The 288,358-nt window shown below is 39.3% G+C and overlaps 2 protein-coding genes and 1 pseudogene across 13 annotated transcripts in view; 2 read left to right on the top strand and 1 right to left on the bottom strand.

The window, feature by feature from the left end:
- The window catches only part of PAN3 (poly(A) specific ribonuclease subunit PAN3), a 134,925-nt gene extending 31,554 nt beyond the window's left edge, over positions 1-103,371 (top strand). Inside the window, exons 5-20 of one of the 7 annotated variants that reach the window (XM_038573387.1) lie at positions 8,241-8,402; positions 29,548-29,695; positions 63,966-64,213; positions 65,349-65,405; positions 66,614-66,718; positions 67,548-67,605; positions 76,210-76,368; positions 76,630-76,746; positions 76,834-76,935; positions 80,839-81,004; positions 82,124-82,214; positions 86,714-86,853; positions 89,706-89,835; positions 90,281-90,345; positions 97,231-97,369; positions 100,423-103,371. In XM_038573387.1, coding sequence (XP_038429315.1) covers positions 8,241-8,402; positions 29,548-29,695; positions 63,966-64,213; positions 65,349-65,405; positions 66,614-66,718; positions 67,548-67,605; positions 76,210-76,368; positions 76,630-76,746; positions 76,834-76,935; positions 80,839-81,004; positions 82,124-82,214; positions 86,714-86,853; positions 89,706-89,835; positions 90,281-90,345; positions 97,231-97,369; positions 100,423-100,563 — 2,028 coding nt within the window. In that variant the 3' untranslated portion in view covers positions 100,564-103,371. Of the gene's footprint in view, positions 1-8,240; positions 8,403-29,547; positions 29,696-63,965; positions 64,214-65,348; positions 65,406-66,613; positions 66,719-67,547; positions 67,606-76,206; positions 76,369-76,629; positions 76,747-76,833; positions 76,936-80,838; positions 81,005-82,123; positions 82,215-86,713; positions 86,854-88,880; positions 88,952-89,705; positions 89,837-90,280; positions 90,346-97,230; positions 97,370-100,422 lie in introns of those variants that run through there. The other 6 variants (XM_038573386.1, XM_038573389.1, XM_038573388.1 and 3 more) reach the window with 6 other exon arrangements.
- Positions 103,372-109,310: 5,939 nt separating this feature from the next.
- FLT1 (fms related receptor tyrosine kinase 1) lies at positions 109,311-287,621 on the bottom strand. Of its 6 annotated transcripts, none has more exons than XM_038573381.1 (30): positions 287,218-287,621; positions 260,182-260,278; positions 259,370-259,596; positions 237,058-237,182; positions 233,491-233,653; positions 233,251-233,387; positions 230,090-230,264; positions 228,987-229,104; positions 226,458-226,627; positions 225,890-226,049; positions 205,173-205,287; positions 196,176-196,284; positions 189,550-189,858; positions 184,671-184,817; positions 162,776-162,907; positions 150,236-150,342; positions 145,685-145,817; positions 140,161-140,265; positions 136,697-136,810; positions 135,824-135,912; positions 131,918-132,074; positions 131,390-131,487; positions 130,606-130,728; positions 128,986-129,097; positions 127,335-127,434; positions 120,889-120,994; positions 120,505-120,647; positions 117,830-117,914; positions 115,820-115,914; positions 109,311-112,376 (listed from the first exon to the last, which is right to left on the bottom strand). In XM_038573381.1, exons 1-30 carry the CDS (start codon positions 287,279-287,281, stop codon positions 112,178-112,180), a joined length of 4,014 nt encoding a protein of 1,337 aa, XP_038429309.1. In that variant the 5' UTR covers positions 287,282-287,621; the 3' UTR covers positions 109,311-112,177. The 6 variants fall into 6 exon arrangements, with proteins under 6 accessions (XP_038429309.1, XP_038429308.1, XP_038429312.1 ...); XM_038573380.1 differs by having other exon boundaries at positions 109,311-112,307; positions 287,218-287,370; XM_038573384.1 differs by lacking the exons at positions 259,370-259,596; positions 260,182-260,278; positions 287,218-287,621 and adding exons at positions 237,567-237,649; positions 238,221-238,259; positions 241,044-241,194.
- LOC119877546 lies at positions 273,677-277,947 on the top strand (annotated as a pseudogene).
- Positions 287,622-288,358: the final 737 nt, after the last annotated feature.

Here is a 288,358-nt window from a genome sequence, read left to right as displayed (position 1 = left end):
CTTCTCTGCATTTTAATTGTCAGATTTAAATGTGACATTCTTTCTGTTGTTTTTACTTTCAGTCTTAACCTGTTCTTTAAAATGCTATGCAAGCAATGTTAGACTCAAACTTATTTAGACATATGATAGTTGTTATAGAAAAGGGCTTAACTTTGAAGGAGTTAATTTTGTTTTCCTGCTAAATAAAGAGTACTCCAGCTTGGACTTCCATGATTGTGTTGAGATCAAGATACACTTTGGAAAGAACAGATTAAATTTTGTTTTAACAAATTAAAAGTTCAACCATTGACTACATTCTGTATTTGAGTTTACTTGGTTTGCAGTGACCACTTAGCTTTTGTTGAGTCAAGAATCTTCCAAATTTATGATTGTAAGAGAATTTTGTTCTCCTGACTGATTATAAAAGATTTTTGTTTTAGAGGGTTTTTGTTGTTGTTTTTTGTTTTTTTAGAGGTGTGTGGTGGTTTGGTGTTTGATGGTTTACCATATTTAAATATGTGAACTGAAACAGCATGCATTTTATATACAATGTGTAAATACTGTTGGCTTTTCCTTATCTCGTTTTGAGTTAATTCTTACCTAATAATGACAATTTAGTAAACCTATGGTGCATTTACTGCTTGGATTTAGGAACTAGTAACTCGTTCATTTTACTCTTCTCTGGTCATTGTAGTTACAAAGTGGAGTAGCTGATCTTAATAGTTTGGCATCACTGGTGATTATTTTCCTATGAAGGTAGGAGTCAGTAATGAATTAGTAGAGGTGAGTTTAGAATTCTCATCCACAAACATGCTAGCCTAAGTTATAGTTAAATTTAACCTAAACTGTAATTTCCCCAGCTCTATTTAATTCCCAATATTTTTTTCCATTCATTTTGAAAATGGGAACAGGGAGCTGCTTGATTTAATTTCGTTGAGTGGAACCTCTGTAGCTCTTGTTTCTCATTGATCACATTTATGCTGGTTAGATTCGTAGAGAGATTCATTTAGAAATTGGTATTTGTCATTTTAGGATTAGCTAGAATAGTGTTAAGAGTGAACTGTGTTAAAGGAGTGTTACAGAATATGAAACCAATTCCTTCAAATTGGAGGCAGAATATCATAGTTAAGAGTATAGACTCCAGAGCCCGACATTATGTTAGTTGTGAGATTATAGGCAAGTTATTTTAACCTCTTTTAAGCCTCACTTTTCTCATCTGTAAAGGTGGCTCTATAATTATGCCAGTCTCATGGAATTATGATGATTAAATACCTCAATGGATAGAAAGTGCTTGGCATAGTGCCATTTACTTATCAAATGGTGGTGGTTCCAGTCTTCTACTGCCTATGATTCTGCAATTTTAAAATGTGTTTATCTGTTTCTGAATGTGTGTGAGGTTACTTTTGATTAACCACTACCTTAAGTTCAATTATAGTAGAGTAATATCAAGTATATTATTTAGCAGACCTGAAGAGCCTCTGCTATATTTCCAGATTCAATTTAAGGAAGGGTACACATATAAATAAAAAGGGAACCATTTGCTAATAAGTGAATAGGCATTTTAGCATGATCTTTGATGGTGGTTTTTTTTTTTTAAAGATTTTATTTATTTATTCATAAGAGACAGAGAGAGACACACACACAGAGAGGCAGAGACACAGGTAGAGGGAGAAGCAGGCTCCATGCAGGGAGCCTGATGTGGGAACCAATCCCGGATCTCCAGGATCAGGCCCTGGGCTGAAGGCGGTGCTAAACCGCTGAGCCACCCGGGCTGCCCTGATCTTTGGTTTTGGTAAGGTATGGAAACACATTTTATAAAAACTTTAAAAATTATTACAGCTGATTGTTGTGGAAATAACTTCCATGACTTAAAAAAAAAAAACACTTTTATTCACATTCACCTAAAATAACTTTGGCATGGTATTTTATTTCTCTGCATTTTATATTCTATTTCTGTTCTAAAGCAAAAGAATAAAAGAAGTTGCAGTTTGGTGTTCTAGTTCTTTTGAAATTGGATGTGACCTTGCTTAGCAAGAGTATTCCAACTGATCTTGGTTTTATTGGCATAGAACTCCACTGTAATATTGAGGTTTTATTTTTTTATTTTTACTTTTTTAAAAGATTTTATTTATTTATTCATGAGAGACACAGAGAGAGGCAGAGATACAGACAGAGGGAGGAGAAGCAGGTTCCATGCAGGAGCCAGATGCAGAACTCGATCCTGGATCTCCGGGATCATGTCCTGAGCTGAACGCAGATGCTCAACTGCTGAGCCACCCAGGTGTCCCATTATTGAAGTTTTAAAGACTAAAGTAATGACTACTTTGTAGGCTTTCTTAAATTTATGCAGATAACATTGGGGGACTGACTCATGATAGAGCTTAAAAATATGTTTGTGTGTGTATGTAAATCCTTTTTTGCTTTATTTGATATAATTTAGATGAGTTTTAGCACCATCCTGTTTTCATCCTGTCATCCTGTACATTGATTTCACAAATTAAAAGGTCTTTTTTGTTTACAGATGTTTGCCTACCCCTAATCCTTTAACAGTGAGTCTGTTTTTCCATAGACTGACTGACTTATTGCATTCTACTCTTATTTTTATTTGAACAGTGAAAACTTAAGGAACCTAATATGTTTTCACAAAAAGCCCACAGTTAATGATAATGAATGACAGGACAAAATACAACATAATCTTTGCAGCTGGTTTTTCCTGTTTTTCTCCATTACCTATGGAGAAAAAATGATTGGAGCCTACACTACAGTGATTTATAAGTCTGGATTTACTATTCTAAATTAGTTAGATGTAGGAGTAGGAGATGTAGGAGATTTTTTAAAGAAAATCCAAGTAATAAATTAGGTGGAAGAAGTTCCTTGTCTTGATGATAATATGAAAATTAGTTAATTTTTTTATTTTAAAAATTCAAATGTTTTTATTCAGTTTGTAGTCAATATTTCTTAGTGATTTTAGATCAACCACTGAATTAATGGAATTACAGTCTTATATTTAGTTCTTATAATTACAAATATACTAAAATACCAGGACGTTTAATTAATTGATGGAAGACCATTGTGAGCTAGAAGGGGTTATAAAAGAAATACTGGTTGATTTTCAAGTTAATATATAGTAAATTCTTGAGAAGAGATTTCCATTAGTGGACCTGAGATCCTCAGGAGTGGCAGGACGTAGGTTGCTGAGTTATTACAGCAAAAGGTAATGAATTAATGTAATTACTTAGCATTGTCTGAAAGGTGATAATCCATATATATGTTGTACTATTTTCTAAGTATATGAAGATGTTGTGACTAATAAAATGCAGATCATCCAGAAGTGTCATTCATAGCAACTTATTTTATTTTATTTTTTTAAAGATTTTATTTATGTATTAGACACACACACACACACACACAGGCAAAGGGAGAAGCAGGCTCTATGCGGGGAGCCTGACGTGGAACTTGATCCCAGGTCTCCAGGATCACGCCCTGGGCTGAAGGCAGCGCTAAACTGCTAAGCCATCATGGCAGCTTTAAATCATTCATTGTTTCAGAACATAAAAGGTGAAAGCACAATTTTTGATGTTCAGAAGGGATTTTTAAAATTCAGAGTATTGGAAACTTTTTGTACTAGGATAACAGTTTGATTTCTAATTTATTACTGATTAGATAATGACATAAAATGACATAAAACAACATATGGCTGGTATTAAGAAGCATTGGTGTTTTGCAGTTGTACCAAAAGAATTGTGCACTGAAAAATCGGTCTGTTGCTTGATAGCTTTAAGTACATTTACTATACAAGTGTGGCATTTATAGGTTTTTCTTTGGCTAAACTGTGAACTTTTAGGGGAAGAGAATAGATCTTAGCTTTTTTTGTATTTCTAGGAAGAAGGTCATAGAGTCGTATGCTGAAATGTTGACTGAATTAAAAAAAAAAAGTGTGTACTTTTAGGCTTTTGAACTCAAACAGTCCTAAAAATTAGCTTTTACCATTCTTTCTTCAGACATAGAGACTCCCCTCAATTGTAAGGAATGAAGGTGGATTTCCTTTAGATCTAAACCATTGGAAAGGGCTTTTATGAACCAGGGTAAGATATTTTGAGGAGCCAGGGTTCTGGGGGCTATATGAATAATGGTCTTAAAGGCTCTAAGTATCGAGGTCAAGCTTTACAAGAGTTTGGACGTTGAACTATTGAACTTCTGTCTCTATTTCAGGGGGTGGCTTCAGTTTCTGTCTGGACCAGTAGTTGTTTCTTACCTAGATCTTTTCTATGACATTTTCTAGAACTTGACTACTCAAAGTGTGGTCACCAGATCAGCAGTACTAGCAGTCTTGGGAGCCTTTTAGAAATGCAGAGTCTCAGGCTTCACTCTAGGCCTACTGAATCAGAATCTTTTTTTTTTTTTCTTTTTTAAGATTTTATTTATTTGTGAGAGACACACACACACAGAGAGAGAGAGAGAGAGAGAGAGAGGCAGACACACAAGCAGAGGGAGAAGCAGGCTCCATGCAGGGAGCTTGATGTGGGACTTGATCCCCGGACTTCAGGATCACACCCTGAGCCCAAGGCACATGCTCAACCACTGAGCCACCCAGGCGTCCCTAGAATCTTTATTTTAATAACATCTCCAGAAGATTCATAGGTTCATTACAGTTTGAATACAAAAGGATCCTTGAATACTTTAGGCTTGTACAAACCTGTTTTTTTTTTTTTTTAAATGCTCAATGTAAAGAGTAAAACTATTTTCAGCTACTGTCTTATTGTACTGTTTATTTAGATTTTGTGAAGAATGATATTCACTCTTGTAGTAAATCTTGAGACTTAAAGTAAAAGTTGTTTGACTAGAAGGGGATAAATAACTAGCTGATTATTTACCAGTAGGACAGAACATTTACAAATGCTTCCATTCCATAAGTAGAAATACATGGATGGGAAAGGCTATCAGGAATGGAGGATCAATAAAGGGACATATCTGTATTTTTGTTTTGTTTTGTTTTGTTTTAACTATCACATTCTCAAGATTGGTCTAGGAAAGGCTTACTGAAAGCTAAGGAAAAGGGAAGAGGGTTGTTGCTTTTGTTTGCTCTGGAGTAGTAGAGGGGTTTGGATCATAACATCTCAGCGTTTTAGGGTAGTAACTTTAGGGCTTAATAAACATTTTCCATAAAATTTTGTTTTTCTCTTTTATTTCCTTATTTTCTATTTGACTTCTCCAATTTCCTTAGCCCCCATTTTTCAGTCACTTCTAGTTTTTAATCTAGCAGGTCTCTCCCCAACACCTTATTAGTTCTATTCCCATTTCAGCCCCCTTTATTTTACATCTTTCACCTACACCAGTGATTCTTAAATGGGGGCAGTTGTGTCTCCCTGTGACATGGAAGACACATTTGGTTGTCACATCTGGAACTGTGGTGCTACTAGCATCTAGAGGTTAAAGGCCAGGGATGCTGCCAAAACATGCTACAGTGCACAGGACTGCCTCTACAACAAAGAATTATCCAAAGTCTCTAGTGCTGAGGTTGAGAAACACTAACCTGGGTTACTGTCAGAGTCCTGTGAATTTGTCTGCCTGTTTTCACTTTGATTTTCATTTTGAAACTTTCAGGAATTCCCTCATTGCCCATGGAATGAAGTCTAGATATAGAACTATTTTTTTCATTGATTTGAAGCCTCATCTTTTGCTCTTCAAGGTTAGCCCTCTACAAAAGGTAGACTGAATACTTGTGGTTTTCATATAACACCACAGTGCCTGTATTCCTCTACATACATGTTTTTCCTCTCCCTCCATCTCCCCTCTTTCTCTCTTCATCTAGGCACACTTACTCCTTTAGAATTGTAATCACCTTCTCTGCCCTATTGGTACTTTAATTATGTATGCATTTATTATATCATGAGTATGTTCTGTTTGCAGAACTTGGTTTCCTACTACATTATATCCTCTTTGAGGAAAAGATGTATATGTCATTCATCATTGTATTTCACATATTCAGAATAGTTCCTGATACAAAGTAGTCTCTTAGATGTTTAGTTGAACATACATTTTTTTCTTCAAGGGATAAATAATAGCTAAAGTAATTTGGAGATTAATTTACAGATGAGATTTTACTATAATTTATGTCCTGTGCAGTGAGACTTCTGTATGTAATCTTTTTGCCTTACCTTCGTGCTATTACCCCTTTTCAGATGTCATTTTGTTTTCTGTTGCTTATGATGGTAATTTCAATGGTATTGATACCTTAGGTCTTTTCGTTCAGTATTACATAGAAGGCTGTACTTTCAGATTAGATTTTAATCTCTGGCTATTTATTGAAGAAAGTTAAGTCTGTAATGGTACATGTTTGGGAATTTCTTCCACTTAAGAGGAAAGGCCTTAGGCTAATTTTAGGTATTTGAAGGTTGGGGTGGACAGAAGAGTGATGAATTCCTCTTTGGAAAAGATAAGAAACATGTAATGAGAGCTGTTGAGAGGGAGAATGCTACATTGGATTTATTTAAATGCCTTTTTCTACATTATTTAGTACACAGCTATAAGAAAATAAATTGTGCTAATCGTAATAATCAGCTCAAAAGCAAGTCTGCATTTGTGATGGATTCGAGTAAACAGAAGAACATTTTAATCAATTTTCTTGCTTTCAAATATATGACTAGAATTGAGGTGCCCTTGTAGTAATCCTATTTAACAGGTTGTTATTTTGTTATTGTTAAATAAATATTCTTCGATGTATTGAACTTTTCTGATAGTTAGGATAGTCTTTAGCCCAGACATTTTCTAAAATAGAAATTTAAATTAGTGAAAGTTTAATTAAGGTATAGTAGTTTTGCTGTATGTCAAAATCTTATAGTTGTTGTGAGCTATATTACCAGAAATAACTTATTTTAAAATTATTTTGTTTGTAATATTGTTCTGATAGGTGCATTTTTATTCTCATCCACAAAAGTTGCTTGTCACATAGAGAGTAATTGAATTGGTGCAAGATTGCATAGAGGTGGAAATATTTTAGTCTCTTGAAATTTATCCACTGCTATAATAATTGGGTTGGTAGGTAGTTTAGTTGCCTTTCTTAGGCAAGTTTAATTTTTTCCCCCTTAAATCAAAGACTATTAGTAGAGGCCCATTTCTGTAGTTACAATCTAATTTGTGTAGTATAATATCCATAGGCATTATTTGCAAGGTCATTTTGAAATTTAGAAATGAAGTGTTTTCTTCAAGTTGGTTGTCTCTATTGGCCAAAATTATATTTTATATATTTGTCTGGCTAATGACACTTTTTCTGAAGAAAGTTAATTTTAGCTATTTGCTTCAGCAGACATGAACAGAGCAGTGAGTAAACATAGATTTTCATATTTCAGGTCTTCAATTCGTTAACCTTCCCAAGAATGATCATTCCTTAAAGGGAAATATATATATAAGTTCCCATAAAAGATGTAATTTAGTGCAAATTTGCTATAAATAGGAAAGGTAAAATGGTGGAAACTACCATTAACTTTCACATATAAAAAAACCCTACCAATCGCTATTAAGATTGTTTACTAACTTTTTAAAAATGTTTGCCAGTGACTGTATGCTTTTATTGGAAAAGCTATTCAGTATCAATCTGTTTACATTACTGATATTCATAAGACCCCCATGACATTTGTGTAATTTTTTAAAAAATTTTGGGATTATATCATTGAGTACCTTAAGTTGAATGCCCACTTTAAGACACAATGACTTGTACTTTCACCTAATGTGCAGAGAATTAAAAAAAATTTTAAAAATTAATTCCTTAGGAATTAGCTGCTGCTTTTAAGTGGAGGTAGTTCGTCAGTAGGAAAAAAGATAGCAAAATGGGGAGCAGAAAAAGGTATAGTTTGGAGAATTTGTTTACCTGTATTTGGTGCCCTTGGAGCATTTCTTCATATTGCAGTGAGAATAGGTAAGTGCCAGTATAAAACATTTTGCAAAGCATTTAACTTTGCTGATAAATTTTCTATTCATTTAAGGTTTTATAAAATCGAATTATAATGTATACTTCTAAAACATCTGTTGCTTTATATCAATATGTTGTTCAGCCTGTTAGGACTGTGGGTTAATTTTGGAGGTGTGTATTGAGGGTGGGGGTGGGAAATGATGGGTGGTTATAAGGACATTAGAAGAAGTGTCTTAGAAATTTTACTTGTTTCCTATTCCACCATTCTTGATATCATCTATGTCAGTTATGTTAGTTTAGATTAGTGTGGGGGATGTTAGGAGTGGCTGGTTTCTTTCCTTCTTTTTCCTAGCCAAGGAAGTATCGCCTGGGGATGCTGGAGGAGAGGCTAGTTCCGATGGGATCAAAGGCACGAAAAGCAAAGAACCCTATTGGCTGCCTTGCTGACAGGTGTAAATCAGGAGTACCCATCAATATGGTTTGGTGGAACAGAGTCACAGAAAACAATTTACAGGTAAAAATAATTTTATTAGACATTTTTTGAAAGTGAATATCTTGGCTGCTTTCTGTGTCTGTGTGGGGTGGTGGGTGTGAGATTGGATGGCTTAGTTGACATTCTTAGGTATCCTTAGGTGATTCTTCTTTTTTCCCCCCCCCAAATCAAAGGAAGGTTAGTGGCCCACTAACCACTTAAATGATTTCGTTTGGTGATTTTTTTGAGCTTTATCTGCTTGTAGTATACTTTCCTATTCTTTTATTAAATTTAGCTTTCCCCTTTTGGATTTTGTTAACAGTTTTAAGTTCAGTTATTTTTAATACACACAGTTATTCGGGGTACTATATTAAAATTCGTTATAAAATTTATTGTAGAAAACCTCAGTTATTTGCCTTCTGATTAACAAGCTTCAAAAAAAAAACAAGCTTCATATGTTTACATTTTGTACATTTTTACTACTAAATAAAAATTGTATATAAACAAACTAGTTAAGTGTTGGCTTTAAAACCAACTTCAATAGATGCCGTCACAGAATTAAGGCAGGTACATTTCAGTCTTGACTCTTAGTACTGAATAATGAAAATGGATTTTATAACCCGAGAACTAGCTTTTGAATAAGATTCTGAAGTACTTGTGAAGTAATTTGAATTATATTTAATTTTAATTTAGATTATAATTATTCTAATTTTTAGAAAGTTGGTAATGGTATAATATAAATCTTTTTTTAAAATATAAATCTTTTAATCCAAATTTAAGTTTTGGTGGAAGTAGAATATCTTTCTTCCCAAACTTTCTGTATACATGGGTATTTTTAATATATTACTAGCCAAAAGTCTATAATCCCACACACAGAAAAGATATAACAAAGTTAACAACTTGGCTTTATTTCTGTCACTGACTGTGTTATGAAGGGGTTCCATAATATTTTGGTCTTTTCAGTATTAATACCATAGCAATATTTAAATTGCCTTGGGCACAGAAATAAGAGTTAACTCCAAAAATATTGCAAAACATAGTATCTGCCCCAAAGGAAATTTTTGTAGTATTTTCTAAAGGTAAGGAAAACGTTGGGGCGGGGGGAGAGTCCACATAATCATACACTGAAAATTTCATTGGAAAGTTTTGAAAAAAGCAATATAGTTCACTGGATTTTTGTCTTTTTAGATTGGTAGGAGAGAGATTTGATGTGGATTGTTAGAATTACTTCTCAGTTTTAAAAAGAAAGTCTGAGAATAAATTGGACCCTAACTATAAGAACAGATACAAATGGAACTTGGACATCTTGGAGGCTGTGGAGTAAAACACTGATAAATGCACGGGTATAGCCTCTTGACCTTTCCACAACTGCCTGTCTTATCCTAGTGACAATTTTTGAGGCACCTCTTTTTAGCATACCTTGAAAAATCGTTAGGTTACTGTAAGAATATATGCTAGAATTATGTTTTATTTTTAATTAAAACAGTTATAACAGATAAACTTGTCAATGTGCGAAAGATTGAATTTATGTTATCAGTATCTCATATTTCAACTACTATTATTATTTTATGCTTCAAATAGTTTTTTTCCTTTAAGGACATGAGGTGTGCCTTAGTATCTTGGTTGGAAATTGGAAGGACAATACACCTCATAGTATCAGTCATGTTGAAGTTTTGAAAAATGCTTTTTACTATATTTGTGGATTCCTAAACTGGGTACCTGATACTGTTTATGCAGAGCAAGAAGGATGTCAGTACCTTTTGTTTTGTTTTGTTTTGTTTTGTTTTGTTTTTACTGGGGCTTTTATCTTTTTGTTCTGTAAGAAAACTTATTTATGTGAATCAGTTCTTTACCTTTTTTTTTTTTTTTTTTAGTTTTGTATGATACTTTTTAACAAATTTGTTCACATAAAAAACTTACACAATAAAAGTTGAGTAGCCAGATACATTATCTTTCCTGTTTCATTTGTTTCCTTTCCTTTAAATCTTAGGTCTTTTCAATCCTAAGGTCAGAGAAATGTTTTTATTTTATTTTTAGTAATTATTGCTCTGTTTCTTAAATGCTTACTTTGTGTCAGGCACTGTGCTAAGCTCTTTACATATATTGTTTCTTTTGGTCTTCCTGATAGCTGATGAGAGAAATGTTATTGTTAAATAAAGAAACATCTTCAGAGAAGTTAGGGAAGGTTAAGGTTAAATAGTGGTCAGTAGAGGAGCAGGCTTCTTAATTAACCCTTGTTTGTCAGACTTTAAATTCTCTTTACCTCTGTGTGATATACCCTCTATGAAACTAGAGTTGTGGTTGGCTTAATTACCTAACTGGTTAACTGAACTTCTGTAGGGCAGCTTGCTTTTAGAGGAGAATGCATACATAGTTTTCTATTCGTGGATTGTAACTCATGCATAACTACAGGACTCATAAGGTTGGTCCTTTTTCCTCTTGATTCCATCCAGTTCTCAGTCATCTTTAATTACCTTTCTTTCTGGAACTGGAAACATTTCTTCACAGTGATTTCTTAGTCTCAACCTAACACAGAAAAACAAGTTTTTCTACTTCTGAAGACAAAAGATAACCAACCAACAAAACTCTTAAACCAGAAATAACAACAGAAACTTTCTCTTAAGGTTTCCACCTGAATCATTCATAATTGCATTTATTCTCTTCAGTGCTGGATTTCTTACAAGAGCTCCATGATCCCCCCATCTTTTAGTACTTAATAATCTTTTTATTTATTTTCCATCAAGAATCTCCTGATATGAGAGAACCTGTTTACCACGACACTTGTAAAACAGTGATTCATGCTTTCATTCAATACATACATACAAGTATACATATGTGTGTCTATATATATATGTATATATATATAATATGCTAACTAGAGAATTAAAGATACTTATTATTTTCCTTAGTTTTTCGTAGTGTGGTAAAAGCTAAATTTATTTTTCAGATGTCTCTTTGAAATATTGATAATGTCCATCAAGTCTCCATTACTATGTGGAGTTCCCATTTGAAGACCCTTGGAATAGATTCTGTTCTTTTCTCTGATTTCTTTACCACCCATTTATTCCTTCAGTGTCTGCAGTTTGACGCCATCAAAATTTTGCTGAAATTGCTCTCAGTTTGTCAGAGATCTCCTTAATTACCAAAATGAAGCAGTTTCATCCAGTACTTAAAACTTATGGCTACCTCACTATTTTTGAAACTCATTCCTTTTTGTAATCTTGACTCTTTGTTTTACCCCCTGGCTCCTTGTGAGCTCCTGGTCTTGGCTCACTCATTCTTTGCTTTTCCTTGCATGCCTAAGACCTAAAATGTTACTTGTTAGAACGGTCTTCTGAGTTCAAGACTCAAGAGTTTTTATACTTTCTGATATCTTTGCATGTAGATATGTATCCCATTAACACTGCAGATTTGGCATGTCTAAACTCATGCATTTTTCTGTCCTCCAAATCTGTTTCTTTTGTAGTTCATTTTTAGTTAATGACTTTACCATCTTCCCAGTCCCATCACTAAGGCTACATATCTTAACTTCTCTCCTATCCTCTCTCACATTCTACCATTTATCATAAGAAAGAAACTATTAAAGTCTGACTATCTGTTAATTGAAAGACAGTACATTGGACAATTTATTTGTCATCATATTAAGGCTTTGCCACAATAATACATGTTATACCCATTTGACAAAAATTGTAAGTTGCAATTTAGAAAAACCTTATTTTTTTAAGATTTTATTTTTTAAGATTTTATTTATTTATTCAAGAGAGAGAAAGAGAGAGAGAGGCAGAGACACAGGCAGAGGGAGAAGCAGGCTCCATGTAGGGAGCCCAATATAGGACTCGATCCTGGAACTCTGGGATCACGCCCTGAGCCAAAGGCAGACCTCAACCACTGAGCCACCCATACGTCCCTAAGATTTTATTTTTTAAGTAATCTCTACCCATTGTGGAGCTCAAACTCATAACCCTAAGATTAAGAGTCACATGCTCTACTGACTGAGCCAGCCAGGTGCCCCAGATCTTACTGTTAATAAGTGATAGAGCTAGGATTCTAGCCCAAGTCTATTTAATTCTTAATCTGAGATTTTCTTATTATGTTGTCTATCTCTAATCTTTGTAAAATTCTGCAATATCATCTTCTTTCCCTTTTTAACACTGACATAGTTTATACCCTAAAGGTATCTTCTGAATAATTTTTCTTAAATCTCCTTGTTTTACTTAATGTAGGGCTATCTTTCTTTAATGATCCATACATACTAAATTCTAATCAGATGGAATTTTTCATACTTCATATAATATGAAATACATTGTCCATTCTCTGTATATTAGTACATCTGTACTATTGTTAACTAAGCCTGAAAAAAATATCTTCTTTTTCCTTCAAGAGTTAACTCATATACTGCCTTCTCTGAATACTTGCTTAAACACCTGAATTTCTTTTTACTGTTTCTATAATACTTGGTGTTGTTTAAAGAGTTATTTCTCATTGTTTTATATTAAGTTTCTTTACCTGTTTGCCTTTTCTCATTGGATTGTAAATATTTGAGACTGAGCATGTATTTATTCTCTTTTTGTACCCTTAATGTATCTTGTCTCCAAATGTTACTGTTTAATTTCCTTTTATTAGGCAATATATGTAATTTGTGGTAATTTATTCTAATACTTTTATATATTTAAAAATTTTTATCGTAGGTTCTGGGATTATAGCTACCATATTACTATTGCTTAGTTTTATTATCACAACTGATTTAGAATAGAGGGTAGTGATTTCTTTTGAAATGTTAGAGAATCTTACATTTTTTTAAAACTCAGAGTTTAACATTGCCCAAGTATTCTTGATATTTTCCAATCTTCTGAGCCTGGTAAGAGTGTTAATTACTTCTTGACACTGTTGTTAAGTTATAGGGCTGCTCCATTTTGTAATTTTCTCATGATCTTAGCCCAGACACCAAACAGATGGTAGCTGGAAGGTCACCTGAGCAATACTTTATTTTACCTAAGTGTAAATTCTCTTTTATCTTCCTCAGTCTTTACCTAGGATGTTTACCCATTTCTCTGCCTGACCAATTTCTATGTCAATATCCAATTTTTTAATTTGTTTTTATTATATAGTTCAAATACCATTGTTTAGGATTGAAATATTTTATCACTTACAGAATTGTGAGGATTCAGATTTACAAGCACATAGTAGATATTAAATTTCCGTTCCTTCAGTTTCACTTTATCACTCCAAAATTGGTCTTTGTTTATATTTATTTAGGGTACTATCAGTTATATTCAGATATACATGACAACATGGTGTATAGATAGTGTGTGTATAGAATGAGGCAGTGACATTAATTGTCTTTTAGGGGCTCACATTTTAATGCTAACTCTCATGAATATATTTTTTTTAATTTTTATTTATTTATGTAGTCACACAGAGAGAGAGAGAGAGAGGGAGAAGCAGAGACATAGGCAGAGGGAGAAGCAGGCTCCATGTACCGGGAGCCCGACGTGGGACTTGATCCTGGGTCTCTAGGATCGCGCCCTGGGCCAAAGGCAGGCGCTAAACCGCTGCGCCACCCAGGGATCCCCTCTCATGAATATTTTAAAAGATTAGTTTAAAAATGCTTTATTTATTTTATTTTTTTAAAGAGATAACTGTGTTCCCATCTTTCCCCTAAGAATTATGTGTTAAGGGGCTCCTCGGTGGCTCAGTCAGTTAAGGGTCCAGTTCTTGATTTTGCCTGGAGTTGTGATTTCAGGATTGTGGCAATGAACCTTGGGTTGGACTATGCACTCAGCAAAGTCTGCTTGAGGTTTCTCTCTCTCCCTCTGTTCCTTCCCCTGCATGTGCATGCTCTTTCTCTCTCTCAAATAAGTAAGTCTTAAAAAAAAAAAAAAGAATTGGGTGTCAACTGGAATAAAAGGATGGGAAGTGCATGGCTTTGTTAACTTCTCAGGATATTGCAAGTTAAGATTTACCTAAAAGTAATGACGTGTTTAAATAAAACCATATTCATTTGGTCTCAGACTTTTGGGAAATAATGGGTTATAGATCATAAATTATTAGTGTTAGTGTTGTTTTAACTTACCCCCAGAGTGATGTAAATAAATGAGAACGGTTTAAACTATTGACTGTATTAGGAGATTCATACTTGTCAACATCTCTTTTGATGGCATTAGCCCTCTTTAGTCTGATTAAATGGCATTTCTTTTAAGAAGTATTTAATTAGAAGAATGCTCACATTAAGATCTTTTGGCCTACAAATTCTCCTGTGAATTCTAGTTGGTTGTTAATATCCCGGGAGGTTTTGGAAACTCTCTGGATATACCCCAATCTTTAGTTACTTGCTGAGCTTAGTGTTATTTCAGGTGATTTCTAGACTTTAGGCCCTAGGAGATGGGATTGTTTGGGCTTTAGATGGAATGCATTGGAATTTCATAAGGTTGAAGCTTAAACCTTAAACTCAGTGTTCCTCAGGACTTTGAAGAGTCCTAGAACTCTTGGTGCAGCTATAATGGCATTAGTATGTATGTACTACTTTTTGACCCCAAATCACTTCTTTTCTTTTTTATAGCTGCTATTCTAAGCCTTTAGCACTCTGTTCAAACCTACTCATCCCTTCTCTGTGACTTTTGAATAAATGACTTATGTACTTCACAGGAGGGAAAAAGTTCATGAGAATGTGGTAGCTTTCGACACATGGACAGCATTTTTGTTCATACTGTTTCTTCCTGTGTTTCCTCCTGTCTCAGACAAAGAGGTGTTCCTTTACTGTATGTTTCAGAGCCTGACTTTATTCCCTCTAACAATTCTATTATTTATCCCTTTACAGTTTTAGGCAATATCTCTCTCAATAATGATTTCTTCCTCCTAGCTTGTGAACATGCCATGTTTAAGTTTCTTTTGCTCTGGGACTCCAGGAGTAAGGAATGCTGCCTGAGGAAATGTTTTAGAGTCAATATGTTTGGGAAATGGTGATAAAATTTGAGAAACACTTCCTACTTATGGTTGCTACTTTTTTACCTTTAATTCACCCTCAATTCCCAGTGTTTTGCCATTCACTTTCACCAATCTGTTGAAACTTTTTCTGATAAGGTTACCTGACTACCAAAAGTATCTGTTCTTGCACGGTCTCTGCTGCTTTTGACATTTTTGACCATTCCTTTCTTTGAACTTAGCTCTTAGACTTTTCTTCATTAGTCTCTTTTTGAGGACTTCTTGTCTATTGCCTTGTCCTCAGGAACCTCTCCCAAGCTCTTTCCTTCACCCTATTAGTTACTCCACACTGTGCCCCTCAGGGGTCTCAGCAGATCTTTATTACTTCAGCTACTCCCTATTCATAGTTGACTTTCATGTATATTTTTTTATCCTCTCAGTCCTTTGCTCTCACTCTAAGTACTAGCTTCTTCAGAACATCTTCATTTATATGGCGTAAGACTTTGAAAATTCATTATGTCTAAAACGAACATCACATCTTTTCCTTTAAATGTGTTTTATTCACACACATTGCCTACAACTTTATGCCTGCTGTGTTGGTTATTGATATCACCCAGTTGTCTGACTTGTGAGTTTTTCTTCCCGCTTCCATCTTCCTTATCTGTCACATCATTCAGCCATTAGGGTCTGTTAATTGGGCTACTTTGAAATTGTCTTCACTTTTAATATTACTGAGTTATAGTTTAGGTCCACCTTCATTTCTTATCTGGATTGTTATTACTGTAAGACTTATTATCTGGTTTCCTGCTTCTAGTCTTAACTTTTATTTTTTTTTTATTTAACTGTTAAATCACTACCTCATGATTATCTGATCTTGTTTCTTATCTTTGTCATTAGGATAAAATTCAGATCCTTCAGGAAATTATCCAGGGTGTACCTATTGATCTCTCTACTGATTATTGCTGTAGACCTGCTGGACTATTTGTAGTACCGTGAAGAGTACCAAGCTCTTTCTGCCTCTTCCTTTGAACATTGTCTTTGAATATTGCTTTGCTTGCTGTGCCCTTTTCTGTTTTGACTCTGCAAACTTGTCCTTTAGGATTCATTTTGAGCATATTGTCTTATTACCTAATGAGTCAACATTAAGCATTTGTTCACCTTGAGCACTTTTATCACTCTAACGTATTAATGTATAGATAACTTGTCTTAAAGGCTAACAATATGTGGCACATTGTATATACTTAATATTTCATTCACATGTGTGAATGTTCTGAGCTCTTGGGATTGCGGAATTAGGTTCAGGGTACATTATACCTGTGAAATGCCAGTCTTTGAGCTTCTAGAACACAGTGCCTATGTTATATAGATTTTTCTTCTCTACAGTGCCTAGTACAGGGCATTGTACTTCTATGTATTAGCTATTCAAATAATTGAATGAATTAACCTTCATTAGTGATTATCTGGCAATAAGAATATTTGACCTGATGGTAGCCCTGAAATTTAATGCTTTGTGCATTCTCTTGAAACTTTTTTGGGTACAGTTTCATGACAAAAAATATCATTATGGAAATATGTTTGAAAAAGCTTAGTTTATATTGAGTCTTGTGACTGAATATGGCAGAGTTCTTGGTTAGAGAGAATGCCTCTAAATAAATCTTTCTTGGGGCAGCCTGGGTGGCTCAGCGGTTTAGCACCGCCTTCAGCCCAGGGCCTGATCCTGGAGACCTGGGATCGAGTCCCACATCAGGCTCCCTGCATGGAGCCTGCTTCTCTCTCTGCCTGTGTCTCTGCCTCTCTCTCTCTCTCTCTCTGTCTCATGAATAAATAAATAAAATCTTTTAAAAAATGTCAGTAGAATATTTAAAAAAAAATAAAAATAAATCTCTCTTACTATACAATGGGTCAAATAGGTTTTACTATTATATAGCTATGGGTAGAAACTGTGCATAGATATAGAGAATAGCTATATAATAATTCTTGTCTCTCTGGAATGCTGTGATGGTCTCATTCTGTCCTACTCATTAACTCAACTAAATGGATATTTTTACTCTTTTTAGGGAGAGTAATTTTTTCTTAAGCTTTCTCTGGATACTTGACATAAATAGGTAGAGCAATATTGAGAATGAGCTAGGAGATAATGCCTCCGTGACCATTAATGATTACTGTTTTGGGGGGACTTGTGACCTATAAATAACTTTCAAGTGGAAGAGGAGTAGTTCACCTATTTTTGTTTGAAAATGTCTTCTGTCTTCCATAACAGATTTTTGCTTCTTTATATACATTGATTCTATTAGTCTCAATTTAAATATTGCATATTTTACATGAATTCTTGTGTACACCTGCTGTTCAGTGATGGTGATATGCAAAGAAAAGGAAACTGTGTAAGTGGCTTTATGATTGGCAAATCTTAAACTTTCTTACAACTTTTTTGTAAAAATTATATATACTTATGGAAAAAAATCCAGATACAATAGAGAAGTACAAAGAAGGAAGCAAAAATGTCACCAGTTTCCTCACCACTCGAAGATAACATCTCTTATAGCATTTTAGTGAGCATCTTTAGTTAACATCCTTTTATATACATGGGCACGTATGCAACACACATTTTCCCTCTTTCCCGTCCTTCCTTTTCTCTTAGGCATAAGAATAAATCATTTTATAGAAATAGGTATTTGATATAATTGCTTTATTGTAGCCCAAATTTTATTTTATTTTTACTCCCATGGTAAATAAAAATATATCAATTCACATGATTTTTAATGGCTACTTGCTATTATGGGTACCAAAATCCACATGACTTAAATCCCTACTGAGAGGTATTTTAGTTACTTCCATTTTAAAAAAAAATCATAAATTGAAAAGCTATGTGCAAAATTTAATTTTTTTCTACATATATGATTTTCTCCTTAGCTCTAATTCCTAGGTGTGGAAGTACTAGGCTATGCTTATTTTTCATTTTGATACATATTATCAAGCCGTTCTCAGGAATAGTGTTTATTTCTGACACACTTTGTAAAGGATGGACTGATGAGTATTTTTTTTTTATTTTTGTTTTGTTTTGTTTTAAGCTGTTACATATAATTTTACTGAGCTTACGAAGATTTTTCTGTTTAACTATCATAATATGAAGCTTATTACTAATTGATTTTCACTTGTAGGTTCTGATGTACTGATACTACTTTAAAGATATTCAAATTATAAACAGGAGAACTTCAGTTTAAAACAATACTGAAGTGCATCTCTTGGAAGCATTAGTAATCAACTTTCTTCAACGATCTTCACCAATTTCACTCTGTTTTATTTAGAAATCATATTTCCTCTTGGGATATTTATCAGAGGGCCCAAATTGCTTTAGAAAAATTTTAAATTAAGATACTAGACTAATTTCACAGTAGTAGTAGTAGTAGTAGTAGTAGTAGTAGTGGTAGTAGTAGTAGTAGTTGTAGTATTTTAGATGTTAACTTTTAACTTAAAAGGTGAAATTTTAACTTAAAAGGTTTAAACAGGTCAGTTTCTGAATAACCCAGAAGTGGAGTATATTTTGATAATAAATTTTAAATTGACCATATTTGGATATGTTTGAAATAAGGGGAAATAACAACCCATTAAATTAAAAAAAAATCTTGTAGAAATGTGAACTTGGAGGGTCTGTTAGCCCTTTGACTTCTCCTTTCCATCTCACCCTGTTCCTCTTTATTCTATATTACTTATGAACACTGAAGACTGATAAAAATAGCTCTGAGTAGGGCTGTTCTTTATGTCCTTGGGTCTCATCTTTTTATGCCTTTGTAGATCATTTTATCAAGGCAAAATACTTGCCAATTCCTGCCTTTCTTTCTCATTATCAGTATCCCCTCTTTTACCTACCTAAATAATTCACTGGTCTTTGCCCTTGCCAGAAGGCAGGCAGGCAAGGAGACAGACTGACAGACACACACCCCTTGGACATAAATCTTTTAAATTAGTCCTAACTGGGCTTTTCTGTTAACTCTAAAGAAGAAAGAATAGTAGTGATGATGGTAGATTGGAGTAGGTTTTAGAAAAAAGTAGATAAGGCTAAGATTAATAACATTTCATATCCTGTTTTTTAAAATTAATTCAGTCAGGTGGAGACTTGATCTGTTCAATCTAATTGGATTTCATCAGTAAAGTTATTAAACAAAACTTCCCCTTCTCTTCCTTTCTTCCCACTTTCTGTTCCTTTTTTTCCTTCTCTTCCTTTTTTTTCCTGCTTTTCTCTCTTACTCTCTTTAATCCTGGTTGAAAAGTAGAAGGTAGATTGGTGTTGAGCAAAATTGGAGTCTAGTAGGTCCATTGGGATGATGTTACAGTAACACTGAGTAGAGATGATGGTGGTGAAGACTAGGGCACTGACGGTGACATAGGTAGAAATAGTTGAATTTGGGAAATATTTAGGATGTAGAATAGATGTCCTGATTTGATGCTTCAAAGATTTCTATGTTATCAAAAGGATAGTTAGTTGTAACATAATTTATCTGTTTAGAAAAGAGATGATATAGAAAGCACAATGAAACTTGAAGAAAAGCAACTTAATAGGGAGGTGATAGATTTGCTCACAAATTGTTTGAAATGATAGTTGCAAAGCACCTCTTTATTAGTGTCTGGCCTAACCAAAATGAGGAATTGGCTAAATTTTATTAACTGATCAAATTAGGAATACCTTATGTTTTGAAAATATCACTACTAGATTTGTTTTATGGCCAAAGTGGAAAAATGAATGTTGGACTTCTCTCCAGAAATAGTTACAAAACTTTTAAGACGTTAGATATCAGACAGTGAAGGACAACCATCCCTGATAGACAGGAAACAAAGGTGAGCCTAGTTTACTGTTTGGAGGGAGTTTCCAGGCCTGGCACATGGAGTCAGAACTCAGGTGGAGCCTAGTGATCTCTAATTGGGGAGACCAAACTGGAAGTTCACAGAAGGTTTTGGTCTCAAGGAAAAGTACTGATGAGAAGAGAGTTCATAAACAGAAGGAACTGCAGACACTTGCAAAGTTCCCTTTGAATCTTCAGCTGAGTACTGATCAGAAGGTATGAGTGAGGAGGCTACATGAGCTGGAAGAAAAAATTCTTGAAGGGATAACAGGGAATAACTCTCAGAGTTCATACAAGACCAAGTATAGTTCCTTCTCACCAGACAACATGGAAAAAAAAATCATGATTTATGAAGCACTAGTAAGGTAATGGAAAGTCTTGTAGTGGGACCAAATTATTGTCTATAATAAATGATGCCTTGACCCTTTCTAATGAAGTTTAAAAGCAAGACCTGAAGGATCAGAGACCACTTTTTAAGCAGTTCGTGATGGAAAACAAAGGTCAGGAATTTTTATAGGAATGCTGAAAAATGCCCAGACCCAACAAGATAAAAGTAGCAACACTTGGCATCTAATCAAAAATTAGTAGACATGCAAAGACTACTTGTGAGTCCTAAATTATTTTGAAGTAGTTTTTTTAAAAAAGAAAAATAAACACTTTTTTCAGACATACAAGAGTTGAAGGATTCACCACCAGCAGATGTGTACTTCAATAAATACTAAAAGAAGTATTTCAAGTAGAAGGAAAACAAAAAGCATATGGAAATCAGGATCTATCAAAGAGATGAAGAACACTGACAACAGTTACTACATGAGTAAATATAAGAAACTTTCCCCTTATTTAAGTCTCTTTGAAAAATACTTGTTTATAGCAAAAATAGTAACTTCTTATAAGGTTCATAGTGTAATAGATTTAAAGTATGTGATGAGTAGAGCACAGAGTCTAGGAGAGGAGAAGTGGGAGTATAATATTGTAAACTTGCTATAGTATATATGAAATAGTTTAAGACTAGATGATAGTTGATGTTAGGGACTAAGTTGTGTTTCCCCCTAAATTCATTGCTTATGCCCTAATCCTTAATGTGACTATATTATTAAAGAAAAATTAAGGTTGAATGTGATCATAAGGATGGGGCTCTAATCCAATATGATTACTGTCCTTAGAAGACAAAGAAATACCAGCAGTGCACAGGCACAGAGAAAAGGCCTGTTGCCTTGAGGGCATAGCAAGATGATTGGTCTGCAAGCCAGGGAGAGAGGCCCCAGGCAAAACCACTTCTGCTGGCACCTTGATCTTAGGCTCTCATCTTCTAGAACTGTGAGAAAATAAATTTCTGTTGTTTAAGCTGCTCAGTATATGGTATTTTGTTAAGACCCTAGCAGACTAAGATAGTTGGTGATAATTTAAATATATGTATTATAAAACCTAAGGCAGCCACTATAATAACACAACAGAGAGTTATAGCTAAGTAAGCTGAGAGAAGAAATAAAGAGAAAATTTAAAAATCAGTTAATCCCAGAAGGCGGCAGAAAAAGGAAAAAGGGAACAAAGAACAAAGAGAACAAATAGAAAAGTAGCAAGATGATAGATTTGCATCTAACCATATTAATAATGACTTTAAATGTAAATAGCTTAAATGTCCCAATAAGAAGGCAGAGATTTTCAAGTTGGATTTGAAAAAAAAACAAGATCCAACCAAATGAAACTGACAAAAAACCCACTTTGAACATGAAAACTAAAATAGGTTTAAAGTTTTAACATGCACTAGTCAGAAAAGACGTGTGTGTATATTACTAATATCATATACCACACACAATAATGTGAATACTATAATATGTAGTTAGTATAATTATAGTAGTTGTAGTAATAGTAATATACTACTGCATATTATCAGTCTATATGTAATGTATGTGTATGTGTATATAAAGGGATAAAGGGATAGCTCATTAAGAGCATGGATGTACCATTCTTAATTATGTACCTAATAACAGGGTTAAAATATATGAGACAAAGACCAATATAATTGCAAGAAGTAGACAAACAGTATACACACACACACACACACACACACGTATTATAATGTATATATATAGTATAATAATATAGTTGGCCATTGAACAATGTAGAGGTTGGGGTGATGACCCCCCCCACGCATTTGAAAATCTTTGTATAACTTGTGACTACCCCAAAACATAATGACTAGTAGTCTGTTGTTGACTGAAAACTATACTGATAACATAAACATTTGATTAACACACATTTTGCATGTTATATGTGTTATATACTATATTCATACAATAAAGTAAGCTAGAAAAAAATAATATAAGAGAAAATACATTTACAGGTACTGTACCGTATCAGAAAATCTGTGTGTAAGTGGACCTGCACAATTCAAACCCATGTTATTCAGGGGTCAGCTGTATAGATAGTACACTGATATACACTGTATATACAATATACCCATGATAGCTATATTCATGTCAAACAAAGTAGGTTTCAGAGCAGAGAATATTATCAGGAACAAAGAGAGTTATATTTGATAAAGATAAAGGGATAGCTCATTACAAGCATGAACGTACCATTCTTAAATATTTATGTACCTAATAACAGGGTTAAAATATATGAGACAAAGAATAATATAATTGCAAGGAGAAGTAGACAGTGATAGGATTTTAATACCCCTGTCCATATTTAGAAGAAAGAGACAAAATCAGTGAGAATAAGGGAGATTTGAACAACTCTTATCAATTTGACATTTATGGAACACTGTGCTCCCAAACAACTAAATATATATTCTTTTTAAGTCACATAAAACATTGACTAAGACCAATTCTGGGTGATGGAACAAGTTTCAGTACATTTAAAAAAGGATTCAGATCAGATATATATGTTCTCAGACTATGATGAAATTAAATTAGAAATCAATAGCAAAGATTTTTGGAGAATCTTCAAGTATTTGGAAACCAAATAACACACTTCTAAATTACACGTGGGTCAAAGAAGAAATAGGGAAAGTAGAAAGTGTACTGGACTGAATGAAAATGAAGGTATGTCAAAAGTTGTGTGATGCTGCTAAAACAATAATGAGGGAGATTTATAGCTCTAAAAGTCTATAGTAGAAAAGAAGAAGCATTCTTTGGGTCAGTGACTTCAGCTTCTACCTTAAGAAACTAGAGAAAGAAAAACGAATGCAGCCCAAATTTGGCCCCCCAAAAGATGAGTTCATGTCCTAATTCCTGGAAGTTGTAAATTCTACCTTACTTAGAAAAAGAGTCTAAAGGATTTGGAGATAAATTTAAGTGGGCCCTGAACAATGGCAAGTGTCCTGATGAGGCAAAGGGAGATTACACACAGGAGAAGGTGATGTGAGGACAGAGACAGAAACAAGTGATGTGATCCAAGCCAAGGAATGTCAAAAAAGAATGCTGGCAGTTATCAAAAGCTAGGAGAGAAGTGTAGAATGGATTCTGCTCCAGTGCATCTAGAGGGAAGCACCGACAACTTGATTTTTGGACTTCTGGCATCCAAAAAGTGGAACAGCATACATTTCCGTTGTACTAAGCCATCAAATTTGTGGTAGTTTGTTACCAGGAAACTGGTACATGTGTACTAGCAACAAACAATAATACATTGAAGTTTTTTAAATTATGTAATTTATGATAATATCAAATATAAAATAGGGATCAGTCTGACAAAGGTCTGAGGACCTGTACATTAAAAACTTTGAAACCTTCCTGAGAGGAATTAAAGAGGACCTACATAAATGGAGACATACATCATGTTCATGGATCTGAAGACTCATTATTAAGATGTTGATTCTTACGAAATTGATCTACAGATTAGTGTAATCTCAAATAAGTAGTTGATTTTCAACAAAGTAGCAAAGGCCATTAAGTTCAGGAAGAATGATCTGTTTAGCAAACAGTGCTGGAATAATCAAATATATGCCAAAAAATTAGACCCATACCTCACACTTTAAAAATAAATTAACTCAAGGTGGATCTTAGACCTGCATGTAAAACATGAAACCACAAAACTTAACAGAAGAAAACAAACTATCTGTGACCTTTGGTTAGGCAAGTATTTTTTAGATGCAACACCAAATACATGACCCTTAAACATTTTATAAACTTCACTTCATCAATTTAAAAACTTAGTTCTTTGAAAGATACTGTTAAGACAGTGAGAAGAAATCCTAGACGCAGAAAAAATATATGTATATCACATATCTGACAACGGACTTCTTTGCGAAACTGTCAAAATTCTGCAATAAAAAACAAATCCAATCAAAATGGTTAAAAAAAAATACGAACATTTCATGATAGAAGACACAGAATGGCAAATAAATCATTTGGGAGATGCAAAATAAAACCACATTGAGATACTACAGACCTATTACAATCTCTAAAATATAAAAGTCCGACCAAAAACTACATGTCCCTGAGTACATAGAACAACTTGATCTCTCCACAGAGTGCTGGTGCACATATTCAATATGTACCATTTCAAATAGTACAGGCACTTTGTAAAACAGCTTACCAATTTTTTTAAAAGGTTATATAATCATATGCCATGTATTCAAGCCATTCACTATTTTTCCAAGAGTAATGAAACATATCCACACAAAGACTTGTACATGAATGTTCTTTGCAGCTTTGTTTTTAATAGCCAAAAACTGGAAACAACATTTGTCCATCAGATGAAAAAGTAAGTTGTGGTATATTGATATTATTGAAAATTAATCAGTAAAAAAGGAATGAAATACTGATGAGAGGCAATGACATGGATGAATCTTAATGTTGTCAAGTGAAAAAAGCTAGGCAAAAAACCAGCACATACATATGTATGTTAGATTCATTCATATTAAATTCTAGAAAATGCAGATTAATCTATAATGACAGAAAGCTTATCTGTGGTCGCCTTAAGACCAAAGTAGGGGAGTAGAGAGGAATAGGAGGGAGGGATTTAAAAGAAGCTTGTGGCAACTTTTTGGCATAATGGATATATTCATTATCTTGATTTGGGTAATGGTTTCCTTGTCTACCTATGACCAGAGTTATCAAAGTTTACATTTTAAGTAAGTGTGGTTTATTTATATGTCAATTGTACCTAAATAAAACTGTTAAGAAAAAGCAGGTCATGTTTCATACAGAGAGTAGAGGGATTACCAATAGCAACTTAAGATATTAGGACAAGTAAAGCAAGTTGAGCTCATTATAAGGATCTGTACCACAAGGTATTCAATGGATTTTATTGATTTATTATGTGATTTTTAAAAAACCTGAACAATTCTCAGGAACATTAGTGGTTTCTCAATCATATGTTACCTTAAAACAACGTTGTTTTTCTTACAAACCTTTTTGACATATTTGTAGTGAACTATTATATAAGATTTGGTGTTCTTTTATAATTTAATATAAATTTCCCATTTTCCTCTTTTAAAGATTTTATTTATTTATTCATGAGAGACACAGAGAGAGAGGCAGAGACACAGGCAGAGCTTCCACGCAGGGAGCCCAGTGCGGGACTTGATCCCGGGTCTCCAGGATCAGTCCCTAGGCCGAAGGCGGCACTAAACCGCTGAGCCACGGGGGCTAATTTAAAAAACATAATTTAATGGTTGTACTTTTTATTTGGTTACACTATTAATTAGTCCCTTAATTTATGAGATTCATTTATTGTGGTCTAATATAAGTGTCTCTTTGTAGTGGAGTCCAGCCAAGTATTAAATACTGAATTTTATTTTAAAAAATAACAGTTTCCATGGAATCATGTAATAGTAGAAAAGCATAAAATTGTGTTAAATCTGAGTTACCAACCTCATCAGAAAATTACTTCATTTGTAAAAAACAAAAACAAAAAACCCTACCAGATGGGAAATACTCTATCATTTTGATTGGGTGGGATATCTACATTGATATATTATTATTTTAAGTATAGTAATAATTACAACAGGGCTTTTAAAGCTAAATGTTAGGACTCTTGATTTAGTCTATTTCTGTTTAGAGAGTACAGGTAGGGATCATAGCTAACTTTTGGGGGATGGTGTCAATTTATAAAAAACACTTGATTGTTTTTGGCATGCAAGTTGCAGTGTAAATTTAAGTGTATGAGAACCCGAAATTCTAGATTCTCTCAAAGTGAATGTCTATTACGTGAATAAACATTGATTTATTTTCAAATGTACATTAGAGCGGTTAAAGGAATGCTGAAAATTAGGATTTAAAATATAAACTAGAAAAAAAAACTAGAATAGAAATAGAAATGATGAATATAAATATAATTACCTGTAGATGAAATAACAAATGTAATACTATAGGAACATTATTAGGTAGTTAGATAAGGTTTATGTAAATCATAGGGCAGGGTTTTTTTTTTTTTTTTTTTTTTTTTTTTTTAGGGCAGGGTTAATAAAACTTTTATTCCATTTTCTTTAGGGGTGTTAAAGTTAGAAAATTTATACATTCCAAATCCTTGAGTCTTCTTTCTAGATGTAATCTTCACCTCCTAAAGCTAAAAGAAATTGTATACTTTCTGATGAACATATATTTCATTTTAATGTGATACTCGTTTTAGTTAACCAGTTTTGCCTTATTCAAAAAATTGTTCTTGTTAACATGTTACAGGTGTTTGCCTATACTGTTTTGTTACTATATAAAGCCCATATTTATATTTTAAATTAAAAAGTCATTTTAAGAATATCTTTTAATTGTAGTTATTAGCTAATTTCATCATAAAAGTATTCTCATTATTATAATTTGTATTATTATTTTAAATATTTCTGATAGTTCTCTAATCTGCGTAGATAATGCAAGAATTTTTATTACCTGTTAATAACTCTACTCTTATTCCTAAATTTTGGTTTTTTTGCATTGCACCTAATCCTGTGTAATTTTTTTTCCCTGCCATTTAAACCCATCTATTTTTCTTTAATCTCAAATACTCAGAATTGAATAAAACAAACTCCCAAACTATCCACTTAGAGAAATGCTTTGCCATCTTAAACCAGGAAAGAGAAAGGAGGGAGGATTTTAAGCTTTTTTTTTTTTTTCACTTTTTAAAAAATTAATTTATTTATTCATGAGAGATACAGAGAAAGAGAGGAGCAGAGACGCAGGCAGGGGGAGAAGCAGGCTCCATGCAGAGAGCCTGATGTGGGACTTGATTCCGGGACTCCAGGATCACACCCTGGGCCAAAGGCAGGTACTAAACCGCTGAGCCATCCAGGGATCCCCTTTTTTTAACTTTTTGATTAAAATTCACTATTGGCTAAGTTTCTTTGCATCTGTGGTTGTTGAATCTGTAAAGGTTGCAGTTTAGAGTGTAAGTTTTCAGTTACATTAATTTCAATTTCTAGTAAATTTGGAGGCTCTTTATAATTTATTATGACATTTTATATATGGTTAGTTTGGGAATGGTGGAATAGACTTTCCCCTCCTTTTTCTCCTTTATAGGATCCTTTATTTTATTTTATTTTATTTTATTTTATTTTATTTTTATTTTATTTTTATTTTTATTTATTTATTTTTTTATAGGATCCTTTAAAAGGCTTTCAAATGAATTTAAAATAGATTTAATTTAGAGAAGCTCAGCTTTGACATCAGTTTATTATTCACAGTAAATATAACTGACAAGGAAAATGAGTAATACCTATTTCTCAGGAATATGCTACTGAAATTTTTGTATACACATATAATTTTCTTTGTTGTCTCTTAGTAATCTTGTAATCCTGAAGTCCCCATATCTCCTAGGTTTCTTGGCTCTTACAGTATACTGATTGCTTTTATCTTGACTCTTACCTTCTAAAATAGATTTATGATTAACTGAAACACATTGTTTTAGCTCTGAAGTGATCCTGTTAGTAGCCATTTGTTCCCTTAGAACTAGGAATTACTGTATTAGTAAAATGCATGGATTTATTTTTCTACCCCAGAAATTAAGGAATGTCTGACCATACTTTTATAGAGCACTCCACTGTTTTTGAAAACTTCAGAATTTGGAAGGGTTTTGGAACATACACACACACACACACAGAAAAGTGATGGAAGAGGATCTTTCTTTCTCTTTGGAAAATATATTTTGGATCAGGCCTGAATCCCCGCCCCAAATATCATTTCTTAGATGAGGCAGTTAAAGAGGTTTATTCTTTAGTATTTTTCCAATTAAACCCAGATTAACATTTCTTCTACATTTTATTACTTTGTATTTAATGTTAGCTGGCATGTAACCAGTAAGCTATCATTTGTTGTAAAGTTTAAATTTAGGTCAGTCTATTGATTTGTAATCTTACAAATCTAATAATTTGAACTCTAATTTGGCAGTATGCAGTATCATATTGAATTAGGGAAGTTATTCTCGAGTTGTACAGGAATTCCATCTTCTTATTTTCTCTATGGTGGAAATGGATTTTTACATTCAAATGATCAAGTGATTAAATGCTCTGCATCATGATTCAGTGTGTTTTAAACTTAGTTTATTATATGTATGCATAAAATGTGGCCTGAAGTGTGAGCCATACTGAATTATCTCATTGGCTGACCATTTGAAAATTAAATTCAGATGTTACCATTACTGGGAAGAGTGACTGAATCTTTATTATGCTTAGTCATTTAGAATTTAAAATGGTCACCATTTCAGAAAAATTTAGGGTATTTATTTATTCCAGGTGGACAAAATACAGGCCATTTTGAATTTGTTATCCAGTATTATAATGTTCCAGTAGTTCTTACAGCCTAAAGTACTATGGCACTTGAATATATAAAATGTTGTCATAATTCAACCGTGAAGAAAATTTTTTCCATATAATCTCATAGTAAAAGACTTTAAATATAACAGAAGTTAAGTGTGATACTTGTGGGCATTGAAAGCATTGGAGCCTCTGTTAGTTTTTTTTTTTTTTTTTTAATAACTTGATTCCTCCCACCTTTTCCTGGTTTTTAAATGTTTTTCTTGTCTTTACTCTGTTACTTAAATACATGGCACAATATTATTGGGGAAACGTCTTAAGTATTTTAAAAAAGGAAGTGATTAATTTTGGAATGAAGGCTTTTTTGACCTTTATTCTGATAGAAGTGGTTTAAAGATATTAAACTTGAAACTTGTTGCTCAGTTTTGAGGTAGTCTCAACCTCCCAGTTCTCAAAGTATTAGGAGAGTTTGATAATGATGCATATAGGACCGTCAAAGGCAAATTTTACATGTTTCTGGGGTTATATGCTGCAAATGAAATGATTAAAATCCTCACAATTTGATTAAAAAATTTCCCTCAAGAGATCTCATTATACCACTCCAAAATATGCAAACTAAAAAATGCTGTACATCCTTTCAATAAAATATTTTACTCAAATCACTGTGCAATAGTGCCTAATAGATTCAGTGTCTTTTTTAGACTTACAGTGTGTTAACTTACTATATTTGATTTTTAAATAGACACCAAATCCTACTGCAAGCGAGTTTATTCCTAAAGGAGGATCAACCTCCAGGCTGAGTAACGTGTCCCAGTCAAATATGTCTGCCTTCTCTCAAGTTTTCTCTCACCCATCCATGGGAAGTCCTGCTGCTGCTGGGTTAGCACCAGGTAAGTTGAGTAACTATTTCCAGTGAGTTCCAGATATCAAATCTGTAAGGACTATTTGCTATTAGTTTATTAGAACTGAAATTGTATATTTGAATGATACACATTTGGACACATTATGAGTCTTATGTTCTTGGTTTTGGTACCATAGATTGAATGTGTAGTTGAAAATTTTAAAACAAAATTTAAATATGAACAAAAATTATACATAAGCATGTTTAAAAGCACAAAAATAAATTTAAATTAGAAAATGGTTTATTAGAAAAAATATCTACTTGGACTTTACTATTTCTCTACTTTTTAAAGTCAATAATAATGCTGTTTCCTTCAAAAGCTTCTGTAAAAAAATCAGAAATAGACTATTGAGATAAACATGTATGTGTGTATATATATATTTCAGAGTCTTCTTTTTATAGTAAATTTCTAAAAAAATAATTGTGTCGTTCTAAATACAAGTTGTTGAGATATATTGCCTTCCAGGTGTTTGATTATAAATCTATAGAAGTAATTTTAAGTTGACTAAATTATTATAAACAATAGTAGGAAAGAAATGTATTTAGAGATCATCAAGGTGGAGAAAATAGTACTTTTCGATCATTTTTTTTTCCAAGTTCACCCATAATGGCAGAAGAATTTGGACAAATGCACTTATACCCCGGGTGACCCTTCCAGAATCCTATTTTCTTTGAAGTCTTCTCTTTTATCTTAAAAATTCATACAAATTTTGTATTCTACTCCATATATAAACATTTATTTTAATATGAAAATATGAACAATTTCTAAAATAGCATCACTCATCCCTATTGTGTACCTTAATTAGAAAATTAAGATGTAGAGAATTGTGTTGAATTTATAATAAGTTCAGAGTAGGTTTTCTTGTCTATATAAATTGTTCGAACTACTCACACAGATTATATTTCAGAACCTGTATTGGATAATCATCCCTTAATCTTGGATGTTTCAAAAAAACAAATAAGATGAATTATGTATATACTAATTGAAGCCAAAATTGGTCTGCCAAGATCAGTCTGGAACTAGTAGTGCCTCCAGGGCTTAATCCAGTTAGTAGGAGTCATCAGTTTTGATGCTAATATCGAAATCAAGGATCTTTTTGAGATAAAGAATAAGAGTAGTACTGATAACTGTATGGAACAGAGCATCTGGTTTAACATATAAAGTATCAAGTGTACTTAGAGGCGGAATAACCTTGTGTTGCCAAGGATTTTATCAATGCCTTCTTCTGCCATCTTTTTCTTTCTTGCTCTTTTCCTTACACTCAGCTCCCCTTCCCTTTGAATCCCTACCCCCCTCTTCTGTCTACTTACCTTTTCTTCTACTCTGGCTCTTTTCAGATTCAGTTAAATTTTTAAATATTTTCCCTTCTTCCCTAGAGAGCAGTGTCAGAATTGAATATCCCTGGTAGCCTAAAAGTTTTACTTGTAAGTAATTTGCTACTATGATTTTTGTCCCATTGAGGTGTGTTCACATTGTTTACATGAGCATAATCTACATGTCAGCAATACATCTAAAATTTCTTAGAGATTGTCCAAACTTCTGAGCAGTGTTTATAAAGCATCCACAAGCATGATATCCATATACCAATTAAAAACTTTGGCTCTCTTAATTAAGTACCAGTTTATTTTGGCCTAACAACACATCTTCCCTTGTTTCAAAATTAAATTTTTGCTTACATCTTTGATCAAATTAGTTCAAGCTTGCCATTAAAAAAAATAAACTTCTAAAATATTGAGTTAAAAATGCAAAGGAAATTTTAGATCTTGAATACATTTAGTTAAAAATTGTTACTTTTTGTTACTTTGTTACTTTAAGCTCTTAAGTAGGTGGGTAGGTAGATGTTTCGTTGGTCTCGGTTATCAACTACATGAATTTAGGATGAAATCAGTTAATATAAAACATTAAGTTAGCTGAGAAACCACTCTCCTATATAGTTCTAATGATAAAATGGTCATTTTATTTCCTATTAATGGAAGTAATTACTGTCTGGAACCATTGGAAATAGATCAGTATATCACATTAAATGTATTTCTGAATATCTATTTTTAAAAATTGTTCTTCATTCAAATGGAAATCAACTAATAAGCTAAAGTATTTTCCACAAATACTGGAATGATGAATGGTTTTGCATTTATTATTCATATTTCCTTCTTTTAGTTAATGGCTTAACACTTTCTGGAGATGAACAAAGAGAAAAAAATTGTCTTCCTTCAGTGTCTTTTATCACTTCTTACCCACAAATGCTATTTTTTTTTTTCAAGGCCTGGGAAAGGTTTTTGGTATTTTCACTTTAAAGTTGTAGAGTCAAAAAGGTGGTAGAGTTTGTTTACCTATCTTAGTGGTGATTTAATTTATCTTTAATGTTTCTTGTCTACTGTAGATACAACCTATTGATTAGTTTATGAAGTTTTATTTTTCTCTTTTATTTCTATTTTGGAAATTATTGCCCTTGAAAATATGTCAAATACCGTTTTTTTAAGAAAACATGAAACCTTAAATATTTTGGCACTCAGATGCAAACTAGAGTAATGCCATTTTCGTTATATATGAAAAAAACACATATTTAAATACATCTTTTGACCAAAAATGTGAAAATACTTGAGCAAAATTAAGTAATTAGATTTTGAATTTCCTCAAATTACAAAGAATTAAAAGCATGCCTGAAACAACAGTAGATCCTGAGTGAGTTTCTTCTTTAAATTGTTTTTATCACTTTTAAAACCTGATTTGCATTTTTAAAAAGCCTTAATATAAGATGTAAAACTTTATACAAAAGTTATTTGAATTTATTCCTAGGTAATTAGGTTTAAAAGGTATTTAAGTTATTAAAAACATGCAGCACATGTTAAGTTTCCATTGAATTGTACACATCGCCATTTTCTTCTACCTGAGGACATCAAGGATTTATAGGCTTAGTTGTTTTATGGACATTTAACCTAAGAACAGTAGCTAACTACACTCTAAGTAATCTGCTATGAATAGTTACAGGAATGTTTAGGGTATGGTACTCAACTTAGACTTTACTGTCTTTGAGAACCCCTATAGTTACATGCATATCTTTACTTGTAAACATGCAGTTTTCTCTTGTCACAAAACGTATTGCCCTCTTGGAAATTCACAGACTTTGAAAGTTAGGAACCACTGGCTTAACACACACTTAGCAAAATTTATTTCCAGAATGTGTTTTAGTAAGAATGTTTTCAAAGTAACAGATAAAGGTTTCTCTTTCTAGTAGCTCTTGCTTTAGGTGAAGGTTTTGAATAGAACTTTAGAAATGAAAATATGACTACAATAAGTGTGAAATGATAGGTTATACCGTAATTTTTTTGTGCCATGAGAACTAATTTTGTCATGAGAACTAATTGTTGAGTGGCTTTTAAATCAATTTTTCCTAAGAGTATTTTGAGTTGATCGTAGGCTTAGTAAACTAAGTCCTGTTCTGCTTTAAGTTTAATTTCCTCAGTATTAACCATAGTCTGTTTGAAAGTGATTTTCAGAGAGTTAGCCATAGGAACATACATTTTGAGGGCATTTACAGGTATATCTGGTAGTTTAATGCACAGTTTTGTTCTGCTTGCTTGTGTTTGGACACTTGGGAGAGGCAGAGAGTTCTTGAATTTGAAAATGCCATCATCAATTTATAAAGAAAAAAGGGAGCCATAAATGACTCAGTATTTTCACCTATTCATTTCTTTAAGATGAGGATGGTACAGATTTTTGGACCATTAGCTGTATTTTAATATAAATTATTATGGCGAGTCTCAGCTAATTGATTTGGGGGGAAGCCTTTAATTATACTATGCTTAACCATTATTAAGTAATTCCATTTGTTATAAATTTTATTGTAGTAGTCTAGAAAAATTTAAAGAAAACAAAGCTTTAGATCCAGTTTTTTAAAATAATCATTTTTTATATATTCTTGACAGTGCCAAATTGATGGGTAAAATTAGCTAATATTATTTATTTTTTAGCTTAGGCACAGTGTGGGGGGAAAAAGGAGGACAGGAAAGAAAAAGGGGAAATATTTTTTTCATCATTCTTATTCTAAAATATTAAAATATTTAAATTCATATATATAATTTTATGTATATATATATCAAATGGTCGTACTTAAAAATAGTTATTTACTTTTGTAATGTTGAGAAGTTTGAGTAAGGAGTTTTTTTTTTTTTTAGTTTTAAATTTCTCTGCTAAAAAATAATGAAGTTCTGTGATTGATTCGTTCTGTGCCATTTCATATCATAGACGAAGAAATAGAGGTTTAATTCATTTCATTTACCTAGTAGTTAGTTTATGGAATAATCTGATACTGGTTATTGATCTGGGCAGAACTTTTTGAGGTTGACCTAATTGAGTCTTGTGCCATTTTAGAGGTGACATTCCTAACAGATTATCATCTAGCTGCTTCTTAGTAATAAGGAATTCATTAGCTAAGCAAGGGTAACTCAGCGTACATTTTAAGTTTGAATAAAAAAGAAAATTATATCTTCTGCTGAACTAAACTCTGTCTTGTCAGTGTTTTATCCACTGTTCCTAATTCTTTCTCTGCATTGAATGGAGTAAATCAAAATCTTTTCCATATGATAGCCTTTTCGGGTATTTTTTTTCTTTTTTGGACAAGTTGTATGTATGTGTGTGTCCATATAACTGATTTAGTTGTATGACTGAAAAACAAGAGACAGGGCAAACTGGAATATGTTGTTAAAATTAACAAATTGTGTATGTCAGAAATCATGAACTCCTCTAAATCATTATGGCTGGAACATTCCTGTGGATAAAATCAAATGCACAGATATGTCTAAACCACTAGCTGTATAACCAGCTAAGGAATGTATGTACCTGTAAAACAGGAAGCTGATAATAAGTTAAAGCTGTGGTCTTGCCAATGCTGAATATCTAAGTTCATATTTAAAATTTTATGTGTATCTTAGGTTCTACATTAGTCACTAAAGGCAGAAATAAAAACTTTCTATTCTATCATTTTAGACAATTTTGTGTTTTGCTTAGTGGTATAATTACTGAAAAAATTATAAAAAATATTTATGTAATTCTTAAACATCACCATGTTTTATAGGATATTACTCTACATAGATTTTCCTAAATCATTTAACATGAATTGGAAATAAGGAAAATAAATTCTGTGGGTTCATCAAATTCTACCATGAATTTATTTTGATATTTCAGTCTGAACTAATTTCTCTGAATTATTTTTACTCTTACTAGCAGTAGAGGTAGCATTAAAATAGTCTTCTTTGTCTAAAAATATCAATCTAGATTTCCTAAGTGAATTATCAATCCCCTAGGAAGAACCATGTCAATTTCTTATCTAGCACAAACTTAGGCATATAGGTGGTGCCTAATGAGTGTTTACTCATTTAACTAAGCTTCATTTTTGTCTGGGGAAAAAATGTTTTAATTGGTCAATATCTCTTAAATACAGTGAATTTTAATGATTTCATGAACATCTTTTAAACTTCTAAAAACTGCAAATGTTCAAGAGAATATAGATGTAAATAGTCATATAAGAACAGAAATGTGCCTTTTAAAGATTTTGCTGTATCAGAACTAGAATCACTTTGTGTCTTGAGGTGCTAAAACATTCTTAAAACCAGTGAAAATATTTGTAAGTATTATTTTTAAATTGCATGTTTCCATTTTTTGTAACTACTTTGTTTTTCAGGTATATTCTGCAGAATCACTCAAACCTTTCCAGATTTTCTAATTGGGGATTATTTTCTACATTAAAAAAATGAAATAAAAATTTGTAGTTAAGATCAGGGGGTCTCTGAGGTTTTTGTGAAGAGGACCTTTTCATTGCCCTGTAATGTTAAGCTCGTCCTAGATGGAGACTGCTCTTTGTATGCATGTATGTTGATACTGATGGTGCTATCCCAGGGAAGATTACTAACATTAGAACTGTAGAGTCATAACTGGGTTGGTAGTGCCTGTGAGCCTGTATTCCCTTCCCAGTTGGGAATTTCAGGAAACTGAGGCGAGACGTTAATGGCGCAGAGGGGGATGTGGCTGCTGCAGCTGGCTTGGAGACCTGTCAGGTAAGGCTTAATAGCTACCAGTAGATACTATTCTACTGGTTGGGGAATCCCTGGTTAATACATCCTGTTAGGTTTTAGAGTTCCTATTATGGACTTCCTTTTTAAATCTCATGTGTTGGCTAACTTGTCCCTTACCTGGGGGTAGGGGCTGGATGGGAGTGGGTAGGGGTTCCCTTCCATTGTAAGTTCAGTGATCTACAACTACAGCAACATCTGCTGCTCTTTGACTGTTTTCATTGGATCATGCTTGATTACCTTTAGACATGGTGCTAGTTATAATAAGATAGCTCTGTGGCTTTTGGCAAACCCTTTGATCCCTGCATTTTAGCCCTTCATTTCCAGAAGAAGATAATATTTGATGATTTTAAAAGTCTTTCTAATGTAAAATTCTATTCTCTGACATGTGGATCTGTAAGAGATAGATGCACTAAAAAGAGGCAGAAATGAACTCAGTGATGAGAGAGAGAGGGAATAGGAACACAAGGACTAGACTTAAAAGAGACTTTAAAAGAGGCTTTAAAAGGCATTGGATTTCCTTGACATTGTGTAAATGGAAAATCCTACCAAGTCTATCATAGGTGGAGATGGAAGGGAGTTTTGTTTCAGCAGCATAAGATTAGCATCTGGAGTAAATCAGTGTGTTGTAGTGGTTCTGGATGAACTGAGGCGGAGAGAGCATGTATTAAATGACCAAGAATATTCCTGATTCCTAGCTGGATATAGAAAGTTGGGAGTCAGCCCCCCTCTCCCCAGCCTTAAGTCAAATAGGTTGGGAGGTCAGAATCATTTCTTCTTTAATTTTTTGGCTCAGTGGTGCCTATTGTATGTACTCAGTGAAGGAGAGAGTGATTGTGTGAATAAAATTACTATGCCATGTGGTACATGTTTAGTTAGGAGTGGTCCTCTAATTCTGTAGGAATGATGTGAATGGTGGCAGCCTCTTTTGTGTTTTGAATTTTCCCTGATTCTTCTCAGCTTGATTAGTTAAATTCATATATGAAAGCCACCTATTTTTCTTATTCTTTTTTGCCTTTCAGAGGTGCAGTCTGAGTAGAGCACATGGGAAAGGCCTTAGAAAAGGAGAGGAATTGGAGATGTATCTGTTTTTTTTTTTTTTTTTTTTTTTTTTTTTGAGATGTATCTGTTTTAAAACCCCCAGTATACATAGACTTGTAGAGCCTAAAGCAAACAGTCAGATGTGGACTGCATGTTTATGGTGATAATGTTTAGTTCTGATTCCTTAGTCATGAATCTCTTATACATTAATATTATTGGAAATGAGATATTTTTCTTATGATTTCATAAATATCTTCCGGAATTTTAGTTGGGATTTCCAGACTTTAGATGGATTTTTGTGTAAGTAGTAACAAATAATTAATAGTCCCTTTCGGGGGTTTTGTACCTTAAAGAAAACAGATCAGTAGGATGTTAGTATAATTACTGTCCCCAAACAGCCCTCTAGGCTGTAGTTACTATGGATTGCAAGGTTATTGACCACTGTTTATGATGTGGTGGTAGGCTAACCTGTTGAAACAAATAGATCCAAACTGTAAGAGCTTCTTCACGTGACAAGTATTTATTTCTTGCTTTTGTAATAGTCCAGGGCAGATATTCAGATTGCCTGAGATGCTCTTTTCCATGTAATCGGTTAGGGACCTAGATCAGGTGATTTCTGGGCATCACTTCAGGGAACTGGAAGAGGAGGAACATTAGTGGGATGTTGGTATGGAAATTGTCTGGTGGCTAGTGATGACTGTCCACCAAAATATGAACTTTGATTTTTTTTTTTTTTAAGCATTTAGGTTACATTTGCTAGTCTTTGGATCCAAAATTTTAAAGTTGATCCTAGTTATATCATGTATATATATGTTTTGGGGCACTATCTTATTTGCATCTTTGGTATCTAAAGAAATTGACAAAGAAGCTACAATAATTGATTTATTTAGGATCACAGGAAATGAAGGTTTCCAGGGTACTTGATTTTTTTTTTTTTTTTTTTTTGTGAGAGCATTGAGTGCATGCAGGTTGGGGGGAGGGACAGAGGGAGATAGAGAAAGACAGAAAGAATCTTAAGCAAGCTTCCACACTCAGCTTGGAGCCTGATGCGGGCCTGATCTCACAACCCTGAGATCACGACCTGAACTGAAATTAAGAATTGGATGCCTAACCAACTGATCCACTTAGGTGCCCCGTTGGATTTTAGGTATCAGAGTCTGTAGAGCAGTTTGTTTCAAGTTATGTAATTACTTAGATTTTTCATCCTTTCCATTGTCTCTCACCCCAGTGTGTTAGGTTAGAACTCCTTGAAGGTAAGGCCTTTTTCTCTTGTTCTCTGAATTTGTTAAAGTGCCTCTGAATGGAAATACTCAGACAAGTTTATTTGAACCATTTTACTGAGTTCTTAACTGCTTTTTATTGATGATTGTGTTGTTCTGTTAGTATTCCTACCTTTAGGACAGTGGTTCTTAAATTTGAAAGTCCATCACAATCACCTGGAGTGCTTGTTAGAACCCAGTCTTGCTGGGTCCCATCCTCAGAGTTTCTGATTTTGTAGGTTTGGATGAGCTGGAGAATTTACTTTTCTAATTTGTTTCCAGGTGTTGTTGATGCAGTTGCTTTTCCTAGGAAGCTGTTTTGAGACCCCACTGCTCTTAGTGCTCTATGCTGTGTTCTTTTTTCTTACAATCTCTTTCTTTTCCTTCTTCTAATCTGCTAAGGGCTGAGAACACAAACATATTTTTAACACTTTTTTTTTTTTTCAAATAAGAAAAAGACTTTGATTAAGGACTTGAATTTTGCTTGTGAATAAGGCACATGGTCTTTTAATTACTCTTTGAGACTAGTTTTGCTTTTTCTAGTTTCTGAGTATGTTCTGGATAACTGAAATGATCAGATATATATCCACTGAATTGTTACAGGAGTTACTGAAGCGTATTCAAGATCATAAACACAATTCAAAAAACCCCTGGGCAATGGGGATTTCTTCCATCGTAGTAATGGTAATGGGACAAAAGTAGTGTAAGTTAATTATTGTAATACATTTAAAAAAGTAATGCCTGTTCTAGAACTTGAAAAATGAGCAGCCTAAGAATCATGGCTTTTTAAAATTTTAAACTCCATGGGTCTTGAACCATAATCAAATACCTTTGTTTACTTTCGTTTACATGTTACATTTTAATATGTATGCTTTAAAGTTTTTATGTAGAGGTCAACTAAATTGTAATGTTAGAGAAATAAGAGGTATTTATTGATTCTGTCACAGAACTTTCTTGAAGTCAAACTTCAATTTTTGTTTTAAAATTGGTATTAGCTTTTATTCATTAGAAAGAAACTCCAAAGAGGCAGCCTGCGTGGCCCAGTGGTTTAGCGCTGCCTTCAGTCCAGGGTGTGATCCTGGAGACCTGGGATCGGTCCCGCGTCGGGCTCCCTGCATGGAGCCTGCTTCTCCCTCTGCCTGTGTCTCTGCCTCTCACTCTCTCTGTGTCTCTCATGAATAAATAAATAAAATCTTAAAAAAAAAAAAAAAGAAACCCAAAGTAACATTAACTAATATTAATCTTTATTTTTGTGAATATCTATAATTTTTTATAATCAGACACTCTTGTCTTGGAATAAGTTTCTTGTCTATAAATAGTGCAAACATAATTTGTCACTATGATGAAGAACACCACTTACTCATCAATATTCACTATCACTTGAGAAGCAAAAAAGATGGTTCTTTTGATCTAGAGGAGTTGGTTTTGTTACAAAATACTTGTCCTCCTCCCATTTTGTTTTAACCATTCATTTAAGTAATATAAATGTTATGATTTAAAAGATTGCCATCATAGTAGAGGCTAGGGAAGAGCTTACCATTTTTCAGATCATTAGTCCAAATTTGGGGACAGGCAGGTCACTGTTACGTTTATTCAAATATTATGGTGATCAAATGAAGCTGCTGTACAGGCCAGAGAATATAGTTCTTGAAATCATAATTCAGGGCAGCCCTGGTGGCTCAGCGGTTTAGTGCCGCCTTCAGCCCAGGGTGGGATCCTGGAGACCTAGGATTGAGTCCCATGTCAGGCTCCCTGCATGGAGCGGAGCCTGCTTCTCCCTCTGCCTGTGTCTCTGCCTCTCTCTCTCTGTCTCTCAAGCATAAATAAATAAAATCTTTAAAAAAAAAAAGAAACCATAATTCAAACCCATACAGTGTTTTTTAAAAATGTTATTAACATTTTTAGGGGTTTAGGCTGTGCAGTTTACATGTAGTTAATATTCTGCTACTATTTGTCAAATTAATTAAGGAAAACTCATGTAAATAAGGCTGTTGATAGAGATAAGGCTGAAGTTAGGCCAAAAGGAAGACCACTATTTGTAGACATAGGAAGCAAAACAGATGTGCAGGCTATGGTCTTCATCAAATATTATATCAGAGTATGTGGTTGTTAAAACTCAGGTTAAATTCATAATACAAACTCACAGCGTTTGCTTGACTTTGGTAAATGAGATTAATTAAACTTTTTGAAGAAGCTGTAGGGTACTTAATAAATCTTTCAAATGCCATGAGTATTTCTAATATCCAAGTAAATCCAGATACTTTTTTTTATCACGGTAGATAACCAGCCAAAATGAAATAATGATTATATAAATAGTGACTAAAACTTTCTAGAAATTGAGAAGAAAATCAGAGATGGAAACTGAGTTATATTTATTTTGGCCAAATCCACATGGCTTCTATTAAATATTATTTACATTTAAAGAAAGAAAGAAGACAACTTTTGGAAGGTGTTAAAACTTTTTTTATTGTGTAATATAATGAAGAGAAAAATATTTGTACTTGTAATCAAATATAATTTTTATTTTATTTTAAAGATTTTATTTATTCATGAGAGACAGAGACAGAGGCAAAGACACAGGCAGAGGGAGAAGCAGGCTCCTCGAGGGGAGCCTGATGTGAGACTTGATTCTGGGACTCCAGGACCACGCCCTTAGCCAGAGGCAGACACTCAACCACTGAGCCACCCGGGCTCAAAAAATATAATTTTTAAATATTTATTTATTTATCTATTTTCCAAATATAATTTTTATAACTGAAATACTAACCATGATTCCGTAAACATTTTGTACTTTTTCTTTATATTTTCCTAAAAGTAAAACTATTGTTGGTTCTTTATATACTTCTTGAAAGAATGAAAAAGAATACTTGTGAAATCTTCATGGTCCTATTCAAATAATTTTTAGTTCAAAAGTAGAATAGAAAATTGTTATATCACATCTTTAAAAAAGCATTTCAATGGTAGCTGATGATTTGATTCTGTTTCCATCTATATGGAATGTAGTGCGGGTAGGATGTGAAGCTCTGCTACCTTCAGTTAAAAAAATCTATGACATACATACTTCATTGAGAATTTAATTTCCGTAGGCATAAAAATATATCCACAAATTTAGATCCTTTGAGAGAGAAAGCAGAGCAAGGGCAGATGGAGAGGAAGCAGACTCCCTGCTGAGCAGGGAGCCTGATATGAGACTTGATCCCACGACCTTGGGATCATGGCCTGAACCCAAGGCAGATGCTTAACCAACTGAGCCACTCAAGCACCCCAACAAATTTAGATCTTTGATGTATTAAGAATGAGTAAGTTTTTAGGTAAGGTATTTATTTTTTATTAATTCGGGTTCTGGCATGAATAAAAACTGTTCAAAATACTCCCTTTTATCATGTAGAGTGAAAGCTGTAATCTTTTAGGAAAATGATTTATAATGTAAGATCTAAGGTGAAATCATGCCTCTATTAAATATGCTCCCTATCATTTTTGCAGAATGACTGCTTAGGTTAGACTCCATCCAAAACTTTTAACTGAATTTACAATAGAATACTGTTTTCTTACATACGTTTTTTCCTATATGAGTAGGTTAACAGATACCCAGAATGCAGATTGTTAAACTACAATATGAAAATTTAAAAACAGCAATTTCAAATAAAGGCAGATTTATTGGTGTAATTTGAAGAATTGTAGACTGTAACTTTGGTGGGTGGTTACTTTTAGTAATTCTGACATAAAAACAATGGGAGAAATTCTCTTAATCTTATATACCTAAATTATTAATGGTGAAATCTTAAAACAATTTGAATAAGACACTGTGAACAGGATAGTTTTCTTTGCTTGTCTGATTTACAGTTCTGTAGTGGGTTTTTTTGTGTGTTAAATGCTTATATTCCATTTTCATTTATTATTTCACACGGTATTATTTAAAAATTGGTTATACATTTTAGTCTCTTCTGTAGAGAAGCAGGGATTTTTGTGATTTGCCCAATTGCATGGTTTCCTACTATTTTGGAAATTCTGACTGTCTTATTCTTGGAGTTGTGACTTCTTTCTTTTGTTGGAATAATACATTGTGTGAACTTATGTGCATTTTTTATGTTGCAAATTTGTGTATTGGACATTTTATCTATTCCTTGCAGAAGGTTGAGAGCAATTTAGGGTGTTGTAAAATCAGGGTAGAAGTAAAGTAGGTTCTCGTCATTTCACTGGCAAAAATCAGATTTATAGCTTTTATTTACCTAAATCTCTGATGAGAGAGCTCTTAAGCTCTCCATCTGTATTTGTATAAAAAAATATTTGTAATTTAAAAGTTTTATCTAATAAAGAGTAACTTATTTACATTTTTTTGCAATAAAACTTGGTAAAATAAATAATTCATTTCCAATTTTTTAAATTTTGAGAAATTGACATTTAGGAGTTTTGGTTCTTATACTTAACTTTTGGAGATATTTTTGTATGTACCTGTATTTACAGGACATAACTAGTACCCCGTGGGGGAATTGCTTGGAAAAACTTAAGCATAGATGTTGAGGCTTGGTTTTATTATAAAGTTTTTACTATATTCTAACTTCAGTCAGTAGAAAACATGATACCTCCTCCCTCTCCCTGCCCCTCAAAAGGGGGAAGGTTTATTTTAAACATAATTGTGTAAAGTAATCCTTTTGTTTTGCTATTTTAATATTTTGACTTTTATGACTAATATACTTACATGCTTTGTAAGACAAAGTACTATTGCTTATGTTCATGAAATATTTATGATTGTAATGGATTTACCTCATGGTTTGAGCAATTAATACTAGAGAAAGCTACTAATTAAAATTGTGTGAAAATTAGCTTGGATCAGTGTTAATCTTTTAAAGATTAACTGAGGATGTGTATCATTATTTCCCAGGGTATTTGTAAAAAGTAAGAGACCAAGACCATCTTAAATCTGCCATTCCAGGTGCTCACCCATGTACCCATGTCTGTTTTTAAACAATTTTTTTTTTAATTTTTATTTATTTATGATAGTCATACAGAGAGAGAGAGAGAGAGAGAGGCAGAGACACAGGCAGAGGGAGAAGCAGGCTCCATGCACCGGGAGCCCGATGTGGGATTCGATCCCGGGTCTCCAGGATCGCGCCCTGGGCCAAAGGCAGGCGCTAAACCGCTGCGCCACCCAGGGATCCCCCCATGTCTGTTTTTATACAGCTTCTCTGGTAATATTTATGTCCATTCCTGGTTAAGAACCAGTGCTTTAAGAGGTTAAGGACAGTGGAGAAGAACTAGTCCTTTTTTTAAATTATTTTTTTATTTAAGATTTCTCTGTCATTCTTGAGAGACAGAGAGAGGCAGAGACACAGGCAAAGGAAGAAGCAGGTTCCCTGATGTGGGATTCAGTCCCAGGACTCTGGGATCATGACCTGAGCCAAATGCAGATGCTCAACCACAGAGACACCCAGGCATCCCTAATCTTTTTACAGTGGGGTAGAGTAGGACTTTTTCCTTTCTCTGATACTTGCAGTTACATATGTTTATAATTAAAAGAAAATATTAATATATTGTCCTAAAATTTTTCATTTTTTGGAATTTTGATATTATTATGGAACTGTTGTTAATGTGCATCTGAATGTATGCTTTTTATAATATTACAAAAAAAAGTTATAGGTAGCAAGGATCTTAAACTGTTTAATTCATTTCCCTAGCTTCATTTCCCTCTTTAGCTAAACCGTTTGAAAACCTCTTAATTATTTTAGAAGGATAGTCCTTACTTCCCTTGGTATTTCAGTTCATTTCAGAATTTAGTAATTCTTACTCTGCATTCCATTTGCAGAGTTAAAGCTTTTTCTTATCAGGGCTTTTATGAAGTTGGGTAAACCTGTCATTATCCTCTGAAGGATGCTTCATTAAGAAACTTAAGATTCCTCTTTGCTCTCTTCCCTTCACTCCATGCAAATTGATGAATAATCCAGTCGAATTTTAATTTGCATATGATATCTCTGATATACACTGCCCAGGTCCTAGACCAGGCCATGATCACCTCTTAAATAGCCTAATTGGTCTATCCCTGCAGTTCATTTCCCACTTAAAAGTAATCTTAAATATAAATGAGGTCATGACTTTCTAATTGTTAGTAGAATAAAATCTAAGCTCCTAACTAGGGCTTAGATGATTTGTGTGCTATATACTTCCCTAATCTAACCCTTCCCCTCTCTTCTCTCCATTGTATATTCAGTTTCAGCTATGCTGACCTTCCTCAGATATGTTAAGCTTCTTTTTAACTCATGCTCTTTGCATATGTTGCTTCACCTGTTCTTCCTGTGACTTATTCTTTCCTTCTCTTAGGTGTCAGCTAAAATGTCACAAAGAAAGGTCTTTGACTAATATAAAGGACATTTCCCACCATTATTTTCCATCCTCTCCTGTTTATTTCCATGTCAGAACTTATTATAATTTGAAGTTTTGTTATTGTTTAAATTAGGATAAGTAGTTCTCTTTATGCTCATTGGAATATAAACTCCCTTGTGGCAGGAACCATGTTTAGATGCTAAATGACTAATTTTAGAATTAAAACAATTGAAGATTACTATTTAAAGACTACTTTCTTTTCTGATTAAATAAGCCTCATCCCTTTAACTCTACCGCATGGAGGACTTATTCTCAAATACACATCCTACTTGAGAACATGTTTTTGAACATGGTCAGCTTCCCCTCCCCCCCCCCCCCCCCCCCCTTTGCCTTTGCTTTGGCCTTACTCTGCCTGGAAGTGTCTTCAGTTTCTTGAGATCTTGCCTATTTTTCATTGATTAGGTCAAATGCCTCGTTTTCATTCCCCAAAGCCATTTCTATCTGTCTGGTCATTCTTCTCTGTGCTTCTATAGTGCTTGAGTCTCTCATACTGTATTTTTACAATTTTGTCTATGTTTGGGGGTGCCTGGGTAGCTCAGTTGGTGAAGTGTTCAGCTCAGGTCAGGATCCCAGGGTCATGAGATGGAGCTTTGTGTCTTGGGCCTGAGGCTCCATGCTCAGCTGGGAGTCTGCTTGAGATTCTCCCTCTCCCTCCTCATTCATGCATGCAGTCTAACATTTAAAAAAAAAAAAAAAAAGATTTTCTCTATATTTTATGTCTGTTTTCTCCACTAAAGTTAAATGCTTCTTCTGGAGTCATTTTTAACATTTTATCTATTATTATTATCTCACATGGACACCTATAGTAAAATTTTAAATTGGAAAATTTTGAGCACTTTAGTGGGCTTTATTTATGATGGAGTGTAAGCTTCATGAGATTGGGAGTGGGTCTTATTTCTTAAATTCCTGGAACCTTGCTCAGTGCCTGGTCTCATACAGTGGTTCCAGGAAGCTTTCATATGTAGTTACATATTAATCTGTAGTGCTTTCAAAATATAGCTCTTTCCCTATCCACGTCTAAGATTTACTGAAATCAGAAACTACACATTTGGAGCAGTGGCCTTTGTATTAAAAATTTCACAAGAGATTCTGATATCTGACCTTCTAAAAAAGTTCAAAATGCCAGAAAATTTGAAGAAAGGTGAAATTTTATCTGATTTGAATCATGACGTCCAGGCAAGGAAAAGTTCATGGAAAAGGAAATACTTGAGATAGGTTTTAAAGGATTGGTAGGGTTTCTTTAACATTTAAAAATAGTTGAGAATCTGTGAAGGTTTTTTTTTTTTTTCTGTTTCAACTAGTTGAATGGTATAAATTAGAAATGCTCTCACTCAGTGAAAAAATTTTTTTAAGACTTATTTATTTAAGAGAGAGAGCATGCACACAAGCAGAGGAAGGGGCAGATGGAGAGAGGGAAGCAGACTCCCTGCCAGTCGGTGAGCATGATGTGGGGGCTCAAGACTAGGACCTTGGGATCAGGACCTGAGCTGAAGGCAGATACTTAACCAACTAAGTCACCTAGGCACCCCACAGTTAGTGAATTTTCAAAATCAAATCATCCCGATAGGTAAAGACTGAACAGATGTGAAGAAATCTCAAGTGTGGTACTGAAGCATTCTAGTTTCTCTTGGAACAGGGGTTACCCTTAAATGCTGATTGTGAGGAAGTCCATGGGGTTTCCTTAGAGAGGCTAGGTTAGGGCAGGGTGTTTTTTGTTTTTGTTTTTAAGCAGCTGGCACTTTGCTGTTTTGTTTTTTTAAAAAACAAGCTGTATTTATGGTACCAGTGTGCAGTGATTCCACATGACAATTTTATTTATTTATTTATTTTTAATTTTATTTATTTATGATAGTCATCACAGAGAGAGAGAGAGAGGCAGAGACACAGGCAGAGGGAGAAGCAGGCTCCATGCGGGGAGCCCGATGTGGGATTCGATCCTGGGTCTCCAGGATTGCACCCTGGGCCAAAGGTAGGCGCCAAACCGCTGCGCCACCCAGGGATCCCCCACATGACAATTTTAAACACGACTATCATGAGCTCGTATGGATAATTCTCTTTTTCCACCTTAGGCTTTTAGTTAGTGTTTTTGTTATGTAGAGTTTTTCACGTATCTTTCCAAAGAAATATCTTTAAAGTCTGTCATTTGTGTAATGTGTGTGATGTGATATTTCATCTCTGAAATATCAGAAGAATGAGATTTCATTTTAAGATTAAAATTGCTAGGCAAGGGGTGCCTGGCTGGCCCAGTCAGTAGAGCATGTGGCTCTTGATCTTAGAGCCTGAGTTAGAGCCCCTTGTTGGTTGTAGAGATTACTTAAAATCTTTTAGAAAAATAAAATTGCTAGGCAAGTGGAAAAGTTTCAATTGGGCAGGAACTTGGAAAAAATAATGAAAAATGGCACTGAGATAGAGAGATTTTCCATGTATTTAAAGTACCTGGTACCTCTCTCTTAAAATCCTTACCAGTTTTGTTTGCCATTAGTTCTCCAGAGTTTGGCACATTGTTTTTTTGACAGTTATGAGAATGTGGAGAGAGGAGACTAGTAGCGGATAAGACTGGAAAGGTAAGGTTTGGAGTACTGATAGCGAGAACTTCCAGCTCAGCGGGCATCAGAAACTGAAGACTTAATTACCATTTCTGTCCCTAGGGGACCTATGAACCAGGAATACCAACCAAGCCTTAATTAGAGCTTAACAGTGGTTTTCAAATGTTGTTTTAAAGCAGCAGAACACTTGTGAAGTCAATATACAATCTCTGAATCTAAAGTTATATAAAGTCAATAAAACTGGTATCAGAGGGTCACATTTTAAAAATTTATTCATGTAGTTATTCAGTGGAATAACAAGTCTATGTGGTACTTTGTTGAGCACAATATCTTGAAATTGGTGGGTTAAGGATAATAATTACTCTTTTGTTCCTCAGTCTTCTGTATTTTCTGTCATATAGTAACATGAGAATCATAATTCACACAAGTAAGTTGTGCACTTGTTTTTCAATTTTGTATCAGTACTTGTGCAATTAAAGAAAGATTATTGCAGAGTCCCTACCTTCCTAATAGAAAAAACATATATATAGATTGGGGTTGGGGATGACAGGAGAGAGAGGCTTTGTTCTGGGATCTCAATGAAAATACTGTAACCCAATACAAACTAAGTATGTTGATGATAATCACTAGTATGCTAAAAATGAGTGCATACTATTTGGACCTGCATTTGTGATTTTTTTATTGATTTAATAAATATTGAAAGAACAGATAAAATAATTTCAAATCAAGAATTTGCACAACCCTGAAACTTTTCTGGAATCCTAGGGTTTTACTTGATACAGTTCAAAAACCACTGGCCCAGAAGGCCTATTTTTCCATAGGAGGGAACTTACTGGTGCATAATTAAGGAAGCTGGGAGGTTGGAGCTTTTCTCAACTGAGCTGCTTCATATGAACCACAGAATACAGACAAATGATTTGAATGACTATTTTGTGAATTCTCCCAAGGAGAGAGTATGCCACATATATCGTTCATGATGTGCAGTAAGTGTCTTAGGGCTCAACTCTTTCTCTGAGAATGGCTGGGAAAGTGAGGAATCAGTAAGACTTTAAATTTAAAGCCAAAATAATGAAGCAGAAAACCCCACAACTTACCAAAGTGTCAGATGCTTATATGCAAATGAGCGCAATTTTCAAGGCAGTATATCAGTATTACCAGTTTTATCTCCATAAATCTGATCTCTCAGGCACTGAGATTCTTGGTCAAGAATTTTCACATTATAACTTGGAAATGACAGGGAAAGATTTTCATTCTAATTTTTCTTCCACACTTGAATGAATAAATAATAGAATTTATAAATTTAAAAAATGAAAAGTTTTATTGGTCGCCTTCATGATTCTTTCTGAAGACAGTCTTGAGTAACGTATTTGTTTTATGAAAATCTTTTAATTTAATTCACGTGAAAGGACAAAAATGACATTTCTGTGTTCTGAAATTAGCTTGAGCTCTCTGGTTGCCTTTCTTACTGAGTTTTTTGCCTCCCTTTTTCATAAATAGCATGATACTGTAGACAAAACCCCTAACTCCTGAAGTGGAACGCCTCCCTAATTTTGTTGTGGTATTTCTCAAAGCTCAGAGGCTGTGCATGTTGATTTTTTTTGGTTTTAGAAATAATAGGGAAGGCAACTCACAATTGCAAGTCTTAAAACAGAACATGTTAGTCTTTTTATCTTTTGATTCAGAATATTTTCCTCAACTAGTGAGTGAGGACCTTGTATTTAAGGAATTATGTAATACTTTGCTAGTTTTTTATGTATGGCATTAAGCAAAGCTACCTTCTTTGAGACATGTATAGACTACTTCTGGGTGGAGACATTTAATTTCCCCCTACTTCACTCTTTCTTTCTCGCTCACACACACATGCACATGAAAAGTAGTTCTTCAGAGATTAAAACAAAACAAAAAAAAAAACAACAGCTTTGGCCTTTGGAATACTTTTCATTTATATACCCTGTAAATTTCTTCTTGAGTGAGAATCCATATGGTTTGTGTGATAGCTTTTCATATAAGCTTTTTTTTTTTTAATCTATTTAACATTTCTTTGCTGTAACTGAGTGAAAGCTTTAACCAAGACCTGCCTATGGCACATAGCTGCCTTCAGTTTATTGGCTACTTCTGTAGTTGAAAGGAAGTTGAACTATTTTTTGGATCCAATAAGTTGTCCTTTCCACTTGGGTGTTGAAAGAGCTTATGAGCAGTAGCTGTTCTGATTTTTGTTGGTTGTTTTCTCTAGGGAACAAGCTACCCTCTGAGTCAGCACTGGACTTGAAGATAAATCCTACAATTCATGAAACTGACTGATTCGACTAAAGGATGGATAGTTTGGGCAGCGTTGGACAGCTCTATGAGGGGTCTGTTGGTTTAACTGAAGGGATTGTTGAGTTCAGCAACTTTTAATTCCCCTAATCATAAGGGGTTGCTGTTGTGAAAACAGGGTTTGTGAAGGAATCAGTTCTGGCAATTAACATCAATATCCCTATTGACTCCGTTTTCATTTTATCACCACACTTCATGGAACAATTCTTTATAGAAATTTTACTGCTATTTGTTGCCAGCAAGAATTAGTATGCCCTCAAGAGGTCAGCATAGGATTTTGCTGAATCCAAGTACCCTTTTTTCACATGGGGTTATAAACATTTCTTTCAAGTAAACCTTTTGGCATTTGGGTTGTTTCATCTTTGCAAAGGTAGTTGCATTTGTGGCGTGAAACTTTTAGGACTAAATTGAACTTAATTTGATTAGTGTATATTTTACTGGATCTGAATAATTTATATTTTGGTTTATGGTCAATATTGTGATATGCTTTTTATAATTACCAATTTTTACGTTAAAAAGTACAGTATGTTTTGGTATCAATCTTCGAGGAAATGAGAATAATTATAACATTTAAATAAATGGATTTTAAAATCTGAAACAGTGAGTGATATAAGCTACAGAAAGGAAGTTTTTCTTATCTTAATATTCTAGGCCATAATAAAATATGCAGGAATAGTGTGGGTTGTCTTTTTGGAGGCTTTTAAAAAATAGGGTCTGGCATGTCATAAGGAATATTTTGACCAAAGGTACATCTGTGCGGTAACACATATAATCTTGTGGTTTAGGATTGCAAATATATTTATTTTAGTCAATTGTAAGTTAGCATGATTTAAAATATATAAAATAATGGGAATTTTGACTAGTCAGTATTTCAGTTGACTACTAAATATCCTTTATTGTTTAGGCTAGAAGTGCAAATCTATCATGTCAGAGTTTGGAAAATAGGGCTGTAGACAGTGAGCTTTAATACAGCTCAACTTTAGGTTCATTATTATTTTGACCTTAAGCATGATACTTTTTTTTTTTTTAATTTTTATTTATTTATTTATGATAGTCACACAGTGAGTGAGAGAGAGGCAGAGACATAGGCAGAGGGAGAAGCAGGCTCCATGCACTGGGAGCCCGACGTGGGATTCGATCCTGGGTCTCCAGGATCGCGCCCTGGGCCAAAGGCAGGCGCTAAACCGCTGCGCCACCCAGGGATCCCAAGCATGATACTTTTAATTAAGAACATTTTTAGCCAATTTTGATAACTATTTGCAGAGCTTAATTTGATAGGATGATGAAATTATTACGGGGAAAGAAGTATAAAGCATGTTATCTTAGTTATTACTTCCTAATTCTGTTGCTTTTTTGGGTGCTGGTTTGTTTTATTTTGTACAGTGTATTTAAGGATTAGATCCTCATTTAAAATATATACATGCCTGTATGATGGTTGTCTCAGTTATATCTTTATTTGAAAGTTTTCTTACCTCAGTTTGTGGCTTAACAGTGATGGTAAAATGTTTCCGAGTTAAAATTTAGTAAAATGTTGACTTTTTTTACTTAATGGCAAAATCTTGAAGGATTATTGCCGTCAGTCCCCTTGTTTGGCAGAAAAGTAATCAACCATAATCTAGATTTACCATATTTTCCTGGATTCTTAGATGCCATCTATTATAAAATGTACCCTATCAATTTAATAATAACCTTTTAGGAGGGAGAAAAATTAATGTCATTGGATACATAAATTTTTAAAAATTTTTAATAAAGAAAATAACTCAAACATCCATATTGCTAGGATTCTTCAGAAACTCTGAATTCTACTTTAGTCTTTAAATTCAAGGATCTTCTGAATTACTCTTGTCTGTAGCAGTCATACGTGACTTCATAGTTACTTGTTTCTTTTCATAGTACCTAAACCGTTAGGACTGATGGTATAATTTTGAGACTTACTGTAGGATTCCAAAAACTTTAATGGATAAATGTTTTTAATTAGTTGGTACTGTCCTCCCTTCCTTTAATATTTTATATTTGATAGGCAGAAACTTGGCAGTTTTGCCTTTAATCATGTTTTCTCTTTATACTATAACTTTTCCTTTTAGGTACATTACTTTTATATAGCCATTAGGGATTTAAATTTAGGTAAAAATCCAACAGCATGAATACTACACTGAGCTGTATTCGCCCTCAAGGGGCCTAGATTCTAGTTTGAATACTATGATCACTGAATTTATATGACTGAACAAATCACTGAGCTACTCTGGGCCCAGTTGTCTGATTTGTAAAAGGAAAAAAAAAAACTTAGTCTACTTCTGGCTTAAAAATTGGAAATTATAAAATATTCTGTTCAGACTATTGAGTTGATGAAGTAGATTCTTATTTATCTTTAGTAGATAATTAAATGGATTCTAATTATCTTTAAAAAGATAATTAAGAGTTTAAGGGTCCCTCAGTGAGGTGATTATCATGTAAAAATATTGAAAAGAATTTTTCTAAATTTAAGATTTTTAAGTTTCTTTTATTATAAGGCAATATAGATGATGACCACTTTAGTATTTGTGCAAACAAGCTTATGCTCAAGTTTATTCAGAGTTTTAACTTACAAGAAATTAATTTTATTTCAGGTTAAGTTTTTAATTATTCAAACTGAATATTTTCTAACTGGATCAAATAATTATATCCTGAGAAAAATTTTAGTTCACATTATAATGCATCACCTATAATGATCTAATTTCCCCTAAATTCTTAGCACCTTAATAGGCTTTAGTTGATTGACAGTATTTTCTCTAAACTTCACATTGCCTTTTGGTTTTTAAAAAGTTATTTTATCTATTAAAAAGTTGAATCATAGTGTTATCTTTTAAAAAGTGGCATATGTGTATGTGCTCTGTTACAGATACACATTTTTCTTAACTATAAGTATTTTTCAGGATTTAGGATGATTTCTTAGGTTACTTCCCAGAACTAGAATTTCTGGGATAAAGGCTGTGAATAGTTTTTAAGCTACTAAAATTGAAAGCAGCTGCTTTTATGATGCATATGCCAAATCATAACCTCAGAGTCCAACAGTTATTTATGAAGAATAAAGCTTTGTTTCATATCCTTCTAATGTTTAAATAAGTAAACTTTTTGAATGGCTTCTATAACTTTTGTATGCCAGAGCTAAAATATGATTTAATTATTGATATTATGAAGTCTTTTCTATTTAATGTTACTAGCTGAAATCTTATTTTAAGCCATAACATTTAGTGTGTATATGATAGTTCAAATACTTACAGATAGGAACTGATGAAGCACATAGGTTCAAATCCTTTTTCTATGAACTACATTCAATTTTTCTTTGCTGTATTTCCTAGCCATGGAGTGTATGTCGCTAATATATGTAATCTTTTCTAAAGGGATATGGATAAAAAGTAGTGAAATTCTTTTTTTCTCCCGTTCGTTCCCCAAAGCATGTTTAGATAGGAAAAACAAAACATTTGTTCTTGTATTTTTCTCTAACAGTATTCATTTTACTATTAGAACAGAGTTATGAAACAGTGGTGACTATACCAGACACAATTCAAGGTGTCTGTGCAGAAGTCAGTTAACCTAGCAGGCTAAAGACTCCTGTCGTAAGAAAAGCCTGCTTGTAAGGGTTGCCCTTGGCTGATGTCTGGGAACTTGCATTTGAGGAATGTTCACATTGTTCCCAACTGATTAGGGTAGTTTATTGTGCCTAGATTTTTTTATGTAAACAATTTGGTTTATGCTACACACTTGTTTCCTTCTGGAAGTTTGGAATTCTGGTATGTATTAGGCAGAAGGTGCCTATACTCAGTTCCTTATAAAAACCAAGGGCATGGAGTCTCTATTTGGCTTCTTTGGGCACATATATTGTACACATGTTATTGGAGGAATAGGAAGCTGTGTGAACTCTCATGAGAGGAAGAGAACCTAAGGAAACCTGCACATGAGTTCTCTGGGCTCCACCTATGTGCTTTTCCCTTGAGATCTGGATGTGTATGCTTACTACATTGCTGTGATAAATCTTTACCATGAATGCAACTGTATGCTGAATGAATCCTTTGCGTTCTAGTGAATTTCTGAACATGGGGGTGGTCCTGAGGACTCCCTAGTCAAGGATCTTTGTTACTAAATTTATGGAGAAACTCTAAGGATTATATTTTAAAGCAGCTCTATTTATACAGTTATTATCATGTGAAGAGTTGAGTGCATTTCTGATGTTCTGTAACTGTTAACATTTTATTTGAAAAAATTCTATTCAGTAGAAATCTGTCCTGCATGGAGTATAGTTAGAGTATCTTGGGGTTTTGTTTGACAGATTGCAAATTGCGGATAAAAAATTGCAAATAACTCCATGATATCCAAACTTTTAATTGTTAAAATGATTATAATTACTTGAATTTCTTTCTCTTTTTGCTAAGAACAGCTAGTGAAAGAAAGGAACAAGAAATAGAGTTTGTGTCTGAAGCACTGAAAGAGCTAAATGGGGGAAAGTCTTCTGAACCTAACTTCAGAGTTGACCTTTTATACCCATCTTTTAAATCATCAGCAAAGTCAGAGAAAAGATTGTATTATTAGTATGTTTAAGACCTTGTAGAATTTAGGAGTAAAAGCTTAGTGTCTGTGGTTTGGGCTGTAACTGTGCATCATTTTATTTTAGGGAGGTGGTGTTATTGGAGAATTTGGTTTAAAAAATGAATAAATTAGGAAATGTATTTTTAGAAGTAACTTTGTTTTTTGTACTACTGGATATTATCACATGAATTCCTTAGTATGATTTTCTCTTGAATGAGGCCCCAAATACTGACTCTGTTGCTAAGAAGGTAATGCTGCTTCTGTTTGTCTTCAGTTTAATCCATTTGTTCAATATCAGATATATTTTAATAATTTAAACATTCTTCTTAATATGGTCATACATGACCATTTGTTATTGGGGATTTAGTTTGGTTATTGGAACTTTGTTAAAATTGTTATTGTAAGCTAGGTTTACCCAAGCTACGTTGACCTGGAAGGAGTAATGTTAGAATAATCAGACTGTTCTATAAGAAGAATGCCCTTCACCCCAAATTCTTTCAAATTCCTCTCTTTTTCTTTTTTCTTTTCTTTTCTTTTCTTTTCTTTTCTTTTCTTTTCTTTTCTTTTCTTTCTCTTTTCTTTCTTTCTTTCTCCCTTTCTTTCTTTCTTTCTTTCTTTCTTTCTTTCTTTCTTTCTTTCTTTCTTTCTTTCTTTCTTCTTTCTCTTTCACAACAGTTTATGGCTTGTTTCACTAGCGATGGTCGACATCTATGTCACTTGATAGCATACACCTTGATTTTTCCCCTCTCAACTTCTTGTTAAACTTGGGTAATTCTGGTGATGGCATTCCCCTGATCATGGTTATTGCTCTATTTAACATCTTGGTTGTTGGTGTCACAAAGATGAAACTTGCACCTCTGTATATTTTCAGCAGATTTCTTGTGTGCTGACAACTGTACTGTGACAAAGTATAGTTAGGAATACAGAGAGGATTAAGGTATAGTTCTTTCCTACAAAGAGACAAGTCAAATTGTGTGGTACTTGCTGCAAAAGATAAAATCCAAAATGCATTAGTATGAGGGTGGGGTTTAGAGTTTGGTGTTGGCAAGGAGGGTTGTTGATAAATGTCCCAGAGGAGGAAGGAGTTTGGGAGACTTGAGGATTCGTGAGGCAGGACAGTGCCTTCAACAGAAGTTGCATTGAATCTTTGAATGAATCGAAGAGAATCATTACATCTTTCTATCTATGACCATGGACTCTCTCTCCTTTTCTGTCTTCTTTCCAGGTCTTCCTTAATGTCATTCTACAAAGTTTTATAATTTTCTGTGTTCAGGTCTTACATATATTTTGTTAGATCTTCTGAGACACTTTGTAGGATTTGTTGGTATTATAATTGGTGTCTTTAAAAAATAAAATTTTTGTAATTATTTCTAGAGTATAGGTAATGTGATTGACCTTTGTATGTTGGTTACTTTGATATTTCTGGTATTTTATAGATTCTTTTTTTTTTTTTTTAAGATTTTATTTATCTATTCATGAGAGACACAGAGAGAGGCAGAGAAGTAGGCAGAGGGAAAAGCAGGCTTCCTGCAGGGAGCCTAAAACAGGCTCCAGGATCACAAGCTGAGCCAAAGGCAGATGCTCAACCACTGAGCCACCCAGGCGCCCTTATTTTATAGATTCTTATATGTATGCAAATAATGATGTTTTTTTCTTTTCTTTTGTAACCTTTCCTCTGTTGTTTTATTGCAATTGGCTAAGCCTTTAACATGATATTATTTAAAAGCAGTCATAAGTGACATTTTTGTCATATTCTTGATTTTTAAGAGGAATGTTTCTAATGCTTTCATATTTAGGGAGACCTTTACTCTTGGTATCTCAGATGCATTTGTATCTGAGTAGACACTTTTATTTTAATTTCTCTGAAAGAAAAAAATAATTTTTGTTTTTTCCTGGAATGGATTTAAAAGAAACCTTACCATTTATTCATGAAGCTTTTATTCTGGACTTATGTGGGTCTAAAAGATGGACAAGACAAAAATATCCACTTTTATGGAGTTCACAGCTTTTATTTTTCATTTTATGACTTTGTATTATGTACCATTATGTCAATTAAAAAGTCTTAGTTGATAGGTATTGCCAAATTGTTTTCCAAAAGATTGTTATAACTGATACTAAATGTGTGTGACTGATTTTATGCACTCACTTTTTAAATAATTGCCTAAATGAATTTTTTAATCTATGCCAGTCTGACAGGAGGCCAGTGATAATACTGGTTTTAATTTGCATCTCTAATTGTCAGGGAATAACAGCATCGTTTTTACATATTAGATGCATTTAATTTTCTTGTCTACAAACTGGCTAGTATGTAATTTTTCCTTTTTCTTTTTTCTTTTTTTTTAATTTTTTTTTTTTATTTATTTATGATAGTCACATCAGAGAGAGAGAGAGAGAGAGGCAGAGACACAGGCAGAGGGAGAAGCAGGCAGGCTCCATGCACCGGGAGCCCGACGTGGGATTCGATCCCGGGTCTCCAGGATCGCACCCTGGGCCAAAGGCAGGCGCTAAACCGCTGCGCCACCCAGGGATCCCTAATTTTTCCTTTTTCTATTAAGAACTGTATTAAGCTGGGGAACCATTTTTTAAGTGTTGGAAATATCTTTGCTATGTAGGAAATTTATTTTTGAAGAAGTTAAATTGGCATTTTCTTTTGACTTTTGCATTTTGTGTCTTCATAACGTATTTTTAAAAATACTCTTTTCAGTACTTTTCTTCTTGAGCTCTTAAATATTTAGTCTGAATATTTACCTGAAATTCATGTGGGTAAAATGAATGAAAGGGCCAGTTGCTTTTATCTGTTTTATCTAAATCTCTTTGCTTATATCTATTTGTTCCATCATTTAGTGACAGCAGTCAGTTGTCCTATCTGACTGTGGTCCTCTCCTTCCCTGAAGTTTGAAATGCCACCTTTATCTTTTTTTTTTTAATTTTTTATTTATTTATGATAGTCACAGAGAGAGAGAGAGAGAGAGGGGGGGGCAGAGACATAGGCAGAGGGGAGAAGCAGGCTCCATGCACCGAGAGCCTGACGTGGGACTCGATCCCAGGTCTCCAGGATCGCGCCCTGGGCCAAAGGCAGGCGCTAAACCGCTGCGCTACCCAGGGATCCCTATCTTATTTTTTCATATGTATTTGAGGTCAAGTTTTGTGCCTATTCTGTTGTATTGACCCACTATTTATGTGAATCTTTATCAAACATTTTTATTACTGTAGTTTTCATCACTTCTGATCTTATTTCATACTTTATTCTTCCTTTCCCTTTTCTTTATTCTTCCTCTGTACTTAACTTTCTTTAATAATTTTCCTGGCTATTCTTAATGTTTAGCTTTCCACATAGTTATAATCGGTTTGGCTAATTACAAAAAATTGTGTTGGCATTTTATTGAACTAGCATTAGTTAAGGGTAGAATTGAAGTCTTTATAGCAAGTAAGTATGAGTATTTATTTCCTTTTGTTCAAGTTACCTTTTGTTTCTGTTAGTAGAGTTTTAACCTCTTAATATAAGCCTGTATTTCTAGGTAAGTGTATATCTAGATTTTTATTTTTGTTCGTTGGTTGAAGTAAAACCCACAAATCATTAAATTCACCCTTTCAGAGTATACAATTCAGTGGTGAATGTGCTAACATATTCACAGTTGTGTAGCCATCATCACTATCTAATTCTACAACATTTCTTCACCCTAAAAGGAAACTTCATACCAGTTAGTAGTTATTCCCGATTTTCTCCATCCCTAGTCCTTGGAAAGCACTAATCAACTTTATGTCTTTATAAAGGATTCGCCTGTTCTGGACATTTCCTATAAGTAGAATCATACAGTAAATGGCTTTTTGTGTCTGGCTTCTTTCATTTAGCAATGTTTTCAGAGTTCATCCATGTTATAGCATTTATCAGATTCCCCCATTTTATGGGTGAATGATATTCCATTGTGTGGATGGATCAGATTTTATTTACACATTTATCAGTTGATAGACATTTGAGTTGTTTCCATTTTTTGACTATTATGCATAATACTGCTATGAACATCCAAGTACAAGTATTTGCATGAACATATATTTTCAATTCTCTTGGGTAACGTACTTAGGAGTGGAGTTGCTGGTCATACCATAACTATACTTAACAATTTGAAAAACTGCCAAACTGTTTTCCAAAGTGACTATATCATTTTACATTCCCACCAGCAATGTATGAGGATTTCAATTTTTCCATTTGCTCTTATATTTGTTATTGACCTTTTTTTAAAATTGTAACCATCCTAGTGTTATGAAGTGGATTTGTAGTTGTGATTTGTATGTTTCTAATGACTAATGTTGAGCTTTTTATATGCTTATTTGCCATTTGTATATCTTCTTTGGAAAATGTTCAAATCCTTTGCCTGTTTTTTAAATTTGTTTTTATTGTTGAGTCATAAGAGTTCTTTGTATATTCTGCCTGCTAGCCCATTATTGAATAGGATTTGTAAATATTTTCTCCCATTCTGTGGATGGCCTTTTCACTTTCTTGATAGTTTCCTGTGGAGTATACAAAGCTTTCAATTTTGATGAAATCTAATTTACTTTTTATTGTTTTGGTTATGTGTGCTTAGGTGTCTTATCCTAAGAAACCATTCCTTAGCTGAAGTTCCTGAAGGATTATGCTTGTTTTCTTCTTAGAGTTTCATAGGTTAGCTTTGTTTAGGTTTTTGATCCATTTTGAGAGTGTTTTTGTTTTTTTACACAGATTTATTTTAGACAAAAAGGGAGTGAGAGCAGGGGGAGAGGCAAAGGGTGAGGGAGAGAAGCAGATTCCCCATTGAGTGGGGAGCCTGACACAGGGCTCCATCCCAGAACTCTGAGATTATGACCTGAGCCAAAATCAAAAGTCGGACGCTTAACCAACTGAGCCACCCAGGCGTCCCTGAGGTAGTTTTATATATGGTGTGAGGTATTGGTTAGATGTTATATATATTATGTTTCTGTTTTGCATAGTGGTCACCCCTAGAATTTTACCATGCATGCTTTGCTAAGTACGAAATTATTAAAGAAGAAGGAGGTAAAGATACTTCATAAGGATATTTAATGATTTTGTTCCTTTCACCCCCTTTCAGTGTAATAGTTCCTAGAATTTCTTTCTTTCTCTGTCTCTCTCTTATTTAAATTCTTAAGAATTTTGTTTTATTTATTTTTTGTTAAAAATTTTATTTATTTATTCATGAGAGACACACAGAGAGAGGCAGAGACATAGAGGGAAAAGCAGGCTCCCTGTGGGGACCCAGTGTGGGACTCAATCCCAGAACCCCAGGATCACGCTCTGAGGTGAAGGGATATGCTCAACCACTGAGCCTCCCAAGCGTCCCTTTTTAAAAGAATTTTAATTGCACTTTGACTTGAACCTATTTCAGACTTCTTGTTTTTTCACTATCAGTGGTTTTCCAAATTTATCCATACATTATTATAGTCTATGATTTTGGGGAGAAGGGGTTTTCTCTATACCGAAGTTGATCATTTCACCAAGGAGATGTGAGTGACAGATTCTAAAAAATGTCTTCGTATTTTTCCTCATTTGCAAATAAATTGTGTATAAACTTTAAGTGACAATTCTTTTTCCCGTCTTACTTTGATTATTTCATTGTATAATGTTGCTGATGCAGTCTCCAGTTAATGTCATTGTTTGTCCTAACCACTTTTCCTTATTTCCCAAGTTTTATTTTTAGGTAATTTCATAAGTTACTTCTCTGGTTTACTTTTTCTCTCTTGGTTGTGTCTACTTTGCTATTTAATTCATCTGTTGAGTTTTTTTTCCCTTTAATTTCAAGGATTATATTTTTTACTCTTAAAGAGTTTAGTTTTATTTAAGAAGAACAAATCTTCTGTTTTTTTCTTTTTATGATGTCATTTCTCTCATGTCTTCAATCATTTTAGTTTCAGTTTTATATCATTTATAGCATTCTGTTTTCTGAGATCCCTTTTTCTCATGGTATTAATTCACAAGTTTATTGTCCACGCTGACCCTTACTTTGGGAGTTCTTTTAAGTGGAATTGTTTTTCTAGGGAGAGATCTTGTGTGTTCTGGGTTGTAGAAGCATTCATCAAAAACAGTTGGTGTTTGCTTCACACAAATGTCCAGGACAGTTCAAACTTTGTTAATTTTTCACTGAGATTCCTATAACATGAATGAAGTCTCCTGGGAATTTTCTTTGCTATACCTGTGTATAGTACTGGCATGGGATTCTTTTCTCTCAGCACAGCTCCAGCCTTCTCCTTTCCTCCATCTCTCTTCCACAAGTAAACTTACTTTTTGCCTCTATGGGCTAGTAGGTAGAAAGAAGTTTTCTCATCCTACATTCACTGATGTTGCACCTTTTCCAGACTCCTTGGCTTCACACTGAAATTAGAGTCCTAATCCCCAGGTTTTATGGGCTGAAGGCCATGTTTCATATTCTCATGTGGGCATTAAAGCCTCAATTAGCCTAGATTTTTCCTCAAACTTTCCACAGTATTACCTCTTAATTCCAGTTTTTTCTTTAATTTCTTACTCTTGGAGTTTTTGTTGTTCTTTTTTTATCTCAGCTATATTTTAAATTTGGGTTGTATCATATCTCTTAGTTCCAAGTGTCTTTTTTGTTGGTTTTCGTAGGTTTTTCAGGTATAAAATCATGTCATTCAAAAACACTGATACTTTGTAGCCTTAAAGGTTTTTTTATATCATTTCTTATATTTTGTTAATTGCTCTGGTTAACTCCTCCAGTGAGCATCTCTTTACTGTTTCCTCCCTTCTATTTGAATTGGGATACATTTAAGAAGAGATTTTTTTAGATGTTCTGAAACAATTAATTTAACATATACGATTTAAGTATCACAGTTTGAATATTTGCCTAACAAATTATAGTGCCATTATGGCATAAGATGTCAACAAAATGTCATTCTAAGAATAAATTACAAAAAGCAATGCCAAAAAATACAAAATGTAATATTTCTAAATCATCTTTTTTTAAATACAATTTTTCATTCTTCCAGATTGTCTCTTATAGTATCCTCAGTGGTTATTATATTTGCTTAAGTGTTCTGGTGGTTGAGTACCAGTTAAGAGTAGGGTGTTGGTGTTGTAATTACCACAAGTAGCCCTTATCCCCAGTATAAGGAAAAATAGAACTTCTAAAGCAGTATTTACATGTGAGAGAAGTGAAATCAAATCTCATTTTAATTCATCTTTATTTTTAACTACTCATTTCTGTAGTATGGTTCTACTCCTTTGGGCTGTTTATAATTTAGTGTTAGATATAGGCAGTTGACATTAAGTATGTGGTGGCTGTTGTCTTCACAGTAGTTAGGTACAGAATACCTCTCTTCGAACAGATATGTGCATACTTTACTCCGTTCTTTAACATGTTTGAGATATTCTGGTGGCACAAAGCTGTGCCTTATGTGACTAGGTGTGAAGTTTCAGTAATTTAGGGGTTAATTTCATTTCTAGCTTCCTATACATTTAAATATCCTGTTTCCCCTATAGCTGGTGCTTAATAGTGTACATATTTTATTTTGAATGTATTAAGTATCAGCTCAGATATATGAACTCAGATTTCAGTGCTGCAACAAAATTAGAAATCCTTAAGAGAGAAAGCTAGTTACATTACAACTTACAAATTCTATTATACATGAATTTCCTTCTTAACTGACCACAGTTTGGTTTTGGTAATCTTTTACCATGCATTCAGGCTTAAAGAGACTCTACCTTTTGTCTTACTTGCACACCTACTTTGGTGTCAGAATCTTTCCCTGCACTCCATGCTGCACTTATATCCCACATGGCTTAATGTGGTCACTAATGCTACTACTATGGGTAATGGATCCCCTTTCTACTTTCTAGTATAAGACATAGGAACTAGGCAACTAGATAGCTTATGGGCTAAGAGCACAGGCTTTGGAATCCACTGAGACCTGAGTTGAGTCTGGATTCTTTTGTTTAATAACCTATATTTGTCCTTATAATTTAAAAACTTTTTCAACATTTTCTTAGCAGTGAGGTGAATGTGGTATACCTACCTCACAGGGTTGTTGTGAGGATTACATAGACTGATGTATATGAAGTACTTTTATTAGTGCCACATTGGAAAGTATTCAAGAATTGGTAGCTATATTTGTTGTTGTTATTTAATTTAAAGGTAGTAAACAAATTTGCTCATCTTTGGTGATTTGGCTTGGAAAGACTTAAACACTAGCTTTAGGGAAACTGTCTTAAATACATTTCATATTAGGTAAGTGGGGAGTATTTGTCTTTTGAAAATAGTTAATAATTCAATTCTTGCTTTATGGATTAACCTGTAATTAAATGTGTAATATAGAGTTAGAAAAACAGAACTCTGAAACAGTTTTTTGTTGTGCTTTTTTTTTTTTTTTAATAAGCTTATATCTTAATATAGTAGTTTGGCCTCCTTATAAATAATCATTTTTTGAAAAGAGGTTTAGATTTTTAATGTTTTTCTGAGATACCTTTAAGACAAATTTGAGAATGCCTGACTTGCTTTAATGTCAATGCAGTAGACATTGTTATAGCAGTAGGAGTGTTACATTTAGAGTTTGGAGACTTGAGTCCTGGCTTTGCTGTTGGATTTGCACAAATGTCACTGGTCAAATCAAAATCTCTTCATGTCTGAATTCTAATCTCTGCTATGGTGCTTGTAACTTGACCTGCCTCACTTGCCTAACTCAATCAGTTGCTCAGAAAATGAGATGAAATAATTATGTTAAGGCTCTTTAGAAACTGCAAAGGGCTATCCTGAGTAAAGATAAGGATTATCTCAGTTCTCACCTTAGTTTTGTCTACCTACATCTTTCCAAAAAACACTATTGGTGTTTTATGAATGCCTCAGAATTGAAATTCATGTCCCTGTTAATCATAGTCTCTGACCAGAGGCATTTTGGTAAACTTTTTCCTTGCATTGTGAGATGGCAATTACTTTAAAGTGTGGGTTTTTAGTCATTCCCCAAATGGCCAGACAACAGTTTGTGGATAAGCCAAGTTTTTCAGGAAGTCTAACTGTAGCTCTAGAAACTCTTTTAATCTCTGCTCAGAACTGATCACCTCCATTAAGCCTTTGATTAATTCTACGGTTTTAATTAATTTGCATCCATCTGCATTTATTATGCATGTAGTTTGCAGTATATTAATTTATATTTGAGTGTTTTTGTAAGTCATTTTATATTTTATGTCTTTTACATGTGACCTGGTTTTGTTTTCTCAGCTAGCTTGGAATCTCCTGAAGGGTTAAGACAATTGTCCTTTCCCTTTCTTCACGTTAGGATCATAATAGAGGATGCCCTCCGTATAATGGTTTCTTATTAGTTGTGTTTGGATAAAACTTCTGTTAGAACCTAGTGGTATCAGTTGGCCTAATTTTACAAAGTATGCATTTGCAGAAGTTTTCATTTGTTCTAGTATATGCCTATTTAGAGTTAAAGACAAAAGGCATCAAAACAGTCTACTGCTTGATTAAAAAATATAATGTGTAAGCTGTTGTGTATTTCAGCTAAGACTAGACTTAATTGTTTTGCTTTTTCAACCATTCTGTTAATTGTATTTGGCCAAAAGAAATCTAGTAAATCTCATTAAATAGTTTTATTTTTAATACTATACTACTTTAGGTTAATGTGGTATTTGTGTTGTTAATAGCCATAGTTTTAAATGATTCTTCACAAAAAGGGAATTGGGCCCTTTATGAAAGAAAGGCTTTTATAAAGGCTTATAAAAAGGCTTTTTAAAGAGTCTCAGTTTGTTATTTCTCATTTTTCCATTAAATTAATTTGTTAAATTTCTGATGATTCTTACTATTGAAGTTTCTTGTGTAAACCTTGATATGGAGGAGACTATTCTTGCAATAAATTTCCTAGTTTATTTAGAAATGTCTATCTTTGAAAAAAGAAACATCTTTACATTTGCTTTCATCAGAGCTTTCTCTAAAACATAACCAAGATAAAATCATGGCTTTTATTTTTGCACTTGATTTTGCTAAAGATGATGTTTCTTCCAAATGAATGTTTGCATTTTATTTCCATCTGTGTTTCTTTAAAACCAATTTCTCCTCCCTAAGAAACATTTGTACATCTTCTTCAGGAATGTCCTTGTCTGCTGGATCTTCCCCTCTTCATTCTCCCAAGATCACTCCGCATACTTCTCCTGCTCCTAGAAGAAGAAGTCACACTCCAAATCCAGCAAATTACATGGTGCCTTCTAGTGCCTCTACACCTGTTAATAATCCTGTTTCTCAGACTCCATCTTCTGGTCAGGTGATCCAAAAGGAAACTGTCGGTGGGACGACTTACTTCTATACAGACACAACCCCAGCACCTTTGACTGGAATGGTATGTCTGCATTAAAGGAGAAGTTATAGTACTCTTACAACAGTTCCTTCATATTAATGAGATTAATGAGGAGGCTTACCCCCTCTTGCATCTTTTTATTGTGATGTGAAAAAGTATTTGATTTTCTAACTTAGATGATAACTCTAATCTCTTCTTATTGCTTCAAAGTAAACTGTTTCTGTAGTAATAACTCCAGATTTAGACAAATCTGGTTTTATTCACAGATTGTATTCAAGCTCTAGTTAGTACTTCATGGCATGTTTTGCTTATGGGATTACCTATACTTGTGCTAGTTAGAGTTGACATTCGCTACATTTGTTTAAGGTATAATAGGTAGTTTTGCCTCTAGTCTACCTCTAGTAAGAATTCTGAGAAAGTAGATGGCTTCCTATATTTACTGAAAGTAAACTGATGATAAACCTTTCCTTCAGATGAGGCAGTGATTTAATCTCTAGATTTCTGGATAGTGGAGATCACATAGTGAAATGAGGTCTCCAATATGGATTATTGGTAAGGAGGGAGGGAGCCCAGGGGAAGCCCTGATCACAAATGAGGAAAGGGCTAACAAAGGAGGGAGGAGGGGAAGGGCAGAGAGAGAAATATCTTCATGTTCCACAAATTGTATCTTTTAGCTTCAACTGTTGTGGCCATGTTCAAAAATTGTTTTTTAGCTAGTATAGTAAAATAAGTAGTATTGAAGAGAGCATGTGAGTTAGAAAGCCAAATTCCATTAAAACACAAGAGCTGATCTAAATTGTAGACATTTGACATAATTATAGATGATAGTTTTAGATGAAAATTATCCTTCGGTTTTAGTAAGCAAATTTTGATCTCACAAGTTAAATAAATGGTTTATTTTGATTAATATTTTACTAAAAGACAATTTGAATGCAAAGATGACAGAGTGCTTTTATGTTTTTTAAGAGTCCTAGTCCTGCCATTGTTTTGTGACTTTTGAATCTTAGTACCTCTGAGACCATTTCCCCAGTTATAAATGGGGATAATAATATCTAACCTCCTTGTGAGAAATAAATGTGAAAACATTTATAGACATACTTATGAATTCTGTAAAATGCTTTTTAAAAACTAATAAATAGCTAATAGTTTTGTTCTGTTTTGTTTTGTTTTTGGTCAGAGATCTTTCAAAAATTATCACAGAACAGCTTGCCGAACAGAAGGTCAAATAATTGAGGTAGAGTAGAGACTTTCCTTGGTTCTTTCAAGTAAGAATTCCATCAATGTTTTACCTTTTTTGGGGGTTTATTATATTTTATAATTATTTATATTTTTATTATATTTTATCATATTTGTAGAAGGAGCAAATTTAATCTATAAAGAGGTTCTTTTGTCACAAAACTGTCTCAGTTGTTTTTGTAGTGATTATATATGGCACATTTTTACAATGTTTTTACCCTTCACACCACTCTTAAAAATATGCTCATGGTAAACCTGCGGTGGTTAAGCCAAACTGCTATCTGGTGTAAGAAAACCAAGGCAAGAAAAAGGAGGTATTATTCCCCTACAGATTTAGGTTAAAGGAAACCTTACAGGTATTGCAAAACCACTTCCTGATTGAGATCCAGAGCAAGAGTGATCATCTGAGGGCAGCAGAAATTAGCTGAATTCGTTTTTCAGAGAGGGGAAAAAAAGTGTTTCTTTCAGCTTTTAAAATGAAAAAAGAAAACATAGTTTAGAATATACATTGATTTTTGTATCAGGGACCAGTGAAGAGGAAGGAGAGGCATAGGAAAACAGAAGAAGCAAGGGGTGAAGAAGAGTCCATTTCTAAGAAGCTGGAAGATTTAGTAACTTTACTGTAGTTTGCCCAGAAAGTATTTAAATAGATTGTTGCACCCTATTGTTCACCTAAGCTTCAGTCCCAGACCAAGAGTTAAGTCAGTTGGTCCTCTTTACTGTTGCAATTTGAAACCAGTATGTACATAACAAGTTTGTTTAGATTGGCCAAAAAAGCCCTTCAGGGGAGTGGTTCTTTGGGTAGACAAGGCAGTGTTAAACCTCATTATCTGACTAAATCCAAACACTTTAAATATCTGCTTTCTTCCTCTCTCTCAACTGCTTTAAAAAATATTTACAAACTATGTAACACTTCTTCCAAAGAGCAGCTTTGTTCTCTCATTGGAAGTTAAATTTTACTGTATTTCAAGAAATGTTTCCTTGTTAGATTTTTAAATTCATTATTGCAGTATAATATTTTTAAAGTGAGTTCATTCAAAAAGTATACTAATAACAGCTATTCTGAGGTGTTTAATTCACTATCATTAAAATGTATCCATTTATTTACCGCTGTCATTTAAAGATTAAAACTTTATTAAAACATTGATAAAGCTCATCAGTTGAGAATAATTGGTTATTACATTTTCCTCCTCCCTGCCTTTTTAGGTATTTCCAAACTATCATATTTACCCTCCAACTGCACCTCATGTTGCTTATATGCAACCAAAAGCAAATGCACCTTCGTTCTTCATGGCTGATGAACTCCGACAGGTATGCTTTCAGAATCCCTGGTGGAAATACTTAATATCTCTTGTGCTTTAGCAAACAACTGGAGAAAAAAACAAAACTCTTTTCAAATCATATAATTCAATCAAGTATGCTACTAAAGCAGATAGAATTTAGAATTTATTTAAGGAAACCTAATGTTCAAGACAATTGCAAGTGTGTGTTAGGACATATAACAGAATAGCTATCTAAATGGGCTACCTTTTTGCACTTCATAACCTGTGCATTGTAAGGTCTCTTTGAAATATATTAAATAAATTATTTAAATGGTTTCTAACCGTCAGACACTTTTTGCTAATATTATAGGATAAGAATAAGTAGTTTGGCTTAGATGTAAACTCATTTTAAAAGAGCTTAGTATTTTCTATAAAGTAGGTTTTATTAAAAGAATTTCATTTCCTTTTTTTAGGTATACAGCTAAGTATTATTTGATATGTAGAATTTCATTTTATATTTATATTTTCAGAAAAATTTTTATTTCACAGAAGTTGTACCAGTACAGTGTTGATGAGTGAATTGTTCGTCAAACTTAGGATAGGCCTTGAGTTTTCAGCCACAGAGTTAGTTGTGTGCTTTGGATTATAGCACAGTCACTTAACCCTTAATTATGGGTAGGTCTATCTAGGACTGGAATTTAGACATTGTATCATTATTAGAAATGTTATTTCATGTTATCAACATTAAAAAGTGCACATACCAAAAATATTTTTTTCATACCAAAAAATATTAATACTACATTATTTAGTTATAATAGAAAATCAGATTTCAGAAGCTATAATGTTTATATGTAAATAGACTTGTTTTCTTTTCTTAGGAGCTGATTAACAGGCATTTAATAACAATGGCTCAAATTGATCAAGCAGATATGCCAGGTAAAATGTGAATTGATTCATCTTTACAGGATATTATTACCTTTATATAAATATTTTTATGCCTTGAACAGCTAATCACTATTTTATGAATATATTTATTTGAAATCTATTTTTGAAGCGTTCCAAGATGCCACTGATCATCCAGTTCATTTCACTTTCTACATGTGACAGTATCTAGTTTGTCAAAAAAATTAGGTGATTTTAGAAATCATAGTACTTTACCTCACTGTGCACTGGAGTATTATTGTCTTCTGAAACTTGATGAAATATGGATACTTAAACAGAGGGGGAAGGTAATTATTATTTTTGGAAGTGTGGTATACCAGACAATGTGCTAATTGAATTTTTAATATGTCATACTTTCTTTCTCACAAGCATTCTATGACAGAGACATGAATACCTCGTATGTGTGAGGAAAACTGAGGTTGACAGGAAGGCTAAATAACTTGCCTTTAAGACCAGTGGTCTGGTTGGGTCAGAATTTAAACCTAGGTTTTTCTGTCTGTGCTACAGTGTTTCTTAGAATGCAATTAAAATCTCTTTCCCCAGGGTAGCCCAGGTGGCTTAGCGGTTTAGTGCCACCTTCGGCCCTGGAGCCTGATCCTGGAGACCTGGGATCGAGTCCCACATCGGGCTTCCTGCATGGAGCCTGCTTCTCCCTCTCCCTCTACCTGTGTCTCTGCCTCTCTCTCTCTGTGTCTCTCATGAATAAATAAATAAATAAAATCTTAAAAAAAAATCTCTTTCCCCAGCTTATTTGCTATATAGCAAGATTAAATATGGTATAATTTAACAAAATTATACAATATAATGCAGCAAAATTAGCTGCATTATAAATAATGCAGCAAAATTAGCTGCATTATAAATAATGCAGCAAAATTAGCTGCATTATAAATAATGCAGCAGGGGAGCACCTGGGTGCCTCAGCGGTTGGGCCTCTGCCTTCAGTGCAGGTCGTGATCCTGGAATACTAGGATCAAGTCCCACATCGAGCTCCCTACATGGGTTTGCTTCTCTCTTGTCTCTGCTCTGCCTATGTCTCTGCCTCTCTGTCTCTCTGTCTCTCTCATGAATAAATAAAATCTTAAAAAAAAAATCAGTAGGAATACATTTGCCCTAGAGATAATCTCAAGACACATGGTTATAATCAAGGATTGAGCATAGTTCACTGTGCATCCTCTTGATTGCTGAAGAATTAAAAGGAGTATGTCAAGCTATCATGCCTTAAGACCAATCTTTTCAGTTTAGATGGACAGAGAACTTATCTGTCACAGCCTTTGAGGTATTCAGGTTGGAATTGTCCTTAATTATTTAATATTGTCTGTGAGGCCCTACCCAGGGTAAAAGAAGAAAAGAAAACTAGGTTGGTTTATTTTTGCCTTTCCATTCTTTATGACTATAATCATGAATAAATCATATGATTGTAGATTAGACATAACTTGAAATTATGATAGAATTTAAGAAATAGCTGGATATTAATTTATTATTATTAATTATTAACTGACATTAATACATGTCAGTTAAATTTCTATAGATCAATAGCCAATAACTTAAATATAATGAAAAGAAAAGATGCTATTTATAGTCATTTAAGGTTATCAGTAGCTAGGAATAAAGCAGCAAAAGATGTGTGAGATCACAATGGGGGAGACTTATTAAGAGATATCAGCTAAGATGAATAAATAGAGTAAAATACTATGTTCTATATAGGAAGACATAGTGATTAAGATGTTAGGTTTTCTAAACTGTTGCATAGGTCCAATAAAATTGTAATCAAAGCTGTAATGAGCTGTTTTTACTCTTAATTCTTCTGACATGTACTTTATGTCCTAACTTTAAGGGCCCTAACTATAAGGGCTCAGTCCCACAAGATTATGCCTACTTCAGATGCCAGCTGAAATGGGTTATCCAGGCTACCCATATTCTATGTGGCCAAGTGCAAATTTGGGGGTTTCCACAATCACTACCACCACTTCCCCATCCCCCCACCCCACTGGTTCAGTAATTTGCTAGAATGACTCACTTTAGGTTGTTGGTTTAGTATGGAGGGTGCGACTCAGGAACAGCAACTCAGGAACAGCCAAATGGAAAAGGTGTCTAGGGCAAACAAAGTAAGGTGGTGGGTTGGGTGGCGGCAGCGGGGACTTCCATACCCTTTCAAGGTGTGCCACTCTCCTAGTACCTCAGTGTGTTCACCAGCTTGTAAGCTCTCTGAATTCCACTGTTTAGGGTGGGTTTTTGTTTGTTTATTTGTTTTGTTTTTTAATGGGAGTTTCATTGTGAGAACAATTGATGAATTCTTTAGCTTTTAGTGATGAACTGAATCTTCAGCTTTTTTGTCCTCCCTGAGAGTTGGGAAACAGAGCTGAAAGTTTCAAGCTTCGTTTGGTCTTTATTTTTTTTAATTATATTACAGCATAACAGAACTTTTCATACTAGATGATAAAATTAAAGGGCCAGGGCGGGGCTCCTGAGTGGCTTGGTCAGTTAAGCATCTGCCTTTGCCTCACATTATGATCCTGAGATCCTGGGATAGAGCCCTGCATCAGGCTCTCTACTCAGTGGGAAGTCTGCTTCTGCCTAACCCTCCACTCCCCCACCCTCCACCCCCCACTCCCCACCCCCCCCCACCCCCTTCACCCTCCACCCCCCTCCCCCGGCCCCTCCTGGCTCGTGCTTTCTCCCTTTCTCAAATGAATGACTAAAATCTTAAATTAAAAAAAAAAAAAAAGTAAGGGGCCAAGACTATCCAAGGTACTTTGAAGATGATGGTGGAGAATCTGGGTGTATTGAGGGAGGGGAGGCATAGTTTGAGTCTATAATAACTAAAATAATGGAGTGATGGCACTGGGTTAGATCAGTTAATGAAACAGGCTAAGGAGAGCCCAGACACATTCTGTGGTAGACGTGGCAGCTCAATGGGGAAAGAAGGCATTGGAAAAAATGGTTTTTCTTTATGGTAAAGGATAAAATTGGATCATTATCTTTAACCACATCTGAAAATCAATTCCAAATAGATTAGGAACTTAAAAGTATAAAACAAAACTTTAAAAACTTTTACTATAAAATCTTGGTGAATTGATTTAATATTTCAATGGGGAAAGATTTCTTATACAGAAGACAAAGGTCATTGACTCTTAAAGAAAATACTGATGAATTTTGCTAAATTAGAATTAAAAACAATCCAAAGATACTCAGAGTAAAGAAAAAACCTGGAAGAAGATATTTACACAGCTGATAAAGAATATAAAAAACACAATCCAGTAAGAGCATAAATGACTCAATAGAAAAAGGGCCAAAAGATAGGAATAGACATATGAGGAAAGAGAAAATTCAAATGACCAGTAAATGTATGACAGAATGTGAAACATCATGGATCATTAGGGAAAAATACAAATAAGATGTCATTTTAAAGTCTGATTGTATAAAGTGTTAGGATATGGATCCATAAGTTCTCCAGCACACTGCTGTTGGTACCATAAATTGGTGAACCTGTTACCACTTTGGAAAACTTCTAAAGCTGAATGTGTATGCTGTGATCCAGTAGTTCTCCTCCTGGAAATAAAAAAACATACACGTTTTCAAGTGCAAAATGTGCAAAGTATCTGTAACATTATTGCTTAAAATAGCAGAAACTTTGATCCAAATGAATTGTGATATTGTCAGATGATGGAATATTGTACAGCAGCTTAAATGAAGAAAGTTCACTGCACTGACATGCAGTAATACAGAAGACTCTTAGTAATGTCATAGTGAGTAAAGTTAGTTGCAAGAGACTACATATAGCATGATAGCTTTTTGTAAAGTTAACTAAAATTATATATTAACTACTAATTATATATGTTAACTACAATTATGTAAATGGTAAATGTATGTGTGTATGCATATGTAAATATCTTATGGTATGTAATAAAACTATATGAAAAGAGAAGAGAAGGAAGGCAGAAGTTGGTAGAAAGAACCATATATTTAGATGTAAGTTGAAGAAAAGGTCTGAGCTTTTTGTTTTGAGTGCTGACTTTGCTGATGCTTATTATGTTATTAAAAATAATTGAATAAGGGCAGCCCCAGTGGCTCAGCAGTTTAGTGCCGCCTACAGCTCAGGGCGTGATCCTGGAGACCCGGGATTGAGTCCTACATCCAGCTCCCTGCATGGAGCCTGCTTCTCCCTCTGCCTGTGTCTCTGTCTCTCTCTCTCTCTCTCTCTCTCTGTGTGTGTATTCTCATGAATAAATAAATAAAATCTTTTAAAAAAATTGAATAAAAGCAGGCCCTGCATAGACATGAGCCAGTGATTCGAGTGTCACAAACTAAAGGTTATTGTTAATCTAATTCTGTGCCCCATGTTCAACAAATTTTAATAAATGCTTTTTTTTTTCCTATCACGGCTCTAGTTGCTCTTTTTCATGTCTTATGTTTACTGTTAATCTTCATCTCATGTTGACTCATTTATTAATGTTTGGTCTTGCTATTCTTTTCTCTCTCCCTTTCCATTCCATATTTCATACTCCCACCATACTTCTCAACTTGGAAATCATAATTTATTTCCTGTAGATCAGGGGTTTTCCACCAGGAATGATTTTCCTCCTTATGGGTCATTTGGCAATATCTGGAACAATTTTGGTTATCACACCTGGCAGTGGCATGCTACTGGCTATTAGTGGGTTGCTTAACACCCCACAATGCATAGAACAGTCTTCGATGATGGAGAATGATCCAATCTGGTATGTTCATAGTGCTGAGGTTGAGAAACCACAGTGAATCTCAGATATTCAATGTCTTATTAGATCCAGCCTATCATTCTGTATGTTCTTTGAGGGGAAGAAGCAGGGTTAAATAGAGCAAAGACAGTAACATTTTATTTTTTTATGATTATTTTTAATATTATTTGGTGGAATTGGACCTCAGACTAAAACTTGGGGCTGAACTAAATAAATAGTGCAGCTCTGCCCATCGTCTTCCAAGTTGATTTTCTTTACTTTGATTTTTGATATCTAACAATGATTTAGGCATTTCCTTTTATTGATAAAAGCATTTCCCTTTATTCATACTTAATTTTGTGCATTTGTTAAATTGAACTAGAAGCAAAGAGCAGAACAGCAATGAATAGTCCAGTCAGTGGAAACATTTGGTTTTTAAGGTTAATATTAGACCACATATGATTATTTCATGGTAGAGTGGGAAATATAGTGTTAAAAGGTGACTTTCTGAAACAAGATAAAATTTTAATGCATAGACAAAAACAAGCATTTCAAAGATCTTATTTAAGTCTTGAGGAGCCGGTTATAAGACTTACTGTAGAGAAGGAAAATTGAAATGAATCTGCAAACTGGCATTTTCATAGAGAACAGGAGTTATTTTGCAGGGTGAGCAGTTATCTACATATAGTTTACTCGAGTGTAAAATATCTCCCATAGCATAAGAATCAGACACTAGAAGGGTATCCTTTGGATAATGCCTAGTTTTCCACTGATGTACCATATTGTTTTTTCGGTTTTGGTTTTTTCCTGTAATGTAGAAAATTCAGCATGCCTTGCTTGAAAATACAAATAGGGTCAAAGCACTTAAGAGTGTAAGATTTTTAGTTGATTGTGTCCCTCATTCAATTTCTTTTTCACACTGATGCTATGAGTAACACTGCTTGGCATAGTGAATTTCAAGTCCTTATTATAGTATTTTAAATTTCCCTCTGATCAATCCCCACGTAATTCTCAGCATTTTCTCCTCTTTGCACCTCCTCTGTGGTATACCCTATTCTCCTACAACATGAGATTTCACAGTCCTGAACACTGTGTACACATTCAAGACTTGGTGGTGGTGGGTCTCCTTCGCCATAAAGCAAAGCACTCTTTTCATCCCATTTTAGCTCACTGAAAGCAGTCTCATCCTTCAGTTTGTAGTATGCATACCAAATCTTCTGTTACATCTTTCCTAGCATTCTTGGGAATGGCTCCCTTCTCCCTTCTGTTTTCCATGTGTAATGGTTCTCAAAATGTGATCCTTGACCCAGGAGCATCTTTTTTTTTTTTTTTTAAGATTTTATTTATTTATTCATGAGAGAGAGAAAGGCAGAGACACAGACAGAGGGAGAAGCAGGCTCCATGAGGGAGCCCGATGCAGAACTCGATCCCAGGACCCTGGAATCACACCCTGAGCCAAATGCAGATGCTCAACCACTGAGCTACCCAGGTGCCCCAGCATCTTTTCATTATCACCTGGAAACTTGTAGAATTGAAAACTCTTGGGCCCTACTCTAGACCTATAAGTAAGCACTAGGCATGGGGCCCAGCAAACTATGTATTAACAAACTTCTTGGTGATTCTGAAGGGTGCTGAAGTTTAAGGACCAGTGCCATGGTGAGTTGTACTTGTTTCATAGCTATTTTCCTTGTACTGTATTATGGTTTATATAGATCTTTGGCATTAATTTTTTCTAAGTGTCTTGATAAAAACCCATATTTCATTAATATGGGTTCACTAATACATAGTAGTCACTCATTACATTTTTATTATTTTGAAAGTAATAACTTCCTCTTATTAAGTGCTCCTCATGAAGTAACCAGGAAACAATATTTATTCTTCATTTATATGTGGAAATTACACTGATCATTAAAATAAGAAATAAATGGGCAAAAGTTACAGCTATATTCCCTTGTGGGTATAACTCCCTTGTACTGCCTTTATTTCAAAAGACCTTGTTTTGAAAGTTAGATTGAATCAGTTGGGTTTTTTGTGTCCTATGGCCAAAATGCTTTCTAGGGGTTAAGAGCACAGGACTATAGAATCAGAGTCCTTAGTTTGCATATCCCAACTCTCTCTCTAGATGTCTGATACTTGTTTTCCTTACATATGAAATAGTTCTGTCTCAAATGGTTTCAAAAACTAAGAGATGGTGAATGTAAGAATTTAGCAGAGGTAAGAAGGGTCATTTTGAACCTGTCTTCTGGAATGACAGTTTTTCTTAATAGGATATTTCACATGTATTTAACAGTCATAAGTCAAAAATTATGGGTTGTGAGTTTTTTTTTAAAGATTTATTGCTGTTTTTAAAAAATTTTTATTTTTTAAGATTTCATTCATTTATTCATGAGAGACACATAGAAAGAGGCAGAGACATAGGTAGAGGGAGAAGCAGGCTCGCCATGGGGAGCCTGGTGCAGGACTCGGTCCCAGGACTCCGGTATCACAACCTGAGCTGAAGGCAAATGCTCAATTACTGTGCCACACAGGTGCGCCCCATATTGCTGTGTTTAAAAAATAGCATTAAACAGAAGTGTCTGGGAGGCTCAGTTGGCTAAGTGTCTGATTCTTTGATTTCACCTCAGGTCATGATTTCAGGGTCGTGAGATTGAGCCCTAGGTAGGTCTCTATGCTCTGTGTGGAGTCTGCTTAAGATTCTCTCTCTCTCTTCCGCTTCTCCCTCCCTCCCTCTCCACTTGCACATGTGTGTGCACTTGCTCTCTCTCTGATAAGAAATAGAAATTAAAAAAAAATAAAAAGCAAAAATAGTGTTAAACATATTTATTGTAACACCTTTGGCAAGTAAGGAATAGTGTAAAGAAGATAATAAAAATCCTCCCTCTCAGAGGTTACTGTTTTTGCTGTATTGCTTTCTAGATGATATTCTGTGCATATTCTGCATGTTCATTTAGCTTGCTTCTCATTTGAAATATCGTGAGTGCTCCTAAAGTCATTCAAGGCATTTAACAAAATGGAAGCTGTCCAACTGGAAAATATAATTTGATTGTGAAGCATTAAAAAACTGTTGTCATTTTGGATTGTAAAACTGATACATGTTCTAGAAAATAGCAATAAAGAAAAAAATTGCCTATACTCTATAGAGAAACCAGCCACTAAATACAGTTAGTCTTTATAAGAAATAAGTTGGGATTCAAGATAAACAGTTTTTTTAATGCCTAACCAGAGTATCCTGATCAAATTCCAATGCATTATCTCAGTTACTCTTAAATATAATTTTTCTTGCTTTGAGGAACATGAAAAGCATGATTGTAGAGTGGTTTTCATTTTCTTTTATATTTTGCTAGGAATTAAAGTTGTGCTATCATACGCCATGGTTGAAGGTTTTTATGGATTGCCATATTTATACATACACATACACACAGACATAGTATACATACCTACTTTCCAACTTAAAGTCATTTTGAATTTCTATACACTTTAAAAAACAAGAATTCATATGCTTAACACTGCTGTCTAAATATATTTTGTGCAAACTAAGTGTTTAAAGAAGCAAAATCTGACTTGATTTTTGTTCAGCATCAGAATTAGAAATGTTTAATATCTCTAAGTGATAACACAAATTGTTTCTAATAGCTGAGAAACAAAGAATTGTATTGTGGTATAAGAGATAAATGTTTTCGAGTATATGGAATCTGGTGGTTCTTTGGTTGTTTTATAATGACTATTTTTATTGATAGTGAAACCAGTTTGTTTTATAGAATTTTTATGAATGTTGACACTGTTCCAGAATTCAAAAATATGTTTTGATATCAGTGGTTTATGGTAGATTTGATTTCTTTATCACTCTGAGAGATTTATGAATATCAGCAAGTTAAAATTGTCGTCCTATGAATTACTCTAGCAGTCCCTACAGAAGTTGACAGCTACCATAGCCTGTTTCCTCTAGAACCACTGCCACCACCCAATCGGATACAGAAATCAAGTAATTTTGGATATATTACATCTTGCTACAAAGCTGTAAATAGCAAAGATGATCTGCCGTATTGCCTTCGGAGGATACATGGTAAGGAATATAAATTGCCCTCTTTTCAAAGGTATTATTGAGGCTAAGATTACTGAAACAGTCCTGCATATATTTATTTGCTTAATAACAAATTTAAAGGATAATAAATTTATTATTTCATTTGGAAATTAGTAGCTCATAAATGATACATAATATGGCTTTTCCTTCACATTTCTGATGGAATAAAGGGGAGATGTCATTTGTTTAGTAGAAAATTTTTTTTTCTTTTTTCTTTTTTTTTTTAATTTTTTCTTTTTAAAGGTTTTCGTCTCGTTAACACAAAATGCATGGTATTGGTCGACATGTGGAAAAAAATTCAGCACTCCAATATTGTAACCCTGCGTGAAGTATTTACCACTAAAGCATTTGCGGAGCCTTGTGAGTAATTTGTACTTGTCTTTCTGCTTGTGGGCTTCATTATTTGAAGCTACATTGCAGTAATGAGTGTTTGTGTTTTATTTTAAGCTCTTGTGTTTGCATATGATTTCCATGCTGGAGGAGAGACCATGATGAGCAGACACTTTAATGACCCTAATGCCGATGCCTATTTTACAAAGAGAAAATGGGGTAAGAAAAAGATGCAAGCGTGCCATATTTGAAGTGATTTTGCTCTGTGGAAGAGTAGTTTGTATTTTAAAATGCATGTAAGGGATGCACCCAGGCGGGTGGCTTAGTTGTGTCTGCCTTCAGCTCAGGTCATGATCCTGGGATCCACCTGCATCTGCATGGGGCTCCCTGCTCAGTGGGGAGTCTTCTTCTCCCTTTCTCTCTGCCGCTCCCCCTGCTTGTGCGTGTGCTCTCTTCTCTCTCTCCATTAAATAAATAAATAGAATATTTAAAAATAAATAAATAAAAATACATGTAAACTTGTCTCCATAATCATTAGTGCATTTTAAAGAGAAATGTCTTAAAGAATTGAAGTCAGTCCATAGCAAGCTGAGAAATAGTGTATTGTTTGTATAGACTGAGATGAAGACAGAGTAGGAAAGACTTATGGAGGTGTCTGATTAAGATGAGAATATGATTTAAGTTTTTTCCTGTTAAGCATTTTTTTTCTTTTAAAAATACATTGTTTTCTTTAGAAAGATGGTTTGGAAAATGATGCCTATAGCTTCACTGCCCAAAGGACAACCATTACCAATTTCTTTCCAGTCTTGTTTTGTTTTGTTTTGTTTTTTGGTCTCCTGCCACACCGTTTCCTTTTCTTTTTTAAATTTTGTATCATTGCATCTTCCATTTATTTTAAATATTTTCCCCCTAAGTTTTATATTTTCTGAATATAATTTAATGACTCATAGTCCAGTGTAACTATATATCATTTATGAAATGATTTCCCTAAACAAATGCTTTTTTTTTAAAAGGTAGAACTCCATGTTATTTAAGGAATTAGTCTTTAAAATAAATTCTCTGCCAACTTTTCTTTTTTCTTTTCTTTTTGCCCCTTTCCAATATTTATAGTTTATAATACTGCAAAGGACCAAAATATTGTAATTATGTTCTAATAAATGTTTATTAAAGGGTAAAATAGCTTCAGAGTCAAAGGTCCATTTTGAGGTGTCTGTTAATTTATGTATTTAGGGAAGGAAAATGTATGTGTCTTTTTTTTTTGTTTGGGGACAGGAAAGAAGCATTGAATTTTTTAAAATGTTTTTTATTGAAGTAGTTGACAAACCGTTGCATTTTTTACTATGCCTTTTAATCTTGAATACATAGAGAAACTAAGGAGGAAGAATGATGTGAGTCCACATTATAGTATCTTTTGGGTTGTGACTCCTTTAAGGACTCTTAATAGTGGATAAAAATATATTACTTCTGTTTACTTGTAACTTTGCTTTCTGACAGTTGGAAGAAGAAAGCTGTGGTTACATGGCTGTTTCACGTTAAAAATCTGGTCATATGGTGTGGTCATTTTTTTTCCTTTTGCCATGTCATCTGTAGACACATACATTATTTTGTTGAAGGGGATGTGGTATAACTTTTCCAATGATGAATATAGCTGTAGTTGTTCAAGTGTATTTTAGTAGTAACACCTGTGAGATGACTGTTGGCTTTAATTTATAGCTGGGTTTCTCAACCTCAGCACTGTTGACATTTAGGGCTAGATAATTATTTTGTGGGAGCAAAATGATGTATTTTGTGATGTATTTTGTGCATTCCAGGATATTTAGCAGCCTCTACCCATTAGATGCCAGGAACAGGCCCCTTCTCCAGTAGTGACACCAAAAATATCTCCACACTTTGGCCAAATGTTACCTAGGGAGCAAAATCGACCCCTGTTGAGAACCACTGATTATAGCACGCCTTTCTAGTTTGGTTTTTTAATCTTTACTTTTGATGTTGACTGATTATTTGATATATTATGTTTACATTTTCATAGGAATCATTCCTTTTTTCTGATATTTGAAAGTATCATTTGAATGGTAGTACTTTCCCTGGACATACTTTAATAGAGGGCAAGCCTCTGTTTTCCTATTGTGAATATTAAAAGAAGAGAAAAAGAAGTGTGTATATAAACTTGGAGAGACACAGATGGAAGTCTAATGTTTTCTAATACTATTTAACTTAGTACAAAGTAAAAGATTACATGTAAGAAATATGCTAATTTAGAAAATGAGAATAATAACCATACCATACTGTTAGGGGTTGTGATAAGAGGCTTAAAATGCAATTAGATGGGTCAAGTAACCTCTGCTGCTGTTAACAATATAAAAGTTAAGACAGAATCTGGCACAGAATAAGCAGGCACTGTGTTTGCTATAAATACTCTTTTTCCGGGATCCCTGGGTGGCGCAGCGGTTTGGCCCCTGCCTTTGGCCCAGGGCGCGATCCTGGAGACCCGGGATCGAATCCCATGTCGGGCTCCCGGTGCATGGAGCCTGCTTCTCCCTCTGCCTGTGTCTCTGCCTCTCTCTCTCTCTGTGACTATCATAAATAAATAAAAATTAAAAAAAAAAAATACTCTTTTTCCTTATTACCACATTTATTAAATAGTTTTATTTAAACTCTTCAGGGCAGCCTGGGTGGCTCAGCGGTTTAGCACTGCCTTCAGCCCAGGGCCTGATCCTGGAGACGGGATCGAATGCCACGTTGGGCTCCCTGCATGGAGCCTGCTTCTCCCTCTGCCTGTGTCTCTGCCTCTCTCTCTCTCTCTCTCTCTCTCTCTCTGTGTCTCTCATGAATAAATAAATAAAATCTTAAAAAAAAATAAAAAATAAACTCTTCATAGTCATCTTTGATGATATCTTGGCATTTATCACTGGAGCCACTTTTTGAGTTATTTAATACTGTTTTCCAGGTCATATTATCTTCAGTCTTTCTAAGTTGAGGGAAAGCAGTTTTTGAATTTTCTTTTTGCTTTTCCTTGGAAATTTTATCCTAAGCCACAAATTTGCTATTTATTATTGTCACAATTAACCATTTACTGTGTTGCTTTTATGCCTAATTCACAAAAAAATTTGTTTACAGCCATAAGAACACTTGAATTTACAAGGTCATCTTCCTTGAAATAATGTAAAAATCTCTATTAAATTTATGTGGCTCCTTTTCCACTGATTTAAAATTAACAGTGACCCAGGAGATAGTGTCAAGAAGCACTTAAACAGGAGTTTGAGGGGAGCTTGGGTGGCTCGGTTAGTTTTAAGCACCCAACTCTTGATTCTGGCTCAAGTCATGATCTCAGAGTCATGAGATCGGGCTCTGCACTGGGCATGGAGCCCGCTTAAGCTTCTCTCTCTCCTTGTCTGTCTCCCTCTGCCCCTCCTTGCCCCTAATTCCCTCCCACCCCTTTCAAGCACATGTTCTCCCCCCCCACACACACACAAAGAACTAATATAATACAATCAAGATGATTACTGTCATAGTAGATCAAATTATTTTTATGTTTCATTATTAGACATGAATGATATTCATTGTTTTACATTTATATTTTTATGAGTTGGATACCATCCTGTCTAACTGATATGGCTGTAAGAGAGGAGGCTGGGAATTTGATGGAGAATAAGAAAACATTCAGCGTAATGATGGTAGAGACTTTTTATTTTTCTTCAAGCCACAAAATGAACAGTTCTCACCTGCTTGAACAATAATACAAGCTAGGATTATTTTAAGTAAAATAATCATCTTCACCATTCTTGTTTTTATTCAGAATTTACATTTATTTGATTCACAATTAAATATAAATTCTTTAAATAATTTTTTTTATTGTTCATTAATTACAATGGTCACAGAAAAGAGCACTTCAGTGAGAGCTCTGCTGCTAACAGTATAAAAGTATAATCTCAAATAGGAATTTGGGGTTTATCTCTTAATTTCTTACTAATAGACTAAACTTTTTTGTATAAATATGTAAATTGACAAGTTGTGCCATGATACATGAATTTATTTTTATTACTAATAATTTTGGTTTGGATGTTTAAGTCTTACAGTTGGTTGTTTAAAAGGTGTCATTTTTAAAATTTATTTGTTTTATAGGTCAACACGATGGACCATTGCCCAGACAACATGCAGGATTATTGCCAGAATCTCTCATTTGGGCATATATTGTCCAACTGAGTTCTGCATTGCGTACCATTCACACAGCAGGTTTGGCATGTCGAGTTATGGACCCAACAAAGATTCTGATAACCGGCAAAACAAGGTATTAGGATTTTGAGTTTTGTCTTCATTATTTGGCTATGACAGTTTAGTAAACAAAGCATAATGATTTGTTTTAATTCTACCTTTTCATATATTCCATCCAGAACAACTGCTGTGACTTTGAGTTCATTTGTAAGTTTTTAAAAAAAAGTTGAATTCTTAATAAAATGCCTGTTTATTAACCAAGAATCCTGTAAGGATTTGGGAGGTACATGTAGTTAGGTTTGGGAGAATATAGATGTAATATCAGTATACCTTTTCTATGTATAACCATGGTTCTCAGATTGTAGCATGAAACAGAATCACTGGAGGGCTCATTAATAACCACACATTATTGGGCTCTACCCTCAGAGTTCTCATCCAGTAAATCTAGAGTGGGGCCTGAGAATTTACTTTTACAAGTTCTTGGGTGATGCTGTTGTTGCTCACTGGTCCCCTGCTTTGAGAAATGCTGATACAAAGTGAAGTAATAAATAGCCCTTGACTTCACTAGAATTTTACTTGAATTACTGTAATTTTGAGAGTTATCTTGGACAGCATAATATAAAGAGCTCAAGATCTGGTACCTGGTTAGGTTACCTGGGTTCATCATATCTTAAGTCTATTTGTTGTCCTGAGCAAGTTCTGTAATTTCTATGTATGCAACAACCTTTTAAGACAGGTAGTATTATTATCTGTTCCACATTTATAAGGTACCTGTCTCATAAGGTTATAGACAGAATTGAATGATTAATACGTGTAAAATTGAATGATTAATACTTGTGAATGGTGCCTAATACATCTTCAGCAAATGTTAGAAAGCTAATTAGTTCTTTTTCATGAATAACTAATAAACAAACAGCTTGCTGTGGTGAAAAGGCCACTGGCCTGGTAGTCAGAGATGTGAGTTATAGGCCTGGGTTTATCAGTTTCCAGCTTCTATGGCCATAGGCTTATCATTTGGTATTTATGAGTCTTAATTTCCAAATCATCTCTAAAATGGTGTTTGATAGAGGTTACATGGGGTAGGATAGAAGGTTAGACTAGATAATATTCTGAGATCCTTCCTAATATGATAGGCAATGTTATTTTTTTTTAATCTCATTTTAATAGTTTTCTTTAAATTCTCTGGTCTTTGAAGGTTGCGAGTAAATTGTGTTGGAGTTTTTGATGTTTTAACATTTGATAACAGTCAGAATAATAATCCATTGGCATTAATGGCTCAATACCAGGTGAGTAAGAATGAACATGGATACTTATTTAATAACTTAAGGCTTGATTTTTTTTAAGACAAATTTTGTTTATTTTAAAGTATTTTGGGGTTTTAAGTCTAGATTCAATTTATTCTGGTGACGAAACGTGCCAGTTTTGAACATGTATTTCTTAATCACTGTGATGTGTGTATTGTAGAGCCCTTACAAGTTGAAATAGAGAGTTAGTGAGTATCAAAGACTAACTGTTCAAATGAAAATGTATTTCTGTGATGAGGAAGTTTGTCCTCAGCATAAATTAAAACAGATTAATCAGTTGAATAAATTATATTAAATGACATTTTCCCATTTTCACTCCTTTAATGTGTTAAAATCGTAACTGTTATTTTTACTTTTAGATATTGTCCAATTACCAATCCAAAAATTTTAGAAGTATTTTAAAAGGAATATTGTTGTGTTGCCTTTTTCAAAATAATTTTTTCTTTTGCATACTCACTTCTTGTATATAATCAGAATTTGGTTCTAATCTCATCATAATAATAGTGTAGATTTAGGCCCTGTTATGTTCTTAGCTGTTTATTTCATACTTCTTGATTAATATAAGGTATAGGAGAATAAGACCCTATCTCTGCAAGGAATGTTAAGCGTAGTTGCTTCTGCCTTGATTACTCTATGCAAGTAATGTGGCTGTGTAAAGTAAATCTTTCACGTCATTGAGTTCGTATTGCAGCACTTCACATTTTTTGGAGGATATGCAGGAGCCATTTTAAGACCATGTTAATTCTTTTTGTGTAAGAAATTTTTGGTGTTTCTGAACGTTTATTAACTTACAAAGGTTTGAAGTAAGGCCGAGTCTCTTAATTACATGAAGGAACAAGGAAAAAACACTGTACATTTTCATTGCCCTTCTCGTTTCAACTTCTTTTGTTTAAATCTTTGAAAGAAGATTTTAGTTTGCTTTACATTATAAGCCAAACATTCTGAACAAAAAGGAAAAGACAGAATGAGAAGTAGCATCTAAGTAGTGCCTGGTAATCCAATTCATATGTAAACCTCTTCTTTTGCTGCAGAACCAGAGACAGTACAGTTCCCAAGACTTAGAGCCACTCATCACATTGTGTGCAGACTTTTCACATCTTCCCCTCTGCTCCTGCCCAGCCAAACTTAGCAGCAGCCGAGCTGCCCTGGTTGGTAGCACCACCTAGTGGGCACCACACAGCAAGAAGAATTTGACTACTTTTTTTTTCCCTAGCAGCTGCTTTCCTTCTGCCTCAGAGGATTTGCTCCCTCTTTCTTATCTAGGGTGGTTGTTCTTAGCTACTTTCCTTCTTATCTTTCTAGACCTAGTGCCTAACTAATTGACTGAAAATTTTTCTTCTTAATCTCTGTGCTTCTAAAAGTCACTGATTATTGACTGAAGTACTAGTGATCTTCATATATCCAGGAAAATAACACCACATTTTTGAGGAGAAAGTAGACATTATTTAGAACAAGTGCTATCTAACTCTATTGCAAGTATCCGGAAACCCCATGCCCACATTAAAAAATGAAACACCTTACAGTTTTGTTTTTTTACAAGTACGGTTTTAAGCTATTTCATTCTTCTCTATTATGAATAGAGTAATTTTTTTAAATTACTAGCATAAGACTAGTTTGATTTTAGTTTCCTGTATCATAGCAGTATTATTTTCCCTTTTTTCTTTGCAAATGTACATTATTTCAGTTATGTTAGAGGTTGTGTAGTAACCTTGAAAAAGAACTCTTTTTAAGAAAAAGTAATCCCAGAGTTCCTAATAGACAACTCTTAAGTAAGGTTTTGGGGCAACTGATTGATAAGTTAGGAATTGCCTTTGTTCATAAACTCAGGCTGCTTTCAACCAATTGTCACCTTCCCTTTATTTTCTAGCAGTAAAGGATATCTCAGGTTTTCTTTTTTTTTTTTTTTTTCCTTAATTTTTTGGGGGGTGGGTGATGTATGTATGGAAGATTTTTCATATAGTTTATAGTAAGGTAAAGGAGAGAATTAAAGATAGTCCCAGTGGGGGATTGTGATTTTACAGAGAAGAGGGTACATGAGAAAGGAGTGCATTGTTTCTTGTAGTCTATTTTTCATAGTCTGTTTCAGACACGTGAATAGAGACTGACTTTCAGTAAAGTGGACATAAGTAGAGCCATAGATAGAATCAGAGAAAAATCAAGAAATCAAGAATCAGGAAGAAACTGAAAATGAGTGGGGGGAAAACCTCCAGAATGCAACAAATGGGGGGAAAAACCAGATGGAGGTAAGAAGCAAAATAACAAATGGAAAATTATTTAGCTGGCAAATAAGGAAAGGAGAGTTACTGAGCTTTTATGATGTTAAACTCTCTTAATTAAGCAGGACTTCATTAACCTCTTAGTTAAAAAAAAATCAGTTCTGATTTGATCTGGATTATGTGACATGTATACTTTATTTCTAAAAGTGGGCATTCCCACCTTGAGTCAGCTTTAGAAAGATGGTGGGGTGTACTCAAAATCAGATATTCTTATTTTAAAAACCATCCAGTCCTTCAGTTATTTTGGACTTTTGTTTTCCTGTCTCATAATAGGGAATACTGATATGTTCTAGGTGGGGTTTTAGTTATAGCATCAATTCAGGGTGGAGCTAAACTGAAAATCCTGTTGTTTTAAGGGTTGGGAGGAGGCTATGTTGGTATATGCTGCTCAAATACTTGGTAACTAGTAGCAATCTTCAGTTCACTTTGCTGAGGATATGAAATTGAACCACTTACAGAAATTTATATTTAGCATTTACATGTACTGATTTCTCTTGACCCACATTTTTATGGTTTCATTACTATAACTTGGAATGTTTTACATGACCTTAAGAATGATTTGAGGGGAATTCTTCTTGAATTTGTTCATGGCAGTGCCCTCTGGAGAACAGAAATGATGGCAGCAGTACTAGTGCTCTCTCCCATGCCACCTCCCCTCCTGCCTTTCTGGGCTCCTAACTCTGTACCATAAATGAAGTTGCAAAAAGTTTCTTTACATGAATCCTTGGCATCTCTTATCCTGATAGATTCAAAGTAGTTTTTCAAATTTGTTTTTCCACTGGTTGTAGGATCTCATGTTCAAGATGTCAGATTTACAAATGCTAGTTTTGGGTGAACTTTTGAATTTGGATTTTTTGATGTTATTTTAGTAATGGCGTTTGACTTCTTTATGCTTTATTATTTGGGTAAAATGTCATTAAGGTTAGCTGTGTATACTGCTAAAAAGTCTCATTAGTGACTGCCTTGAAATATTCTCCCTATTTTGTAACTATAGCATTTATAAGCATTCCCCAAAATCAGTGGTTCTCAACCCTGGCTTCATACCAGAACTCCTGTGGGAACTTTCAAAAATACTGATAATACCCAGATCTTACCCCAGGCTGGTAACACCAGAATTGGGATAAAGGGATTGTCACAGGATGATTTGTTTGTTTAAGCTCCACAGGTAATTTTAATGTATAGCTAGATTTGAAAACTCTTTATACTAAACCATTATTCAGTAAATATATTCAGTAATTCAGATCAGGTCTCAGATATTGGAGATTTATAGAAGTTTTCTGTTGAAATTACTTTAGATTGATTATATTTAACTCTGAGCTATTCCATTCTCCTAGGCATATAATTATTAATAGTTACCTGCCAGAAAAGGGCCACTTGGAATAACCATTCTGTTTTCTGTAGTTAAAATAGGATTACATAGAGAGCTTATCCCAACTCAGCTAGCTGTCTTTTGAAAATCCTTTTAGAAGGAAAGCTTCAGAATGGTAAATTTTAAAAAATAGATAGATAGATAGATACATACATACATACATACATACATACATACGTACCAGGTGGTTACAGAGCTCTCAAAGATCTGTTATAATATGAGGAAAAATTGTCTATTTGGAAACCAGGGCAGGCAGGATATCATTAGGTTTTGCAGCATTTTTGATGTTCTAAAAACCATACTCTGCAATCAGGTAATGGTTATGGTGTGTTTGGAATAATGGAACAACTTTTCTTCAAATAATTCTTCAGACTCCCACTGTATTTTGGGTATAAAGGAAAGTGAAAAGGGGGCATATTATAAATTGTAATGATCATTGTAAAGTGAGTATTTAGTAACCAGCCTTAAATTTCTTATAATAATGTCAGGTCTGTCTAAATAAAAAAAAAGTTTTTTAAATTAAATTTTAAAGTAGCAATCCTATAATTGGCATATGAATTGTTTAGAGTAATATTTCTTGGAAGTACATTCATCAGAATTATTTGGGTGCTTTAAAAATGTTGGGCCTGCTCACCCAGACCTACTGAATGAGAATCTGTGGTGGAGAGGCTCAGAAATCATCTTAAAGTTCCCAGGTGACTCTGAGCACCAGTATTTGAGAACTCTGTGCTGGGAGTTCTGCAGCTTTTTTGTAAAGGTGCTGGCAGTAGTGGCAGTGTATTACATTTGTACCTATAAAATAAAAATTAAAAGTTATATTTATTTTTTCATGTCAGCAAGCAGATCTGATATCATTAGGAAAAGTTGTGTTGGCTTTGGCTTGCAACTCTTTGGCAGGAATTCAGCGAGAGAATTTACAGAAAGCCATGGAACTGGTGACAATCAACTACTCTTCTGACCTGAAGAATCTGATTTTGTAAGTTTTATTATGCAATTAAGTGTATATAATGATCGTATAAGAAGATAGCTTTTTCTTAAAGGCCTTTTAATAGTGTTTCTATTTTAGTTCTTACTATTCAAAATCAGGCAGAACAGTTAAACCACTTTTAATTTCTTTATTGTTAGGTATATATTTCTTTGAATAAATTCATATAAATGAGCTTAGTTACCAGTGTTTTAAACATTTGGCCAAAGGGTACTTCAAAAGCTGCATTGGTATTCACTAGTTACATACGAGCTTTTAAGTTTAAATTAATTAAAATAAAATAAAACAAATCAATTCTTCACCTGCACTAGCTGCATTTCAAGAGCTCAAAAGCTACATGTGGTTTCTGGCTAATATATCCTGCATCATCTCAGAAAGTTCTGTTAGACAGTGCTGCCTTAGAGAGTAATCAGTATATCTGTGAAAGCTGTCATAAATAAACAGATGCAATCTAGTTGTAGATTCTATGGCCAAAACATCCAGTCCAGAAAGCATGTTTGTACAGGTCCCTTTGCTTCTACTCCCAGTATCTTCAGACTCCCAAGAAGTCCTCAAGTATAGGCTTGAAATTAATTTGACTTAGGAGAACCCCACTCTGGAGTACTGTCAGCAGTACTCTAGATAGGACCTTTCCTGACTAAGATACATCTAACATTGGAGAATTCCAGACAGTGGACAACCATAATTCTTATTCTAAGTTATTCTAGAGAACAGATGCTAGGATATCTCTTGCCATTTTTCCTATTCTGTTCTAGAAGCAGTTGGAGCATATTGATCCTTATCAGTGTCTTAGTTTTCAGTTATTCCTGTGTAGTCTTGGATGATTCATTTTCTTTTTGGGCTAGCCCTGGATATGGAATTGAGAGATAGAGGATGGAGCTGCCCCACCTGTGCTTTGTTAACACTGGCATAAATTTTCCACTCGTGACAGAGGACTGGAAGCCAGTGGTTGCCCAGTTCCTATTAATAATCAAATGGTTTCTCTTTTTAATATCTGTTTCATATATTTTCACAGCAGTGATTCCTAGCCTTAATTTGCAACATCTAAGATATTTCAAATCTCAAGTAGTAATCTCCAAATTTTCTTTTTACTTTATTATTTATTTACTCATGAGAGACACAAAGAGAGGCAGAGACATAGGCAGAGGGAGAAGCAGACTCCTCACAGGAAGCCCGATGTGGGACTTGATCCCTAGACCGTGACATCACGCCCTGAGCCGAAGACAGACGTTCAACTGCTGAGCCAGGCATCCCTCCAAATTTTCTTTTTAAAAAACTGAGGAAAAAAAAAAAGAAAAAAGAAAAATAAAAAAATAAAAAACTGAGAGTAGGGGCAGCCTGGGTGGCTCAGTGGCTTAGCGCCACCTTCAGTCCCGGGTGTGGTCCTGGAGACCCGGGATAGAGTCCCATGTCAGGCTCCCTGCATGGAATGGAGCCTGCTTCTCCCTCTGCCTGTGTCTGTGCCTCTCTCTCTCTCTGTGTGTGTCTCTCATGAATAAATAAAATAAATAAAATAAATAAAATAAATAAAATAAAATAAATAAAATAAATAAAATAAAATAAAATAAAATATAAAATAAATAAACTGAGAGTAAAGGATATAAATATAATGAACTAGACTATGTTAATAATTGTCAAAACTGGGTGATGAGTACATGGACATTCATTATACTATTCTCTCTACTTTTATAAATATTTGAAGCTTTTCTTAATAAAGAGTAAATAAAAAAGCCATGCTTTCATATTAACTAATAACTTTGTAGAGCAGTAAATCATGTATCAGGCACTTCCGAATTGATGCGAATGAATGAATTTTCCCAATAACCCTATAAATTTGCTCCATTTTAGAGATGCCAAAGCTGAGGCATGGAGAAGTACAGTAACTTACCAAAGTTACAAAACTTATAATAACTTTAAGTAGTAGATATAAATATGTCAGTAATTATAGGTAAATAGCTAAGACATAGATTATCTACAGGAGTATTTTATTAAACAAAAGAATGCTTATTCTGTGCCAGATGCTGAAGATACTTTGAACAAGATGAACAAAATTCCTATCTTCTGGAGCTTCCACCCTAATGGGGAGGAGGTAACAAACATATAAACAGATAAGATGTTTGCAGGTAGTGCTAAGTCCTATAAAGAAAATAAGATAGAATTCTAAGCAGAGAGTGTAAGAACAGGAGCTATTTTAATGAGAATGGTTAGAAAATGGCTCACCTTTGGTCATCTTTGTATTCTAGCAGGCAGCTTTTTGAAATTTAGTATTTTTCTGCCTCGGATACAATGGTAGAAGAAACTGAATTGGCCTCTTGTGAAATATGTTAATTTCTGAAGATTTCTCAGAAATAAATATACCATGACAACTTGTAAATGAAGTTGCAGAGCAGAGGGCAGCTTCCCAAAGAGTTGAGCCTTGTTTGATTCATCAAAATTGAAGACCCAGTTTTGGTTTCAAAAATTATTTTGAAGAGCAATGGAAAAATCTCTTCACCTACAACCACCCTCTATTTCACCCCTCCAAAATTTTGTAAGTCTTTTTATGCCCCACTATTGTAAGGAAGGGTTTGAGAATGGAAATGATTAAGTGTAACCCTGTTCCACTTTCCTTTCTCATTTTCATAATAGCAAAAATGTGGAGAAAGAGACAAGTTTCTTCTATTGGCTCTTAAAATTTTCCAGAGAAATCATTAAGCCTTAAAAGTGAACTTGACTTACATGAAAAAATGCTTTCAAATGTATGTACACTAATACGATAGCAGCAGTGATAGCTATGTGCTTGTGGGTTATGTTGTTTTTTAAAATTTTATGTTTGGTGTTCAAGTGATTCTTTATTTCACTAGGTATTTGTTGACTGACCAAAACAGAATGAGAAGTGTAAATGACATCATGCCCATGATTGGTGCTCGATTTTATACTCAATTGGATGCTGCTCAAATGAGAAATGATGTCATAGAGGAAGACCTTGCAAAGGTAGAGTCTAGTTAAAAAGAGATATACACATTTGGCATCTGTATGTGTAGAGCGATATAAAAAAAATAATAATTTTTGTGCTAAATATAGTACGTAATTGGCTAAGGCTGTTTGCAGATATATTGTCCAAATTTAATGTTCAGTATTTTAATTTCTTATTTCTTCTTTTTGTTCATGATTTTGCTATAGTCAATTAAAGCAATCTTGATTTTTTTTTTCATGTAAGTTATTTTAACCATTCTTAAAAATGGCCAGCTGCATGATCTTCTTAAGTATTACTAGTGAATGAAATGAACATGTTACATTCAAAACTATAACCAAAAGGTGGGGATATTAGGATTGTTTAAAGATAATATTGGTGTAGGATACCAGTTTTGTAAAATTTTGCTTTTATATTCAGTTAGCTGGATATTAATATTCTCTCTCTTTTTAAAATGTTTTATAGGAGGTTCAAAATGGAAGACTGTTTAGGCTTCTAGCAAAATTGGGAACAATCAATGAGAGGCCGGAGTAAGGATTTACAGTATTTTACAATATGTTTTCAATCAAGGGCATTAACAAGAATGAGTATTCCTTATTCTTACTGGCTTTACCTGGAAAAAGAAAAATTCTCATGTCAAGTGACCTTAATGCCTGTTGTTAGCTATTAGGATGCTTTTTTTTACTTATAGCCTAGGTATAGGTAAAGGCTAGATGTAGGCTATAGGTATATAATGAATGTTCTTAGGGATTCCACAGATCCACATACATGTACAGAAAGATACTGTTAGAAGTGGTTTGTATATGAGGGAACACTTTATGACTGTCAGTACTACCCTGTCTCCTTTTTGAAACTTGGTCAGTTCAGTTTACCATAGTCAGAGACTTCAGACAGGTCTTACTGTTGTATACTCCTTATCTTCTATTAAAGGACATTATTTAGTAGTCATATCAGTAACATCACCACCTTACATTATTTGTCATTTAGTTCTGCCTCATTTGCAAGTTAAAAGTTATGACCATATGTTCCAGAGAGAAGTAGAATTGATGTCTGTACTAAGTAATAACTGCCAAAGACAGGTGGAATAGTATGATAGCTATTATCATTGTAGTTAGGTTTCAGGAATGTTACCTCTGTTAATAGAGATTGATGATACATAAATATTACTTGAGGGAGTTTTTTTTTTGACCACATAATTTATGTTTACTTACCTTTCTTCAAAGTTAAAAAAAAAACCTCAATATTTTCTCTGATAATTTTTCTAAATGAAGAGAAGATGACATTAAAACAAAAACTTTCAGCTGTTTCTTCTGGCATTTATCTCTTTATTTAAAAATAATATAGTACTATTCCTTGATTTTTTTTTTTCCACAGTATTTAACTCAGCTAATGACTTTGTCCTGTGGAAGATGAGACTTTGTCTTTCACATTCCCTTCCCTTAACCAACCACAAACATAAACACACATGTATCCACATTCTACCACTTAGTCCATAATTTTGAGTTAAATCTTTACTTAATGTTGACATTAGTATATAACCAGGTAAATATTGTTCATAGCTGCACCATACTAAACCATGATTATATTTTCTTTCTTCTGTATTTTGTTTTTTGATTTTTGTTTTCCTGGGGTTAATAATTGTCTTAAATAGAGAACTAAGTGAATGAAAAAATATTGACCACCAGTTTATTCCATACTTGCTGCCAGAGTTATGAAACACCTTTCTATATGGTCAAAAATAGGTAACCTATCAGTTCCTTTTTTTTTTCTCCCCCTTAGAGAAATTGCCCCTGGAGCCTCTGTCCTTCTCTTCCTATCTGGGCTGGTTGCGCTTTAAGCCTGCTCACACTCACACTTTAGAACTGGAGCTTCCCTTCACTATTACCCTGGGAATTCTCATTGTCTCTCCCTTTGTGTTGGATACCCTGTTTCTTGCTTTTTCCTTGGTTTATTCTTTTGATTTGTTGGAGCACATCCTCCTATAGGTTCCTGAGAAAGGTGAGTTTTTTGAGTCTTTGTAAGTCTGAAAATATCTTTATTTTTACACCTTATTGATAGTATGATTGGGTATAAAATTCTAGATAGTCCTCAGGAAATTCTCTTTATTGATTGAATCTTTTGAATAGATTAATGTGAACCAGTTTTTTTAAAAAGTAGAAAAGGGTGTGCAGTGAAAAAAAATTCTCATACTTGTAGCATCCCCAGTCTCTCCACTTTCTCCCACTAATCTTTATTTCATATTCTTTCCCAGTTAAAATGATATATATATTATTATCTCCTTCCTTCCCCTTTTTAATATATATAAATTGTAAACCACGCAGTGTTTTGTATGTTGGCTTTTTCTCATAACTATATTTTAGAAATCTTTTTGTTTAGGTATGTTGGCATATACTAAACACCATTCTCAATAGTTTATAAATATGACCTAGCCTTAATCTTCATAACAACACTGTGTTGCAGCTACCATCAGTATTTCCACTTTACAGAGATATTTGAGCATAAAGACGTGAAAAACCATATCTGGGTCACATCGTTAGTGAGTATATGAGCCAGAATTTGAATCCAGACAGTATGGTTCCAGAGTCCATGATCTTAACCTTAATGCTCTACTTCTGTAATTTATAGCTATATAATAGTCTATTCTGTGGATACACTATAATTTATTTTTCCAATTCCTTATCAATAGGCATTTGAGTTGTTTTCAGTGTTTTGCTAGTATAAGCAGTGCTGAAGGGACGGATTTAAGCATACTGAACTTTATGTGTGCATTAATATAGGCCCAGTCATGATTGTTGGATCTGTGGATGTGTGACTATAAACCCTTACTGAAGGGTATTCCAATATATGATGCATAAGAGCTTTTCACCAACAGTACTGTTTCACACTTGTGGATTTTTGTCAACCCAATAGATGAGAAATTGAGTCACAGTGCAGTTTTATTTTGTGTTAACTCTTAATGAGCATGTTGCCTATCATTTTTATGTTTTTGGTTTGTTTCTGTTGCCTTATCTACCCATATCCTTCGATCATTTTTATTTTCAGTCGATTTGTCTTGTCTTTTTGGTGTATAGGAGCTGGAGAGATTTATCCTTTGTGGTCTTTTTTTTTTTTTTTTTTTAAGATTTTATTTATTTATTCATGAGAAACACAGAGGCAGAGACACAGGCAGAGGGAGAAGCAGGCTCCCTGCAAGGAGCCAATGTGGGGCTCCATCCTGGATCCCAGGATCATGTCCCAAGGTGAAGGCAGAGGCCCAACTGCTAAGCCACCCAGGTGTCCCCTTTATGATCATAATCTTTTAGTTTGTCATTTTTCTTTTAACTCTGCTTAAATTTTTTCCATGCAGACATTTATATATGTAGTCTAATTGGTCAAACTTCTTTTATGCTTTTGGATTTTGAATCATAGTTAGAAAGTTAGAAAGGCCTTTTCTGTTCCCACGATTTTAAAGGAATTATCTCATGGTTTCTTCTAGAGTACTTATTTATGGTTTTATTTTTTTCCCATATTAAATTTTTATACATATGGAATTTATATAGGATGTAAGGTATGTATTCAACTCCTCCACCCTTCCCCTCAGAAGGCTACCATGGCTCAAAAGCTATTTATTGAATAGTCTAGCTTTTCTGCACTGGTTTAAGGCAGCACTTCTTTCACATTAGTATTTTAATGACTAACATTTTAAACTCTGGTAGGTGCTCGTTCTTTCTCATCTTCATTTCGTTGTCTGTTTTTTGTTGTTTCCCTAAAACTGCTTAATTTTCTGTAGAAATTCTAGAACCAGGTTTTTTAATTTTAAAAAAATCAGTAAATCTGATAGTATTTTTATTGAGAAGGCAAACATGTTTATTAATAAACTTAAGGAGTATTTGTATTTATAGATGTTGAGATTCTTAAGATAATGCCCTGTCGTCATACTTGTAGATAACCGACTTTACTTTAAAAGTCATTCTTAGGTTGTTGTAATTCACTGAGTTTACTAGGTATTTTGTCTTGTTGCTATTATAAATGTGAATCCTATCCCCTATACTTTCTTCATAGATTGCTTCTTATCAGTGCACATGAAAATTACTGGTTTCTGTAAATTTTGTACTCTGATATCTTAGTGTTTGGTTTGTTTTTCCCTAGATTTTCTTGAGTTTGCCAGATACATAGTCTTATCTCCAAACAACTGTAATTATAATTTCTTCCTTCCTAATTTCTATACTTTTAATTTCTCTGGAATGATTGTGTTAGCAGGTATCTCTAATACATAGTAAAGTAATAGTAGTGATAATTTCTGTCAAAATTTGAAGCATTGCTCCATTTTGACTTCTAGATTCAAAGCAATTTTCTTTTCAAACCCTTTCCCCTTTGCTTTCAGGATCTTTATCAGTGATCAGAAATTCACAGTGTATGCCTTGGTGTGGGGTTTTTTTATTCATTCTGATGAATCAGTAGGTGGGCAAACCCTTTTAATCTTGGAAATTGATGTCCTTCAGTTTTGAGAAGTTATCTTCATTGTTTCTTTGATAACTTCTCCCTTTGGAGTTCTATTGCTCAGCTGTTAGAGCATTGCAGTAGATTTTCTAATATTCTGTTCTGCTTTCTGTCTTGTTATCTTTTGGTTTTACTTTCTAGGTAATCATTTCAACTTATTTTGTCTAAAAATAAAGGTTTTTTTCTAATCCATTTTTGAATTTTTAGTTTTTGCCATCATATTGTTAATTTTCAAGAACATTCTGTTCTCTAAATGTTTGTTTTACAGCATCTAATTCTTATTTCTCTTAGACTCTCAATTATAGGTTTTTGGTTAGGTTTTGTTTTGTTCTCTTCCCTGCATAGGAATATCTCATAGGAAACAAGAGTTTGTTGTGTTTAGTGTTGTTTCATTCTCCAAAGGATTTCTGATCCTTGGCTGTGTGTTCATAATAAAAATGACCTTTTTCAGGGTACCTGGATGGCTCAATTGGAAGAGCATGTGACTACTGATCTTGGGGTTGTAAGTTTGAACCCTGCGTTGGGTATGGAGATCACTAAAACAATAAATGAATAAACTTTTTAAAAATGACCTTTTTCACCTAAAAAGCTAATTGGAAGGTCCTTGCTGGGTCAAGGATTATAGTATGTGTGGTAAACTAGTGTGACATTGTTAATTATAATTTTTGTTTGTTTTTAGTAGACTCTTCAATGTCAGAATTTCTCTTGGGCAAGTCTATATCCAGAAAAATTTCAACCTTTTGTCTGTAGTTTAAACCCACAGCCTAGCCTTGAGTAGCCAAAGTAGCAGGAAAGTGTCAGTTAACTAGTCTTCTCTACCATCCCTTGCTCTTCCTGGCACCCTGGAGGTTGCAGCTTCTTTGTTCACCCCGTCTAGAAAGATTGCTGGGACCTTTTTTGGCAAATTTCTGCAAAGCAGAAATGGAGGCAGGGATGAAAGAGAGGTTATCTGTTTGTTATTTATAGAACTTTTTCATCCATTCTGCTCCTCCAGCTTTAGTGCATACCTGTACTTTCAGTAGTACCAGCAATCTCCTTTCCTGGGCCTCGACTGGTAGGGCTTGCTTTTATGGCATCCATGTTTTTCTGTACCTTCTGTAGCATTAAAGTTCAGTTTTTTCAAGTCAGTTAATCATATCACTGACCTGTTTTTCACCTTCCAAGTTTTTCTTCTGTTGTTGCTTCTGATTACTTTGTCCTTGAGTGTTTATTATTATACCCCTTCTTAGACATTCATTGTCAGTTTGGTGGGGTTTTGAAATGAAACAGATAAACGGATGTGTTTAATTGGCATTTTATTTTTTTTTTTTTTTTTTTTTTTTTTTTTTTTTTTTTTTTTTTTTTAAAGATTTTATTTATTTATTCACGATAGTCACAGAGAGAGAGAGAGAGGCAGAGACACAGGCAGAGGGAGAAGCAGGCTCCATGCAGGGAGCCCGACGTGGGATTCGATCCCGGGTCTCCAGGATCGCGCCCTGGGCCAAAGGCAGGCGCCAAACCACTGCGCCACCCAGGGATCCCCTAATTGGCATTTTAATTGAAAGTCCCTGGGGTGATCTTTGCAAAACTCATATATGATTGTGTTTAAACCATGTGATAGGCTTTCTATCGTGTTTTAGAAGACACACCTGTTGGGATGTCTGGGTGGCTCAGTGGTAGAGCCTCTGCCTTCCGCTCAGGTCATGATCCCAGGGTCCTGGGATGGAGTCACACATTGGGCTCCCTGCGAGGAGCCTGCTTCTCCTTCTGCCTATGTCTCTGCGTGTGTGTGTGTGTGTGTGTGTGTGTGTGTGTGTGTGTGTGTGTGTGTCCCTCATTAATAAATAAAATCCCTTAAAAAAAAAAAGACCTGAAAAGACCTGTTTTTTCACCCAGAAATAGTTTTTAACCAAGACTGCATAATCTGATCTCTCCCTTATCTTTGCGTCAGATCTACCTTGTTTGTTTGTTTGTTTTTCTTTTAATTTTCTCCTCCCTCTTTTGCCTTCTCTCCCTCTTTGTCCTTGTCTTTTACTCTCGGTCCCTCTCTTGGTCTCTTTTTTTTTCAACCCCTAACCCCATCCAGCCACTGACTTTTGCTAGATTTCTGGAGTGCTATATGCTCTGTTTCTTGCAAATACTGGATGCGTCTGACTAGGGTATATTTCTCTGGGAAGAGCATCCACTACTTCTTCTAGAAAGCTTTCCTTGCCTTCCCAGATGAATTCATGTTTCTGTTGTGTACCATTTCCCTTTTTCTTAATCACATTATCTGAATGTGCAACTTTCTTTGAACATCTGTTTTCCTCACTAGACCACTGACTTCCAGAAGTCACTAGAAAGCAACAGTGGTCATCTGGTCAGTTCTCTAGTTCTTCATAGCACACTCTCACATTAGTTCATGATGGTCAGAAATCAAAATATGCCTGTTTGTTTCCATAAATGTTGTTTTATTTTATGCTTACCAGTAAAAAGCTGAACACATATCTAATCATATCTCCCTACTCTATCCTAAAGGTGAGAAGAGGAAAAGAACCTCTTTCAACCTATGTCTAAGGATTTTTAAAGACCTTTTCTTTTTCCTTCATTTTATCTAATGGTAGGAGCTTAAATATGAAAGTGATTATAAAATAGGAGTGCATAAGGGATGATTGCCTTTGAGGATTAGAAACTGGTATTCATATACTTTCATGTGTGAAATTATTTCTTAAAAATTTAGCAATCTGCACATGAAATTTGAAAGCATTTTTTTAGCCTCTATAACTTTAGGATTAAAAAAAAACATCTCTCACTCTTGCGCTCTCTCTCTCTCTCTCTCTCTCTCTCACACACACACACACACACACCCTACTTACCAGAGAAAACAATAAAATTAAGCTGGTGTTGAGTCTGAAGAATCAGGATGGCCATGTGACATACAGCATGAGTTATTGAGGTAAAATATTACCTTTCCCCAGGTTTCAGAAGGATCCTACCTGGTCGGAGACTGGAGACCGTTATCTTTTGAAACTCTTTAGGGATCATCTTTTCCATCAGGTGACAGAAGCGGGTGCTCCTTGGATTGATCTCAGTCATATCATTTCTTGTCTTAACAAGGTAATTTGTATCTGGATTTTTAAGATCACAATGCCATCTACAGTTTGCAGAGTTACATCTTCTACAAATACTAAGAGACTTCAGTGTGAATGTATTATGCTACAGCCTAGAAGATATTTTATTAATAATTATTGGGTATATTTACTTAGTAACAATTTCTAGACCAGGCAGGTTTTTCAACATCTGTATGAATAAATACAGAATTTTTCATTGTAGATTTTTTTATTATAATAAAATGCTAATAAAGCAGTGGGTGGGAAAAATAAAAATAATTTTATATTTAAACGTTTTTTAGAAGTTGAATTCCTTTCTTCTAAGTCATTGTGAGACTTGTTGAATGCCCTTCATGTTAACTATTCATTTACTGTTAACTGTGGGCATAATAATCCAGTGTTATAATAGTAAAAGGGCAGTAGGCCTAGCGTTCTACATGGAGAATTAGATGATTAGATGAAGTTATTAGGGAGATGTAGATATATCATCAATTCATTTGAGAGGTGAGCTTAGTGTTTTTGAAAGAGCTAGGAGAGAGACAGTTTACCAAGGAGGGAAGGAATGCATTTTCCTTAAGAATTACTTGGAATTAGTGTAGAATGGGTTTCCAGAAGTAAATCTTAGTCTTTGTATAGGTTTATCTAAATCTCAGGGGTCGACAAATGTGGCCTGACAGTCTACTTCTGTAGAGCCCACAACCTGAGTATTTACATTTTTAAAAGCAAAAGCAAAATGAAGAAGAATATGTGACAGAGGCTGTGTGGCTCTGAAATTTAAGGCATTTGGTATCTAGCAATCTTTATGGAAACCATTTGCTGACCCCTGGTCCAAACTGTCCCTAAATTACAGGTGCTAGAAGAAATACCTACCATGGCACAGGATGTAGAACTGGGAACATACAGTATGCTAACTCTTCAGGGAAAATGTGGTTTTTCTTTTTAGGCACTACTTTGCCTTGCTTGAACTTCCTTTTAAAAAGAGTATTGTCAATGATCTACATTAAGACAGAACAAACTGTATGTACCATTGAGCTAATCCAGTATGACTTATATATTTCTTTGTCCTTCTCCTTAAGGGGAAGTATTTTTCTTGAAAGAAATGAGTGGAGAACAAGTTTTCTGGATTTTAGAAAATAGTATCTATGGTATCAAAGCACCAGTAATTAAAAATATGTAGCACTAGTGTAACACTGGCAAGTATTTACACTGTCAACTTAAGCCATGAGCAGATATCTTAAGTGAAGATTTTTAAATGAATGTTAGGATGTAATTGAAAACTTGAAGAAAATTCTATTTCATTTCATAAAATAACTAGTAATAAATAAAATGTATCCCAAATCTGAAAGTATGATAATTTTCTAAGTTTGGAAAGAGTATAATTGAAAAAGGATGGATTGACCATATTTATGATATAAAACTTAAAGTTGGGCAGCCCCGGTGGCGCAGCGGTTTAGCGCCACCTGCAGCCTGGGGTGTGATCCTGGAGACCCAGGATCGAGTCCTGCATCGGGCTTCCTGCATGGAGCCTGCTTCTCCCTCTGCCTGTGTCTCTGCCTCTCTCTTCACTCTCTCTGAATGAATAAATAAATAAATCTTTAAAAAAATAAATAAATAAAATAAAACTTAAGGTTTTACATAGCACATTTTGGTGAAAATTATGACAAAATACCTGGTAAAATGATTTGAAAGTTTGAGCCTTCAGAATTAGTAAATTTTAGACGTTTTTATGAATGAATTAAAAAGGAAGGAAAAATATACATTGAAAAATAACCAAAAAAGTGAAAACCATAGCAAGATAAATTATTTGATGGACTAAGGATTAATATATGTTTCATAAGGACCTGATTAAGTTATTACTACCAAATCTTGACTGATAAATAGGTAGAGATCATAAACTGGCACTCATACAGTGGAAATAACACAAGTAAACACAAGTAAATAACACAAGTAAATGTAGGAAAATATTTGGTAACATTCATCAAAAAATGTAAAAAATAGCAAGGTCTGCACTTGATACGGAGTTGCTTGTAAATTGGTATAACTGGGCAGCCTGGGGATCCTTGGGTGGCGCAGTGTTTACCACCTGCCTTTGGCCCGGGGCGCAATCCTGGAGACCCGGGATCGAATCCCACGTCGGGCTCCCGGTGCATGGAGCCTGCTTCTCCCTCTGCCTATGTCTCTGCCTCTCTCTCTCTCTCTGTTTGACTATCATAAATAAATAAAAATTTATAAAAAAATAAAAAATAAAAAGCATATGCTTTAAAAAAAAAAATAACTGGGCAGCCTGGGTGGCTAGGAGTTTAAGCTTCTGCCTTCAGCCCAGGGCATGATCCTGGAGTCCCGAGATCGAGTCCCACGTCAGGCTCCCTGCATGGAGCCTGCTTCTCCCTCTGCCTGTGTCTCTGCCTCTCTCTCTCTCTCTCTGTGTCTCTCATGAATAAATAAATAAAATCTAAAAAATAAATTGGTATAACTCATAAATAGTGGTTTCTGATACCCTTTGGAAAACAATTTAGCTCTATGTATTAAGCTATAAAAACTATTTGTGCTTCTTGCTTCCTTATTTATATTTTTAGGTATTTCTCCTAAGGAAGTAATTCTACAGAAGAAAAAAAATTAAGTAGACGAATATGTTCATTGCTCTATAATTTGTGACAAAAATGCTGGAAGATATTGGGGTGCCACGCTGGCTTAGTTGGTAGAGTATGGGACTCTTGATCTTAGGGTCATTAGTTCAAGCCCCACATCGAGTGAAGAGCTTACCTTAAAAACAGAAATGGAAGCTATTGGAATAAGTAAATGATGGAATATAATGCAAACAAGTATTATGCATGAAAGATAGGTGGAAACATTGAATAGTGTTTAAAAAATATCCAAGTCAAAAAAAAATATCCAAGTCAAAAAGTGTGCAAACTATTAGTGATGTAAAATGCTTATGTATATCTAGAAGGGAATATGACAGAAAATTTTAAAACATTCACCATTGTTGCAGAAGTTGTGCTAAAATAAAGTGGATTATCCTCTGCCAGGTATGAACTTCCTATTTTGTATCTGTTTCAGTTAGATGCTGGTGTGCCAGAAAAAATAAGCCTCATTTCCAGAGATGAGAAGAGTGTACTTGTGGTTACTTACAGTGACTTAAAGCGCTGCTTCGAAAACACTTTTCAAGAACTGATTGCAGCTGCAAATGGTCAGTTGTAGTATTTGCTGAAAAAGCACGCAGGACATGGCTGAGGACCTTACCCAATAACAAATTGCACTACAGCTGAACTGTTCTCATCCTCTCATTTCACATTTGGGAAACAAACAGGAGATGAGCAAAGCTGCTTGCACTTCAGTCAGGTACACTGTTACTTGAAAGGAAGAATGTTTCACTTATCCTAGAGCTGTGGCTGCCATCGGGGCCATATCTGTGAAGAATTTATTTTAGATTAAGGTGCACCATTAGGTAAATGGTGTTCCCACTTTTGTTTTTTTTCCAATTGTATATGCACTAATTTTAATTTTTTAAAGACTTTTTTCTGATCTTTGAACTTTTGCCACATTGTATACTTACTTATTAAGGGAAACTATTCGCAAGGACATTTTTGGGAAACAATGCTGGGCAGCATTTTTGTCTCTGAGGGTAGCAGAATTTGCTCTTTTGGGGATGGGTTGCCCTGAATAGCATAATGGACCAGGTAAATAATTTCACAGAAGTACAGTATAGTGTATAATTCTTGTAAGAGTATTGTATGCAAGCTCTGTATGCCACCCACTGTTAGTTCAAATGGAGATTTTTGGGGTTTTTTTGTTTTGTTTTTAAGAACACACAGAGATCAGTGAATTATTGGATACAAATTCCCCCACCAGTAGATTTAAATCCTTTCTGAATGAGGATTGAATAAACAGGAACTTAAGGAGCAGCACATAGAGCTCTTTGCTCCAAATTACTCCAGTCTTTTTTTTAAAAAGGTGTTTCCCTGCTTTTCAGATATATTTACATTTATGCAGTTTTTTAAAGAAAAAGAAAATTAAATTCTTACAAAGGCCTGAAGTTCGGGAGTATATTGCTTTAGATGATTTCCAGTTCGCTTTTTTGTATAAAGTTCTGTTCTTTGAACCACAGCTTTATTATGGTACTTTACACTGGATACAGACACAGAGACACTGTTCAGAGGATGAACTAAACACAGCAGTGGTCTGGCATCAAGAGCTTTCTGAAGTTTTACAGTCTGAATCTGGAGGGATAACAATCTGCTGTGCCTTTGCAGTCACTGCTTAGCCCAAAGTAATAGTACTTTTGATAATAACTTCATTATGTGGGATATTCCTGAATAAGTCAATCTCAAAAGTTTGGAATTTTCCTCTCTTACCTTTCTTAATATTTGGACGTGCAGTTGTCGCCAAACTTGGGTATTCATGGAATTTCTAGTTAATGAAATACCTATACTTTGATACTGAAGACTGCCAAATACATAGGAATTTTCTTTCACAAAAGAACAGTAATGAAGACTCTATCTCCTTTCCCAGCACTGAATGTTTTACTAGCACTGGGTGCTCACCATGCAACTATGAAGAAAATGTGGAAACTCAAAAGGTCAGGAAAGACTTCCAAGCACTTGCAACTGATGTTACAGTCTTCAATTTTAATAATTATACATATTTGTAGTTTTCAGAGAAGTTTTTAATATTTCTCTGTCCACTTTTTATAAGCTTTAAAATGATTTTCTCTGCCTTGAGATTTGCATCAAGAAAAAAAAAAAAACACCTCTCTTCACCTGAAAGCTTTGAAGACAAAAGACACGCTTTACACATTTTAACAGGTGTGTTTGAGTCCACGTTTGGTAGCATCAGTTGTTGAGTTATAAAGAAAATCAATTATTGCATTTGATCTGGATGGATTTTAAAAAGAACATAATGTTCAATATTCAAAGGATAATTAATATTTGCCACCATAATGTTCTTTTTTATGTAAAAGGAACAAGAACTTGGACACATTAACATGCAAAAGTCTTTTATCATTAGCTCATGTATTTGAGGAAGAGCAGCTGTCTTTTTATATGTTTTTTGACAAATCATATTGTAATTCTTTTGTACAAAAAAGAACTACTTGTATTCTCGAAGAAATATGAAATGCTTAATTTATAAGCGGGCTGGAGATTTTTTCCAATATTGTTTTCTTTGAAAATGAAAGGGGATCATCTATTTTAGTTTTGGGGTCTGGGAACTTTTTGAAAATTTAATTTGTGGACCAATGTTTTGTGAAAGCTAAGGAAGGGCAGGGGTAAAATAGGGCTTGAATTTCTCATCCTGTATAGACCAGCAAACTTCCCTCTGCAAGGCAGGTTCAAATCACAAACTCAAGAATGTTTGCATCCTAAGTGCTAGTTTGCTTCAGCCCCTAGTAACCTCAGGACTTGGTTTAAATATAAAGGTAGACAGCTGATATGTTTTCATGAGTAAATATTGTTGGCCAGAAAACAGTTGGTGTCAGGTAATACATATTTTTTTTAAGCTTTGTTTTATATTTATTTTTCATTTAGTTTTTATTGGGAATGGTTTTCAGTAGAACTCTTAGTTCTGCTTAGGTGTTTTTGGGGGAGCCCTCTTTTCCATAGTGTAATTCCATTTAAGAGGTTGTCTAAAAGTTAGTCTTTTTAATTCATAGGAAGATTTTAATATCTGAGAATAGTCAAATTAAGTTTATAAACTTCCCATACCTTCCTGTTAGGTGAGATCAAAGCACAGAAAGGACAACCCTGGAAATCATGTAACGTTGGTCATTTCAATTTTTTGTACCTATTTTAAATTCTGTTAGTGTATTTACTTCATTGTAAATATTTTTGAGGGTACCTTTGTATTTTGCTTTTGACCTTGGTTCTGTGGTTTGAATGTCAACAACTTCCCTAAAAGCACCATTATGTTAAGTTCTGATGTCATGATCCCAATATGGGTTATTCATCTTTAATCCTGTTTTCAGACTCTATGTGTACAGCCGTATTTTTAATAAAGAATTACAGAGAAGTTTGTCGTTTTTTTGGTACCAGTTTATTTATCAAAATGATTTTGGGGCAACCCGGTGGCTTAGCGGTTTAGCGCCTTTAGTCCAGGGCGTGATCCTGGAGACCCGGGATCTAGTCCCACGTCAGGCTTCCTGCATGGAGCCTGCTTCCTCCCTCTGCCTGCCCACCCCCCTTCATTTATTTATGAATAAATAAATAAAATCCTGAAAAAAAAAGAAATTGAATCTTTAAAAAAAATGATTTTGCCTTATCAGGATTTAAAAGGCTGAATATTTCCTATGTGTTTGAAGGAATTGTCAGTGGCATATTCATTAATTTGCACATATCTGTTAAATGCCTACTTGGATTTATTCTAAGGTACTAAAAATGCATCTATGAGTACTTGTTATGTATAAAGCGCATAGTTAAACATTTCTATATAATACATGTCTTACCGTGAAGTTTAGGAAAGAAGACTTACATGAAAGGTTAAGGAATGGTATAAGGCTAGCCTTTGATTCAGTACTTAGGTAGTTTACTAGCTGGGTGAATAGTGCCCCCTCCTCCCAGGTCCTCCAGAAATGTTATTCAGAATATAAGGGCAGACTTTAAAAAATGGCCAAAATGTAAACATTTGTTGAATCTGAGTACCTAGTGTTATTGTGGTTATTTCCTGTACATTTGAAAAGTTGAAAAAAAAGGTACAGAATAGAAAGTGAGAAGGGACTTGAAGCTTATGAGGAGGGTAAATAGAGTAAAGGAAGGATGGATTATTTTCAGCTGAAGGAACTGGTGAGTTGCTCTTAGAAATTCCCAGGAGGGGTGCATGGGTGGTTTAGTTGGTTAAACGTCTGCCTGTCTGCCTTTGGCTGAGGTCATGATCCCAAGGCCCTGGGATTGAGCCCCTTGTGGGCTCCTAGCACACCAGAGAGTCCACTTCTCTTTCCCACCACCCCCCACTAACCCTCTCTCTCTCACCTCTCTCACGTGCTCTTGCACACGTGTTCTCTCTCTCAAATCTTAAAAAAATTTCAGAGGAACGAGAAAACGTATAGGAGGATCTTGGGGAAAAATAATCCATGGATTTAGTGGCAAATCAAAATGACTTGTAGGTTCATAGGGGAAGAAAGACTAGTCTGCCTAGAATAGATATTTTAGGGGATCTTTTAGATTTAAATTTCTTAAAACATTAAAAATATTAAAGCTAAGCCAGGGTTACATTTCATACACTGGTAAATGGAGATATACAGTGGCTTTATTATTTTCATCTCCTGTGCTCTGAATGGTCAAAGACAGGTGTTTTCCCTCTACCTTTAGCAATTGCATAATTAGGGGTGCATCTGTAAAATATCCTTCTGTATAAATGTGGGGAAAGGGGTGGGGTAAAGAAAAACTTATTTATTGAAAAATTTATTTACTTACTTTTAGAGAAGAAAAGAGCATGAGTGAGAAGGACAGAGGCAGAGAGAATCCCAAGCAGACTCCACAGTGAGCATAAAGCCCCACTCCGCACTCAATCTCATGAGCATAAGAACCTGAGCTGAAACCAGGAGTTGGGTGCTTAACTGACTGTGCCACCCAGGTGCCCCAGTGAAGCAAGATAGTTAAAACACATATCCTTAGAATTTATTAAAAATAGTGTGCATGGTGTTTAAGAAACCAGCTTGCCAGAACAAGACTACCTGAATTCAAATACTGGCTCTACCACTGGCTCTGTGATCTTGGGAAACCACTTACTGACTCATTGCCACAGTTGAATGAATTGGGATTCACTCATTAAATATTTGTTAAATGCCTATTATATGTCAGGCATTGCTCTAGAGGAATCAAAAGAACAACTCTGACCACAACAGACTAATATTTCTGCTCTTAGAGAATTTCCATTCTAGCGGGAAGAAGACAAAGTCATAATACATTAAGAGGTAATAATGGCAATAATTACCAATAATGGTAATGGCAGTAATCATTGGTAATAAGGAAAGGGGGCACCTGGGTGGCTCAGTGCTTGAGCATCTGCCTTTGGCTCAGGTTGTGATCCCAGGTCCTGGGATCAAGTCCCACATCGGGCTTCTCACAGGGAGCCTGCCTCTCCCCTCTGTCCACGTCTCTGCCCCCCCCCCCCCTCAAGGATAAATAAAATCATTAAAAAAAAAAAAAAAAGCTAGGGTGGGGTTATCAGATTTAACAAAAAATAGAGAACACAAAGTTTGAATTTCAGATAAACAATGGATAATTTCTCTTTTTAGAATGAATATATTTCAAGTATTGCATGGGACATATTTGTCTTAAAAATAATTTGTTTATGCAAAATTCACATTTGATTGTTATCCTGTGTTTCATCTCGCAACTTGAGATGTGGGGAATATGGTGGTGGTGCTAGAATTTCAAATGGGATGATGTGGGTGGTAGTAGTTCCCTCTGAGAAGGTGATATTCTAAGGACTTCAGGTAATGGAACTAGCCATGCAGATATGTGGGGAGAATTCCGGGTAGGAATGTGCCCGGAGTATTTGAGGAATGGCAAAGGGGCCAGTATGACTAGAGAAAATTAAGGAAGTGAAGTCAGGGAAGGAGGGTGGTGGTGTTTTGTAGACCTTTTAGGACCCTTTTGGCTTTTACTCCCATTGAAAGAAGAAGCTACAGGAGGATTTTGAGCAGAAGAAAAACCTGATAAAAAGGATCCCTTTGCTTAGGAAGCTCTTGCAGTATTTCAAGCAAAAAAATGTTAGGGATTTGAACTGGAGTGATAGCACTAGAGGTGGCGTGAAGTGATTTGATTCAATATATTTTAAATGTAGAACCAAAGGGATGTCCTGATTATTGGATATGGGCGAGAAAAGCAGAAAGAAGTCAAAATCACTATTAAGATTTTGACCTGATGCTGACAAGATGGAGGATTCTACTGAATTGAAAGAGCTTGTACTAGAAACAAAGGGTTTTTTGGAGGGTGGGCAAGAAGGATGGAGAAATGAGGTAAGACAATAGGGAGTTTGGTCTGGGACCTGTTAAGTTTAAGATGTTTAGTACACATTTGTTCTGGTTACTTATTTTGTAAGGAATGACTCCAACCTTAATGGCATAAAACAACCATTTTATTGTTCTCAGGAATTCTGTGGGTTAGGAATTTGGACAGGGCACAGCTGGGATGGCTTATCTCTTCCATTATGTTTGGGGCATCTGCTGGAACAATTCCAATGGCTGGGGGCTGAAAGCATCTGATCTGGCACCGGGCCTGAAGGACTTAAAAGGCTGGGTTCAGCTGGGGACTGTCGCTGTAGATACATGTGGCCCTGCCCTGTGGCTCAGGCTTCTCTAAACATGGCGACTAGGTCTCTGGTGGGAGCTTCTGGAGAATGAGTGTACAGGAGACTTGGGTGGAAAGGGCATGATCTTTTCTGACCAAGCCTCAGAGTCATGCAGTGTCACTTCTGCCACGTTGTGTTGATTACAAGTGAGTCACAAAGGCATCTTTGATTCTAGGGGAGAGGAATTTAATGGGGAAGTGGCAAGGGCACATTGCCACAGGTCATGTGGGATGGGAGATGTTATTGCCACTATTTTTGGAAAACAGAGTTGGCCACAGCATCAAGAGATGTCAGTTTAACACTTGCATGGGTGTGGGTTTGGAGTCTGGGGGAGAGATCTGGTCTGTACATGTAATGAATCATTATATAGATGTCATTTAAAGCCCTGTGATTGGTGGACATCATGGGAGTTAGTATAGACGGGAGATGAGAAAAGGCCCAAGGACAGAGCCCTCGGGTAACTGCAACAATGTTCAAATGTCGGAGAAAAGAGAAAACTAGCAAGAGGGACAGAAATGACCAGGGAAGTAGGAAGAAAAATGTGTGACATCCTGTCATCAAAGTTAAAGTAGGTATTTTCTGGAGTAAGGGTCTAGTTGTTGATGAGGCAAGAAAGACTAAGACTGAAAATTGGCTGTTGGATTTAGCAATTTGCAGGTAACTGATAACCTCATCAAGAGCAGCATCAGCATGCCAGAGAAAGCTGTTTGAGTAAGTTTAAGAGTACTTGGTGGGAAGGAATTGGAAACAGAGACTAACCACCTCAAGGAATCTTTTTGTAAAGAGGAATAACAAAAATAGGGTGGTAGCTGGAGGATAAAGGAGGGATAGAAGGTTTTTTGCTTAGTAACATGGGAGAGACAACTGCGTATTTGTATGATCTAGTGAGAAAGGGACACATTGAGGGTGACGAGGAAATGCTGAATTTCTGGAGCTGTGTCCCTGCATATAGGAAGGAGTCCAGCTGCATCAGAGCATGTTTTGAATTGGCCATGCAGAAGAGAAAGCAGAGTATGTGAGTATAGATGCCAGCAGGTGAGTAGATGTGATGGTGAGATTTTGAAGTTCTCTTGATTACTTCAATCTTCCCATTGATGTGGGTATAACTTATGATACAAGTTATAAAACACTTAGCTGTTGATGCATGAGATTAACCTATTTTTGTCTGAGATTAAGTCCTTACTCTTTTTAAAATGGGTCTTCTGTGAAAAGTGATATTAAATGGGTTTTTTCGGGATCCCTGGTGGCGCAGCGGTTTGGCGCCTGCCTTTGGCCCAGGGCGCGATCCTGGAGACCCGGGATCGAATCCCACGTCAGGCTCCCGGTGCATGGAGCCTGCTTCTCCCTCTGCCTGTGTCTCTGCCTCATTCTCTCTCTCTCTCTGTGACTATCACAAATAAATAAAAAATTTTAAAAAAATTAAAAAAAAATAAATGGATTTTTTCTTTTAATCTTTTATTGAAGAATAGCACACACACGTTTGCAAATAAGTATATAGCTCCATAAATTATCACAAACACACCTATGTACCACACCCAGATCAAGAAGGAGAACATTTGTGGCCTCTAGTTGTTTTTGTTTTGTTTTGTTTCTCCCCTAAAATATCCTTAGTTCAGAAAATAGAAAGCTAGTCATCCATGTGTTTAGATCAAGGATATTTTTGTAAAACTTACTGGCCTGTGAAACCCAAAAGTCTGGTAATATGTTTAACATTGAGGAGTCTAATAAGCCTTACTGGGCCATCCTGCTAGAAGAAAGAAAGAAAGAAACAATTCCCAAATGTCCTATAAGTTTCCAGAGTCATGAGAAAATTTCTAAACCATGACGGGACACCAATTCCTCGAGCATTCTTCGAGCATTCTTCAAATCATGTGCTTCATGAGTGACTTTACTCTTATGCTATGAACACCAACAATTTTTTAAAAGGATTTCAGATTCATGAAGATAAAATGCCTCGTGCCCTCTTCAGTTAACCACAAATTTACCGAGAGGAGTCATTTTTCCTTTTTCTTGCCGCTGTCCCAAAGAAAGGAGGCCTGATTTCCCTTACAACATGTCTCCAATCTAGTTTCCTCATGATGTTTTTAGGAAGGTGACTTTCCAAGACAATGTGCTGGTCACCTATTCTATTAGTGATGATCTGAATTATTTCTCTTTTTAAGATGTCATCCACCAAAACAAAAATGAAGAGTATGTGGCTGGTGTACTTTTCTTAGGGAAGCCCTTGTGTCTTATAGGCTTTTGTCTAATTATTTTGTATGGTTTCCTGTATACCACCTCTAATACACACATATCCTGTAATTAAGGTAATAGTTTCTTAGCTGAATATTAGTGTTTGGGAAAACTTGCCTCTTTTTTTAATCACTTGCACTTGCACTCGGTCTGTACATTTTGCCTGTGATTGTGTTCATTTTAGTGTTTCATTTTCTGGGTGATGTGCCTTGTGTGATTTTGGTTTTCATTTACCGATGGTTGAGAGCAACCATCTTGTGGCCCTAAAAGACAGCTCTTTGCCCCTCTTTTCAGAGTCCTTGCTTGATTCTTCTTGTGCTGTGTTTCATAATTGGTATTTAATGAGATCCCCCAGAATACCAGTCCTCCACCCTCAAGGAAACCTGTGACCCCCTTTATTCCTGTATAAGCAAATTGGAGAAAATATGTAGATGTTTTTAGAAGTTAATTTTATTATATGAAGATAGCATACAAAATACATTCATAGTGACTAGAGATGTAGGACAAAATTAAGTCTTACTTAATATCTGCAGCATATATTCTTGGTATGTATAAAAGTAATTTTTTAAATTTCCAGTTTCCTTAAATAGTTACGCACAAAACACACACACGTATATACACATACACTGTCAGTCAAAGATGCGCTCTTCCTTTCACCCACTAAAAGGGGCTGGCAAGTATCTGTTTCATGTTTGACATTCTTACAGGCTGGGAAACAAGGCACGGTTAGGAGATCTACATACCATTTTTCAGGATTTAGACACATTTCTTCCATGGGCTAAAACTAAGGTCTACGCATCGTTTCTTAGACTAACTGGATACAGACTTGCATGAGGTTTCAGTCCCATTCCACCCACACTGTTACACATACAGGTTCTCCCAAATCCTGAAAGGAAATGCTGCCTTGCTTGTTAGTGCCAACTATTTGTATCACAAGTGACAAATGGTTCTAATAATATCAGTTAATTAGTGTTTTAATTTTCAGTGCTTTTTAATGTCCAGTGCTGGTTAATGAACCATTCTGGCAAGCATGTCACAAAGATTCATTATTGCAAGCTTCCATTCTTTTTTCTGTGCTAAGACTCTAGATGGGACCGTTTTTGACTGATGGGCTCAACCTGAGTCTTTGAAGCAGCCAAATTAACATAGTTCTAATACATTTTGGGGGGGGGGGGGAGACAGTATTACTGAGGTCCCTGAATAATTAAGAATTAGATTATTGAAATTGAGATACTGTATGTAGAGTTAAGGTGTTCATTTTCACTAATTGCTGGATCTTTTTCTGATTTGGAAAAAACAAAATAACTAATTAAAGTCTTTTTAAATTGTCCCTGTTGAACCTCCTCTGGTTACCTGACTGATACTGTTGCCAGCTATCACAGGTGCTTTTGTGCATGCAAGGAAGAAGAACAAAGCTCATCCCCTCTTCTAGCCCCTGGCCTGATTTTGTTTGCGCTGGGCTCTTGGTGGGGAGGCCTGCCTCACTTCTCTGCTGGCCAGAGGCTTCTCCAGCAGAGCCACCACTGGAGCATCCGGTACCTCACTTGGGGTGTTGCTTACTGTCCCATCTTTTTATACTAAGAATCTTGAACCAAGAATGTGATACACAGAGTAGGAAGCAAAGATTCTTCTATTATATTTCAGGTTCTAGAGATAAGTTACTTGCATAAAGGGAAGTGTACTCTTCTCTATAACCAGAAGCAGCAATTCACTGTTGCCTGTCCAGCCTTGACTGGCTTTAGAAGGTGCATACATCCTAAACACATAGCATCAAACAGAGCCAATTGAGAGATCCAGGGTCTTTAAACCCTGAAGAGTAGGCACCCTTTTGTACCCTGTCTCCCTATTTCCATCATTCTCAGACCCAAGACAAGGTCCAAAGTAGATGAAAAGAGGCTTTTCTCCTATTGATGGCTCATTAACTAATATCCTGAGTCCCAATTCTGAAAGTATCTTGCATAAATTACATATCACCTTTTTTTCTCAAGGAGCATAAAGTGCTTAATAAACATTGGTTAATGCTCTTCCCCATCTTTCCAGTGGACTAGGGTGAGATAGTAGAATCCCCATTAAAAAGGAAACATGATTGACTTCCTGTCCTTTGGGTCCCAACTGTTTCAGTGAGTTGGTTTGGTTGGTATCGAGATGGGGTTTTCACTCTGTTCATCCTATTTTTGCTCCATCTATTCTGGTTTTGGTATAGAGGAAACCCTCCACAAGACTCATTTTCATCCTCCTCAGCTTCCTTTTATAACTAACTATATAAAACAGGTTAATGTAAAAAAATTGAAGTGTCTTGGTTATACATTTTAAGACTCAAAATAGAATCTGACAATATTTTTGGAAATGTGGCTTAAAGCCCGACAAGTAACCCTAACAAACCAAACTCATTCCAATTAGGTTGCTCTGAGCAGTCAGCTAAGTGTGAGGCCATCATGCCATGGAGCCAACTTAGCTCAGGGTGAGTTTGCAGTGTGTCTTGCTAGAGGGGCCTGCAGTCTCAGCTCAGATTTGAGCACGAAGCTCCATGCTAGAAATTTCAAAATGTGCCATAAATGGGAATGGGCATAGGTCCAATCCCATAGCTAACATTTTACAATTTGTTTCATAGTTCCAAAAAAAATGTGTTTGTCCTTTTATTGCCTGCTGGAGTCCGGAAATGTCCCCTCATCCTTCTGTCCTGTCTGCTCCCTGGCTGGGTTCTCCATGTGGACCAGGTTTGGTCAGGGTTTGGAAGCCACAGCAGTGTCATGGCTGACAGCCCTCTCCTACTCCCTTCCCATATGGGACAGCACAAAAATTCTTTGTCCTGTTTGATCTCTTCTTTCTTTCTCCCTTCTTTCCTTCTCCTCTTTGCCATCACATCTGCTAGAGGACCCCAGAGACATCATGTAGGTCAGCTTAGGACTCGTCTCCTGGTTCCAGGGTGCCGGTGGCTGACCCTGTGGAATCCATACTGCATTGCATGATCAATGCACCTCCTGAATCGTCAAATGCCCTGTGGTCTCGGGGTAGGAGCAGGTAAGTCATTGGGCTTAGAAAGGGTTTCTCTAACACACTGAATAATGTGAAGATTTACTAGTGGTGTTTTTCACTTGTCACTATTACTCTATCTGGGGTTACATTCTTGTTAGTCAAAAAGAAAAAAAAAAAAGCACTATTAAAAATCATAAAAGTCAGCTTGCTCCTGTGGAAAGGTAAAGGTGTAAATTTATATGTGTCATACTGGCAAAAGCTAGTTTTCAGGGAGCATAAATACTTGTGTGGTTCTAGAAATAAGGCGACGTGTCAAACTTTAGACAGGCGGGGTGGAGTATAAGACCACCGAGTTGTAGTCTGGGGGAGGCGAGCAGCACGAAATCTTCTTTTCCAGCTCTGAGTTGTCATATGTAAATCTGCGCCTGCCTCTGTTGATGTGCCCACACCTGGAATGGCAGAAAGGCCGTGTGAGGTCAGAAAGCCCCGACTCCTTACTTTTACTGGTTACTCGCAAGCTAAAGAAAGAAAAGAAAAAAAAAATATACAAAATTGATGAAAACAATTGAAAACAAACACTAACCTCCACTCTTTTCCGTCAGGTCATTTGCTCATAACTGTTCTAGAGTTAACGGCTATTGAATCCCATCTCAACCTCCGATCAGAGTCTCTTTGTTCTAGAGCTGCACACTGCTTCTCTACTACCAGCTTGGTGGCACCAGGCAGACAGATGCCTTCCTCTGGCTGGGGGGTGGATTGTGTGAAGAGAGAACTGCAGATCCATAATCCCAGGTCGAGAATAGCTCCCAGGCCGGTATGGCCCTCCCCTGCACTTGGGCCAGCCAGCTACTGTGGTAGGCTGAACAATGCTCCTGCCTCCAAAATAAATTGATCTCAAATCCCTGGAACCTGTGAAGAGCACTTTGTGTTCTAGAGACTGAATATTACCTCATGTGGCAAGACAGGTGATTAAGCTAAGGATCTTCAGAGGAGGAACTGAGTTTGAGTTACCCAGGTAGGCCTTAAATACAAACACATGCATCCTTATAAGAGATGCAGAGAGAGCATCACAGCCACACGCAGAAGGTAGTGGTTGGAGGTAGAGTAGGGAGACATGGCCACAAGCCAAGGGATGCTGAGAGACGTCAGGGGCCAGAGGAGGGGAGGAATGGATTCTCCTCAGAGCCTCCAGAGGAATCTTGGCCCTGCCAACACCTTGATTTCAGACTTCTGGCCTCTAGAACTGCAAGAGAATACACTTCTCTTGGTTTAAGCCACCAACTTTGTGGTAATGTGTTACAACAGCCTCAAGAAATGAATAGAGCTTCAGGCAAACAGGTTAGTACCATTGTCTCCCTGTCATGTTTGTGTCCTAGAAAATTTAGGTTATGGGATGGTCACTACTAAGCAAGGCTCACAGGAGAAGAAGCTTGCTTCTGGTTCTGTGTGTCTCATACAGCCTGAAACAGATACACAAGAAAGAAAAGCTTCTCTTGTCCGTTTGTATTTGTTTATTAATAGCTGGGATGAGCTGAGTGAAGTAAGTCAGTCGGAGAAGGACAAACATTATATGTTCTCATTCATTTGGGGAATATAAATAATAGTGAAAGGGAATATAAGGGAAGGGAGAAGAAATGTGTGGGAAATATCAGAAAGGGAGACAGAACGTAAAGACTGCTAACTCTGGGAAACGAACTAGGGGTGGTAGAAGGGGAGGAGGGCGGGGGGTGGGAGTGAATGGGTGACGGGCACTGGGGGTTATTCTGTATGTTGGTAAATTGAACACCAATAAAAAATAAATTTAAAAAAATAGCTGGGATGAGAACAAGAAAACCCACACATTAATGTTGTTGTTGAGAACAAGAAAACCCACACATTAATGTGGCCACAATAATGTGCCACCACATTATTTCATTGGGTTCTGGATTAACAACATCAAGCACTTGCTGTATTTTTAATCTCAGAGTAGAGGGTGCAATTATGGTTTTCTTTCACAGAGATCTAGATAAGTATTCCAAAATAGGAAACAAAAGGTTGTCGGTAGCCTTTCTTTCCTAGCTTAGACACTTGTTCTTTGTGAGGGTCCCCTAATCTGCTACCCTACGAGGGGACTCTGCTCTGGTGCCATCACGGTGCTCATGTTAAAAGCAATCAAGTATGAAGATGTTTGCCTGGTAATGTTCTCACCTTTGGATTTACTTGTGGTTGTTAAACTATGCTGTGTCACTTAGAGGTGTTTGGGGCCATCTTTTGACTTGAATCAAGGTCAGCAAACTATAGCCTGTGGGCTGACCACCTGCTTGGTTGTTTTTTGTTGTTGTTGTTTGTTTGGTTTGAAACAGGTTTATTGAAATACAGTTCACCTGTTGAAAGTGTCCAGTTGAATGGAATGGACACATCTGTGCCATTCACAGATGGCACAAGCATCAACATAATTGATTTTAGAACATTTTCATCACCCCCCAGAACCAATACCCGTTAGCATAGCTAGCCAGTCACTCTTCCCCACACTTCCCACCACCAGCCCTAGACAACCACTGATCTACTTTGTTTCTATAGATTGGCCTATTCCTGGCATTTAATATAAAGGGAATCATTTATGCTATGTAGTCTGTTGTGACTGGCTTTGTTCACTTAAAAATGTTTTCAATGTTTATCCATATTGTAATGTGTCAGAACTTTGTAGTTTTTTATTAGCAAACATTTGTATGGGTAATACTGCATTCTATCTGCTCATCAATCGAAGGACATTTGGCTTGGTTTTACTTTGGGTTATTAATGATGCTGCTATGAACATTTGGGAATAAACTTTGGTGTGAACATAAGTTTTTGTTCTGTTGGGTATGTACTGAGGGAGTAGAATTGCTGGGTCATGGAGTAATGCTATTTAACCTTCTGAAGACCTGCTATTCTGTTTCCCAAAGTGGCTGCACCATCTTACATTGCCACAGCAACACCAAGAGCTTATGATTTCTCCACATCCTCATCAGTATTTTTGGTTCTAGCCATCCTCGTGGGTGTGAAGTGGTGTCTCGTCCTGGTTTTGATATGCATTTCCCTGACGACTAACGACCTTAAATATCATTTCATGTGCTCATTGACCATGGCCAGCTGTTTCTGTAAATAAAGTTTATTGGAACACAGCCACACCTTCTTGTTTATATATTGGTGATGGCTGCTTTTATCCTACAATGGCAAAGTTGGTTCGTTGTTTTCTGTGTGACTCATAAAAAGTCTGCTGACCTCTGATTTAGATGAAAGAGGATCACATTCTGCCTTTGGGTGAGACAGGGGCAGCATTTGAATCAGGAAAGGTAGGAATGCCCGATAGACAGGCCCAGGCTTCGCCTGGCCAGCATGATTCCTAGGTAGAGACTAGCTCAGAGGAGCTAAGGTGATAGCAGGGCCAGTGGAGCAAAAAGCTGGAGCCTAATTCCAACAGCACTTGCTGCTGGCTACCGTAGGGAGGGAGGAGTGCTTCCAACAGGAAACAGGCCTTCATTTGGAAGGGTTGGCTTCTCAGGATGGCAGATCTTAGGACTAGAAAACAGGACTGTGACAACTGCTTCCTGTACAAACACTGCCAGCCCAGGGTATAATCATGGGCCAGCTTCCCTCCCTGCCCCCATAAGCATGTCTCCATCTGTTCACAGTTGGGCACGTCAGCCTCCTTCCAGCTGAGGCACTGTACTTCATGTGTTTGGACTGCCTGTCCCTGCTGCAGTTTTCTGCCTGTTTTTACTTCTCAAATCCCAAGCTTCCTGCTCAGCACTTGGTGCTCATATCTTTGATTTTATACCCTCCTAAGGAAAAAAAAAAAAAAAGTGCTCTTCTGCAATGCCTGAGCATAGTAGTTCAGGAGGGCAAGTAGCTCTCAGATCTCCCCCATTGAGTTTAGCCTAGTATCCTTCATCACACACCCCCATCAACCGATCATAGAAAAGACCCCCAGATTCCTTACTCAATCTTCAGGGAGGCCTTGGGTTTGCTCTCAGCCCAGGTGAAGCGCTTCAGCAAGGGGGAAGCCAGCAGAGTGCTACTGTCCACTTGGTAGTCCTGATGGGGAGGAAGGAAAAAGGTTACACTTCTTGCCTGACCGACAGGGGTCCATGAATCTGGGGGATAATGCTGGGATGGTCCATGAATCTGGGGGATAATGCTGGGATGGAATAAGCTATTCACCCCAAACTCTGTCCTCACCTGCCTATTGAGACAAAGCATGTTCTCTGTATTGGCAAATCTAAATTTTATAAGTTGCAAGAAATGCCTATTATTCCCTGTGACTTTGAGGTTCTTCTTCCTGAATATACACTTACACAAAAGGGGAGGGATGCCTGGGGGGACTCAGGTCATGATTCCAGGGTCCTGGGATTGAGTTCCGCATTGGGCTCCTTGCGGCAAGCCTGGTTTTCCCTCTGCCTATGTCTCTGTCTCTGTCTCTGTCTCTCTCATGAATAAAAAAAAGAAAAAGGAGGGGGGAAACTATAGATAATGGGTGAGCATTTTTTATAGTATACTTTTGTGTCCATTATTGCATACATATACTAAAACTAATGTTGGCAGACGACTGTTGTCTGTAAGTATGCTGTTATTTGGTGACCATACAAAAGATGCAAGAATTCTGATAAATTCTAAAGACTTGGTTTAATTTTTGTTGTTGTGAATCCTTTAGAATTTTCAGGCCTATATTACTGTTTTGCAGCAATTTCATTTTCTCGTTGCTTCAGCTTTAGCATGGAATTTTATGCAGGCTCCTCCTTCCTCTGTTGATAGAACATTCCCAGTATGTGTGGACTCCACACTTTGTTCCTCCACCCTTTGCATCTCTGGGCTGTTTTCATGTCCTTACTCATCAGTAAACAAGCCTAAGCAAGCAAAGAAGCTTACCACTGTATCAGCCTGGGGAGGGTTGGTGGATAGCAATCTTCCATGTTTTGCCCAGTATCATTTCCTAGGACTTAAAACCAACTTCCTGAGCAGAAAAAAATTCAGCTACTTTACTTTTGTGTTCTGTGGGTTATTTGTAATGTTTTTAACGTTTCAATCATCTTTTCCTCTTTAGAGGTTTTGAAACGCTTTGGGGCTCTTTTAAAGATGACTGTGCTGGGTCTCAAGGTGTTTGTGATCATCAGCTTCACATTGTGTTTGGTTTTACAGCCCTTTTATGGGACATGGGCATTACCAGTGTCCTCAAACTTGACCATGCACATCAATCCCCTGGGGACCTTGTGACAGGGCAAAATGTGACTCACTGATAATGAATGGGTCTTGAGATTTGGCATTTCTAGCCTGCTTAGTGACAACGGTGTTACCTGGAGATCAGTTTGAGTGTAAGGGTCTTGATGCTGGAAGGGCACTCTTGCCCAGCCCTCCCTCTCCTCCCATTACTTCTCCTCCCATTACTTTCTCAACCTCCTGTCCTAGAGCTTCAAAGAGACAAATTGGGTAAGGCCTTGTGTTTGCCAGGCTGTACTGGATTGCTTCTAGTGTGGCTGTAGGACCATGGCCATTCAGCCTATAGAACCTTAGTGGGAAGGAGCATAAGGCCTGGGTAGACTTCTCTCGGGACTTCAAGACTACTCTTAAGGGAGAGCTTTCTGTTGCATCATGAAGACCCAGCCACCCACAGTTTTGAATTCCTCCATTAATCTGAAAGCAGGATTCCATCATTGATAGACAAGAAGCCAAGAAACCCAATGAAGTTTCCTAAGGGACTAAACTATGAACAGGTGAAGACTTGGACCCTGGAGAGCATTCCTAGGTCATTCTCAAACTACAGAACTACCTGCTTTCAAATTAGCTCTGTATAGCTAAGCCTTGTTGTCAGGTCTCCTGGAATTGTCATTTCAGTCACTAATCATTACTGATCCCCATTGACTGAGAGCCACCAGAATACGGGAGTTTGTATAGGGATAGAGCCTGGCAAAGGGTCCTGCCAGGGTGCATTGAGTAGGTTAATTCCATTACTTACATCAAAAATAGAGGTGGTGTTTGGTGAAAGTTCTTCAAAGGTTTTGATTCTCTCCAGGCTCATGAAATTGAAAGCATTTACATATCTGATGAAGAAAGAATAACCAAGACAGGTAAGTGCAGCCAGCTTTTATTAGTCAGGAAACTATATGGGTACTGTATCTGATCCAAGGTGAACCAAAGTACCAGAAAGAATCCTTGACTCCTGAGGCTGAAAGAATCCTGACAGCAGTGGCCACTTCTCCCATGGTTGTGAATCCACACTGCATAGTTTCAAGCAAAAATCCAGAAAGGACCCTTGAGAAACTACTTAGTGGTTGGGCTTCTAGTCCTTTGTGGAATTGGAGAAATGTCAGGCCTAGAAGAAACCTGAATTATCACGTGGCCTAAACACCCTACATTACAAAATAGAGAAATGATGCCCAGAGAAGGGATATGACTTGATAATAGCTGCCTACCTCAAAGGAGACCAAGGTCTCAGAGCTGATTTAATAGCTAGTCCTATATATTCTGTTCTGGGATTCCAGATTGGGAGAAATGGGTGGTATTTTTATGTTTTCTGTAGAATTAACTACCTACTGACCTTTTGTTGATGATCTATTAGGAAGGTTAACAGAGATTTCTACTATAACTATATGATTTTCCTCCTAAGGCAAGTTCACCTACTGACTGAGTTTCTTAGTCTGAAACCCTATCACCATCTGCAAGGCCCAGTTTCTTAGATAAGCTCCTTATTGGCCTAAGGCTAAGCAGCATTCTAGAAAGGCCCAAATAACTGACAACTTCCCTCCCCCTTCTCTGATACAGTCAGATATTGCTAATGTGTTCAATCCCAATCAGTTTTCTTATCTTGGGGAAAAAAAAAAAAGGTGATTTGATGAGTGATTTCTTATCTTTAAAAAGAAATCTTTTTTTTCTTTCTTTAAGGGTAATTCATGGGACTCCTGGGTGGCTCAGCGGTTGAGGGGGTGTCTTTGGCTTAGTGTCTGGAATTGAGTATTGCATCGGGCTCCCTGAGAGGAGACTGCTTCTCCTTTCCGCCTGTCTCTGCCTCTCTCTGCATCTCTCTCATGAATAAATACATATCTTTTAAAAAATAAAAAATAAAAAGGTTCATCCAAGTGGGTGAATCCCAACTAGAGTTCTTGGGAGCCCTGGGTGGCGCAGTGGTTTAGCCTGCCTTTGGCCCAGGGCGCGATCCTGGAGACCCGGAATCGAATCCCACATCGGGCTCCCGGTGCAGGGAGCCTTCTCCCTCTGCCTGTGTCTCTGCCTCTCTCTCTCTCTCTGTGACTATCATAAATAAATAAAAATTAAAAAAAAAAAAAAAGAAACCAACTAGAGTTCTTATCTTAAAAAAAAAAAAAAAAAGGTTGACTCATGACATGTTGATACATGTACAACTGTTAGTGATGATATCTTTGATATAATCAGATATGGCTAATGTGTTCAATCCCAGCTAGTTTTCTTACCTTAAAAAAAGGATGATTCATCAGTTGGGCTGGTTGTGAAGTGTGAGCAGTGCCACTGACCTATAACCCATTACCACAAATGTGGGCTGGCCACTGGACTCCTGGGCCTCTCATAGATGCTTGTCAGTCTTTTCAGACTGGTCCAATCATTAGCCATGCCTCCCCTGGTCACCTGCCAAGTTTGGCTGAACTGAGGCCAAAGCTCTACAGTTCTGCCTACTGCAGATAAAGATGCTAGAGGGCCCACAGGACAGTCTAAATTTCCTAAAAATAGTTCTAACAGCATGGGAACAGGGAAGGAGTATCAAACTGCAATCTGCTATTTTCTAAACACACAATTTTGGCAGGCTATCTTCTATGGAGACTCACTGTCCCCATTTGTGTAACAGGAATAATATCTACTGTATAGTATTGTTTTGAGCATTAAAGGAATTGATGTATACAAAGAGCCTAGCACAGTGCCAGAACAGCACATATCTTTGTGACCTTTAATGTGTATGACACACTTGCAACCATTAGCAGTGATGAACACTATATGCAACTGTTAGTACCGATGTGGGATGCATGTATAACCGCTAGTAACGACATGTTGGACATGTTGATACATGTATAACTGTTAGTGCTGAATATGTGTGATACATGTGTAACTATGAGTACTGAAGAGCTGATTCCCACCCAGCTATCAATATTTCTTCCCTTATCCCGTCTCCAACTTCTGCAGCAAGGAGAGATATGTTAGTGTGCCAAGTAAGAAAAAAAAAAGTTTGTTCTATATAAAGTCTTATGAAAGAAAGTTATTGGGGAAAAAAGATGTAGGATTATCCTAGAATAAAATTAAAATGCAATGCATTATGCTTGATTAGATCCTGTTTTTGCCTTTTGTTTTTTAAGGCATAAATGATGTTTGGGAAACTTACGGAAATGTGAATATTTAATAATATTAAGGAACTATCAATTTCTTTGGTGTGATAATTTTGATGTGGTAACACAAACAGCCTTACAAGATTTAGGGGGAGAATATTATAATGCCTTATGCTCTGTTCCAATTGGTTCAGCAAACGGGGAAAAAAAAAACCCACATGCACACAGAATGTATGCATAGAGACAAAATAGGGCAAAATGTTAGCTTTGGTTGAATTTAGGAGGTGGACTTTTTAATGTTTGAAAATTTTATAGTACAGGCTAGGGAAGAAAGGACTCTTACCTGACATTATCAGAACTTCCTGAATTAAACTTTGGAGCTGAGATATCTTCCTTGAAGAAGTCATCAGAGAAGGCAGGAGATGAGTATGTAAATCCACTATTTCCTGTCAGTATGGCATTTAGTGGGATATAGTCTTTTCCATCCTAAAATACCAAAGATAGAGCTCTAATTGTACAAATTTCTATATCCATCTACATCTGTGAAACATGTCAGCTTCAACTGTGTCATTTCCACAACTTTTGTTGTGTTTTGGGAAGATAATTTTGCATACACACACATTTAACTGCTAATTTCTGCTATTAATAGCTCTTAAAAATAACACCCCCTTGACTTACATTCAAAGGCATTTGGGTCTTCGGATATTTTAAATAAATTTAGCTTTACCTGTTGTACATTTGCTTGAAGCAAATCACCTAGTTTTTCCACAAGTTCTGCAAATCTTGGCCTTTCTTTAGGGTCTTTGTGCCAGCAGTCCAACATGATCTGATAGCTGTTGGGTGAAAGCACAACAGAAATAGCTGAAGAACAGTAGTAATTATGTAAATTGCCCTACATTCATCAGCAAAGTGATGGGTGTTGTCCTATAGATAAAGGTTATGCTTCTTGTAGTATATGATATTTGCCTTCGTTTTTGGATTTGGGCATGCAGCACCCACACACACAAGGCTATCTGGGCCAGGTCCTGCTGGTAGTGGAAAACATTTCTACAAAGGCAGACTAATAAACCAACCCTCTGAAGCCCATCACCTCCCAAATTCTTTGGGGTGCTTGTGGTTTCTGCAGAGAGGAAGTCATGAGCCCTTCTTGAATAAAGCAGAGCTACTGGAAAAAGAAGCACCCCTGTTGACTTGCAGTATAAAGCTCCTCCTCTCACTGTAAAAAGCAGGGCAATGTCCTTAAAGGTGCAAGTTATCATAGACACAAATATCCATGGGTGAATCGTTTATAGTACTTATTATATTCTCAGGCTATCAAAAAAAGATGGACTCAGGCTTTTCAATAAGTATATGGTATGTCCAGGGCTGCCTCACAGTTACATTATTGAGCTCAGCAGTGGAAACCAGAGAAGGCCCTGTGTACAGGACTCAAGTCACTTCCAAAATGTGAAAGTTTGTGTAGAGTATGGGTAGTTCTGTGGGTTGTGTGCAGGTTTCTTGCATGTGGCTGATCCCCTCTCTTCCTGTTAACCCCAGCATTTCTTTTTTTTTTTAACTTTAATATTAATTTTTAAAAGACTTTATTTATCCATTCATGAGAGACACACAGAGAGAGGCAGAGACAGAGGCAAAGGGAGAAGCAGGCTCCCTGCAGGAAGCCCAACGTGGAAATCCATCCCAGGACCTCAGGATCATGCACTGAGCCAAAGGCAGACACTCAACCACTGAGCCACCCAGGCATCCCAACCCCAGCATTTCAAAGCAGCCATTACAAACTGACCTCCCACACCTCTCAAGTCACTAGGTACAGGCTGAGTTTCTGGATATGAAAACATTTAATATTACAGAAGCCAGATTGTGCCCTGGAATTGATTGATCAATTTTAAAGGACTTTATTTATTTATTCATGAGAGACACAGAAAGACAGAGACGTAGGCAGAGGGAGAAGCAGGCTCCATGCCGGAAGCCCAATTGGGACTCGATCCCGGGATTCTGCGATCATGCCCTGAGCCAAAGGCAGACACTCATCCGCTGAGCCACCCAGGCATCCTGGGTCCTGGGATTTAAATGTCAACAGGGTTCCTTGTCAATTCTTCTCCTCTGACCTTTGAGATGGAAAGATATTGGGCTCTTTTCTTGGTCATGCCTGGGGGAATACAGGTCCCTGCCTGCACATCCTCCTTGTAGAACACATGCCAGAGGTCTTTACACGCACTGGCTTATAATTTACTCTCTTTTGGTTCTTTCCTCTCCTCAAGAGATGTTTACTGTAAATATCTCTTATCTCAGAAAACCATCTGGACTAGAGAAGACTGACCAAGTTGGATCAAAATCTGAGTGGCCTCAGAATTTGGATCTGGATCAGAACCTGGCTGAGAGCACTATGTTGGTGGGGACCACATCTCCACACCCCTCACCTAGCTGAGGGCCTGCCATGTAAGTATTTGATAAGGAAGTCAGACTGGTCTCTGGGAAGAGCTAGCAAGGCTCCTTGCATGAATTCTTAAGCCATATTGCAGACATTACTTGTAGTGCTGGACCTGGGTGTTCCGAGGAAAAGCCTGAGAACCGCACCCCCACACACACACCGCCACTTCTTAGACATGTGCTTTCAATCTGCACCAGCTGCTCCAGTGTCTCTTAAGGCTATCCCTATTTTGTCTCAAAGTACAGGGGAGATGACTAACAAAGGAATATAGGAAGGTTAAGAAAAGAGAAAAGAATATCACAAGAAAGGAAAAATAAGAAAGGCAAAAGCCCAGGCAAAGCTAATCTGCAAAATGTATATCTTGACTATGAGTAGTTGGATAGAGGCAATGCTCCAAGCTTCCAGGCAGCTGGTGAAAAGAAGGAATAATCAATTATGTGGTGCACATAAGCCAAAAGTTAAAAACAGACCAGTTACTTGGAAGAAGCATGACTATTCCTAGAACCTGAAATCTGAAAGGAAGCTGTCCTAGACGCCTCTCAACAGTGTAATTTCCATCTAGGAAATAATGACTTCATGGGACTGTCTTGTACCTTGTCTTTCAATGTTGGCCAATGCCTTAAGAGCAAAAGCACCACTCAGGAAAAACAATTTTGAGAGGCAAGACACTGGCCTGCTGTGTGTTTCTCCTCAGGTCCCCAGGAGAGTGGTGGCACCATGTGGTCTTCAGATACCCTCCATGGGTACTGGTGTTCGAAAGCAAGCTCCTCATATAGTCAGATGGTTGAGTTGAGGATTCTGCTTTCTGAATACCCAGTGAGCACATAACCTAAGTCTTTGATTAAGGGATCATAAAGATCACTTGTCTGAATCGCAGATTCTCCCAACTTTGACCAAACTGATGGGTCAAGCTCTTCTCAGAAGATGATTCTGGTTCCCTGCCACCCATATCTTTCATCTGTGGTACCTATTTTGCCTAACTCCCAGGGGGTGCGGTGGGGCTCAATAGGTCCCAAGAGCTCTGAAGGCCATGTCAAGGACTACTCTACTGAGGCTCAATTTGCAGACACACAGGAGACTGGGAGTGAGGAGAGGAACACATGTTTTCCAACTCTGGGCCATTGTCCCCACTGTCTAGGAGACCTAGGAGAGGAGCTGCAGTGCCCATGGTCCTCTACTGTCCCAGACAACCAGCCTCAGAGTGAGGCCTCAAGGCACTTGCTCCATTCAGGCAACCTGTTAGTGGCCAGAGGTCTGAAGTAGCATAAGACAGTCTGCACAGGGGTACCTGGGTGGCTCAGTCAGTTAAGCGTCTGCCTTCAGCTTAGGTCATGATCTCAGGGCCCTGGGACTGGGCTCCCTGCTCAGTGAGGAGTCCTGCTTCTCCTCCCTCTGCCTGCAGCTCCCCCTGCTGGTGCTTCCACTCTCTATCAAATCAATAAAATCTCTCTCTTCTTTTTTAAAAAACAGTCTGCACAATCCTGTGTGGATCTCACTTTGTTTACATGTTTTACTAATTTTTTGAGATAGGTGCAAAAACATTTACCAAGGAGTTAGGAGATCACCAGACAAAGCCCAAGATCCCACACCCCAGATGCACTGGCTGTGATGTGATGAAGGCTGGCCTGTTTCCACCTTATCACACTGAAGCCGAACCATCCAAGGCAGTTCTAGCAATGAACAGTCTTGGAGGCTGTTGGAAGGACATTGAATGTATACACAGATAATATATAAAAGGTAGCCAAAGCAAGAAAGGCTTGAACCAAACAAAAAAGGGGGATGATCCTGCAAGTAGGGAGGACACAGTCCTGCAGCCAGCACCCTTTCACTGCTGAGCTAAAAGCTGCTGCAAGCAGGACTTGCCCTGTCTTCTCCCTGTCCAAACTAGCAAAAGGGACCACCTACAACTCCTTGCTGTTTTTATTTTGATTCTTGGTTTCTGATTTCTAGTTTCCATTCCTCTTGCCTAAAATCCAATGCAAAACATCTCAGCAAACACCAAAGGAAAAGAAAAAAAAATCAAAACACTCATTGCTTATTTCCTTATTGGAAGACATCTGATTAAACAGGCTCTGGGCGAGGAACCAGCCACTCAGGGTTGAACAGTTTATATCACTAAGTAAACAGGTTTAATACAGTAAAGAGACACCAGCTGCACCCACCCCAACAGCCCTTCTTGAAACCAGCTGTGGGAAGGGTTTCCTTTTCAAGCTATCACTCAAGCCCCCAAGTGCACGCCACGTTAGGCCAAGTTCAGGTCACAGAGGCCAGTTTTGAGAGCTGCACTTTGTCCTCCACCCAGGCCTTCCCGCTGTTGGAGCCAACAAGAAGGAGATTACTCTATCAGCCCTCAAACGCCTGAGAATGGCTGAAGGTTTGAATTCTAGCCTTCTGAACAAACACTTCACAAAGCTACTACTTTTCATAGCTTCTAGAACTCCCCAGCATTGAGGAACCATCCTTCTGTCTACAGCTTCTCCCTCTGTGGGATACAAGTGTTTCCTGGGAGTGGTTAATGGGAAAACTTGAAGCTTTGATAAAGTCCAAGGGAGTTTTCAGTCCAAAGCTGATAGGACTTTGCAACTTTTAGAGTCATTTGGGACCAGAGCCTGGGTAGGTATTAGAACAGACCCTGTAGGCATGTAGCCTGGTGCTGTGGACTCTGGGCTCAGACCAACTTATTTGCAATGTAGCAGATCACTTAGAGGTTCTGTGCCTTGATTTTCTCACCTATAAAATGGAATTAATAACTCTATAAAGTAAGTACAATTATGAGCATTAGGTAAGTTAATATATGTTAAAAGACATCTATTAATATTATATTATTATATAAATTATATTATTTAGTGCTTCATATATTAATATGTATATTATATTATTATATAAATTATATTTAGTGCTTCAGTGCACTGAAGCACTAAATAACTGTTTCATTAATAAATATTAAATGTCACTTAATAATGATTGCAATTATTATGGCTAGTATTTGAGAACTAGTTTTGTGATTGTCAGATTATGTGAAGAAGTGGAAGAAATATTCAAAGCACAAGCGGACATATTAGAGAAACTTTTTCTAAGGAATGTGGGATGTATTTCTAATTTAATAGTCCTATGATCTAGGGAAATCAATCCAAAAGGCTTCTAAATGTCCCCTATGCTACTATTTAGTTGACAGTGGACAAATCACTTCACTTGTGAGAGGATTAGTTTCATTACTCATTAAATTCAAATGATAGCGTCTGCTTGTCTGCCCCTCAAGGTTTCTGGGAGCTTTAGATGAAACTGTACTTAGAAAATGGTGAAGTGCAAAGTGATCTCATTTTACACCAGATCTCCTGGAGGCTGCCCCGTTCCACCAAGCAAAAAGAGACAAGCAATAAAAAAATTTCAATACTTTCCACACTCCACAGCCCAACTGTCACATCCTGAGGACTAATCTAGCTCCGTTCCCAGCTCTCAGAAAAGAGCCCTGCCTCAAGGTCTCTGGACTTTCCTGGTAAGACCATGCAAGCCTGACAATAACAGGTCCCCCTAGCTCCTTTCTATACTCACACTAGTCCCCAGTGCTGCCTTAATGGGCCGAAGTCTCTCTCCCATCCTCATTCTGGTCTTGTCCTCAGATAATGAAGGAAAGAGACAGCAACCTTGCACTTTGGCCAAGCCCACACTTCCTTCATTCCCTCTGACTCCTGCCCAGAGGCAAGCCTAGGGCTTCTGACAAGACCCCATTGTGTGGGTAGGACAGGGAGGGCCGCCCGCCAGTTCAGGAAAGGTGGTGCCGCCTTGAGGAGGCCTAGTCCTTGTCAGCAGCTCAACAAAACTGCAAGTGTCATCACATTCCTGCTTAGGCCTCAAAGTGCAAAACATCCACAAAGCTTCAGGAACAAAGAGTATCCGAGGGAGGCCAGCAAGCATTTGCACAATGGAGAGAGCCTTCACGTGGAGCCTAGAGTCCTAGGATCGTAAGCAGGAAGCCCTCTTGAGAAGAAGCTCCACGCAGCTACCAATTCCTAAAATGAGCCTAGAGAAGTCTTCATGCCCATGAAGGCTTTTATGGAGTATGATTACTTTTTTTTTTTTTAAGATTTTATTTATTCATAGAGACACAGAGAATGAGAGGCAGAGACAGGCAGAGGGAGAAGTAGACTCCATGCAGGGAGCCCGACGTGGGACTCGATCCCAGGTCTCCAGGATCGCGCCCTGGGCTGCAGGCGGCGCTAAACCGCTGCACCACCGGGGCTGCCCTGGAGTATGATTACTACTTCATTCAGGGATTCTCCCTTTATCTCTCCTCCACCTCTTCCCCTGAATTCCACAGGAAAGCCCCTCAGCAGTCTCAAGGGTGCCTGGAGGACTGACTGGTCCATGGCAGCTTTTAGCCCTCCATCCCTGGGGCTGCTTAGCTCATTCGGCTCCCTCTTCAGCTTTGAACCGAAAACTCCCTTGGACTTTATCAAAGCTTCAAGTCTTCTCATTAACCACTCCCACGTGGTCTGTTCAGTGCCTGAATTCATACCTAGAAGCTCCATTTCTAACTCCAGTTCCAGCCAAAGGCCTTGAAAAGTCTTGTCAGCGCTCAAGAGGGGAAATAGGGAGGATGGATGGGTCAGGGATAATGCGTCCTGCTTCCAGAAAAGAGAGGCCAAGCGGGCCTCGGATCCTAAGCATCAGCAGGATGTCTCCTTTCTGAGGTGTGCTGCTGGGGAGAGCACGGTGGGTGGGAAGGGAGGAAGCCGGGGGCTCACATTTCAGGAGTGGCGTATTCCGGGGCCCTCATCCTCATGCCTTCCTTCAGGCGGCTGCAGAAGTCCTCGTCCATTTGCACGCCTGGGTATGGAGACCCACCTGCCAGAGACAGCAAGGGGAACACAGGGCTCGTCATGGCTTCTGGGAGCAGAAGGCCGCGGGGGAGCGAGTCAGTGTTTGTTCCCTCCCTTAAACTGATGGTTTAGTACTAAGTCCCCAGTGACTGGATGGAATTTCATACACAGCAGCGCCCACAGGGAAGCTCAGCAGATACTCATCAGAGCCACGGGCTTGCTTGGTCAGGCCTGTGGTGCCGGGTGTCCGACGCCCAAGAGGCCGTTCCTATGGCTACTGCGGTCTGTTTGGTCAGGAGAAGGGGTGTCTGCTGCAGGGAGTTCCCCTCTCCCCAAAGGAACTCGGAAGAAAGCCTGTCAGAGGTTCCTACCTTGGGTGAATGAGATTCTTTTTAAAACGCCGGTGGACCTGGAATAGGATCCTCGTGGATCATTCACACCTCAGGGAGAATGATTTACTTCACTACTTTCTTATAAATTCCTCACAGAACCAGACTAGCTGCTGGGAGGGACCTGAGAGCAAAGGGGTCCTGAGCTCTGGGGTGCGGCGGGTGGGCTGGGGCGTGCCTGAGGGGCCCAGACTTGGTCCTTGGCCAGTTCTACCACCCAGGATACCCACGTGACCTTTCCTTTTAGGGAGATGCTTGGCTGGAGTTAGGGATGAATAAAGGCTCCCAACCTGCTCTGTTCCAGACGTTGAACCTAGTCTCTCCCCACATTTGTTTGTCTGTACTTTCTAGTGTGTACTGCTGGTAGGAAGCAGCTGGGAGGCGTGCAGCTCTGGCACCGTGTCACTGTGGGGCCACTGTGGCCGCCAAGCTGCTTTCAAGGACTGGAAGCAACAGGTGCCTGTCATCGAAAGCAGGGGAATGATTTTCACACATTTCAGGAAACCAGGGATGTTACTGGGTGACTTATTTGCTCTGAAAGGCAAATTTTTGGCAAAGTCCAAAAGACTGTTGGCTGGCCCCCATGCTTGGGAGGCCTCGGAGCATCAGAGTGTGGCTGCAGGCAGATGTGGGCTCTGTGCACATCTGTGTGCCTGGGGCCTTGAACAGGCTTTCTAGCCACCCATAGTGGATGTTATTGGGAGCAGAATAAATATAACCAGGGTTCCCATTGTTCTTCCCACGTGAACCAGCATCTGGGGCTAGCTGAGCTAATATTGGAGCCACGAGAGGCCTCCTGTTTCTAAGGTCGCCAGCTAAGCTGTGCTTGTTGGGGCCTTTCTGGAAGAAATTCTGAGGGGAGGGGGATGCAGGAAGGGACGAGGTAGGGCGGTGGCAACTGGGGAGTTTGAGGAATTAGGAGAAGGAGCAAAGCATAGAGAAAGTAGACTGGCTGAAGGTAAACCTGACCTCAGATGTGATGCTGATCCACCTCCCCTCCCCGTGTGCGCTCCTAGAGGGCATCTTCACAGGGTGCACATGCGTGCACCATTGCTCATGTGAGCCTTGTGAGCTGCTACAAGGACCTGTGTGTCTTTTAGAGGCTGATCTCAAGGGTGGATCTATCTGGAGGACACTCGGCAGAAGATGCAGCCATTTATGTGATCCCTTCCTTCCCCCAGGTTTACCTAGGGAGAAGATTTCCCACAGCAGTACTCCGTAAGACCACACGTCACTCTTGGTGCTGTAGATTTTGTCGAAGATAGATTCAGGAGCCATCCACTTCAGAGGAAGGCGTGTCTAGAAAAGGACAGGAGGGCCTTGAGCAGATGGACACGAAAACAAAGCATGTTCAACCCAAGTGCCCGTGGGGTCACCTCCCAGATAACACTTGGCCCACAAATCATTTCCTAGAGCAGCTAAGGTTTCCTAAGATGGAGGAAACTGTCAGAACATGCAGTGTCACACTAAAAGACCATGGTAAGTGTTGGGTGAACTCCTCCCTCGTATCCAGCATGTCCTCACTCCATGACTCTGTAAGAAACCCTTCTTCCCCCCAAAAGGCAGGCATGCACCCTCCAGGGTCCTGGAAAGGAATGATCTGAATTAGGACACGTCCTGAACAGTCGATGATTTTCAGGGCTTGGGGTTTTGTTTTTAAGGAGGAAGGTTTTGAAAGGCATTCCTGCGTAAAAAGGCAGGATTTTTAAAGTCACTGAATCAGGGAAGTGGGCAAAGACACTGGAAGGAAGGGAGGTGGTAGTATTTAGGCGACAATTTGGCAGGTTTTCAAGGGTGCAGACCGATCTTCCTTCTCCTCAGACAGCAGGAGTCTCGGTGGGCTCAGTCTTGCACTTTAGTTGGATGGGATTTGACAGGAAGTATGGGATCACGGAGAGACAGAAACAGAAGTGGGGGAGGCTGGAAGAGACCCAGGGGACAGAAAATAGGGACAGATTTTGCCTATCAGGGCTCACGGGGAAGGTTCGTTGTTCTCCTTTTCTAAGAAGAGGCTACAGAGCAGTGGTTCTCAGAGTGACCCGGGACCAACTGTATCTGTAGCACCTAGAAAACTTGGTAGAAAGGCAAATTCTCAGACCCCACCCAAGACTCCCTGAACCCGAATCAGAACCTCTGGGTGTGGAGCTCAGTAAATCATGGTTTTAATAAGCCCTCCAGGTGATGTGTGTGCTTGCTCAAGTTTGAGAATCCCTCCTAGAGCGAGCGTCAGAGCCCAGACGCAGGCTTAAGAAGAGAGGACACAGGAGGTCACCTACAGACGTGAAAGCTAACACTGTGTTCAAAAACAAGCGGGGAAGAGAAGCCAGAGCGGGCCAGCAGGGAGGCGCTAGGCGGGAGGCAGGCCTGGGAGGTGAACCATTTCCTCCTCAGATAAGACTGACACCCTCCCCCACCCTTTCCTGAGCTATCCACACCTGCCGAATCAATCACCCGGGGTTTACTTGAGGGAAAGAGTCCAGGCTGTTCCTCCCAGCGGTACAGGGCACTCCCACAGGAGCCCAAGGGAGGGCAGGATGAGGTCTTACCAGGCCCCACTGCACAGTTCCCGGGCTCGCAGGCTGTGGCAGTGCTGCCCAAAAGGCCAGGTCCCACGCCAGCAACGGGGAGAGCACAGAACCAGGAGACAGGGGGCCCTTCTGAGCCCCGCGCAAGGGCCCATTCAGGCTGCTCATCTTCACAGAAAGCCACAGGATGGTTTTCAGGGAGTGTGTAAAGATTTACCCAGGGCTTTGGTGTGTGCTTCCAAGATGACATAAGTGAGTCAAAGCAACAGCACATTGACTTACATCTCCTTTTCTCACGTAATCGGGGTTTTTATAAATGTCCCGGGCAAGGCCAAAATCGCAGATCTTCACCACATTGTTCTCAGATAAAAGAATATTTCTCGCTGCCAGGTCCCGATGGATGCACTAGAACAAAACAGTTGCCTCATCATTGCATTCCCTTGATCTAACCCACTGTTTTCCCGCGCCTTTTCAGCGTCCTTATTCCTCTTACTCTGAGGATCCATTTCACCTGCTTCCTTTACCTTAAGGGAGCAACTTCCAATGCATACGAGGTGACCATAAACAGAAGCCATTTCTCTGCAAATAGGCCCCCTGAGGCCCGTAAGCCAAGAAGTGGCCTGAATCTGCTTTGCCACTGGCAGGACAGCGTCCTGGTAAACCGAGTTGGCCGTCAGTGTCTCCCAGTCAGCAAAACTCCCCCTGGCCTCTCACCCAGCCTTTCACCCTGAGCTGCCGTTTTGTGGAGCTCTCTGGTGAAGTCATGTATTCCGAGATTCTGGCCAGTTTGGAAAATAGGCCAGAGGGCAGGGTGCAGAATGGCTGGTGGGCTTGTCCAGCCTGAAACCTGGTGAGGTTTTCCCCTAGAATCAAGTTCTACTCATTGGTATCCGAGGCTCCTGAGTCCCATCCGGACACATGAAGGCATTCGTTGTGATGTTTACTCTACATAAGTATAAACAAATACGAGGAAGAGTGGATGTAGAGCAAAGGTGAGTGTGTGTCCATAAAACGTCCACATGTCTAGGCCTGGCACAGAAGGGAAGCAGTAAAAAGCAAGGCTGACCTTTCTGGAAGACAAAAACTCCATGCCTCTGGCCACTTGAAAACTGTAAGAAATCAGATCTTCCATAGTGATGGGCTGCTTGTAGAAATCATCGGAATCTGGAAAGCATTAAAACCATAACTGTTTGTCATGGCTCTTGTTATTTCACCAAATCCCAGTTTATTGGAACAATGTTAGCAAAACATAAAACCAACAAGTAGATCAGAGTTCATTTTCAAGAGCATTTGAGTTTCAACATGAATCTCAGAGATTTTTTTTTCCAGGCCTCCAGCCCATTTTACCCCAGCATGGGGGTGGGGGATGATCTGTTCAAGACAAAAAGCCCTGTGGGGAGACAATCGCCCAGTTCCCTGTCAAAATTAGCAACTCTGTAAATAATCTTAATTCAAATCTTATCTCCTCAGGACATTATCCTTCAAGTCTCCCACGGATGTTTATTAGGGTGATAAATAAGAAAAAAATTTCAGAGATGCACAGTATGTTGTAAAAATATCTCAGACTGTAGGACAGGAAGGAATTAATACCTACCCTCCTCTTCCTCAACATCACTCAGACTTTTATCTTCCTGAAACCCGGAGCTTGCGAAGCTCTCACTGCTGGTGACACTATCTAGTCTTTGTTTCTTGTCTTGCTCCGGATCTGGCTCCATTTTTTCTTTCTTAGGCTCCATGTGTAATGCTGCATCCTTTGAACAGACCAAGAAGGACACAGAGGAAAGAGACTTTCAGAATAGCAATGAGGAAACTAATCCCTCGAGCTGGCAGTCGCCTGAGTTGGGAGAGTTCGTGGCACAAACCGGAGAGTAAGCGCGAGGGCCCTATGGCGCTCAGGTGCCTGGCTCTTCCCTGGGGTTCTGGAGTCTGTTCTGCTTTTGAGGGGGTTTCCAGATAGCATCTTAGGCAGAATAAAGAAATATTAATAGTCGCTGGTATTCACTGAGCGCTTACTCTGTGCCAGCCACTGTATGAAGAATCTTAAGTACATTTTCACATTTAATCTCTGTAACAACTTTATGAAGTACTTCTTGCTTCTCCATGAAGAAATAGGTTCAGAGGAGGCAAGCAGTAAAAAGCCCCATGCAAGTAGTAAATGGCAAAGCTTGAACTCAGGCTTGGCCAACTCCAGTCCATGCCCTTAACCACTTTTTCCATACCACACACCATCTTGTGAAAGATAATCCGAATAGTAGAAACAAATCCCTAGTGGACTTGGGGCTTCACATGGCATAATCCCTCTGAGTAATGAGAGAAGGTTATACTTATCAATTTCTCTGGTTTCTCTGGGGAAGAAGGGAACACGGACATTTCTTTGTCTCCCCTCCATTCAAAACAAAGACACTGTTTGATCCTAAAAAGGGTAGAAAAGACCTTTTATCCTGGACTGGGCATCCAAGCCTTGGTGTGTAATCTGGCTCTTCCATTAACTATGTAAGATCGGGCAAATGACCTTTTTTGGGTCTCACTTTCCTCACTGGAAAAGCTCCATCTTATTATGTTTGGACTCCTAGGAAAGGAGGTGTTGGTTCTGGGTGTTCATGTGGAACCGGAAAGATTTTTATCATCTTTGGCAATTTACCTAATAACTGTTGACACTACAAACTTGGCACTCCCGGTGGCTTCGTGACTATGTACTGGTGGAGCATACACCTCGCTCAGTAATGCTAGCTGGCACTACTGAGGAAGGGGCTCAGAGGGACTAGGGCTCAGTGGTGTCCCTTTCTGCACCTGCACAGAGCAGAGGTGCTAGGATTCATTCTTGCTTGGCTTTTTCTAGAAATGTCACGAAGTAGGAGAGATCCCTCCACTAGAGGGCGCGTTGGGAGTAAGCAGAAGACAGAGGAGGGACAGCCAGCAAACTCAGCGTGGGGGGCGGGGGGAGGGGGTTCCAGGCTCCTGCCTCCTGACAAGAAACCTGCAGAAGCCCTGCTGAGGGAGGATGGGGGAGGGGGGGGCAGGCCTCAGTATAGATCCCTGCTGCCACCGCAGGTGACTTACCCGAAAATAAATAAACTATAATTCTTTGTTGCTGTGTCTCCCAGAGGCAGTTAAGGTTGGTTCTGCTGGGGCGGGGGGTGGGGGTTACTGGAATTGGATTTTTCACTAGGCCCCTTCTCAGGACACAACGAAGCAGGGAAATGGCACTGGCAGGGGTGTAGGGAGAAGAGTGCTCAATAGGTCCGCTCATGGGTCAGCCCATGACAATGCTCTCCACTCTCTGGGCAGCCTTTCTTTTTATTTATTTATTTATTTTTGTAAATTTTTAAATACTTTATTTAAATTCAATTTGCTAATATATAGTATAACACCTAGTGCTCATCTCGTCATGTGATGAGCAGCCTTCGTATTCATCTTCCCAGTGGTCACAGCCCGGATACGGCTGTCTGCAGGGACCAGAACTCAGGCTCCCTCACCCACTCCTTGACTCCCAATCTATTCTATATTCAGCTTTGCTTATTGGTAAGCACCACTGTTTATATTAAAGGTTGGATGTACGGAACTTTCGGGACTCTAGCAGTACGCGGTGAATTTATTACAAATAGTATTTAAAGAGCCTGGTGCATTTATTTGGAAAATGAAATATCCCATTTCTATTTAGACTCTTGGTTTTTCCTTCACTTTCTCTTTATATTCCTTTAGGTTCCAAATATGAAATACAGCCATGTGTTTTCCATGAAAACACGGAGCTCCACCAACAGGGAGGCGAATCATTAAATATAGCCAGGGGAGGAAGCAGAGCCTTCTAAACAAAGGACGCACGAACCCAAACGTTCCATCCTGCCCAGGTCCCTGGGGTAGGCTGCTGCCTTAGTTCTTCTTGAAGCAGTCCAGGATTTCAGGACTGAAGGGACTTTGCACCGCTCTCCACCCAAGCCACCACTTTCCCCCTTTTCTTGTGGTGTCTCCCTCTCTGCCGTCCCCACCCCACCTTCCTTATCCAGTCTCGTGTACAGGAAGGCTTTGCAAGGGTTGTCAAGAGACCTGGGCTCTTTTCCCCCAGACTTCACCTCTAAAAGTGTAAGTGTAAGTCAATCACTTGACTTTGCTGGGCACATCTATAATGTAAGAGAGTGAACTAGCTGATCACAAAGGTCCTTTCCAGATCAATTTTAAAAAATCTCTATCTCCCAACATGGGGCTTGAACTCAGGACCCCAAGATTGAGTCATATGCTCTACCAACTGAGCCAAGTGAGGTGCCCCTTCAGCTTCAAGATTTTAACTACTGGAGGGCATGGTTTATAATTGGAGACAATATGTTCTTGCCTATATGTTTCTAAGTCTGATAGACCACCTGTGTCTTTGGTTGGGTCAAAGTTGGAGGGATGAGAGAATTGGCCAGCTGTCCAGTGGTTCTTATTTGTTTGTCCCGTGAATACTGCTGTCCATGTGACAGTTGGGCAGAATTCTTGGATGTGCAGCACTTTGTCCATCATATAGGTCGTATAGATTGGTGGCATTAAGTTGGACTCTCCCAATCTTTCTATCTCAGTAACAATAACGACAGTTAACATTTATAGAGTACTTAATTCAATGAAGAACGTGATTCTCTCAACAATGCCATGAGTTCGGTTCTGTTATTCCCTCCATTTAATAAAAGAGGGGCCTGAGACTGAGAGGTAGAGTAGCTTGCCCAAGGTCCCAGATTTTGAGTGAGAGAAACAGGATTTAAACCCAGGATGCCTGGTTCTGGAGTCTGTGTGTTTCATCACCACACTGTAGACTCATCACCAGCACTGCTGACTAGCAGTTAATAATGTCAAGTCATTCCTCCCTAAGCTGCTCCAGCCCAGGAAAGGATACAATACTGGTGGGATGAGTCACACTGGCAAAGTTTTATCAAACCTTCTCCTCCATTCAATAATCTCTTTTAGATTTTGTTTGCCTTCAGGACTTAAACCTACATGTTCCTTTTGTTATGTAGCTTTATTTTAGTGGGTAAGGCTGGTTCCATGTTTGTGTGCAGGGCTGACTGTGGGGGCAAGGGTCTGGGGAAAGCAGAATAAAGGGCATAGCAAGAGGAGAAAATAATTTCTCTGGCCCAACACTGCCTTTGTGTTCACTGCTAAGTCACTCAGTTGATTGAGGCATTAATTTCTCTAATAAATGGGGACAATTATATTTGCTATCATCTTTAAAGAAACAAGTAACCCCATGATTTGTGTCGGTGTCTGCGTATGTATGGAGAGAAAGAAAGAAAGAAAATGATCAAGATGCTTGAACAGGTAGTTAGGTAGATGGCTCCTAAATTTTAACCTCTAAGTTTTGCTGCATATGCTGGGATTACATATTCTCTGTGCTGCCCACAAAATGTGTGCTGTATTGGCATGGAAGGAAAAAGCAGAGATTGGGTTTTAGGCTTGGTCATTAATGAAAAAATACAGGTTTCTCTTACTTTATGCTGATGTAGCCTAAACCTCCAACCCTTAAGTTCCTTACCTTGTTGAGAAAGAATAAGTCTCGTTTGCTCTTGAGGTAGTTGGACAGATTTCCGTATTTGCAATATTCAACGATCACCATCAGAGGCCCTGCACCCCAAACAGATGACTTGTCATTTGTCAATTTTCAAGGGTAATGGGAAAGCAGGCAGCCTATGGTTGGGTCTCCAGGATGCTAGTTGGGGCCTCCCAGCTCTTACCCGCTTTCTGTATCCCCTGCTACTCTGAACAGGTAGTCTTTCCGATTACCCTCTACTACTTTTGTTGACTGTGGAAAACATTGGTGCACATAGGTCTTTTGCACCTTCCTTTCTGGCTTAGGCAGGGATCGCACATCTATACGCAAGTGCTAACCTCCCCACGAGGGAAGATAGAAAAGTATTCAGGAACATGCTGGAGCCCTCAGTCATGACCATAGCCATGTCCTGGCTGCTTGACCCAGCGGGGAAAAGCTGTGTGAAGGGAAGGGCCCTTCTGGTTGTCCTTCACATCACCTCTTCCTGGGGTTCTACCAGTAGTAACTTCTTCTTTTATGTGAAGCTTCAAGGAATGCTCAACCTTCTAACCATTACCTTAGCTCTGGCCACCCTCCTTCAAAGCCATCCGGAGAGAAAAAATGCTCTCCACATGACCCGGAGCCCATGGAAGGAGGTCTCAAAGGGATTCCTTCTATTTAGAGCCTTTCAATTAACTGTACAGGGAAGGCATTTCTAGGATGGGAGCACCTTTCCATAAATGGACAAACTGTTTCCTCTGGAACTACCGAGAGGCTGTTTTTCAGGAGGTGAGGAGGAATGGGGAGAAGGAGCTGTATGTCAGACTCTGCTCTTAGCATGTGAATGGGGAGAGGGAGCAGGCCCTCCTTCTCATTTACCTCCTTGCTTGGTACAGGCTCCTAGCAGGTTGACTACATTCAGATGGTGGCCAATGTGGGTCAAGATCTTGAGCTCAGTCATCAGAGCTTTGTATTCGCTGGCTGTGGCCCCCTCTGTGTGAGAAACAAGGAAGAGTCAGGGCGACAGGACAATGGGGCTCTTTCCGCTGGAGGAGGCATTCCTGCCCTCCATGTTTGCCAACGCTGAGCCGGTTGCTTCACCAACTTCCCCACAGTCTTCAGAAAGGCCAGGTCTCCAGACTGTTTTCATTACTCCCTCCCTCCTGAGCCAACATCCTTTTGATTACAGTAAGGCCCAGAAGCAGTGGTGGGGTTAGTCACTGGGCATTTCCTCTTGGTGGACCTGGTCTGCTCAGCAATGCGCTGACTCAGAGCTGGGCACCTCATGGAGGCGCCTTCCAAAGCTTCCGTTCTACAGAACCAGGCTCAGCAAGAACCTTCCAGACAGGGGATGTGCCCACACCTCCCCTCTTTTTCTCACTTTCCCCTCTTTGAAGACTTACAAAGAAGGAGCACCAGGGGTCTGCAAGAGTGGAATGGCCACTTCTGTAAACATCTTTGCAATGTGTTATTTTCTCCCTATAACCTTTTCCTCCCTGGAGTCTGCAGGGTTATCTCGAGTTGTAAGGATCCATAAGCATCTGACTTCAACTTCATTCACAGAGATAAACAACATCAGTGTAAGATTTAGCAGAGGCTAAAGCCTAAATTAAGTTTGTTCTGTTTGTTTTCTTTCTTTGGTGGTGGTAGTGGTGGGGTGTCCTTCTTATTGGTTAATTTATAAGGCATTTACAAAATTAATAAAGTCATATAATCTTATTGTAAAATATTCCAACAACATGATGTATACAGAGTAAAAACTGAAGGCCGCTCCAATCACTTGCCTCCTTTTCTGTGTATTTATAAACAAATATACCCACTTAAAGGTCTTTTTGTTTTGTTTACATAAATGGGATCATATATATATTATATATATCTAATAAATATATATATTTAATTTGGTTTTTTAATATGTCAGAAACTTTCTCCATTCCTGTTAGTTAATAGCATTCTTGACATTTGAACTGTCACCAGTTTGTGTGTGTATGTGTGTTTTGCCATTACAAGTAATGCTGTAGTAGATAGCCAATGTGTAATCTTCATACTCATATGCAAGTATGACTGTAGAAGAGTCTGGGAAATGGCCAGAGCATGTGCATGGTATTTCATAAGGACAAATCAGTTTTGAATTATTTTTTAAGTAATACCCAGATAAGCTCTAGAAGCTTTCCAACGGGGTTGGGATTGGCTCACAGTAGATGCTCAACAAATATTTGTTAGTAAAATAAACACCCTGAATACTCTTCTCATTTCAGACATGGGCATGAGGCCCAAAAAGGTTAAAGGTTCTGCTCAAGGGCACTTTGAAAGAGCTTCTGACTCATGGCCTATGTCTGACATTCTATCTTTTCAATTTCTCCTAGAAACAGATGGCCAACCAATTCAAGCAAGAAAGCTGAATGAAAATTGTTTTTAGGAATTTTATATAGTGGGTTATTTGGCAATCTCTTAAAAAATTAAGACTTAAAAGATGACCACACATGTTTATTTCAGTATTGCATAGAATACATTCTTTGGGCCTTTAAAAATTTTCAAGTCAGAATCTTCCCCCTCAAACTCATCAATCCCTGCATGCTTTTATGCCCCTTTGGCACAGAGGCAAAAATCAGGCTCTCTTGCTCAGATTGTTCCATTTACAGGCAGGTGTTATCTTGGATCCACAATAGATAAGCATAGGCAGGAGAGCCACCTCTCTGGGAGAAGGTGTGTGGTAGTAAGCAGGATAATGGGACCAGCTAAGGAAGCAGATGCTTCCAGGTGGAGTTTTGACTTAGCTCAAGGTTGGATATTCGATTGCCTCCATAACCTGGGCCAGGATCATGTTAGTATTTGAGGGCAATGGGCCATTTCCTAGAGGCCAGGTTTCGGCAGCCCCTCTTGTATAGCACCATGGTGGTAGGGGTGGGGAGAACAGTGCTACATTCAAACCCTTGCTGTTGCACTGGTGAGCTATGGGATGTTGCAGAAGTGATTTAACCTCTCTGAGTCATGTTTCCTCAGCCAGAAACTGGGAAAATAATGTCTACCTCACAAGGCTGAAGAGAGAAAAATAAGAAAAATGGCAACTTCATGTGATTCAACTGAACACAGTAAAGCACTTAGTCTGGTGCTTTCTCATACAGAGGACATGTGGATGCCTCTTCTCTTCAGAATCTGGGGCACAGGGTGTGGGGGGCAGGGTGCTGGAATGCAGGGATTCTCACAGAAAGGCCTGCCATCATCTGAGCAGTCCATTTCGTACAGAAGTCCTGATTCGTGGGTGTAAGACTCCTTGCCTGGCTATTTTTAAGTAGAACTGTCAGGTTCCCTGGAGAGTTTTATCAGAGATTTTGCCTGACAAGGGCAGCCGCTTGGGATAGAAAATACCATTTCATGGGGCTCTTGCAATGCTGCATCCATGCTGGAAGAAATAAAGAGCTTTGAAGTCTCCCTATGTGTATGGTACTTCCTCCTGGAGCTTTTCCTAGGGATCTGCTTGGCTGGGTACATAGCTTCCTGTGCCTCAAAATCCCCTGCAAATGTCCTGGAGATTTTGGAAAGCTAAAAAACTGCCCTTTGGGTGTCCAATCCTTTTTGGTTTTGGAATCTTAAAAATGAATTGAAATGACATGAATATTCCATCATGAATGAAGAAACAAAGTATTTTCCATACTTTAAAAGATATATGCATCTTTGAGATGTCTGATTTATGCAGTTTTCCCCTATTTTCATTTTCATCTCTCTTGGGATGGTCATAAATCACTGTGCCATGTGGTTTCACCTCCCAAGTGCTTCAGAGAGCAGTAGTGTCTTTCAATGCTAAGAGAGATATAGATATAGATATAAATATAGATATAGATATAATTTCTCAAGAGGAAATGTTCTACGGGTGGGACTTGACAGTATAAAATATTTTAGAGTTCTGCTGATCTCAAGTATTCCAGCTTCATAGTTTTACTTTGTAGTTAGTCATGTCCCAGCTAAGCCTTTGGGTTTACAATGCATAGCTAATTTTCCCATTATAATATCACAGTGGATCATTCCGAAACTTTGAACCTGTGGTTATAGTGAGCTTAATTCCCTGGTAGATAGAGCTCAAGATGTGAGAGGAGAAAGATCTTTGAGGTAACAGAGATTGCTTTCCCATGGACAGTGTTGGATTGTTTCATTTCCGAGGTTATTCTGAGCTCTTGCTGGCCCAATCTACAACTCCTGAAGCAAACTAGGAGGGCTTCTAGGAGTAGAAGACAATTATGTGGCCAGAGCAGAAATAACTTGCATCTGTTCCTAGGCCATATCTAACTTATAACCAGTGTTTCAAGAATGCCACAGGTCCACTGAAAGCCAAACTATGGCATCCATACCTTTCAGCATTTTTACAGCCACAGTCCGGCATGTAGGTGATTTCTTAATGCCAAATGCAGAAGCTTGAACCACTTTTCCAAAAGCCCCTCTTCCAAGTGACTTGCCTGTAACGAAAAGAAGACATTGGTTTGCCAAGCCAGCAGGGTGAAGTTAAGTCTTTTTCAGGAAGAAAGTGCCTTGTATCCTACGTGCATATGTGACCCATGTAGACTTTGAAGGGAATCCCAAAAAAACTGAGCCCCAAAGAGTCAAAGTAAGGGACAACACATTTCTGGGGTATCTTCCCTCCACCTCTCCTTTGTCCTTTGCAGCTAGGCTAGGTCCCTGGAAGGCATCTGGTGGGGGTGGGTGACCAGTTTCCTCTTCACCAAATCCTCCTGGGGAGTCTCTTCCATTGTTAAACGTTAAACATTACATTACTACGAAGACTTCCCTTTGTTTAACCTAAGCCACTTTGTTTACCTCTTAAGGTCATTTCTTCTGATCTGTTTTCAGCAGAAAGGAAGAAACAGAGAATGACAGTCACTGCTATCAGTTCTAATAATGCCCCATAGCTACACAATAATCACTATATAATTTCTTAGCCTTTCTTGCCAGGTGAAATATTCCCAGCTATTCTAACATGCCCCTACATCATGTCTATATCTTCAAGCCTCAGCACGTGAGCCTAGCAACTTTTGGTAGCAATTGGTTTAAGCCACAGAGAAATGAGGGGCAGCTCCGGTGGCGCAGTGGTTTGGTGCCGCCTGCAGCCTGGGGTGTGATCCTGGAGACCCAGGATCAAGTCCCACATTGGGGTCCCTGCATGGAGCCTGCTTCTCCCTCTCCCTCTGCCTGTGTCTCTGCCTCTCTCTCTGTGTCTATGAATAAATAAATAAAATCTTAAAAAAAAAAAAAGCCACAGAGAAATGATTGCCAAATGCAATAACAGAGTCAGGTTTCTTTCATGGCACCTGTCATGACCACTGTTAACATGTTTATCATCCTCAGCCTTGCATGAGACCACTTGACTCAGAAGGGCAACGACAATGTCTGAATCTTCCCAGGGTCCCCCTTCTCAGGGCCTGGTGCATAGAAGGCCCCCCTGTGCATCAGTGCAGAAGGAGGAGTAGCCATTAGGGAACTTGTGACATGTTCACAGCAAGTCTCATACAGTTATGGGTACTTGTAGGAGCCCATGGGTTGGAGACTGTGAAGGTGATGCTCTGTGAAGAAGGTAACCCCTGCCCAGAATATCTCAGCTACTTTTTTTTTTTTTTTTTTTAATCAGGGCACTTTCTTTTGCACCATCAGGACACAGGTAGCCAAATAGAACTGAAAGCAACAGTACACCTCGAGCATGATGTGGCAAAAGGAAGAGTGAGCCAAAGAAGTCACTCTTGCTTGGTTCTTCTGGGGGAAAAGGTAGTCAACACAATGCCTCTGGCCAAAGTAAACCCTGGTAGTTAGAGTGTTAATTTGACATGACTCCTTCTCCCTCAGCCTAGTCCTCTTTCTCAGACTGTTCTGATAAGGGGCCTTTAATGAGTTAGCCAACCGACCTTCCTTCCTTCCTTATACTCCAATCCCTTCCCCCCAAAGACATAGGTTTTGAGTTTTTGTTTTAAGATTCTCGTGAAGCTTGTAATGAAGCTTTCCTGATTTTCTTTTCTTTTTTTTACAAATTTATTTTTTATTGGTGTTCAATTTGTCAACATATAGAATAACACCCAGTGCTCATCCCGTCAAGTGCCCACCTCAGTGCCTGTCACCCAGTGGCCCCCACCCCCCGCCCACCTCCCCTTCCCCCACCCCTTGTTCGTTTCCTAGAGTTAGGAGTCTCTCATGTTCTGTCTCCCTTTCTGATATTTCCCACTCATTTTTTCTCCTTTCCCCTTTATTCCCTTTCACTATTTTTTATGTTTCCCCAAATGAATGAGACCATATGTTTGTCCTTCTCCGATTGACTTATTTCACTCAGCATAATACCCTCCAGTTACATCCACGTTGAAGCAAATGGTGGGTATCTGTCGTTTCTAATGGCTGAGGAATATTCCATTGTATACATAAACCACATCTTCTTTATCCATTCATCTTTCGATGGACACCGAGGCTCCTTCCACAGTTTGGCTATTGTGGACATTGCTGCTAGAAACATCAGGGGTGCAGGTGTCCCGGCATTTCATTGCTTTCCTGCTTTTCTTACAACTTTATACTTTTACGTGCAATGACTCAGTAACAAACATTACATCACCCTGCCTCTGCTCTGTACCGTCCCCTCACTACCGAACACCCCAGGCATCCAGTCAGGACACGAGAAAAATTCAATTACCGATGTGATGATAAGAGCCTCTTTGTAACTATCTCTTTGCATCCATCTCCTGGGGACTCCCTCTTCATTAGGAGGGAACATTGGTGAGATTACATGCTTTTGTCTGGTCATAAATGCACTGGTAGTGACCAATAAAGGTCATTCCTCCCAGAGTGCGCACCATGGACAGGGATATAGGCTTTGCTTCCCTCTGCAGATAAAATTATCCATGAAACAGACCAGAATGGGGACTCAAGGTTTAAAGAAAAGTGCCTCGGGGGGACCCTGCAGGTACTGGATGTGGAAAGCACCTATGCAAAGAGCACTGGCAGCTACCTCCCCCAGACTTGTAAAGACAGGTGCATTTTGGTTGGATATTCATTTCTTGCTTTTTGAGGGCAAAAGAATGTTTTTCTTCGTGGTGCCTGATAGGAAAAGCATCCTGAGCCAGACCAATATCAAGATAATCTCTCCCTTAGGACACCTCCCTGCATCCCTTAAAGGCTCTTGCTTGTTTGGGGCAGACAGATCCATTTCCTTTCCTCTGGCCTCAGCCCCCAGGCGTTCCCTTCTAGGCCGGCCCAACACACTTGGTTTTAACTAGTGTTTGGGGATTTTGCTTCTGTCAATGAGAATAAGCTCGTTCTCACTTGGCTTCCCTCAGCCTTTTCATCCATTCTCTTGGAAGCTGATGGCTGCCTCATAAAACAGCATGAAGCTATTACGGGCCCTTTAATCATCTGATGCATCAGAATCATTTGGCAGACCCACTGTTCCAATTTCAGGGGAGCCTGGTGACACTGGGCTTGACCTTGCCTGATCCTTCTTTTCCCTTAAAATCCTCCTTGGTGCTACCTACATGCCGCTAACTGGCTCGTAAAAGTGCTAGGTCATTGCCATATAATGGAAGGATATTGGAATCTCCTTGAAGACTGTCCTTGACTGGCCAGAGTCCCTGGGACACTCGGGAGAGTACCCAGCAACACTGACATGCGGAGCTGTCTTCCAAGAGGCCACACCAGCCCACGCGCTGTCCACTTGCAAATTCCACATTCCCTGTGTGGTTTCCTATATTAAGTAATTCTGACTTTATTTTGCAATAGAAAGATGCCTTGTCCGGCATTATCCCAGCTTCCGTGATAAACTTATAAGCTGAATTCTCCCTTAGGTTTAGTGAGGAATCCCTAACAAAACAGATTCCTTTTCTTCCTGGATTTCAGAATTTTCAGTGGGAACAATGTCTTTGACCCAAACTCCTACTGTATCTATCTATCAGGTACTATAAATTCTAACTTCTCTCAACAGGGCTGCTGGGCTGCTAATAGGGACCAACAGAGTATAAAAAGCTGAAATCAGATGCAACTTGTCTGTGTGTTTCCCTACACAGTGTGTTTTTCTGCATATTTACAGTCTCATTGTAACTCTGCCCATCAAACCAGCTTTTCCTCTCCATCCATCCAGACATAATCTTGGTTACTTTCACTTGCCAGACATTACTTCAGATTACTTTCTGTCATTTATTTGGCTTAAAAGCCAAAAAATCTTGGGCCTCTCTGCTCCCATGCTAGTAGGAATAGCATTCCTCTGGCCCTTGCAGCCATGCTCTGCACTGAAAGAGTGAGCCGACTTAACACCCATCAAAGACACTCACACGCACATGAGCCAAATCATAACATCTGGCAATTCTAGGAAGGAAAAGAATCCTAAGAGAGATCTTCAACAAGGAGAATCTCCTGAAATGGGATTATCTAAACCCACAGAGCCCCAGGGGAAATCTGGCAGAAGGATTAGCAATGTCCCTCAATGAGATACTAGAGCCCAGGGATACTAGGTGAAGGAGTAAAGAGATAGGACAAAAAGCTCATATGTCCTATACGGGAAGAGGCATATTTGATTGTGACTAATAACTCTGGAAAGCACTGTGGCCTGAGAATGGCTTATGGTTGTGGGAAAATTATCCCAGTTCCCTGCCAAGGTCACTGAGGGGCTGGGCTAGCTGCCATATAATTTAGATTTGCAGAAGGAACTCATCTAGTATACCACCTGCCCTTAACTACTCTAAATTTAGTTGATTTTTCCCCCGTCAGCAGTCATTGCTGGCTTTTGCCTGTCTCTCCAGCTTTTTACTGATTTCCAATTTTCTTCCCCAAGCCAAATAGAACATACTCTTGGGGCCAAGTATTCTTTCTCATGTGAGAAGAAATGTAAGCAGCATCATTTCAAGGCTCACGTGAACAACAAGAAGAGCCATTTCTCCCTCTCTGTCCCCCCAGATCCCCACCCCAATATAGTCTGCCTGTTGGGGGAGGGGAGGCGATGGAACAAGAGGCTCTTTTGCTGAGAGTGACAAGATCCAGGAACACTGGACCATGATCTCTGTTGCCAGTTCCAACTATTAATGATTCTGGCATACGTAGGAGTGAGGAGAAATTTTTCAGAAGCCACAGCCCAAATATTTTGGGCAAGAGTAATTGAGGCTCTTTTTGTGTAATACTACCACAGGCTGGAGATGAATTTGCATTTGTGATGTCTGAGCCAGAGGAACTGAGGGGTAAGCTGAAGGAAAGCACATTTGCCTGATGTTTACAGCATCTATATTACCCGGGAACAACAGTCTTTGCTCTTCCAAAATGAAACTTAAATGACCCGTAGGACTTTCTTTACTATCTGGACATTCCGAACATCCACAGAAATTCAGCGTCTATAGTCTATGGACTCCTGCAGAGGCTTTTTTTGATCCACACCCTTGAAGGGGCACTAACACTCTTACCGAATGTTTGGCTGTACTGCTCCTTGCCATCTTGAATTGTGTGCTAGGTCACAAATTTCTAGGTCCTCAAAAATGTCATGGTTTAGGAGTGCCTGTACTTGTAAGCCTGCTGGGGGAACTGATCTTTGCCCTTCACTTGTCTCCTTTTGTGGTGATCTCCTTCATCTCTTGAGAGAACACACTCAGACATCTTTGTATCGCCACAGCTTAGGTGGATGTCTGCTGCTCAGAGAAGGTGCTTGAAAGCTATTGAGAGAATGAGCAGGTGCCCTGTCCCCTTGTACTGCTGTCCCAGCGTCCTGTTAGAATCATTTCCCTCTGTGCCCATCTCCCCTGCTGGTTTGTGAGCAGCTGGAGGGCAGAATACTGAGTCCAGGTGACGTTTGCAGCCCTCAGAGCACAGTGTTTTGTATGTAGTAGTTGCTCAGTGCAGGTTTAGGAATCCGTTGAACAAATACATTACCCAGTTTAAGTCTCTCCCGGGCAAACTCCCACTTGCTGGCATCATAAGGGAGCCGCTCACATTGCTCGTCCAGGGGAACTTCGTCTGGATCCATTATAATTGATAAGTAGTCAGTCTTTATTTCAGAAGAAGACTGAGAAAGAGATCTCAAAGTTACCAACAAGGAAACAACTTAAAAAAAAAAAATCCTGTCTATCCAATATAAAACAATACCTGGCCGCCTCTGCTGCTATTTTGATTCATTTGGCTGAAACCTTGTAGCTGGGTGCACAAAGTACCCCTCTGCATATACATATGTGCATCACACTTGATCTTGCAACTCCCATTAAACAGCCCCTTACTCTTCTCACACTGCATTTCTGTAGGCTGGCTCTGCTCTGCCAGTACTGTCTCAGGTTATATGCACCCAGATTGTCCAGTGACCTTTTTGCTTGTTCTTAGACAATTATCAGATGATAGTCCTTCTCCAAAACATGCAAAGCATATTTATAAAATAATTCCAAATGACTGAAAATAACTTCTCATGACCATTCTGTACAAGTAGGGATATACATTACAGGATAGGCCAACAGTGGGAAGTGTGACTGTGGCTTTTCTGTATTTGCAAGAAAAGCTAGAGGTGGTGAAGTGAACCCAGAAGCCCTGGGTCATTTGAGAGGCATATTTCATGTGAAGTGTTTAAATATATTCAGAAGGCCCCTTGGTAGCTGCAGCTACCTGGAAACACTATAGGGTTCGTTAGTGAGAGAACACAGTAAGATTTACCTTCAATAAGAAATAGAAGTTGATTATTTCAAAGGCTGAGGAGTAAATCGGGTATGGGACTTAAACACAGCTGTGTTCTGAGCTCATTTGCCCATTACTAGGATGTCAAATAAGCAAGGCGGGCATCTGCCTTCAGGTGCTTATTTTGTCTTGGTCATGGAGATCAAGCCCAGAAAATATCCTTTATTTCAAATCCTAGGTAAATGGATTTGCATTTGGCATCTTAGATTCCTATCAATGGACGTATTGCCTGTTAACTCAATGCAGAGTTGGTGATGGCACTTCTATGGGCAGCTCAGATAAGGTGAGTTTTGGTAAATCTTGCCTAGAAGTTACGTAAACTTCATTTCGATGAGTTTGGGGCCCACCTTGCATTGCCCTTGCCTAGGCCAGACCAGAGTTCAGGAAAGAAGTCACCCTTCATACACACTATTTCAGGCTCGCCCACATTCTTCGGCTCTTACTCACCATTCTGGGCCGTCACAGCTCACCTCATCCATCACTTGCAATCGGTCTCCTTCTCACAGAAATTATCACTAAAATGTGTGACTAATAGCCCAAAGCAGAAAGATTTGCCTGGCCTCCATGGTGGGTGGAAAACAGAGAAAGATATGGAGCGCATCTGTCACAAGCTGCATTTGCCACTGGTGTTCATCTGTAAAGGCCAGCTTGGCAGATACTTGTGTGAGTCTAGAAGACGGGGAAGGAATACAAATTCCTATCCCAGGGCGCTGGGTGTGCACTAGAGAAGCACCTGGAGTAGGTTTTATGACCACACTTTTCCATGTCTAATACAGCCAAGGCCATGAAAAACAAATCTCCAATCTTCAAAGAGCACAGGATGGTTGAAGCCTACCAAGGGACATGTCCATTTCTGGAGCATATGCGGAGAGGCTAGTGGAGGTGTTGAGAGAGACAGGGGATCAGGCAATGAAAGACAACCTTCCCATGGAATTTTATGGTTTATCTCAATAAGGCAGATGTGAGGAAACACCAAACAAGCCTCAAGGAAGGGCTTGAGGAGAGTTGGAGAGTAGAATCTTAGTTGGCAAATATTTATTCTTTCCATTGACATTAACACTGAACAGCTACTAGGTGTTTGGCATGGAAGTTGCACAGCTAAGTGCTTCAGAGCCCAGGCGTGGAGGTTCACTGCCCGGCTCTGAGTCACAAATCTACTCTGGACCAGCACCTAACCTTGGCAAGCTGCTTAACCTTTCTAAACCGGGTATCCTTATCTGCGAAATAATGATAATGACAGCGGTGCTTATCTCCTAGGGTTGTTGTGAATATTACATGAAATGATCCGTGTCAAGCTGTTAGAAGGGGGCCTGGGATACAGTAAGCATCGATCAACATTCACTCTAATTCTAACACTGGCCTGTGCAGTGTGGGGGTAAAGGGATAACATCCAGCCCGTATCAATGAGGAATTCACTTGTGGTTACAGAAACCACATGGAAATCGTTTTTGAGGACTTATATCTCCTTGCCTGTATCTCCCAGAATTAATCACCTCTGAGATTCTCTAAGCATTCTCTTCTGGAGAGAATCATCTCTTGCTCTCATCCTTTCTTATTGACATCAAGATTGCAGATTTTTAGAAATATGAAGGCCATCTTCAATTTTGTTCCAATTTACCTTTCCAGTTTTATTTCCACTCTGCTCCTGTGCGCTTTTCACCCAGATGGTATCTCTCATGAAAACCATCAAGATGATCCCCAGGAGGTACTATCAAACTTAGGGTCCTTGTGATTCAAGAAAATGGGTCTAGTGCCCCTAAATGATTCATCATGGCAAATGCAATTAAAAGGCCTGGGAAGGGGGGTGGGCTGCGTTTTTCTGCTTCTTTTCTTCCTGCCACAACCTTCAAACTCGTTCTCAAAACTTTATTTTCTCTGAAGTTTTTTCTACCCCCCACCCTCCGTTGCAGCCTTTGGAACCCCTCCCAGATTTGGCACACTTTACTTTTGTTAGACCTACTTGCCTCCAAGCTATATCTCCCCTTTCAAAATGCCAGTTGTGTGGCCTTTGTATCCTTATAAAGCAGTGGCCTTCCCTGTCACATCTCAAAACCAATCATCACATATCGTGATGATGGGACATATTACCACAGAGGGTGCCTGCTAGCCTTGCCTCTCATATCAATGCTATTAAGGATGCCTTGTTGGTTTGGGTTACTAAGCCTAAGGTAGCACAGCCTGTGTTCAAAACTCAGCTCCAACTCTAGTTTTGTGACTTTGGACAAGTTAGTTTACCTCTCTGAGCCTCACTTTCTCTCTCTATAAAATGAGAATAGTAATATACCCGCCTCTTTGCATTTTTGGAAGGATTAATTGAGCTACTACATAAAGAGCTCATCGTATGACATGGCACAGTAACCAGGGCTAATCAATCTCAAGAAATGGAGGAAGCCTCCTTGACACTTTTCAGGTCCTGTTGATTTTACCTGCTAAGTATATCATGAATTCTAATCACGTAGACTAAGCTACCATCATTTCTTCCTTGGACAACTACAAAGTCTTCTGCTAGGCTCCTCTCTACTCATCCTTGCCTCCTCTGGTCCCTTCTCACAGCAGCCAAAATTTTCTTTCCAGACACAGATCTCTTAACAGCACACTTTCTTGTCCCCATGGCCCCAGGCTTCCTTTTACTTCCAGAATACAGACTATATTTCTTACCTCAGCCTGCAAGGCTACCGTCTGGCCAGCTTTTGCAGCCTCTCCTCTCCTGTCTCATGTTCTCCTTTGTTCCCTCTACTGCAGTCACACTGGTCTCTACCGGGTTCCCTTCCCAGGGTGTCACTGTCCTGCGCCAACCTCACACTGTGCCTGCAGCACTTTTCCCTCCCTCTCTGCCTCACTGCCATCTTACATCCTTCAGTAGCTGCCTCTACTGGCAAGTTCACATTTGTCTATGCAACTGATGAAAGCCAGGCTCCTCTCCACTGTCACCCAGGGCCTGACACTGGGCCTGGCACTCTGCATGGAGCAAGTGCGCAGTAAATGGTGGAGGCATGAATAAATGGATGAATGAATGTAGGCTCTTCCTCATAAACCCCCACCCCAACAAGTAGTGCTGCAGGCCTAATGATAGAAATCTGGACCTGAATCTCACACCAAAGAAGTAAGTTGTATGGTGGGGCTCAGGGACCATGGAATTGAGGTGACCTTGTGTGCATTCCTATAATGTTATGAGAGGTAAGTCAGAAGTGGGTCTTTATTTTGCTTTTCCCTTTTTGTTTCTTGGCAGAGAATAAGGAAGACTTTGCTGGTCTCATGATGAATTTAAAGATTTTATTACATATTTTTATATCAAAAATATCCCTCCTGTTTCTGGGAAATAATCATCTATTCATTGCTCTAGGTTTTTTTTTTTTTTTTTTTTTTTTTTGCTCTAGCTTTTTATTTGAATACTCCACTCTATGGTTGAGAGATATTTTAATGATTCATTTTTGGTGTTCCCCAGGCCAGAGACAGAGGCCAGGAGGAAGAGGACTAGAGTCTAGCATTTGTTTAGTGTCTGCTCTAGACATGAGGCAAACATTTTAGAACATTATGTAAAAAGGAGCATAGAGCTTCATATGAAGGGGTACCTGGGTGGCTCAGTGGATGAATGTCTGCATCCAGCTCAGGTCATGATTCCAGGGTTCTGGGATGGAGTCCCACATTGGGCTCCCTATGAGAGCCTGCTTTTCCCTCTACCTATGTCTCTGCTTCTCTCTGTGTGTCTCTCATGAATAAATAAATAAAATCTTTAAAAAAAAAAGTCATCTGAAATGTTCTTACCCTTTTCAGTTTTCGGATAAAGAGCGTTAATAGGAGCCAGAAGAGGGTTGCAGCCACACAGGTACACGTCAGAGTAATTAGCTCCAGATTAGACTTGTCCGAGGTTCCTGGAGAGAGAAAACCATCAAGATGATCCCCAGGAGGCACTATCAAACTTAGGGTCTTTGTGATTCAAGAAAATGGGTCTAGTGCCCCTAAATGATTCATCATGGCAAATGCAATCTACTGGCACAAGAGTTAGTCTCTGGGATAGGCCTTACCTCCTGAGTAAGGTAGGGTGCATAATATTATTATGAACTCACGCAGAAATTAAAAGACTTTCCAGAAATTCTATGGTTGAGTTTGCAAACTTTGTAATCCCACAAATAGCTAATTGAACATCAGAGGAGAAATTTTTAAAAAGGAAAAAATTAAGGCAGGAACAAAAGCCCATTAAAGTGCTAAATCTGGAATACGTGAAGTCTCCCTGATGTGTTTTAGAGGAAATTCTAAAGAAAAAGAAAAAAAAATAATAAAAATGACATAAAAGCCATCCTTTGGGACTCACAAAATTCTTCTACTTTGATTTTAAAAATAAAACTCAAGGACTGTCACAATTGCTTGCTCGCTTCTTTTGGAACAGTCGGGCCAAAGTGCCCACCTCTTGCTCCCCACTCCTGGCTTCATTTCTGACCTTCGCGGCAGCAGCTGGCATGACAAGGGGGTCCTTCCCCATCACCTCCTTTCCCGGAATCACCCAGAGATCAAAAGGTGAGCAGTTCCTCCACCAGCGGAAAGAAACGACCCAAAATGTTCAGGAGAAGCCTCCAGAGAGGAAGATCTTTGGGACTTTGAAAGGAATGCCCCAGGGGTTCCGGGACAGTGTGATTCCCTACTTACTGACTCCAGGGAACAATTTCTCGAGAATTCTAATGTAGTGTCTTATGCTTTAACCTCATTACAAGGAGACAGAGGCTTCATATTAAGCTAGGGAAGAAGAGCTGGATCCTATTTTCCTTGGACATAATGATGCGAATGATATCACCAATTGAGCACTTAACTATGTGCCAAGCCCTCCCCACCACTCTGTGAAGCAGGTATACGCTCCTCCTTTTCTGGACAAACTGCTACATCTTGTGGGCTCTGTTTGCAACAAGAAGGTACCGACCGAATCCTACTGCAGGTGACGTTCAGTCCAGAGGAGAGGGGAGGATGAGCAAGAGAAAGTTGACACACTCAGGGGGCTCACTCCCAACCTAACTGAGACTTTAAGGCAAATTCAAAGAAATGAGATAAAAAGAGTTTTCAAGGGTTGAGGAAATCCAAAGCTCTTTGGAAGAGGCGACATTGGAAATGAATGGTGGCCTCCAGAGACGAGAAGGGGGAGGGCACACAAGCAAAGGGGACAGCAGGAGGACCCAGAGCTGGGAAGAGAGGGGGCACGCGTGGCAGTATAAGGCAAGGACAGGACCAGGCCACAGAGAGTTTGAGCATCTGCATAAAGGGTTTATTTATTTATTTAAAAGATTTTATTTATTTATTCATGAGACACACACACACACACACACACACACACACACACAGAGAGGCAGAGACACAGGCAGAGGGAGAAGCGGGCTCCATGCAGGGAGCCAGATGCGGGACTCGATCCCGGGTCTCCAGGATCACGCCCTGAACCAAAGGCGGTGCTAAACCACTGAGCCACCCGGACTGCCCTGCATAAAGGGTTTAAACTGTATGCTACATGCAGGCAATTGGAGCCAGTGAAGTTTCTCTGAAGAACAGCAAATACACAAGCTAGGAACCTAAGCCACTTCCTTCTTCCCTCGTATCCATCCGGCCACCCAGTGCCTGTGCTTCCTGCAAGCCACGGTCCCTGCTGCAGCATGGCTTTGCATCTCAGGGGGAAATCCACAGTTTCTCCCCATCCAGTCCAACAAAAGTCCCGTCTATCCTCCTCCCATGGCTCAGGAAATTGTCACCTCCTGCCCTGCCCCGCTCTCACGGCCTCCACCGAACCCCTACCAGCTGTCACCTGGCCTACTGTGCTACCTTCCTGACCAGCCTTGACCATCCCCCTAACCCCACACACACCCTGGGGCTCTTCTCCACCCTGAGCCAGCATGATCTTGCCTCGGTCTAAATGCCATCACTGCCCCTTCTGCCCCTTGTGGCTGTCAGGATAAAAATCCAAACCTTGGATCCTTTATGACCAATCTTGCCTGTCTCTTGAGCTTCCTCTCCTGCCATGCTCCTACTTGCTCCAATCACATCAAAATCCCTGTAGTGTCTTAAATGACCAGCTCTTCTGCCCCTCACTGTTTCTCTACTAGAAGGTCAGCTTCAGGGGGCTGTGGGCCACATTGTCTTCATCTTTATGTCCCCACTCCTCAGACTGGGTGAATGAGTAGACAAGTTATGATTTGCTTTGTTGCCAAGGAGTTTCATGAAGCTTTCAAAGGGTTCAGGGTCAAATTCCTGTTCGTGTGTATTAATCCAGTAAACACATGGAATACCACCCACGTCGCAGGCTCTGTTCTAGATGCTGGTATGTGGTGGTAGATGAAAGGTATGGTCTGGAGTTCACAGTCTGGCACTCAAATCTGAGCAGGTGAACGTGTTCAGAGTTGTGAGTGGAGCAGCAGAATGCAGGATTGTGGTTCTCTTGTCCACTGTTCCATCTCTGGTGTTTAGAAGAGTGCCTGGCACATAGTAGGCATCCTGAATATACTGGATGAGTGAATAAATGGATTTGGCTTCATTTGTTACTTTGTGGCTATTTCCCTAAACCTCATGAGAATGAGGACAGCTTTCTTGAAGAAGTTTCGAAGTATGGTAAGTTGTTCTCTCAGTATACAACCCCTTGATGGGAATATCGTAAGCTCAAGTTAGTATGAGTTTGGCTTTCCTCCCCCATGTGAAAGGTCTCATGCTGCCCTGCTATATTCACACACACATACTCTCTCTCTGTCTTCTCTGCTTATGCTGCAAATAAGTTTTGTGGAATCTTACTGGGACCGGCTCAGACCATGGTGGCCTTTGGCTGTTGGAGATGCTGATAGCATCTTGAGACATGGTACTGTCTGTATTAAACCTCTGCAGATGCCTCCTGCCTGGAATGCCCTGGGAGAGGCCCCCTCCCATTGTGGGAACTTTCCCACTGCATTCCACGGGGCAGGAAGTTGACCCCCAAAGTAATTCCACAGCCCTTACTCAGGCAAAATTCCTTTCAGTGGGACCAAATGTGTTTATATGCACTTCCACATTTAAAGAATCAACTCATTAAAAAACATCTTCGAGATGAACATTTATGACAGGCGAAAGATCTCTTTAGCATTGTCACTGCTCACTGCAAACTAAAAAGGGAAATTAACAAGAAATCATGTAGTCTCTGCACTCTATCTCTGTCCCATTTGCTTTATTTAAGGAAAGTAACCCGTAGGCTAGTCTTCCATTGAGTAGGCTGACTTCAGTCAGCAGCATCTCTTCCTATGCAGCTCTTGGATGTTTTCTCAGAGGTCAAACATCCCCACACTGGTCTGACTAGACCCGGCTTCAACTAGCTGGTGACAGCTGATGAGCTCAGTCCATGAAATGGCCCAGCTGCACATGCCAGCGGGGAAAGGAGGCCATAGGAAACGTGGGTGGGGCTTGACAATAGTGAGGAGCGAGCAGTGGGGCCCAGGGACATTGCTCTCAGATGCCGTGTGTGCAAGCCTGCATCGGGGCACAGTGCAAGGTTATTTCTATATGGGAGAGGGACAAGAATGTGGCCAATCTGAAGAGTTAGGGTGACGTACTTTCTGTTACAGATTGCTAACCCTGTTCCACAGAGGCTTCTGTCTCAGTTACCCTCCCAGGCTTCAGACTGTCCCTCTTGGGACAGGAAGGGCGGGTGACACCCAGGGAGGCACCGGTTCCTGAGGGGTGACATGCCTGGTCTACAGTCTGTGCAACCGCAGCGGCCTGCTACCCTGCCCTGAGCCTTTCTGATGGCGAAGGCCCCTCACTCTGCAGGGGTGGACTCTGTGTTGTGGCAACATCCCGCCAACCCTGGCACCCAGTGCTGTGTGGCACCCGACTGCCTGAATCAAGGGGCGGCGGAGCCAGGGAACTCCGCTCTCACAATATAACCAGTGGTGCTTCCCAGGAGGTTAGGAGACTCCCCAAGCAAAAGACCAGGGCCTCTGGCCTGGGACCTGCCTTGACTTGAGATGTGCATGAGTTTCACCAGGAAAGGGCAGGAAGCAAGTAGCTATGTCTTAGACCAAGGACCCCATCCGTGCTCCAGCTTCCTCATCCTTCAAATGTGGAGGTAACAGCAGCACCTTAGCTCACAGGTGAAATGTGGAAATCTAGTGAAAGCTATTCTTTTGAAAGTTTCCACCAACTCCCCCCGAGGCTCCCTTTCCTTTTTTTTTACCCCCAAATCCTTATTATTTTGGGGGGTTTCATATACAAGATAATTTGTTTTTTTTTTTTTAATTTATTTATGATAGTCACACACACACACACACACACACACACACACACACACACACACAGAGAGGCAGAGACACAGGCAGAGGGAGAAGCAGGCTCCATGCACCGGGAGCCTGACATGGGATTCGATCCCAGGTCTCCAGGATCGCGCCCTGGGCCAAAGGCAGGCGCTAAACCGCTGCGCCACCCAGGGATCCCGATAATTTGGTTTTCATTCAAAGCTATTGCATATGTCACAATTTGTCTTTTCTTTTTTTTTTTTTTTTTTGTCTTTTCTTTCTAAAACTATTTAAATGCTGATCATTTTCTACAGACAGCCGAGTCACTGCTCTCCCTGAGAAATTTGCCTCATACCTGCCAGGGTGGCTTAGGTGTTCTTCTCTGCTTCTATCATTATTTTAATTTGAGATAACTGTTTATGTGGGTTTATTGCCCATTAAAGTCTTAAGACATCAAAAGGAGGGTGTGTGTTGTGTTCATTTTACATCTCTAGCACTGGCCCGGTAGAAGTGTCAATAGATATTTATTTATAGAGAGATGAAAAAAATTAATCGGATATACTAGGGACACCTAGGTGGCTCAGTGGTCGAGTGTCTGCCTTTGGCTCAGGTCGTGATCCCGGGGTCCTGGGATCCAGTCCCACATCGGGTTCCGTACAGGGAGGCTGCTTTTCCCTCTGTCTATGTCTCTGTCTTTCTGTCTCTCTCTTTTATCTAAAATCCAATAACCAATAAACCAGTTAACCTTATTATGTAATTTCTCTAAGACTTCTTAGGATATTAAAATTGTCTCTCATTTATAAAGCTTTTTGAGAATCTGTGTACACTGGTCTGGAGCCCCTCTTTAGGACAGAGATATATGGAAAAACTGTATTCATATTAAACTGGGAGGAAATTTTCAAGAATAATTTGAGTTAAAGATATTTAAAGTTGTCTTTATGTGCCATACATCTTTATTAAAGCTAGTAAAGCTAAACTTCTTAGGTCAAATAGAGCTTTTGTGGTTTGAACCCCATTTGGGTCACTCACTGGTTAAGTGTAGGAAAACTATAATACAGAAAGTTTTGTTGAAGTTAATATGGCTTATCATGTTAACAAGTGATCACTAGCTACTATTTTAAAAGCTTCCATTATATTCCAGATACAGTTTTAAATGTGTTAATCCTTACAACCCCAGAAGGTATACCATTATCCGTGTCTATTTTGCAGATGAGCAAAATGAGGCACCAGGAAGATAAGTAGTTGGCCCAAGGGCACACAGCTCAGGAACAGTGATGCACCTGGCTGCACTGGGGTCCTCGGCTGTCTTAGAGCTGAGAGGCAGTAGAGCAGAATGGTTCAACATGGGTCCAATTCTCAGCTCCACCACTACTAGCTTCGTAACCCTAAACAAAATCCTAAATCTTTCTGTGCTTCAGATTCTCACTTGCAGATAGAAAAAAATTCCCATTGGGTTGTCACAAAAGTTGAGCAGATGAATGCACATTCAGCGAGCATAAGATATTACAAGTGAATTCCATCTCCATTTTTAAATTTTTAAATTTTTTTGTTTTTTCTTTTTTTTAATATTTTTATTTATTCATGAGAGACACAGAGAGAGAGGCAGAGGGAGAAGCAGGCTCCCTGAGGGGAACCGGATGTGGGACTCGATCTCAGGACTCTGGGATCATGCCCTGAACCAAATGCAGATGCTCAACCACTGAGCCACCCAGACGGCCCCCATTTTTTGAATTCTTGATCAAAGCCAGCTTTGTGTCATCATTTCGACTTCAAGGACGAAGGCATGTGTATCCCGTCCCCTAGTCCTTCTGTGTGAAATTAACGAGGAGCAGAGTTCATCTCTCCATTGCCAAGCCCTTGTCTCTCCTTGGGAACCCTTCTGAATTGCCAACACCCAGGAGAAGGGAGTAGCATTAGTCGCCAACATGTTCCTGTGAATTAGTTTATCACACCTTTCCTAGTGCCAGGATAGCCAGGGGAGTGAATTTGGGGCAGGATTCAGGAAGAGAGGAGCATCAAAAGGAAATGAAACATGAAAGCTGGCCTGGCCAAGGGGGATAAAAGAGAGTGGCTGCAATACCCAACACAATTTTGAGCTTTTCCTATATTTTACTCTCAGAATTTATTAAGGGACACAGTGTACATCTCCTGCTGTATGGGTCCTTTCCTGAAATGTGTTAATGTGCAAATATTATGGCATAATTTTACAAATCTCACCTCTAATCCCACTCTAAGCATTTAGACTGCAGGGCAGCCCTAAGGCAAAGTCCTTCTGTGCTTTCCATGATTTTCAGATCCATCAGTCATCCCCCAAAGAATGTGTAATATGGTATTTTCTCCTGTGTAATTTATAAATGCTATTGAAATAGCATTTCAATAGCAAGGCCTAAATCTGTTATAAGAACATATCTACATATTTATTGTGGTTATTCCTTGCAATAATAAAGCATAGTTTATCTTAAGTCCTCGGATGAAAATATGCCATGCTTTCATTGAACCAGTGCCATTGAGTTCCATGGGCGATTGAGTGCTGTGTCAATTTCAGAAATTATTTTGGTTATGAACCCATTTTGTGTTGTTGTTTTTAATGTTCGAGCTTCCCCTTGGAGAGTTCCACGTGTACTCATGTGCAGTCCAAACCAAACAAGACCTGTGATTATTTAAAGAAGCCACTTTGACCCCACAGTCCACTCATCCTTTTCAGATACAAAAATAACACATTGTTTTATCTATGAGTATAAGAATCCTTTTTCAAGGGAAATAAAAAGAGCAGACAGTTTCCTTCCTGGCTAATTCATAAACCTCTTTAAACCCGTTAAACATAGTCGCAGACACAACTCGTTTGCTTGCTTTCATTTCCTAAACTCAACCTGACAAGATAGGTCAGCATGAAGAGTCTCTATACATCTATTGGGAAATCAAGTGTAAAGCCAGGGAATGTTTCATGGCCCCCAGAGTGACAGCCAAGAGAGAGGGAGCAAAGATCTAATTTCAGTGATAAAATAACTAACCAGGTACCACACTGAAAGTTTCAGAAGAGCATCTAAGGATTAAATTTTTACTTGGTGGGCAGCCCGGGTGGCTCAGTGGTTTAGTGCCACCTTCAGCCCAGGACCTGATCCTGGGGACCCAGGATCAAGTCCCATGTCAGGCTCCCTGCATGGAGCCTGCTTCTCCCTCTGCCTGTGTCTCTGCCTCTCTCTCTCTCTCTGTCTCTCATGAATAAATAAATAAAATCTTTAAAAATTTTTTTTTACTTGGTAAGCCTCAACTACTTGCATTCAAGATAGTGCATCTAACTAATGAGATGCATATACTATCCACTTTTTAAAAATCTTTTTTTAAGATTATTTATTTATTCATGAGAGACACACAGAGAGAGGCAGAGACATAGACAGAGGGAGAAGCAGGCTCCCTGCAGGAGCCTGATGCAGAACTCAATCCCAGAACCCCAAGATCATTATGAAGCTAAAATTTGGCTCTGTGAAACTTCACTGCCACTCCCCTCCTTGGTTCCGGTTTTTTTTTTTTTTTTTTTTTTTTTTTTTTTGATGTGTCAAAGACAGAGTGAAATGTCTCCTCGGTCTGAAGCTTCTTAAATATTTGAGGAAAACAATAATATCACCCCCTAGTTTTTAGACTAAACATCCGCATTTCCTCGCACTATTTTATCATTATCCTATTCGGCCCCATTTATTTATAAATGGGTACAGTATTTCAGATACTTTGATGATTGCAGGTCAGGGACACTATTTTTTCAGCTAACCACAATTTTTAAGTAGAAAGGTTGGATACAGCTGTTGCTGCAAGAGCAGGGGGAAAAAATTACAAAAGGGAGCCAGGAGGAAGGCAGAAAAGCAGACATAAGAACTCAAAAAGCATGGCAGCTGGGAACAATAATGAGCAAAAAGAAAGAGCCATATCCATAAAGCGTCCACGGCCACCTTGCCAGCTATATCATTTCCCCAAGTGCTAGTGGAGAGTAATGCCACACGAGAGAAAAGAGGTCATGAATCAAAAGTACCAGTTCCTCAGAAAACCCAGTGGGCTAGACAAGAGGAAGTATTTAAAATTGCCTAGACTTTGTTGTTGCCAAGGGAGATATGAACGCAGAAGGCTGACAGTTGTCTCATAGCTCGCTGCCCCACTCACCTTGCCAATCCAACATCCTCTGAGGCTTCCTTTAGATCTCAGCTCACTCCCCATGGCCTTTCTAGTCTCTCTGAACTCCTGAGCTCATATTAGCAGCACTGCATGGTCTGCTTGATACAAACTAGTGTTTCTACTTTACCCTTAGGAAGAGCTCAACATTCTGCTTTTTAAAGCTTGATTGATTGATAGATTGATTTGAGAGAGCGTGAGAGCAGGGGATGCGGACAGAGAGAGAGAATATCCAAGCAGACACAGAGCCTGACACGGGGCTCCATCCCACCAGCCAGGGGATCAGGATCAGAGCTGAAACCAAGAGTCAGACACTTATTGACTGAGCCACCTAGGTGCCCCAAGGAACTCAAAATTCTTATCGGTCTGGTTCTAATTGTTTTGTGTGCACCTTAATCTCCTTCCAACTAGGTTTTGAAAGCACAGTGAGGTTAGAGATCATGGCTTACACTTTCATGTGTGCAGCAGCACAGTCCTGGGCACACAACTAAGGTGTTGAGTTAATAACTAATTGCATTTGGCTTATCTCTATTGCCATACACAATATATGTCGACATGTGCCTTTTTTCAGACATACAGTGGTGGTTTCCTAAGTAGATCAAGCCAACAAACACATTTATCAAATGCTCAGGGATAGAGAAGTGAATAGTAAGCTGTGGTAAGTAAGCATTGTGTTAAAGGTTCATGTCAAGTACTCTGGGGGCACAAGGAGGATATGCTCTATGCCTGAAGCAAGAGCACAAGTGAGTTGTCAGGATGAGTGGGGTTGTCTGGGGGAGAATGAAGTGGGAGGAAGGCAGGCTGTGAAGACCAAAGGAAGGCTGAAGATGAGGAGGGGAAGTGTGCGTTCAGGGGGTCCTGGGCAGTCACATGGCTGGGGAGCTCAGGTGTGAAGGGAGGGATGAGCCATGAGGCTGCAGGGGGAGCCTTGGGAGGACCTTGCATGCCTAGATGAGGATAAGGGGTGGAACCACTGCAAATTCGAAGCAGGGAAGTAACCTATCATAAGATTAGTCATTTAAAAAGGTCACTCTTGAGGCACCTAGGTGGCTCAGGGGTTGAGTGTCTGCCTTTGGCTCAGGTCATGATCCCGGGATCCTGGGATCGAGTCCAGCATCTAGCTCCCTGTAGGGAGCCTGCTTCTCCCTCTGCCTATGTCTCTGCCTCTCTCTCTGTGTCTCTCATGAATAAATAAATAAAATCCTAAAAAAATTAAATAAAATAAAAAGCTCACTCTAGAATTGGAAGAGAGAAGTAGGTGGACTGTGTGGGAGGCTGAGAGATGATGTCAGGAGATGACAGGCTCAGGACATCCATAGTGGCAGCCTACATGGGCAACCCACGTCGCAATGGTCTCCCCTTTCCTCAGAAGCAAATGACACAGACTGATGGAAATATGGAGAAAGGACCAGTGGCACTCATATTCTTAATGCTGTCTGACTTTAGAAAAGCATTTCGTGGGAAAAGGAATCACCGTAGGAAATTAGAACCAGGTAGAGAGAAAACCAAATGACAGGATAACTGGAAAGGTCTAACTGCCCAATTTTATGCTAAGGCTTCAAGGACAGTCTCCTACGGTACTTCAGGAATGGATGAATGGAGGAAGGGTGACAAGTCACAAGACATGGACCGCAGCCAGCCTTCTTGCTGACTTCATTGTGTGGCTTTGGGCAAATAATTAACCTTTTTTGAGGGTCAATTTTCCCATCTGTAGACTGAAGATAATACTAGTTACTTCTTTGGATTCTTATGAAGTTCATGGGACTGGGTATGCCAGTTGTCCCGCAGGGTCTGCACAGAAAGGCATTAAATACACAGTGCCCTGCTTAGTGCTGGGCACAGCTAAGGGAAACAAAGATACATCAGACATAGTTCTGTCTCAATAAGTCTACAATCCAGTAGGGGAGACAGGCCCATCAATCCCTAAAGCATAATAAAAAGCTGAATAAAATAGGTACTGACTAAAGATCCAAGAACCGTGGTGTGGGAGGGCAGAGAAGAGAAGGAGTGTCTGCGTCAGCTGTTCATCCTGGAGGATGCTGCTAAACTGGACAGAGGAGGAGGAGGATTAGTGGTGAGTCAGGCTCTCTGAGGGCCAGAGCGCTGGCTCCAGTCCAGCCCGGGAGTCTCCACTGTGCCACCGCTCTGCCCCGACAGCAAACTCATCACAGCAGGAGACGCTACTCCAGGAGGGTAGACTTATGGCAAACAGAGGGGGGTGGGCTCTAGGGAACCCAGCCTGGCAGAAGAGGTGAAGGGAAAGGAGGTGAAGTCTTTGTGGAGAGCTGCAAACTTGCATAGGTGTCCTGGCTTCGGGCAAGGGCTTCTCCCAAGCCATTAGCTGCCTAGCCATTGGGTCAGACACGTACCCATATTCCCTGGTAGAGAAGAGTGGCCATGGTGGGGGTGGCCCACGAGGAAGGCAGGTGTTGGGGGGCTGGAGTGGGTCTGAGGAGCCCAGCTCTACACACACACCTGCCATTACCTGGCCGTAGGGTTTAGATCCGTCCTCTCATTCCTGTCTGGGGGTTCCTAACTGCTCTGAGCATCTTACGGGGTTGTTGTCAGGACAGCGGGGAAAGCACCTCCTGGACTGAGGATCAGGGACCTCCTTGCCCCTCTCTCAGATCCGTGGCCTGATGGAGCCCCTCCTCGAAGGCCACAGCTGGAGTCTTTGTTAATTCATAGGTAAAGGAACAATCCTTTGAAGAGGGAGGTGTTAAAGAGATGCACACGTAATTGTTTGCTCCGTGTGTAAGCAGACCAGTTGAAAGAATACCGAAATGAGGACTATTTGGGAGGGAGACAGGACCATTACTGTAAGAATTTGAGGAATGCTACCCTTGGCTTTTCCCGAAAGTATACATTCATGGAAGCATGGGTTTTAGATTTTTCCGGAGGCTCTCTAAAACCAGCTCCTCGGAAAAGGAGGGGGGTGATGCTGTTTTAAAGGCGGCTGAATTCTCCGCGTTAGGCTCCTGAAGCCGTGCAAGTTTCCAGGGTGGAAGAACGCACACAGGCTGTTCTTCCACCAGGAATGCTTCCCTATTCCATCGTCTCCCGGGGAGCCCCTGGAAACAGGCTACTGAACAAATTGCCTCTTTTCATGTAAAACCTCAACATGCCACATATATTTATCCCCCAAAAGGTGCCAATTTGATATTTTATGATGCCGTCGATGTTATGGTTTGGATGATTCCTGGCATCAGAGGACTGAAACTGAGGCCTGAACTACTTTCCAAATGGGAGCCACATGGTGCAGCCCGGGCTAGGATGAGGCTGCTTTGGATTTTGCTGCAGAACCAACTATCTGAGGTCTACAAAGAAGGAAGCACTTAGAACATTTTTCTCAAACGTGGTCTGTTTTTATGTGTTGCTTCTCCTTGATAATTTTTTGCAGCCTGCTCTGTGTTAAACAAACAAACAAACCAGCTTATGAAAACATTCAGAAGAGCGGCATATGTCTAACTGATGGGAGTTGGAAAAGGAAAAAGAACGAACTAGTTTCCAATGTGTGGGTGTCTCCCCCTCCCTCCACCCCTCTGCCTTCTTGAATTTCTTTGTCACCAGCCCGGCCACTGCGGTCATTCTCTGCGGGTCAGTGGCCTGCCTCTGATGGCAGCTGGCTTTCCTCTCTTCTGGGAACTACTTCCCTGCAGAGATCATCTTCAGATGGCAGCTCTGGGGGTGGGAGGGGGGTGGCCCCCCAGTGTCTTAGCCTTGGGCCTGCCAGGCCACCCTACAGGGTAGCTTCCCAAAGCCTGGTGGTGGTAGTGGTGGTAGGGGGGAGTGGGGAGGTGGGAAGAGGTGAGGAGGGCAGGGAGAGGAACAGGCCAGAGCTGCCCGCAGGAGACCAGGAGGTGAAAAGTTAAACAGATGTCTGAACTGTTTCTTGTTGCTCTCTGGAGCAGCTGTTTACCTTGAACAGTGAGGTATGCCGAGCTTTCCACGGATCCCTTCTGGTTGGTGGCTTTGCAGTGATAGACACCTTCATCCTCTTCTGTGACTCTTTCAATAAACAGTGTGCTGCTTCCTGGTCCTAAAATAATTCCTGGGGAGTGAAAGATGTTTACATGAGTGGGCCTGGGTGACACACAAAAACAGCTACTTCTATAATCCAACCCTCTTCCTATAATTATGCCTTCAGACAAGGAAATCCAAGCTCTAGGTAACCTTGGGCAGGGCCACTTATTTGTTTTCTCTCGTCCCTGGGCTTTTTCATAGCACCTTCCCCAGATCCCAGCTGTGGAGGTGCAACTCAGACCCAGGCCACTCACTGTGTGGAGAGAAATGAGATGGGGCTACCATCTCCAGCTTTCAGAAGCAAATGTCAAGGAGGCGGCACATCTAATAATAACACCATTTACTCACCGCCTGCTGTGTGCTAGCACTAGACCACACACTTCTCATCTTGACATTGGCAACTGCCCTGTAAGGTCTTGGTGTCTCTGTTTTACAAATGTGGAAACAGATTTGGTGACGTTGAGTAGCCTAAGAGCCCGCAGTTGGACTGGAACATGTCTGTGCCAAAGGGGCCAAAGGGAGCCCTGCTTCACTCCTAAGAGAGGTGAAGACTTTGGGCTATATTTTAATCCAGGCCTTAGTGCTTCGAGCTTTGTCCCTTGAGACTAGCTGCTTAACCTTTCTGTGTTTCGGTTTCTTCAAACTTAAGATGAAAATGAAAGCAGTTCCTAGCAGGTACACAGGAACATGAGTGGTACGTGCAGGACACACGGACACACAGTAAGTGCTCAGTAAATACAAGCTAAAGTGTGACTACAGAGCTTCATGTAATGGAAGGAGAACCATGGATTCTGACCCCAGCTTGGAGACACAGTAGCTTCAACACCAAAGACCACCACCAAGTATTTATTGAGTACTTACTCTGCTATCAATCTATGTTAAAGACTTGGGGAGGGGGGAGGCTAAGACATGGTATATGCTGAGGAGGGAAAATGAACTCCTACTAAACACACAGATATACATTCTTGTTTTCTCTCTCTCTCCATTTCACACACACGTGCCAGCAAACAGAAAGTGTTTCATAAATGAGAGTGAATAAATGTAGCACAGCATACCCAGTTAAATGCCAAGCCCAGGGTGGGAGGGAGAGCTTTAAGTATAGGAAAACTCAGGAAGGGATCCTGGAGGAGGTGGGCCTTGGGCTGAGGTTTATAGGATTATCAGAGGTGCAGCGGGAAGGGCAGGCAAGAGAACAGCCATGCCAAGACATGAATGTGAATTGAATGCTTATTCTGGAATAGTAATAAAATGGGTCTGGCCAGACTATGGGCTATATTTTGTTAGTTTAAATAGTTTGTACTCCCCCTGATTATAAAAGACACCCAATAAAGAAAATCTGAGAAATATTGGAAAGCATAAAGAAAAGGTAAAGCAAACCTACAGTCTTTCCTCCAAGACATTTTCCCTTTATTCTTTTTTAAGGAGGATTTTTAAACACAGTTTGTTCATTCGTATGGTATTTTTGAGCTCCTACACGTACTAGTCACTATTGTAGATCTGGTGATATCATAATAAGCAAGACAAATGAATCCTTGCCTACAAAGGACTTACATTATAGTGTTGGAGAGTTACAAATAAGTAATTTCAAGGAACAAAGCCTGTGAAGAAACTAAACTAGGTTAAGGGGACCCTGGGCTATGGAGAGTGTTTAGGGAAGGTTCTCTGAAGAGGTGACATCTGAGCAGGGCCCTGAAAGATGGGGAAGAATGAGCTTTTTAAAGATCTGAAAGGGGCATTTGATAGGAAAGTATAGGGAATAGCAACTATAAAGTCCCTGGATGGGGAACGCCTGGGTGGCCTAGTGGTTGAGCCTCTGTCTTCAGCTCAGGTCGTGACCCCCGGTCCTAGGATCAAGTCCCACTTCAGGCTCCGCACAGGGAACCTGCTTCTCCCTCTGACTATGTCTCTTGTGAATAAACATAAAAATCTTAAAAAAAAAAAAAGTCCCTGGGGGCAGGAATGGGCTTGTTTAACAGACAGTGAAAAAGACCACTGTAGACTTTAGTTAGCAAGCAGGAGAGAAGAGAGTTGGTAGGGCTTGATCATGTATGACCACAGGCCACAGTAGGGATTTAAAGTTTTATTCTAGGCATCGAAGAAAGCCACCAGAGGGTTATATCTAATTGCTCATAACTATAAAAATAGTATAATTAACATCTTTAGGCATGAAGATTTTTCTGTATTTCAGATTATTTCCTTAGGATAGATTTCCAGAAACAGATTTATTAGGTCAAGAGCTCTTGATTCTTATAACCATTTTGCCTTCCAAAAAGATTATACCTATTAACACGTCTACCAGCAAGACTGTTTTACGACTCTCTTGTCAGTACTGAGCAGTATCATCTAAAAATACAAAACACAAACCTTTGCTGATGTGATGGATGATTTGTTAGTCATTTTATTTTCAAAGCATCCATTTTGAGAAGTTGACTGGAAAAGGTGAATTCAGATTAAGGAGGGCTTCGAAATCCTGGCTGAGGAGTTTCCATTCAGTGTAGACAGTATAGAAGGAAGGAGGAGCTCACAAAGATTTTTGAGCAGGGAAATGACATAATGAAAGCAATGTTTAAGGAAGTTTAGTCTAGAATGAGAACGCAGGGTAGAGAGGAATGAGGGAGAAGTGGCATCTGGAAATCCAGCTTACCAGTTGTAACTCTGGCAAAGAATGCTGAGGATCCAGATCTGGATGGTGGGAAAGGAAGTAGAGAGGAAGAAATGCAAACGGACACTCTGTACAAACAGCCTACAGGAACTGCTCCTCTACTAGATGAAGGAATGGGCAGAGATGAGTGCAAGATGGTTCTAATATTCTAAGCCCAGGTAATGGGGGTAGAGGGGAGAGGAGGACAGGAGACTCTCCCCTGTAACCTTGGCTAAATCATTTAACCTCTTTGAGTCTGTTTCCCCATCTGTAAAATGAGAATTATACCTGCTTTGCCTATTTTATGGTATTGCTATGAGGATCAACTGAGATCGTTTAATGAAAGCTCTGCAAAGCACAGGATATAGCATACACGGCAATCACAGAAAGTAAAAGCCTGACTGCAGAGTGGGTGTCAAGGGCAATGGACATTCAAAGTAGTGGCTATCTTGCCACTCACCATCATCTTCATTGCAAGAGACCTGACCCTCCACCAACGTGTTTTTTTTTTTTTTTAAGATTTTATTTATTTACTCATGAGAAACACACACACACACAGAGACACAGGCAGAGGGAGAAGCAGGCTCCATGCAAGGAGCCCAACTTGGGAGTCGATCCCGGGTCTGTAGGATCACGCCCTGGGCTGAAGGCGGTGCTAAACTGCTGAGCCACCGGGGCTGGCTGCCCTCCACCAAGGTTCTATCACTCAAATCCGGGTTTAAGGCTGATACAGTGAACAAATAAAGCCCAAGGCCTTGGATTTCACTCATGGAGACAGAGGCATAGTTGTGAAGGTGAGCAGATAGTGCCAAGGATGCTGCGAGCTAAGGTCACCTGGCTCAGTTTCATCTTTCCATCATGTAGAAGAGGAAACAGGGTGAGAGTGTGTCCTGAGCCAACCAGCAATGCTCTTCTTTCCAACCTGCGTTCACACTAACACACTCTGACCAGTGGCACAGAGATCGATGCGTCACCATCAGGGTGACACTCCGAATCCTCATCAGGCACTTGCTCATTGCCAGCTCTATCTATTTCCCTTCTCTCAGACTTAGGCCAGTCCCACCTTTTTCGCTCCCCGCATCCTTCAGATCTGCCCATACTCATTTGTAGTTGAGTGCTCTCATTTCTTTTTAATGCCTTATCTTGTAGTGACTCAGTTTTCATGACCTGGTCCCCATGACACAGATGCAGTTCTACTGAGAAGCTCACCTTCTGCAAGGGCTCTCTTCTTAGTTTAACATTTCATTTAAAAGTGCAGGAAAGTGACACCTGGGTGGCTCAGTGGTTGAGCATTTGCCTTAGGCTCAGTCAGGTCGTGATCCTGGGGTCCTGGAATCGAGTCCCGCCTCAGGCTCCCTGAAAGGAGCCTGTTTCTCCCTCTACTTATGTCTCTGCCTCTCTCTCCCTCTCATGAATAAATAAAATCTTAAATAAAACATAAAAGTGCAGGAAAAATAGAACCCATGTATCCACTATGAAGATAATCAGATGTCAAAATTTGGCAATATTTGCTTGAGAACCCCCTCTTTTATTATGAATAAAATGCGTAATTTATCTCCTTCCTTTTCTTTTTCTCTCCAGAAGTATCTCTATCCTAAAGTTGGTGTGTTTCATTCTCATGCATGTTTTTATGCTTTTTCTAGATTGAAATGTACCTCTCTATAGAATATGTAATATTGTTTTGTGGCTTTACAAATTCTAAATAAAAGGTGCCATACAGTATATACCTTTTTTCAACTTTTCTTATTAAATGATATTTTAATATTATCCTTGTTGATACATGTAGATGGAGTTCATTTTTTTAAGATTTTATTTACTTATTGATAGAGATGCAGATTGAGAGAGAGAGAGAGAGAGAGAGAGAGAGAGGCAGAGACACAGGCAGAGGGAGAAGCAGGCTCCATGCAGAGAGCCCTACGTGGGACTTGATCCAGGGTCTCCAGGATCATGCCCTGGGCTGCAGGCGGCACTAAACCGCTGTGCCACCGGGGTTGCCCAGATGGAGTTCATTTTTTTTTTTTTTATGATAGTCACAGAGAGAGAGAGAGAGAGAGAGAGGCAGAGACACAGGCAGAGGGAGAAGCAGGCTCCATGCACCGAGAGCCCGATGTGGGATTCGATCCCGGGTCTCCAGGATCGCGCCCTGGGCCAAAGGCAGGCGCTAACCCGCTGCACCACCCAGGGATCCATGGAGTTCATTTTTAACTCATGTTTAAAAAGAACTCATTGCGGGGACACCTTGGCGGCTCAGTGGTTGGGTAGCTCAGCATTTGGCATCTGCTTTGGCGCAGGGATGTGATCCCAGGATCCAGGATCGAGTCCCACATTGGGCTCCCTGGGAGGAGCCTGCTTCTCCCTCTGCCCGTGTCTCTGCCTCTCTGTGTGTCTCTCATGAATAAATAAATGAAATCTTAAAAAAAAAAAAAAAGCAACTCATTGTATAAAAAGAATCCACTTGTCTCCTATAAGATAGTTTTCACTTTTTTACTGTTACAAAGAAGGCTGCAGTGCCATCTGACACAGCTCTGTGTACATGGTTATGCATACATCTTGTGCTGGGTTATACAGTTCGCTGTATAGCTCTATGCAGGATTTAAAAATCATCTTCCAAAATACACTGATTTATACTTTCACCAGCACTGAGTTAAGAGCTCCCCTCCCCCATATACTTCCTGATACCTGGTGCTACCAGATGTAACTGAAGGCAAAATGATGGGTGTGAGATGGCATCTTGCTGTGGTTTTAACCTCTGTTTGTCTGATTACTAGTTAGGTGGAACATCTTTTTCCATCTTTGTTGGCCATGCAAGCTGCTTTTCCTGTGAACTACCTCTTTATGTTCCCTGTCCATTTTTCTGTTAGCTTGTCTTTTCCTCAATGATTCTGAGTTCTCTATATGCTTTGGATACTGATCCTTTGTTGGTTAAATACGCTGCAAGTCCTCCTCCATTCTATGAACAATCTTTTAAATTATGTTTATGGTAAATTTTCAATACAAAAGCATTTAAAATTCTAATGTAGTCAAATTTATTAATGTTTTCCATTATTCTTTGTGCTTTTTTTTTTTAAGATTTATTTATTTATTTGAGAGTGAGACAGAGCAAGGTAAGGGGAGAGGCAGCAAGAGAATCCTCCAGCAGACTCTAGCTGAGCACAGAGCCCAACATGGGGCTCAATCCCAGGACCCTGAGATCATGACCTGAGCCGAAATCACATCAGCTGCTCAACTGACTGAGCCACCCAGGCACCCCTGGTGCTTGTTTTAAAAAGATGGTTTCCTACTCTGATTATATACTTTCTTCTAAAAACAAAACAAAACAAAACAAAAATTAAAGATTTGTTTAGAGATTTGCTTCTTTTATTTAGGTCTTTAATCCATCTGGATTTTCTTGTAGGAAGGGGTATGTGTGGTGTGAGTTAAAAATCTAATTTTTACCATATAAATAGCCAGTTATTCCAACATCATTTACTGAATACTCTCTTCTTCCCCAATGCCAGTTCTGTTGGATACTAAGTTCCCATATATTTGTGGTTCTGTTTTTAGGTTCCCTATTTGTTCACAGTGACCCATTTATCCCACACAAGTTATGATTGCTTGATAATGCATCTTGATATTTGCTATGGTATGACCCCTTCTTCTTCAGAATCATCTTGGCCCTTTATATGTCAATATGGATTTTAGGTTTAGCTTGTCAAATTCTGTGAGAAGCACTGTTGGGATGTTGATGCAAATGTCACAGAATTTATGTAATAATTTGGGGGAAATTTATTTTTAGGCCAAAACAAATGAAATTGCCAATATTTTTGACCTGCAAAAAGGGCTCAAAAATGTTTCACTAATTAATATTCCCAGGGCATCTGGGTGGCTTAGTTGGTTAAGCCATTGATTCTTGATTTTGGCTCAGGTCACCATCTCAGGGTTGAGATTGAGCCCCAAGTTGGGCTCCATGCTCAGCGCAGAATCTGCTTGAGATTTTCTCTCTCCTTCTCCCTCTGGGCCTCCTTCCAAATAAATACATAAACAAATAAAATCTTCAAAAAAATAATAAATATTCCCATCCAAGAATATAAAATATCTTTGAGTTACTTAGGTATTCTTTTATGTCATTTGATAGTTGTGATTTTCTCTTTAAATATCTTGCTTTTTAGTTATATTTATTTCTACACATGTTGTAGTTTTGTTGTTATGAAAAATGGTATTGAGTTCTTTGAAGAGTCATCCTAAATGAATTTTCTGTTTCCCTTTGGGTGTTAATCATTAGAACTAACACATAGAACTCACTTAGAAACATGATGCTCTACTTTGTGTTGTTGAGATCATTTAATCGTGGGTCTGCTGCTTCTAGAGGGTCACTTAAGTAATTTTCAGCCACTAAAAACATAACAATTCCTGTCGAAACATGATTCATTTCCCTTTATTGAAAGAAGTTGTATCAGATCGGACCAATAGGGCACAGAGCAGGATTTGCAAGTGTGGATGTGTTCTGGGGCCAGGCACATAACATAAATGAGTTGGGGATGAGATCATGGGAGGGGGACTGTGTCTGTGGAGTGCAGAAAATCCTATCTCCCATCTAAAGGTGAAAGCATTTACTCAGCTCCCACCAACTGGAATTTGGGAATTTGAGTCCATCCATCCTTCCTCCTTCCTCCTTTCTTCCTCCCTCCCTCCCCTCTTTCCCTCTCTTTTTCTTTCTCTCTTTCTCTTTCTTGCTGTAGGCTCCAGGTCCAGCATGAAGCCCAATGCAGGGCTTGAACACACAACGCTGAGATCAAGACTTGAGCTGAGATCAAGAGTCAGATGCTTAACTGACTAAGTCACTCAGCCCTGTCTTCTGAGTTTATTAAAATTTAAATTCAATTAATTAACATATAATATATTATTAGTTTCAGAGGTAGAGGTCAGTGAATCATCAGTCTTATATAACACCCAGTGCTCATTCTATCACATACCCTCCTTAATGCCCATCACCCAGTTACCCCATTCCCCCACCCCTCTCCCTTCCAGCGACTCTTAGTTTATTTCCTATGATTAAGAGTCTCTTACAGTTTGTCTCCCTCTCTGATTTTGTATTATTTTTTCCTCTCTTCCTCCATGATCCTCTGTTTTGTTTCTTAAATTGCACATATGAGTGAGATCATATGATAATTATCTCTCCCTGACTGACTTATTTTGCTTAGCATAATACCCTCTAGTTTCATCAACAGAAATCTGGATTTTCCGTGTTAAATGTTGGCAACCCAATCAACTTATGTAAATTTGCTGTGAGGGCCAATAGAAGCATGTATGCTGGATAGATTAGATACAACTTTGACTTCAAGGATGTACATGGGACAACACTATTATATTTAATAAAGCAATGACCTCTGTGATCTGGCCCCTGCCTATTTTGTTTCCAGTTTCTGTGCCTGCTACATCCCTAAGTGTATCCTTGGCACAAGCTATATTTATTTATTGGCAATTCATTATAAGCCTCCATGACTTTGCCCATTACTCTCTGGACCTGTACTTGACTAGCATTCGCTTCCTAATATTTAGCTCAAGGCAAATCCAGATGCTCTGGAAAGCATCTTTTGATGCTCTTGAGCCCTTTCTCTGTTACTCTTGCATCACCTCGTGCATACCTCTACTTTGACACTTAACATTTCATAGTAAATTTGCTGACTTTCTTACTTGCCCGCTCCAGTATCCTGTGCATTACTGAGCCCTGGTGTCTAGCACTGTGCCAACAGACAGCAGACACTTAGCAACTGAGGAAATGGCCACATAAACCAAGACCATGGAAAATGGAATTTAGGGAATGAGGAAAAGAGTTAGCCCTGTAGAGTTTGCTATATGACAGCTGAGTAAGGTAGGATTCGATGCTGACACCCCATGCAGTGGTACTGACTTCCATCCTACATACTCAGCTCTCTCCAGTCTGTAAAGTTCTATGTCAGTTAATTTTATGATTTTAAGATTCAAAGAGCTTTAGACCCTGGAACTTAGAAATGTGAACTCAGATAGTTTCAGGGGTCTGCTAAACTGTTAGCTTCAAATGCTCAAGTAAAATTTTACGCAAAGTTTTTTTTGTAGGGACTTGTACTCCAAGGAATTCTGGTGACAGCACCCAGTGTAAGAACTTGAACCATCTATTGTGTTGGCTGCTGATGGGGATTTTAGATCTGAGTTTATAATGATGCTGGTCTATATATTTATCCATGGGATGCAGTCTAAATTTTAAATAAATGGACACTCTCTTCAGTTTTTAGTATTTTCAAGGGATTTCATAATTAATTTCTTCCCAAGATACCATAAGGTGAAGGACAGTCTTGGCATTTTATACATAAGTACCACATTATCCAGAGAAAGGCATGAAATGGAACCTTAATCCAATTCACCACTGAGTAAATAAATCTATAGATCTTTAACTTGTTTGACTAAATTAAGGCATACCATGTGGTTTTCTCCTGTTCCTTCCATAAAAATTTGACATTTCCTAAATTGGCCTGCTAGTCTGACCAGTGACTCAGACTTTGTTGTTCAGCTGAGCACCTGTACTTGTGACTTAGAGAACGTGCCCTTGCAATTTGGCCAAATGAATCGTCATCATCAAAACTCCCTTCTTCAACCATCAAAGTCCAATTCAGATGGCACCTTTCCATGAAGTCTCCCCTGATGACTCTAATTGGAGATGCCCATTTGTATCTCGTGAAATTTTATCCTATTCACATTGCATACTTATGAACTGACTTGTACCTATTATGTGTAGGTTTTCCAAAGGTAAGGACTAAGTTTTGCTCATTTTCATTTTCTCTAGAATGTGACAAAATGTCCGGTGCATGCAATAGGTAGTCAATAGATGTTAGGTTTAACAAAATAAAGAGTAAATTTTGTTATGATAGTGTTGGCTCTCCAATGAAATGAGAAATTCTTTTAAGTTGGCACAGGATATATGTTCGTTATAGAGGAGCCATGAGGATGAGGATGTATACAGTTGTAGGTACATGGTAAATTGTACCTGTAGACTGATACCTCTTAAAGGGATTGACTAGCTAAGAGCTGTATCTGAACAAAGGGCCAGAAGAGCCAAATATGGATTCAAGATGGTTAAGGTGACCCAGGAAAACTAGAGACTGGATGTCTGAGTAACTTCCCACGAAGAACACAGAGGAGCTTGTGTTTACTCAGTCAAACTTCAGAGGTTTGGAAAACTACAGGAAAGAGAAATCCAAGTTTAGTAAGCCGCAAAGATTGACAAAAATGGCAAGTGAACAATGGTGGACTCATTCAATGGCACTAAAAAGGCAAAGGATTCTAGTGTTTTCAAAAGATCATCACTGGGCTGCTGCTTTCTCTCTGTTGAGAATCTTACCCCAAGGTCAAGCCATGCAGCAAAGCATTTGCAGATGTAAGAAAAAAAGTTGGTGAAGAGTGGAATAATTTGAAATACAGTGAAAGGCAGCCTTTACAATAGTGTGTTATGTTGGAAGGGAATTATGAGATGCTTAAAACACATGGTCTAAAGGAGATCTGATGGGCAATGTCATCCCCGATGAGATTATTTGTTCTTTAGCTATGAGAAAGACAGGGAGGAGGAGCTCTTAGAAAAGAATAAGATTGAGGGGCACCTAAGGGTGGTGGCTCAGTCAGTTAAGTGACTGACCCTTGATTCTGGCTCAGGTCCTGAACCCAGTGGTTGTGAGATGGAGTTGGTGTTGGGCTCTGTGCTGAGTGTAGAGCCTGCTTAGGATTCTCTCTCTCTCCCTCTCCCTCTGCCCTTCCTGCCACTCTCTCTCTCTCTCTTAGAAAAAAAAAAAAAGGAAAGAAAGAAAGAGAAAAAAAAGAATAAGACTGAGAACAGTGGTAGAAAATGCTGTATAATATTCCTCTTCATGAAACCACTGAATAAACGAAAAGCCCTAAACAAAGGGCCTTTCATTTGGGACAATGGCTATTGCTTCACTAGCCTAACTTACAAAATTGGGTTATGATAACAGAATGGTTTCCAAGAGCTGTCGCGAGATTGTAAACCAGTTGACTTGATGGGGTTAGAGTTGAAGTGAGCACCTTGAAACGATGCCAAACACACATGTATTTCCAAACATTTAGAAATGAAAAGCATTCTTGTGCCCTTTCACTGGGAACCTCGCCATTGTTCTAATGAAGTATTTCAAGATGATTCAAGCACCTAAAAAAATGTGTCAAGCAGTGCTGTGTCTATAGTTATATACATAGTTGATAGCTGAGGTTTTATAGTTAACATCTATAAATTGTAAACACACACAGGTGTGTGCACATATGAACACACTCCATCCTGCTTCACTCATTCTTGTGCTATGATCAGATTTGCCGTGGTCCCTCCATGAGGTTGGATGCATTTATCCTGCAGAATATAGCCATTCATCCAAAGTGGCCTTTCTGTGTAGAGCGAAGTAGTGTTTTTTTCTTTTCTTTCTTTTCTTTTTTCTTTTCTTTTCTTTTCTTTTCTTTTCTTTCTTTTCTTTCTTTACCTTTCTTTCTTTTCTTTTCTTTTCTTTTTTTTCTTTTCTTTTCTTCTTTCTTTTTTCTTTTCTTTTCTTTCTTTTCTTTTTTCTTTTCTCTTCTTTCTCTTTCTTTCTTTCTTTCTTTCTTTCTTTCTTTCTTTCTTTCTTTCTTTCAAGATTTTATTTACTTATTTGAGAGAGAGAGAGTATGCATGAGTGGGTGAAGGGCAGAGGCAGAAGCAAGCTCTCCACTGAGCAGGGAGCCTGATGCAGGGCTCGATCCCAGGACTCTAGGATCATGAGCTGAGCCAGAGGCAGATGCCTAACCCACTGAGCCCCGCAGGTGTCCCTGAAGTAGTGTTTCTATGATTGGTATAGTATTAGTACTGCATTGCACGAAGGTTAAAGTCAAGAACTTATTTTTACAACAGTAGAAGAAATAAATTATGGGAAAGCATACCATATGATAGTATATGGATGCTAAAAAGAATGAGGCAGAACAGTATGTGCTGACATAGAAAGACCCTCAAAATAACACTGTGGTCAAAGCAAGTCCTAAAACAAAACACATAGCATGACTGATCTAGAGATGCTGGCTTTCCTACATCACCCCTCTACTGGTTACTCACTATTATCCATTACCTGATTTTGTTCATCATAGCAGTTATTACTGTCTATTCGTAGGCAATATGTTTATAGTTCTATTTGTTAAAGTTATTACCTAGGCTTTTCCATTAGACTGTAAATTCAAGGTCCCGTCTGGTTCCAAGCACCTCTATATTCCTGGCATAGAGTTAGCTTTGAATAGCTTTGAATGAATGAATCCCATTTATTATTTGCCCCACATATATGTATGCCCCAAATTTGTATGTATGTACATATATAGGTTAAAAAAAGGTAAGATTGTTGACAAACTACAAGTCAGAGTTGGCATGTGTTAATTCTCCAGATGGAATTTTTATAGCTTATGCTATTTCTGTATTATGTGATCTTTCACAATGAAAATGAATTCATATATTATTTAATTTTAAAAAAAGATAGTTTTATAAATGAAATGATGAGCCTCTTTATCATCAAAAAAGAGCCACTGAATAAAAGTTTAAAAGATATATATCTCCAAATACTGAAACATTTGCAATAATTTATAATATTATAAATATTACAGTATAATACCATACAATGATGAAATATTTGTGAAGCAAGAAAGATACATTTATACTTCACTACAAACTATAATTTTGGATTAAAGCAATAAAAGGCTAAACCAAAAACCATCACATCAGAAGACTGGCCCCCTATCAAGTGTGTGTATATGTGTATTGGGGCATGATTTATGTTTGCTGTGCTATATTTTTCAGTGATGGCTGGTTTAATTACAACTGAGTTGAATGTGATGACTACTTAAACTAATAACATACAATCTAATTGTTTAAGCTCCCTTCTAGCAGGAGAGAATGCAAAACTGAAGCACTTAAACATGGGGCGGAGGAGGAATGAACTTTCTCAATTTGACTTTATCAGCAGGGGTTCAGTAGTGCAGGTGATGGCTGAGTTCACTGACTAGGTTATCTGTGTGTACATTCGTTTGCGTGTTTTCCTGAGCTGCCTGGGGATCCCCAGCTGCCCTGCATCTGTCACTGGTTAAACTGCGCTGGTTAGACTGTTTCGAGTTTGTACTTGGAGGGAGGGGAGAGTTTCCAGGGCAAATTCTGGACACATGAAATAGAAAACCTCCATTTAATTGTTCTGCTAAGAGGTGGAGATACAAAATTATCTAAGGTGGAGTATGGCTTTTCCTGCTTTGGCCAAGTAGTCTCTGGTGTAAGCAGCAAATCGTAGATTGGAGATGGAGATGCCTCCCACTCTGAGCACCCAGACGGTGGCTCTTAGTTTTGGGGTTAGTGACTGGTTAGGGTGCAGCCCTGAGATCTGAGGGGTGGTTTCTGGGAGGGCCTACCCTCTCTCCTCCCCCATCACACACCCATATGTCTCTATTTCTCTTCTCTTTTTCTTCATTCCCCGTTTCTTCTTCTCTGCTACTGGGCCCTGAAACACTGACTGCTAAGCAGACAGAACAGGCTGCTGATCTTGGCTGTGCTCAAATTACAGTTCCCTTTGTTGCAGGAGGTCACAGAAAGAATCCAAAGATGAGGTTCATTCATAGTCAAAAGCTTTAGTGAGTATGAGGTTTCTCTTTGAGGTGATGAAAAAATTCTGAAACTAGATATTGATAATGGTTGCACAACATTGTGAATAGACTTAGTGTCACTGAATTGTACACATTAATGATTAAGTGGTAGTATTCATGCTATATGTATTTTGCCATAATTTAAAAAAAGAGGGGAGGGAGAGGCTCTTTCTAAAGTGATGCACACATTCTTAAGTTCTTTTCCATCTCTTACGGTCTTAATTTTTCATTTGAAAATCAAGAGGACTTTGAAAAGGCACAAAACCAGACTTTAAAACAACCAGAAGGAGGGCCTGCTGTTTATATGAGTGGGCTTGTGCTGCCTTTAGTATGTGTGATTCCCTCAGCTGAGTCTTGCTGTGGCTCACAGCTTCTGGGAGGCTTTTCTGAGCTGGATGGGGATGAGGAGGGTCTGCTGGGAAATGCATCCAAGAAATTTTCTTTGGGGAAAGCATTAGGCTAGGGTTCCCTACATATTAAGTATATACAAGACCTACATCAGCTGGGTGTTAGCTCGGTAAAGAGATATATTTGGGTGTCGAGGCTGCTTCTCCATAAATAACTTCTAGTGATTTTTCAGTACAGAATAGGACTCTAGCCATGGGTTACTTTACTTTTCTGGGTGTAAACCATGGAGCTCTCCAGCTGTACCGGTCAGCCTCACTGAACCAGCCTCACATTCACAAGTAATTGTGGAAGTCCGTAAAGTGACAGCCTCCATTTCTTCTCCACGTTAAGGCTGTGATCAAAGTCAGGGTTCCTCTTTCGTCTGGGGTTGGGCTTGTAGCGCTGCACTCTGGCAGTGCCAACCGAAGGCAATGTTTTCCTGCTGTTACCTCCCTGTACTCTTTCCTTAATTCCACTCCTTTTGCCTCGCCTTCTAAATGGAAGTTTATCCTTAGAATAGAACTCTTACTTCTGCAACATGTTCAGAACATCCCCTAGGCTTATATTGTTGTCAGGGGTACAGCTAAACCCTGGGAATTTGTTGGAAGATTCTGGCCAGGGAGAGCAGCTACTGGTAGAGACACTTGTGAAGCTTGGCGGTTCTTGGTCTGGGTACGTGAACACCCCCACCCCCCAACCTTACCTTAACTTAAGGACATATATTGGAGAGAAAGGAATGGTGAGAACAGCTACCTAATAGCAGACTGATGGGGCTCCACGGGGGTGATAAATACAACGGCCAACTCGCCTTCCTGTGCACTGCCCTACACATACCCTGAATCTTGTACATGCTTCTCTGCAATGTCTTCAGTCATGATGCACCATAAGGGTGGATCTCATAGGAAAGAAAAGGCAATTACTACTCAAGTTTTGCAAAAGATAATTGACGTTTCTGAGTTTTATTATCACAAAGAAATCAAGCAAAGCTGCGGATTCTCACAGCCCGGGGGTGACAGATAGTCACTTTATTATCCCTAGGCATTAGCATCCTCATTCATTTCTCTCCTCTATTCCTTCAGGTCTTTCCTAGATCTATGGAAACCACTTTATACTTCAGACATGAATCTGTACCCCCCAGGTATGAGGACAACCAGTCACATTGATTTGGATATGCACTCATTCGCATAGGTATTTGGTGTCAGTGATCCAGTGGTGACAGGAAAGCTGTCCCTTTCAGGTCACTAGATAAATAGTCTTAGTGACCAAGATCCAATTTAGGAAGCAATATTAATCAGCGGGTCAGAGTGATCTCTCCTGCTCCAACCTCAAGCTATTTTTTTTTTTTTCAACCTCAAGCTATTTAAGAAAGAATTTATTCTTTCTAAACTCTTTGCTGTTCCTGTTGTAATGCTCTTATCTTAAAATATTCTGAAATGGTTCGCTGCCACAGAAATTTCATTTAAGCAATCGTTTGCTGATGGTTTCTGGGTTTAGGCAGGCTTTACTAGAAGCAGCTCAGAGCAGCATTGTTTTCTATTCTCTTAAATTTATTTCCAGAGGGAAGTTTGTTACTTTTTCCGGCGTTTTAATGACTTTTTCAGAAACCCCATTTACTCTGCACAATGGTGGTTTGTGATTGGATCAAAGTAAAAGCAAGCTAGATAGGCTTTCTGTATCCACCTCGGACACTTATCTGGTGTCCTTAGAGTGTCATCAAGCCTGTGCCGACAGCCCTATCTGCAGTGCTTGCTCAGCTCTTTACAGCTTTGAACATTTTTAGGGCCTCAGTGAAGAATCTGGGAAGAGTGTAAGGTAGAAAAGTGACTTTCTGATCATTCTGGAAGAACTGCCGGTCCCTTGGGCCGGTGACTGAAGAAGTAGTGAAGACACCCAGGAGGCCATCTGTTCTCCAAGGTGACTTCATAACATTGCTCCAAGTCTGGGTACAAACCCTTAATATTTTTAACCCAAAGGAAATGGATGTTTCTTAGAGGAGCTTGCTGTCTGAATACCCCTCAGAATCAAGCCATACTCAAAGCAGCCACTGGCCAATAGACTTCATCTCCAACCTGCTATTGGTCCTTCCCTCTGACATTTTTCTTTCCTCTCTGGTCCTTAAGATTCTACTTGCTTTAGCTGTTCAAGTCTCTGTTCACCTGTCTCTTCAAAGTAAATGAGTCTCAGACCACCTTTCTCTTCAATACTCTGCACCCTATCAGCCCTTCCTAATAGTTCAGAGTGGCTTCTTTCCTCAGTTCTAATTTGGAAGCTCTCTTGCCTTTATTGCTTCTGGCATGTTTTCTCTTATTTCCTCTTTATTTCTCATCCATTCTGCATATTCCATGAATGATGAATAATTGAGAATCTCTTGTATGTGTAGCATGAAAGTAGGAAAATTGAAGCACAGAGGATGTATTTTTTCAATTAACTGATGTATTCAAGATATTTTAACTGTGGTAGAGACATATTTTCTACTTGTCCCATATATTAATTCACCGTATTCCATTTTTAGACTCATTAACTCTGGTGCCCAACTGGCATGATGATAATGAATAAGTTAGGACACCTCTGGTTGTGGCTTAAAGAGGTTGTGTTCATTTAAACGCCCATACAGACTAACTACTTTAGATATTTTGTTATCCAGATCTTAATTTTCACATTCACTGCTGTATTAGCAGAGCCTACACAGCACCAGTCACAGAGTACTGCCTTATAAATGTCTGTTGAATGAGTAAAAGAGTGTTGGACTGCTATGGAATAAATTCTGGACCTTTTAAAACTTAAAAGTAACTAGATTTGGGTTTGAAATTATTTTTATCTTCATATAGGGCATGTCTGCTTTTATTTATTTTGAGATTTTATTTGTAAGTAATCTCTGTACCCAAGATGGGGCTGGAACCCCATGACCTGGAGACTGAGTCCCATGCTCCACTCACCCCAGGCCCCCATGGGCATGCTTGCTTTAAAAAAATGCTTTAAATATTTTTAATATGCTTTAACTTTTTAACATTTAAAAAACAAACTATATAGTCTTTGGGAAGCTTAAGCTTTAAGGGTTAGAACTGAGAAAATATTGTTTTAAAAATATGCTTGTTGGGATCCCTGGGTGGCACAGCGGTTTAGCGCCTGCCTTTGGCCCAGGGCGCGATCCTGGAGACCTGGGATCAAATCCCACGTCGGGCTCCCAGTGCATGGAGCCTGCTTCTCCCTCTGCCTGTGTCTCTGCCTCTCTCTTTCTCTCTCTGTGTGACTATCATAAATTAAAAAAAATAAAAAAATAAAAATAAAAAAAATAAAAATATGCTTGTTAATGCCCATGAGGTCATTTAAAAGCTTAGGGGGCACCTGGGTGGCTCAGTCTTGATCTTAGCTCACCTCTTGATCTCACGGTCCTGAGCTCAGGCCCCACACTGGGCTCCACACTGGACATGGAGCCTATTTTTTTTAAGTGATGCTTATGTTTTCTTGGGAGCAATGTGCATCAGTGGTCAGCCCGAGGCTGGGTACACAGAGTGTGGGCTCCAGAGTCACCCTCTGGTCCCAGCCCTGGACAACAAGGCACAGGCTCTATGACCTAGTCCATTATTTCTCCTGTGCCTACGTTTCCTCATTCCTTCCTTTGTAAAACAGGAATCATAATTTAGCAAACCTCATAGGATTGTTATGATGAGCAAGGGACGTGCTTAGAACAGGACCAGGCACCTAGTCAGCTAAGTTAGGTGAGACTTGCAAAATGCCGTCTAACAACGGTACCTACTTCTGATGACAGTGGTGAGAAGTAAATGAGATATTTGTAAATCGCACCACAGTGCCTTGGTTCCTGGTGACTACTCAATACATTTTTATTATTTTTAATAGAGAAGGCCTACTAAGACATTATATCTATCTTCAAAGGTTTTAAAAACAAGCACACACAAAACAAGGGAGTAAGTGACACATTTTATGACATGAATTGTAAGTAAACCAGACACAAAGGAAGGGAACAGTCACCATGTACTGGAAAGTGAAAGGAGGATCCCTAGTGGAGGTGGGCTCTGGGGCCCCCTGGCAGGGAAGTAAAGATAGTCCGGGGATGCTGGGAGGAAATGGCAATCCATGGGGCAGGGTGGAGTACTGACGAAGCCCCAACCCCTCACTCCAAGCCTGCAGGTGTGTGGCCAGGAGGGCCCACCTTGAGTGCAGTGGACCACATGGTCTGCAGGGGGTGCCCTGGTGGAGGCTGCCTCCAGTCCTCTGTGCATATGCTTCCCTGTGCCTGCATGCTTAGCTCCCCTTTTGTTCCTGTGGATGCCCTTTGACCCAAGAAAGCACTACTCAGCTTTCATAAGGCTTTCTTAAAACTGCATTTCTTCTCTAGAATAGCTGTGCCTCACTGAAGGGTTTCCTGAAAGGAAATGAGGAAGGAGGAGAAAAGCTCTCCCGTAAAGACTTTTCAGCAGGCATTTTATGGCCTGTTGTCCTGAGCACGAGCTCTCACGTGTGCCCTGTTTCCTGTCTCCTATTTTCTTTGGAATAGGGTAAGTTGTCATTTAACAAATGGTAAGGATGATGGCCCAGATTGTATCCCAGACCCAAGGTCACTACAATCCTCTCAGTATATGTTTTGTTTTGTTTTTTTTTTTTGAGTTGCCATGTGTCACACGTCTTTAAGGGACATGCAGTTTATTTTCTAGATTTTTAAATTTCAAATAGTTAATTAATTTTAAACATTATTTATTTACCTGATATATTTTATATGTGTAAATGTTTTATGTTTATAATTATATATTTCATTAAATACAATTCATATCTTTTGTATTTGTAAATATTAAATATCTCATTAAATATATTTAATTATTAATTATTTAGGCTTTATTTAAAATTTATTCTCAGTATGGCTTTCCAAAGGCTTAGTATAAAATGGACTAGTTTTCAGTCTTTTCCAGGCTGTGCTTTTGAAGTTTTCCCAGTTCAGCTTTGGAGTAACCAGTGAGTCAAGGATTGTCACTTTGGTTACCTATAATCTTTACTCCTAGGTTTATAAAAAATAATAAGAGTTGGTATTTTTGAAGATGTCTACATGCACAAACACAAGGTCATAGTCATATAGTCATAGAGCCTATTGCACTGGCTGCTGAATTTGTTGCCTTAAATTGGAAATCTTATATATGAAACTTCATAAATACTGTATGCATATTAGAGATTATCTCCAGAAAATTAAGAAATTCCTTTCCAAAAGGCTATAGCAGTTTTAAGGAGTGGATACAGGGAGAGAAAATGGATGACTTAGTACAGTTAAACTCCATAAATGCCAAGAGTAGCATAGTAGAATGACATTTATAAAAGACTTTATGTAAGAATTTATCTAAGACTTTTTTTAGATATTCTTCTCTTGGCCCTCTGAAGATCAAAGAAAGCTAGGAGAAAGATAGTTTTGGTAGATTTAGAATTGTTTGACATTTTAGCTGAGTTATTAATTGACCCTTCTGACACCTTTCAACAAATTCTGACAACTCATTGGCCGATTTCTATATAAATGAGGTGGGTCAGAAGGTCACATTTACTCAGCCATAACTACAGGCAAGCTTGGTGATATTAACTCCTATAAAACTTAACACATCCTTGTGTGGTCAGTATTCTCCCAATTTTATAAATAAAGAAACAGGGGCTCAGAGAAGAAGGATAAGTGAGTTGCCCAAATTCCCTGACCCATGAGGGTAATGCTAGGATTCAATCCCTCCCGCACACCTAATAATCTTTTTCCATTTGCAGTGCGGTAACAGCCTTGGCATACCCTCTTGCCTTGTCTACCCTCCAGTCCCAGAATGGTCACAAGCTTTTGAAATTGGTTCAACTCTAATTATTTAACCCACATCCAAAGTATAAAAACCGAACACATGCCAAATTTCTTGCTTTCTTTTTATTTCTTTCTTTCAAAGAAACCAACATCTTACATTATTGTTTTGTAAAATGTATTTTGTGATCAAGTTATTTGGGGGAATACTTGAAAGCAATTTACCTGATTTCTTTAATATAGGACTTCTTGGAGCCTTTAAGACAGTAGTGTGAACTCTGAATCTCTAAAAGGAGGATATTACAGGTATTGTTTCACAAACTATTTATTCATGTATTCATTTATCTTTTTGTTTTGGTCGAAAACCTCAAGAGATTAATTTTCCATGAAACTACCTATCTTAATAGTGTGTCATCTTGGGCTAATCACTTTACCCATCGGGCCGAAATTTTCTACCCTACAATAAAGATATTCCAAAGATCCCTTTAGCTTTAAAAATTCTATGATATAGCCTCCCCAGCCACCCCTAAGTCCAGGCATCGGTACTACCAAGCAAACTTGCTAAGGACAGAATAAGACTTTCTGAAAAACTCTCATTCATTCATTCATTCATTCATTCACGATACATTTATTGATTGCCAAGCACTGTCAGGTTCTGAGGATAAAAGGAGAAACAAGATACAAATAAGATAAAGATATACTGTCTGTCCTCAGGAGGAGGCTGATATAATAAACATGTAAGAAAACATACACATGAACTGATGATACAGGGCAGTAAGAGAGCAGTGGAAATATGCACAATACACAGATGAACTCATGATTATAAAACAACTCAGTAGGAGAGGATAGAAACATTTATAAATAATAAAGACCCCTGGAGGATCTGCCCCCTCTTTGCAGGGGTAGACTAAGGCTTTCTGGAGGAAGAACAGAACCCAATCTGGGCCTTGAAGTACAGGTAGGCATTAGATGATGGGAAGGTACTCCAGGCAGAGGGGACACAAGAACAGAAGCAGCAGAGGGGGTCGAAGCAGCATACCATGTGTAGCAATCTACAAGAGTTGGCAATTGTTAGAGTATAAGGTTCAAGGCAGGGGAGGGCAAGCATGGAGTTGGAGAAGTTAGGGAGGGCCAGTTGTTGAGGGCCTTCTCTGGCAGATGCTGGAACTTTGTCCTGGGATGCAGAGCGAGTAGAAGACTTGAAATAGGGAAGTGACATGTTCACAGCTGCATTTCATCTAGTTGTATGGAAAAGAAGATTCCAAGAGAGAAAACTGAGGTGGAGAGATCAGTCAGGAGATGATCAGGAGACAGATAATGAGCACTGGAACCCAGAGAATGACAACAGGAGAGCAGAGGTAAGGATGACCTTGAGAAAGATTTCGTATTTATTAGACATAACCTGCTCAGCCTGGTGATAGATTAGAGAAGGACGTAGGGGAGCTCATCAGTTTCTGGTTTGGATGATGAAGTGAATGACGTCAATACAAGAGGAGGCACTGCTCTATGGAGAAAAATGATGTAAATGGGACCAGCTTAGTGTAAGGCGTTTTTAACATACCTTAAAATTGGAGATCTTATACTACAACCCCTTTCTGGGTATCAAACTTAAATGGAGATTTTGCTGTGTGTAGAGGTCTCACATTCAAGGACCTTTCTGTAGTGTCAGTTATTTGATTTAGGTGGTTGGATTATTGCAAATAAATGGCAATTTTATTTTTCATATAAATGGAATTATTAAGCAAAATTATAAATCAGTTCATTTTCATCTTAATGACAAAATTATGAGGCAGGCAACAGACAGTGTTGATACCTACTGGATTTATGTTGAGTTGTTCTTAAACATATATTTTATTGAAAGAAAATTAACATGTGATCATTAGTTGCGATTTTTTTTACCAGTATTCTATCATTTAAAATATTCTGCTTTTTAGCAAATTATTAAAATTGATAAGAAGTACATTAAAAAGATGATAAAACTACTCTGAACTTCGTATATACCAGATGTTCAAAGCTCTGCTGCACCTCAAGCCAAGGAGCCAGCACCTCACTTTCCCTGCTGTCAGGCTGAACTGACACATTTTCTAAAGGACTCTTACCATTTCTTTATGAATGCACCATTTACAGCAGATTCCGTACGGATCTTTCTACATGGTTAGGAATATGGTGTGCGTTAAGAATGGGCCCAAACAGTCCTCATTGAAAGTTGATAGGAGCATGAACCAGAGCTCTACTGGCAAGTGGTTCTAGATGCATGGAGAGGAAGGGAGAGAAATGTTACGGGAAGAAGAGGATGATGAGAATGAGAGTGAATCCAAGGAAAACAAAATCTCTTACCGGGTTCTTGCTGTATTTTGTGGTTGTTTTTAAACCAGGTTATCTCGGGCTCTGGGACACCAGTAGCAGGACAGTCTAATGTGGTCGAGCTGCTGATGGCCACCGTGTGATCACTGAGGTTTCGCAGCAGGTGTGGGGCTTCCTGATCTAGTGAATAAAGAAAGGGGATTGTTATTACTGGTTGGTTGTAGCCTTTTGTTATATATGCACATCAACACTTTACATAGATGAACAGCAAAGCTCAACTGTAAGGTTTCATTCATATTTTGTTCCTGAAATTTTTCTTCTCTGCATAACCTGCTTCATCTTTATTAAGTCCTAACAAATTGAAGTTTATTAGAACACAGAGTAAAATCGAGAACAAAATTCTATAGTATTCAGTATCAAGGTTTTTGCCTGGCCCACTAGGTTTCTTCCTTTCTGTGAGAGAAGCTTTTCAGAAACCTAAGGGTTTTGCATACTATTCGAGGAACGAAAAAGGAAACACCGCGATTTGGGATATAGGCTTAAAATGGATTTCTACATAAAGATATAGTATTATAGTGATGCGTTAATGTAACTTTGTATGTGATTTTATTGACGTGTTGTTTGTGAGGGCATGTCTGTGTGACTCAGCTATCAGTAACCTAAAATGTGAGGCAGCAGACCAAACAGGAGCATTTCTTGAACTTTGAAAGCTTTATTGATTATTTCCTTCCTCCATCCCTTCCCCAGCGCAAGCAACCATAGGATTAATTCAAGAGGCAGAGGCATAGGTTTGTAGTTTTTGCACTATATAATAGTACAAATATTGTATTTTATATTATTTTCTCTTAAAACATACAAATATGATACAATACAATTTATTTTAATAAAATGCCAACCAATATAGTACAACAAAATGAATTTAATACATTAGGATGCAATACATTACAACATTAAAATCCCACATTGGAACAGCAGTACCCCCGAGGCCCCAATGAGTACAGTGTCTCTATTTAATGAAGTAGTCCTGCTGATGGGTATACATTCTAGTTAGGCGAGTGCTGGATTGGCAGCTCAGCTTCCAAAGGTAAAAGAATAAAGACAACTCCTAATGTCCTTCCCACCCTCCTGAGTCATCCTCTGCACCCCCTCTTGTAGCAAACCCTGGAACAGAAATCAAAAGAGTTTTTGGCGTGACTTACATATTCTGCGCCACTGGCTTCAATTATACAATCTGAGCTTTCTCTGACCATTTTGGATTTCCTCATCTGATTGTACTAACAGTGTGAAAGCAGCTTAGGCGTGATTACAATGCTCTAAGAGGTGACACACTGCAGTGGCTTTGGCTTCATGTCCCTGCAGAGTTCTGACGAGTCCCCAAACCTCTCTCATTTTATTCCTGCAGGGAAACTCTCAGGATTAGCGTTCATTAAAGCAATTTAGAAATCTCAGCTTAAAAAGTATATTATCATACAACTTTGACAGCATGTTGACAGGGCATAATAACATGGCAGGGTTACTGTCTGTTCCAAGGAACAGCTTTCTCATTAAATTCTGATTCCCAAAGCTTATCACTAGTCTTTCCTCACTTTATACAAAATGAAATCCGAAGGCTGAAAAGAGCATTGAAAGGAGAGCCCTGATTTAGACACTCTTCATAGTTTGGAATGAATGATCGCAACGGCCCTTTTGCCTTCTCTGGATCTTTCTAGTCTATTATGCTTCCCCAGGCAGAACCGTTTCAGTATTTCTGTGTTTGCATTCCGTGCAATCTGCCAAATGGGTTTTCCTAATTGCAAATGCGGCCAGGTATCAAAATCTTCAATGCTGATAACTTTTACACACTTGATTGTTACAATTTTGACATTTTTACACAGCAAAGGTTCCAAACGTATTAGTGAAACATGACAAGATAATGAAGAACAGTGTCGTATTACTACTTAGTGTCTATTACAGTGGCAAGCCAAATTTGACATCTCATTTATGTCACAGTTCACGAAGTTATATTTGAATAGCTTCCGCTACCTCATTGACTATTTCCCATGCACTAAATATAATAAAATAATCTATCATTGCCCAGAGGCTTTATTATAAAAAGGAAGTCTGAATATAGGACCTACAACACCCAAATTATTTTCATAGCTACAAACTATAGCATCATCGACAAAGACAGCATTTGGCTTCCGTGGCAGGTGTACTGGAAAACACTTACATGAAAGAGAACAGTTTAACAGAAATGTCATGAGAACTCCCAAAGGCCCTATCTGCACTAGACAAACTTCAGACAAGAGAAGCAGCAAAAAGGCTGCAGAATAAACATTGGACTCTCAATTAAATACAAAGTTCATATAAACATGTCTGAAACATACAGTATACTATTTTTCCTTGTACCCATTTCTGAAAAACATGTTCTCCTACGTGAACAATCTCATTTTTGACTGGTGTCTAAGTGACCAATCAACCAATGAATCATTTTATCAGTTCCCCTGTATACTTTATAATCTGTTTTGACATTTTAGGTAAGAAAGGTACATTGAACCCTTATTATTAACCCTAAATTATTTGGTGGAAATAGGGAGCTGCTTTCCAAAACTTGACAAAGTGGAGCTGATCCCTTCAAATGGAGAAAATCAGAATTAACAGAATATTTCTGCTGGTTATCAGTAGCCAAAGATAGCTCCTCACCAGGTTCTTCTTTTAGCTTTTGATGTTATGGCCCCAAAGATCCACCAGGTCTCATAAACATATAGTCTCTCCACTTGGACAGGGGATTGAGGAACCAGCCTCATGCCCTCTACCCCAACTCAATCATTCTCTGTTTTAGACTCTTCTTTCTCTCTCTTTTACCCATTATCCCTCCCTTCCTGCCTGCCCCAAAGAGCAACCAATACAAAATAGAACCCACTCAATTGATTTTCCTTTTTGAAACTCTGGAAGGATGAATTACACAGTGAACAACTAATTACCCTGTGGAATTCTTAAAGTCATCCCTTGGAAGTACTTAAGATCCTCTCCTGTAAATACGAACACCCTTCCCCTCCCTGCAAAAATTGCAATCGCAGTTTTGAAGGGAAGGAAATGGTCATTTCTACATGTCTGCTTCGCCATTTTTCCAGAAGCCTCCCATTTGCTTTTTCAGCTTTAGGAAAAATGGAGTCCCCACGATCCGTGGCACTAAGGCATTGTTTCCTGAAGGAACATGCTGACTTAGAATGAACAAAGACGCCAGGCAAAAGAGCCATAGGTAAAATTTCAAGATACAATTGATTATTCTTTCCTCTGGGCTGACAACTTCCAGGTTGCTAATTGTTTTCAGAGCATTTGGGACTCCATAAAACTGGCATTCTGGGGAAATGCTATTGTTTACTCTTTCACACTTGACAAAAGCAATTCCCACGTGAAAGACAAGTTTAGCCGTGGGACAGAGTCTGTTACCTAAAGGAGGAAACAGTCTGGTGAGTTCCCAAGCCTGAAAAGTTGTCATATTGTCACCTTCTATTGAACTGCCCAGCCACTGTGTTCTCAGCCATGGCTATTTTGGTCATTGTAGCTTGTTTTCCAATAGTTCACGCAAGGCACATACAATGATCAATCATAAATAAAAACAACAGAACAATGCATATTAAATTGGTGAAAAAGTCACTTTCCCCTCAAATGCAAGCTTAAAAAAGGAGATTACAATCTCTCCCGATTGAAAAATGGTGTGTATTTTTAAACGGCTCTGAATTCTGCTTCTGTAGTTTTGCCATTTTTAATCCCCATAAAAATCCCATTAATATTTGCATATGGGGAAAGTGGACTTTTTTCCTTTTTTTTAATGGACAGCTCTCAGATTTACATTTAGAAGAATGCATTCAACCTTTTGGTCACAATAGCCTCGGTTGCCTTGATAAACTCATTGTGGTACATCTTTGAATGCCATCAATTCAAAAGGAGAGAGTTCTTTAAAAGAATCACCAGGGGATGAATCTATGTAAGACGAAGGCACGATGCCCATTTTTTTCAGATGCAGTTGGGAGCTGACTAGTCCACTCAGAGGCAGTGAGGGGAAAGCCCTGCACCGACTAGTCAGCTAGCTACCCAGACAGACACAGGACGTGGGCTGGACCCGGTGGGCAATCTGAATTCATACTGTGATAAAGCTTTAATACCTCTAAATTACACCGACATCTTGCACTCCTGGGGCCCATCTTAGAAGCTCCAGTTTAAGATTAATGTGCTTAATGTAAAAAAAAAAAAAAAAAAAGCATTTTCAAATAAATAAGCATTATAACTTGCTATCCAGGTGCTATTTACAACTCGAGAGCAGATGAAATGGTACAAAACAAAACCGGGCAGAGGTCCAACAGTCTCAAATGCAACTGTACTCATTCTGAGCTGGAAAATTAACTTATTCATGTCCATCTTTGGCAGAAACCAGCATTTGTTTCAATTATTCAGTTTGCGCAGCTTCGAAACTGAAACATATAAAGAGGTTGGCATCAAAGTGGGAGGAAAGGATCAGTCCCAAGTTGTTGTTTATCAGGCAGGAGAAGACAGCAAAGAGGAAAAAACAAAAACAAAAACAAAAAAACAAAAAAAAAACCACAGAGAATGCACTGCGGGGATCCTCCAAATCCAAACGTGCACCAAGTCGGCCCCAGAGAACAGAGCCCTCAGCCTGAGTGGGGAGCCCAGGGCTGGGACCTTGGGAGCTCATTATCACTTCTATCATCTCCAAACTCATTTTGGGAGGAGCATCTCCTCTGAGCCGGAAAGTTTAGCAACAGTGACAATAAATCAAGATGATATGAGACAACTGTTACTTTTTAATGAGTCCTTTAATGTTTTACATTATTTTGTGTGGTACAATCATTCCTTGTGCTTTTAAATTTGGAGATCCGAGAGAAAACAGCCTTTTTGTTGCAGTGCTCACCTCTAATTGTAACTTCTTTCTTCTGAAGGATTTCTTCCCCTGTGTATATGTTCCTGGCTCTGCAGGCATAGGTGCCTGAGTCTTCCAGGGAAACATTCTTGATGGTGACATTGAGGGTGATGGAGTACTCTTTAGTGGTGGCCATTTTTTGCTTGCTGATGCTGTGGTGCATTGTTCGGTTTTTAACTGTCCGCAGCAAAATCCAAGTAATGTCTCTGTATAAGAACTTGTTAACTGTGCAAGACAGTTTCAGGTCCTCACCCTCCGTAGGCATTTTTTCCAAGTTAATGTGAAATCCATTTGGCACATCTATAAAAAAAATAAAGAATTCAGTTCATAGAAAAATCAATTATCTCGTCAGGAGATTGTCATAGATCTTAAGAATGGTCCCGACACAAATTCTCTCAGCGTCAGCATTAAAAGGATGAGTGTTTATATCTTCATTCTCAAGGAACTGATCAAACCCAGGTCAGAACCAAGTTTGTGTCATCAGAAGTGAGGCAGGAAGTGCAAAACAGGCTGGTTAGTACAATGGTAACATCATCTCTGTCTTCCCCAAATCGCATTTCAAAGTGGAGTTTGTTTTACATCTTGGGGTGATAACCACATTTCCCATTTCTTCTTTTTTTAGAGACTTTATTTATTCATGAGAGACACACAGAGAGAGGCAGAGACGCAGGCAGAGGGAGAAGCAGGCTCCCCTCGGGGAGCCTGATGTGGGACTTGATCCCAGGGCCCTGGGATCACGAGCCAAAGGCAGATGCTCAACCACTGAGCCACCCAGGTGCCCCTCATTTCTTTAGTGCATAGCGAGTGAGCAGAACAGGGAAGTCCTCTTTGTACTTAGAACCCAGGGCGGTGTTATGGTGAAACTAACCAAAATAAGTTGTGACCAGGTGAGAAGAGGAAGTCTCGGGTACATGGTAGGGGACTTCAATCATGCCAGCCAGTACCACTGTAATCCTAAACTTTTCCAGTTAAAAAACAAAACAAAACAAAACCACAAAATAGCTGATTTCTCCAGTTTCCAACAACTGAATGCATAGTATCCCCCTCCTACTGCTGTGCCATCGTGTTGCCTGCTCTTGGCTGGCACAGTGGGCAGACCAAGAGTTATGTCATTTGCGCAGGGCTCCTTTCATGGTGATCGTTCTACCCGGATATAAAAAGAACAAAATGCAGCCAACTAATCTGGAAGAGTTGCTTGAGTCCAAAGCCAGGGGACAATGGGGGAGGGGGAGGATAATTTTAAAAAATGAAATTTACTCTCAAAAACATAGTAAAACATAGTTTTCGGAAAGTGGGCCATTAAAAGCTGTTTCTCTTGTGTCAGTCCCCAGCTATAGCCTTCATGTCCAACTCCAGCAACACCTCAGGAGCTCCTCTCCTCAGCCTTCCCACCCTGGACTGTCACTTAGGTTTTGTGCTCAGAGTTCCCTAGTCTCATTCTGGACCATATCCCCAGAGGATTAAAAAAAAAAAAAAAAATCATTGGTTACTGGCCCTGAATTGACCTGCTCCCAAAACCCTCCCATTGCTTGTTACTTAGTGGCGTATCTGTATTTGAGCAAAGAATTTGGGCCAACATTTTACAAAGTACTTTGAAGATGAAAAGCACTATGTTCTGCTATTATTATTATTATTATCCGTTGCACACAAAGCTATAAAGAAACCTTTAAACCTTAAGGGGACAATAGTCCAAAATTAGATATCATATCAACTCTTTCCTAAATCTGACTTTGCTTGTTTTTCTGATTTTTCTGGGCTTTGGCTTTATTATAAAGTGTCACGTCTGAAGAAATGCCAAAGTATTCATTTGAAACCTGGGAGCAGGGGGTAGCAGTGGCTTATGAAGCTGTCAGTGGTTGGAGAGAGAGGAGACCAGCAGAGGTTTTCCTGCTTTTAAAATGAGTATCTAAGAATGTGCCAGAAGATGCAGAAGCAGCTGACACTCATTTTTAACATAACAATGAGGTGTCAGAAATAGCCCCTCTAATTCAGCATCTTTTTATACTTGGGACATCTTCCAAGCCCGAGGAGTAAAACATCAGCCGTCAACTTTTACACAGATACCAGAAGTACTGGGCACTGGCCACAGTTAGATCATGTCTCAAGACCATACACAGGCTCTCCATTTATGAGGTCCCGTCCTGGTGGTTAGAACCCAAGCGAGCCCAAGTAACACCATTGAGATCATGTAGAGTTTCTATTTACTTTAGTGATTTGAAACTTCCTGTGGAAATAGCTCACAGGTTTCCTGATGGAAGATTTTGTTTATCTTTGCCAAGCACCACCAGGAATCTCAAAATAAAATGCATTTAGTGACACTGGGAAACCAGGGAGATAAGGCAGTGCTGTTCCTGTTTCGCCCTCAGTAATTGCTAACACACCCATGGTCATGCGGAGTGCCAGCAAACCGCAAAAACACACGCATAGGAAAAGAAAAGAACCAACTAGGTTTTGAGGTCTGCTCATACGAGGACACTATTAGTGAAGTTAATTTGGTTCATGTTACCAGACAGCCCCTTAGAAATGATTGTCTCTTTCTCAGAATAACTCCTTTGGTTTTCCCTTTTGAGCCACAGAAGATGATAAATAAAATGTCCTAACACTAGTTAATGAATCCAGAGGGATTTTTCCTTTTAATTCATGTGGATTTTTCTTTTCTTTTCTTTTCTTTTTTTTTTTTTTGGCTGAGTACAAAAACAGACCCAAGGACTTGCCTTCTCACAAAGTAAAAGCAAGAATCCTTCCCACACTTAAGTATCTGTTGCAGATTTATCACAATCCTCATTGACACCAACTGACACTCACCCACCTTAACACATATCACATCCGTGGCATCTTATGAGGTATGGTGGAGAAGAATTGATCTTTGCTTAGAAGAGACATTCCACTTAGGGTTAGGTGCAAGGAGGAATCTACACAGATGCATATTTGTGGGGGATACATTCTGACTTGGAGCAAACAGTGAATTAAGTTCATGAAACAGACAAGCACAGAAATTAACAGGCTGAGAGGTGCCTGCTTGTCAGGTGGTAATAAAGAAGGCTTCCTACTGAAGAACAGAAATAACATTCTTTAAGAGGTACATTTACTAGAAAGTTTTGCTTGTTTCAAGTAGATACTATGTACAAGTGAATGGCAAAGTTTAGAGTAGAAGCAGTAGAGAATTCTAAAGGCCACAGAGAATTTGTTTTCATTTGGTGCTGTTGGGAAGGCAACTGTGTGAGTTGTTATTAGATTTTAAGGAAGGGGCAACATGCATGAAATGGATCAAGAAGGATCCAAATCCAGATCTTTTGATTTAGAACAGTTTAATTTTAGATCTCTTAAAGCAGTCCTTGCATTAGGTCAAGCATAAACATGGAGTAAACATATGTTCATTTTTCAGAAAATATATGTGTAAGGACCAACATTCCTGAGAGTATCTAGTTTTATCTCCAGTGAGAAAAAGGTAGTCAATAAATATAAGCAGATTAATCTATGATTACCAAAACTAGAACTTTTCAGGATTGGTGGGAAAGAATTCAGAGCAATGATATTCCATTTCAGTCTAAGATTAAAGCTCTTGAGTTTCTAGAGGAAAAGCATTGTAAGCCTCAAGTTTGCATGCCTGGATTGAATTCTCATAGCTCCCTTCTATGGACAAGCCTTGAGATCTAGAAAAGATTTCAACCATTCCACGGTAATAAATTGTATAATGTGGTAAGAGGTAGGAGGGAATCTCTGCATTTAACAGGTGATTAGCTTTGTCAGTAATACCACTCCACACAGACAGACATGCAGCCAATGCAAAGCTCCGTGGGATAGGCTAGGTATTGGAGCTGCAATTAAGGCCGAGCATCAATTAATCTTTCTTGGGGACTCTGAAGAAGGAAATGAGCACAACATTCCCCTCCACTCTTGGTACCTCTTCTTCCGGTACTGCTTTCAGACCCAGGCAAGAGGGATCCCTGTCCTGGGCCTTTAGATGGCTCTATTCTGGCTGTCCCCCTCCTCATAGTATAGTCTGTGGGGTCAAGGAAGCATACCACCCCCACTTCCATATCTGGCTTCCAATCCTTGGGATCCCAGAATTCCTTATAAAGATGATCCCAAGTCTGCTTCCTGACTGTCAAAGATCTCTTCCCTAAGTTTGTCCTCTTGAGGTCCAATTGCTCATTGGTGTGCACATTTCTAAATCCCAGGGAAGAGTGTTAGTCAGCGGTGTGGACAGTGCTTGGATGTGTGGGCTGTGGAGACCATACACGCAGGTACAGTAGTTGGAAAGAGCCAGGAATAGAAAGAGAAGATGGGGCGGGGGGTGGGGTGGGGGGGGGCAGTTCCTTCTATACTTCCAAGCATTGCCTGTTCTGTTGTGGGGCTGTGAGTAGGCCCAGAATTCTAAATTTGCATCTCACCTCTCCCGCAAGGTATGTATCATGGAGATCATGCATATTTGTCTGCAAGGAGCTGAAACATAATGGCTCGTTTGCTTCATTGAGAACTTGTTATACGGTTACATATATGGTTTATGGCTCTCCATTGGTACTCTTCCCTTGGCTCTGAAAATGCCGAGGCAAGCCTGTCTTCTTTCTACCTGTTCAAATCTCATGCCCCCCCCCGGACCATCTCAGCCTGTCCTTCCCAGAGGATGACAGCTCCATTGTACACACAGAATGCACTGGCTATGTGTGGCTACTGAGCATTAAAATGTGGCTAGTGTACGAAAAGAGCTGAATTTTATTAAATTAATTTTATTTCAGTTCATTTAAAATTTTAAAAGTTTAGGGATCCCTGGGTGGCGCAGCGGTTTGGCGCCTGCCTTTGGCCCAGGGCGCGATCCTGGAGACCCGGGATTGAATCCCACGTCGGGCTCCCGGTGCATGGAGCCTGCTTCTCCCTCTGCCTATGTCTCTGCCTCTCTCTCTCTCTGTGTGACTATCATAAATAAATAAAAAATTTTTTAAAAAAATAAAAGTTTAATATTTTTATTAAATATTTTTTAAATATCTTAAAATTTTGTGACATTTAAAAAATATCAATTGCATGTTGAAATGGTATTTGGGATATACTGGGTTAAATAAAATTCATTCTACTTTTTATTTTTTAAAGATGTGGTTTACTAGAAAATTTTAAATTATATATGTGGCTCTTGTATTTCTACTGAACAGCATTGGCTTAGCGTTGGTAAATGCATCTGCCACATAACTTCTGCATACACCTTTTGATATTAGGGTACAGACACCACTTCTTTTTTGTGCTAAAACTGTCTTCCTGTAAAGGCAGGGCTTCATTGATATCTGTTCATGTGCTCTGTACAGAGCTGAGCTGTTCTATTCAATAGTTAGTGCTCGTGGAACTTGTATAAACTTGTTGAATGTTCGGAACAGGAGTTGCTCAATCTTTTATACTTTAAATCATATATATACATATATATATATACATATATATACATATGGATTTGGATGGGAACTTGTTTGCAAGCAAATACAAAGGACAGTACAAACTTTTGTTCCTAATTAGTCTAAATCATCAGAGATTGATTAGAGAACCGGTATGTGTGAAATGGCTATCTGAATCCTTCTCTAAATAAAGGACTTCTCACATTTGGAATGGATGCAAAGATGATTTCCCATCTGCTCCTCGGATGTAAGGGGACAGGGGCTGACTTGGTCTAGAGTGGCTCTGCTGTGTCCCTGCCCACCCCCGAAACCCCATTTCCTCACTTGCAAAGCATGAGGGCTATAATGCTAAATAGCCTCTAAAGTCTTCCAGTTCTGACATTCTGTGAGAATCTACCGCAGGAGATCTCCCACGACACAGCTTCTCTGAGGATTGGCTAACTGGCCGGAAGGCTCCCTGTGATCTGACAACCTGTGTGTCTCATGCAACCAGACCTACCTATTTCTTTCTAGAGAACTCAAGGCAATGGCTGCAGCCTGCCCCATGCAGCGCGAAGTTTCCAGAAAGCTGGCAAACTGCCCGGGTTTCCTCAGAAAATTGGGGGAGTGCAGAGCCAGGCAATTGTTTTTATACTTTGAGCTACTTACTTCCTTCCTGTACCCATGGAGGGACATAGGGAGTGCCATTTGTGTACCTTGGAAGTTTTGAGATTTGCAGAGACCATCATATGTAAGGCTAAAAATCTGTAAATGCTACCAAAACCCAGCACATTAATCACGGACAACAAATTCAGTTTCAGATTTCTACAGGAGAGCCTCATTCCTCAAAAGTAGAAATTACTTAAGTTGTGAGACAATGAGCTTCTCAGTTTAAAAGACAAAAAAACATGTTATCACAGGTGCGGTGTCCTTAATTATTACTGAGCAACCACAGCGTACCTGACCCTGTGCCAGGTACTGAAAGGAGTTCAAAAATGAACATGACAAGATCCTAAATACACGATCCAGAACTCACAGAACTCTAAAAGGTTAACTCGGAGAAATAATTCATTAGGAGATCCAGTGGTGTTGTAGGATCCTACTCCTGAGAACAAGGATGAAGCTACTCCAAGTTGAACAATTTTATAGGATTGTTTAAAAACAAACAAACAAATCTCAAGCTCTAAGTACACTAAGAACAGGTATAATGAAAGGGCAGTGAGGTCTCCAGGCTTTGCAAGTATAGGATAAACAGCTTACCTGTGACATAAAAGCTTATGTTTCTTTCCACAGTCCCTATTTTATTGGAAGCCATGCAACTGTAGATTCCAGAAATTCTAGCGTCAGCCACAACCAAGGTGCTAGCCGTCTGTAAAAGAGAAGGAACCTTTAGCTGGAGGAAAGAACTATCTGAACACCCCTAAGCATCTTCTAAGGGTGAGACGATTCAGCTGTTCCATTCATTCAACAAAGGTAGTATTGCACGCATGGCAGTTACCAGAAGGCTCTCTCTTTGCCGAGCCCCAGCAAGAATGGAAAAATAACAGGAAAGCAGATCCTCAGGAGACCGGGGGCTATGACATCCGACTCGTATGAGGGTTTCAGGCTTATTTATCTCGTGCTGCTGGCGTAACAATTACAGACCTGAAGCTGAGATGCGGGACTGCACGTCCTACTCTGAGAGGTGGTCAGTTTCACGTCAATGAGAGGAACAGGTGAGGCTGAGGCCTCCCTTTTGTTTGGATGACCTGAGACTATGGATGCCACTTGCTAACAGAAGGTTTCTTTGCTGTTTGCTTCTGTAATGGGCGTGTTAAGTGAGCAAGGACAGAAGGGAGGGGTTGGCCATATTTCTCTTATGCACTGAAGGAATGTAACACCGTAGCCCCGAAGGTGCTAATAAGGTCTGGAAAGCTCCCGAAGGCTCTGTGTGTTTGTAAATTACTTAGTTTCTCAGTCTGCCAACTCCTGATCTAGAAAATGAAGATCTAAGTTGTGAAAACCCTATTGTTTCACTAGATTCGAGTGCTGTTATTTGACAAATGAGCCCTTAAAGAAAGGTTAGTGGTCACATTTGTGTGAGCTAGAAAGCTCTTTCTACACTGTGATGTCTCAAAGAGCAATGAAACACAAATGTATACAGCTTAAAGCCTCAGTGTGCTGTCTTCTTTTAAAGATAAAAATTAGTAAAATGAAACAGGTTGCTGACAGTTTTAAAATTTAACCCAGCCTTGCAAAAGTATAATGCATCCTTTATCTGAAATGGATGAAAAGAGGAGTAAGTTGCTGTATTTAAAAAAAAGAAAAGTGCATCCAGTTACTTATAAATTGTTACAGCTTATCTCCTAGAACAAGAGTAGCTGGTCATTGGCTTTGAAATTAGCAAGGCTTGCTGATGCTTCCTCCCAAAAAAGGGTATCCTAACTGAAGTGGAATTAGATCAAGGGACATACAGACTAAAGTAATATATAAGCAGAAATGTGATGGTGGGCTTTATTAGATGATGAACCCAAATTCTACAAAGGGCTCCAGCATTTTTTGAATTGCTAAGTAATGGGCTAAGCACTTTGCTTATGTTCTCATATTCCAGCCAATGAATTATCTTTAACCTACAGATCAAGAAAACTGAAAAATAGACTCTCAGCTTTTTTTAGCAAGCAAGCTTTTTGCTCCAAAATCTCTGTAATTCTCACTATGGTATTGTGTATATCACACGAGCTTGCCTCTTCTGTTTCTTAGATCTGTTTAATTACATCTACTCATATATCCTCTGTGAGTTACTGAAATTACTAGAAATGAAAGCATCTGCAATATGGGGCAATTTCATTCAACTTAGCAAACATCTATTGAGATTTATCAAGGCATTTCACAGATGTTGTCAGGGAAACAGAGATGATGAATGTGACACTCTCCTTACTCTTAGGGAAGAATTTCCCTGCTTGAAGATCAAATATATGTTATTCTTTCTTTAGCAGAGAAACACTGACATTGGAGGCAAATGATCAGTGGAGGAAACTATGAAAGGAACTCAGGTATCTCTTTCCCTGTGTTAATAATCTATATAAGGGGGCAAGAAACAAAAGGAAATGCTATTCAGAATATTTCTTTTAATTATTGTACCTACCAGTTAAGAGCCATGGAAGAGCAATGGAAGTAGTCCGAAGAGAAGCTTGTAGGTAACAGCGTAAAAGGACGTGTTAGCTCATGGTTGCTGGCACAATTCAGGCCATCAAGTAAGAGTCTGACTTCTTTATTTGGTCTCTGCAAACTTGGGCTCAGATGCTTAGAAGCGGTATGTGACAAGTTCCGACCGAGGGGACACCAATGAAGGCACCCCCAGCTCAAGCACTGCTTTTCTTATGACGTTAGCTCTCAAATGTTTATCCTCAGGGGCCTCAGCAGAATTTTATCTACATTCTTCAATTTGTGGCTCAGTAAATAAGTGAGAAACTCATTTCAATTTGGGCAGAAAGATGTCTGACATTAGGGATAGTGACTGCCTGAATCTGAAAGTTGCATCTATGTTTCTATTAAAATTATTTTGATTTCACTGTGGCTTTAAGGAGGGCACGTGATGTGATGAGCACTGGGTGATCTATGCAAATGATGCATTACTCATCTCCACATCTGCAACTAATGATGTACTATATGGTGGCTAATTGGTTTTAAATAAAAAAAGAATATATCTTTAAATTGGCAGAGGTGGGTCACATCAGCTAAAATGCTACTATGTAGAGAAATACTGCTTTCTTATTATTTTACATAAGCTGCAAGCTATTTTTCAACTGATATGTTGCTATAAGGTTTGAAAATCTGACTGAAGAATGAAAAAGTTATAATTGAAGAAGAAATTTTAAAAAGAGGTAATTAATATCCTATGTATGATCAAGTATGTTAAAAAATTATCTGATTTCTAGAGCACTTCTTTTTCCAGAGAATATATTTTTAACTTAGAAACGAAAACATATTTTCATGAAAAACAAAAAATATTTGTTCATTGAAGTATAAATATTACAGGGTCAGAAAAAGGAGCTCAAGTGTGAGATACAGGTGAGCATGGTTTTTCTGGGCAGCGGATAACTTCTCTTAGGACAGACATTAAGTCTAAATGCAGAAGTCTTCTGAGTAAAAGGGACAAATCCATTCCCCAGTGCTCATAACCAAATACTATTGTTTCAAAAGGTGAAAAAAATGAAAATAGCTCAACAGTGGGAACACCAAATATTAACTTAATACTTTAAAAGAGATAGTGCCAAGAATTTGAGTTGTCACATATGTTTGAAATTATAATCATTTAGAAGGTGCATCAAAAGAAATTCTCAAGGATGTTGCATGTCTTCATTCTATAATTAGTCTTCATTTGCCATAATTTTTTTTTAGCTCTGAACCTAGACTTTGGGGGTGCCTCTACTTGCCCTGCCAGGAACTCTGGGATCTAGATATTAGAAATGGACCCTGAAAGTCATTCTCTGGGTTCCTTTGTATGACCCGGGAATGCTGATGAAATCTGTCATCAGGTACTGTAAGTTGGGAAGTTATTCATACTCCTTCCTTCCTTCCTTCCTTCCTTCCCTCTCTCTAAGCATTAGTAACTCCCTACCACAATGTGGTCTGAACCTCATGGACGAGAATGGATGGGATGATGTGTAATTCAGTCTAATTTCCAGAATGAGTTTTAAAAGATCTAAATATGGACCCATGATTTTTATCTTGGGATGTTTCTAATATCATTTCCTTTCAAGTGTGTCAGGGAGACATAAAAGTAGATATATAAAGGTCACGGAAGAACCTAAAATTAACCTTGGTGGCACATTAGAGCCAAGTGATAAGAAAATAGAACGTGAGAATTCAAAAAAATTGAGTGTGGGAAATGAGACATAATCTGTAATTCTGTCATTAGATTGAAGACCTCTGTCATGGTTCAATCTCATATGGTACACTTTCCAAGGTAACCTTCAAACAATTGCAATGGAAATAGTTTCTAAGACATTAAAATTGTCACAATTCTCCAGCCTCACAGAATTAATGCTGTAATATGTATTTCCTCGGTGTTTTTTTTTCTTACACAGGGTTCCTTCTACTTCCTACTCCATAGTTACAAACCCAATCGTCTGGCAACCCCATTAAAGAATACTAAAACTCCGCACTTGCTATTAGCAACTCCAATTGATGACTCATTTTTCACAAATCCAGGCCAAGACTTGCCAATGAGGAAACTAAATTTATTGTCCGCTGCACTCTTCTATGAGTTAAACAAAACAAAATGAAAAACAAAGCAAAGGAAAAAAAAAAAAAAAAAAAAAAGGAAATCCCTAGAATCCAATGGGTGCTCCAGCAGGACCTCCATTCCCCTGATTTGTGTGGGGTGTCACTGGTCAGGCTAAATATGCGACTGTAGGTAAAAGCGTCATTATAGTCTAAGCTGGGACTTTAATATACTTTCTAAATATGGACAGAACAGAAAAGCAGTTTTAATTGTAAAGGATAGACCAGCGCAAATAATTCTGAAATGGCAAACTTTCCATCTGTCATCATCACAAATTTTTTCATACATACACAGAAATAAATTCATGGATGCCAAAAGTGAAAGTGGTAAATTCTTCTAAATTTAAGACTTGAGTAATCAGAATGATCTATTGCAGTTACAGCCAGTGTTAGGATATGCCATCTATATATGATATAGGTATCAACTTTGTTCAGAAAGAGTATTAATGGGTGTTATTCTGTATGTTGGTAAATTGAACACCAATAAAAAATAAATTTATTATAAAAAAAAGAAAAGAAAGAGTATTAAAAGTTTTTCAGTGCAGACAATTATTGAACAAATAGTCTTCATCGTATACAATCACCATCAACCTGGGAATTTCATCAGGGTGGGTATGACAATCATGTTTATAACAAGGGGCAAACGAGGGAGGGTAAATATTATTAGCTCCATCTTTTGGAGGAGGGAATGCAGGTTCAGACAAGGGGGCTGATGTGCATGTGGCTACACAAGACAGAAAATGGCAGAGCTTAGCCCTGGCTCCTGGCTGCAGGCTGGTCAGCGTAAGTAAGTGCCCACTGTGTCTGGAGGGCTGTACGTAAAACCTCTGCATAATGACAAAATCACAAGACAAACTTGTTTCAAGCCGCTTGGAAACAATCAGGGAAGTTCCTTATCTCACTTGGGTTTTGTGACTTCACTCCCTCCGTGCCTTCCAGGTATTCTATATAGAGTCAGGTTGCTCTTTCGTGGTTCAGGCTAATCCAAAACCTCGCTTGGCTTTTTCATTTTCCACTTTCTTTTCTATTGTATTTTGTTTTGTGGCTAGGATGCCAAAATATAACTAAAAGTTACTACTGGAATTAGGCTCATAAATTCTTTTTTTAAATAACCAGTAGTTAACAGTACCTCTACTTGATATAGTCAGGAGAAGGCAAAATGAATGGACATACACTCAATGGCATCTTGAAGTTTTCTAGTCTTTTGTGACAACTAATCTGCTTTCTACTGTGAGGCATTTCCTTTCTTTAAAAAAAAAAGTACTGTTGCTCAAATTGAATTTCCAAGTTTATAGAACTTCCTTTTCTTTAAGTATTTCATTGAACTGCTCTCTCATCAACAGTTACCCTTCAGGGGATGTTTCACATTTGTGTTAGAGAAAAAGAATTATAAACCACTGCTGTAGTCATAACAACGCTTCTTAAATCCTTTGACAAGTGATTGCTCATATTTTCTTTTTTTTTTTTTTTAAGAGAATTGATTGGGTATACTTTTCTTTTGTAAGATTTTATTTATTTATTTATTTATTTATTTATTTATTTATTTATTTATTTATTCATGAGAGAGAGAGAGAGAGAAAGAGAGAGAGAGAGACAGGCAGAGGGAGAAGCAGGCTCCATGCAGGGAGCCCGATGTGGGACTCGATCCCGGGTCTCCAGGATCACACCCTGGGCTGAAGGCGGCGCTAAACCGCTGAGCCACCCAGGCTGCCCTGCTCATATTTTCATGCAAGCATGAAAATCATGCTTTTATTTAAAGTGCTGTCACCACTTTAATTTTAGTAGAGCTGTGGTTTTTGGAATAGGAAGACTTTGCTTTGAGGTTCTCATCTGCCACATTTAAGCTGTGTGGCTTTGAGTTCATCTCATCACCCCTGTTTTCTTATCTTTAAAAAGTTAGATAACCACTCTGGCCGGCCAAAGAATGATGTTGACATGAGCATATGTCAAAAAGTTTTACATAACAAGGAATTCAGATGTTATTTGTCATCATTGTTCAATCCTGCATGGGAGGAATGATGCCATCTACTTTGTTGCCTTCAAATGCAAAAAATACAGCTGAATACACAGATAACATAAGCGTAACCACACTCAGGCAGACAGTACCCAAACAAACGAACTACTCTGAATCAAGATATGCATGTATAAATAGTTTGGCAAGGAGTTGATAGGTGTTTCCTTTTTAAAGCATCATTACCCCTATGCTTGATAATAGCATATTTTTAGACTACATTTTTCATGAATTCAGCAGAAGAAAAGTCTGAGGTCCATGGGATGTGTTCACAAGGTGTCAGCTATTGCTGAGGCTCAGTGGAAGTCAGGAGAACAGGGAATGAACAGTGTGCAAGAGGGGCAGCAAAGGCTGTTATAAAAAAAATGCAGGTTCCCTATGTTCAGGATTCCTCAGCTATTCTGTAAATCCACTGCGTGCACAGATTGTACCTGGGCACGCGGGGGCAAGGGGACCAGTGCTAACCTGAAGCCCTCAAAATCCGCTGTAATAAAGTCCTGTAGCTGACCTGCTGAGTAGTAGGTCTTCAATCACCAAACATAAAACTATGACAGGCCTGTTAGCCTGAAAGTAGGGTACAATCTCAGAGCCTTTACAGTTTCTTGGCCCCTTTTTTAGAGTTGAATCTTCCAAAATTGGTCAAACTAGAAACTACAAAGTTTCAGTTGTGCTAGATGCATAAGTCCTAGAGACCCAATGTAGAGCCTAGCACTTCTAGTGAACAATGCTGTGTTGTATACACTTGCTATGTGTTATCATTGATTCACTCATACATTCATACATTCAGTAGGAAACCTCTAGAGGTGATGGATAAGTTTATGGCGTTGAATGTGGTAATGGTTTCATGGGTGTATATTTATCTCCAAAGTCATTAAACTGTATACATGAAATTTGTTCAGCTTTTTGCATGTCAATCATACATCAATAAAAATTTCTTAAAACTATAAAAGTACCAGCAAAGATACCGGCTAGGCCCTCATTAGATCAGGGAACTTTTTTTTTTTTTTTTTTGGTTAGAAATCTCTTTTTTAATTGAGGTATAATCGATATATAACATTGTATTAGTTTCAAACATACAGACATCATGATTCAATATTTGTGTATATTGCAACAGATCACCACAGTCAGTCCTCTTAACATCTGTCATCATATATAATTAAACCAATCTTTTTTCTTGTGATGAGAACTTCTAAGGTCTATACTCTTAGCAACTTTCAAATATGCAGTTCAGTATTACTAACTATATTCACCATGTTATACAATACATCCCTGGGACTTAGTTATTTTATAACTGGAACTTGTACCTTTTGACCACCTTCCCTTATTTTTCACAACCCTAACCCCCTGCCTCTGGCAAGCATCAATCTGTGCTCTGTAACCTATAAGCTTGGGGTTTTGTTTGTTTTAGATTCCACATGTAAGTGAGATCATACAGTGTTTGCCCGTCTTTGCCTGACTTCTTTCACTTAGCAAAGTGTCCTCAAAGTGCATCCATGTCACAAATGGCAAGATTTCATTCTTTTCTGCGGCTGAGTAATATTCCATTGTGTGTATACACACCATGTGTCATTCATTCATTCAATGGGCACTTAAGTTGTTTCCATATCTTGGCTATTATAAATAGTGCTGCTATGACCATAAGGGTGCAGGTATCTTTGAGTTAGTGTTTTTGTCTTCTTTGGCTATATACCCAGAAGTGGAATTGCTAAATTATAGGGTAGATCTATTTTTAATTTTTTAAGGAACCTCTAAAAACCTCATTTTTCATAATAGCTGTATAAATTTACAACCCACCAATAGTGTACAAAGTTTCCCTTTTCTCCACGTCCTTGTCCATGCCTATTCTAACAGGTGTCAGGCAATATCTCATCGAGCTTTTTTTTCTTTTTTTTAATTTATTCATGACAGACATAGAGAGAGGCAGAGACACAGGCAGAGGGAGAAGCAGGCTCCATGCTGGGAGCCCGACGTGGGACTTGATCCCAGGACTCCAGGATCACGCCCTGGGCCAAAGGCAGGCGCTAAACCACTGAGCCACCCAGGGATCCCCTCACTGAGCTTTTGATTTGTATTTCTTAGGTCAGGGAATCCTGATACACTGTATAGGTTTACATACTCTTACTTAGGCTTTGCTTTTGCAAAGAGAGAGGGAAAACAAGATATTTTGTGAAATGGATATATTCCATTTTATCCCTAAGCCTTGTACTAGCTTTTGCTTATCAACACCCCACTTTATGTATGTCAGAGATTCTCACTCCTGAGTACATGCTAAAATCTACCAGGGAACTTTTATGGACTCTGGGCTCTGCTCTAGAGATTTGAATGTAATAATAATTGGTGGAGTATTCTAATATTAAGCCAGGGTTGAAAGCCATTGATACTTGAGAGTTTCCCCCTCTTCTATTAGGACCTAGTACTCATTCCTTTGCAACTGGTGGGCCGTTAGAGAACATACTTTAAGCAGTCTCAGGGTATCTCTCCATGAAGACATATTTCAGATCTTTGTCTTTCTTCTCTCTGAATCTTTGAGCATTTGCATTACTTCTGGTTCTAGTAAACCCAGAACTGGTTGTTGAGTGTGTATTTTTAAAATAAATATCCCTGGGGTGCCTGGGTGGCTCAGTGGCTGGGTGTCTGCCTTTGGCTCAGGGTGTGATCCTGGGGTCCTGGGATCGAGTCCTGCATCGGGCTCCCTGCACAGAGCCTACTTCTTCCTCTGCCTATGTCTCTGCCTATCTCTCTCTGTGTATCTCATGAATAAATAGATAAAATCTTTAAAAACAAAACAAAACAAAATCTGACTTTGGCCCAGGTCATGAATGATCTCGAGGTCCTGGGATCGAGCCCCATGGCCCTTTAGTGGGGAGCCTACCTCTCCCTTCCCCTTTGCCCCACCCCCTGCTCATGGTCTTTCTCTCTCAAAAAAGTAAGATTTTAAAAAATAAAATAAACATGCCAGTGCTTATTTTTACACACCATACCTTATTCTTTCCTTCTATTATTGCCGTGCGCTGAGTGATGCTCTCAATCCTGTTTCCTATATTGCTGTCCAGCTCCACGATTAGAGACTCTTCCTTGCTGGAGCAAAAGTCATACCTATTTAAAAAAAAAAAGTAAGTCATCACTATATTGCTTTGTAGCATGGTCCAGCCCATGGTGACAGGTAAAATAAAAATCATTGGTTAAGTCCTGAGATAACAAAGATAACAAAATACATTTTTTCTTTTCCTTAGATTTTTCCCCTCCATATTCATCCTCACAATTTAAAAACAGAAAATAGGGCAGCCTGAATGGCTCATGGTTTAGCGTCGCTTTCAGCCCAGGGTGTGGTCCTGGAGACCCAGGATCGAGTCCCACGTCAGGCTCCCTGCATGAAATGGAGCCTGCTTCTGCCTGTGTCTGTGCCTCTCTCTGTGTGTGTGTGTCTCTCATGAATAAATAAATACAATCTTTAAAAAATAAATAAAAATAAAAACAGAACATATGTTTAGCTGTGAAAGAAACCCACACCAGTGTATCTCTATACCTTCTTCTGTTCTGTTAAGTAGTAAGTAAAAATGCATTAATTAGGAAATTTAATATCTTGATTTTAATTAGTTCCTAGTGGAGGAAACATGCAAACACAGGGAAAAAAGGAAGTTATGTTAATGAATGGAAACCTTGAGGAAATAATAGCATTTCACATCTATAAAAGGTTGGTTTTTCATCCAAATATTCCACTATACAGCTAATTTTTTTCCAGGGCTAATTAAATGTATATAAAAACACACAGCATGAAGCAGTTATTAAATTCTATTTATTTCCAAGTTTTGGGGTATCATGAAAAGCTCTTTAGCTCCTTAGACCTCAAGTGTTTAATTATAAAATGATCTTTTCTGTTTCTAAAAGTCCACGACACCTCTTATTATATGAAACTAGCTAGTAGAGTACCCTTTTAAAGAGAGAAGTGAGCATGTTCTCTCAAATCTTCTTATCAGCAAGCTTGTTTCCATATGGCTTACTACTCAAATTTTGGTAGAAATATTAACCATTTATTGCATTTTACATATCCCAGGTTCTACATAAATAAAAAAATCCAAACAACAAAAAAAGGCACTTAAGTTCATGCTGATCTGGGTAGTACTATCTTTTTTTTTGGCGGGGGGGGGGGGGTAGTACTATCTTAATTGGCCTTACTGACAGCTGGCTTTTCCCACCTCAACACCCATAAAACTACTCCCAGACCAAACCCCCAAATGTTCTGGTTTTTAGTGGACTCCTTTTTGCTCCCAAAGCTCCAATGACTATACTGTTAAAAGCCCCGGCTTCCCTGTCCAACAGTCAAGGCCATTCATTGCCCATTCCCTACCTAGAATTTGTGGTGAGCAGAGAGCCTGCTGGGCTCTAATTTGTACTTGTCGTGGGCAAATTGTGGGGATTTTCAAACCAGGAGGAATTTCACAGCCCAATTTCCAAAGAGAATGCGTAGTTGATCTTAGGTAGCCAATGGTGGCCCATGATTTACTTAAAATAAGTAGAGGAAGAAGGTAGGATAGATGGGATTGTGATGACCAGGAAAAAGTTCTGTGATTTTCCTTCTCTGGTCCTTGAGCTGAGAAGGGACTCCAGACTGTCAAACCACCAAGTCTTCCTAGGTGATCTCTTCTCCAGACCTGTCATCTCCTCCCCCGGACCATGTCTTAAGTGGCCCTATTAGGCCAGCATTTCTAGGGTACAGGGGCCATATCTACTTATTCACTCTGTCCTCAAGGTACAAGGGCCAAGCATGCCTGTGGCACTCCATGAACATTTGTAAATGTTCATGGGGGGACTGATACTCTGTTTCTAGAAAGAGCTTTCATTTGTTTTAGTTGTTCATTATTTTCAAACATAATTGGTAAGTACAGCCTTAGTGTAATAAAGCTCCACATACCCATCACCCAGACGTAACAGTTATTGGAGTTTTGCTACAGTTGTTTTGTCTATACTTATTTCTTTCCATTTTTCTCTCCTGTGAAGTATTTTAAAGCCATTCTCAGATATCGTGTTATTTCAGCCCTACATACTTCAGTGCATATCCCTAAAAGAATGTACTTTTTTAAAGATGAAAATAATGCCATTATTATGCCTAGTTGTACCTGTTTCATAAGCCAGATGTCCCCAAATGTTGTCCAAATGTCTCTTTTACAGGTAGACTGTAAGATTTAAAATAAGAAAGAATAATAGGGACTGGCCATTCCTTAAGGAATTTATGCAATTTCTAACAGATATTCTTAATTTTTAAAAAATTTAAAAAAATTTTTTTTTTATTTATGATAGTCACACAGAGAGAGAGAGAGAGAGAGAGAGGCAGAGACATAGGCAGAGGGAGAAGCAGGCTCCATGCACCAGGAGCCCGAAGCGGGATTCGATCCCAGGTCTCCAGGATTGCACCCTGGGCCAAAGGCAGGCGCCAAACCGCTGCGCCACCCAGGAATCCCTAACAGATATTCTCTATAGTCATCAGGTAAAGTAAGTGAACATTTTAACTGTTATTGATTAGTAGAGGAAAATGAACCCAAGAGAAATCATATACTTTCTCCTTTACTTGAAACATTTTAGTGCTAGTTTTGAAATCTGAAGTCATTTTGCTATTTTTCAAAGACCCTATTCTCCGTTCTTTGGACTGTAACATTCATGCCTTGAGCCACTGGTTGACCTCATGTCCTGCACACACATTCAATGCATTTACAAGTATACACAACGCACATATGCCTTACATGTAGATAGGTTTATTACACACGGGCACACCTGTATTGGCATTGTGCCATCAAACAGCCGACGTTCTCTTGTATCTGGAAAAGAAGCTCTTAATTCCATTCCTTTTCCCCCAAAGAAGTGAAAAAGATAAACGGATGCCTCAGGCAGAGATCTTAATTGCATACTCTTGGTCTTCAGGAAAGGCAAAGAAATATGTTGGAGTACAGCAAGTCTAGGCGTTTCCCGAGGGAAGTGCAGTCTGCTGCCCAAGTTCATGCAGGGCTGTCAGCCTCTGACCCCCACCCCCGGCCCCCAGGGGTGGCAGCTGACGGCAAAAGCCCTAGTATGGAAACTGTAGGCTAGACTCACGGCAGGGTCCTCCCAGTGCAAAGGACACATTCTGTGGCCATTTTCTAATTTGGGGACTGTTTTTTTTTTCTTTTTCCCTCTTTGTAATTGGAACCATAAAAATAGAATGTCATTTAGGAACCTGACTATATAACAGCACTTGAAAAGAGATTTAGGGGGAGGGGAATTTGCCTAAGCCTTAAGAATACATCAAGCTCTTAAGGAAGTAGATTGTGCCATGTTTGAAGATGCAAAGATAATCACTGTGCTGGGAACCGTCTTGAGGGGGGAGGAAGCCGAACAACAAGAGGAAAGCAGCGTTCACTCCTGATTTCGCACAGGAAGCCCACAGCACCTCCTGCCAAAGGGAGATAAGAAAGCTCCCAGGCACTATTCTGGACAAGGCCACTGTTATCAGCTTCAGCTCCACGCGGTCCTCTCCATGCTCCAAGCCTCTGTCTCTTGCCTAATGAGCTTTCGGACTCCTACCTCCATTTGCATACAGAGTGACAAATACAATAGCATGGAGGTATTTATAACCATTGAGACGCAAAAGATTTCTGGGGTAAGGGTGTATTCCATGTCATCTCATCAATTGCCCTGGAGTTGAAACGAATTCGTTTTGGACAAGAGATTGATATAAATAAGTTAAAACAAAACAGCCAATTATGAATCCAACACATGGAGCTGAGACCCTACGTGTGACATGTCAGTCTGTCTAACTCCAACTGGGAGCCATCTGTGGGACTCTCCCACCTGGTCTAAGTCACCAGGCTGCTTCTTTCCATCCATAATGGGAAAACACCCTCCATAGGTGTAGATGGCATTACAGACCTGCATGCTCTGGTTGATTTTTCCTGTAGTGGTGATGGATTTGCCCTATTCCCTTCACATTCATAAATATTTGGCTCCTATGTGACCAAAGACAGATGAAGGCAGTCTGGGGCCACAGCCAAAGACAAAGCTAGCACTGAGGTCCAACCTGCAATCTTGACTGCTGCTCCTAACAGGCAAGCTAACCAGCCAATGGGCTATAATAATTGTAATATACACCATGCAATGTTATACTCTATTTTCTACATGCTAGCACCATGCTAAGTGATTCATATATTCTATCTCATTAAACTACACAACCTAAAAAAGTAGGTACTATCACACCCCCCCCCCTTTAATGGACAGGGAAATCAAAGATTAGAGAGGTTAAGTAAATTACCCAAGGTTAAACAGCTAGTCAATGGCAGAGGCAGAATTTTCATCAGTTCTGGCTCATTCCAAAATCTGTGCACTTAACCCTTCCCCCACATGCAACATAATATCTGCATAATATCATCATATACCAAGAGATTTTCATACTTCAGTGCTTCTTTGTATATAGGAAGAAAAGGCTGCTCAAACATTCACTACACAAATTCTATTACTGCACTGGGGATTTAATGCCTTTTTCTTTTTCTTTTTTTTTTAGTCCTTTCTGCATCAAAGCTTCTTCCCAAAATTTAGCAAACAACTCTTACCACACACCAAAATGTATTCAGCGCCCAAAGTGTGCAAGCTGCACAATTACAGCTTATAGTAGAACTCCCTTTGCCATCCAGGCTCTGAACTCAGTTCCCACTTAATTTCACAAATCCTCTCGACCGCCTTATAGGAAAAGCAGGGCAGAGTGTACCCAAAGGCCCATTTGTGTTCACCTGTGCTTTTTCTTAGTGCTGGCTTTGAACAATTCTGATTTTCAGACCTTCTACATTCTTCCTGCTTTCCTTTCCCCTCACCTTCCCTCAGACACAGAGCTCATACTTTCTTTTCTTTAGAGGATGGCTGGTTGCATCTGGCGGAATCAGAAGGGAGCATCCAGCCGGGTGAGCGTTAGCCACTGATGGTTAGTATCTGTTTATTCTTCGAAGTGGTGTTCTCAGAATAGTTCAACACTTCACCGAGCTTTTCTAGAAGCCAACCATCTGTTTAGTGCCTGTTATGATACCCACAATCTCCTGGAGTTATCCAGTATAACTTCTCATTTCTTAAATGATTTCTGCTATTTCCAGAAGGTTCTACTCCATAGCCTAAATCTCAACGTAAAAAAATTTGGCTTTTTTTTTTTTTTTGGCTCACCTTTTTCATCCCATGATAAATAAATGATATTAAGCTGATCTTTCTTTCAACATTTCTGTTCTGCTAAATCCTGACTCTTGATTGGCTGAAGGGAAACTGGCTATTACTGAGCTACTGCTAATAGACCAGGCCTGGACTAGGGGACTATGCACATTTAAGTCCAACTAATTTTCACAGTTGCCCTTAAGTGAAGCAGGCATTATTAATGACCATTTCAAAAATCATTTTACTACTATGGAAACCAAGACTCAGAAAAACCAAATGCCTTCCTCAGACTCCCACAGAACCTAACAGACCTGGGATCATAACCCAGATATATTCAACTCTTTTCACCACACCAGAACTCAATCCATCACATAGGACAAATTCTGTTCCCAAGGAGCCTCCTCAAACTTCTATCACCATGCTTCACAGGGTGAATCTGGCTCAGAGTCACAGGCTAGAGGAAAACTCTGGGGGTCCTCTGAATCAAACTGGTACAAAGTCAGACACCAAGAGAAAGTGCACATTTAGCTTTCAAAAGGAGAAGCAGCACCTAGTCCTTTGGTAGAGGAGGAAAAGGCAGAAGATTATTTTGTAATTACATTTTTGACATAAATTGATTTGTTTTGATCATCAAAATGCTTTGATGCTAAAATTATAGGAACTCCTGGGTTCCTACTGGCTGATGAATTTTATCATTTAAAAAAATCTTGCAACGAAATAACGAATCCAACTTTTATCACAATCTTAGTCTTTCCTCTAACTTATTTGTGTCTGCACGATCCCGGACATGCTCTGGGATGAAGTTAGCCTATTTTACTATGAATTTCAATACTTGAAGCAGGCAGCACACTTTAAAGAGGGCCTCTGGGGTGGGTGTGGGGGTGCGCAGTGGTGAGCTGAGCACCCAATCCCCAATGGCTGCCTATTTGAGCCTGAGCCATGCCTAGCAATGAATGTATCAATTTATAATTAAAACACACTTCATTGGAAAAGAGGCTCTAGAAAACTCTACAAAGTTTCAAGACAGAGAATAATCTCTTTCTCCCTTTTTCTCTTTTGGATGATGAGATCTAAGGACTTCTGGTGTGGATTCTGCTTATCTGTTTAATGGGATTTGACTGCACGTGCTAACTCTGATTAGAATCTGTTTGTACAGAATATTGAATCATTTCAAGTTAGGAAACAAAGGGGTAGAGCAGTAATAAAGAACAAATCGAGGCTGTAAAATGTCTTTAAAAAAAACCTAGAAAGGAAAAAAAAAAAAGACCACCTGGCAGCCAGCCAGAGGGCATGGCCGGGGCTGGTTCCCCATTATGGTGCGCCATCCTGTAGCAGGGCCTGATGTAAACTTTGCTCTGCTACTGTGGGTGTTGTGTCAAAACATTAGTGATAGTGTATCTGAGCCATCAGATTAATACAATCTGCACACACTCTCTATTCCCCTCCTCTCACGTTCTCTCAAAACAAATAAAACAATATAGGGGAGGGGATGCTGGCAGAAAAAGGTGCGGAGTTGGAAGGAGTGTTTAGACAGAATGGTTCCTGCTCCTTCTGCTCCAGGAAGAGGGCCTGGGCCTTCAGGGTGGTCACAGGGTCACGCTGAGGGGATTCTGGACAAGTGGCTCTCTTGCACACAGGGAGACCTTGTGACGCCTTGGAGCCCATACTGAAAACTACTTCTTGTCTGAATGGAGAGGGGGGAGTGGAGAAGGCTTCTCAGGGATTGAAGGCTCTGGGTCAGCTCCTTGGACAATGGTGGAGGTGATCCAGCGCCCTGGCCACCTCTGTTTCGATAAGAGCTTTTCCGTGAGCGTCTTGGCCTGCGCTGCTTCCTGCCCTCCAGGGTCTCATGGTCCATTCACACTCAGAACAAGGCCTGTCTTCCCAGCCTCTGCTTTCCTTCCTCCTCTCTCCCTGCTTGCTTCTACCAACAGCTCCAAACCACCCATGACTCTGCTCTTCTCTCTTTTACAGAACCTGAGCCAGGCCAAGGCATCCTTGCCACCCTAACCGGGGTGACAAAGGATGGATACTTACTAGGCCACACCCAAGTGTGGGTCTTAACAAGAACACCTACTTTGTTCATTCATTTTTTTTCTTCTAAGTGAAAAGACTGCTCAGTTAAGGAAGGGTGATTTGATAAATAAAAATTCCTTAGGAAAATCTCAAGAGGAGCTACAAATAATATCCTTGAATCCATTCAAGGAATCTTAAGGTGTTAACTCTATTTCAAGCTATTGTTACATTTTGTTCTCACAGAAAGGAAGAGAGCACATTGCCTTTTATATAGCTGTCAATGCTGAAATGTCCAAAGATCCTTCTGCCGTAGGGGTAGGCAATCACAATTTAGCATTAGGAACGTAGAATTGAGACCTACTCTGACCTGAGTTCAAACCATAGTTTTACAACTTCCTAGTTTTGTAAGCCTGGACAGAAAAACCCAGCTATGAGAATCAGAGTCACAGAAAGTTGCTCAGAGAACTTAGCATCTTTTCAATCCTTTGAATAATTCTTAAATAGACCAATCATATCACTTTAAAAAAAATTATTTGAGAGAGAGAGAGAGAGCATGCACACGTGTGGTGGGGGAAGGGCAGAGGGAGAGGGAGACAGAGACTCTCAAGCAGACTCCTGGCTGAGTGCAGAGCCTGACTCGGGGCTTGATCTCATGACCCTGAGATCATGACCAGAGCCAAAATCAAGAGTTGGACTCTTAACCGACTAAGCCACCCAAGCACCCTGCATTGTACCACTTTTAATAAATTCTGGTTTGGTGTTATGCCACTGATGAACACTAAGGGATGTGATGATTTCCAGTCCTGTGACACTCATTGAAGTAGAAATGTGGTTGAGGAGTTTGTGCACACTACATCCCAAGGATTATGACAGGAGAAATCATTTTTCTCAAATTTCAGTTTCCTGAAAGCTTTTTCTTGGTTGTTTTTTATCTGATGGGCCCCTTAATCTTCCAAGTGTCTATTTCATTTCTCTTTCTCTCTCGACAACTAGACAGTAAAAGCATATGGGCCGTATCTTAGTACTGGTCTCACCGCATTTTCTCCTTTCATTCAGGTTTGCTAAATTATTTGTTGTACTCTTTGTAAAACAACTCAAATTCTTTGGGAAATGAATGTGTCCTTAACATTGCAAATTCAAAAGAAGTAACGCCATGTTACCATGTCTTACTAGTTTTATTATAGGAGTTAAAAGATAAACAGAAGGGAAATAATTTACAGAAGAACTTTTTGCTGTCCATGATGGCAAACATCAGGGTGATACTCAACGAGTTAATTTATGTAATGTGCTTGGCACAGTGCCCAACACACAGTAGATAGATTGATAATATAAGCTGTCATTTTATTATCTCACTAGATAGAGAGCTACTTAAGAGCCGGGACTATGTTTATTCATCATTATAACCTTATGGCCTAGCCCAGCCACCTGTAAACAGTAGAGGAGCACACCCATCTCCACCTCACACTGAGAAGAGTGAATCCTGACAATGCCCTGACTAGATGTGGATTCAACCCCATGTTAGGTGTCAACCTACCATCCATCACATACCTCAAATGTGCTGAAAAAAAGGGCACTACTGACCCTCAAATGACCTCACACATATCCTCTCAACTAAGCACTGTCACCACCATCACTGCCTGGCCACTCACAGTGAGGAGTACCAGTGGAGCCAGAGGGTCTGACTGTGACCTGGATGAAGCCCTCATAGTGTAACCCATATCTGACAAACTGATAGTCATGGACAATTTCAACTTAGGCAATGAGGCTGATGTGTGGAGAAGCATCTTCTGGTCTAACAGAATATAGAAGACCAACCAGCACTTCATCTTTCCTCAAGAGCAGGCAAAAATATTGGCTCATAATTATTAGCACCACTGTGTTCAAATAAAAAAAATGTATATTCATACATGTTCCATTTAAGAAGTAAAATCATATCCTCTGAAAGTAGAAGATTTAGATCCTTCAGTTATTAAAGAACATATACATTTATTGAAGAGACAAGTCAAATATGTGCTCATGTATCAAAATATCAGAAAAATATCAGAATATAACTGAGCACAAGTAAGTAAGATGTCAAGAGCCCCTATGCTAGCATAGCCGGGTCAAGAATTGGGTCAATGAATGTTTGAATAGCTGAGGTAGAATTTTCAAATGCGAGTAGACTTAGGATATTATAGCTCCTCTAATTTCCAAAAAAGAAAAAAAAGAAAAAAAAATCTGAAAGTTCTACCCTTTCTATTCCATTCTAATTTCTTTGGAGTAAATCACCATAGTCAGAAGACCTGTCTAAAGATGCAAGCACAGGGGAGCCTGGGTGGCCAGTCGGTGAAGTGTCCGACTGTTGGTTTTGGTTGAGGTCATGATCTCAAGGTTCAGAGATGGAGCCCTGTGATGGATTCTGCACTCAGTGAAGAGTCCGCTTGGGACTCGTTCCCTCTCCATCTGTCCCTCCCCCTTCTCTCTCTCTCTCTGTCTCTCTCAAATAAGTAAATAAATAAATTTTTTTAAAAAATTAAAGATGCAAGCATATTTTCTGGGAGAACATTAACCTAACAGCATGGATCATTTTGTCAGAATATTGTCAGCTTTCACAGGATATTCCTGTGCATATAATGCCACTTCAGAAGGAAGCTGCTTTGCAGTGGGCAGCCCTAGAGTAATCTAAAAATACTGGACAAGTTCCAGCCAACAAACTTAGCCCTCACAATGCACCAGCCACGGAACTAAATACTTCATAAATGAGCTATATACTAGCTCATTTAATCCCTGCAAACAAGCTTAAGGTATCAGTGCTACTATCTCTACTGTGTAGATCAGGAAACTCAGACATACAAAGGTAGTTTATTTTACCCAGAAGCTGGTAGACAGTAATAGGCGGTAGAGCCAGGATTCAGGCTCTGTAGCCCATGACCTTAAATTCTAGACTATATTTTTCTGCATCCTAATACCTTTTAAAATTGGTTCTTGATGTCATTAACATAGGCCTCTCCAAACATATTTGTTTCTGGATCATGAGCTTGTGCCCCCAAATTAATCAACTTAAGGTCTAAGTAGTTATTACAGAGCCAACCCTCATAATGAAAATGAAGTGCCTGGTTGATGATGTGAGAGAAAGCCACTCATTTATAGACTCTGACACCAGAAAACCAGGGCTGATTTTCTAACAAGGTACTTAAACTTTCTATAATGGCAATAATCCCGGATCTGCCTCACAGAAGCTCTGTAATAATTAAATGAGGCAGTACATATAAAGCATACATTAAACACTTAATGTACTATAAAGTACTCAATAATTTTCAGCTACAAAAGAAATAAAAATAGAAAGCCTAGGCCATAGAGTCTTCTGGACATAATCTTCTATTTGGCTTTAAGTAGTCTCCACCCATTCTCGTTTTCCTCACCTTATTTACCCAAAGGCTTTTTCACACGAGGGAATTTCTCAATAAGGCAGCAATCAATGATCATCTTACATAGTTTTCAATGATGAAGACAAGGCATCTGGAACGTTAAAAGCCTCAGGAAATGGGATAACATGCCCCCAGATCATTTTTTTTAATCTACCTATTTACTTTTAAAGATATTATTTATTTGAGAGAGAGAGAGAGAGAACATGAGTGGGGGGGGGGGTAGGGGCAGAGGGAGATAGAGAGGGAGAAGCAGACTCCGCACTCAGTGGGGAACCCCACAGGGGTTCGATCCCAGGACCCTGAGATCGTGACCTGAGTTGAAGGCAGACGCTTAACTGACTGAGCTACCCAGGAGCCACCCCCCCTCCCCCGATCATTTTTTAAAAAGCTCAAGTGAAAATCCAAGTTCTTGGATTCTAAGGCTTTGATCTTCAGATGTGCAGGACAGAGTTTCAGGGACACAATGCACATGACACATGCTAAAGACGGGTGACAGAAGTAAGACCGCCAACAATGAACCTGTGAAAGTCTATCAGTCCACGCATGTAAGTGATGAGGTGGCCCATGTGCAATTGATAGCAGAAGAGCCAAGCATTAGCCAGGAAGGAGGGCTGAGGTAGAATGAATGGCTGGCTCAACTATTTAGCCCTCATATGAAAAATTCTACATCAGGTCCATATCCAGCTTTCCAAGTTTTGGTTTTCAATTTTCTCAGCCCAAACCTGATGAGCCGGCCAAGTTATGCTTGGTGCATGTCCTTTTCAACTCTTCATCCCATTCGTATCCCCATGTCCCTCTGTCATATCTATGTTCCTTTCTGTTTGCTGTTCTAGTACCTACCCATCATCTTTAGGACTCAGGTCTTATTTCCCTCAGAGTTTCCTTGAAACTGTAGTCCTTATTACCTACCAGCCACTGAAACCATGACAGTTCATTTATTCATCGAGGTTACAGGCCCCTCCCATGGAGACTCAATGCAATGTTATGGTGGAAATAAGAACGAACAGGAATAATAGACAGGAAATCAGAGACTTGGGCCCAGTCTCAGGCTTGCCATGAACTAGCTGTGAGGTGAGGGATAATTATCTTTGTGCCAGTTCTCCTCTATAAAACAAGCTCTTCTTAATCTTGAAGATTCCCTAATTCTAAGTGAATGAAGCATTCCAAGTGAGTAGGTCAAGGCCTGTGGAGACGTCCATGTCTTTACTGCATTTACTCATCAACTATAAACTCAAGCTTTCTCCTTTTCTTTCATCCTCCCCTCCCCCTCAGCCCATTCTTTGCCTCCTGCAAAAATCCACAGCTTTGTGAGCCCCCTCTCTGAGGTCTGAGTGCTTGCTGAATCTTGATCCAAAAAATTAATCCTGAACAACAAAGGAGGGAATGAGACTCCCCTGCAAGAGAGCAAAGCCACCCGCATGGGGAAAAAGTCATACAGAGGGCCAGTGCCATCACAGCAGAAGTGCCAAATTGACTGACTTCCTTTCCTCCTCAGGTTGGTCTTATTTAGACCTGCTTGTCCCACTAGGTTTATACTCCGTCAAAAGGTCTATTCGCACCTGTAGGTCTGGCGCCCAGACCAGTACAGGTCATCACCAGTTCCCAAAGTAATCGTGAAATCTGAGTCAAATTCTCCCAGCTGCTCTTTCTCCTCTTCCTTCCCATCCTCACAGTGCAACTCTAACTTACAGGTGGACTTTGTGGGATCACTGGCTCAAGAGTAAACCCAGTGGGTTAGGCAAGTCCCCCTTGAGGATTTCTGTGACTTTCTCTGGGAACCCATGGGGTGTACTTGGAGGAATCCCATGGGACACCAATGAAAAGTAACCTTCTGAAATGCCAACCTACTTAGCCTCTCCTATTCCATGATCTGAAAACACCTGAGAAATAACTTTCTGAGCTTCAGTTTCCTGGTGAGGAAATTATGTCCATTCTGTAGAATTGTACAGATCAGGGACACTGTATGGAAAGGGGAGAACACAGCTTTGGCACTAGGAAGGGCTCATTGATTACGTCTGTTATCATTAAGTAGATAGTGGCATTTGAGGTGACAAGACATCCCGAGGCTTCTAGAGAAAGTAGGAAGAAACAAGTTCTACTGACTTGAAGCGCATTTTAAGACACCATCTGGCCATAGTCTAAATCCATTATATCCTTTCTATCTTCTCAATGCACCAGGCTGTATTTTTTCACCTAAAAGGGCAGGGAGGCTACATTAAAATCAGTGATCAGAGTTTATATTTCAAGAATAGTCTCCCGATTTTATTCCTTGTGCTACACCACTACGGGGGACTGGGGTGGGGGTTTCCTTAAAAAAGGAATAAAACAAAAAACAAACAAACAAAAAAAGGAATAAAACAGTCTATTAAGTCAATGGAGATCTAACTAAAATGTAGACTTCCAAGAACAGGTGCATGTCTTATAAGTGATCTGTCCTATTTATCTATTACCTAAGGCTCTTGTGTCTGGACATTAGTTTCTAGATTCAGTCTTGAAAATACTCATTCAATTTTTAAAAATCTGTGAGTTTTAAAAATCAAAGAAAATTTGAGAGGCTCACCCATCTTTTTTAAGGAAACTTCCCAAACCATATGTCATTACCTTCTGATATTCCTAATCCTGGGAAGCAATGCTGAATTTGCTCAAAAGATCCCTCTAAAAACTGCTCTGCGTAGACTTCCTATGACTCAGCCTTTTGGTTTAATTTAAACACATAATGAAATATTTGACAGCAATTACAGGAGACAGTTAATTCATTAGAAACAATTATTCATCAGACTCGTATTACCATGAGGAGTGGGAAAAAGAGGCAAATCTCACAAAGCAGAGAAAAGTGGCAGAGAGGCATTTGGCAAATGAACTCGTGCTCTGTTCTCAGGACTTTGTATGAAATATTAATAAGGGCGCTCGTCCAAACATTCACATTGGGCAGCATGCACTTCCTCATCCAGCAATTATATAACAGAAAGCAAGAAGTTTCTCATTAGTAAGTGAACATTCACGTTTGCTTGTGATGAAAGCCTCCTGTAGAAGACAGCCAGATTAATTTGAGCTTGTTTGTTCAAGCTCAAAGTTCTGCTAAAGTGGTCTCCAGTGAATGAGTCTTCCTTCTTTAAAATCCCCATTTTGATTCAGGGTTTTGTGTATGGCACGTTAAAACTCTCGATGGTGTGCCTGGTTTGAGTCCATAAACCCATACGTACCTTGCATGGAAAATCTGGCAAGAGACACATGGACACAAATTATATATATGCTTAAGAGGGATGTGATAAATGTTAAAAAAAACATGCAGTATGTGATATTTCCAAAAGGAAAGGTCTTCTTAAATCATGCTTTCCTTTGACATCTGACCTACAGATAGCCCCTAGGAAATGTTGACTTTTTCAGTGTTTAAATTGTTTAAAACTTTCATTTTGTAGATAGTAGAATATGGGACATAACATTGTTTCAGCCCCAAAATAACAGACCTTCATGCTGGCAGTCAATTAAATCCTTGAGTACATTTCTAATTAACTACCATTAACAATTGTTTTGTTTGGGTCCTGTTAGGTTTGTGCATCAGCGGGGTATGTCTCTCAGATGATCTCAGATGATCTATCCCTCACACATCCCTAATGATCCAAGCCTTCCTTTCTTTGCCAATTTGCTGATGTAAACAATAGAGAGATGCAATTAAGCGAGTCCTTCTCCGAGTTCCTAGATGCCTCTGCTTTCCTTTATTTTGTAGGCCACCTCCCATCAACCCCCTGCCCCCCCGCCCTGCCACCCCCTGGGAAGCCCAGCAAAGCACACTTGGTCCTGGAGTGGTCTGCTTTCCCAGACCCAAACCCCAGTCCTCTACCGCTGGGCAGGTGAGGCGGGTTCCAAAATGGGACATCAAATTGTGCGGCAGGGATTATCACATCCTATTAAACTTCTAAAGCGTGTAACTATCTGAGACTCCAGATTTGACTGGCTTTAGAGTTCTGGAAGCAGTTCCTTAAAATTCCACGTACACCTATCACGTTTTTCTTAGAAAATCCACCATTCTGGCTAAGAAAGTAATACAGAATACTCTACCCTCCTCACCTGCCATGAGTTGAGAATCCAATTACATTTGTTTGCATTCCAGAGGGACTCGTTGGCAAAAGATCAAATAAAGCAAGCGAGGTTTTTGGGCTAAGTGGGCAAAGAATCATAATGCCTTTGCTTGGCTGGGCTGGGCCATGACTGGCACAGGTAGTCCAGGTTGGCAATGAAAAAAATGTGGATTGACACCCGCAGTGGGGGAGCTGTGGGTTGTTTTTTTAATGGGTAATTACTAGCATTATAATTACTGAGGCAGCTCTGTACCACAGAATACATACTTAGATGGAAGCTCTTCTCTTACAACCATTCAACTTTCACAGGTTCATTTTTTTCAATGAATTGGGCACTGATCCCCAGAGTTAATCCTCGGGTCAAATTGCTTAATAATTTGTAAGAAGCAGAAGGGGGGAAATATCAATGTGCCACAACTAGGAAATTATTTCAAGCTTTTTTGAATGAAGAAAATGTCGTTTTAAGTGATTTTCTCATTTCACTCATGAATAGCTATGTATTATAGGAAAAGGGAAGCAGGGCAGTTACCATTTACAGAAGGGGAAATTGAAACACAGATTAAATAACTGGCCAAGGTCACAAAGAAGTCAGGGCCTGTGCCAAGAATAGAACCCACTTCCTTGCTTCCCGGGTCTCTATCCCTGAGACTGGGAAATAGACATTCTGCAGGTACACGTCCAGAGAGAATAAGTAATTAACAGATATGTTTGATCTTACATAATAAAACATAATGGCCAACAGTGTGGATCTTTGTTTTACGCACGGTTGGTGCGATAAGTAGATGGGTGACAGTGTATTTGGGTTGAACACCAACGATGTGCACAACGCATTTGTAACATGCGAGCAATGTGAATGTAGCAGAAGGAGCAAGAGTTTCTCTCTATGTATTTTTACTGGTCACCACCAATAGCTGGCTAAAGCAAATGAGATTTTTCCCAAAGAACTGAATTCACTTAACGGTTTTTTTCCACTAAAAACAGCATAGTTTGTGCTGCCACTCTGTTATCATCTATCAGTGTTATATGTGACCTCGATAGTTAGATGGGGATAGAGAATGAAAGCAGCCTGTGACGGAAAGAGCGTGTGCTCTAAAAACAAAGCAGCAGTTAATAGCAGGGGCTGCAGACCTTCACCCTCCCCTCCCCAGAGAAAAGACACAAACACATTCAACATTTGAAAGGCAAGCCTTCGTTTTAAAAAGAAGACAAAGCAACCTCAGAGGGGTAGAAGCTGGGCACTGACAGGGTCGGGGAGCTGGGCTGGGTTGCTGGGCTGGGGAGCTGGGCTGGGGAGCTGGGCTGGGTTGCTGGGCTGGGTTGCTGGGCTGCGTTCATGGGTTAAGGGCGTTCATGGGTTAAGGGCGAGTGTCAGGAAGGACTCAGCAGCGGCCCACTCACCACCCTCCTCTTTGTGGGAGTAAATGGCCCAGCCAGGTCTGAATTCTCCAGTCAGTTGCTCCCACCATCTCAGACTCTTCCCAAGAAAGTGCAATGGGTGATCTGAGTACCAGCATCATGCCAAGGCTGTCTGATCAGTTTCCAGCCGGGCCCCACAAATCCATCTACTCCATTTCCCAAAGAGGGGTCCCTTCCCTCCAGTTCAAGACTGTTATTCATTCCTGTAGAGACCAATCTCCATGCTATGCCCGGGAGATGGAACCAGCACTGTGGCAAAGCACTATGTGAGCAAACTCAGCTCACTACATGGGTGGTGAGTCGCACTCGGTAGTCCCACTCAGTTCTTCAACATCCGGAGGGGGGGAGGTGAACTTCTAGAATCTACTGTGGGTTCACCAAGTAGGAATCAGCTCTCCCATGTCCCATGCTGCCCCACCCTGGCCTTTGCCAACCCACAGGTCAGAACCACTTCCTCCCATGACAGGAAACGAGTGAGTGAGGCAGGCCGCACACACCGGGACGGTTGTTTCGGTCCCCTACTGCAGTTTTTCGTAGTCTTGCTTTTCTTTTTGCTTAACTCATCTGTATTTCCTTTGTTTTTCTTCTGAAAAATCACGTTAATTTTTTTGTCAATTCTACCCCCAGGCCTACTACATTTCTATTTCTCAAGCCCAGCAAAATCACACTTGACTTTCCACCATTTGTGTTCACTTCTCAGAAACTTTAGGTTAAAAATTGTCACTGTTGTGAAACTAGCTCTATAGTAGGCAGAAAATTCTTTTCCAGTTCCTTAAAAGTTTTAGAGCCTTATTAATTAGAGAATCTTATCCTACTGCTAGCAGTTATCACAACCTTGCCTTTCTTCAGCATTCTGTCCATTACTTCATTCTATCCTCATATTGTCTCTGTGAAGTGTGTAGAATTATCATCCGTATGTTATATGAACAGAAGCTGTAAACTATGCACATGTGAAAGGGACTATAAGCTTACCTACCTTTATGCACATGCCCTAGGTTATGCCCATACTAATCTGGAACAAGTTTAGGAATATTTATTTAGAAGTCTCTGCTAATTGCTAAGGATGAGGAAAAATTCAAAATTCCACTTCATTGGGCATTGATAAGTTATTTTAATGCTATTAAAATCTAGCTCTCCTACTACTTTACCACCCAAATGTGCAGGAAAGTAAAAGGGGAAAAATTTTTGTTATATTTCTTCCCCGCTCATTAGGAATGTGAATTGGAAAGTACCTTTTCCCTCTCTTTTATTAGCAATGTTTTATAAGAACAAACTCTGGGTGAATCAAAAGCATAGCTAAGACTTAGCAGTGTATCACTTTTTTTTTTTTTTTTTTAAGGAGGAAATTTCTTCTAATGTTATTTATGGTTTAATTTCCACAAAGATGGACTAGTTGGGTAGTAGTTCTGACAAGTTTAAAATATATTTATGTATTTACTGGGTACTAGTAAATACATAAACTTATTAGTTGGCCATATTAAACCAAATAATAAGTTTGAGCTACTTAGGGGCACCTGGGCAGCTCAGTCAGTTAAGCGTCTGCTTTTGGCTCAAGTCATGATCCTGGGGTCCTGGGATCAAGCCCTGTGTTGGCCTCCCTGCTCAGTGAGGAACCTGCTTTTCTTTCTCTCTCTCCTACTACCCCACCCCTGCCTGGCACATACTCTCTCTCACTTGCTCTATTTCAAATAAATAAATAAAATATATTTTCTTTAAAAAAAAAAGTTTGAGCTACTGAAACACATTCAAACCTCAAAACTAACCCTAATGCTTCGGTTGTGTCCATATATAGATATGTTCTTTAACAAGAGCCTAAAATTTAAATACCAAGAATTATTCTATATATTCAAGAGTAATGTGTATGTATTAAAATTGCCTAATCTCTTTTGACAGGCATGAATAGATACCACCATGCAAATATGTTACTATGTAACTCAAAATAAAATTCTAAAAATTTATGCGATAGAATGTCTTTTATTCAAATGTCACTAAAATTCTTATCTACAATGGTATATAAGTGTTAATATATAAAATACATTTATACAAAGACACATTTGAAAACTTCTAATAATTAAGGAAGGCTCCATTTATCTGCTAAGTTTAGCTTCTATCTGTTCTATTTGTGTCCTACTGCACAAAGGTCCTATATATCTCTAAGTTAAATGTACTGATTTAACCATCAAGCATTGAATTCAGGCCTGACACAGGTAAGTTGCTCAGTCTGTTGACTTAGAAAAAAATAACTCTCTGTCTATTGACTTAGAAAAAAAATAACTTCTTAGGGATATGCATATTTTATAGCAGATAATTTCAAGTAATGACATAACATTTTTTAAATGAAATATCACTGAAAAAGTTAAAGCTTGCATTTCTGATCTGTCTTGTGATTGGTTTTTTAAAAAATGCCTTGATCAGAGCATAGGTCAAATGGTCAACAAACATTTACTGAAGATTAGAGGCACTACTTTGAGTCTTGAGAGAAGTCAAAGAGGAATTACACATCCTTCCAGACCCTGGTAAGCTTACTCCATGACACAAAAGAAGGATCCCATGTACCACAAAGAAATCAGAAGAAGAGAGCTAATGCCTCCAAAGTTTTACTTCAAATGACTTCATTCCCCAAACCATATTTTATTACTATTATTCAAACCCAACTTTATTTTTAAAAAAGATTTTATTTATTTATTCACAAGAAACACACACAGAGAGAAGCAGAAACATAGGCAGAGGGAAAAGCAGGCTCCATACAGGGAGCCCCATGTGGGACTTGATCCCGGGATTCCAGGGTCACACCCTGAGCCAAAGGCAGACACTTAACCGCTGAGCCACCCAGGTGTCCCCAAACCTAACTTTATAACATTATATTACCTCACTGACAATTATTATTTTCTAACAGAGTTCCTAGATCTGTCCTAAATAGATCTGAAATTATATTTTTAATTTTTTAAGTAGGCTCCATGCCCAGCAGAGAGCCCACTGTGGGGCTCAAACTCATGACCCTGAGATCAAGACCTGAGCTGAACTCAAAGAGTCAGACACTTAACTGACTGAGCCACCTAAGCACCCCTGGAATTGAAATTTTAGGTTTGTTATTGTCAAAACAAACATTAAAAGCATCTATAAAAGGCCATTATGTTATTCCCCGAAAATTCAAAACTTTGTATTTTTCTCTAAATAGCTTAAATTATTTAGTTATTTTTCACTTATTTGCATGTTAGGTTGGCACAAATATCCAGGCCTTAAGGGGATGGAGAAATAAATATCCATAAATATGGATGCCTGCCCCTAAATTAGCAAAACCATACAAAATCTCAGTAGACCTCATTTTTGGGGGGGTTAAGTACTCATAGTGGTAAAGAAGATATTCAAGATTTGTAATTTCTCCATATTACTATTCTTAGCAAATGGCATTCACATGAGAAATCAGGACATGTGTGGAAACAGCTACTTCTCAGGAACCCTAGCACTCACTAGTAGCTTTCACTCTCAGAATGAAAGGCCTTATGCAAAAGATTACAACATAAGATGAAGAGTTGAAATGGCAGGGAGAATCCAGAAAACCAAATAGCCACTCTTTATGCTAGATTCATGTCTCACCTTTTTATCAAGCTAAACATTTAGTTTCTTTTTTTTTTTTAAATAGCAATTTTCCCAAACACTCTGCAAGTGGAGTTAAAAAGCAATAAAGCAAATTTATGGCAAAGTGATTGCTCTTGGGCAGTCCCAATAATATCTTATTGTTGCACTTATCAATTCTATTCTCGTCCTTCAAATTAGCTCCCATGAACTGTCCTTAGCATCATGCCTCTAGACTAAACAAAAATGAGAAAAGAGAAACAGGACTCAGTCATCAACAGGATGCAAGGAAGCACTGCACAATGACCAGAAGGTAGGGACGCAGCCATTCGGCAAACACACAGTAAGCTTCTACCACTGTGTGTGCCTAGAGATACAGAGGTGCTCTCAGTCAGCTCAGGGCTCTAAGATAAAGCAAATGTATGCAAATGTATGCAAACCCAGCAAAGGATGCAAACCCAGAGAAGTGTTAAGGAGGCCCGGCTCATACAGGCTCATACAGGCTCATATAGAAGAGGGAGAAAGGAGTCTGAATGAGGCAGTCAGGAGAGTTCACAGAGAAGCTAACATAAGAGGTAAGCCTCAGAGGATAAGGAGGCAGCAAATGGGTGGAAGTGTATTTCGGATGAATGGAAGAGCATGAGCAAAATCTACAATGGGTAGTGATCATCAGTGCAGGGAAGATCTCCTATCATTTCCAATGTTCACAAAATGGGAAATGGGAAGGCCACTGTAGCTGAATTAGCCAAAGTCTGGAGGTTTTCAGTTGAGAACAAGACTGGAGTTTCAACCTGAGTTTCAAAAAAGGCTCACAAAGTGACATTGATCCTGCCCCTGTGCTCTGAACACTATCAACTAGAGAGAAAAACTAGAAATGAGGAAAGAAGAGTAGGTATTACCTACTTTTTCCTGTGAGAACAAAAGCCTTTGCCCCAAATATAACTGAATATTCCATTTGCAAACTTCCATGTGTGTCCATTAAAGAATCTTGAGTCCAAGTATGGCAAGTATTTGAAAGTTAATCTGGAAACAAACTGTCCTTACCTTGCTTTGGAATGATTATGGTTACAGGGACGCCAGAACCATCTGACTGTAGGTTGAGGGATACCGTAAATGGTACAGGTCAGGATTTGTCTGCTGCCCAGGGGATAGAGAGTAGGGTCTGGAAAGGATGACACGGCCTTTTCATAAATCTGGGGTTTCACTGGAAGAGAGATGAATAGGACAGAAGTCAAGAGCTGTGCGGTGACTTTCTCCTGGGCTACATACAGCATGAAAGACCACTTCTCCCTGGTTTTGATGTCAGGGAAACAAACACATGATTGTTGCCATTAACAGCCTTTTTTTTTTTTTTTTTAAGTAGAAGTGTTTTGATAACAGTAAAAAATTGATTCCATAGTATGTACATTATGATTACGATGATAAAAAATCATACTTATGGAAGTTAATAAGCAGACATGAAATCAGCATGATGGGGGCATACATGGTTTTTAAAATAATCACTAAAAGTTTATTTTCTCTGATGTTGTGCTATTGACTTTCGATTTACCTATATTCCCAGAACTCTTTCCTTGCCCAGAACTGGAAGAAAGTAGAGGAACAGCAAGCTTACCATTTACAATTAAAGTGGTGGTGAGGTTTTTAAACACACTCGACTGCTTTATGGCCAGCAAGATCATGTAGTCCCCTGCATCTTCTGCAGCCACATCTTTGATGATTAACGAGTAGCCATGAACCAAATAGCGAGCAGATTTCTCAGTCACGGGGAACCCATCTTTTAGCCTGTGGTTAAGAGTGTGATTGGGAAGTCACTCCATACTGCCTCTCAGATAGCATTTTAAAACACTGTCATTTACTTTTGTGAGCTCAAGCTGATACGCTCCAAGCCTTTTGGTCCTCCACATTCATTTTACAAAGATAGATGCTTACTTTTTGGTAAAGGCAGGTATGGTTTGTTTATTTATTCATTTTAAAGATTTTATTTATTTATGAGAGAGAGAGAAAGCAAGAGAGAAAGAGAGAGAGAAACAGGCTCCCCATGGAGCTGGGAGCTTGATTCAGGGCTTGATTCCAGAAACCTGGGATCAGGGCCTGAGCTGAAGGCAGGCGTTTCATTGGACTCAGCCACCCAGGCGCCTGTCAGGTATCGTTTTTAAAGGGAGAAACCCTTCACACTTATTGGTAAGGAGGAAGAAGTACTTTGAAGGGAGAAAGAAAAGCGCTGGTTTTAAGGTAGCCACGAGGATGCTGGTCACCATGTGACTTAAGTATTCACCCAGCAGCACTGGCTGATCCCATCGAGATGTTTTCAGTTTTCCATGAGGGCTTCATCAGCAATCCAAGGGCCATTGTAAGTCAGATCAACTAGATCACTTCTCCAGATAAAAATAAAAATAGACTTTCCTATTGTGGTCTCATGTGGAGTTCTTATTAGTTGTATAAATGGTCACACCAGTTGTCCCTTTCATAAACTATAGTAAAATCAAGATTATCAAGATTTGTTCCCCTGAGGAAGAAGAGCGAAGGTACAAAACTCACAAACAAAAGGTACCGAACTTAAAAAAAATTCTTTTTTACTTTAAATATAGAATCAATGCCTAGATATCATGCAATTGCATACAAGCTGAGAGTTGGGAGGCCTGAATGCTTGACTTGGCTCTGACACTCTGTGTTGTGCCCCTGACTTGCCCGTTTGAACCTCAGTTTCTCCAAATTTTCTAGAGTTTCTCCAAAATTTAATTAAAATTCTATGATTTCATTGAATTGCACAGTTCTTTAGCTGGGCATTTTTTACTCTGTTAGGAGTTTATTGTGTTCTGTATAAAGGTTTAATATTGGAAATTAAATATTGGTATTAGCTTCTATCCATGCAAATGTTACGTGGTCTTGTAAGCAAATCATCATCACTAATGGGTCTCGGTTCCAAAGCAGTTGAAATGCCTATGCTCTATTCTATGACTGTAAATGTCATCTTAGTTTACTTTATTTCTCATTAACAAGTCAGTGTTTTCAAAGATGGATCCATTTATGGTGTATGCGTTTTAGGCCCTGGCTACTTGGTTACAAAAGAAATTAGTGCTGTTTAATACATGGGGACACACTCAGACACTTTTGAAACAGGGAATGTATCTCCTGGAGTGATTAAATTCCTATTAAGGAATTACATACACTGGCAGGAAATTTATTATTGGATTTCTTGTACATTATAAAACAAAACAAAAAAACTTTTCTGTGACAGCATGAAGGGGCATAGCACAAAGTTTAGTTTTCTCTTTAACCCCCTACTAACTACCTGAGGAAACAGAAAACAAATACTTTAATCATAGGATATTGAAAGCAAAATAAGGCCTGGTGGAGGTGATTCTATAATGGCACCACTTCTATATTGTATGGGTTGTTTTCCTAATCAGTTTTGTACTTTATTCTTTGTTTAAAATGTAATGGTTTGAGCCAAAGATATTGGCATTTAAAAACGATTTAACAAAACGACTGTAGATTAGAAACAGATTACATTGTTTCACATCAGGTGTTGTACTAACACAAAAAGAACCTGCTTCAGGAATTTCTGAATATGCACCCTTAGAGCCAAAAAAAACTTAATTAGTTCAAGTTGGTCCTTTCCTCCACCCCTGCAGCTGAATAAGTCTTGTCTCTATTAATGTTTGTTTAATTTTAAAACAAGACTGGAACTTTCATCCCAGCTGTATATAAAAGAATTATTTTCAGATAATAAAAGAATTATTATCCTCATTACAAGGGCCCACTTCTTTAGGGTTAATAGAGCATGTTACATATTCAAGATGCTTCCTACTCATTGCCCAACATATTCCATTCAAAGGACGTTGACATCATGGGGAGGTTTGGAGATGCAGAAATTTAGTCACAGCTTGTGAATGGCTGAACTGAAGCACTCAGAAACACCTCATATCTCTTGCTCCATCCTGTGACAGTTTCCCTTTCCCTCAGGCACATCCTACCTGCTTCGCTCCCAGGCCAGAAACCAACGCAGTGCTTGGCTCTCCACAACTGTCTGGGGAACATATCCTGGTATTTTTTCAGGAATTCAAATCACAGGGCTCCTGCATCTTCCTACTTACAAAGCACATATCTTAAACTGATAGGAAAATAATTATGATCCTACCACAGAACTTCTGGTGAGGGGAATGCCTTCACTTTCACGGACAGCCTGTAGGACCGCTTGCCAGCTATGGTTTCAAGCACATGCTCTTTTCGATGCTTCACAGTGATGAATGCCTTATCTTTGAAAGGAGAAGTGATAAAGAGATTAGAAAAGGCTGTGTTTATCTAAAGAGAACAAAACTAACCTGGCTCCCTGCCTCATAAAAGGAGGGTGCAAGCAATGAATAAACAGAGCCAAATTCTGATCAAGCCCATCAATGAGCCCAAATAGTGATCCTTGAATAAAATAATTTAGAAGCACCTAACTGGTGAGGTACTCTCAAATCAAAAGGTTGTGAGTAAAACATAAAACAGAGGCAGGGCAACAGAGAGTGGGGCACCTCAAATATCTGTATCACAATAACAGAAAAGTAGAGATACTTAGAAAATCTACCTGCCCAACATGAGTATGATGGGAGAAAGTTCCTTCAGGCACCATAAAACAAATGATTCAATTTAAGAAAGAAAAAAAAAAAAAAAAACTACTGAAGAAAGTCAAAATAATTTCTAAGGCCACCTGCCAAGACTGTTCCAGAGATTATGCTCCGCACCATTTTTCTTTTCAACAGTGCAGATAAATAAGGTTTTTAAGGATTCTAAAGAGGCTCAAGTATTTTCTTTACAGAATTTCCCTATTGGAATTAAGCAACAATATTAGGATTTCATGAGAGTAAGACCAGGGATAAAAATCACATCAATTCTAAATAATTTATCCCACCACATTTTTCTCTCTAAATCATACTAATACCTGAGAAATGAAGGTAAGTCTGTTATATTTTCCAGTCTTGTTTATATGGAATACTAAAAAAAGAACTTAATAGAGATTATAACATGATCTAACTGAATTATTAACCACAATAAACTGGCAAGGAAAAGATTCTCTGTCTAATTCAAAAGTATTACATTTAAAGAACACTTACTTTACTTTGCTTTTTGGCAAAGGGAAGAGGGGAACCAAGTTGTATCATTCATGTTAGAGTATCTCTTGGCCAGAGGAAAATGTACTTTTTTAATAGAATCTGCCCCAAATCCATGATGATAGAAAGCAGAGCACAGGTGACTTACCATATATATGGACTGAGGTGTTGACAGATTTGAATGATGGACCACTCTTCACGTGACAAGTGTAAAGTCCTTTGTCTTTGTTCTGCACTTTGTCAATAATAAGAACGCTGTAGAACACATTGGCATGGGAACTGCGTTGGCCAATTCGTTGCCTTATAGAAGCTCTCTTATTTTTCTAGAAGGAAAATGTGTAACGAATGTGGAAATAGTAATTGTTCGTGTTCAAGGTTACAGCATTCTTCAGATTTATTACTGAGATGATCAACATTTTGTGCTGAGGGGCAAAGCCACCTAACAGTAAGATATTTGGAAACTCATACTGTGTCTCGATGCATTTCAAATATTTGCCACCGTAGCACTCATTTAGTCCTTCACTCTCTCCAGACGGACTTTCATATACATTAACTTAATAGTTTCTCACAACCCCCCAGTGAGATGGGCAGCATCCCTGTCTTTTAACAGATGAAGAAGCTGAAACGTCAGAGGCCACAGTGGGTAGGAAACTCATGTCTTTCAAGTATAAATCTATTGCCTTCTCTCCAGCACACACCTCTCGAAACTGTTACCAGCTTTCTGGGCATAGATGTGACTTACTTAGGCAATAAGTATCTTTGGTATCTGGCTTAATGACACTGTTTCTCTAAAAAAACACCATGCGAGTTTTCTTTTGCTCGCTTACTACAAGTAAAGGAAAAAATCATGAGTCCTGGCTACACATACTAAAGTGTAATAATTCCGATTTCATTATTACATTATTTGAGCAATGTTTACCAATTTCTGCTAAATCACACTGAAAGGATCTGAGGACATGCAAAGCCATCTACAAGCCTAGCCAACACTCTGGTGGTGCTGGTGGTGGTGGTAGGATGTTTTCTCATGTTTGCCTCAGGGAAGACCAAGAGCAGGCCTCGAGGCTCAGCAGTGTAAACTGGCCACAATGACTCCTTCCTGGTTTTGAGAAGATGAGATCACATTGCCTTTTCCTTCCATTGTTTCTTCTCCCTCTCTCACTTTTTTTTAGCATTACATTTTATAACACATAATATGTTATTTCTCCCTCTCCATCTTTCCCACTGAGGAGGCGTGGAAAAAAGACTTTGAAAGCAGGACAGAGGGCACCTGGGTGGCTCACTTGGTTGAGTGTCTACCTTCAGCTCAGGTCATGATCCCAGGATGCTGGGATTGAGCCCCTGTGTCAGTTCGGGTCCCCTGCTCAGCAAGGAATCTGCTCCCTCTCCCTCTGCCCCTCCCCCCTTGTGCTTTCTTTCTTTCTCTCTCAAGTAAGTAAGTAAGTAATAAATAAATAAAAATCTTTTAAAAATAAAGAAAGCAGTACAGAACTAGTCTTTGGGTCTTGAACCTAACTCTCCTCTGTGCCATGTTTAAGAAACTTCAACCTGCCTGTCCTTATATTGCCCTGTTGGAACAGACACAAGGGTAGGCCATTTTCTTCCTTATTGGCAGTAACGAGAAAGAAGATGTCAATCACCACTATCAAAAATCAGAGAATCAAAAAAAAAAAAATTTTTTTTTTTCAGATAATCAATCCTTTAATTACTAGCCTGAGGGATTTTCAGCAACTCTATGTAAAGTAACATGTAGGTATTACTTGTCTTCTCCCTTAGAGAACTCCTTTCTTCCCAAATTCGAGTAACATCAGTATTGTTTCTGCCTTTGGAAAACAGCTGATCCTGGGTTTCTGACAACTGCTTTGTCAAGCCCTGCAGCCACCAGCCACATGTGGCTATTAAAATAAAAATAAAGGGATCCCTGGGTGGCTGAGTGGTTTAGCTCCTGCCTTTGGCCCAGGGCGTGATCTCGGAGTCCTGGGATCAAGTCCCATGTCAGGCTCCCTGTGTGGAGCCGGCTTCTCCCTCTGCCTGTATCTGTGCCTCTCTCTCTCTCTCTCTGTCTCTCATGAATAAATAAATAAAATCTTAAAAATAAAATAAAATAAAAATAAAAAATTCAGTTCCTTACACTAGTCACATTCCAGGCCCTCAATAGCCACATGTGGCTAGTGGTTACTTATTAGTCAGAAAAGATATTTCAATCACAGAAAGTTCTATTGGACAGTGCCATTTTAGAAGGTAACTAGCAGTCAGTAGATGTATTATCATATTCTTACAGTAGAGCCACCAACAGGATAAGAGTTTCTTCTCTCTTGGTGTTTATTGAGAATATCTAATGTCTGACTTCTATCAAAACCCAAAAGATACTATTGCAAGTCCTAGCATTTCTATTTAAATGAAACAATATCACTTTCTAGAAAAATATGACTGATGAGTCCTTAAAGGGTTTCTACAGGGCACTTGTTACATCTTTTTGTTGCTAGGTTATTTTATTTCCATGGCAAGAGATGTTGATGAGAAACAATTGTAGCTTGGGGCTGATACATTCATCCTTTTGCAGATAATTTAATCATCAGTTAACTTTGTGATTGGGCAATCTGAATGACACAACACATGACTGTGCTTATGCCACATTAATCATACTGTCACATAGCAAATAGGGGCCACAGTAACAGTTACAGTTTCTTAACAGTTGATCATAGATTCCCCATCTATACAGTCTCAAACAATGATTGTCTGCAAGGATGTTTGGTCTGAATAAGGAGACCCAACTCAATCTTCATTCTTCTCATTTTTCTGAAGGACAGCATTGCTCTTTTGTCACTTAATAGATGGAATGGAATACTGGATGGCTGGGTTGTAATATCTTTTCCAAACATGCTCCAGTCAGGTGCCTCACTGTCTGCCAGTATCTTAAATTAAAGCGCTCAAACAACTTTTTGTTGTTGTTCTTACAAAAGAGAGGCCCTGCCTGGCATTTAGTGATAAATTTCTCTCTCATCTCTAAATCCCAGAGAATAGTTTCCAAGGATGAAACAATCCCCTTTTCCACTTGGAATTATGCAGTAGAAATACTAGCCTATACACTTCAAAACAAAACCTCCAGACATCAAAAGACCATATCTATGCACACACACTCATGGAACATCAGACAAGGAAAGCACCCTAATCAAATCCACAGCTTCCTCTTCACTCAAACTGCCACAGGAGTCAGAATATTCTGATTTTGCCCACCTCCAAGATTCAATGGCATTTCACTTGCTAAAAAGAAATACTGTCCTCCAGGAGAAATAGAAAAATGTCACTCACTTCACCAGGGTAACTCCAGTTCATCTGAACTCTTGTGTTCAAGGCAGTGGTAGCAGTACAGTTGAGGGTAAGAGTGTGACCTCTAAGTAACTTGACTGGGCTTGGGGTATTTATCTGGACATCTCTGATTGTATTGGCTGTGAGCAGAAGAAATGAGATTTTTTTTAAATCAAGCTTTCATTAAGCAGATAAACCCTTGAGCATTTTGGCTTGCATTCATGCCTTTGGAACATCACTTACTTTGTCGATAGGTAAGATAGTTTGTCTTGTACAAATGGCCGTTGACTGTTGTTTCACAGGTGAGAAGCCCTATTTCTCTGTATGTTGCATTTGCTATTATAAAACCCTTCCTACTGTCCCAGGTTATTCGCTTCCCATCAGGGATCAGGGTATCAAGTGGAAACTGAAAAGGAAAAAAACATGCTTTAAGGAAATCATACTAGCACTGCGGCAATACTGTTTGATGAGAAGCCTGTGAAAACATAATTTTCATCTATAGTGAAAATAAAATAGTACAGGTAAAAACCAGTTTGTCATAATTAGCTTTTTAGTTTTCTTTCCATGTCTCAAGATTTAGATTATTGTGATAAATTATAGCAATTACGATAATTCCTTATCAGCCTCGGTGACAGGCTGCACCCACCCGGGATAGACCTGTCATGTCAGACTTGCAGTGTGAGCCCGTATCACTTGGCCTCCAGGAATCATCCTTGTAACAGACTGGCCTGATACTCAATAGAAAAATCAAGTAGGGTTTTTCCACTGGGGCCGCCAGGTTACCCTTCTGAGCCTCATCATCTGGAGTTTTTAACAAGCCGTAACTTGTCCTCCCATTTTGTATGATTTATGTAGTGATGGCTGTCTTCAGAAGACTAAGTAATTCTAAGTCCTCTGAGATTCATAGCATTCACTTGGCGCTCACTGGAGTTATCATTCTGAGAAGGTTGAGGGCCTCGACTCTGCCTTTGGGAGGGAAATCTAGGGAAACAGTCAAGACAGCTGCAAACAGATGTGGAGGCCAGAGACACTGTGGTGAATGAAGTGCTCCCAAACACAGGGAGTCCAGACAGAAGAAAGGAATCTACGATTTGATTTTCCCTTATGCCTTCTACTGGACACCAAGAACTTTATTTTTAAAGACTATAATATAAACAATCCACCTTGGGATTAGGCTTTATAAAGGGATATTGCTCCTCAGAGTGGTCCAGCCATGTTCCCCTGATGCCAGACTGCCAGCCCAGTTTCAGAGGCATCTCTGATGACCACTATGACTTATCCCCCGCTGGAGAAGGAAAAAAAAAATCAGATTACCTTCCCACAACAGATGATAAAAGAAGCCAAACTGCCCTGAGGAAGCTTCAGATCTTTTCCATCTTCTTTTAAAAAGTGCACCTTGCATCACTTATCTGTTTATCATTTATTTATATTGCTAGGAGCAATCTGGCTGGGATTTGCGACTCTATGGCAGAAATTCCTCTGCGAAACATCACCAGCGCCCCCTCCCAGTGAGCATGTCTGTGTTGGTCTGTGTTACCAGAGGGTCACACAGCTTTGAAAGGAGTTGCACCCTGTTTATGAAGGACTGCAAGCAAGTGAAGGATGCATTTCATGTTCTAGTAAATCATGATTCTATCTGCAAACTTAGGAAGGCTCTATCTCTGGCGGGAGGAAAAAGAAGCCTCCCCTCTAATGTGGTACAAATTACTAAGGGAAAAGCTCAGAAAAATTTAAGTCAGGGATTGAGATCTCTGATGCTTTAAACATAGGGGAACGCAATCCTGTGCTGCATCTAAAAGAAGGGTTTGCTGATGGTCTCTCAGCACAATCGAGAAATACACTAAAGTTTCCTTAAAGGTTGCAGAGGAAGTTTCTCTTCCTCTTATCTACCCTCACTGCCACTACTAGTAGTTCACTGACAAAGAAACCTTGTTCTGAGCTGACGAGAGAGAAATTAGCAGAAGACCATGTAGCTCATCAGCTATGGTGGTGGCCACAAGTGTCACAAAGAGGCAGGCAGGGGAGCAGCCCTGAAAGGAAGGACTGTCTAGGAGGCTGCCTCCAGCTTATCACGGCTACGCCAACACTGGCATAGAGAAAGGAAAGGGAGGGGACAGCAGGTTAAAAGGAACAAGAAGAGAAGTGGAAGGGAAAGATCTTACAACTTCAGGGCAACTTACATACATAATAGAATAGTTTCCATATATATGTGGCAAACCCAAATCCCTATAAGAACACTATGGTTTTCTCTCCTCTCTCTTTCTCTTTCTCTTTCTCTCATGTGTGTTATAAATCTTAGGTAGAATAACAGAGAAAATAAGCTCCTCTCAGGTTTTTACATGGGGGAATTTGGGAAAGTTTCTTACAACAGACAAGTGATCTGCACTAGAGCAAAAAGGACGAGGAGCTTGCGTCAAACAGACAAGTCCACAGCCCCATGGTAGATTCCATATTACTCACACACAGTGATTATCATCTCAGACTCAGAGGAGTGGATACCATGCTTGACAATAAATATCACAATATCGAATCACATATTGGATATTAAACTGTTAGATAAATATAATAGATAACCCTTAATGGGGCTCAGCTTGTACAAAGAACTGCTCTAAAGGCTTTTATGTATCACCTCAGTTACTTCCTAACACCATGTGAGGTGGGTGCCACTGTAATCACTCCCATCTCTCCAATGTGGAAACTGAGGTGGAGGAAGTTTCGATAACTTGCCAGTTTGTTCAGCAGGTTAAGTGGTAGGGTGAGAAGAACCCAGGCAATGTGCTCTGTTCTTAACCACTGGTCTTTCTCCTGCCCAAAGTAAACCATTTGCAAAGGTGGTAAGGGCACAGAGGGAGAAATCAAGATACGGATTCCAATGCTCAGCATGGTCTGTGAGGTCCCCCACTCCCTCAGAACCTCAGTTTTTCCTTCCACCAATTGATTTAGACTCCCTTTGGAGTTTCCACCACTGAAATATACTGCTTCTATAAATACCAGCAGTGATACACAGATATCATGGGAGCTAAAACCTGTCACCAATGGACTATAGTGAGGGCTTAAATCGAATCAGTAATATAGGAAAGTGGAGAAGAAGACAGTAGACACCTCCATCATATTCCAGGACTCAGAGTCAACCAGTGATACTGAAAATCCAACTTGACTACTACCACCACTATGTGAGTACCTACAATGTGATGGGGGTGCTAGGTGCTGCCTTGGGACAGCCTTAACTTTTCCTCTTAAAGCTCAAGCTCTCAGGACTCACCACAGTTTTCCATTTGGGGAGTTCTTGTCCAATTCTTAACCCTAATCTGCTCCCAAACTCTTAGCATCAATGAATTAGCTGGAATGTCACATTTTAGGTTTTATCTTTATTAGATTCTACTCCAAATCTTTTTCTTTCTCACAACTCAAACTCAAGGTGGTAGTTCCATATGCACTTGTCTCACAGTTCTGCCCTTAGCAAAAATTAACCAGTCTCTGACAAGCTATTAATTTGTATAAGCAACAGAATTGGTTTTTCTCACATCTGCAGACATTTGGTTTTGTGGCAATATATGAACATTTGCATGATTTTTGTTCATTATATCCACACAGATTTATGACCACAACATTGTCATGTTATTACATTTAAGTACATGCCTGAGGATGACTTCTAGCACTTATCCTTTATAGTAAAAGGATATCCGAGAAAAGTCCACTGAGCAGCCCAAGTGTCTGTAAGAAAATCATTCCAGGGAGATAAAAGGACTTAAAATGCATTGTGTTCACATGCAGTAAAGATATGCTGAAAGAGGCATTGCTTGGTTTTACCTTTTTTAAAGTAACAGTGATGTTAGGTGACGTGACCCGGCAGGGGATGACGATCTGCCTTCCTTCAGTCATATATATAATTTCGGGTATTTCACTGTGCATCTCTAAGAAAGGTCTACCTGTATCTGAATGAGAAGAAAATGAAAAATACATATATATACATATATATATATGTATATATATATATATATATAAATGATTGTATCAACAGCATCTAGACACCATAGCTAGGTGAGGGCAATAAGGTCACTGCCACAGGTCCCCCTTAATATAATCCACGAATTCACATTCTTGTCTCTGAATTTGGCCCTCTTTGTTTTTACCCAGAAATGCTTCTGTAATAAACCAAATTCCTTACTCAGGTCTTGACCTTGGGTCAGATTACCCCTGATGCCCAAAGATGCAACTGTGATGGGGGTGGGGAGGGAGGGTGGGTTTAGCTTACTACAGCCCAAAGCCATAAAAGTACATGGAGAAAGAAAGGAGAATATTCTGCATAAACTTCTTACCAGAGCCATGCTAAGTGCCTCAGGAAGCGCCCTCCAGAGCCTTTGTAAGGAGTCAAAGGGCCTTGGGTGCAATGGTCAGCTGACTTCGGAGCAGATAGAGTTAATGCAAAGGTGTCAAATTGGAGAGAAGATTAGCATTTGAATGATAGAAGCTTGACTTCAAGGTTTTCTAGACCTTTTCCAGCAGACTAATAATGAGTTAGAAGCTCTGAGCTGCTCAGGGCAAGGGGAATGGCTGGAGAAGCAGTGTTGAGGACTGCACTGATTTCCTAGGGCTATTAGATTTCTTTAGTATGCTCTATGTATCTACTAATAGCATGATATGTGCCATTGCATGAAAGAGGGCTTGAAAAGGCTTTAAATAATCACCAAGATAATACCCTTAAGAAGAATGGCATCTGGCCAAATCTCAGAAGCCAAAAGGATTCAAACCACCTGTTCAGCTTCTCTGTAGTTCCTCTGGGGACCAGAATGAGCAGCAGATCTTTTAGAAACATTCAGTCTCCCATGCCCTCACCCTCAGGAACCCATTGACATCTTCAGGATCACTGTGTTCCCATCTTCTGCCCTTGACTTCAGCCCTAAATGCCCAGATGGAAAGAAGTCTGACCTTAACTCTCTCCATCTGGACCGGAAAGACCCAGAGTCCCCTACCTGTTTGCTGCACTTTCAGAAGCTCCCTCATTCTGGACACTGAATGGAGAATGGAGACACAGAGCAGTAAGTAGGCAGTGGTTGCCTAGACTAGATGGTAGCTATTAAGTTGTTATGAGTTGAACTGTGTCTCCCCAAAAACAAAATGTGGAAGTCCTCCACCCCTAATACTTCAGAATGTGATCTCATTGAGTCAAATGGAGCCACTGCCTAAGGAATTATCGGTTAAGTAGGGTGGGCCTTACTGCAGCGTGACTGGTGCCCTTATAAGAAGATGGCCCCAGAGAGATGGGCATGTGGGGAAAACACATGTGAATGCACAGGGAAAGACTGAGCGATAAGGTGCAAGTGGGGGGGCTGCCAAGGATTGCCAGCAAACAGCACAGGTAGGAATTGGCATGGAGGGAGCCCCTTACAGGTTTTAGAAGTAGCATGGCCCCACTGACGCCTTTTTTTTTTTTTATTTTTGATAGTCACACAAAGAGAGAGAGAGGCAGAGACACAGGCAGAGAGAGAAACAGGCTCCATGCACCGGGAGCCCGACGTGGGATTCGATCCTGGGTCTCCAGGATCGCGCCCTGGGCCAAAGGCAGGTGCCAAACCGCTGCGCCACCCAGGGATCCCCCCATTGACACCTTGATTTCAATCTCTAGTTTCCAGAATGTGAGACAATAAATTCCTGTAGTTTTAATCCAAAAAAAAGTACCATTAGTGTAGCCTGTTTAAGATGGAATCATTTGACACACACTCAACACTAGAAAGACTCTATTATCACAGCTAAGCTCATACACTCTAGATTTCTAAATAATTCCTCCCATCCTTGCTAGCCTTGCTAGGCTAGCCTCTTCCTTATACCCTCTCTCCGCCCCAGCCCACCTTAGGAGCTCTCCCCAAGCTCCCAACAATCTCCAATGACAACACTTCACACACTCTTCCCCTGAATTGGCAGGTTACTTCTCTGGCTACACACTGGCTGATGAACTCCTAGAGGAGAGGAAACAGATTGTTTTCATCTCGATCTGATGTGTATTAAATGAATGAATGAATAAGTGAATGAATGAACTAAGAAAATGAAGGAAGGACTAGCCAAGAACCCTGTCCTTATACAGATAAGACCGAAGTGTAAATACGTGAAATGATGTAAGCAGAGCCAGGCCCAGAGGCCGGTGTCTACTGATCTTCTTCCCCTGTACCACCCTCAGGGCTGGAGTCCTACCCACCCCACCAAGGGCTAGAGCTGGCAACTGCTCTTCAGAGACTTAGGCTGATTTTCACACATGCAGTGGGGAAAGGACTGAGAAGAGGACAATTGCCCAGGGGCAGGGCTGTGTGGGTAGGCTTAGGGATAAGGCCTTACAAGGCTGAGTCAGAGGGAGTCAGCAGACCATGGGGGTTCAGAGCTCACTTTACAAACTGGGTTGGAATCCTGGCTCTGCCCCTTACTGGTTATGAGACCTCAGGCAAATCATTTTACTCTCTGTGCTTCATTTGCAAAATCTCCTTCAAAGGGCTATAATGAGGGTTACATGAAGGAATACATGTAAAGTGTTTAGAATGGAACCTAGCAGAGAGTTAATACTGCATAGGTGCTAGCTGTTACCTTTCTTATTATAATGCGAGATTTGAACTTATAGAGAGAGGGTATTAGGTATGAGAATCACAAATTATACCCATGATCTTAACTATAAAAGGTATAAATATATATTCAGGTATGGCATTAGAAAAAAAAAAACAAACGAATACACTAAAATGTCTGAGTAGTGGCTTTATTGTTATTTCTTATGTACCTTTTTATATATTTGTCAGATTTTCTAGAATGGTTATGTGTTATTTTATAACAACAGTTTGAATTGCTGAATTTAAGCCTCAGATGATAAAGCAGCATCCATTTTTACTTGAGGCAAATTACCAATTCTGCATCTGATTTACTTTAGTTTTGCCCAATAGAATGAGACACTAACACTGCACAGTTAATAGTTCTATGCCTATTAGGAGAACTCAGCAGGTATAGCAACATATGCAGAGAGGAAAAGTTAATTATACAGAGACAAAGATTCACTTATCAGCACAAAATTCCTCCCTTAAATAAAGTTGCTGAGCTAGACATTAAGGCAGAAACGATTGGGATTTGATCTTTCCTTTCCTTCCTCCTGTGAGTCTATATTTTTGTCTTCTTTGTGAGGCCCAAGGTAAACACAAACACCAGGAAATGGTTTAATTCATGTAACAAAACTGTAAATCCTTCACATTTAATTTACTGTCTCCTTAAGCAACTATTTGCAACAAAGGATGCTGGCATAAAAAGTTTGTGCAGGAAATAGTAAACATTAGTGTAGTCATTTCTAGGCTAATGAATGCCAATCCCAAATGAAAACAGAAGAGGTGAACTCAATGTGCCTTTGAATTTCTCCTTTCCCTGTATCATTTTGGATCTCCCCAACACTTGAATTTTACTACAACTATTGCCCTTTTACAAGCCAATACCAATATCAGCACTGGGCCCGCTGCAGTTCTGTTAAGAACTTCAATGAATTATGCCCAGCCCAACACAGTTCAAGATACATCATTTGTATCAAGTCAGCAGTGGCATTAAAATCCATTGCGTTTGCAAATGAGCTTATGACTGGATACACACACACACACACACGCACACACAAATATGCTCTGGGCTTATTAATAGTATACTTCCTCTACAATTTGTCTCAAGGAAGGGCTAAGAATGAACTTGCCTGACATATTATAATACAAACATTTTTTGTTTTGTAGGACCATAGATACAGAAGAGGTCACGGTTCCATTAATATCACCAGTAAAACCACTTACTACTCCCATAGGACACATTTGTCTTTGTCACAAAATTAAAAATGACTTCTGAACCCAGCCAGCACTGCAGAGTGGTTTCCTGAGACCAAATTGGCTGGTTGTTGAGTGAGGAAGAGGTGCTCCAAAGATTGTCGGTGTACTGGCAGCGCAGACACACTGTCACCAGGGACTCATGCCAACACACAGCTAGGCTGAGGTCACGCCACCCTCCCCTCTCTGAACTCATAGAGCTCAAAGCAGTGACAGGAAACTGGCACAGAATATGAGGTTTTCTCATCTAATCGGAGTATTGGGGCTATCCTCCTTCAGGACAAGTGGGCTCAGACGCAGGGAAAGATCAAACAGAGCCCCTTGCTCTGAGTGGTATTACATCTATTTTCTAAATGTGTTTTTTTCCTTTTGAAATCAGTACTCACTCTGGCACATTGAGGCACACAGACACAGAGGTCCCAGCGTGCCATTCTCATTCCACCCTATTGTCCCATCAGCATCACTTGGGGGTTCTTCCACTGCATTCAGAGCAAGTGAATGATCGAAAGAATTGGGGGAAGCTTTTCTGACTTGAAGAGGAGCTTAAGAGTAAACATCTTATTTCCTAACACCTTCCTATTCCTCTGATTTTAACACAATTTTTCCTGATTTCCTTTTCCCTTTAATTTTCATTTCTTACCTCTAAGTCTGGGTCATGAGGACTCCTTGTTATTTTAAGGAGGATGTGATTTAAATTGATGAAGTGAAGAGGATGAACCAATCGCATGGAAGGGTTCTATCTAGATACAAGAGTTTTCACATCACACAGGTCTTCATGTTGGGAACCATACTTAGCATTCAAGTATGTTGGTTAATTGGTAAAGTATTTCATTGAAAGATGAAGGGGAGGGATCCCTGGGTGGCGCAGCGGTTTGGCGCCTGCCTTTGGCCCGGGGCTGATCCTGGAGACCCGGGATCGAATCCCACATCGGGCTCCCGGTGCATGGAGCCTGCTTCTCCCTCTGCCTGTGTCTCTGCCTCTCTGTCTCTCTCTGTGTGACTATCATGAATAAATAAATAAAATCTTAAAAAAAAAAAAAAAAAAAGAAAGATGAAGGGGAAAGAAAAAGGAAAAGAGGTAATTTCTTCCCTGATTTACAGTGCCCATCAAAGCCTTTGAAAATTCAAAGCAGAGCTTTGGAGCACCCATAAGGAAGCTGAAGTAGCTATACTAATATTAGATAAAATAGACTCTAAAACAAGAAATGTGACTAGAGATTAAGAGGGACATTTTGTAAGAATAGGGTCAATCTGGGGATCCCTGGGTGGCTCAGAGGTTTAGCGCCTGCCTTCCGCCCAGGGCGTGGTCCTGGAAGCCTGGGATCTGGTCCCACATGGGGCTCCCTGTGTGGAGCCTGCTTCTCCCTCTGCCTACGTCTCTGCCTCTCTCTCTCTCTCTCTCTGCATCTCTCATGAGTAAATAAATAAAATCTTAAAAAAAAAAAAAGGAATAGGGTCAATCCATCACAAAGATACAATAATTATAAACATCTGCAACTACCAACAGAGTAGCAATACATGAGGCAAAAATTGACAGGAATGAGGACACACAGAGACCATTCAACAATCATGGATGAAGATTTCAATAGAACAACTAGACAGAAAAAAAAAAAAAAAAAGAACAACTAGACAGAAAATCAAAAGGGAAACAGAAGGTTTCAACAACACTAATAACCAGCTAGGCCCAACAGGCAGGCATCTATAAGAGACCTCAGCCATCACAGCTGGATATACATTCCTCTCAAGTGCATGTGGAACATTCTCTAGCATAAACTATATGCCAGGCCAAGAAACAAACATCAAGAAATTTCAAAGGAGGGATCCCTGGGTGGCGCAGCGGTTTGGTGCCTGCCTTTGGCCCAGGGCGCGATCCTGGAGACCCGGGATCGAATCCCACGTCGGGCTCCCAGTGTATGGAGCCTGCTTCTCCCTCTGCCTATGTCTCTGCCTCTCTCTCTCTCTCTCTCTCTCTCTGTGTGACTATCATAAATAAATAAAGAATTTAAAAAAAAAAAAAAGAAATTTCAAAGGATAGAAATATTACAAAGTATGTTCTCTGACTACAGTGGAATGAAAACAGAAATCAGTAACAGCAAGAAATGTGGGAGGCTCACCTATTAAACAACACCCTCCTAACTAGTGAGTGAAGCAAAGAAGAGAATCAAAAGTGAAATGAGAAAACAGATGAATGAAAATGAAGATGTCACATTCTACAACTTATGGGATGGAGCTAAAATTTATAGCTGTGTAGAGGGAAGTTTAAGCTGTATGCCTACTTTGAAAAAGGAGAGAGAGCTCAAATCAATAACCCACTCTTCCACCTTAGAAACCTAGGGAAAGAAGAGCAAACTAAACCTAAAGGAAGCAGAAGGGAGGAAAGAATGAAGATTACAGTAGAAATTGATGAAATAGAGAACAGAAAAACAATAGAGAAAAATCTGTGAATCCAAGAAGAGTTAGTTCTTTGAAAAGATGAACAAATTGGATGGGGTGACTCCGATGGTTAAGTGTCTGCCTTGGGTTCAGGTCATGATTTGGGGGTTTTGGGATTGAGCTGGGCATCAGGCTTCCTTCTCAGTGGGGAGTCTGCTTCTCCCTCTCCTTCTGCCCTGCCCCCTACTCCACTTGTGCTTGCTCACTTGCTCTCTCATGTGCTCTCTCTCAAATAAATAAAATCTTTAAAAAAAAAAAATAAGATTTTATTTACTTGAAAGAGAGAGAGACAGAGCATGATCAGAGAGGAAACAGAGGGAGAGGGAGAAGCACGCTCCCCATGGGGAGCCTGACGTAGGGGCTCAATCCCAGGATCCTGGGATCACCACCTGAGCCAAAGGCAGAGGCTTAACCAAGTGAGCCACCCAGGTGCCCCAACAAATAAAAATCTTAAAAAAAAAAAAAAAAAAAAGATGAACAAATTGGAAAACCTTTAAACAGACAAGCCAAGAAAAGAAAAAAAGAGAAGACAAATTAATAAATCAGAGATGAAAGAGCAGACATTACTACCAGTATTTCTAAACAAAAAGCATTATTTAAAAAAAAGCATTATAAAGAAATATTGTAATTGTAGATCAATAAGTTAGACAACATGAAATTGACAGCTTCCTAGAAAGACCTAAACTACCAAAACTAACTCAACAAGAAACAGACAACACAAATAGACCTATAATAAAGAGACCGATTTAGTAACTAAAACACTACCCACAACGTAAAGCCCAGGCCCCGACGGCCAGTGAATTCTATCAAACATTTAAATGACTAATATGAATTATTCAAAAACTGTTCTAAAACAGAAGGGAGGGGATCCCTGGGTGGCTCAGCGGTTTGACGCCTGCCTTCGGCCTAGGGTGTGATCCTGGAGTCCCGGGATCAAGTCCCACATCAGGCTTCCTGCATGGAGCCTGCTTCTCCTCTGTCTGTGTCTCTGCCTCTCTCTCTCTCTCTCTCTCTCTCTCTCTGTCTCTCATGAATAAATAAATAAAATCTTTAAAATAAAATAAAATAAAATAAAATAAAATAAAATAAAATAAAATAAAATAAAATAAAAAAAACAGAAGGGAAACTTCCCAATTCATTCTGAGGGCACTGTTACCCTGATACCAAAACCAAAGACAACACAAGGAAACCACAGATCATTATCTTTGTGAGTGTGGATACAAAAAAGCTCAACAAAACATTAGCAAACTGAATACATATAAAAAATGATACACCATGACCAAGTGGGATTTGTTCCAGGAATGCAAGATTGATTTAACATCCAAAAAGATCAATGTCATTAATATACCATATCAATAGAATACAAATCAAAAGGCACACAGTCATTTCAATAGATACAGTAAAAGCATTTAACAAAATCCAAACCTCTTTCATGATAACGATATTCAACAAACTTGTAATAGAAGGGAACTTCAGGGATCCCTGGGTGGCGCAGCGGTTTGGTACCTGCCTTTGGCCCAGGGCGCGATCCTGGAGACCCAGGATCGAATCCCATGTCGGGCTCCCTGCATGGAGCCTGCTTCTCCCTCTGCCTGTGTCTCTGCCTCTCTCTCTCTCTCTGTGACTATCATTAAAAAAAAAAAAAAAAAAAAATTTTAAATAAAAAAAATAAAAAAAGAAGGGAACTTCCTCAACCTCTTAAGGACATCTACAAAAATAAAAACCCCTTAAGAGGGACCCCTGGGTGGCGCAGCGGTTTGGCGCCTGCCTTTGGCCCAGGGCGCGATCCTGGAGACCCGGGATCGAATCCCACATCGGGCTCCCGGTGCATGGAGCCTGCTTCTCCCTCTGCCTGTGTCTCTGCCTCTCTCTCTGTCTGTGACTATCATAAATAAAAAAACAAAACAAAACAAAAAAAACCCTTAAAAGCTAATGTCATATTAATGATGAAATGCTAGGTGCTTTCCCTTTAAGATTGAGAAGGAGACAAGGTCAGCCACTCTCACTACCCCTATTGGACATTACACTAGAGGCTTAATAGCTATCATGAATAATGCAATAAACATTCTAGCCAGCACAATTAGGCAAAAAAAAGAAATCCAGATTTGAAAAGAAAAGGTAAAATTTTCTCTATTTTCAGATGACACAATCTTGTATACAGAAAATCCTAAGGAATTCACTAAAAAAAATTATTAGAATTAGTAAGTAAATTCAATAAGATTGTGGGACCCAAGAACAACATACAAAAGTGAATTATATCTCTACATACTTGCAATAAACAATTGGAAAATGAAATTAAGAAAACAATTCTACTTATAACAGCTTCAAAAAGAATAAAGTACTTAGGAATATATTTAACATAAGAAGTATAAAACTTATACTTGAAAACTACAAAAATATGGTGGGAAGAAATTTAAAGACATAAACAAATGAAAAAACATCCCATGTTCATGGATTGAAGACTTGATACTGTTAAGATGGCAGTATCCATCTTAACAGATGGAGTATTACTCCACAAAATAATCTATAGCTTCCCCATGTCAGGCTCCCTGCATAGAGCCTGCTTCTCCCTCTGCCTGTGTCTGTGCTTCTCTCTCTCTCTGTGTCTCTCATGAATAAATAAATTATATCTTTAAAAAAAAAGTAGACATTTATATGTATCTATAACATATATCTAGATGATATTAAATATACTTAAATATATAAGATATGGTAATATATAATATTAGCGATAAAAACTTGAAGTACTCTTATAACTCAATAACAAAGAAAAATAGCCAAATTAAAAACTGGAAAAAGGCTTTGAATAGACCTTTCTCCAAAGAAGATATATAAATGGCCAATAAACGCATGAATAGATGCTCAACATCACGCGTCATCAGGGAAATACAAACAGACACTACAACTGATACCGCTTCACACTCAACTGGATGGCTATCATAATAGTTTTTTAAAAACCTACAATAACAAGTACTGGCAAGGATTTGGAAAAATTGCAACCCTCATACCCTGTTGATGGGAATGTTAAATGGTGCAACCAATTTGGAAAACAATCTGGCATTTTTTCCAATAGTTAATTAAACATTGCATTACCAAATGACCCAGCAATTCCTCCCCTAGGTATCGACCCAAGAAAATGAAGACTTAGGTCCACACAAAAACTTGTATATGAATGTCATAGCCAAAAGAGGGTAACAACTCAAATGGCCACCTACTGATAAATGGATACCTAAAGTGTGGTGGATCCATACCGTGGAATATCATCCGGTAACAAAAAGAAATAAAGTGCTCACACATGGTACAACACAACATGGATGAACTCTAAAACATGCTGAGTGAAAAAAGCCAGCATATACTTACATATTTAATAATAAAATACCATATATTTTATTCTATTTATATGAAATATCCTGAAAGGCAAATCTATAGGAACAGAAAATTTATTAGTGGTGGCTTTGGGCTGGGACGTAAGGACAGAAAAGGGGTGATAGCTAAATTGTACAGGGGTTCTTTTTGAGATAATGAAAAGTCCTAAAACCGATGGTGTCAGTGGCTACATATATCTGTCAATATGCTGCAAACTAGGGATGCCTGGGTGACTCAGTGGTTGAGAATCTGCCTTTGGCTAGGTCATGATCCCGGGGTCCTGAGACTGAGTCTGCATCAGGCTACCTGGAGGGAGCCTACTTCTCCCTCTACCTATGTCTCTGCCTCTCTTTCTGTGTCTCTCATGAATAAATAAATAAAATCTTAAAAAAAAAAATACATGCTGAAAACAATTAAATTGTACACTTTTAAATGGGTGAATTGTATGGTATGTGAATTAGATTCCAAAAAACTTACTTTGAAAAAAACTAGAACTTTGGACTCTTTCTCAGAAACAGTGAGACACTGTTTTTTGAGCCAGAATAGTTCCTGGAGATCATCCAGTGCAAACTCTTCATGTTATGGGTCTTTGCAACCTTTTTCTCCCGCTCCCCTTTGCATCCAGGTGGGCTATTCGTGAAAAATTGAATTTTCCCCTGTGACATAGTCATTCTGACTGTAAATATGACTGTAAATATGTCCTGTTCTCCTTAGCAGCTCCAGGTCAGCGGAGAACACAGTGAAACATCTCTGTCTTCATTTAGAGAAGTCACTTGACTAATGTGTCTGAGGATGACAGTCTACACAGAGTATACAATTAAGTATTTCCTAGGGAGTTATCCTGATTTTCCAAATGAGTATCATTTGTTTACCTTACCTGTAGTTTACCATCAACCCTAAAGATATAACTCAGTTACCGCTAGCGGTAGATCAGTATCCAGATTCAAAAGTGAGAAAAATCCTGGAGAAGCTGACGTAGGAATATCAGCTACCAGCTTGTGCCATCTAGATAGATACTGTACACAAATGCTTCTGCTAGAGCAAAGCAAATAGAGAAAGGTCATTGTGTCCCAGACTGAAGATGCTATCCTAAAATTAAAATTGTTTATTTTATTTTTAAAAGGATTTTATTTATTGACTGATGAAAGACACAGAGAGCCAGAGACACAGGCAGAAGGAGAAGCAGGCTCCTGCTCCCAGGACCCTGGGATCATGACCTGAGCCAAAGGCAGATGCTCAACCACTGAGCCTCCTAGGTGTTCCTAAATGTTGCCTTAAAGGAAAGGAACATCATTTAAAAAAATTCCAGCTAAGATCTAAATAAGTTAGTTGAAGATATAAAGAGTGGAGTGCTGAGTAGATGGTGAGTTTGACCCTAAGACCCAGGAAGGCAGAGAAGGTGTCAGATGTTCTGTATGCCCTGGAACCTCGCTGACTGGGGTGTTTACGCAAAGCTCCTTAGATGAATGACCTCAGTCAGCTCTTCATCTTGATCAACTGAAGCATCTCAGAAAGAGAAAGGAAAAAAGGAAGGTAGGAAAGAAGGTAGGAAGGAAGAGAGGAAGGGTGGGAAAGGAATGAGGAAGAATGGATGGAAGGAAGGAAAGACAGATGGAAAGATGGAAGAAAGGAAAAACAGAGGGAGGAAGGAAAGAAGGAAACGAAGCAGAAATAAAGGAGAAAGGAGAGGAAGAAGCAAGGAGCTCTGAAGGACTACTGTAACTCTTTCTTCTACTGCCAAGATTTTGGCCATGTCCCAAGTCCTATTATTCACAGTTCTGCCTCTGAATCATCAAATTGTAAAACTGTTAAGAAGTTTCTAAGATATCCTAACACTGCCTCTCATGTTACAGAAGAGGACACTGAGGTCCAGAGAGAAGGCACAGGAATAATTATGAATGGCTGAGCCAAAATTGAATTCAGGTTTCCTGATTCTAGACCATTCTCTTTCCACCACACCAAAATCTGGCCCCGACCCTCCTGAACAACTTGGAAGCAAAACCACCTTCAAATATCCACCCCAGTGGGAGGAAAAATGGTGGCACAGAGATAGGGGTAGCATGAATCTCCTGGCAGAACTTGGAAATCCAAAACAACAGACTGATAAGAAATTCTCACTATTAAAATCAAGCTTGGGGCAGCCCCGGTGGCTCAGCGGTTTAGCGCCGCCTTCAGCCCCAGGTGTGATCCTGGGGACCCGGGATCGAGTCCCACGTTGGGCTCCCTGCATCTCCCTCTGCCTGTGTCTCTGCCTCTCTCTCTCTCTGTGTGCCTCTCATGAATAAATAAATAGAATCTTAAAAAAAAAAAAAATCAAGCTTGGCCCTGTTATCAAGTGCCAGTGCTCCCTTGGTGGCCTCTGTGTCAGCCCCCTCCTAACCAAGAGCAGTCAAACCAGAGAAAGTCCTGTTTTATGAAGACTTTCATGGAGGAATTTCTTCAAAGGGCACAATGGGCAAGCACAGGGGGAGCTCGGTCACACTCCTCTCTAGCAGGGTCACAGGTCCTCCGAGGGAGCAGCTACCAGGCAAAACATTCCTTCCATGGTCATGGGCATGGGGAGCTGGGAGCCAGGACTCTGGTCAGGTCCTCCACTGATGACTTGTGCTACCATGCGACTCTCTGGGGCTCAGCTTCCTCAACCAGAAAGTGCAGTGAGTACATTCCTATTCCCAAACTTATGATTTGCCATTCATTCCCTTGAAATGTTCACACTGGGTGTGGCACACTGATATCCCTGGGCGGGCTGGCGAGGAAGGCAAATGAGTGGAGTAGCAGGATGAGAGAAAGCTGGCAGTTTGAGAGTATGGGAGCCTGGTCTGAAAGAGGTAGTCCTCACTTGTGGCCGCCAGTTGTTGCCAAGTGGAATAAAAGCCAGCATGGCTAATTTCCAGTTTTTAAAGATAAGTAGGGAATCAGGTTTTTATGTGAACTCCTCCAATTATTAAATATTGGCAGCCAAAAGCACTCTGCCTGCCAATCAAAACGTATGTCAGCTGAATCTGGCCCACACACTTCCAGTTTGCAAGCCTGCACCACACGCCACCTGCCCCCACTCCGTTCATACTGCACACGGAGCTCCAAAGGGGGTGGGGCGGAAGCCCTGGCAAGACCATGTTCGATGGGGACTTCGGGAGTCGCCTAGATCTGGGTCCAAAGCTTGAGTTGGCCACTTACAAAGTATGCAACCTCAAGCACTATATCGAATTTATCCTTTTCCGTAAAAGGAGACTTACACTGGAATTTATTCCATTGTGTTATCAGGATGAAATGAGATGATATAGGTAATGAACCTGGGCCAGATATCAATAAATGACAGCGACACACACCAAGTCCTAAACAAATCTCGACAGTGGGAAGACCTAGAGGCATCATCTTATCCAGACCCACCAACTGATCCCCTGTCCTGTGTTTGAATACCTAGACACACGAATGCAGCATGTCCCAAGACAGTTCATTTTGGATAGTTTAGATGTTAGAAAGTGTTTCCTTAGGTCAAACTGAAGGCTGCCTGTCTTTTTTTCATTCTTAGATGGCAGAACTGCCATCTAGGTTCATAAAGTCAAAGAAGCTTAGTCTCTTTTTCATTTAAGAAAACTTTGAAGGAGACCATTAATATATGTCTCCCGTTTTCCCACCCCATTCTTCTTTAAACATTTCTATTCCTTTCTTTAGTTGTTCCTTGCCAATGAGGATAATAAAGTCATCCACTTATTTGCAGCTCACAACCACAGGAGGCAGATGCCCATTTTACAGAAAGGGAAAATAAAGTTTAGACGGGTGAAGCAATTTGCTTGGAATTCCCATTTTCATCTTCTTGAAGTGTGGACTAAATGGTAAGGCTGGCACCATCTTTATTGTGAATGCTACGTATTTATTAATGCAGTCCAAGATCGGATTCATTGCCTTGGCCAATGTGGAGTCTATCACACGTGGGCTCTCTCAGCCACAGCCTCCCCTGGATGGTCCCAGGGCAGTTAGTGGGTTTTGCAAGCCACACATAGTCCTTTAACTTATTTCTGTCAAATCTCCTTTTTTGTTAATCCCAGTTCACTGTTCTAAGGCAGTCTGAAACTTTTTGGATCATGATTCTGCCACATGACAGGTGAGTCCTGCCCCTAGATTTTGCTCACTTACTCAGCATGCCCTGAATTTCCTCATCAAAGTCCAGGAGATGAGGTAAGGCTAACCTAGCTGAAAAATCCTATGTTTCTTTCATTTAGCAAACATTCTTGAGTACCTCCTATGTATGGGCCCCTGTGCTGGGTGCTGAGGTAGCAGAGTGAGAAAGGCACAGGGGGTAGGTGAGAGCAGCGGAGAAAGGTAAACAGAGTAGGGCAGCAGCAGGAGCACCAAACCTAGTTTAGGGGAATCTGGGGAGGTGCCCAGAAGGGGTGATGTTTAACTTGAGGCCTGAAAATAAAGAGTAAGCTGGTGAGGAAGAGCTGGATGGAAGTGTGGGGAAGGGGCAAGTGTCCCAGGCAAAGGTCCCTAGTCTACGTTCCTCTTACTGCTCTTTCCCATAGTGCTTTACTATTGGCTCATTGTAACAGATTTCGTTGGCCTGAACAATCATGGGCCCCTTGAGAGGGGGTTAAGGGTATCATCTTTGTAACTTCTATTCTGCCCAGCACGGGGCCTTTCAGGCAAAGTGATTACTGCTGACTGATCCTCCTAAGTACAGGCACAGAGCTATGCCCTATTGTCTCATTTGATCCCCTGACAACCCTCAGATGCAGTCCTCTTCTCATTTCACAGGTGAGGAAGCCAGGGCTCTGAAGCTGATCGTTTTAATGAGCATAGCAGCCAGCCCAGTAAACACAGTGCATATGACAAGCCAAACACTAAAACTAAACGTTTCACAGGTATGAACTGTTAGAGGTGGGGAAGAGCAAAAACTTTGTTGTCCTCTCTACTGTGCACTTGTTCCGGGACCACTTATGTGAGCAAAATACTTAACCTTTCTGTGAAGTAGAGGTAAAATGACAGCATTATTCAGAGGGCTGTGGAGGAAATGAAAACCATCATGTTATGCACAGTGCTCACGGTGGTGTTCAGTGTTAACCATTATTCTTCCTAAGGAATTTGTACAAAGTCAAAGATCTAACATGTATCAGAACAGGGCTTTAAACCTAATCTGAACCAGATCGTGCGGTTTCAACTACGGTTCACTGGTTGACATCTGATGAGGGAAGGCAGGGTGTTTATGGATGTAGTAAGTCACCAATGTTGAGTAGAGCAGTCTCTGAGCCAAGATGATGCCAAGGCAACCCAGCAAATTGCAGCAGATGACAAAACAATGAATACTTTAAATAGAATAGCAGGGGAAAACTTAAGAGTATTAGAACTGCAAGGACCATAAAGATCAAAACAGATCTTTTCTGGGTCTCCAGGCAGAGCAGGCATTTCATTATCATTGTTAAAGAAAGTTACAAAATGTCAGAAACTTAAGCCTTTTCAGCTTAAGGAGATTTCTCCTGAAAAAGTCCCTTGCTCGTTCTTCCTATACGATGATGTAAAGGAGCTTTTTAAAAATCTTCAAAACCATAAAATTTTGAAGTAACATTTTTCACATTTCTTGATTGTAGAAGGAAAGAGAGGGCGTGGTCAATTTTATTGCCTTTGGACTTCACTGCCATCTTGAGATTTCATGAGTGTACCTCAATTGTTAACTTCTCAAAGTCTTAGGTTGCATTTAAATGGCTCACTCAAGGCTATGTTCATTCTGATTATTTTTTAGTATTTATGTAGTTGTACTCGATGCCTTGTGATATACAATTGTATAGCAAAGCTTAGCCAGCTGGCAAACTCAAATTTTCTGATAGGGAGCCTAGGGAGCGTCAGAAAATGCTCCTTCTGAAGGAAGAACCGAACATTTGGCAGATACCATCAAGTGCTAAGGTGGAATTCCTAGGAATACACTAGGTGAACAGAGGTCTGGAGCAGGTGCCAAGGAAAGAAGATGCAATGCTCCTCACTGTCCACAAATCTACTGACAGGAGTGGCTTCCACCCCAATAACACGTAAGCATTTTCTATGGCCAAAGACACGTGGTGCCTAATGACAAAAATGTTTCTAAAAAGAAAATCGGAAATGGCAGGACTTGAAGATACCAAAAAGGACTTCTATCAAATTTTCAGAGCTGGAAAGGAGAATGGATAAGAATAAAGTTACTGTTCTCTAAACTCTCACCATGTGGTCCTAATCAGCTGCCCCCAGTGACTACAGAATGGATAATCTCCCTCATGCTTGCACCCTAGAGGGAGTCCATAGCTGGGAGGTAGAGGGGTCTGTTTCCCAAGGAAAAAAATCTGCCATTTCAATCAACAGTGTCATCAGTGTATATTTTAAATCCTAGAAATATTTCTTTCCCCTTTTATAACTTCATCAAAATGAAAAAAAACAAAAACAAAAAACCAATCCAGCAAAAACTGACCTTGCACTAGATTTCTGAGAAAGTTGACTGCATAGACAGGCCAGAGTGTTCCCAGGAATTCCTTACAGAAGATCATTTATTGTAGAATTCTGGAAATGGCACTGGGGCCCCCAATAAGGACTATTGGAGTCATCCTCTTCACTCCTTAGAAAGATCCACTTTCGGACAACAGTTATTCTCCAAAAGAGTGAAACCTGTGCATTTAAAAATGCTCACAAATCTATTCTGAGTCATGGTCTTAAACCATGGGGACTCTAAAATCCTAAGATCCTTAACTTTGCTCTTTTTTTGCTTCCCACAGAACAAGCAACAGGGCCTAGCAGGTTTGTAATCCACATCTGCAGACAGATGCCATCTGCTGATGGCACCTCCAGGGGCAGACCTATTGGTGGGAAACACAAGTTCAGGGAGGTGGTGTACGGAACCATGCAGCGCGGTGCAGACACATCAACAGGAGAAGGGTCACCACTCTTGAGTTCTCTCCACACCTCTGTTTTGGAAGTGGTATGCAAAAAACATCATATAAGCTTACATAACTGGTGCTGTTTTCCTAAATAAAAATTATAGATATGACCTAACCTGTCTAAACCAGGTAACACTTTCATAAGTTGGCTTGTTCAAACTTGGATAAGTTTGAAACTTTTAACTTATTTATACTGAGTTCCACAATAAGACATACATTTCACATCACACCCTTTAAACTTTTGTTTCCATTTTATATGCATATGCATGCACACAATTATACACTCATTTATTTTACATATATGTAGGCATGTGTGTGCATATATGTCTAAGATGGAAACAAAAGTTTTATTTAAAAATGTTTCCCCAAACAATGTTCATCCTTACCTTTTGCAATATACTTGGTTATTTTCCATTCTATTCTGCTTTTAAAAAAAAAAAAATGCTGATTACAACCCATTAATTTGATTCCACAGACCATTACCAGGTTGGGATGTACATTTTAGAAAGCCCTGATCAACTTGATATATACCATAGAGCTCTATGTCTCTTTCCCACGTTGCACAAGCTAGAATCCAGCAATGGAACACTGTGAGTGCAGATGCCCCCCAAATAACTTCTGTTCCCAACAAGTGACAGCACAAAGCTCCCTGGGATCAGGATTTATTTCTCTAAGGTCTATTGCGCAGAAAAACACTCTGCCACCAGCTTAACCTATCATTCCTTAAAAAAAAAGAAAGAAAAAAGAAAAATCGAATTTTGAAATTTAAAAAATTTAATAACTGTACTATTCTCAAAGATTAAAATGACCCTTAGTTTAGTAGCTGAAACTTCAGTGTAGTGGAAATAGCTAGGGACCTGACCCGGATCCCCATTCTGGCTTGTCATCTTCTTAGCTCTATCTTCTGAAGGTCACTGAAGTGGTTCTCTTATATATAAAATGGAAGTAATAATACCAACATAGTTTATCTCAAAGATAATTATGTAAAAGCTCTTCATGAAAATCTGAAGTACTATACAAATGAGTACATGTTTATGCTCAGAACACTCAGAATATCTGTGCCATTAGTAATTTTACTGGCTAGAGGTCCCATAGCCAGGTAGAGCTTTTTCTCATTTATGTGAAGGCATAATGATCATTCTCTCCCAGAATATCTGGAAAACACTATTTAAAAGTAATCTCTACACGCAATGTGGGGCTTGAACTCCCAACCCCACAATCGAGAGTCACATGCTCTACTGACATAGCCAGCCAGGCTCCCTGTTGCTCCCATAATATCTGAGTCCACAAAACCTTATACTACTTTTCCATGATGTACCTAGTGTGTATAATAACTTTTTTTTTTTTTTACCTAAAATTGAGCTGTTATGCACATCTCATCAGTTTGACACAAATGAGAGAACCAATGGAGGAAAACTTTGCTATGAAAATGCTCCAACTCATTTGCTTTCATAGACTTAGAAAAACGATCAGGGAAAGCAGAAAAAAAGAGACGAGTTTTTCTTACAGGGAAGAGGTAGAAGATAATCACCCAACGATTACACACACACATCCATTGTTTTTCCCTTTCTAATTATAATTTTTCAGGAGAAGACATCATATTTAAGGAGTCCTGAAAGGCTTGGTTGTGGAGAGAGGAGGAATTCGGGCTGACTCCACTGTGTGGGGAGCTCAGCATGCTAAGTTCAAGGTCTTTCCAAATAGACCGGAGATGCTGACAAAATATTACATACTTTGGAGATACCATTAAAAACTCTTCTGCTCAGTTTTCTTAGTTTATGGCCACAACTCATATATTAAAACAGTAATTTCAATGAATTCCTCCAACTTTTAGGAAAGGCTGAGTTGGAGCCAATTTCTCATGTATACTAGAGGGTCAGAAAAGCCATGCAAAAGCATTCCTTCTCTGCAAAGGGGATGAACACCACCTAAGTAGCCCTTATATAACCATTCATCTAGAAACCTTTTAGGTTTCTAAATTAGCAATTAGCAAAGCATTAGGAGTGCTTTACAATTTGTTTTTATTTATGACTCAGAATTCTGTAGCTGTAATTATGGGGGGATTCCATTCATCTTACATAAGCAACTTTCTAAAATGTATATAGTATTTTTCAGCTACTGTCATTGAACAGCCATTTGTCAAGACCACCCCAAGGGTATAGATCAAGAGACAAGGATGACTGTCTTCATATCAGGGTAATTCAGTGAGACAATACTCTACTTGGCTATGGGTCCTGGAAGAAGCTGCCCAGGTGCCCCTCCAGAATTCCAATTGTCTCTGACTCCTCTCCCTCAACCACCACAGCCCAACCACCCACCAAGGCCAACTAAATCCCTCCAACCCACCAACTTCTCTCCTTTCTGCACATCTACCAGAGTGACCTTGGACCACCGGCTCTCCTCCATCAATGCACACAACAGCCCCATCCCGGTCTTGTTCCTTCTGTCTTGCCCTCTCTGGATCTCCTCCAATCACTGAGAATCTGAAAGGAAAAATCTGACTATCTTGTTCTGCTGCTAAACTTTTCCGGATGCTCCCCACATAGCCTCAAAGTGAAGTGGATCTTAGGTACTTCACTTGTAAAATGAAGAGACAAATTCTTCATGGGGTTGTTGTGGAAATTACATGGCATAATATAAACAAAACCACTTGCTTAAACGAAACTTTTTACAGATGTAAGAAGTTATTACATTAAAGGAAATTGTAATTTACCAAACAATTCAGTAATTAAAGTGGTTAAAAATAATTACATGAATAATTAAATTGATGTCATGTATTATGTTAGAAACTTGGTGGATTTATATAAGCTGTAATGCCGAAGTGGTGATGTTGGTTTTTCTGCACACCACGTTATCAGATATTATGTCCAAATCAGTGCTCAGGTGAGAAATGTGCCTATGACACAGCAGGCAGTCAACAATGTCTAGACAATACTTTGGTTATAATTCACATGCTAGCTTTACACAGACAAAGCTATACGGGCCTGATTCTTTTTCTTGGAACTCTATCAGACTACAAATCTACAAAAGATTTTTTTTTTCAAAAGATTTATGTAACGCTGTTACTCATCTTCTTGGGCGATTAAAATGAAAAGCCAATACTTCCACAGATGCTTATCAGGAAACAGAAAAATGAGCTCTAAAGTAAATATTCTGCAGTAATAAATAAGTGATAACCAGTTGATACCTAGTGAGTAATCACAGCTGTATATCAGGAACTGGTTAAAGTTTAATGAATCCTAGAGACTCTTCTGAGTCATCGACCTGCAATGTAGTAAATATCCAATAAAAATGGAAGCATAAGGCCAAGGTTTTTTCAAAGGAATTGATACAATAATGAAAATAAAAAATGCATAAAATGTTAGGCTATGTGCAAAAGTTACATTACAGTTGCTTAATAAATTATATCGCAGTTCCCCCTGGATTTCAGGAAAGTGTGTTTTGAAATCAACATCACTATCAGGAAAGACCACAAACCTAGCATTACTATTCAGAATCCAGTTTAATAGGTGTGTAGGAGGTAAAGGTGAAAATAGCTGAATGTTATTTCTTAGGGAAAAAAATAAAAAGAGATTTAAAAAAAAATCCATTTAAGTATTTGATTTGCAAGTCAGACTGATCAACCCACAGGAGAAAGTTTTATGAGAATTTTAGTATCAATGAATTTTCCCCTATCCTCCTAGAGAGATGGGAATCAAAGTGTTTTCTTTCTTCCACCAGTGCTGGAAAGAACACAACATTACTATGTGGAGCTAGGAAAAGAGAACAGATGGCTGAGTATGTGACTTGTTCCACCACCATCAAACTTTGGGTCTGTTTTCTCCCTGAGACACTAAAGTACCTCTCTGAAAGTCTCTGCCCCTACTCCGCATCTTTCCCACCCTGCCCCATTTCCTGCCTCTCTTCCCTCCTATGGAGGTGGGCTGACTTCCCCAAGATCCCAGGTCTACCTCCCCCTCTTACTTTGAAGTACACTGGCGACATTCCTATGATGGCAAACTGCTGGTGAGTTGTTATCTGGCCCCCTGGAAAAGTGCAAAATGTAAAAACTGGGGTTTGGAAGAAAGGGGTAGGAAAGTGGCTTGGTCTAAAACAGGCTGATAAAAGCTAAAAAGATGTTCCTGGCGGTACCACACAACTGCTCTACTGTCTCCCAAAACAGGAGTTCTGAATCTGAATTATTATGTGTTATACTCGGGAAAAACACTGCCTCACTGCCTTATCTCAAAAATTAAAAAAAAAAGAAAGAAGAAAGGAAAGAAAGGAAAGAAAGGAAAGAAAGAAAGAAAGAAAAGAAAGAAAAGAAAGAAAAGAAAGAAAAGAAAGAAAGAAAGAAAGAAAGAAAGAAAGAAAGAAAGGGGATCCCTGGGTGGCGCAGCGGTTTGGCGCCTGCCTTTGGCCCAGGGCGCGATCCTGGAGACCTGGGATCGAATCCCACATCGGGCTCCCGGTGCATGGAGCCTGCTTCTCCCTCTGCCTATGTCTCTGCCTCTCTCTCTCTCTCTCTCTCTCTCTGTGACTATCATAAATAAATAAAAATTTAAAAAATTAAAAAAGAAAAGAAAAGAAAAGAAAAGAAAAGAAAAGAAAAGAAAAGAAAAGAAAAAAGAATCCTATCAAAACGTAATTCTGTTGTATTGCTTCCCATGCAAAGACTCACTAGCCAGTAGACCCACTATATATTTTATCTTTAGGCTACTGACACTGTGGTTGCTTGTTCTGTTTGTCTTTTAATTTGATTTTGTGCCTGAGCAGCCTACTAATTTTGCTTTGAGGTCTTTCTGTTGTTTTTTAAAATCCCATTCAATAAGTTTGGGAAATTGGCTGGAACTAATAAAGAAGGAGAACAAAATGACAGGCCATTTTCCTCATTCTTTCTCGGGGATCCATTTCAACTATCAATATATATTTCTTTAAAGATTTGGCATTTCTTCCCTCTGAGTATCACTTCATCTATTCATTCTCCAAGGAGTGAAAAACCGTATCATAAAAATTATGATTGAAAAAGGATTCATGTCTATCTTTTCCCCTTTCTACTACATAATGATACATGCCAGCTCTTGTGTCATAATAATACTTGCTTAGTGAACATGAAATAATACATTATCAACTGGAACCAATTTTGTAACATTCAAGGGACATTAGCCACATTACATTTATAAATTTAGTAGAAAGGACCATATTTTATAATTCTGACATAAAAGAGAATACAGTTGTGTTAGAGAACACAAACATCTTTTGTTCTGTTTTGCTCTTCTAGGTAATTAAGAAATAGAACTAAAATTGTGTCATTCATTTATTCATCCAACAAACTATGTGCCAGCCACTATCCTAGGCACCATAAAGACAACTGTGAACAACACAGACAAGAGTCCTTCCCTCAGGGAACACACAATTGACTACCAGTCCTTGAAAATCATGGTTGAAATTGACCCTCAAGAAATGCATTAAAAATGCATTCCACCAGTTTCCAGGCAGAAGCTCTTTCCTGGCCCACTTCCTTCATTGCTCAGAATACCCACTTTCCAAGGGATCAGGGTGGATTTATAACCCACTGCAAAGTGATAACAAACGGAATGTAGAAAATGGAAATCCTACCATTAATAAATATATAGATTGTAGATTCTGTTTTCTTCTTCTTTGAAGCAGGTATAGATAGATATTTGCAGCTATAGAAGCCAGTGTGGTTTGCCTGAGCCATGTTCAAGGTCAAAGTACTGCAGAACTGTTTGCCATTCCTTCCACAGGCAGATTTAGTTATGCTCAGCCTTTTGCTTTCCTTTCTCACTGTTTCAGGCAAAGACCATGAATGGGCTGCTTCCCCTCTGCAATCACAGATAAGAAAACAAAACACAGTTAGGGCTGGGGCCAGGTCCTAAGCATCCATCTCATTAGGAAGCACTAGTCTGAGGGCCTTGAAATGTAGTCCTCTTCTTCTTTACAGAGAAGCAACACATCTAGAAAGCTTTTAAACAACTCGGAAGAAAAATGCAAAAAATGTTCCTTTCAGGGCATCCCTTCCCTGTTTCTCCTGAGTAATATCTCCCTGTGAAGTTGGATACTTTGCAGATTACAAGAGACCCCACATGTCCCCAACTCTGTTCTATGAGAGGTAACCCTTCTACTCTACCAGGGAACAGTTGATTTTGCGTTTAAAAAGGCAATCAGGAGATCCCTGGATGGCTCAGTGGTTTAGTGCCTGCCTTCAGCCAGGGGTGTGATCCTGGAGGCCCGAGATCAAGTCCCACATCAGGTTCCCTGCATGGATCCTGCTTCTCTCTCTGCCTATGTCTCTGCCTCTCTCTCTCTCTCTGTGCCTCTCAAGAATAAATAAATAAAATCTTTAAAAATAAATAAAATAAATAAAATAAAAAGGCAATCAGGTTATCCCCAAACCAACAGTCACTTACCTACATTTGAGATACAGTGTCTGGCCTGCTTGCATGACGTGCTGGGTGCCTTTTAAACTCAGTTCAGGACCTTTTAATTTTGAGCCTGAACTAGATCCTGGAAAACAAATTTTGGAAATGCATTATTTGCAAATTGCCTTCTCTCTCTCTTTTTAAAAGTCTTATCTTTCCATGAAGGTAACTTTTAATCTTTAACTTATTTGTGTATGCAAAAAGGTAGGGTAATATTAAATTCTCTTAATTCACAATTTTTTTCTAGTCCAAGCCTTCTTCACAAATATATGTCCTACTTTGCCAAATGATTACAATAATATCCCCAAACCCATTAATTTAGAACATTAATAGATTCAAACATGTTTCTAAATGCAGCCATGTTAGGAATATAAAGTAGCATTAACAACTCTCAGGATTAAATGTCAGTGTCACTCAAAACTGGATACAGGCCTCGCCGATCATTTTTTTCCAAATACAAAGTATAGAAATTTCCTGGGTTCTAGACATAGCTCAGTGATTAGTAAGGCCATGATATTTTGGGCGAGTCATTTCTCTTTCTAAACCAGTTTCTTCATTTGGAAAACCAATTATAGACCAAAATCAGTTTTAGAAGCCTTTTGGTTTGTCTTACATAATTTCCAAGTTCCCTCTATAATGGAACAGAAAAAAGGGAACTATTCATCTCTACGTGACATTTGACAAGCATACTTCATGGGGAATGCTGTGAGATAATGAGATAAGCCAAGCAAAAGTGCCTAGAAATCTACACATCTCTACACACTATAATAATAATATCCACCCTAGGGACTCTGTGTGCTACTAGCCAAGCCACCTCTCTCTCCAGATCTCAGTTCTCTTATCTATAGAATGAGAAGCTGGGCTAGATGACCTTGGATCTCTGACTCCGTTTCTGACATTTCCAGTCCCATGATCCTGGGAGCCACTGGTGCTATAGAGGATGATCCTCTCCTGAAGTGGCATTGGGTATGGACTCATCACAATAAATATCAATAAGGATCTCTCTGGCCTCTCCCTGCCCCCTCTCCCTCCTCCTGCAAAGGCAGCTGCAGATGCCTGGTAAAAGCAGGAGATCAGGGGCCCAGGATTAGCAGGGACAAGCATTAGGAGATGGCTATTCTTAGAAGAAAATTTAAGCCAAACTTGGAGCCAATCCTAGGAAATACCTTTTTACTTAAAAAACAGGTTCATGCAGTGGAATTAAAGATAGAAGACTGAGCTGAATCCTCTAGGTTTTAATGTTAGATCACAGATCTGTGAGATGAGATACACATGTCAAATTCCAAGGTTAAGTATAGCAGTGCTCTCTAGAGTTACTTGTGGGTCCTAGTATCGCAAAAACTAGACTCAGCTTAAAAATGTGCATTTGAAGCTTAATTTCTCCATTTACTAGCTACATGGCCTTGGCATTCCTTAATTGTTGCTCTTTAATATTCTCATGCATAAAACCAGAAAACCCATGATCTATCTTGCAGGCATGGTATGTGGATTCAGCGCTGTGTCATCTAAGTGGTGATGCTACCTGATGTGTGGCAGATGCCCAGTCACTGCCATCTAGCAGAAATGCTTTCCCCCACTTCTGTCAGAGAATATTTTGCTGAGATGTAATTGCAAAGACATCACATTAACTTAATCTGCATCTCTGGTATTGCTGGTGATAAAAATTAACGTAAAAAGTAATTTTTATACATAATAGGTCCTGGTATCAAATTACTACCAGGAAAAAAAAATGACTTGATATTAACTAATTTAAATTAAAATCACTGTTTCATATAGATCCAGTTGGTCTATCAAATAACCTCATAGAACCAGTCAACCCATTCAGGTACCCAGGGAAGGATTTTATACTTTACTCATCTATGTGAGTTTCCTGAGGCAACATATAGCTCAAAATCAGTGATCCTTGAGAATACTAAGTGTTTCTAAAGCCACAGCCAGCAACTGATAACACCTATCCTGAAAAATTTCCAGGCTAGAATAATTTCTACCCTTCTTTGTGGCATAGAACTCTGGAGATTTAATTGAGTAGTTGTTCATGTGCTAGAAAAAAACTCCAGCGAAGTTTCTTGCAGAAAGTTCTGGCATTACTTCGGGATGTCTCTGTGGTTTATGTGCAGATGGTGAGCTTTCTCATCCAAGAGAAGCCAGGGGAAAGAAGTGTCCCTTTTTATGACATGACATGAACCCCACTGCCTGCTATTTCATTTCCAAATCATAAGAATCTTTATCAGCATCTTAGAAAACCAGTACTCCTGACTGTTATCAGAAAGAAGCTTTGACCTCAAAGACCCACCCAAATCACAGCTGAGGGAAGTGTCATCTAGAGAAGATCTCCTTAAGAGTACACCACCCACACGCTCCTTCCTGCACTCCTTATTCCATCCTCCCACCAAAAGCAAGCATCACAACTGAGCAGTTAAATAAGACACAGAAAATAACAGTTATTGGAAAGTTTAGGTGGAAAATGCTAAGAAAAATATTTTGCTATATAATTAGTTTCCACTGACATCAATGAATTTTGCACTCAGAATGAGGAAGCTAGATTAAAGAAGTTGATTAAACAAAGGAAAAGAGAAGTAGAAAGAAAACTATTTCCAAGGAACTGGATGCTCTGAGCATACCATCATTCTTCAGTTAATAGGAAACTGGAATCTCATAAAGATTAACGGAGGTGCCAAGACTACAGTTCAACAGGAAAACTAATAGGGGAAAAAGGAAAGTGAAATAATTATTCCTCAAATGCTCTCAAGTCACATTAGGCCTTAAAACACTTATTTAAGGCAATTTAATGTCCACATACCCATTTGAGAAACAAAGATCTGACTTAAACATTTTTTTAGTATCTACTGTAGGTCAGCACTTTCTCCATTTCAGTAGAGACACTTTCTCCATTTCAGTAGAGATATAAATATGTACATATCCATATACATTGTCACGCATGTGAAAATCAGTTTGCTATCCTAGCAAGTAGCTCAGAGTCACATTGCCCAATTAGAAGCGAATCCACAGGATACTTTATTTCCAAGGGTGGAGTGCTAGCATTTAACAGGGATTCTCCCCTTGTAAAGCTCAGATGGGGATCAGAACTTTCCACTGTTTGCCACGGTGGTCTAAAAGTCTAGTTTAAACAAATTATTGTCCCCTTGGTGAATTAGGTGGTCTGTGAACTACTGTTTTCATCAAAGTCCACTACAATATACAGCAGTCTCCCCTTATCTGCAGGGAGACATCCCAAGATGCCCCAGGGGATGCCTTAAACCACAACAGTACCAAAGCTGACATACATAGGTTTGTTCCTATACGTACACACCTATGATAGTTTAACTTATAAAGTTGGCAGAGCAAGAGATTAACAACAATAAGTGATAATAAAATAGACGAATTGTAACATTATACTGTAATAAAAGTTATATGAATAAGGTCTCTTTCTCTCAAAATATCTTAGTGTACTCGCCCTTCTCCTCATGATGATATGAGATGATAAAATATCTATGTGATGACATGAGGTGAGCGGGGATTTCATGGGCACTGTGACGGAGCATTAGGCTATTAATGACCTTCTGACCTTATGTTGGGAGGATCGCTGCTTCCAGGCCACAGCTGACAGCCTGGGATTGAAACCGTGGAAAGCAAACCCCCACATATGGGGAGGACTATTGCAATCATGAGAGGCAAGGAGATGTCCTGCTGTCAGGAAAATTATTATTTAAATAGCAAAACAAAAAGCAATGCAGACCATGGACATAGGCTTTATCACATGCTTCTTTATGAGAATTTGTTATCAAGGGGCACCTGGGTGGCTCAGTGGTTGAGCATCTGCCTTTGGCTCAGGTCATGATCCCAGAGTCCTGGAATCGAGTCCTGCATGGGGCTCCCTACAGGAAGCCTGCTTCTCCCTCTGCCTGTGTCTCTGCCTGTCTGTGTCTGTCACCAATCTATAAATAAAATCTTAAAAAAAGAAAAAAGAAAGAAAAAAGAATTCAGTATCAAGCACAGTGGTGTAATATCACTAAAAAACTAGTATGTGTACATGGATTTAGGTGAGCACCAAAATTGGTATTATTCCCGTCTATTTTCTTTAGTGTTTGTCTGTTCCATATTGTAGATAGGTAGAAAGAGAAGAGAACTTCATGACTCTCTGACAAAAATCCTTTCCTTCCCCACACACCAAACATCTACTTGAAAGCACATACGCGGGATCCCTGGGTGGCACAGCGGTCTGGCGCCTGCCTTTGGCCCAGGGCGTGATCCTGGAGACCCAGGATCGAATCCCACATCGGGCTCCCGGTGCATGGAGCCTGCTTCTCCCTCTGCCTGTGTCTCTGCCTCTCTCTCTCTCTCTGTATCTGTCATAAATAAATAAAATATTAAAAAGAAAAAAAAAAAAAAAAGGAAAGCACATACACAATGCGGACTGTCCTAAGACACGATTCTCCACTCCACCCTCATTTCATTAGACAAAATGGAGTGTTTTCTTTGACTTCAGTGGGGAGAGTGAGTACAAGTCCAAGTATGGCTTTATTTCACAATCAAAGCCAAAACCCAAATGATTGAGGCTGGTTCTTCAAAGCTACTCTGCTGGATACAAATAGAGCAAACTCCTGCCATAGGTCATTATGAATCCAACAGCCTTGCCCATCATTTTAAAACTAAGAGAAGACTCTTAGATAAAGTCAGACTTGAAGTGTCATTAGAAAACTGTGATTTTTACTGATCTAAGTAAAAACAGTGTCTTATTATTTGAATACAACTTCAAGACAAACCCCCTAGCTCCTCCTCCTTCCAAATGCCACTCCTTCTTTCACCTCAACCATACTAAAAGCAAAGGGTTATTCCCTGTAAGAAAGGGCCCTTATCCAAATATAAATCATGAAATATCTACATTTTTCCCTTTCTGATTTAGTCAGTAATCTCCCCAGTTCGGCTCCTGACTAGATCTGTTGTGGCCATGGGTATGCACTTAGGCCTCAGATTATTCATCTGCCAACAGAAGGGGATGGCCTTAGATTTTTAGCTTTCCTTCTAGCCTAAAAATTCTATGATCCTGAGATTCCAGTAACTGATACCAACATACCAGTTGGAAATCACGTCAAAAAAGTAATTATGACTAATAAAAAGATAACCCAATTTTTAAAAATGGACAAAGGATCTGAAGAGATCTTCTTCCAAAGAAGATTTATAAATGGCCAATAAGCACATGAACAGATGCTGCAAAAATGCGGGAAAATGCCAATCGAAACCACAGTGAGATACCACTTCATACTTCCTAGGTTAGATTAAATTAAAAAGACAGACAATGACAAGTGCCGGTGAGGATGTGGAGAAATTGGAGCCCTCACATAATGCTGGTCAGATTGCAAAGTGGTACGATCACTTTGGAAAACAGTAGGGCAGTTCCTCAAATGGTTAAACACAGTTTAAACATACAACCTAGCAATTCTACTCCTAGATATCTATCCAAGAGAACTAAAAACATCTGTCCACATAAGAACCGGTGAACAAATATGTGTCTATTGCAGCATTATTCATAACAGTTCAAAAGTAGAAACAACCCTAATAATGTCTATCAATGACAAATGGATAAACAAAATATAGTATATCTGTACAATGGAATATTACTCAGCAATAAAAAAGAATGAGGTACATATGCATGCTACTACATAGATGACCCTTGAAAATATGCTGGTGCATGCAGAGAAGACTTTGAGGACACAGGGAGAAGGGAGCTATGTATAAGATATGCAGAGAGGCCTTCAAAGAAATTAAACCCGCTGACACTTTAAAGTTGGACTTCCAGCTTCCAGATTGTGAGAAAAGAAATTTCTCTTAGGAGCCCCAAACAAAAACACCATGCTAAGTAAAAGCAGCTTGTTACAAAAGGCCACATGGTATACGATTCCATTTATATGAAATGTCTAATGCAGGCAATTCACAGAAACAGCAAGTGCATTAGTGGTGGGGAGGGACTGGGGGAAGAGGGAGAAGAGGAGTGATCAACAGTGGGTATGAGGTTTCTTCCTAGGGTAGTGAAAATGTTCTAAAATGAGAGAGCGGTTGAACGGTTGCCCAACTCTGAATACATTTAAAAAACACTGAATTATGCAATTAAAAATGGCGAGTTCTGGGATCCCTGGGTGGCGCAGCGGTTTGGCGCCTGCCTTTGGCCCAGGGCGCGATCCTGGAGATCCGGGATCGAATCCCACATCAGGCTCCCGGTGCATGGAGCCTGCTTCTCCCTCTGCCTGTGTCTCTGCCTCTCTCTCTCTCACTGTGTGCCTATCATGAATAAAAAAAAAAAAAAAAAAAATATTAAAAAAAAATTATTATTAAAAAAAATAATAATAAAAAAAATAAAAATGGCGAGTTCTATGGTATATGAATTTTACCTTAATGAAACCATTAAAAAAGAAAAACTTACGACTAATCACAAAGATAAATTGAAGACACAGAATATGGAGCTATTTTGAACTTAGCTGCCACACATGACCCAATTGGTATTAGATGTCATACTAGTTCTTTTTCCAGCTTAAAGCTGTAGAAGGCTGATTTTGGAGAAATCATTTTTCTTTCATGCTCGATAACATTGATTTTTAAGTTTTGCAGGCATTTTGCAAAAAACCTCATGGTTTCTCCAAATTACAACCTTTGAAATTTACTTTGATGTTAATTTTAAGTCACTTCTAATGGCGTATTTTGAATTTTAACTATTTAAGTTAGAATTTTAGCAAACTGAATCACATTGAAAATTATCCCACTACAACTCTCCAAAGAAACCTATTGGTGCTTCCTTTTATACAAAAATTCACTTCTGATTTATTTTCTTAATACAAAGCTTTGTATATTAGATTTATTTCAAATGAGATGCATCTGTCTTTGATTTTGCATACCATGTTTTCAATAGTACATAATCCTACATGATAAATGATCTCTTTATTTAAGTCCCCAAGTATCCTGTTTCCAAAATTTGATGTTAAGACCATGAGCCTTTACCAAGGTTTTGTGAGGTTAATTAAACATAATTCATAATAAAAGAAGATATTCTTTCTCCAAGATGTAAGTTATTAAAAGCTTAAGTCTCACAGACTAAATTTTATAGAATCTTTCTGGTTGGCGGCAAGGCTGAGAGAAAGGTTAAGAATACAATGGCAGGTGAACCAAACTTCTAGAAACTACCACAATTTTGTTTGGGATGTTAATTTCTACAGGGTTCCAGTGCTTAATAAAAGCTAAATCTTGGTCTCAGCCTCTGTGTAGTGCCTCTATGAAAGCATTTTTCAGGTAATATGAAGTGTATATAACCTTATACTCTTATAACCTTATAACCGAATGCACTATTAGAATGGCTGTCTTAAATGAAGACCACACCACTAGCTAAGCTGACAGTGCACATGTTGACAGAGGGCATTATAATATGCATGTTGCGCTCTCTCATTTTTAGCATGATGGAAAAAGACTGAAGGGTTCATATTCCATCTACCAACAGACCACATCGAAATAGGAAAGCCACAGGGATTTGTATTGCAGCAGAGCTTGAGTCTCATGATTAGGCATGATATTTGTTTTCAAAATATTATTTTTCCCCAAAAAACAATTGCCATTGAGTCAAGGAAAACCCTAAAGAAAAAAGGATTTTAACTTATAGACAGGCATGTGTCCATACCAATCTACTTGGACGCACACTTTTCTCTGCATATACATCAACTTTGAGGTGTGGGGGAAGCGGTTCAGAAGTGAAAGATGTTTGGGGGTTGTTTGAATTGTATTCTCCATTGCTCTAGGCATAAGGAAAGCTCTTTTTAGCTGGAATTTGGAAATAGATGCGTATTTGGCAAGAGCATGAAACTGTGATTTACTGATGACTAATCCCTTATGTTGATAAGATTATCCGCAACTTTTGAATGGGCAAATACCGGCTATTTTAGGTTAGGGTAATTGTATTATTGTTCTTCAGAATCCACAAAGGACTGGATGCTGAAGTAGCTACAGCAGCCATACATTTAAGCTATAGAAAGTTGCTAATCCCAGGAACTTGCTATTGTCCTTTACATCTTTACCTGATGTTAAACTCACTCTTTCACCACACAGACCCTCAAAAAAAATTCACTAGCTTCTTGCTTTAGAGTTTTTGCTATTCAAAGTAATCCCCAAATCATTAGATTTGAAATGCCAAGCGTCTCATCTCCATGTTTTAATAGAAAATTTAAGATAGTCATTTACATAGCATTTATGTCTTGAATTCAAGTGTAAAAAAACAAGTGAAGAAATTATGTAAATGTTTAATTTCAGTAGTCAACGTTGGCTATAGACATATTCATTTGAATAATTCTTCTATAGTGTGTTTTAAAGCTGTCTTACAACTCATATTTTAATTGTCAGTTGACAAAATCCATAAATAGCTCTTGCAGTGCAAGGCATAAAGGACACCATGCTATTAGCAAATGATGTGGCCAATGTCTAAAATAATCAGAACTTGGACAGTCTATCCAACCTATCCATGCATGAGTTATTGGCTTTACTCATTTTTCCTTTATGAAAGTCATTTAGAAGAGAAAATTCTGTGTAGTTTAAGATGCTTACCAAAGTACTCTGAAAAACTTCAACATCCCTACAATTGGTGTTTATGAGGGGCACATCTTCAGTGTACTTCTCTAGCTTTTTACTTGACACTGGCTTCTTGGACGGTCATGCTTTAACAGGGCGCCTTCATTTATCATTAGGCCTGTCACTGGGCTACCATCAGGAGCCTACCCTCCCAATGACCTGTACCCATGCACAGCTCCTTTTCATGTGACATCAGAGTTAATTAAGGTTGGTTAGTGAGAAATCTCCTGCCGACCAAGGAGGTACCTTTTTCCCAAAAATGCTCCACTCCCACACCACTGTTCTCTTATTGAATGAGTTCAAAAACCACCTCCACAGAGCTGTCTAACGACATGTCATTTCAATTTATCATAGGATGTCATGGAAGTTATCTGAGCTGCCTGGAGCAAGGGTCAAGATCTGGTTGACAGGGCACGAGACATGGCTCGTAAAGTATTTAGTGAAGTCTGGCAGGCCTTCAACTGGTTATGCAAAGGGAGAGGAAAAGAACAATGTTCACACCCTAAAAAGGCATAGAGGAAGATTTTGTCTGTTAGGTAGTGCTTCTCTATCAGTAGCAGGAAACGCATTACATTTGGAGTACATCCCCGCTGGCCTCTATTCTTCCCCCGTGTTGCTGTTCAGGGGACTGTGGGCAAACTGGCCTGATGCCACCTCATATAGAATAGATCATAATTACCAACTGTTCATAATTCAACTGTTCATGTTGAATCACAAGTCATTTCAGGCCAGAATGTATTAAATTTCAGGCTATGAACACCTGAAATTCAGAATGTATTAAATTTCTGGTTCTGAACACCTGAAAAGGGATTGCTCAGTAGAGGTGCCGTTTCAATGAAAATACATGCAGTATATGTAGGATTAAATACACAACACTTAGTTTAATAGAAGTAACTGTTTTGTTAATCTTTCAGCACTTGGTGCATCCTCTCCAGAATCACAGTGCTCTAACACAATGCAGTAGGGTCAGAGACAGAATGTTTACAGGCAAGAGAGCACTTGCATGGAGCTGCATTGTTAAGAATGGTAGTAGCATTAATAAAATGCTTGAAGTGCCTTAGCATCAATCTTATAATCTCTAATATCTTCTTTACAAATCCAAGTTTCAGTTCTGCCAAAGGTATCTCCATATTATTATTATTTTTTAGATTTTATTTATTTATTCATGAGAGGCAGAGACACAGGCAGAGGGAGAAGCAGGCTCCCCGCAGGGAGCCTCATGCGGGACTCAATCTCAGGACCTCAGGATCATGACCTGAGTCTAAGACAAAAGCTCAACCACCCAGGTGCCCCTCCATATTATTTTTAAATAAACAATTATTCCTGAAACTAACATAACATTGTATGTCAATACATGTATCCTTCAATAAAAAATATTTAATGGTTAAAGCTTTTATACACATGCAAACAATTATCAGCCTGGAAGTATAGTATAGTTAAAAAAAAAAAAAAAGTGCAACCCACAATTTAAAACCTGAAGTTTTCCCCATTCTGCATTACATCAGGATTACAGTTTGATCTACTACCAAGTATTTTATCAAATGCTCTGTGTCCATTACTGCTCAAGGCCAAGGGGCCAGTCATCTATTGGAGACGATGGGAGCAGGTACCCGAATTTCATGGACAAGTTACTTACATAGAACCCTGTGGGTTCCATCAGGAAGGAAAGCATCCCAAAGTAGATGTGGAAACATTTCATCAATTCAATATAGGAACTTACCATAGAATGGTAAAACAGAACAGGAATTGGAACTTTTAAATTTTAGTGTAGCCACTGCCTACAATCTGTTATGTCACACAATTAATCTGAGATTCACACAGTTCTTTCCAGGAAAAAAAAAAAAAATGAGTATATCATGGACTTGTATGTTGTGAGGTTATTAAGTAACCATAAAAATGCACTGTGCTGAGGTTTTAATTTTGAATCCAAAATACTACCTTAAAATATATGTGTAATAAAACGAGGAAGGCTAGCTAGCAAGGAGGCAGACAGGCAAGAGTGCATGTTAACCCTATCTATCCAGCAAGGAAAAGCCAAAAACATTACTACAGCTAATCCATGTTTGGTCTCTTTATATATTCTTCAACTTTATAATCTATTACAAATAATGACAAAATACCATTTGGTTTGTGTATAAAAACCGGAAAAACAAAATAAGGTTGGCAGGCAGAGTGTGATAAGATTCCCACATTAATTGTAGGCTCACACTGATCCAGTTTATGAAGCTGAAACTACATAGAGAACTTTTTTCTGGAGTCCTTTAAACGGTCTATAAAGATGGTGCTTTATAAATTCCCTCCCTAAGAGGCAAGTTGAGAGATCTCCGCCTTTGTAACCAATTATGTATACAAACCCTCTGACCTCTGAAGATTTAAATGGCCAAGTGTGTGCGATTAAGTTATCCATCATTGGGGAATTGACTTTTTGAAAGCCATGTTAGCATACTTTCTAAGGCTCATTAAAACACTATTCTTGACCATTGTGTTTCTGTTGTCAAAATCAGTTTCCTTCTAAATTAAACAATTTGAAATACAATTGCTTTTCATTACACATATTTTGGAGACTAATCCCGCTTAAACAATGGGATGGGTATGTTACTGAACTGTTCTTTTTAATTCTGGCTTCCTTTAATTTTCATGATTTCTTAAGACTTGCTTAATTTACATGGTAAATATTTGTAATCTTCCTAAGGTTTCACAAACTTTAAAAAAAAAAATCTTGGGACGCCTGGGTGGCTCAGTGGTTGAGCGTCTGCCTTCTGCTCAGGGTGTGATCCTGGTCCCGGGATTGAGTCCCACATCGGGCTGCCTGCATGGAGCCTGCTTCTCCCTCTGCCTGTGTCTCTGCCTCTCTCTGTAGGTCTCTCATGAATAAATAGATAAAATAAAATCTTAAAAAAAAAAATCTTATCTCAGATGGAACTAATAATGTTCTACAAGTTTTGCTGAAAGCCAAGCCTCTGGAAGAGAAAGTAAGCCACTAAAAAGCAGTACGGTTCCAGCAGAAGTATCTCAATTTTTAAAGAAATAATTTACTGAATGGTTTTCACTCACTTCAGTGTATGATAGCAAGGTCTTCCTTACAAATATTTGTTAAGACTTTAAATTCATTTATACTCCAAACCGAGGGAATATTCTCAGGGCATTTTTACTCATACACTCTCATTAACCTATCTGAAATTTTATTTCTAGAATTAGTGGTTTTGATATCATCCGAGATATCACAACTCTGATGGAAGAACAAATGAAACAAAACACCAATTTTTGCTCCCAGTTGGCCATCCACCTAATGGGCTTTAAAATATCCTATGTACCAACCAACTCTAGAGGATAAGCCCAAAATCAGTAAGCAGAAGTTACATAACACCAGAAGGAAGAACTCTATAGAGAGGCAAGAAAGTCTCCAGTTCTGGATCTGTCCCTACAAAGTTAAGGCATCAACTCCCCGAGATGAGACTGATGAACAGGGTTAAGGGTTGGACTCCCAAACACGATCCTAAGAGTCTGGGAACTTATTCCCCTCATTTATCTATCCTTCTTATCTCTCTTTTACTGCCAGCCAACCCTGGTTTTTTTCCTACTACATTCCCCATATGACCCCTTTCTCTCACCCCTCACCTTGTAGATTTCTCTGATGTTTCACCTTAGCATTTATTCCTCCACATAATATTTTCAACATATACTAAGAGAAGGATACAATCATAAACAAGACAAACAAGATCGCTTTCTTTAAAGTGCTTATAATTTAGGCTGAACAGCTAAAGAAACAAGGAAATATGGATATATATAGATTTTATACTTACAAATTACTTTATATGCAAACATAAAATTACATCTGTGCGTTTTCATAGCAAAGTACCAGATGTGGGGACACTAGCCCAGCCCAGGAAGTGAGGGACATTCTCATACAAGAATAGTGTTGAAGGAAGACCCAAAGACTGAGCGTATGTTTGGTAAAGGAAATATTTGGTTCTCTTCCTCTCTCCCTCCAAGATTTACAAATCTTCAAACCCTCTCAAGCTTCATCTTTACTTTTAGGCAACTGTTATTCCTTTATCAACTACCCTTAATTCTCTTATCTGTACAATTCTGCTTTCCTTGAGGGGAGAAAAGCCCTACTATCTTCTTCCAATGCCCTGGTTTGCATATTTTTTTTTAATGTAGGATTTATCTCACTTTACTTGCCACTAGAATAAAAGCCACAAAGGAACATTCTCTAGATGATCTGCCCAGGTCATGCTGTGCTTTTGGAAATTGTGGAAGAAGTCTCAGATGGAGGTGAAGCAATGAGAGGAATTAAAAAAAAAAAAAAAAAAAAAGAGCTTTCATTTGCATGATTACATCAGGACTTAACTTGTCCCTCCTCTTAACCTGTTTTGTCTTCCTAGCTTACCCTGGGGACGGTCCAGAGCCAAGAGGAAATAGTTTCCAACCCAAAAGTCCTTCTCTAAGATAGCAAAAAAAAACAATAGCAGGAGCAGTAACATCACCTAGTATCTTTAGGGTAAATTGGCGCACCTAAAAATTAAGGTTTCCAATCAACTGTCTTTCTTCTGTGCAGTTTGGGAACCTTGACCAGCTAAGAATTTCCCAGCAGGAGGGCTCATCTAAAGAAAGTATCTCTTGGGAACGATTTCTCTAGTGGCTGGGCAGCTTAAATCCTCATTTTGAATCCTAAGTCTAGATTCAATTCAGGAGAACATGATTAGCTCAGACAAAGACAAGAAAGGGGTCACTAGAATCAGAGGATGGCCCTCAAGGAAGGAACACAACATTACAGATGTGCTGGGAGGTGGACTACCAGCTCTTGGGCATATTTCCATCAACCTCCTCCACCCACACTTCCATATAAGGTAATTAGAAAGTGAACCAATGTGGAACCATGACTTCTACAAGTGAGATCCAGAGGAATGGCTATGATACGTTACAGTCAGTTCAACCAGCACTTATTGAGAGATTACTGTGTACCAGGTACTGTACTGGATTCAGAGCTGGGAAGATGAATCAGAAACAAGTACTTCCTTTTGAAGGGCTCTCAGCCCTGAGTAGCCTGTTAGGTCATGAGTCACCTACAAGTAGATTAGGTGAATACCAAGAAATGTAGAAGATTATCTAAGTCAACAAACAGAGATCACCTCATAACTATGTATACCTTGTTTTCAAAGGACATATTTTTGAGCATAGGGAGTCATAAATTCTTCTCTACACTTAAGTGATTCACTTCAGTAAAATTCAGTTAACTTCACAAAATAAAACAGTCAACGGCAAACATATAGTACAACGAACACAACTATGCTTACATCTTGAAATAAAAAAACGGGTTAATTGATGAATATTCTTGAGCACCTTGTAAGTGACTTGTTAAAATATTCAAAATAACATAGTCTTCAAAAAAAATAGTCTACACATGCCTGAATTCCATGGAAAGTTGCACATAGACCTAGTAGGATTACTGGTTATGAAACAGGCATCAGGAGAATCAAATTTGATATGATCCATGCTTTTCCTTATGAAATCACACCAGAAAGCATACCATTCCAGAACATTCTAAGAAAATATAATCCTTAAAAGAAATTTCCAAGCAAGTTTGTCTTTAACATTCTCCCAAAATGGTGAGTGAATTATTCCAGAAAGGCAATCCCATGCCCATCTGCTTGGACTCAAAGTCCAAAACAACTCTATCTCAACATTTTAGAATTTCACTGCCCCTAAAAAGAGGTATTCAGATATAGAATTATTAAGTTCAATGTCAGTTGAGACAGGCTAAGGTGAGAGAGAAATTCCTGTGTTAGTTTCCCGAATTTCCCATTTGCCTTCCAAGTGACTCTGTGTGACAAATATTTTGCATAGGCTACTTCTCATTCAGCAGTTTTGAGAACAGAATGGGGTGGGGAAGCGTGTGGTAAAATCGTTGCTAATTTGAACATCAATGATGTGTGTCAAATATTCTCCAACCCTCCAGCAGTTATAGGTACACAAGATCCATTCTAGGACAATACAATCGCTCAATTCTCATGTAATTCTTTTTTTTTTTTTTTTTTTTTTTGGTCCAGTTCTAGCAGAATTCTCAATGGAAAAGATTTTGAAGCTATAAACATTTCCAAAAAACTGAGAACAAAAATCTGATCCAGCAGGAGACATTATGTGGAAAAAGAGAGCTAAACAGTGTTTCCCAAAAAGAAAACAATACCATTAATCATAGGTGCAATGCCTTAACAAGAGTTTACACTGCCTTTTCAAATTGTTTGCTATCTCCTTAATACAGCTCTGCCTTTCTGCTCTGTTTACATCTACTTTCAGTTGCTCTAATGCCAACTTAGAAAAAGAAAACAATAATTAAAAAAAAAAATCAAACAGTATATATATCACCAGTCCTTATAATTTTCATCTAAGACATGTACCCGTTGGACCACATTTCCACTGTTTGGTGGCAGGACAGGGTTTTTCTCAGATTTGGATGAACACAGCCATATTCTGGTATTAAAAAGTGCCCCTCTCCAATTAATTGATCAAGGAAGAAGTAAAACACTCTTCCTCTTTCTCGACTTCTTGCAGATTTGAATATCTGAAAGGAATGATCTAGTGGGGGAGGAGAGATCCAAGACACAACAGGGCTCGAAAGAAATGCTTCCATTTTTGATAAATGTTATGAGGACTGTTAATCAACAAGGTAAATCATCTGGAGATATAATGTGCAACAGGATGACTATAATTAACCCTGCTTGTATAGTATATTTGAAAATTTCTTTGATGAAAGAAACAAAGAAAGAAAAAAGAAATGAAAGCATGTGTTGTGTCCATCCTACACTGAAAAGTAACTCCCTCTAGGAGAATGCTCTCAGACAGTTGTGTTTTTCTCACAAACATAAGCTCTTTGTTCTAAACCCCAGAAGCCAAACTCTGGTTTTCCTTAATTCCTAGATTTTGTCATTCAAGATATGTTGGGTACATGTTGGTGGAAAGAGTACCAATTTCAAAATCAGAATGACCTGTTTTGAATCCTGGGCTAGACACTCCTAAGTGTGTAATCCTCAGTAAACCACACGGTTTCTCTGAGCCTCGGGGTTTCAATCTGTATTAAACAAAGTTAAAAGTGTGCACATTGGGTAGTTATGAAGAAGTTCATTTGAGCTACCATGTACAGAGCCTGTGCTTAGGAAGGGCTCAGTACATGCATCCTCCCCCTCCCCCAATATGCATGGCATCTGCTCTGGGGGTCAAATACACACTAGGGTCCTTCCCTATACTCCAGTCTCATTAAGAAAAAGTTCTGAGTCTTTGAGGTTTCTGGGATCTAAAAGGTACACAGAGAACGTGTACTCAATTTGATTGATTCCTAGGAAGCAATCTGGCAGAGGGCAGCCCTGGCTTCTTCACAGGATCTCACTGATGATGAGAACTTTTCCAGGATCAAAGTGCTGGTTTGGCTTATCCATCCTTTTATGTAATCTGACCTCATGTGAAGCCACATAGAGGAGAGCAGTTTGAAAGCCCATATAAAATCATATTCTTAAGAAATAAACAAAAAGGCGCTCCTGGGTGGTATAGTCGGTCAAGCGTCTGACTCTCAGTTTTGGCTCAGGTCGTGATCTCAGGGTCATGAGATTCAGCCTGGTGCCAGGCTCCCTGCTCAGTGCACAGTCTGCTTGAGTTTCTCTCTCCTTCTTCCTCTCCCCCTCCCCACCTCTCTCTCTTTTTAAAATAAAATCATCTTTCTAAAAATCAGGTTCTTATGGACTTGAATTGTTCAAGGGGATCCTCTTCTGACTTGAATTTTTTGGGAGGTCCTTGATAAGAAAACCCATGTGATTAAAATCCAGTCTCAATGGAGACTTTACTTGTGTCTCCTGCACGCAACAGTGGAATCTCCCAAGGCCACTTCAGGCTGGAGTAGCAGCGGCGTCTCACATTCTTTGGAGATGGCAAAGCTCCAAGGAGAGATAGTTTTGAAAGAAGGGAAAGACCAACACATTCTCATCGATGTTCTTTTCTTTCTCCCCTTTTCATTTAGACTGTAAGGCATGGTAGGAGGAGGGGAGCTTGGCAGTCACACACATCAGCCTGGGATGATTCCAGCTTTACTTACCACTGCTGTGATCTTAGGGAAAGTATTTAATTTATGTAAGCCTCCGTTTCTTCATATTTGAGAGTACTGTCCCTACCTCTGAGGATTGAGTCAAACTGCATATGTAAGTCAAAGTACCTAACCATCCATAAGGGTCAGTCCACTCCTTTCCCCTTTCCTCAAAGCATTCAGCTTCCTCACATCCTCCAGAGAAGATGCTGCATCAGAGATTTGATGATATAAGTCAAGAGAAGCTGCAGGGCTCCCCACACTCAGTCTGAAGATCAGCTGTGCTTCCTCACTGGTATTATGGTACTCTTAGGAGGCCAGCAGCCCCAACAAGGCATGACACATTAACCATGGCCTCTGTAGCAATCATAAGATTTATGAAACAGAAGCTCTTCCATTGGACCAGTTGTCTCTATCACAGGTAGTGTTTAGAAGGGCCAAAGAATAATTCACAATCATTTTCTTGGCCAAACTCCAGCCTAATATCTAGACCGAAATGAAAAAGGTAACCATGTCAACAGTGGTATGGTAGATTGAAAAACACGGCCACTGTATGGTGCAGCAACCCCCTTCAAGAAAGGAGCCTCTTGATCCCTTTCACGAAGATGGCGAAGGCGGAAGGCAAAGAAGGAAGCCCCTGCCCCTCCCAAAGCCGAAGCCAAAGCAAAGGCTTTGAAAGCTAAGAGAGCGGTGCTGAAAGGCAGCACAGTCACAAGAAAGAGAAGATCCGCACGTCACCTACATTCCCACCACCCAAGACCCTGCGTCTCCGCAGGCAGCCCAGATATCCTCGAGAGCGCGCCCCCGGGAGAGACCAGCTTGATCACTCTGCCATCATCAAGTTCCCCTTAACTACTGAGTCAGCCATGAAGAAAATAGAAGACAACAACACACTTGTGTTCATTGTGGATGTCAAGGCCAACAAGCACCAGATCAAACAGGCTGTGAAGAAGCTCTATGACACTGATGTGGCCAAGGTCAACACCTTGATCAGGCCTGATGGAGAGAAGAAAGCATATGTTCGACTGGCTCCTGACTATGATGCTTTGGATGTTGCCAACAAAATTGGGATCATCTAAACTGAGTCCAGCCGGCTATAAATCTAAATATAAATTTTTCACCATAAAAAAAAAAAAAAAAAAGGAGCCTCTTGGGCAGCCCCGCTGGCGCAGTGGTTTAGCGCCGCCTGCAGCCTAGGGTGTGATCCTGGAGTCCCTGGATCGGTCCCGCGGTGGGCTCTCTGCATGGAGCCTGCTCTCCCTCTGCCTCTCCCGCTGCCTGTGTCTCTGCCTCTCTCTCTGTGTCTCTATGAATAAATAAATAATCTTAAAAAAATAATAAAATTACAGAAAAGGAAGATTTAAAAAAAAAAAAAAAGAAAGGAGCCTCTTCCCCTCCCCCTTTGACTCTAGGTTAGGACCTGTTTTTGCAAACCCAACGGGGCAGAGTGGTCTAGGCAAAGTCCAGACCTCAAAGGGCCTTGAAGCTTCTGCCCCTGCCTCCACATAAAGAAACCTGAGCTATACCAACGAATGGCAAAACTCCGTGTGTGGAGGGGAGACCCAGCAATAGGCAGTGGCAAGGGCCTAGTGGCAATGCCAAATGAAGGACAGCTGCATGAGGGATCCAGCTAGGCCCTGAGGGAAAGATCACTCAGTTGAGCTCCGCCCAAATTCCTAATCCACAGACTCAGAACGCATAATGAATTATTGTTTAAGGCCAGTGAGTTTTGGGGCAACCTATCACATAGCAATAGATGACAGATACAAATGCAATCCTGAGTTAGCCCTTCAGAAGCAGTGATTCAGCAGTGGGAGTGGGTAAAGGATATTTTCTTTCTTTCTTTCTTTCTTTCTTTCTTTCTTTCTTTCTTTCTTTCTTTCTTTCTTTCTTTTTTCTTTCTTTTTTAAAGGTTTTATTTATTTATTCATGAGAGACACAGAGAGAGGCAGAGATGTGGGCAGAGGGAGAAGCAGGCTCCCCTCCAACGCAGGACCCAAGCGCAGGACCCTGCGATCACGACCTGAGCTGAAGGCAGACACTCAACCACTGAGCCACCCAGGTGCCCCAGATATGTTCTTTCTATATTTGAACATTAAGCATCCAAGTGGAGCACACATAGCATTCAGCCTCCAATGCCCCAGAGGTACCCTTAGGTGCTCTCAGGGAAGGAGATACAACTTGGATTCTTGATGTTTCACAAGAAAGTTTCCAGCACATGGTTCTGCACGAGAGGCCAGCTCTGTTTCTGGCCAAGCAGCAAACTCTTCTCACTAACCAGTGGGGACAGACCTCTGGAACACCATGAAAGTCAGCAGAACCAGCACATAGAATTCAGCCACCCAAGTGGCAGACACTGATCCCAGCAAAGGAAACACAGGCCAAGCAGCTCAGTTATGGAGGCAAAGCATCATGAGGCTTCAGGCCGCATTGCATGGGGATCCCGGAGTGTGGCAGGGCTGGCCCGAGGTACTTGGGTGCCCAGGACAGGTCAATGGCATGGCCCTTTCAGTAGGACCCTGTAGACACTTAGCAATATTTATACAGATGAAAGCCTGAGCGTTCTGAGGCATAAGGCAGAGAAGAACTACTATTAGCTCTACTGTCTACACCTGCAATTCAGTCTGACTCCTAACTCACATACCCCACCCACACCAACCGGATCCACCTTCCTCAGAAGGCAATTTTGCCACTTTTGTTTGTTGTGTGCCCCAAGCACTTTACCCTAATATTCCTTCTGCCACACTACTAACACATACCCTTCCTGGCATTCTTGTAAATAGGAATTCTTGTAAATAGTTTCCTCTACTTTGTTATATGTCTAGTGAGGACTTAGAGCCTTTTACAGATTGGCACTGGGTCTCCAAGGTGGCCAGGTCTCTTCAACCAGCCTGTAGGGCAGTGGCTCTCAACAAGTGGTCTCGGCATGAGGTGCAACAGCGACAACAAGGGAACTTGCTCGAAATGCAAATTATTGGCCCCACCCCAGGCCAAAGGGCCAATAATTTGCATTTTTTCCACCTCAGAAACTCTGGGGTGGAGCTCAGCACTCTAACGCAGCAAGCTCTCCAGGTGATTCAGATGGATGATAAAATAGGAGGTTCTTAACCTCTTCCGCCCACTGAAATCACCTGGGAGCTTTATAAATTACTGGTGCCTGGTTCCCACTCAAGAGATTGTTATTAAATCGGTAAGGGGTACAGCCAGGGCAAGGTAGGTTTAAAAGCTCCCCAGATGATTCTAATGTAGGGTCAACACGGGGGACCATGGCCCTAGCAAGAGGCAAAGAGCTTCACAGAAGTTTAAATGCTTTCATCTTTGTGTCTAATGAAAGCAAAGGCTTTTTTCATTTATATAAGGTTCACTTCAGGCCTCTTGCAACACAAGCATCTGACCATTGTTACAGCTTTGCTTCTGGGGACCACATGGGTGTGTCTGTAGCTTGAAAGGAAATTCATTCACACTCCATCAGTTAAATAGGTTAGAAGACCAGGCTGAGAAAAAGTGCCTGTAGGCAATATGGTAATCTGTGAAAGGACAAAAGCATTTGCCAAGATTTGCTGTAAGAGACGAGGAAGAACAAGCACAAAACACATTGAATTTCATCCCAGTAAGAAGCACAAACAGAACAAAACAAAACAAAACAAAAAACGTGCTATCAGAGTAGCAAGACATAATGAGACAGTGATGCCTTCCTGACAACCAAGATTCAGAGGACACTTACCTTCGCTGCTTGATGTCACCAAATAATTTTTTCTGAAAGCAAATGCCTCATAAAACTTTTATTTATGGTTGACTGCTATCTATTTAATGTCATTTTTATGATTTTTCACCGAGTCTGCATTTTCTAAGAACTTGATCTTGCCACTCACTCTGTTTACTTGTTCACCCACTACCTCTGTTTTTACTTGGATTACAGGTCCAAGCCAAGTCTAAGATTTCATAAAAAGAGTCTTGAAGAAGGACCCAGGTGTCCCAGGAGAAGACAGGACACAAGAAGAACAATGTGGGAGCCAAAAGAGGCTCCTAGCTGGCCCAGGTCTAGTCCCTTAGCCACACAGGTCACAGGTCATCACTAGGGTGGTTGATAAAAAAAACTAATTAGATCCTGACACCAGAGCTAAGAATCCTTTACTAAAATCTGTGCTTCTCCATTTTTATTTTTTTAAACTTTTTTTATTTTTATTTATGATAGTCACAGAGAGAGAGAGAGGCAGAGACATAGGCAGAGGGAGAAGCAGGCTCCATGCACCGGGAGCCCGACGTGGGATTCGATCCCAGGTCTCCAGGATCGCGCCCTGGGCCAAAGGCAGGCGCTAAACCGCTGCGCCACCCAGGGATCCCTGTGCTTCTCCATTTTTAATGTGCAAACAAAACATCGGTGGACTTTATGAATATACAGGCTCTCTGATTCATTAAGTTGTCCGGGGGGATGCTGCTGCTGCTGCTGAACCAAGGAACACACTCTGAGAAGACTGTCTTATAATTTTGTGGGCATGCGCAGAGTCCCCAGTAAAGCATCAGGACAAAAGAGAGGATTACAAGAGAGAGAGGTCTCAGAGAGTTGAAGATCCCAGCTGATTTCCTTCCTCTTAGACACTTACTGCAAAGTTATCACTGCAGACCAACATTCTCTATGGGGAGCCATCCCTGTGAGGAATTCACTATAACTGAGGCCAATTGGACAGGCAGGAGTACATTCACATACTGGGACAAATTCATATCTGGCCCTGAGAGCTTGCTGCTTTGAAATAGTAGTGGGGCTACATAATTATTCATTCTAGCACTTACTAAGGCCCTCCATGCCAGGCGTTATACTAGGTGCCAGGGATCAGAGGGCAAGGAGACAGACACATTGACAGAAGAGTCATGACACAAGGTGAGAACTAGAAAGGATATATATCAGGGCTGTATAGAGGAGGGAACATATAGGAGAAGAAAACATAAATTTTGTCTGTAATTATAAGGAGGAATTCAAAGAGATTGTGATTTCTGATCTTTGGAAGGCTTTGAAAGGCAGAGGAGGAAATGCGGAGGCAGGGAAAGGATCTTGCAGGCAAACAGTATGAACACAGAGTGACAAATGCACAAGGCCTATCCTGAGAAGGGTGAGTAAGTTCTTTGAGTGAGGAAGGGTTTGTGTTAGCTGGGTCACAGAGTATGTGGAGGGAAGTGGGGAGAAACGAGGCCGGTGATGTAGGCTGCAACTACTTTGGCCACAGCTTGGCATAGCAGTTCAAAAGAAGGGTCACGAGGAGAATTAGTTTGCTCACCATATGGATCAGTGTACTACTAAGCAGCCATAATTTTGATATTCTTAATCTAAGCTCCTTGTGGGCTTTAAGAAAACAGGAAGATTTCATCTTTGCAAAAGATGCCAGCATTTAAAATAGAAACATTAGCACTGCAATAAAGTCATTCAACAAATTTCTGAACACCTCTACTCTGCTTGGGTTGGAGGAAAGAGAAACGAAGAAGAAATGTTATCTGTACTGTGAACAGCAGGTTCTACGACTGGGTCTGCCACTAGCCGGCTCCTGCCCCTGGGGGAAGAAGACTACCAGGCCGGGGTGGGTTTTCTCATCTTTGAAATGAGAACGTTGGATCTATGAGATTACATCTAGCTTTCACAACCTATATGTCTGGGAGACAAGATCAGGTCTCGAAAGGAGCTCAAAAATCAAGAAAAGGAGCAATAATGAGATATGGCTCTCAGGCATCCAGCTTACCAAGACTGATGGGAAATCCCCAGGAATTCTTGACATCCCCCCACATCCGCCCAGCAGCAATGCAGGAAATCTAGTCCACTATCTTCAGCAGACTCAATGGAACCATTTCCTTAATGAAACCCCCCTGAAGTCCCAGATGCTAAACCAGAGGCTTTCCTCTCAATCCCTCCCTCAATTACCCCATTCCTCCCATTTCCTTTTCCCTCCCTCAATCTGGTATAAAATCCAGTAATGTCATCAGCAGCATGCAATTTCCAAGGCACCCAAGTGCGTGAGGAATCAACAATGATCCTGGAAAGCATTTGGTAGGAGATCTTGTCATTCCTTACAAGCCTCACCAGTACACTAAAACCATTGGAACGGAATGGACTGTCCTGTCCTATTAAATTATCTAAAGCAATGCAACAGATGTTTTTAATGCTTTTAACCACTCCTAATAATATATTTTCGTTTAAAGAAAAAATAAGAAGGTCTGGTATCATTTCACATGTCCTTCCCTCACCTCTCCACAATGACAAGTACTCTGAAAAGTTCTATTTACTTGATATCCAATAAACTCCTAACCATGCAACTGTACCAGAAACCTATAGTCAGCAAGCTCTGCATTTAACACCCAAGTGCCAAGAGGGCTTCTTCCACTTTCTCTCCATTCTTAGGCCTGCTCGCATACACATCTCAGTTTGCTCGTGCTTTGCAGAACTTCCCAAGCCAGAGGAAACATCAGCCACAACCTGGCAAAAACCCTCTCAAGGACGCTGCATTTTTTTTGGTCAATATAAAACCCATTTTTTTGGCAATATATTTCCAACTGCTATATTACATATGTTCAAAGTGGATTTTGAATGTCTCAATACTTTTCTGGTGAGGAGAACAAAGTGATTATTTGGTTTGTTCTAAAAGAGCATATAAAATAGGTCCAGTTTTAAATAAGAGGCTTAGTATCCCTGTTGTAATTTGAAATTTTTATTTATTTATTTTTAAGATTTTATTTATTTATTCATGAAAGACACACAGAGAGAGAAGCAGAAACACAGGCAGAGGGAGAAGCAGGCTCCATGCAGGGAGCCCGAGGTGGGACTCGATCCCAGGTCTCCAGGATTACACCCGGGGCTGAAGGCAGCGCTAAACAGCTGAACCACCGGGGCAACCCTGCAATTTGAAATTTTTAGAATGAAGTTCTTTTTGAGTCAAAAAACTGAGAATTAAACAACAAAAAACCAAATAAAACCCAAGAAATTCTTCTGAGTTGAAATGACTAACAGCCTTAGAAGAGGTAATGTAACCAGAGTTAGGAGGTAGAGTTTTACTTCATAGAGTTACATATTCTGTTTGTAAAAGAAAAAGAAGCCTATGATTACTGCTGGTTCAGACAGCTTCTAACAGCTTAGCTCTTGCAACCCATCAAAGAGCGAGTTAACCAGGTGATGGAAGACAAAAAAAAAAAAAACAAAAAAAACGCAATGTGATTACTGATAGCCGGTGACACCCAGTTCTTTACACACTCAACTCTGGCATTACTGGGTTTATCAGCCATTTTATATGCAAATGCATAAAGGCGTTGGGGAGGAGAAAGAGACACACAACAAGTTGAGCCTATTCCTTGGACTCATTCGCTTAAATATTTGGAAAGGTGCCTTAGAAATAGGCATCTATTCTAACTTCTGACTTTCACATAAGAAAACGAAAAATACACGGAGTTATCCCTGGAAGAGGAGCTGGATAGCCTGTTACAGAATTTTCAACAGATAAAGAAAAAAATTTAAAATAACAGTAAACAAACAAGGTAAAAATATTAAGGAACTAGGGCAGGTGACCACCTACAGTTCATCTGCAACACGTGTCGGATGGAAAACTCCAAGGACTGCCAAAGGTGCTAACTAATTAATATTTCAAATATGCAATACAGAAAAGCACCACCAAAAAAGTGTGGTGGCTTCCAAAACCTTTGAGAAAACAACAAACCTTGTCATGTAAAACTATGTCATGTAAAATCCTTATTTTGAAAGATTTATTACATTCTATTTGGATATGAGTCTTATCTTCAGGCACACTTTAACATTATTAATGTAGCTTTTTCTCCCTCACAAGATTCAGAAGTGTTGCATTTCCAGTTAGTTATAGCAAACTGTAAATGTCAGCTGTTCAAACACACGCCCCCCCCCTCCAAAAATGGGGACAGAAAAAAAAGGGGGGGGGTCTGTGGCTTTAATCATGGACAGGGTGACTTAAAAAGTAAGAAAAATGAGACTGAGCCAGAGGAAGGGAGGTATAATTTTTAGAGAGAAAGATCGCAATATAGAAGACTTGAAAATATCTGAATTGCAGTCATCTTTTAATTTCTCAAGGTATTTGGAAGAAGGTAAATGTAATCTTTAGGGGGAAATGCATTATCTTTTTGTCTGATTGAGCCTCTGGTTATTTTATACCTCCGTGCATGCACACACATTCACACACACGCTCAAAATATTAATAACTCACAAATATTCAAAGGTTAGAGAGCACCTGAAGGTGAGCAGATTCCTGATTAAAACCACAAGGCAGAGACTTGGCCTCTTTCTGGACACCACTAGCCCTCAGTTCAGTCTGAAAGCCCTGATGCGATTTACAAGGAAAGCAGCTGTTTTACTGTGATTTGTCTGTTAACCAGCCAGAAGCCGGCGGTCTACAAAGTCATGCTTTAACAATTACGCATCCCAACCAGTGAAACCACACTCCTAAACCAGCAGGTAAAGAGGTTCTCACCTTGCTAATGTTTTGTCTTGCTTTCTTGTTGTAACACATAAACAATTTTTTTTTTTTTAAGTCACAGAAGAGTCCTAACATTTCTGCCTCGTTTAAGGAAAATAAAACCTTAAAAAGATCTCAAGGGAATCTTGCTCAGGTTTCTGATAAGCTTCCACTGATTTAAATTGCGCCTAATCACCAACAGAACTATACTGGTGATTACCGCTTTTGAAACAACAGTAAAGATGTTTATGTGTGAAGCAGAAAAGCAATGAAACACACACTTTTCCCTCCATTTTTTGGATTCACAGGAATTTACCTGGATTTACCTTTACATAAAAGGCGAAGGCACTTCAGAAGTTATTTAAGCGCTCTGAGCAACTATACTTAAATGTAAGCGGCTTTTCAAAACAACAACAAAAAAGTATTTTTGTCAAAGAAAAGCAGTATTTCATTTAAAAAATAGTTGTTACCGACTTTCCCAACTTATTACAGCAAGTTCTCAGACATTAGGACAACGCCTGCCGGTCAGTTCAATGGTTTCGCCAATCTAATTGCAACTATTGTTATTCAGAAACGGACGATCTAAATACTCCTCCCACTGAGAAAGAATCTTTTTTTTTTTTTAAGTTAGTACTTTGAGGGTTTAACAAGCATTTAAAAAGATATGCCCAGCCCTACTGACTTTTTCCTTCCCCGGAAGGACTACAATAACTTTTCAATGCTACTGTATTTCATTTCATTATTTTACCTTCTCTCCAGGATCCTTAAAAGAAAGGCACTCGGAAATAAGGCTCTCTGCGCCCGGGGGCACTGGTCCGGAGGGCGCTTGGCCTCTCAGCCCAACGGGCAGCAAAGGCGAGTCTGGGACCCCAGGTCCCCTCGGGCTTTGACCCCGAGCGGGGGAACCTCCACACCAAGGGCGGCGTAACCTCCTGGCCCCGGGCGGTCCTGCCGCTCGTTTCCCGAATCCCCAGCCAAGGGGTGGACCTCACGGATTCCTCAGACCGCATCTTTGGTCCAAACCGTCCTCCCTCTCTTCTCTCGGAATGGAGAGATCAGGCCTGCAGTCCTGAAACTTAACGGTATTTGGTTCTCGAGCGCCCTGGTCGGTCAGGTTCACTCAGGTCGGCGACCTGCGCTGGACCCGCCGCGGAGGCCCCACTGGGGTGGCGGCGCGCAGCGCGCTCGGCCCGGCGGTCGCCACGCCGCGGGGAGCAGAAGCTGCTGAACATTCCTGGGGGCATTCGGGCCCGGGGACCCGGAGTGGGTCGTTGGACCCCAGCCGTTTGCCATCTCCTGGGAGCTGTCTGGTCCTGGCAGGCCCGCGACCTCGTCCGGGTGGGCTCTCCTCCTCCGCGCTGGAGGCAAGATGTGCTGGCCGGTGCCCAGCGGCACCAACGCCGGGGCCTCGGCGCAGCCCGCGGCGGCCTCGCGGACCTTGGGGAAGCCGCGGCTTCGCGCTCCGGTGGGCCCCGCCGACCCGCGCCGGGCCGCCTGGGAGCAGGCTGTGGGGGTCGGGCCGGTCCGGGGCGCGGCGTCCCCCAAGCCTGGTGCCCTGGCTGCCGGGCTGGGAGGCCCGCATCGGCGACTGCGGCCGCCAAAGGCCACCCGACGCGTCCCCGAGCTCGGCGCCAGCAGCAGTTCGGGGCGGCGATGCCCGCCGGCCTCCGCCAGCCGCTCCCCGAGGTGCCCGCACCGCCTGCCCGACGGAAGACGAGGGCGCCACCGCCCCGGGCGTGCCCTCGACAGCCGGGTCCCAGGCTCCCGGCGAGGCTGGCTGCTGGCGGCCGCGGCTTCCCCTCCCCGCGTGCGCCCGGCCCCGGCCCCGTTCCCGGCCCCGGCCCCCAGGGTGTGCCCGCCTGCCGCCCCCTCCGGGCCCCGCGCGAGCCTCACCTGTGAGCAGCAGGCCGCCAAGCAGCGCGCACAGCAGGACCCCGGTGTCCCGGCAGCTGACCATGGTGAGCGTGACGCGGCCTGCCCGCCCGGTCCCCGCGCTGCTCGCGGGCCACAGCGCCCGAACCCGGCTCGCGCGCCCCCCGGTCCTGCGCCCCGAGCGCCCCGAGCGCCCCGAGTCCCCGCGCCGCGGCTCCAGCCGGGGAGACCACCACCTCCCGGGTAATCCTCGCAGCTCGGCGTCCTCCGGCCGCTGCGCCCCCGCTCCCGAGCCCGTCCCGGAGCCCGCTCCGAGCCGCCGCCGCCGCCGCCGCCGCCGGGGAGGAGCCGCAGGAGTGTCCGCCAGGCGCGCTCCGAGCCTTCCGCGGACCTCGATTCCGAGGAGCCGAGGGCGGGGGCGATTTATAAACTTTCCCCAGCCCACTTCCTACCCCGGCACCTCCTTCCAGTGACGTCAAGGGGTCCCCCACCCCTCATCCGCCTCCCCACCTACCCTCTTCCTCCGGGACCCGATTCCCTACGGCTCCCGAGCGGGGCGGGGGCCGCCGGGGGCGGGCGGCGGGGGCGCGGCGGGCGGCGGGCGGCGGGCGAGCGCTCGCGGGGAGGCGCCGGCTGCTCGGCCCGGAGGCGGCCGCGGCAGGTTCAGGGTCCTCGCTCCCGGCCCTCCCGCCCGGGTCCCCTCCTCCTCCCCGCAGCGCTCAGGAAATCCTCGCAGCCTCCCTGCCCCCTCCCTCCCTCCGCCCGCTTACTCAGCCTTTGGGGGCCGCCCGAAGCGGGGAAGGGGGACCGGGTTGGAGCTGCGCCGCCCGGCCCCGGGGGCGGAAAGTCCGATCCGTGGGAAGCCGGCCGCGCCCCCGCGACGGTGTCCTTGGCACGGAGGAGTGAGGCGCAGTCCGGCTCCCTCCTCGTCCTCGTCCTCCCCGCCCGGCCCCGCCACCCCAGACCCCCCTGAGTGTCCCCGCGTCTAGGAGGGCGCCGGGGACCCTCCGCACAGGGACCGGCACCTTCGGGAAGACCGAGAAGCCTCTCGGGTCCCAGGGGAGCACGTCTGTGTCCTCTCAGCCGCGGGGATGCGCCCGCCCAAGTCGTTTCCTAAACCCTCCGCTTCCTAGAAGCAAAACAACGAATAGCATCGTGGTAC

The sequence above is a fragment of the Canis lupus genome, chromosome 25, assembly GCF_011100685.1.
Source record: "Canis lupus familiaris isolate Mischka breed German Shepherd chromosome 25, alternate assembly UU_Cfam_GSD_1.0, whole genome shotgun sequence".
Lineage (NCBI taxonomy): Eukaryota > Metazoa > Chordata > Mammalia > Carnivora > Canidae > Canis > Canis lupus.
Note: the sequence above shows the minus strand (reverse complement) of the source record. Positions and strands in the feature narration are given on the sequence as shown.

What these genes read in the sequence shown, in the direction of transcription:
- FLT1 (XM_038573381.1), bottom strand. Translation starts at nt 287,281, where the DNA reads ATGGTCAGCTGCCGGGACACCGGGGTCCTGCTGTGCGCGCTGCTTGGC. An exon ending in ACACCACCTCTATTTTTGAT is followed by an intron (nt 115,915 to 117,829) that starts GTAAGTAATGGA and finishes CCTCCCCATCAG; the next exon opens with GACTACCAAGTGGACAGTAG. An exon ending in AAGGCCTCCCTGAAGATTGA is followed by an intron (nt 112,377 to 115,819) that starts GTAAGGAATCTG and finishes TTCTTTCTTTAG; the next exon opens with CTTGCGAGTAACCAGTAAAA.